Source organism: Tetrao urogallus, assembly GCF_951394365.1.
Source record: "Tetrao urogallus genome assembly, chromosome: 4".
Taxonomy (NCBI): domain Eukaryota; kingdom Metazoa; phylum Chordata; class Aves; order Galliformes; family Phasianidae; genus Tetrao; species Tetrao urogallus.
The window spans coordinates 40,409,927-40,698,284 of NC_136817.1; the positions used below are offsets into that span (position 1 = coordinate 40,409,927).

Below are 288,358 nucleotides of genomic sequence, written 5' to 3' on the forward strand. Positions count from 1 at the left end.
ATGACAGTTGAAATTGCCTTCATGTATTTAGCTGCACATCCCTTGGGATTTGAAATCTTCCCATATACATTGCGGAGGATTTTTCCTACCAAGAGAAGGGACGATCCAGGGGCACCACCAGCTCTTTGAGGGGCTGACAACGCATGCTGCTCTCTCAGATCTGCTTTATTTCAGCTGGCAAGAAACAAGCCTGCTGTGTGGGCACCTTTGCATAGCCATACCAGCCTGAGGCTGGGGTTGTCCCTAGGCGACACTAAAAGCAGCGTCAAATCAGGAAGAGTTTTGTTATTTTATCCTTTTCTATTTCTTCCTTTCTCCCCTTTAATGCATCTTGTAGATTTGCAAGGGCTGGAGGGGAGGGTTAATTGGCAACAGAGTGAATTAATGGTTCCTGATATGAAAACAACTCTGTCAGAAGGGCAGCTGGGGAGACAGGTGGGGAGAAAGCTTTCCTTTGGTAAAAGACAGTCATGGAAGAGAAAAATATTCTATGATTATCGGCTGTTGCTGTTGTACTGGGAATTTCTGAGGAGGGGCCTGAACCCACTCCTGGAGCAAAAAGGCTTTTGTTGAAGGAAATGTCAGGCTTCTCCATTTACGCTGCCATTTGAAGAAGACATAGGCTCCATGCCTGTGAACTTCTCACTTTAAAGAGGAGTTCAAATGGGCATTTTGCTCACCAGCTGCCCTCAATGAAATTGACTTTTTGGATGGAGTATAGTGATTTCAGGCACTGTGAATTTGTTTCCACTGAAGCTGTGGTTGCTCTTGAACTTTTTGCCATTGACTCGCACACATGTTCAGTATATAGAGAAAACACTTTGGTGTGAAACAACATCATACACAATGAGTCATCTGTGCTCTGGTCCCCAGCCATCCCACGAGGAGCTTGTGCTGTCAGTCATGCTGTCATTTGCAAACACAGCTACAAACACTCAAAACCAGACAGTTATCTTGTATAACACCTTATGGAGAATCTGCCTTAAGCAAACAGGAGCCATGTTAACGTATTTTTGGAAGAGCTAGTGTAGAACGATAGATTTTTTAGTAAGGAGCCAGCCTTTTGGACAAGTTCTGTCTAAAATGATGCATTTCAGTGAGATGACTTCAAAAATAATTACAAATTAACCTTTGACTTACAGCTGAACCTGGCTTGGTTTCTATGGCAATGTGCAGCTATCATCAAGCATTAGCTTCTTGTGTGCAGAAAAATGCATTTACTCATCCTAGGGAATTGCACTAAATAAATTAACAGTACTAAATCCAGACATCCTGATGCCACTGTGTTATTGACTGATAAACCTGAAATCCCTTCATTGTGCACATCCATTCGCCTGTGAACTCACACCAGTCCAAAAGTCTCCCACTATTTGAGACTAAGGTGTCTGCAATGCTTGGCTGTTACCATTTAGCCAATTAGTTGATGAGTAACAGACACAGGCTGGTAAAGTGATGTCAGACAAGACAAAGGAAGACCTTTATAAATTCAATATATAAAAATTAGCATAAGGTCTAAATTCTCACTTTAAGTGTTTGGAGATTGAAATAACACATTGCTTGCATGCCCTTAGCATCCCAACAGTCATTACTCAGTGTTAGCAAACACTCTGCTTGGCACATCACTGCCAAATTTGGTGTCTCTTCTCCCATGACCAAGCAGCTTGCCACTGGCATTAGTCTGCATGGAAAACAATCACAAGAATTATTACCACCACTGACGTCAGCGACACACATTCCCTTGTATTAAAAAAGTTGTCAATACCTGTTGGCAGAGTGAAGATAATACGGTGGATGGTTCACTGCTGCTAAATCTGGTCAAAAAGTTTTCACTTGGGAATCATCCCACCAGATTTAGTGGCTGAGGTCTAGCACAGAACAGTGAGGCTGGACCCCTGGCAGGTTTTGCCTGCCCAAAACAGCTGTGACTTTGCAGTCCTACTTCTGTAGATGCTGTGATTAAGTGACGGTGGAAATAACCAAACTGGTGCAAACTCTCCCCAAAAGCATAATGAACCACAATGGTAGAAACGTACAATGTTGTCATCTCCTGAGAAACATGCACCCAGCCTTTGTTCCTCCACAATGCCACCAGCACAGCCCCATCTCCCCCCACAGACATCCCTTAGGACCATTCAGAAGTAAGAAGCACCACTCAGCTTCAAATCACAATCCCAAAATTTGCTTGTGTGCTACTGCATTACACCCACCTGGGTTGCGGGCTGTCAGTTTTAACATGCCATAGACTTTTTATTTTCTTTTCACCAGCACACAGCCTGGCTCGGGGGACATAAGCTGAAGCGCCTGAAAGCGCAGATGGCCTATCTTCTGCTTGGAAATGCTGTTCTGCCATCGTGAAAGCCAGAAACAAAGCCTCGCCTCTCTTCAGAGAGCAGGCTCTGCTGCACAAAACTTACAGTTTTTTCGACTTGGTAACCAGTTCCTCCCCTGGAGACCTTTGTGTCAGGGAAGAACAGGGAAGAACATTTCAAACTTCACAGTTAGGTCCATATTGACACATACAGCCCATCTGTAGAGCGATGTGCTGTTGCTGAGGGGAGAGAGCCACTGCCTCTAGTGCAAATAAATTCATCTAAGTGCGCAGAGATTGGCCCAGAGTGAAGCAGAAATCCAAACTCCTCACCAGTAAGGCTTTTTTCTCAGTCCTCTCTGCAAAAAAAGCAGCCTGAACTTCTGCCCACACGGGTCCAAATAAACAGCGTGGATCCAATTACCTGACAGCAGAATCTGGATCAACGCTTTTTTTTTTTGGTCCAGCCAATATGCTCTGCCACTGCTCATTTATCTAGACAAAAATCACAAATATTAAACAGTCAAAGATGGTAAATTCACTTTCCCAGTATTGGCACAGAATAGGTATTAGGGAAATTCATTCTGTGATTGATAGCACTTGCTTTAGGATCTGAGACGAGAGCAGTTAAGCTCATTTCCCTCCATAAAATATACGTGCTTTTCCATTGGATGGGAACATGGCAGTTGTGCACTCCTCATCCTCCACCCCAGCCCCTTCCCACTCTGATCCAGGAGCAGGGAATTCACATTCCAGTCAGTAAGCTCTGTCACAGCACACCACTTCCCAGCCATCTGCTATCTAATAAAACAGCCCGTCTAGACAAACCCCCAGCCAGGCAGCAAATCTGATATAGCACTTGAAGCCATCAGAAGTATTAATAACCTGCCATTGCTACACTGTCAAGATTCTTCCCAGGGAAAAGGGACAGCCTTTGCAGACCCGGGCACCGGGTGTTCACAGCAACAAGATCCTTCTTGCTTCCTCATCCCAGAAGCAGGATGGAAATGCATTAGAGACAGTGGGGAGTGAGTCTGTGTTTGTTGAACTCAGGCTCACTAAGAAACGGATTAAAAGTACTGTCCATATCCAATACCACAAAAAATGAGCTTTGCACTGTGTGAGATGAGAGCTTTTCCTTCCCCTTTCTCTCGTATTTTTTTCTCCTTAAGTGAGTTGATTTGAAAAGAAAGCTGTCATCTCCTCTTGATGAAAGAGCTCTTCAATACCCTGCAGCACCGATGAACCGGGACTGCAGTTTGCAGGCATTTCACTAGGCAGTTCAGAACCAAGCTCACAGGGCTGCAGTCTTTTCAGGGAGGGGCACAGAGCCTACAAATAAGTTCAGTTCCAGCTATTTCAGGAAGAGGTTTCGTAGATCCTTTGTGTTAGGAAACCTGGGAAACCAAATTACGGAAGTATGTAGGCTGTTAGAAGGCATTCCTCAATCCCATTTTATTCTCTTCAGAAAGAGCTAACAAGGTGATAAAAGAGCACACAAAGAACAAGCATAGTGCTACAACACTAGGATTTGCACTGTCTGTGCAGAAGCTCATTTTTCTAGCGCTTCTGTCCACCAGAGATACGTCCACGGTGATGCTGCAATGCTTGCAACCAGTCTGAAAAGGGGGACAGAAATTTTGCCTAATCTATGAATTGAGATCTGTTTAATGCTTTTCAGATGTGACCAGTGAGGTCAGAGCACTGACTTTGCCATTCTGTGAAAACCGCAATTTGAGTTTTCAGGACTGAGCCTAGTTCAACTCAAAGATCTTCACAGTGAAATAGAGCTTGATCTTGAGAAAAAATGGTGAAGACTTGATAGTGACAATCCTGGAACAGAGGAGTAGATTTGGAAACTGGAGGAACACTCACCCATAGGAGATGAGATGTAGAAAGGCAATGACCCCGAGGGCAGAGGCTCCAGAGGAGACAGCAGGCACAGCCCATCAGCACCTCCTCCGCAGTAGGCATGTGCGTTATGACGATGGATTTGGTCATGAAATGTTTCACTATTTGCTGTCATAATACAATATCACGTTCATTCAGCCAAGTCCGGGTGGAGGAAAGGGGGTAGGAAAAGAGGGGAAAAAATGTCTGTAAGTAAATTCTGCAATTTTTGACAACTGGAAGTAGAGTGAAACAACTGACTGATTGGAAATGGATTCTGTCGAAGACTAATTACAGGACAGCCACGTCACCTTTAGTAGCACAGGCAAGGCCAGTTAAAAACCTATTTAAATTCTAAGAATTATAGCTATATTGATTAGGAATTACAGTCAATGTTATGGTTTCCTTGTAGTAAAATAGAACTAAGCTGTTAATCTAAGCTGCAGTGTTATAAACACATCCAATTTTGATTAAACTATTACCAAGGTAAACACATCATTATAATGAAATTAAAGTGGTAGCAAGAATTGTATGAAGATCCAGCTAGATCTCAGTAACATTAAGATAATAGGTAGAAGTGCAGAAAGTATTGATTGAGTGTGACTAATAGGCTGCTTCACAAAGGGAAAAAGATTTTCACAATGAACAACTCAAAATGAAAAACATTAATAGCAAAATCTCTAAGTGCTGCTTCAGTGTAAGCATGAAATATCAGATGTTAGAAAAGCCCATTTCTAAATTAATATTCCTTTCATAATTATGAAGCATGAGAATCCGAGGTAGTATATCTGCTACTGACACACAAAACACTGAGAAGATATAGATAGAACATTACTGTTTTGGGGAGGGGTTATACATTTATATCCTAGCATTAAGGAAGAATGTATTCCTGTTTAGAGAGAGACCAAATTATGCTTTTTCTTTCCTTCTCACTTAACAACATGAATCACAGGTCTATGTCTTTGCATTTGTTACCATTTGTAGGCTGGAGCTAATGTAGCTGTACATTGAAAAGGGCTGCTCTGACAGGGAAGTCATGAAGACAGAGGCAATTCAGACTTGCAGTAATGAGTACCACATTAATTTTATATTTTTTCTGAATGCATCGCAGATGCAAACACTTGTTTATTTTCCATCTGTGAAACTTGTGCCCTGTCCAAACTCACATTTTTGCAGTGAGGATAACTCTGTTGCAATGTTTCCATCCTCTGCGCACAGCCATGGAGAAGTCAGGGGTCCCTCATACCCCCCTAAATGCTGTGAATGCTGCCCAAGGCCTACTGGTGCCTGATGTGGCACAGACACACATCACTCCCACACAGTCAAACAACTGTGATCAGAGGAAACTGCCAAAGACTTCCACAAGAAACCTGCTTGGAGATGAAAGAGAAAATTATGATGATAATCAGCTTTACAAAGAGAAAAGGAAAGCCGTTTCTCTCTGGGAAAATTTCCAGCATTTGAGAAAGGGGGAGAAGGTGGAGAGAGAGCACAATAAGGTCTCACATGTTCAATTGATTGTTCACATCTAACAAAAATAGCCCCAGCCTGCTCCCATTGTCCTGCAGCTGCTGGCTTCATTATCCTCATTGTGCGTTGCTTCGTGGCCGAGCAGTATGGTTGCCCAGTTTCCTCTCCTTCATTTCCTAATGAGATCTGTGATGAACAGAAGGAAGAGTCAGCAACACTTCAGAACAAAGCCTTGCGAGCTTTAATGTGAACCTACAGAAGCCCCACGCTGCTTGCTTACAGGATTGTGAAGTTTTTTTAGGCTAGCACCTGGGCAGGTAGCTGGGCACTTCTTGAATCAGTTTCACATCACGTGCTTTATTTATTTATTTATTTTAAATATTTTGATAATTCCCGAGGCACATTTAGATTCATGTGAATTTCATGCTTGCTCATTAGGTGACAAGAGAAGCTTCCTGCATTCAATGTCAAAAGATCTTTATCTTGGGAAAAGAATCTGTGCACGAAGATGTGAACGTGGTGTTTAAAAGGGCCCCCTCACTTCTATGTACTAAACAGCGAGTGTTAACTTGCCAAGAGATCTCTACATGCAAGCAGCCTTGGATGGAGAACAAGGCATGTAGGAGTGTTCCCCTCATTCATTCACTGCTGCTTGAACCATACCAGCTACAGCTGAAATATCAAACTGAGCTGGTGTGGCAGGATTGCTTGCATGGTGAAGCTGCTCAGCCCCTGTGGACAGGAGACTGGAACGTACATGATCACTCCCAAGAGTGAGATTTTCTGCATGCAGAAGTTGAACATACTGCACTGTAATTGAACGCTGTGAGATGGCTTGAAAAAAATCCTGTTGGTGAGACAATCAATCTTTAGTTAGAGGTGCTGGATTATCCCCAGACAGCTAAACACCAAACCAAACCAAACCAAACTGACATTTCATCAAAACCTCACCTTTCAGGAGCAAGCATTGGCACCCAGATGTAGGTGAGCCTTACACGGTTGGAGGAAAAAAAAGTTTGGGAATAATCAACAAAAAGGGAAGAGCACCTGTGAAAGCATCCTTGGTAAGAAAATATTTTTCCAGCCCCACTCCTCCCTCAGCAATCAGTCTACTTCCTGGACGAGTGACCTGTGAACCCTGGAAACTCAGCCAAACAGATAAGATACACTTCAGTTCACCTTATTTACTGCCAGATCTTCAGTCTCAAAAACACTTAGTGCTCAACAACTCTTAATCCAAATGTCAGCCTTCTCCTCTCTTCTCTGCTCAAATATTTCACATAGCTCTGAGCAAGGAAAGTCTTCTCAGGCATCTTCAGAACTGCTAACAGCCCTTCCTATAGTCCCTTCCTATAATCCCTTCCTGTGCTCACCAGACCCTTGAAACATTCATTTGTTTTTTTAAACTGGTATTTAAGGAAAGGGTGAACAAATGCTTTTTGTATTTTAAAAACAAAGAAGGAAAGAAGATAACTTGTATCACTGGCAGGTCCCTGAGTTATCCTTGACTTCACAGCATCTCACAAAAAGCTCATTCAAGAATCTGGAGCCTGTAAAGTAACAGGGGCCTTAAAATTGCTGTTAATTCTATTCAAAGTCTTTGTCTACTGTAGCTTGACCTAAATTCTCCAATATCCACCAAAAACTCCTCATCTGACAGAAAGGAACATAAAATAAGTTTACTTCAAATGTTGCTACTCTGCTACTCTGGCATATATTTTAGCAGCTTTCCTAGTTTCTTATTTTCTCTGAATATTAAGATACTTCGATTTGTAATTCCAAAGTAAAACTGAACTAAAAAAATATACTAATTAAATAACAACACAGAAAAACAATAAAGTAATTGTTCTATCTCCTTCATCAGCTATATGGCTGTTTAAAACACACAACACGTCATTAAGTTGAATTAAGAACAATAAAGATCAATTAATATTGATTAAATGCCAGAAAAAAGATGACATTAAATAAATGGTAGGTCAATTTCTACTGCATAAAAACTGAATTGTGCTGAATGTTTCGGCAAAGCGTTCTCCTTTAAGTTAAACACCTAGCTGGCTTCCATTTAATCACTTTTTCTTGGACACTGTACTGTACATTTGTTGTCCCTAAAAATCTCTACGACCTTGCAGATATTTTTCATTACTATGGTAACTGCTTTGAGAAAAGCTGGTGATAAAATCAGAGACAACCATCACTAGACAGACTAAATCAATCACTGTTTTATTAGCTGTATTGGTTCCTTTATACTCTCACACAGAGCTAAAAAAGGAAAAGCAAGAACCAGCTTATTCCTAGGCCTAGGGCAGTTTGCACCACCATTACATATAGCCTGCGTAATGAGAAGAAATTGGTACAGCCAATCAAAATTTGCCACATCAACTGCCTAAAAATACTGTATCCTCCAATATCCCACAATTGATTTAGTTTTCCTGCTAGATCTTCCTCCTCAGGCATATCAGAATAAGCTTCATGCATGGCTGATCTTGAGGTACCCAGGTTAGGTCTGCCCAAGACAAGCAAATCACTGGAAGCAGTTTTTCTATTGGAAAGATTCACATCTGAGTATGTGCACAGGTACCTTTTTTTGGTACTCATGTTAATGCCCCATTGGTCTTAGGAAATGAAACTGGGAAGCACTAGAGTGAGCTTTGGAGTGAGCTTTGAGGTAGACATCTCTTGTTTACACTCTTATGGCTTGGAAACTCTCTTAGGAGACCAAGAACGTAGTTTTAAGTCTTCTTAGACAGAGGGGAGGTTTGAACAACATATTTCTAGTATCTCAAAAATTCTTCAAGCAAGAGTCATGACAAGCACCTTTCACATTTTCAAAGAAATGCTGCCTCTTTGCTCTTGGAGACAGAGGAAAACCCTGTCCTCAGTAGAGATGGGCTATCACTGGTCTTCCTTACAGCTTCAAGGGAGGAACATGCACACAACAGTGATTCTAGACTTTTCAATTTAACTTACTTTGCTCCATGACAGGCAGTGTCACTGTAATGGTGTGCATCAGAATCCAAACCGAGGCAGGCCAACATCTATTTGTGCAATCCTTTCTTTTATTCTCCACTTCGGATCATTCCCTTGCTTGCATGCATGATTTCTGAAAAATAAGTTTGTAGTTCTTCAAGTGGACAACTTCTGATATCTTGCAGGGTATCAACAACCACACAACAGAGTCTAATAAACACTGTAACAGTAATTCCCTTTTCTGGTGAATTCCCTTTTCTAAGAGGCTGAGCATCTATCTTGCCCCAGGACTCTCTTGAACCTAGACACCAAGCACTGCCATCTTTTGATGAAATGAAGATACTTGTGTCATTTATTGACTTCAACAATCAAAAAAGAACCCTTAGTCTAAAAAAATGTGCTGTAGCTTTTTAATTCTGCCTCCCTCAGGAGTGCCAAAACATTCTCAAGTGTGTTTTAGGAGGATTAAGTACTGTTATCTGACCCGATAAGAGCTTGATAATGTTCTCAAATACTGTAAGGGAATCACAATGCTCTCCTTGCTAGCAGCAGCTCATCTTTCCATACCATACAACCTATAAAACTCCTGCACTGCCTTTTTGTGACTAAACTGAGGATTTGGCTGGAAAGGGACTATCTCTCATCCTCTGCAGGCTGCTAAGTAAAACCAAAAGGGATGCAGAGATCTTTGCAAAGGTTCACACAGCTGTAGTCATACTTTGCATCATCAGAGGTTTTATGAACTAGTTTTCTGTTCCAGTCTAGTACCGCTTACCACTGCCACCTCCTGGTACTGAAATATACTGAGATCCAGCTGTGCAAGATCAGTAGGGTACAGAAACACAAAATATCCCAGAGCCAAGTTCTGCTCAATTTCTGTTGTTTTCTACAGCCTTTTATAAGTAGATATTTATTTTACGGATAATCAAAAAGTCTGTATAAGGAAAAGGCAGAGGAGCTGTCAAAGGCAAGAGGTCACTATGGACATTCCTTTCCCAGATGCCCATGACACAGCCAAAACAAGTCTATGCTCACCAAATCAGCTGGAGACAAACAAGAGAAACCTTAAGAGTTTAAAATTCTAGTCAGAAAGTCTGCATTCACTGCAGGACAGGAAATTCCTGCAGTGTGTATGAACACTGGAAACAAGAATGGAGATTATAATTGAACACTTCAGAAGCCTCTCAGGCGGTTACCCCAGAGCCACCATGGGCAGACCCCTGTTTTTCCCCTGGGTCAAATTTCTGTAGGCTTTTCACAGAATTTGCTCCTAAAAAGAGATTGAGGGGGAAAACTGACATGTATCCACAAAATATTTTCCAGCAATACTTTCCCACTTTGTCTGTCCCATAACTTCAGATTTGAAGGAACAGCAGTCCTCTCCCTCCACATTAAATCTTTGCTAATGCTGCAGTACACAGCCCAAAAGACAGACAAGCATTCAGCCTCTGGCTCCAGGAGAGGGCAGTGAAACATGGTTAAACTTGGAAATGGTAAACATGCTCTGAAGTGCGTAGTGATTCCTTCTAAGTCAAGCCAGGTGTTGAACTTGGTGGCACTTGTGCAGGAAGTTGCAGCAGGAGGAGCTGAGAGTGTGGTCACAGGTGATACAAGCACTGTACATTGATTTGTGTCTCACTTTCTAGGGGAAAAACATTATACAACCTCTCCACTCCCTCTCTCTGCCCACAGAGAGGAAAAAATGTCATTAGGAGGCGGTGTTCACTCGCACTTAGGTTAATAGATCTCACTCGTTCTGCCAGTGCAGAGGGAGGCAGAACCAACTGAAGAACTTGTAATTCTGCATGATAATTAAGACAATGTGCCATACCAGCTCTCAATCATACTTTTGGATGCTACAGTGTCCATTACACTTCGTGGAGAGACTGCAGCTGCAATTAAACATTTTTGATAACTCATAAATATAACATTAGTTGCCTGGGTTAGGCTTCTGATAACATCATTCATTTCAGATCATTCAATTAGTGCAGACAAAGGGGTTTCTTTCCAGGAGACATAATGTCATTGTCTCTGGAAAGGAACGCACTTCCCAATGACTGTTTATCACTCTGTAATTATAGGGCTGTAGCAGCCATTCTGTATATTACAAGGAGTCCTTTCTGTGCCCAAGGATCCAGCAGTTCTTTGTTTTAATTTATTTTCCTCTTAAATACCTCCCGCTATTTAAGTGATAATTCCCTGCAAATCAATTGTTAGCAGCAGTTAATGACTGGTTGGTTAATTAATAGCTGAAAGCAAAGCGGAGGGTGTTTGCTGCTCTAACAAACCATCCAATGTTAACTGTGATATTATTGCTAATGTACCCTATAATCAATGACTTCTCATGGCAGTGGTGTAGCCTATACATCACTTCAAGAATGGACTTGGCTGAATTCCATTAGGTGGCACGAGGAAAGTCACCAAGGTAGTGATCACCACCAATGACCCATGTGGTCAGTCTGAACAGGGCAGTTCCCATTCTCCTCTGGAGTAATTTTGGTCCCACACACACCTCAGTCTCATCTCTTTCTTGTCCCGGGATTAGCCAGGAGCTAGTTACTGAACCTGTTGGCATCAACACAAGAAAAAGCTCTGAATCTCCGGTCTTGTTCAACATCTTCATCAGTGACCTTGATGAGGGGATAATGGCCACCCTCAGCAAGTTTGCTGATGATACAAAGTTGGGAGGATTGGCTGACATGCCTGAAGGCTGTGTTGCCATTCAGCAAGACCTGGACAGGCTGGAGAGCTGGGCAGAAAAAAAACGGATGAGGTTTAACAAAAGCAAGTGTAGAGTCTTGCATCTGGGGAGGAATAATTGCATGCACCAGTACAGGTTGGGGGATGACCTGCTGGAGGGGAGCTCTGCGGAAAGGGACCTGGGTGTCCTGGTGGATGACAGGTTGGCCATGAGCCAGCAGTGTGCCCTTGTGGCCAAAAAGGCCAATGGCTTACTGGGGTGCATTAAAAAGAGCGTGGCCAGCAGGTCGAGGGAGGTGATCCTCCCCCTCTACTCTGCCCTGGTGAGGCCTCATCTGGAGTACTGCGTCCAGTTCTGGGCTCCCCAGTACAAAAAAGACAAGGATCTCTTGGAAAGAGTCCAGCGGAGGGCCACGAAGATGGTGAAGGGCCTGGAGCATCTCTCCTATGAGGAAAGGCTGAGTGAACTGGGTCTGTTCAGCCTTGAGAAAAGAAGACTGAGAGGGGACCTGATCCAGGTCTATAAATATCTAAGGTGTGGGGGGCAGAATAGCGAGGCCAGACTGTTTTCAGTGGTGAGTGGAGACAGGACAAGGGGAAACGGCTGGAAACTGCAGCATAGGAAGTTCCGCACAAACATGCGCAAGAACTTCTTTACAGTGAGGTGACGGAGCACTGGAACAGGCTGCCCAGGGAGGTGGTGGAGTCTCCTTCTCTGGAGATGTTCAAGACCTGCCTGGATGCCTGCCTGTGCGACCTGCTGTAGGGAACCTGCTTTGGCAGGGGGGTTGGACTCGATGATCTCCGGAGGTCCTTTCCAACCCCTACAATTCTGTGATTCTGTGATCTTCACCTGTATCAGAATCTGTTTAATGGAGTGCTAAGACTGTGCTCTGCTGGACATCTGCAATAAGATGGTTATAATGCCAGAATCTGCTCTGCTTCTTTCTCCGTGGACAGATTCTTGGATAATCCCTTTTCACAACGTTCTCTTTTAATATTTATATAAGCGTATTTTGGCTTTTGTCTTTCCTGAAATAAGGTTTGGAGTGATGCTGCCATGGATAATGAAGGAGAGCCGAAAGCAGGCAGCAACTGATGTTCACAGAGTACAAGTAATGGACCAGTTGGCTTATTATGAACTAAAATACTGCAGTATCTTCAGTGCAGAGAATGGTAAGAGAGAAAAAATGTTGACATTTTTGTGGTGAGCAACATGAGAATATAAAATCAAACAATTTCTGGCACATAGTCAAAGCAGTGTTAAAATGGAAACTCTAGATATAAGAACATTTTTGCATTTTTTCCTGAGCAGAAATGTAAGTCTGCACAAAACCTCATGGAATGAGCTCCCTGCTCTGAAGCAGAGCCAGGGCCTCCCAACAGGCACTGTCTGACTTTTCTGAAAGAGAAAAAAAAAAAAAACAATCGGCAAGAAGCATTTTTGCAAGACTGTGCCAACTCTTCTCACTCTGACGTTAAGTACTAAAATAAGACGATTTCTGCTTGTTATCCTCTCTGAGATCAAAGAGAACGATGTGCCACTTCCTTGTTCATAGCCATCACTTATTTTCATTTTATATATATGTATATACATATACACACACGTATACATACATATATATATATATGCACTTACACACAGACATGCACTGGAAGTCTGCTGTTAAGTTTCTCTTTCAGCCTTCTCCTTCCTGAAATAAACATACCCAGTTCACAATTCAGCATCTCCTCATGGTTCTTGCTTCCCAGTACTCTATGCTCTGCTCTCTGCTTTTCTTGTATTTTCTGTTTCCTCTTCATCTGCAGCAAAACGTGACACCAACAGCTGGATGCAGTACCACAAGTGAAGCAAAGACAAGAAAATAATTGTTTCTCAAGAACAGTAATCCTCTTCATATAACCCAGGACATTTAATTCATGGTTCCCTGCAATCATCAAGTCTTTTACAAACATGCTGCTGCCCATTTATTTCCCCACCATCACATGTTGTCTCTGCTTCTCACCTTCCCGGGCACAGCATTTTAGACTGTTCCTGATGAAATTTCTTTCAAATATTCAGGAATCATTTCCCTGAGCTGTAGGGATAATTTCATATTCAGACTGTGGCCTCCTTAGTCTTGCAGCATCTCGTAATTGTGGACTTGTTTACTTGTTCTTCAGCTTTAAAAAATACATATTTAATAAAATGGAGTATAAGACAAGCTGCTGAATTACGTACTTGAAATATCCTTCCTGACAGTGATCCAGCACTAGCTGTTGCTACAGAGCTATTTTTCAACTGGCTATGCACCTACCCTATTGTAATTATATCTATACCATACTCCTTAGCCTGTCATATATGTCATAAAGTGTTACTAAAATCAAGCATTGTTGCATTTGCTGCTTCCTCTTTATTCACCAGACAAGCTACTGTGACAAAGAAGGAAATGAGATTGATTTGACATCAATCGTTCTTGACAAGCCTATGTTTTCTTTCTTTGTTTTTCTTTTTTTTTTTTCTCCCATCACTATATCAGCTGGCTACTTACAAATTGATTGTTCAATGATTTCTTCCTGAATCTTTTAAGGACGTAAGTTAGACTGACAGGCCTGTAATTCCCTGGGTCCTCCTTCTCCCCTCTTTAAAACTTAATACACTGTATTTGCCCTTCTCTTGTCTTCAGGGACCTCCTCTCTCCTACATGAGTTCTTAAAGATAATCGCTAATGGCTCAGAGATTGCTTCAGACAGCGCCTTAAGTACTCCGGGGTGAACTCCATCAGGTCCTGTTGACTGCAATACATCCATCTTATCTGAATATTCTTTAATCTATTCCTCTCCTGCTCCAGTCTCTACTTCTGCCTCCTTAAACATATTCAGTTTAAACAACTGATAACAGATAAAATTCATAATTCAAAGCAATTAAATATTCTACAATATGTTTTTAAAATTTATCCAGATTTAATTTATATTTCCATTCTCCAGCTTACAATTCTAAGAATATATAAACTCATTGCCTGTATTCATTGATCTCTATTCACTAGCTGCTAAACCACTGCTTATGGATACATCCTCTGCTGAGAATGGAGCAGAAAGAGGAAATGCAACTAAAACATTTTTTCACTTAGACTTTGACTGTAGACTTACAGACCTGTGCTGTGATAATAGAGGTTCCCGTTTCTCCCAAATGCTGTTCCTAAAAGACAGCTAGCAACTTCACATCCACGTGTGGCAGAGCTGTGAGCCAAGCACTATTCTTCACGAACAGCTACGGCACTCTGAATTTGGCAAACTGTTAAGCCTGTTCTCTAAAAGTGCTCTAAATTTCAAAGTACTAAGTCTATGTGGTTTGGTGGGGCTTATTAAATTTGGGGGTTTTTATTGTTTGTTTGTTTTGCTTGTTTGTTTCTTCATGAATCTTCCATCCCTCATCTGATATACAAACATAAATGCCGCCTAAAAGGCACTTTTCTTTGAACTTTCCTGCAATCCTCCTTTCATACTCCAACCTTGTTCTTTTCAGTACTTTTTTTTTTTTAATGAACATTTACTCTGAAGCACATTCATCAGCCTGAAAATGGTTTTTGTTTATTTTTTTTTAATTCAAGAACCTGTCCAACCTACACTTATGTTTTCATCTCAGTATTTTATAATCTGTTTGTGGATAACTGCATTTTCATCCCTAATTTTAAACTCCTACTTACAACTTTGTCTTCTGCTTTATACCACCCTTCATAAATCTCTGAGGAAGATGATGATAAAGGATTCTTTATCTTATTACCATCTTCCTTAAAGTTCAGTAGCTCAGCAGGACATCTTTTACAATAAATTCTTCAAGTTCTGTTTTTTCCAGTTCTCGAAGCATTGGAGTAGCCAAGATCATAAATCTGTTCAAGATTCAGTTGATAACGACCTATCCAACTGACAGGTTGGCCTTAACTGAACACTGAGTCAGTGTAGAAGTATTCAGGACCTTATCCCTTGCCCAGACTCTCAGTAAAAATTTAAATCAAGGTTTTTGTGGTAAGTATAAGAAACAAAATCAAGCACATGCCTCTGAAATTAGGAAATTCTTATTGATTATAATATCTTCAGAGAATAATTTTTTCTGGGTAGGCAGAGATGCCCATGGAGCTCTGCTCCTTGGAGAAGGCTCCCTAGACAGACCCCTTATCTTCTCTGAGTGGATTTGGTCATCAGCCAGAGAGGGAAAACCTGACATAGTGTTGAGTAAACAGAGCTGGTTTAGTGATTTTTAATGCTATGCTTCCAGGTCATAGAAATGGTAAGTTTTCCAGTAGAATGAATTCTCTACAATTGCATCAAGTGTTCAGGTCTTCTCGGTAAACTGCTCAGTAACTATTTTAAAATAGAAGGACTCACTGTTATCTTTATTGAGAGGAAGAAAGTATAGCCTTTGATTCAAACAGCTGGCTCTGGCATCCAATTATATGTTTTCATTGCATAATAATAATAATAATAAGAAAAAGAGTAGAAGAAAATTAACTACATTGATTCATGCATCGATTTCTGGCTGGGGTTTCATTTTGGGTTACTGCTGGGACTGCAGCATCAGCAGGAGTGGTTACTGAGTCACGGTTGTGCTCCACAGCCAGTAACCTAATCGCTGTGTGAGGAGCAGGGCTTTTCTGCTCTCAGTTGCGTGAGGAGGAAACCTGGCTCCTCCTAATCACAGGCTGCCACAATGGGAACACATAACTCACTCCTGCAGCACACAAGCTACTCCAGCCTTTATTATGTGGTTCCCCAAAATAAAGAGGCCCTGTTGGTCTTGGCTATGGGATGTCTTGGAAGTGGACACGTGTCTCTGTTGAGAATGCAGTCTTGGACTTGTCCAAGCTCTCTGATGCTTCAATCATTTTCTAGGAGGCACAAGCCAAAATATATCACTATGAAATTAATACTGTCCAAAGTATAATTCTGGCAGACTGCCTTAACTCTGCCTTCTAAGCTTCTTTGAAATCTGGACGTTTTTAACTGGATCTTCAAAAACCTGTCATAAATAAATAGGCTCCTGATTACAAAACCTTCATATCATGTGATGGTGTACTAGGGCTATAATCATGCTCAGTTTCCTCTTGCACCAGAAATCCTGCAATGGACTCACAGTACCATCTCAAGTAGCAGTTAGACAAAAACATGAGAGAAAAATAAAGTCTAACCAAGGAGAGAACAGACCCCAGCCAGGCGAGGATAAAAAACTCAAGCAGACCAGAAATGCAGCACTAGCTTGTTTCCTCATCACTGCTTTCAGCAAGAAGACAGTAATAAATAATCTCTCCCTCTTTTAAAGTTACCTCCCTAGAAGGGAGTTGGTCAGTGTAAAACATATGTACGTTCTCCACACTGCAGAATTCCTGTTGTTTGTCTCTAGCTAATTAATGCACTTAGTATGTATCCCACGGATTGACATTTATTTGTTTGAATATTTAAAAAAATTATGTGCATTACTCAGGCTTCCCTCTGCTGATAGTAAGAAACTACCTCAGATATCGTGCTTTTTAGTATGTTCAGATATAGCAAGTAAGGGTTCAGTTAAAATTTGAAAAGATTAAAATATAAATGTATTTTTTGTGTTGGACATGTTAGCTTTAGAGGTACTGGGAAAAGAAGTACGGTGCTGTATCTATGATAGTAAAATAGCATTCCCTAAAAAAAAAAAAAAAAAACAAACAACAACAGCAAAAAAAAACACCACAAATGCAAAACAACAAACACGCAGTAAAAGACAAGTAACTTGTCCCTGATGCTACATTCTGCAAATTGCTATTTTTCCATATCTTGAAGTAATCATCCATGCTTATCATCACACCTGAGTAAAAATCTGAATTCTTTAAAAAATAATTTAAAAATAGCAGTATGCTTTACTAAAATGACTACAGCATACAATTTTTAACACAAAAATCTGCATTTGTTCAACATATTAAGACTGACAAAAACAAAAAGTTTCAGTTGTGGTTGTTAAGGCAAACCAAAATTTGTTACTCTGGCTTCTTTTAAAGTGAAACATGTCTGCGGGACTTAACAGCAGCTGTGAGTTGTGGTTTCCATGCTCTCCATGTCTCCCCAACAGGCAGATGTGGGACCCCACTGCATCTCCTGGAGTAGAGCTTCCCATGCGAAGGTGTAAGGGGGCTAAACCAACAGCACACAGCCTCCACCCCACAGCCTCCTGCAGTAATTTTCGACTTGATGATGGCCCACAGATAGCCTGCAGCAGCTCACTTGGAAATCCTGTCCCCCAAGACAGAGCTGCTCACATAGTAAATCTCTGTGCCACCCCTGTTCTGCAACCCTTCCTCATCCTACCTGCTTGGCCAACAGTCAGGCATAGGGAGAAGGGGCTGCACTTCAGTCATTACAGTGGTGAGTGTAGGCACAGTGTTAGTCTCCAAATTGAAAGGAAAATAACCACGAGTAGCACAGCATATCTTAATCTTCACCTCTGGCAGTGACAGCTTTACTCGATTTTATTCTGCTACTGAGTAATCAGGATGGGTTAAGAAGCAGGAGGAAGGGCTGCTCTCAGCATCAGCAAGGCAGCGGGCACTTGAATGCTTTGGGGAGCCACTGTCCAGCTGCTTCTTCATTACTCCTGAGATTACCACTGCTGCCATGAGGCAAATTCTGCCTGCCAGGAAGCCAGCTTCTCCCACCACAGTGATCACTAGCCATTGGAAACAGCTGTGGTCTGGCTCCCCTTAGCAAGGTGCTCACACTTGCGTGCCTGTGTTTATGTGCTTCAAAAAGCTTAATAAGGAGGCTTAAAAGTGTTATTAACTCTCAACAGTGCCTCACACAGGCCATGACAACACTTAGATGCGCAGACCTCGCTGTGTTATTAGGGTATGAATTAGGATAGCTCTCATGAAGTCCCTGACTTTAACCATGCTTTCTGCTGCCATAAACCTGTCACATATGGGCTATGATCTGTAGTAATTTCATGCAACTGTACACACAAGGCAAACAGTTAATGCCTCCTCCATAAATCCCAATGGCTGAGCTGTAAGTAGGCTACGGACGCAGGCTCTGCTAATTAAGTTGAGCACAAACCTACTCTTTACAACACTAATAACTACACCCATTCCTCAGGAACAGGTTGAAGGCACATGATGGAAAAGGTTCATGGCAGGCTAAAATGCGATCTAGAGTGAGGCGCGTTTCAGCACAAAATGGCTGCTCCCCATCATGCAGGTTGCAAAGAAAAATTCAGGCCCCTGTTACCTCTGGTGAGAAAATAGATTTAGCCTGGTAATGACAAATCTATCTTGAAAGTGATGGAAAATGCTTCTGAAAAAGATCTGAAGAATGTTCAAACAGCCTTTGATTATGGATCATTACAAAATTGCCCTGATCTGAGGCTCTAATTTCTCCTCCAACAGTTATTTGCCTTCTCCTATCTGCAACACCCCCACCCCTCAGTGCCTCCCTCTTGAAGCAACATCTCGAAAAATTCAAGTGTCTGCTCCTAGAGGAAAATAGCTTCTAATTAAACATATTGTGTGGGAGTGAATAAAGCTGGGCCCACTCCTTGCTGCACTGATGTCAACATAGAAATGTTTTTCTTCTTTCCTACAAGTGCCAGCAGAGGCAGGGCACTAGAGCTCTGCTCCTAGCTGCAGATTTGGAGAAACAGATGTTCTTTGGTACCAACAACTAACATGGATTTTCTGCAGGTCTGGTCGAAGAGCCTGAAGTTTTCTAAATTTCAAAATTAGGGTCAAGAACTAGGGGGCTGTCTGTTCATCTAAGCATCACGTATTCATGGGCCTGCTCTGGATCTGAATGTGGGAGAAAAGAGAATCTTGAAAACCTTTATTTGAGCCACATGGGAGCACAAATTTGATTCAAAACCCACAAAATCAAGTATTCAGGGAATGCTACACAGCATTTTCATGGCAAACTAGGTTATTTTGCAGACTGACAATCTACTTGAATCATTCTCAGATTTATTCCTTTTGTTGATCTGAGAACTGAGCTCAGAAGATAATCCTATATTTCCTTTTTTTCTCTTTCTATTATAATGCTTCCACAGATACACACACAAAAAAATAAAGTGTTGCAGATGCAGACACAAACCTTGCAACATCACAGCATAATACAGAAAGGTTAAGACTCGATACCTTTCATCTAGTATCAGTCCCCTGAGGCCAGAGTAGTTCTCAATAGCGTTGAAGCTCCTGATGATCTGATTTTCATCTCCTTGGCTCCCTCCCTCACCTTGTTGAACGCCACTGGCACACTCCTCTCTGCAGGACTCAGTGATCAATGGCGTTTTGATCAGACTGGTTGTAGGTCGTGTTTGGCAGAAACTCTTCAGAAGATACACATTTGGAAAACAAGGGGAGAAAAATAAGGAGCAGAAAGTTTTGCCAGACATTACCAGGAGACACACTATTTCTCTGTTTGGAATAACTCAGCTTTACTGGGTCTCTGTAGCCCCAAGCAAGGTTAGAGGAGAGAATCTGCCTCTGTTCTAGATGCGTCCTATGCACTGCATGCAAGAAAAGCTGTTTGCTGACTGACTGCAGCACCTCATATTCCATTTAAATTCTCAGTTATGAGCATTCTAGTTATTTTAGCAGTAATAGTGGTAAAGCTAGGGCCTGTGTGAAATATGAAGAAACTCATTACTTTTCAGTAACACAAAATCACATTTTCCTTGTAGAGCTACAGAATTTTAGGAAAAAAAAAATCAATAGCTGATCTCTGCAGATCTGTCTATAGGCTCACCCAAGTTCATATTCCTGCATCTAACCACGTTTTTTCCTTCAGAGCTTAGCTTGTCTGGAGCTGGAAAGAAGTGATCTGTTTTTCATTTTGATGAGGCTAGTGCTTCCCAAAGTTCGCCTCTGCATAATGTCAGCAGGGAGAAGTGCATCTAGATGATTCAGAAGACACATTTGTATCAAAATCCTTCTCTCCTGATTTTCAAAGGAGTGTTTTGATGTGCTATGGTATTTTACAAGATTGAAATAAATGCATTTCATAGCCATCACCTCTCCCATCTCCCACCTTCTCAATAATTATATTTCCTTTTTTTTTTTTTCTCTCCAGAAATACCCGAGGCTACTTTTTGTTTTTATTAACACTAGATTCAGTGTAATTTGAAGACTTCTCTCTAGGACTTGTTTCTCTACAAGCCGTCTCAAATTGGTATGGCAGCATTTTCCCTGCACAAGAGTGGCTTTGGGGCTTTGCAGGTGCCATTTCTTAGCAGAAGAGAGTGATGCCAAGACAGTATTTTCTTCTAGTCATTGAATTATGTATTTTTCCCCAAAATGTAAATATGAGATGGTTGGGCTGATTAAAGCTCAGCTATGTTTTCAGGAAAAAAAAAGATGTTTTCCCTCATCTGTAATGGACACCGTGGCGATATTTTTGAAATTATCACAGGATATAGTGAAGCACTTTTAAAAATACTGCAAATGAGAGCTTAATCACCTTCAGGAATGCCACTGAAACTCTGGTTCCAGCTGTTTTATCTTCCTACTCAGCTCCTTGGAGGAGTGGTTGAAGCCAAAAGTGGAATAATGTAGATGTAAGGCTTCAAGGCATTCCCTTCCCCAGCTTCTCTCCTCCTTAACTATTTTATTTTTGCAAGAGAGGCAACAGACTACACTGTGTGACCATGCTCTGGCTACCCTGCTTCATATCCTGATGTTGTGCAAACCAATAATCAGTCATTTCATTCTCTGCCACAGACAGGCTTTGACAAAACCTTACCTGAAAAGCAGTAGCCCTGCACCGTGTACTCTCATTTAAGCTAAACAGGGAACTGCTCTCCCTTCTATTCCTGGTGGGACACAAAGGGAGCTCAGAAAAGAGTGAGCATCAGGGTAATGTACCTTTAACTTTTAAGTTCCCAGAGGGTTTTGACTGTTCTCCAACCCTTGTTCTTTTACTTTTATTTATTTGTTTATTTATTTAAATAAAGTTGAATTGTACTTATATAAATGTGTAGGACCTATCTTATTTCATCTCAGATTTCTGTGACCTTGTGACTGCAGCACATCTGGGCTATGCATGTTGAGGGGAGGTGAAGGTTTAGATACATTCATTTGGCTGGCTCAGGAGCCTACCCTACTGCCTATATGGTCCATCCATACTTAGATGTTATTTGGCACATTGATCTAGAGGAGAAATTTGTCCTGAGAACCGATGACGTAATTTAGTCTCTTCAGTCGAAAAGAAATTCTTTTTTCCTTTCTCGAAAATAGTTTCATTTCCAGAAAATTGGCAGTCCTAGGCTGGGATATTTCAGAGCATGAGCAGTATATTCCCTGTGAAAGACCAGCCAGGCCCCTTGGGAGGTTTGAAGATTGCAGGCTTGCTGTCAGTACTAGCCCAAAAACCACTGCACAGAGCCTTGCTGAAACACGTGAGGTTTCTTATGTCAGACAGTGAACTTAAAGTGGAAAAAGGGAAGAAACATTGAAAGAAATCTCGTGGGTTTTAAGAGCTCTAAACCTGAAAGCTTTTGTGACACTCAGATAAGCCTGATTTCTGGGAAGTGCAGGAGATGTAGAGAAAAAGGGGACATAAACGATGGGAGTCAGTTCCTGTCCCTATTTCTGTATCCCCAGAAAACATAAAGAGATCCTTCACTGGGACTCAGCACTGTGTATCATTGTTTCTTATTCTAACAACATTTTTATCATTGTAGAATTTAAGCAAGATGGTTTATGATACATGAAATGTATCATAACAAAATGTTGATCTGATAAAGTAGCCCAAATATTACAGAGGTGATATGAACTAAAATAGCACAAAACAGGGGCAACCCACTCAGCTGACTTTTCCTTACCCAGAGCACTGTACCACAGAGCTGCCTACCATGAAATGGCTGTAGCACTCATGGCCCATTTAAATCTTTTGAGATTGAAGCTGTTCAAGCATTTTCCACTGAACTGCTGGAAAGGAGTCCAACCTTGGCATTAATCCTTACTAGGCTGTAGCTTTCTCCTCTCTGTGAGGGAAAAATAGCCCAAACAATGAACACAGAAGTTTAGCTTGTGAATAAAATATCACAGCTTGCTACAGGTTTTACAGTTTGACTCAAAGAGCCTATTAATTTGCTTTTCAGATTTTGCAGGTTTAAAAAAGAAACGTCTAGCAAATCCCACAGCCCCTCTACAGTGTCCTCCTGGAGACAAGCCTTTCTGCTCCTCTCCATCTTCATTTAGGTTTTGCTCCTGAAGGAGCGTGGTGAGGTGCAGCACAGCCTCCTAGAACAGACTCTGTGCTCTGCAGTCCCTCCATTGCCTTCGCTTGAGAAGACCAGCTCAGCCTTATCCTGGCTCAGGTTGCCCTGCTGACACCAGGCTAAGCTAACACAGAAAGTTCAGAGAGTTTTGTAACAAACTTAATTTCACTTCAGAGAGAGAAGGTGGGGGGGAAGACAACAACCTGTGATTCTCTAAAAAAATAAATGGTGATTAAATATAACTTGCTCCAAAAAGATTTGTTGCCATCTCTTGACAAAGATGATCTGGTGCTTGCAGTTTCCTCTGAATTTAATTTCTATTGTAGTTGAACTTGGGGGAAGTGACAGGGGAAGGATATTAATACATCTTGGGGGTGAGAGGGAGTTGTTTTTCAAGTGTGACAGAAGCAATGAGTGTTTTGAACACCTCATACTTCACTGAAATCCAATTTTCTATCACTGGCTTTGCACTGAAGCAAGAACATTCTTGGAAGTTGGAGCCTGGCATGCTAAGTGGCATCTATAACCATACAGGAGACGAATGCTTTCTCTTCCTTTGTTGCTTGAAAATGCATCTTCAGCCTGTGGCAAGGCCCTGATGAGCCCTGAGTGCAGAGCTTTGTCCTCTGAGGGTTTTACTCAGAATCCAAATTGCAGCTCACAGCTCTTCGTGAAGGCTAAAGAAAATGATGGTGTGTTCCCATGCTCAGGAATAATGTAACAGCTGATGGAGGCAAGCTCGGGCTTTAAGCAGAGAGGTCATCAACACTGGTAATGGACAGGAATGTGAGTTGTTTTGAATGGGAAAAGCAGCCTGCAATCCTCTGACCAACTCTGTCCTGGCAAAGAGTACTGACAGTAATAACAGCACTCTTAAAAGGATAAAGACAAATCCTAGAGCTATGGTTGGTGGGATGTCAGAATTGCTCACAACTTAATCACAGCAAGGCTTGACCATCAGGGCTGTTCCCATAAGACATGCAGTGGACATAGGGTGCGGCAGACCTGTGGAGCTGTCTTCCTGCCTGGCTGCTCTGTGGGTGCCTTGCAACGACAGCCCTGCCCCTCACACCCAGCATGTTGGTGCCTTTGGGCAGAAATCTCTGCCTCTTGTACTGAAATACTTCATTCACCGCAGTTGAATGGGGTATAGTATTCAGAAGTAACTTGGTTTTTACCTCCTGCCCAATTCACCGGTATAAACAAGTTAGGTATACACTTTAAGCATGTCATAAACCACTCTTGACATAAATTTATGCAGGCTTAATAGCACTGCATTTAGAATAAACTCCCAAGTGAGATGAACACGGTTAGAAAATAAGGCTTTCACTCTCCTGGAAACAAAATATATTCTTTTGTCACTACTAAATAATGAGAACATTAGTACAAAACATCAGGAAGCATTTAATAGGACATAAGTGGAGGATTTAGTTAAAAGCGTAGGTAACAGCAAATATTTTCTGGCTATGGGAAAAAAGCTTGGAAGAAGACATCCCATGACAATGACCACAGCCCTGCTTGTCCCTTCTGCCTCCCCCCACCAGGAGGAGAAACCTCCTGCATATGAGCATAAAAGCTGGTTACTTAAAACAGGGATGGTGACCTGAATGCAGGAGCTGGTAGAGCTCGAAGCTTTCTTTTATTAATCAGTTTTCATGCATTTAGCTGAGGATTAGCAGAGGCTGCCAGCTTTATCAGCACTAATTTTGAGTACCTTGAAGCATTGAGAGTGGAGCCACCTGCTACTCCTATAATTTCTGTGTGTTGCTCCCACCCTGGATTAAGAGACCATCAAGACAAAATGGGCACCTCAGGTGTGCATTGCTCATTGTGGCACCGGGGTCATAGCAGAGCAGAGACAATCACACAGTGCATCAGCACATGCAGGTTACTTTGCAGATGCAGGATGGCGCTGCAAAGCAGCATGCCCTACACCAGTCCTTTCCCCAGCAAAGCAAAACTGATGCCTACACTGGAGGTCACAGCCTCCTGCCAGCACAGAAGCCCCCAAAGATTGTTACTGGGAACATCACTTCTTTGAACAATGAAGACAAACAGTACTTTCTTAAAAAGTAACCAAAACAGAAGAGGAGGACCTCAAACCCAAAATCAGTGCTGGAATTGCAGCTTCTCCCATGAAGGCTCAGCTATCTTCTGGCTGGCCAGCCACATCTTCCTAAAGCAAATCCAGCACACTTAAATGGCCATTCACTCATTTTCTGTCCAACATGGATATATATATTTTTAACTATAACAAAGGCTTCCATGCTCTACCAATATGCATAGACCCTGAAAATGGCCTTGGAGGCCGAAGGCTGACAGTCAGCTTGAAATAGCCAACAATAGCAGCAACAAGAATCAACATTTCCTGTTTTGAGCAATTAACAGTTCTCCACTCAAGAAGGACACCTGGGCATAGACCAACAAAGAGATCTGAACATCTCCACTGACAATCCTAATCCTAGAATGCCTGAAAGGGCAACTATCACCCATATTTGCAACACCTCCTCCTGCCTGAGACAAGACAGCAGGTTGGAACAGAGCAGAAAGTCATAGAAAACTTCTAGCAGCATTTGAGCAGATCAGTTATCTGTAAAGTATAAAGAGACCACCAAGTCTCTTAATAAAGCCCTGTCTCCTCTTCTTCAGCTTGTTGCATGTGCCAGAAACAGCCAGGTGTCATTAAGAAGAAAGATACAAAGCAATGATCCAAAAGCGATAATTTGGGTTTTGAGGGGTGATTGAACACCTTTCAGAGAATATGTGGCAGACCTAGAAGTGCAACTGCAATCTTGTGTTCCTCTGTAGTACACTCAGTGCTTCCTCTGGGATGCAACTATGAGATCAGAACAATTAAATTCAGATATAGGTGCATGATCTGCATAGTATAGTTGACATCCTTCCATAAATAAAAGACTAAAATTTCCAGAAAATCTAGACAAAGAGAACATAACTGAAAAGAAGCTATGGTTTGCCAAACCTGGTTGATTTAAGCTCATGTCCTACTTGATCCATTATTATTTTTGCCAACACTGAAACAAAGTATGAAGAGCTACCTTGGGCTCAATGCGCTTCTTGTTTGGACCTCATAGTCCCACAGACATCAGAGTATACAAGAGCATGGCTTGTGTGCACATGGCTTGGGATCTCCTCAGAGACCTAACATGAAGGCAGCTGTGCCAAATGGAGAAGCTTGGGCTCCAAGCACAACTCCATGCTCGCCATTAAGCCCTGCTATGACCCATAGCACTCCAACACCAGAGGAACAGCCAGCTACAAGCTGTGCCAGTACTCTGCAGCAAATAAAGCCTTCTCAAGGATAAGCTTCCCATTAATTATTTCTTCAAAGCCCTATGTGAGGAGACTGCCATGAAATCCAACAGGAGAATAAGACAATTGCTCTCATACCACCTTGCATGACTCACTAGAGAGACAGGAGCACAGTGGTGCGGAGGAGATAATTGCTCTTTTGTGGGTATGTGCCTGGTTTCAGTTTGTTTAAATGTCTAGCTCTTGGCCGTTGTATTCAATCTTATTTTTATTAGGGTCTTAAAATTGTACAGCATGGAGAAGTTTGTACCTCAATGGGAGTTTTCATAATGCAATAAAACACAGCCATAAATAGAGGAAGCACAGGTTGCTCTCTGGCATTTACGTATAGCACTCTTCTCTTTGCCTCATTAACTTGGTAAGCATTTGGGTTTGCTAGAAATCAGTGTAATTTATACTAACGCAGTAAGGTGAGCAATTTGAAACACAAACATACCAGAGCTGCTGTGCTGCATGTCATCATGGATAGAAACATTGAGGTGCCACAGGCAGGGGCATGGCTGCAAAACCAGGGCAGAGCAGTCACACAAGGTGGCAGCAGGTTTGAGCATCACCACTCATGGTGCAGGATGTACTCTGTCCTCTCTGCAGAAGACTCACTGCTCCTGGTGCTGAACAGCAGTGCTGAATATCATCACTTCAGCTCAGCTTCTTTTCTCAGTATTTTTTTTTCCAAGCGGAGCAAATCTGAGGAAGGAAAAAGGCCAGGCTGTTTCACTTTGTGGGCTATATTCCTATGGGATGCTGCTCCTTAAAGAATGCAGCTGCATGGCTGAGGCAGGCGATCCCACCCACCAGGATTTGTGTTTGTTCTCTATGGGTGGCCAGATTATTTTCTCTAAAAACACCAAAAAACCCTAACCTCACAGATAAATTACCAGCAGGCATGTGGCCCTTCCACATGCTGTCACTCCTAGCTTTGCATAAACACCAGAATTTCATTCCTCTCTCTTGCTGCCATATGCATTTTTAACCAGCCATATACAATTCCCACCATAGGAAATGCTTGGAAAAATAAAAGAAGGTGTAAAGAGACGCTTTTGCTGCAGGGCAATCACATCACAAGGTATGATCCCCAAGCCTCATCCCATTGGTTCTCCAAAGACCACTTGGCAGTTGGAGATGCAGGCAGGTAGCCAGATGCTGCTGAAAATCCATTACATAGAAATAGCAATGCACATTTCAAGTTTCTATACGTTTGTTTTCATATTTCTTTTGACCAAATAAGTCACTAAGATGATTATATACTCATGAAGTCTATGCAGCCCACACTCTGCCCTAGGAAGGACAGAAATGAGCGCTAGGCAAGGACCAGGAGATAAGAAATAGGGCACTGTTGAACAATCCTACCTGCTCAGCTCCTTCATCTGCCGGTCACTGCTCAGGTTACGGCGTTTGCTTGCTTCCAATGGGCGGTCAACATGATATTGCTTTTGAGCAGGAAAATTGGATTTCAGAAAGAAATATGGATTCATGAATTAGGATTTATGAATGGATTTAACAAAATTTTAATAGCTTCAGCTCAGCATATTTATCTTTACTAGCTACAGCAGTGAAATGCAGTGAAGCTGCAGCTGGCATTCTCTGTACAGTAGTCAGATCTGCTCAGTAGGGTGAAAGAACCTCCAAAATACTGATGGACACTGTGAGTCAGTTGGCTCTCCGACAATATGACCTGGCAACCAGGTGTAAGGAACCTGCTTTGGCAGGGGGGTTGGACTCGATGATCTCTGGAGATCCCTTCCAACCCTTACAATTCTGTGATTCTGTAATACTTACCTTCCCCATTTCTAAAAGCAGGAAAGGATAACAATGCCATAATCACCCTGGACAGGCATCAAAAGGCTTAATGAATTGAGCATGTTAAGGTCCTTGGATGCTCTGAGTGGTTTTGCTGCATTACTCCATTCTGGTGCTGATCCTTTACAGAATCAAGGAAACAAAGGGCAGAATCTCATTTCCACAGGCCTTGGTGCTCAGACTTTGTGGGCTGCAAAACATGGGCATCCCCAGCCTGCTTGTTCTGGTCTGTCCCATGGCAGTTAATGTTTGCTAGGTGTTTAAATGCCCAGACACATTTCACCCTCAGGTTATTTGGAACCAAAATCCACAGAAGTAGAGAGTGATGTCCTAGAATCATATTAGAGTTCTTCCTATGATCGTGTGATCCTTTCCCTTGACATTTTTGCACAGCTTCAAGCCAATGATTAACTTTCCATTAGCAAAATACCAGCCATAAAATACTGCAGGAACTTGCTAGGCATGCTCTTGAAATAGTAGATGGGGCTGAGCTGGGTCCTGCACAGCTGTGGCGCTGATGCCTAATGGAAGAGCAGGGGTTACAAAGCGTGTTACTACTGCAGTCAGCTCAAGGGAGCACAGGGACTGCTTTTTCCCCAGTAGTGGAAAATAAACCAGATTAGGCAGCATCCCTTGTGATTCAAGCAAGAAGGATGAACCTCAGATGGAAAAGGAAGAAATCTTGCAAAACAGCACAATAAAGAAACCAACCAAAAATAAAGCAAGTAAAAGAGCACAACCAGGAAGATAAGGGTGTCCTGAGACTGTGTTTGCTGTGGCTCAGCTTCACAGAAGAGGACAGTGTCAGGCAACACAGCATGGGGAGCATCCTCTGTCCGTGCTGTGAGCACAGTGGCCTTGGCAGCCCCGGGATAGAGCAGTGTGGAAGAGTATTGACTGTGCACTGTGGCTTTTACCAGCTGCTAAGAATATGGAGCTGGTGGTCCACAGGGCAAAACTCAGTGTTCTTCTACACAGGATCAGTCATGCAGATGCCCAGCTTCTGCATCAGGTACAACAGGTAGCGTTCAAATAAATTTGCCCACATGAGCAAATGCTAGTAGGTGAAGATTAGGATGGCAGAATCAGGTTCCTAACGATCTTGAGTGAGGCTGTAAGCAGTCTAAAGAGAAGCCTAATTCAGATGCCTCGGTATGCAGCCTTTTTTATTACACCCACAAACCACCCACAACCTCCAAATTGCTATTCTTTAGAAACACCCTGCAGCATTTTCTGTTTCCAAAATACAGGAGTGCTATAGGCTTAGCTGCTGGATTTGTGCATGCACATGCAAAAATAACTAATGGGGAGCTTGATCAGACAGCAGGATTTTTTTCTCAAATGATTTTAGTATTAAAGTAAATGTATTCTGTTATCCTGCTAGCATGGAATAATGAAACCAGAGCTTTTTCCTTCCCAGCTTTTTTCCTTCCTCTCCACTGAGCCTTACAAAGTAGCAACAATTCTTGGCTCGTGGGCTGCAGCAGCCCACAGAAGCTTTGAGAACAGTGTCAGAAACCTACAAACCCGCGCCGTTAATTGGGGACTGGGTTGCTGGTGACGCTTTGCAGCACTGGGCTGTCATTTCAAAGCAGCAAGGTGCTTTGCAGATGCCAATGCCTGACATTTAGCAGCGGAGGGTGGATGGGCCTGTGCCACAGAATATGTCTTTTCCAGAGTCTTTTCCAGCAGAGCATGCTCAGAGAAATGGAATCCTTCCTCCTGTGGATCCCTGACAGCAGCTGCTGTTCCCCTGCACCTCTGAGAGAACATGACTGTCTTGAGAAGCAGTGACTGTGCCACCACTGGAGGTTCCTTTCAGACTTGCATGGTGCTATTCCAACCTGCTGCTCAGCCTTGCTGTGCTTGCTGCCTGGTTGCTGTAATTCTCAGAGGAAGGCTAGAGGAAAATGGGATGAGGCTGATATTTAGGTTGCCCCATGATTTTCTGTTTTGCTTCTTGGACAACATGTTTTGTTGTTGGTTTTTTTTTTTTTTAATTATTGTTATTATTTAATTTTTTAAATTGTGGTTTTAATTTAAGGTGACATAAGTAGATTGCAGGGGGAAAAAGAAGCCTGAGTTCTCTTCCATCACACTATTGGGTTTGCATGAAATCATCTCACAGAGGCCATTGTAATCATAAATACATCCATAAGGAAACAAGGGAAAAAACCTGCTCCTGGCTTTTAAACACACTTTAAATCAGCGCTCCTCTTTCTTCTCTATTCTTTTTAGACCTTCATGCTGCCCACTGTAACCACAATTCCTCTGGCGCATAAGGGCCTGTAATGTCTTTTACTCCAGAAGCTGAAGAGCACTAAAATCTCCAGAGATACACGAGGTAGGGGAGTATGGCTGGTCCGTTTTCCATGGTGTATGTATAAGGGAGGTATAATCTAAAATTTCCAAGGTGATGCATCAGAAGCGATGTACAGCTTAAGCAGAGAAAAACCCCCAGCAGCTGTCACATTGCACCGAAGTCACAAGCTGTTCCTTTATGGCACTGTCCTTCCATCTTGCACTCAGATCTGCCTTCTGCAGCAGAGAAATGCTCCTCATTACATCCTACATTGCCCCCACTCCTTTTCTGCAGTGCCCTCTGGATGTAAAACAATCACTGCATGGCTTATCTTCAGTCTTTGCTCTATGTGTGTTAGATTATTTTGTGAACAAAAGCACAGTGTAAAGACTGGGAACTGCTTTATGCCATTATGTTAGCAAAGACTTTAGTTATAACTCCACATTTATTAGCATCTTCACCAAAGTAATCTGAGGAAATGCTGTACTCTAACACAGAAATACCACAGGGTCATCAAAACAAGAGCACAGTATGATCCTTAGGTCCCGCAGACCCCTGCATCCTGGCCCTCAGCATTACAGCACACTCAGAGCCTCCCAGTCCTCCTCGCATTGTTTTCCCAGTACAGCTCACTCCCACAATTGTAATTAGGCTCCTTGCTTTGCTCATTATTACATAAGCTACCTCGGAGGCCAGAAACAAGAAGCTCTGCAAAGTACGAGTTGTTTGAGGCATGCAAAAAGGTGCTATGCTCTCCTAGCAACAGGAGTTGTAAAATAATGTAATCATAGCCAAAATAATGTGATAAAAGATGACGTGGTGCTTGTATCAGGTTGTTATGGCAACTGAAATAAGCTTAAATGCACACATCCAGAATTCTAAACAAATAATTGTATGCAAAGAAGCATTTGTAATGAATACCACTCATCTCACCTTCATCTCCATTCATTCTTGCATATTTTTGGCTGCTGCCAGGTCTTGTTTTAATGGCCTTTGCCCTCTTCCTGCCTGACCTAGTTCTTATTTTGCTTTCAACTTTCTTTTTCTTGACCCTGGTGATGTACAATTCTAATTTCATTCCTGGGATTCTGAGAGTGACAAGAGATTTACATTTCAATGCACTATCTGTCACCTGATTTCATTTTCTTCTCAAAACAATTTCTTCTCTTGGGGAAATGTTGCCCTAAGGTGACAGGATTTCACTGCCTCCCCCTTGCCCGATCACACCTCCATTTCTTCCACTTTGACACTTATCACCCTAGCAGATGCAGGAGCCTTGTCCACAGCCATCACTGCCCTGGCAGGTGACCTGTTTCTCAAGAACATCACCTGCCTTGTTCTCACCACAAGTTGCACTTAAAAAACAAACAAACAAAAAAAACTAATGAACAAAACCAACAAACCTTTTCCATGTCTTTTGATTCCTTCCCTTTGAGTCTGAATAAAACTCTGATTTCCATAGAGTGCAATTCTGAAATCAACCCATCTCCTGGAATAGTCCCAGTGGGGTTATGTGGGGAACTAATTGTTTTCTGGATCAGGATTTTATTCCCTGTTTTGTTCCAGGGCTGTTATTTTTTAAGTGATTCAAAAAGATACAACATTTAAACTGCTATCTCTGTGAAAAGGTTGGGGTGAGTTTCCAGAGGATATCCTGCTCCCAGAGCAACATTTCCCACCTGGCAAAGTACCTGGGGCAAACAGAGCAATTCTCAGGGCAGCTCTAAGCTCTTCTCCCTGTCATTGCGGGATAACCCCAAGCCAAACATAGCCAAGCTCAGAAAATGTAGTGGGGAAACCATCATAACAATGGACTGAGTCTAACAGCACCAAAGACATTTGTCCTGTAAGCCTTTCATACTGCTCTGTTTGAGCCCTTTTGGTATAGTAATGACTATTTCCCAGTGGGCATATGCAAAATGATAGGGAAAAAAAGCCTTATGAAAATATTCACCCAGCTTTTACTACTAGTTTCTTTTTGCATGATGATGAAAATATGACTGGTGATGTATTGTCTTTGAAGACCAGCAAATTCCTGCTCACTGCACCTGGTCAGCCAACCCTCACTGGATACTCACAGAAATATCCCCCCAGCGCTGCCTTCCCAGTCAGAAAACATGGCTAGGAGGAATCCAGATAGGGTGGGGGCTGTGACCCAACTCTGTCAGTCAAGGATGGGCTAAGTGACAATATGAGGTATTGGGAAGCATCTCCCCAGATCCCATCTTGCTTTGATGAGACCACCATGGGGAAGATGGGTGAGGCATCCTGGCTGTGGAAGAGCTCTCTCAGTGGTGGCAATTCAAAGAGCAAAGCAGAATAGGCTGTAGAATGTGCCACTCAGCAGGCAAGATAGATGGTTGCAGTGTCAGGGAAGGAGATTTGAGATCACGGAACCGCATGGAAAAAACAAACATCTGTATGGGGTGGGTGATAGCAGAGGTGAAAGGAGATCTGGGTTTTCCAGCGTGAAGGATCTGGAGCCTGCTCCAGGGAGAAGGAAAACCAAATTCCACATTAGGAAAAAGAACTCTCACAATATTTAAATGTTTAAGTTTTGCCCTTTCAGAAAAAAAAATGTCGAGCTCATATTTATCAGGAATTTAACTAAAAGGGGAAATCTGAATTTAATTTCTTATAGGTCTGTTCTGTAGCCAAGAAAACATCAGAGCCAGCCTATAATTTGATTTGCTCATCAATCCAGTGGGGGGAAAAAAAAAAGAAAGAAAGATCATTTATCTTTACATACTTAGGGCGCTCAGACTTTGTTTGAAAGCCCAAAGACTCCAAATACTTGACAATAATCCTAGTGGTGATATGTAAATGGTTGGAGAAATTTCATACAGAAACACTCCTGTGCTAGTTGGTTATCCCTTTAAGGTTCTCTGCATGGCTTCACTGCATGGCAGCAGCAGGTCATTTATAAAGCTCATATAAATGATGCATTTGGAAAGTGCTTCTTGTGCTAGCTGATGGAAGTTAACTGTATGCAAAATGGCATACAGCAACTCATCCCATATCTGCCTGGTGAGGTAAATATCACCATCCGAGTAAGAAGATCACTTATTAGGATATTTCCAAACTAGTCTTAAGAGCACTGTAAGCATTTAAAAAAAAAAATTAGCAAGGTACCATTTGTCCAGTTGTTACAACAATTAATATAAGATGCAAATTGAGTCATTGGCATGAAGAAAATTGGAAGCTATTAAAGATTGTTTCTAATCCAAATCCCTGCGTTGAGTCCCTCTGCAGAAGCATGGAAATTATGTTCTGTGTTCTCAGCCCCAGTTTTTCCCTTAAAGTGCTAATGCTAATTATACCTGCTTCGCAGAGGTTTTGTAACAAACAGCCTGTGTGTGAAAACTACTTTGATGCAAGCAAGTGCCAAGTTCTAGTAATAAACATATGGTGAATGACATTTTGTCTGGATTTATGCAGTGTAAGAGCTTATTTAAATCAGATTTGGAAACCAATAGTGAGTCAGAGGAATACTGGGTTGTTTCTCAATCAATAAATAAATACTTCCTTGAATCCCTTGCTCTAAATACCACAAGCCATAGCTCTGCTATTAAGCATTAAGCAGATGGCGTACCCAATTCTTTTGCCCTTAGCTTCAATTCTTTGCTTTGTAACAGTTTTTCCAAAAGCTTTTTTTTTTTTTTTTTTTTTTTTTTTTTTTTTTCTCCAAAAGCCCTCCATCCTGCTTTTTCTCCCATTTAATTACGACTGCTCAAAGAGAAGAAGCTATCGTGAACTGTGGCACCTTATTCATAATATAATCATAATATTTGTAACCTACAAACAGGTTACATGCATTTGAAGCACAATTACTGATTAATTCTCTAAATACTTGTTCTGGAATATAATGAGTGCTTCACTAAAGGCATCTAGGACTCAGATCTGGTGAGAACAGAGCAGGAATGGGACAAAAGAGCTCTCCTCTCTGACACAAGCAGTCAGGCAAGGGTGAAAACATGCATTTGCAACCCTTCCAATAGACAGGCCACTCTGGTCAGAAACATCCTTCTATCTGCTGAGTTAGATCAGTGCACTTAAAGACTCTTTGGACAATATGCAATCCTGAATTATTAATAACTGTTCCTCCAAGCAGCAGGAGCAGGAAGAGAGGGGATAATCCCAACGCAGACCTAACTGTGTTGAATGTGTGCAAAGTCACAAGCACGTGGAGATTTTCAGCAGCACAAAGAACTCAGCCTCAAAATGTATTCCTATACTTACAAAACTCTGAGGACACAGACCAGCTCTTTGCTCTGGAACCCCTTTTTAATTTCCAGGTTGCTTGAGCCAGTCTGGCTTCACGACTGAGGTCGTAGCCCCACTGCACGCAGCTCCCTGCTACCCTAGCTCCCATGAATGCCGTCCTGGCTGCTGCATGAGCACACTGCAAACACTCAGCAAAAATTGCTTTTGTTCTTTTGTTAATATTTAATGCAAAGTTTTAGCCTCCGAGGAGAAAGACCTCTCAATTCTGAGGCAAATCTAAAGCGATTATCGTATTAAAGTTCTCAATTATTTCTTCCCAAATAAGCATTTCCATATGGACAGTTGTATGACAAGTGGGATAGAGCTGTTTCTGCCTCCTTCAGCTGCAGCTGTTGACAATTTTCATAACGCAGGATGAATTCCTGCACTACAGCCCCAAATCAACTTTCCAATATAGGCATGACTTCTCCCCCATTCCATCTTAAATTATCAACTCTGCAGTCTCACTGGAGGACTGGGGAGCTGTGGTTATAAAAACGTTTAATATTTCTAATAGTTTTAATTACCATGTATTTTTAAATACCTGTGATTTCTTATATCCCTGTAGGATAACTGTTCTAATTTGAGTGGTGACAATGTACATGGGTATGGAATTACATTTAAATCTTCCATGGTTACTAACAGCTATAGCTAAGCTGTTTGGCAAGGCAAAGCACCTGTGCCACCCCAACACCATGAAAATGGGGCATCTTAAGATGTCTGTGCTGACATTTGTCCACACCTGGGTAGATGGCGGTGCTGTACGAGCAGGCTAAAACACTCAGCAGGCTGCCAGGAGGTGAAGCCTCCATAGAGGATCATGGGGTCCAGCATTACTGACCGCTGGGCTGTCCCTCATTCCCACACAGAGCTGTTTCATACCTGAAATGATTTCAAAGTGCAGCCAACCAAAGTCACTTTCCTGCACGTATCTTCCTCTCCATGCAGCTGATCCCCAGGACAGGGCCTCTCCAACCTTTCACTGCGATGTTGCCGAGGTGGATGCTGTTTGGGCAGTGCTTGCAGTGGTTACACACCAGCTCAACAGCAACCAAGGTATCACTGGTGCTTTCACAGTCCCTCTGGTCCATAGCACATGGTATAATACGTCACCTCTTGAAATACAACAGAGAAGACAGACATCAAAATCTTCCACATTTTTTGAGTGTTGGCAATTACTTCTCCCTTTTTCTACCATACTTCTGGGGATTAAAGTCCCAACACTTAATAGAATTGTGCTGAAACCCAGGCACTGTCTCTTCCCTCAGAGGGTGTCCATGATCCCAAGCTTTCACCACTCACAGCTCACACAGAAAAGCTCTGCCTTGGGACCTCTCCTTCCATGGCTAGTTTTTCCCATCACAAGATGCAAAAGGGATTGATCCCAGAGCCTGACCCTCACCAGTTCTTCGGGACAGGCACTGGATACTAAGCTCACTCATACTCTGGGACTTCTTTATCTGGTCGTAGGACTGGTCTTGATTACAAGGTTAGAGACAAGAGCCTGCCTAAGTCACACCATAAGCCTTTTTGATGTTTTTTTGTTGCCTCTCTCTCCAGCCTTATTTTCTGTGGTTTGAGAGATGCAGACATGAGAGATGAGCTCTCATCACTACTCAGAACAGAGCATGTCCTGGAGGACACTTCTCCTATTAGATAAAGAAGGGTAATCAACTAACCGGTGGCCTGTCTTTGATGCCAATGAAAAGTGGCTTCATAATGGCATATTGTATGGAAAACCATTTAACCACAGTGTTTAGATGACAGCCATGCTATTTGTCTGAAGGTCACAAGAAACCACTTTCAAGGCCTGCCTACTCATCGTCTATAACTCCCAATCCTCCCAAGACCAGGCTGGCAATGACGTTATGTATTCCCAAATAACTTTGATCAGCATTTTCCCATTTCGCACATGGAGTTGTCCTGCTGTGCTTGTCAGACAGGCGTCAATTGCCTACCAGCTTTCTACAAAGGCCTTTCACTGGGAATCATGAGACCCAGCCAAAAGGAGATGGCTCAGGCAAGTTTGTTGCTTCTCAACATGTCAAAATTTGAACTCTCAGTAATTTCAAACAGGATCTGAGAATTCCAGATTTTCATGGTTGATGTAGAGGGATGTCTCCCAAGAAAAGCCAGGCAAACAAAATGGCTTCACCCCTTATCTACTGTATTCTAGAATGACAAGAGGAACACTAAATACAACATTTGCACTGCCCATTCCTACTTTTTTTTTGTCCAGTTCTAATATTGAAAAATGCACAAAAGCCTACAGGGACTGTGGTACCCAAAGCCATTACCCCCATAATAAGATCTGACTGCCACAGTTACTTCTGGCTGAACTGGAGCTGATGGTGATAGTCCTCAACTAAAGGCTCCAAGCATGCAGGAGCCATCACTTTCCCAGGTTATCTTTCCCTATGTCTGCTTATTAGTTGTTCTGCACGACAATTGCACCCTAATTCTGAAGATCTATGCTGGATTTTGAAAGTGCTGCAAAGCAGATGGAGAAGATGCTAATGACAGTGACTATCTGTCCCCAGACTTCTTCCCAGGATGCAACAAGCTCTTGGGTAAGCAGCTGAATCAATTTCCTACGCAAAGAAGACTAAGGAAATATAAAGATACAGCAACAAGAGCAGCAAAATAACAGTGTTAATTACAATATTATATAAACACATCTCCAAATTGCAGGTATAATATTTTTTATGTGATTGCTTCATAGTTGATCTGTGACTGCATTAGAGAAAGCATTTTATAAATGATAGGACTTGTACTGCTTTACAAATACTGACTTTTCTAATTTCTCATCAGAAAATTAAAATGCTGATCCAGATGACACGGCTGCTTAGAGTAAGCATTGTATTCACAGATTTCCAAGAAAACTGTCAGGATGACTTGAAAAAAAAGTTTGGTTTATCATTTATAAGAAATGCTAGCTTTCCAATGCCAGTTAATTCACTTAAGATGCTATACCAGTGTGCCAGGTTCAGCTGAGCAAGGGATTTCTAGTTTTGCATGATTATAATTTTGGCAGCTAATACTGATTGCAGCAAGGTTTTAGGGTATTATTCTTTTGCAAATGTTTCTTTTTTTTCATGCAAGCTAGCTAAATCCTTGAGTTTCTTCCTGTACCCCAGAAGATAAATCTGCCATTTTCAAGGCCAATTTGTTTTCTTTTAAATCATATCAATTCTCTCTTGAACTTAAAACCCAGGAATACTTAGCTGCTTGAAAATCCCTGAATTGTGGTGCTCTGGGTGATGTTTCCTATATCTCCAGACCAGATACCAAGGTGAGAGTACCTGTGAAACAGCAGAGCTCATCCTGGGAAAACCAGGAAAATTTGCTTGCACTGAGATTGAGGAAAGGGGTAGATTGAGGTTTAGGGTTAGATAAGGAGAAATATGCCATGTATACAAGACAGTTTGCATACTGCTCTGCCTTGCTTGCCTGTATTTTGGTGTCTACTCAGCACAGTTTTTGCACAACTCCCCGCTAATGGAATGGACTACTGCCACAGGAGCTATTGGGCAGAAGGAAAAAATAATCCATTAGTCACAGAAGCCTTGGGCTGCCTGCAGATGGAGGGAAGGCAGCAACCTGTCAACACCATGCCAGGAACACTCGTCCTCCCCTCATCCGCCAGCCGCTTGTGCCGATACTGTGAGCAGTCTCTGGGGCTCTGTCTCAGCAGAATGTAGATTAAATTAATTTAAATTAAATTAATTAATCTTTAGGTATGTCTCTGGTTACTGTGCTAGGCCACTGCAGGCCAAATGAAGGAGCCAGAAAAGCCAAGTGCAGCGTGACGAGGGCCAACAAGCTGACAAATCCCATGTATTTTTGCAGAAATTAACTCCAGCTGGAAAAGATATCCTAATGAAGCTCTGCTTCCTTGCTCATCGCTCATCTCTTTACTGACCAAAAGCCTACCTGCTCAGCAGCTGGAGGAAGTCAAACCAAATGACCCTAACCAACCAAGTAACTTGCTCAGTGCACTGAGCAGCTCCCAGTTGCCCTTTCAGCCACATCCCTGAGGCCTTGGTATCAATCTCACTTCTCACCTCTATCTCCCCACATTCCCCAGGCCGTGTGTCCACACGTCAGTGTGCCTTTGTTTCTTGTTTGTTCCTGGCTTGGCTTTGAGCCCCCTCAGGAAGATGGGCTCTTGAAGCGATCCAGAAAGCTGAGCCAGCCAAATTTGCAAAACAGAGCATTGAGCAAGGGAAACACCTGTGTTCCAGCTTTGTGCATACTTCATGTGAAGTTTCACGGGACCTTTAAGGTCTTCCACATCTGCTGGGCTGAGGCAGCTGGCTGAGGGGCTCAGAGCCAGAAAGAAAAACAAATAAAAAGAGTTACAGAAGATGACTGTGAAGGAGCACAGACTAACTGAAATGGTGGATCAGGTAAAAGTGTTGAAGTTCACCAAACCCAAAGCTAGCTGGTCTTTGGGGGTCATCATCAGCCACTGAAACCTGCCTGGAATGTGGCAGCCATCTGCAAACAGCTGGGCACAAACTCACTATGACAATGGGGCTGTTTATTCACAAAGCTGTGATCTGTAACCTCCATTCCATGGCTCCATGTCCAGAGAGCCCTGAGTGGTAACCCTGGTGGTTTGCAGGGTGCTGCTTTTATATCACTTAGAAAAGCAGAGAGAAAACCAGAACACAGTGGGCAGGAAAATGCAAAAGGGATTAATTGCCAACCTAAATAATTCTGAGGGTGTAGGACTGAGAGCAATTTCATTTCTCACATTTCACATAGAAAACACCTCCGAGCTCCATAAGACACCTCCTCACCTCTGAAATGGAAATGAGGTAACACACAGATGGGCACCGCATGTCCTCAAGCCTCCTTACCTCACACTGCATTACAGCCAGCCATCATCTTTATGCTCCTGTGGAACCACCAGCCTCAGCTCAGCTCTGGCCACGCATGCTCTGCGCCTGGCCATGTGCTTTGGGTTTACCCAGAGCCAGAGCCAGCACTGGGGAATGGGGAGTTCTGCCCAGGGAGGATGCCCCCAGTGCCTTTTTATCATCTGAACAACTTGTGTTGCTGTTTTCTCTCTGTGTGCACATGTTTTTCATCTGATAAATTTACGTTGCCGCTCCCTCCTCTCACTTTTCTCTCTGCTTCTCCAGTGAGCAGCTGCACCAGCCCAGGACTGTCCTCCAGGCTCCATTCCTCCTCTCTCTGGCTTGGCTTCTGGTTTTATTATTTATTAGCTGCAATGGTTTGTGGAAGTTTTGTGGCATCGTATTTCTCACTCCTTTTTATTTTTTTCCCCTCATGCCTCATACCTCAAATATGAGCTATTTGTCCTTTTTCAGGAAATCTGACATTAGGAAGGTTTGGCTGAGCTGGGAAGTCAGGAAGCTCTGAGACACAAATTAGGCAGGAGCCGTGACCTTGGCCATGCTCTCGCCTTTGCCTCTTGCAGCGATACCAAACATTCTCTATGCCCTCTCCCTTTGCTCTTTGGCTCCATCTCACCCATCCTCACTCCAGGCACCACATCGCACTACTTGAAAAGACCCACATGCAGCTCTCATTGAAGATCCTGGTCCAGCTTTCCATCAGTCAGTACCCAGTCCTGATGCCTTGCCCCACCCAAGGACATAACAGCACTGATATGAGCATTGGTAAGGGCACCCAAAGTACCTTTCACTACTGAAAGGGCATTTATGAACCATGGAGAGTAACTCTTTTCTTTCTTTAATACCTGCAGAGCAGGCCCTGCTGCTTAATGCACCAGGATCTGGTGGATTGGATCTGGTGCCTGGATCTGAGCTCATTAAAGATGAAAAGTATTCTATAAACATCACTGGCACTTACACAAAGCTGTAATTTCTGCCCTCAAATGCAGTGCTTGAAGGGCTGCTGGGCACACACAGCCATGCTCACACTCCACGAGGTGTTTTCTCACCACACGCATGCCAGCAGGACACCAGCTGCTACAGACAGATGGGAATGCGAGGGGCAGGTGCTGCTGCTTCAAACACATCATTGCATTTCACATTGTAGCTCTCACCAAAAGGTGTTTGCAAAGGTGGGATAGACACATCACCAACCTGTAACGCTCCCATACCTGGCTCTCCTTCGATAGAGACACTCCTTCTGGGGCTTCTGCATGCAATTACACAGCTGATCATCATACCAGCTGCAACCTTGCCCCATCTTTGTTCAGCCCCCAACAGAGCAGCTTGCAAGCCAGGTTGTCTTATGTGGAGGAGGAACCCATCGATGACTTAAAATAGTGTAGATATCCGTGTGGATATGTAGGATAAACACCACACAGCTCTCCACCAGCATGCTGGGGCCTTGCAGCAGCTCCCACACCTGTGCCCTGTCCTCCTGCAGAGCACCTGCTGTCTGCAGGAGGCAAAAACCGATAGCTGATAATTATCACAGCTGTCTGGGGAATTGGCAAGGCCATAGGACAGGTAGCATCCAACAGCAGCACGAGGTTTTCACCTGTAATTCTCACACCACTGTACCCCGCAGTCCCCAACAGTCTCAAAGGATGGATATCTGCGGAGTGGCAAGCAGCATACAGGGTGTGTGGCAAACACACCCTGTAGCAGCCACCCCAAATGGTCCAGCATCTAGCCAGTTGCAGAACCAAGGGTTTCACTCAAGCAGCATACAACTACTCACATGAGCATACCTTAATTTAATTTTCAGTACTCAGCAGAATATACTTTTCATTGCACTTCAGCTATGGCTGAAGAGATAAATGATGTATTTAGTATTCTGATAATTTTGCTAAAGCTTCCTTCCCAGCTGATTTCTTTCAAATGATCCATATTTCAGGGTATTTTTTTTTTTTAACCTTAATTAATCTTTGTGATAAAAGAAAAAAATGAAATGGAGTTTTGGAAAAATATTTTCTGCTGTTAAAATCTTATTTTTTCTGCATTCCTCTCTCCTTCAACACCCCCAACCTTGGCCTTTCACTGCCTGTGCAGATACATGAGACCTCTCCAGTACATATGATGCTGCAGAAGACTGGAAATATTTCTGAGCCAGGAAATAATGACAGTTGTTCCAGTAGATACAAAGGTTTTCCTTTACAGGCTTCACCAAAAAGACACTATCTAGTTAATAATATTATCTAAGCCTCACTACTAGCTCTAAATGGCCCAGATATCATTTTGTCCTGCTGCTCCATGCTGCATCGCTCTCTTCTTCCAATAAGACTTTGGCAAAGCAGTGTTTTCACAGTAATAAACGCACTCTCATCATCCTGATGTAAATCCCAGCCACGGCAAAGGCAGCTCTGCTGGGCTCCTGCAAGTCCAGGATTTTTGGAAATATCCACACAGGCAACTCCTGGCCTGAGCTCCTCTGCATCACACAGCCACGTACACAGTGTAATTTACAGCACATTGCTCCTGCTGTGCCGAGTGGAGTACGGGCAGGAAACGCCTGCGTGGCCACTGCAGTGGAACAGCCAGAAAATGCTGGGGAAAAATAATAATAATAAAAAAATATATATGTTTGTATCTATCTTCTTGCAGCTTCTTGTGCTGATGCTGGTTTCACACTCCTGATTCAGCTGTGAGGAGTCTTAACTGGGAGTAATTCCTGCACTGTAAGTACAAAGGTTAAGTGGGGTTAACTGTGTTTAAAAACAGCAATAAAAGCACAACTCATAGAAAGAGAGAAAAGATAAAAGAATTTCCATGGAAATTGTGCCTAAGTTTCTGTCCTAGCCCAGGAGCAAAGATGCCAAAAACCAACAAATCCTGGTGGTGCAGAGCACTTACTTCTGTAACTACTGTGTGGGTGTCTCCATTGTAATGCATATCTATACCTCAACAGAATAATTTCTATTCGATCAAGTAGCACGTATTCCCACTTGTTATGGAAGATTAGCACAGAGGTGCTCTGTCACAAGGACGAGCTGTTGGCCTGCAGAAACCACACAATGACCCACACGGTTCAGCAGAGCACATTCTTTGGCAGCACCAGCCCAGCCACTGCATTGGGCCGGGAAACTGCATGAATCACAACCAAAATTGCACAAATCTTTTCCCCTTTGGGAAAAGCTCTTGTCCAGAGCTTCTGGCAAACCCATGCCTTTGCCATTCCCTGGGCATGCGAAACAATCCTCAACTTTTAAGCAAAGATGTCCGCCTTGTGGGCAGCTGGAGAATCTTCTCCAGTCTGCGAGTAAAAGGATGTGCTTGGCATGCAGTGTTACTTCAGACCACATCCTCAGCTCCAGCCCCTCATCATTCATCTCCTCCAAATTGAGGTCCCTGTAGAAGCCATTTGCTTGGATAGCTCAGCAGTGCCTTACCCCCAGCTCAGCACTCCCTGTATTTGGGTTCTCCAGGCCGGAATCCCCCAGCGCAGGCTGAGTCACCAGGGAGGTTATTTCTGGATTCGCTTTCTGGATTTAGGGAAATGCTGTGCGCCAGCACCCAGCTGCACTTGGAGAGGTGCACTGTTTAGCAAGCCTCGCACATCTATTTCCATGTGAAAGCACATGCATGAATCACTCCTTATAAGAAAATGTTGTGGAACAGAAAGGGACAGGAGAAACTGCTTGCTGAGGGAAAACTGACCAATATTTTTCCTGTGCTGTAATTAAATGGCCACATGAAAACAGAGGAAACCACGAGAAACCCCATCTCTCTCCCTGCACATACCAGCGTTTTCCTACCATCACCTATTCCAAAAGAGCACAAATTGCTAACAGAAGAAAAAGCTAGAGCCCATCAGCTGCAGGTGTTGCTCCTGAGCTTTGGGTCGGTCTTCATAGAACTCAAGACTTTTTTTTCCCTTTTCCCCCACCTTCCAGATCACACAATGGACTGTTGCACACTAACACATTGCTACTGCAAGGCATCACCTCAGTGTCCTTATTATCACTAAGCACCATCTTAATACCCTTATACCAATTCCTGTCATCCCTAACTTATTTCTATTGCCCACATGGAACAACAGCAAATGGACATTCCCTACATATTTTGGTCAGTGGTTCCCTTCAAAACTTTCTTTAAAGCTCTGCATATGATTACACTCAATGATCAAGATCAATGACTCTAAAGTTGCTCCTTATTTATAAGTAGTTGTGTACTTAAACATTCCGCAAGCATATTTTCAAAATACGACCCAAAGATCTGTTAAAGAGCAATGCTATTTGACCAGTCAGCACATGCGGTATTTCTGTTGCAGCTCTGGGAGAGAAACTATCTCAGTCTTCCTGGAATCAGTGCATTAAGCTCTGCATTTGCTTCTGTCTCGATTCTGGTAGTTCTTGTTTCCATACCCTAAATCTTATTCTTGGCTCTCCTTCCACAGTCCCTTAGCCAATACATTAACTTTAAATCTCTCCCTTACCCTTATTGCATCATTTCCCTTCTTTATATCTTGCTCTTCCTACTTACGTGTCTGGAAAAGTTTGTGCTGCTTTTTGAGTGTGATGAGCAAAGAAGCTTAGCTGGACTTGTGCTGATTTCTACTGTACTCCTACACTTTTCTAGCAATTCCTAGCTTGCTTGGCTGTCAGGTCATTTTTCCAAACACAAAACAGTGCCACCTCTTTCTGATTCAGTGACTACAAATAGAAGACGTTTGTCTATTGCTCGATCTGAGATTAACAGCATCCAATATTGCTCACCAATACTTAACATCAATTCTTGCACTAGGAATAATCTGGAAGATTATTCCAGAGAAACAACTTTTGATGGTGCTCTCTAACATCATGACAAGCCATACCCAAATCCAACACATCACACTTGTTAAGCCAAACTTCCCCCATTCTCTCCTCTAGCAATTGAGACAAAAGCTCAGATGGTTCTTCACTTACAGCCAGCCGCAAATGCAATGACCTGGCTACATAAGTGGTATGTTCTTCACCCCTTGGCAGTGAAGTTGACCCTCTCTTTCCCCTGCTCGTTCCTTCTGCCCTTGCAGCAGTGAGATGATTCTTGCTCTCACCAGTGCCCAGTGTCTGGTTCTGCCAAGGCTGTAAGTCTCATTCAGGCCAGCCCATATTGCCAGGCTGCCCCTTAAACTTTATCTCCCATGCTATTCCCTGTTCTCCTTTGTTGCATGCCAGCTTGCACATACTGAACCCTAGCATCTTCTTTAAGCGCCATGTCCAATCTACGGTGAATTTTATCAGCCAAAATATATGTCACTGCCTACCCAAAGCCAAGGCACACCATGCAGCTTCTGCATCCTGTCATCTCAGACCTGCTGTGCGAGTGCTCAGTCTCCTCCAGCACTGCTACCACCTCCTCTTCTCTTATCTGCCTTCAGAAAGAAGCAAATATCCCTGAATTCTTCTGCCACTTCCCTTCTCATTCGCTCCTTTCTCTGGCTCCCTGGTTCATGACTTGCAGGATTTCCTGAGCCTTCTGCTTAAATGTCAACTCTGCAGCTGTATTTACGCTCAGGTGGAGCATCAGCCTGATATTCCCTCCAGAATGCACCTTCTTTCCATTTTAGAAAAATGCAGTCGAAGTGCAAAGCTTATTAGATGCATACAGAAAGCAATAAACCACCAGCTGGCAGATAAACATTACCTTCTCCTCAGGCAACTTCCTCAGAAGGTTACTGCTTCTTCCCTGGGGAGACACAAGATCTCTCATTTATCTCATATCCTGGTAATACTCACAAATCTGCACTACAGTAATGACTGTACACAAACCACATGCTTCAGGGCTTCATCCATTTGCCTGCTAAATCCAGGAAGGGACTATTTACCTCAGTAAAGGATCAACCAGCCTGTTTTGATGACTTCTTCCGAAGTATCAGCAGCAGGTGGGATGCAATGTATGACAGAATCATACTGAGGTGGTGAAGAGGATATCCTCTTGTGCTGACCTATTATGCACATATCTGGATGATTTGTGATCAAAATTAGATTTGGCAGTAACTGCTGTTCCTGGTCTTTCACAGCTCTCTCAGACCAGCAATACCTTCATTTTCTCTTACCTTCTTCAATCTGTATCTCAGTACACATTTCCACTCAGCTACTGCAGGATACCTCCACTTCTCTCATTTTCTGATTTATGGCTTCCATCTTTCTGACTTACAAGGCTGGAAATGCTTTCTCCTGTCTTAAATTACTGGAACCAGCATATGTTGTTAAATTGTAATAGCATATCCCACAAACCTGGGCAGGTATTTCAACTTAATCACAAATGTGGTTAAAGGACGGAAGCCTCTGAGTTGGAAGGACAGATGCAGGCGGGGTTGTTCAGCCTGGAGGCAAGGAAGATCAGCATGGACATACCAATGTGTATAAACGTGATGCAGGGAGTAAAGAGGAGAGGTCTCGGTTCTACTCAGTGGAGAGACCAGGACAAGAGACAATGGGCACAAGTGAATATGGAATACGAAAGGCAAGAATACATATATATGGTTTTAAATAAATGCCTAGATGTTGAGGGGAAAAAACGCATTTCCTTGGTTACACAATGGATGCCTGCATGAACTGCTCCAAGGATGCAACAGTCAAAGGACAAAATGATCACTTCTCGCTCAAGTTCTGCTGCTGTAAAAATGAAACAGCTCCAAAGCTCCAGCAAACAGCCACATAAGGCTCCATCCAAAAGCAGGGGTGAACCTCAGTGAGCCCCTCAGCAACTAGAGATGGGCTGTGACAAAGAAGTGGATGCTGCTGTCTGCCACCAAACCTGCAGACTTCTCAGCAGCAGCAAAATCAGTCCTTTAACATTCTTTGCCAAGTTGTATGACCAAATCCATGTTTTTTACAAAGGATGATGGAACAAAACCAGCTCCTCTTTCTCCTGAAGCTTGCGCTGGAGCAAAGCACTGCCTGGAGTACATAGTTACCCTTCAGCTTGATAAAACATGATGGCCCATAAAAAACCAAAACTGCCCCCCAGTTATTTTAAATAAATAAATAAATAAAGCCTCATACATTCTATAGCACATCCTATCCTAACACATACATTCTATAATGCTTAGCAAGTCTGATACTGCTAACAGTCAGTTAGTCAGCTCAACAAGCCTAAGAAAAAACAACTTTCAGCTCCACTAGATCTTCCTTCTTCCCATGGGTGTGACAGCAGACCACTGGATTTTCACACACTTGCAAACATACACATGTGAATGCATGTGAATTGGCATTTATTTTTTCTAAATCTATCAAAAACCAGAAAGCTTGCCTTTTTGCACACTGAAAATTGTCATTTTTAGCAGAATCAGACACCCTCTCAAACAAAACCTAAGAAAGTGAACTGCAGACTATTTCCAAAACAGCTGCTTTGGTGCTTGTGTTTATTTAAACATTTCAAATAGCTGTATTTGTGAAAGAAGTGTGAAGATGCATGGATCTGACTAATCTGAGCAACAATACCTTGAAAAAGAAGAGAAACAGATTTCTAAGAACTAAAATTATAAACTTAGTTTGAACCTAGAAGGTGTTCCTAAATTTTTGTTCCTTTTGCTGTGAACTAAAGCCGTGGAAAATAGATCAGGTCTGTACTAATAGGCAGCATCTTTCAGCTGCCTGACCTCAATTTAGCTGGCTACGTTCTCAGATGTAAGCCAAATTGTGCCTAACCTGCTTGAGAGGCTGCAGACAATTCTCTGTTGACAATTAAAAAAAAAAGTTAAAAAAAGTGATGAAAGAATTTGCATCTGTGCATGACAGCTGGTGGTGCTGGTAGACACCTAAGCAGGTTAACACCAGTACAGTTCGGGGGAAACCCTGGACAGTAATCAGGATTGTCTTCTTCAGAGTGTTAGCTGTACACTAACAAACAGCTAACAACCTGATAGCTGCTGAAAAGGAAGATCATGGTAGTGCAGAAAATACAAGTAACCAACATACCATCTGCCACGGTAGAAGCATAGCAGTTAAAAAATCCAGTAAGGCCTGATGTAGTTACCAATGACAAAAAAGAAACCAGGAAGGGCAGACGTATTTCAGTGCATGGCATTTCACTGAGTTAGGCTGTGACATCCAAAACTACTTTCTGCAGCAGACAGAAGGACGAGGAGAAGAGATGGGATTGTCCTAGAAAGATAACCTTTGAAAAATATTTTTGTCCTTTTAGAACTTAATTATAGGCTGAATTCTGGGTTATATTTGATTACAGCCCAGGATATACCTCAGAGATGCCCAGAATGTGACCTGTGCTACGGCAGCAGGGCTCAGTCCTGCAAAGAGCTAGGCCATCTTACCTCACTACACTGAGGAAGCTATTTTCACACACGCAGGGCATTTTTTGTTCTTCCAAGACAAAAAAGTTCAAAAAACCTCCTCATAGACTATGTGGAGTTTCCTAATGCAGTTCTCAGCCTGGGCTAACTAACTTGCTTGCCCTTAAGCTCTTTGGCATCTCATCTGCAGCAAACCCACAGCTGATTTTTCAAGCTCTGATGGATTAGATTAAGTTTACTGATTTAGAGATCTATGCAACACCACCACCACTGCTGAGGGAAGGCTCCTTTCCTCCTGGTAAACTGCGTTAAGAAACTGCCAGAGCCCAGTTAAACCAATACTGACAATATGATACACTGATGGACAGCTCTGCTCTGCATCACACAAACTGGCTGCTGAGTGCCAGTTCAGATGATTCTATAGAAACTCTCAACCTGAAGGTAACCACTCACAGCTGTTCAGCTAGCTAACCTAGGGCTAATGTGGCAAATAAAACAATCACTGGGATTTACCATTACTTTATACAGAAATAATCTGATTAGTTAGATGCCACATGCCTCCTCTCTGTTTTATTTCTATACAATTTGAAATAAAAATTCTCTACAGTGAGGGCAGTGAGACATTGGAACAGGCTGCACAGTGAGGTTGTGGATGCCCAATCCCTGGAAGCATTCAAGGCCAGGCTGTGTGGAGCTGTGAGCAACCTGGTCTATAGGGAGGTGCCCCTGCCTGTAGCAGGGTGGCTGGAACTGGATCACCTTAATGGTCCCTTCCAACCCAAACCATTCTAAGATTCTGTGAAAAACTTAAATCTAAAATTGATCCAGCTTTCTAGCCCTGGATCTTCTGAACCAACTATATTTTTCCCACCATTCCTACTTTGCCAAAATTAACAAGGTGCTGAGCTACACAGTAGAAAGAATGTGTAAGAAAACAGGTACCACACCAACATTTACTAATGCTACCTGAAAGGAAGACTGTTCCAATACCCACTGCCACACTCTTGGGCATTTTCCATCACTTCTTCACAGGATGACGGAACTGTGGAAGGATGCTGAGCACGGTTAGGGAGAAAATGAGAAAAAAAATGCAGAGCTCTTACATTTCATCTCTGACTGAAAGAGAGAACATTTGAAATCCGATACAGAGACGCATTGATTTTTTTTTTCTTTTCCTAGAGGAACACTGAAAATGAAAATGATACTAATCCACCTTTTCAGATACAGGAGAAGAGCTGGCTAAGAACATTTGTGATGCCTGTCCATGCAATTTCCTTGTTTCCAAAGAGGACAGGATGCTAACCGCATACTGTAGTTACATCTTCATAATTCACAAGTCACAATGGAAAAAGGGGAACCTCCATGTGCCCCAGAGTTTTCTCTTTGCTGTGGAAGCTTAAGATGAGCCTTTCTGCTGTCAATTCTATAATTCCCCTTGTAAGTTTACATTTCTAGTTATAAATCTTCTAATTAAACAAGTCTGCAACAACCGTGGGGGGAATAAAAAAGCAAATTTTACGTATGGGGCCCTCTAGATGAGAGAGGAAAGTGCACCGAGAGCATGTTGTTGTGCGCTCTGCTGGTGGGATGCACTGTACTCATTTTTTACAGAAAAAACAACTTCCTAGGTGGAATCTGGGAGGGAAAACTAAACAAACAGGCAGCATGTAGAGCACTGCAGAATAGCTAGGTAACAAATGCGCTTTTATTTAAGTAAAGAACTGACCTTAACTTGTGAAACATGTCCGTCTTCCTTTATACAGATGGTCTTCTCTGGTCCAAAGAGAAAGAGAGTAACAAATGCGCGCGCGTGTGTGCACTTCTGTGATGTAGTCAGCAAGAAAGAGAAGAGCACTTAAGTTCATGCACATTTTTATTGAGTAGTAATATAAAATGCTTCTCTCATTGTTACAAGTGCATGCTTTTGATTGCCAACATTTCGAAGTCAAATTACAAAGGCAAGGCTGTAGGCTGTAGTGAATTACTTGGGCACTTATACAATTGTTAAAAAATATCAATGGACCGTTTTGTTTAGTTTTTCTTCTTAGAATGAACCAGTCGAAACCCGTAACTGATATACAAAGGGAAAAAAGTGAAAAAATTACACATTTTGTGGCACATGACAGAACATAACAAAATGACTAAACCATTATGACATTAACAGTTATCATGCATTTAGAATTTCACATGTAACTACAAACTTATTTAAATTTCACAAGGTTTGCTAAACATGCTACCCATCTATATGTGCACTGACAAGCTCATGTTAAAAACTTTAAGAATACTCTTCCCCTTAGATTTTTCAAAGCTTTTTTTCGATTACAAAATTTCAAAGGCATTAAGCATTTTTTTTAGAGAATATAAAGTACGCCAGTATACATACATTTCCAGTATAAGTCAGACCACTAAGCGCATTACAGTCCCATACAGGCCTATACAGCCATTTTTTTTCTTAAAAAACATGCATAGGCAGATTTTTACAGAATATAGATGCTTTTCACTGCACTTAATATGGTGTCTTGTTCACTATACTTAAAAATGCACCACTCATAAATATTTAAATTCAGCAAGCCACAACCAAGACTTGATTTACCAAAAAAAAATAAAATAAAATCCAAAACAAAACCCAGAAACCCCCCCAAACCAAACCCTCCTAATTATAAACAGCAAAAAAAGATTTATGTTACCATAATTCCAGTTTTTTTTAAAACAAAGAAAAGGATAATTGCTGCCAAATTAGTAAGATAAGTGTTATATTTAAAGAAGGGCATTGAAGCACACTAAAGAAACCTGAGGTAAGCATAATCTGTACAAAATTAATCCGTCTCTCTCTCTCTCTCTCTCTCACTCTCTCTCTTTCTCTCTCTCTTTTTTTTTTTTTTTTTTTTTGGCATTTTAAACAAATTTCCAACATTCTTTTTTTTTTTTTCTTTTTTTTTCTATATTTTTAAAGACTGCCTAATTTATTTCATAGCCATTGTCTGACAAGAGTAGCAAAACATTATGAATAAATAGTCCTTATTTAGTTTGTACATTTTGTTAAAAATGCTTTGATGTCGTCCATGTTTAGTGCTGCAACTGTAAACGTACAATAGTTAGTAAGAAATTAAACAAAGTTTTCATGTCCAGTAACATAACAAAAGGCCTTTCAGTAACATATCTAGAAGTTCCCAGTGCAGTAGGAAAACATGTTCATTCCCCTAACTTTGCAATATATACCAGCATTAGCTTTCATTTTTCTACAAGCATTTTAAAGGCATGTCCAAAGGAGGTGTCTATCCCCCACCCCCCTCCCACCAGATTAAAGTTTACGCTCTCTTCGGAGATGATTTTGTAAACCGAATCCAACACCTGGCCCCCAGAGCGAGTAAGCTATTATCAGAGGCAAGAACATCCAACTGCCAATGCGCAGCAACCCCATCGTGCCCTGCAGCTCACCCCCCGCCCGGGCAGCGGTCACTGAATATTGCTGCTATTACTGCCGTTGCTGTCAGTGCCATTAGTCTCTGTGGAGATTGCCTTGTTGATGGAGTTAAGGTTGGCATCAGATGGCACATCTCTGCGCGGAGGCATTCGCTCATTAATTCGATCTAAGCCTTTGGCCTCTTCGAAGCTAGTGATCTTATGCTGGGGTGAAAATCCTTTGATAGCTAAATAAAGGATTATTAAAAAGTAAAATTAGCAACGCAGAACTCTTGGCAGTTTTTCCCCCAACGAATGCCCTTCTTTGCCAAGAAGGCAACAAGAAGATCTGACAACATAACAGAGTCCTTACCGTGTACACACAGAGCTGGGGGTGAACCACCGCCACCTCTGGGAAACAATCTCTGTTTCTGAACAAGATCAACTTCCACTACTTTGTTGGTCATTGGGGTTCAGCCTAAAACGCTCTGAGGCCAACATGAAACTACAGGCTGTAATGCGGAACCACTGTTAGGGCACAGTGGTGGCCCAGTGAGTTTGGCATTTGTTGTCAGGGCGTACAGCCTGGAAGACACTGTGCCCCACCATAATACCCTTTTATCAGGGAGAACTTCCACGGAACTTTCAACATGTCATGCACATTAAAACTAGGGGCTGACCTTGTAAGGGGTTGCCCAACATTCTTAATAACACAAGCAAGCTGCTTGCTGGTCACTTGGGGCAGTTGCCCTCTCCAGCTTCCCTGGACTTTTAGAAAGCAGCTCGAGTCGAACAGCAGCAATGCTGTGCAACACAGACTAGGGATATCATCATTTTGGCATATTGGTACAATTGAAATTTGAAAACACATTCACAGAGGACCAAAGTTCCAACTGGACCTGAGGACTTTTGAAACGCCTTTCAGCAGCAGCATTGATGAGGCCAACATTGACCTCAGAAGGCAGACGCAGGCTTATAAATGTATTCACAGACCATGATTTATTTATTTTGTCTGTGATTGAAGAATTTAAGATATTTAGCTTTAAAGCAAAAGAGAACAAAGCACTGTAGGCAAACAGCAGGTCACAGCCCCACAGACAATTTGTAAAAGCCTTCTGTGTGTCTTTCTCTTATCTACACCAAATCAGTGTGCTGTACTTCCAGAATGCTGCTTGCACTTTTGTTATGCCTCTAACTTAACATGCCATATAGCAGAAATGGTGTGTTAGTACCAGGAAAATGCAAACTCCCTGGGGAGAAAAATGGCAGGGGAGTTTCAAAGATCAAATTCAATGTTCCTTCCCACTCTTTATCTTCTCCCCTCTCTATCCCAAAGCATCCCTCCTCCAAAATGTAGTCCCGGTTCCAGACAAGCTTGAACTTCTGCTAAAAAAGAAAACACCAAACAAACAAAACCAAAACCCCAAACCCCAAACATCCCTGGTACCAATCTACCACTCCTTGCATTTAGTGGGAGCGAGAAAAGCGTTTTCATGCTGGTATTTTTGCCAACCATTCCTGTGAAAATGGATACATCCTGTTTGCCTCAGGATTTAGTTCCTTAACCAGTTTCACAAATGTTAGATTGGAACTTTGAATTGCATGGTTTTTAACATGTATCACCCTTCAACTCAGAAAAACAACAACATAATGGCGATTAGTTAAGTGAGCAGGGATGGAGCAGTGAAAACAGAACAGGCCCTAAAGTGAGCTTTTTTCCAGTATTTCATCTTCTACCACAAAAATGAGGATGTCTAACAAGCACCCAGGCCAATCCCTTAAAGCAACAGTTTAATGGATGGCTGTGTTGAAACTGAAACACTTGCTGTGTTCTGGAGCCGGCAAGTAGCACAGCTCAGTTGGAATTACAGCAATGGAGCACCTGGTGTCATCAGGCCCTGAATCAAACTGCAGAGGGACAATTAGAAAAGGACAAAACATTTTCTCCATCATTAGCTTTGTCTATGTAGACTTATCCATTACAACTGTGGTTAATGTGTCTAACTAGTGAGGAAAGCAAATCAAGAATTAACATGAGGAGTGCATCATCCTGGAATGGGATCAAGTTCAATCAATTGCACTTCAAGCAGACACATTGTCATCTGTAATAGTGAAGAAGGTGCTCTGCTGCAGTTGCTGGTCAGACAACGAGTATTAGCAGTTTACATTGAGAGTATACTAAACACAACACAGTCACAGAAAATCACAGAAAACAGCCAAACTGTCAACGAGAATGCACACTGCAGATTAGAGATTGCCAATAGGAATAGATAATTCCAACATAAATAGCAGCTTACTCACTGCTATTTAGAAAGCAGTTGTATTTTCTCTTACTTATTTGTTCTATAATTTTATTCACTGCTTTACAAAAATCAAAAACAAATTCAACTGGCCAAAAGGGCACATCTCACCAACAGACAGCAATCATCAGATTTTGTATATTTATCTAAAAAAGTACCCACCAAAAATTTGAGAGGGGCAAGAACAAAATACAACTGAAGAATTTTGTTTTAAAGGGGAATTATGAAAATTCTTCTTCGAAAACTTTATAATGCTGAATGAATACTGTAGATCTGCATCGCAATATGCAATTACTTTGGTATTAACTGTACAGTTAAAAATTGCTTATGGGTAAAATTAGAGGCCTGTCAATAAAGCATCACAGTTTTTGATGCTAAACACTCAGCTATCTTCCGAGGCAGCCAGACAGTTTTCATTTGTAGCTAAAACAGTGCTAGTGTTAATGGTTGATCTAATGCAAATATCCAGTGTGTAAACTGCCACTACCAGAGGAAAAAGACGTCTTGCAGACAGATGCCTCGTGTAGTTTTACTTAAAAGAGAAACAGAAATGTGCTGAACTGTAACAAAAGACCAATAATTTTTTTTTTTTTTTTACTAGTGAACTAAAAGAAAAAAACAACAAACTGAAGAAAAAACAACAAAAGGAAAAAATATTAAAAGGCTGTGTGTTTTCCTTGACTAGAGATTGCTGAGAATGATTAGAGGCAGAGACAAGACCCAGCCTTCAGCTTACAGCTTTGGAGCTATGTGTCACAGAGCATTTACGTGCTGCTGCCGAGTTATGTCCCTCAAGATCCAAGTCCCCTGATCTCCTACTGCGGCATTACTCAGTGCTTGGTTCAACACACAGGAATTCCAACAGGATCGTAACTTTCAGAAAGAAAAAAAGACGACGACAACAACAACAACAAAAAAAAACATTTTCCCCTTTAAAGCAATTACATTTTGGTTAATACCGAGCCACAATTGTTAGCCCAACACCCACACAATCTGTACAAGCTACAGCAAAATGAATACACCCAGCAGAGCCCTTATCTGTTGTAGCACCAACAGAAAGGGGACTGGCCAATTTACCTTCATCAGCCTCAATAGCCTCAACAGTAGCTGAAGAGAAGAAAGGGGTAGCAAAACGAATGAGAAAAATGAGCAGAGGATTTTAACTCTAAGAACAAATCAGTGAACAGCAAAGGAGCTAAAACACTAATGTTACTGTAAGTGCTGGATTTTGGCAAAACAGACAAACACAGAAATGCTACATAAAAACAGTAATTTGCAGATCAAATTAAACTGAAATGTTTGAAACAGAAAGATTCACAAAGTTTATAAAAGCGTATTAGAAAACTTTTCTTTGAATTAAAAAAAAAATTCCTACAAAATGAAAATGTCTTCCATGTTACACACCTGATCTGCATATTCGACCTGCAATGTTTATTGTATAATTTTCATGGCTTCAAAGAAGAGCCATTTGATTTGCTGGATCAACAGAGAATGAAAAACAGCATAAAGCCATCACACCAAATTCATACCACTTACGAAGTTGGTTTGAAAAGTGTTAGCTGCTGGTACAGGGCAAAAGAATCACATAAGCAACTTCTAAGAATTTTTTTTTTTTTTTGGCCTCTCTCCTGACTAAAAGAAACCTCCCCATAAGGTGGGAAAGAGTTTGCTCAGAGAGCTTTTTTCTCCGCTTGCAATCTCACTCAGTTTGCTCCATCTGGAAGTGTCCAGTGTCCTTTATGGCAACCCAATCTTTGACAACAAAATCATTTTAGTATTTTCAACTGATGGACATTGAAACCAGACTGAAAGCTGTTGGGCTTCCAGAGCTGCAAAGCCTGGTCAGAGAGAGAAAGGAGATTTCTGCACTGTTATGAGTAAATAAATACACTATATGTTATGACTGCTTTTAAACCTTCACAGTTATTAAAAAATATAGCTTGTATTTGAGTTCTAACCATCAGCTTTGGCTTGAATTTGTTCCTACAGTCAGAGTTCTACAGATGGAAGCAAATCAGCAAATGTGATCTAATATAGCAATCATACAGTTAAGCATTTAAGAAGAAATGTTGATTTTCAAGATCTTCACTGGTTTAAAGAACAGCTCAATAAGCAAAGTTTCTAGGGATTTCTCTCTTTTTTTGCCTTGTTTCTCCACATAGAGAAGCTTTTTTTTTTTTAACCTCCATAAATCCCTGTTTATTTATTTTTGTGGTTAGGATGTTAAATATGGATTGATATCAATTCTAAAATATGTATAGTATTACCTTGCTGCATGGGGAAATTAGAGGAGCTAATCCACATGCACCAAGGTAAGCCTGTGCCTCTCAAGCTATAGAATGAGAGAAAAGACAAAAATTAAGCAACTGAACTAATACAGATGCAAAAGAAAAGGAAACATAACAACTACGATGAGAAAAATTAAAATGAAAACTAGATCCAAACCAGCACTGACACATTAGGAAAAGAAATAGGTGACTAAAATGTATTACTTCCACAGAACATAGTGGTCATATTTTCTGTTAAAACATACAATAATAGGAATGTATGCTTAATAGAAACTATGTACATTTCAGACTGTTTGGTGAATGGAGTACTACACGTTAACTAATTCAGATGAACATGTATAGTAATGTTTTACTGTGCTGGAATACTGCAGTATGAGGAGATTTTCCTTTCAGTCATTTGTAAACCAGGCTTCTAGGCAATTTTCTCAAATTCATTTCAATTCCTAACATTTAGCCAGGGCAAAAACAGCAGTTTCCTTGGATCATGTTTTCTGATGTATATAATGCAACCATAGAGTGAAAAAGCCTAAGATAAAGAGCTCAACCCTGCTGAGAGAGGTATCCCATGGAATCATATTGCAGCATTTTCAAAGCAGAACGTTACTATGTCTGTAACACACAAGTCATCAAAAAGAAAAAGGGAAGGAAAAAGGGGAAAAAGGTGTACCACAGAATACCTGCATCTTCCAGGTAAGAGAAAAGAGACAGTAAACGGGAAAAATACAGAGAAAGAATGCTCCAGGAGGGAAACAGGAAAATCAGAGGCTGAGACTGTGTTAAAATTATAAATATTTCTATTTCTTACATCTGCTGCCAACAGGAGCTCAGTAAGTCTGAGACTGGTATATATATATATGTATATATATACACTCTACAGTAATGCACACAGAAAAAAATGGAGAGCTTATAGTAGTAAATAAATACTTTGCAGCTCTTTATTTCAAAAGGAATATTTCATCAAAGGCAGACCTATTACAGACTTAAGAATTACCTGTAACAAAAAGCATTTGGTAAAAAACTGAGCCAACAATACTGTGTTTGTGTACAAGGCAAACAGTGTTGTTAAGAGCCTCCCTTCCTTTCAGCTTAAATCAGAATGTGAAATTGCTCTCATGCTGTCAGCTAGAATTGCTAGAAGATAAAATCTACTTCTAGAACTATTTTCATTGGTGATTCTCTGTGAGGAAGAACAAATCAGATAAAATAAGGGCTTGAGTGTCATTATCTAAGCTGAATCTCCTGTACTCTGTGTATCAAAAGCTGCTCTTGAGAAAAATAAAAGATGACACTATAAACTGTGGAAACAGTGCACTTCAGACGTGATGCTGATCTAACACTGAACAGTTGATTCTCAGGAAATTTTTCCCCTCCTCTTTCTTCGAAAATCAGTGGTACATAACAAGTCTGGAGAAATGGCCTGACATGAACTGCTCCAAATGCTCCAGTACAACAAATCACCTGTTTCACTTTGTCCTTTATTTATTTATTTCTGAGAAGACTTTGGCTATTTTTCTTGGGCTCTTCACATGGCAATCATTTCTTTTACAAATAATGACACACAGAGGCAAACATGCTTACCGCTTTGCAGTGTTTGTTTTCCTCCAGAAAGCACACCACTGGGCAGCATTCCTGTGGGAGTCAGCCCTTTCAGTGTCAGCACACTTTCACTCTCCTCCCTACAGAAGGAAAAAAATTAGGACATCATTCTCTTTCTTTCTCCCCTCACAACACTGGGCCTTTGTCCTCTCTGTCAGCAGTTCACCTCCGCACCACGCCGTACATGCACTGTCACTATAGTTAACAGAATAACCTGCATCTAGGAACCAACATACACAAATACCTATATTGGATTGCGCTAGAACTGCAAACTTGAAAGGATGAAGACCAAAGCAACAGTTATTGTCAATTAAGTATTTAAATGTCTCACATTGTGTGGTCCAAAATAAACTTAAATAGTTTTCTTTTTGCCTACACCAGGAGTTATTTACTATTGATCATCAGCTACTTTAAAAACAGAACAGAACACAGAGCGAGAAACTCATTAAAATTAATAAGCACTTCCACCCATAAAGGGTGAGTGCTCACTATGAGCACTCTTCTTCTAATTTTGTATGCTGAAAGTGACGCTGGATTTGAGAAAATATTATAGGAAACTGAAATACGTTTTCCAGGCCCCCAAATACATATGCTTTTCAAGAGATGTCAAGACAAATCCAACAGCTTTATCCAGACATGACGTTGCATGCAGCCCTCTGCAGTGCTGATGATGTACCCTTTCAGCAGTAAAACTGACCCCAATTCTTCAAGAAATGAATATTTTAAGGTGTTTTACTTTGAAAAATAGAATAGCGTTAAGCTGGAGAAAGTAAACAGAAAGACAGATTTTGAGACGAATATGGTTTTGTTTATCAAAACTGCTTGTACTAGAATTGTTGACAGTGTTTTCTTTAGCCCAATGTGCCCTGAATTACTCATTTATTTCAAACAACTCGTTTACCTATGACATTTGCTCTTGATGTTCTATTTTTAGTTGAAAATGATTCTTTTCACACACATGCTTTTTTTAGTGTAAAAGTCCAAAACACATTGTGACTGTTTTCACATTTCTCAGGCGATTAGAACTAATGTTCTAATGCCCACTAATCCCAAATTTAAGATAGTGTTGTAATTCCACTACAGAATACTGCCAATCTAAGTTTTTGCTTGTTCTTGCTTTGCCGCTGCAAGAAATGGTATAATGCCAAATAATTTGGTTCATTTTTTCTTTTTCTATTGAGTTAAACTGCGATATCACTTTGCGCATCACATTCACAGGAAAAGTTGATTTACAGTATTCTTTCTTATTCTCTTCAAACCACTAAAGCTAAAACTGTAAGCTGTGAGGCTCATGGATATCATGGATTAAAACAAAGCACAAAGCAGAATTATGTTGTATCCATCTCCCATCCTTGAAATGATATATATATAAAAGACTTCTCTGCATATTTAAGTCCAGGTTTCTGTTAAATTCATCCTATATTTCAAAAGGTGCTCCTCAAAAAATATAGTGAATCCAAATGCTGCAGTTGAAGGCTATGGGAGAAAGCCAGTTCCCCAAACTTTGTTTACTCAATTTCACCAGATAAAAATAACTGTGCTATTTTGTGAAGGTGGTGGCAATGTCAGCTCCAGGCTTTCTGCCAGATTTAATACAGATGAGCAGGTGGAAACATCTGATTGCACCCCCATCTTGTTTAGGGAAAAGGCACTATGCCAATTTCTCTTTTTTATGGATACCACTGAAGCAGCTTGTGCATCACTACTGCCTCACACATAACAGTTTGGAAACCCCAAAAAGAAACCCCATAAAGTCCTCCATCTCAGTATGCAATTTAAGCTATGCTGTTGCAATCTGCAGCGTGTGGGTGAACTGCTGTGTCCTGAATATGTGCCCACTGCTTGCACATTGCAGGAGAGTCTCAAATCAAGGAAGTTTGTGAGTTCCACTTGAAATCAAGAGCGCGTTCTTCAAGCAACTATATTTATTTCTTTTATTCCCATCATATTACCACACCAACACGTTTTTAAAAATCCTTTGATTTTGTACCAATTGTAAAAGCTATAAACAGACTACAACAGAGCAACATACAAGTTTTGAGCTCCTCACTACAAAAAAGACATCGAGGTCCTGGAGCACGTCCAGAGAAGTGCAATGAAGCTGGTGAGGGGAATTATGAGGAGTGGTTGAGGGAGCTGGGATTGTTTCATTTGGAGATGAGGAGGCTCAGGGGAGACCTTATTGCTCCCTACAACTACCTGAAAGGAGACTGTGGTGAGGTGAAGGTTAGCCTCTTCTCCCGTTTAACTAGCAATAGGACTAGAGGGAATGGCCTCAACTTGCACCAGGGGACGTTCACGTTGAAGATTAGGAAAAATTTCTTCTCTGAAAGAATGGTCGGGTGCTGGAAGATGCTGCCCAGGGAGGTGGTGGGGTCACCGTCCCTGTAGATGTTCAAGAAACATTTAGATGTTTTACTGAGGTACATGGTTTTGTGGGGAAATATCAGTGGTAGTTGGACAACTTGACAACTTGGATGATTTTGGAGGTATTTTCCGACCTCGGTGATTCTATGATTATGTAAGTTCCTGAATAAATCTATCAATAGATAAAATCCACTTGCTGCAAGGGAAGAATAACTGCATTTTCTATATTTAGACTTCAGCAGAGTATAGCATTTTTTTCTATTCTACTCAGAGACATCAAATGGAAAGTTCTAACATTGGCTAGCAACTAGTTACTCATGTTCATGTGTTTGGGGGAGTGCAGCTGAAGGTAACAAGCTGCTGCAATTCGCACTGATTTCCTGGATTTTTAGTTAATTTACCCTATTGCTTTCATATTTAATCACTTGTAGCATGAACTATGAGTGACAAAGCAGGACGTTTGCCTTCCCTTTTAATGAGGCATTATGTGGAGTATACTCTCTTCATTTAACACTTGCCTCATAGTGTCTAACAGAGTTAACTAGCAAATGTTGAGAGAAAAGACTTAGAACAAAAAGTAACCACAATTTTCTTTGCTGATGTCTTGCTTTGTTATTAGCATTAAGTCCAGCAAAAACACCAATGAAAATTTTTCAATGTGTCATGACAAATAGCAGTATTTCATGAATAAAAACTTTTTTAAAAGGTTGCAGCAGCAATAGAGTTCTCTACGTAATCATCAGAAGTTGTCTCTAAAGAAACAACAAAAAACCCCACAGCAAAAAACCCCTTACTTACCTTAGCACTGAGAAAACTCTAGCCATTTTTCCTATTGCTCTTATCTTGTTCCTTATAACCTCCTTTCGAGCAGCAGCTGTTGCTCCTATGAAAAATACATTAAAAATACTTGTAGAGTATTGTAAATAATATATTACTATTCTGAACACAAGAAATGACATATTAACACAATAGTTTGCCAAACTAAGCCATTGTCTGCACTCAAAAATACTACTTTTTGTTACTTGCAGCTCAGGTTGGTCACTCTTCAAGTCTGGTTATTATTATCTTTACAACTGTGATCCTTTTTTCTGCTATATATGAAGCCAGTGTGTTTTTCATCAATGTATTCTCATTTTCCATTTCAAAAACATTTTCAGAAACAAGCTACTTAGAATGTAGTTAAAATGTGAAAAAAATATTCAACATGAAAAGTGTCCAAGTCGTAAGAAGTCAGTTTAAAATAAATAAATAAATAAAATAGCAATGGAGTTAAAATCTGTTTTACAAACTTGACATTTTAAGTGGAAAAACAATCACACTTCACTCAGTTGTCTTAAAAAAAAAAAAAAGTGATTGGAATACATTTAAGGACAAGGAGGACGTGGTACCCTATCAGAAAAGCATTTGAGGGGTAACAAAACCTAAAACCAGAATTCTGGAAACCAGCATGAAACTGTAGAGATTATGTTGGCTGGCAGCAGTTAATAGAGTTCCATAGAAAGTACTTTCTTCCCACCATTACTATGGCCTGTTCATATTACTTTGAAATTTATGAACTCATAAAATAAAAAAAAACATACACTGAAACAGTGACTGCCTTTTAGCTTGTTTTGCGTGTGCAATTGCTAGTTGGATATAATCAAAACCAAGGATATTACTATGAATCCAAAAAAAAAAAAAAAAAAAGAAAAAAGGGAAGAAAATCACCTGAATGGGGGAAAACAAATAACTATATTAATAAGTTAACTGAACCAGCAATTTCTTTTTAAAAAAGCTAATATAAGAAAAGACTGTGCTGTACTAAGTGAACAGGTTCACTTGATTATCAAAACTGAAACCACATACATCATGAAGTTTTCTCCTCTAAGCATTCGGAATGAAAGGCAACTTTGCCTTGTATGGCTTGTATGTTGCCTGACTATTCCTACCTCTGAACTTCAACAGTGCAAACAGAACAAGACTACAGCAAGGTGCTGCTTGCTTCTTTGCTGTTCCAGAATTCAAGGACAAATTGATAATTCTTATCTTCAATTCCAGATGAAAAGCAGCAGAAAAGCCCAGCCCTGGACCTGGTTGCACAGGCCTTCCTTCACCATATTTAAGCACAGTTACCTCAGCCAGAAGGGTTAAGAAGGAAACACTGACTCCAGCCATTTGGGGAGTGCTGGAGCAGTCCAACTGAGCTAAGCAGGTTTGCTGGGTACTTTCCACGGCCAACATTGAGATAATTCTTGTGATTCATCTCCACACAGCTCTGCTGACAGTAGTCCCACAGTTCCACTCTCAGGCTCTCCTGCTGCAAATCTCTCCCCTACAATTAATCTCCCAACTGCTTGAGTCATCTCATGGAAGTACAGGGATTGCTTAATGCTATTCACCAGGCTGGCCTCGCTATACTCCGGTATTTTAGAAGAAGTGAAAAGGATGTTACTTTTGCTTTTCCATCTCTTAGAGCAGCTCTCAAATGCACTATTTTCAGGCTTTTCTAATTGTCCTCCTAATATATCTTGGAATTGAATCTGCGTCTTGAAGTTCAAAATGAAAGAAGCTATGCTCAGAAGGATGTCTTTCAACTCAAGAGCTAGTTTGGGGCATAAATATGTGATTCTAGATTATAAAGAGCAGGAGAAACAGCTGTAACTTAGCTGTAACTGAATTATATTTAATGTATTAGTAAGAACTTAGTGAAAAATTTAAATTAAACAGCAATAAATCATGTTTGTCAGGAAACAGCACATTCCTCCCTCAGTTTCTACAACCTCACTAAATTGTACCTTAAGGTAGTATGACATGGCTTTCATTCTTTTTTTCTCCTAAAAGCACTTAAAACGCAATTTGTCTTTTCTTTCTGGTCTCACTGCTCCTTTATTACAAGCCCACACTGTTCTAGTAGATCTTGTAAGTACACTTGACCTTTTTCAGCCACTGTTCAATTTCCAGAAGAGTTGAGAACTGGGAATATAATTTATTACTGAAGTAAAACACAGTGCCCTACCCATAAATAAAAAATAAAAAATGCCTTAAATCATAAAATATAACAATCTCAGAATGAGTGTTTTATTTCTCACCAACACGCATACAATGTTACTGAAAGATATACCCAGAGATTTCTGCCTCTGCTGAATTCCCTAATTTGTAACAGATTTGTGACAATGACAAAAAAAATAAAATCTGTTCACTAATTATCGGTAATGATTTCATTTACTTTATTCATGTGTTTTTCTGTTTTTGTTTTTGTTTTTTAATCATTATGTGTTAAATAATGCACCTAGCATTCACAATCTGATATTGCACTGCAAATTTTCACTGAACGCTGCTCACTGAACTCCCCATATATATATGAGTGACAGAGCACTGGAACAGGTTGTCCAGGGATGTTGTAGAGTCTTGAGATATTCAAGGTTCTTCTTGGACACCTACCTGTGCAACCTGCTGTAGGGAACCTGCTTTAGCAGGGGGAATGGACTCAATGGTCTCTAGAGGCCCCTTCCAACTCTGTGTCTGTGTAATATTTAAATCTTTGACTCACATTTTAAGTGTAACTACTCAATTTTTGTGTTCTGAAATTCACAATTACTGCAAATCTCTATGAGTTACTTCAGCTGCACTTAAACATACATTTAACATGGAAGTAAATAGATCATAACTTGAGAAATGACTATGAGTAAAACAGTTAATTTTAACCTTAGCAAACACAGCCTGATATACACTTTTATATATACACACACATACACATTATTCTTTCAATATCTTAAACTATTTGCATAAAAATAACTAAAAAATAATTATGAAAACAACCAAGGTTAAAACCGGACAAATCATTTTGGAGGCAGAATAAAAGCTTCGAATCTCACATCAGTAATTTAACAAGTTCTATTGGATTTCAGATTGTAGCATCTATACAATTATTTTGCAAGCTGTATATATAGGATTTACATAAAATATAATCTAAACTTTCAGATTAAGAAGCAAAAAGAAAGAAAATATTGAGATGTGGGACTGAACAGATATGTAACAAAACTGGTTAAAAAAACCTACAAATGAAAATCAAAAATTGATTCTCTGAACAACATCCTAATATATTATGTATGAATATATTATGCATGAAAGCAAATTAATGAAACTTAACCCTTCCAATTTATTTAATACCTTTCTTTTGTGCATAAATGGGATCTTCTTATGAATTCCAAGGGGAGAGGGGGGGAAAGAAAGAGATCAGTGATGTTTGCAGAATGAAAATAAAAAACAACAAAGAATATTTGACAACATCAGTGGAAACGCAATGTTTAAGTAAAGTCTGAAAAACAGAAAAGAAACAAATTAGGCAGGGAACACCCAAAAGGAAAGAAACAGATTGAAAACTATGGGAGAGAAAAAGAAAACAAAAAAACCTTAAAAAAAGCATAAGGCCTTGTTAGAAGATTTGCAGAAACAAACATGCAGGCAGATTAGCAGGTAAGCTTAGCCTCAGTGCTACCATCTCTTGACTGCATTCTTTCTTCTACATGATTGCAACTGCTCTAAGGCTCAGTGACTTCTCAGAACCAGCAGACTAACCCTTTCCGCTTATTTGGAGTGTACTGACTGATGACACCTCCTTCCTTACACCAAACACACCAATTCATTATTTACATTTGATATCTAAAAGAATAGCTTGCTTCTGTAGATGTATATTGCTTCTACCAACACCAGCATTATCTATGGCACACATGCATTTGTCAGAATGACCCAGCATCTTGCAGTTAGCAAATCCAAGTGGCTTTATGGTACAGTGTACTGCGTTCTTACCCAACTATTTTTGAGAGAAACATGAGTGCAGTGCTCAGAGCCCTGGCACAGCTGCACCATGGGATGTATTTTGAGGACTCTGATTACCTAGTATGTGCTGTCAGGCTGGTTCAGAGGCAGAGCACACCAATGTGAAAAACGCTCCAGCTATGGAAATAAGCAGATCAGGCCAAAACAGTAAAAATCCCATTAAAATGCTCCTCTGCCACCAATTCATAGAGAGCACGTATGCCCTGCAGCACAACGTTGCTGCTTTGAAGGAATAATATGAATAAAATGGTGAAAAATAACCTCAATTTCTCTCCTAGTTAAAAATTAACTCATTCAAAAGCTGACTCCCATCTGCCCATCTAGAATCATGAAATCTGTTATTGAGGCACTAGTAAGCGCCTGTGACCTGAAGCTGTTGTTCCCCCTGGGGCACTGTCTGTGTTACTTGGTGCAGAGCTTGTCCAGGTGTAATTTACTGCTGAAGACCTGAAGCACATGGCACATGCTGATTGCTGCTCACTGTAGAAGCCAGTTTGACCAAGAGAACACATCTGACATGGTAACTCAGTTTAGTTTCAGACCACAGCACTTGACTGCAGAACCTGTGCTCCAGCCAAGGAATAACGGCTGCTACTAGCATTATGACAGCAGCTTTTTCAGTGAGAAGGCTGTGAGCTACAATGTTGAAGGCAATACAAAAATTAATGCAGGTAATTTAGAAGTGTCTTTATACCAAATCATGATAGCAACGCAAACAAAGCAAGCAGAGCATTTGTGTTAAGTTGTCTATTACATTACTGCACCCTTTTAATTAGCAGCTTAGTTTTTCAATGAAATGCATGAGGCCAGAAATGTTACTAATTAAAATAAAACAGGATTCTGACTACGTGCTGGCTGGATAGAGGTATTTGTAGCTCCTGTTGCTAAGCAATATGTTTGATGCACAAACCATACAGTGCATAGCTGCTGTTCACGTAAGGCATTTTTTTACTGGATTGGATTACGCTGCAACCACAACAGCAAACAGCAAAGAAAAGGTACCGCAAGAGGAAGCTATCAGAGATAAGAAAACCTGACGTATCATCTCCTCTCATTTTTAAAGCAAGCGAAACCAAAAGCCATCAAGGAAGATACAGTCTAAAGGCAACTATGATTGCTGTCTAGGTTCTTTCCCACTAAGCATTCACATAACCGCCTCCGACAAATTGATCATATCCCCATGATGTATCTCCTTCAGGGGAAAAAAAAAAGTTTGGGGAGAAAGGAATACATGCTGTGGAGCATCTTGCTCATGGTGCTCATGATTAGATGCAGCATGCATAATGTGGGGAAAAAAAGAAAAACAACAAGAAAAAAGCTCACAAACCATGCAGTGAAGTCAGGCAATACTGATGGGGCTTTATTTTGAGGGGGAAAGTGAGTGAGAGGGGAAGACAGAGGGCAAGAAAATTAAGAGAAGATAAATGAATGATCGGTGCAAACCATAGTGATGGATCATTCTCACTACATGTGGGAACCCAGGTCAGGGCATGTTCAAACTGCAAGGAGAGAAAGGAAATCAGCAGCGAGCCCTGAGAGCTACAGGTGATGCAAAAATATGCAATGTTCAAACAAAACGCATCTGCTGTGGCAGATATCAGACACTTCCTTCTACGGGAAATACTGCTAAGGGAAAATGTCAGTGAGTGAACAGGACTCTGCAGACTAAAGAACAGTGGAAACGCCGATCCACTGCAAGGCTGTCAGCATACAGCCCTGACAGAACCAGTTTTAAACTGATAATCCTTCCAGTTTGCTTCATTAAGAACACAAATGAAACATCGTGTACTTCCTCCCATAAAAGGCAATGCTCTAAGAAAAAAAAAAAAAGCAACACAAAGTCAACTATCTTTGAGAAAAATATCACTTTCCTTTGTTGTATGGGTAATGCATAAAGAAATCATTAAAGATATCAGCCTCTATTTAAATTTATATTAACTTTCAGATGCAGTTTTATGTCCAAACCCCTCAGTCTCTCCCATGCATGCAGCAGTGCCCCTGGGCCCAGTGCTCCCTCTGGGCCACAGAAACATGTGTCCCACAGCCCTTGCAACCCCACTGCCACAGACCTCATCCTACAGCTGTAAGGGGACTGTCTGGGGAAACAGGCATGAAGATACCTCAAGTCAGGTTGTAGCTGCACATCCTAAAGAGGAAGATACTGCTAATATCTTCCTTAACATAATGTTGTACACTGAGAAAGCATTCATACGGAAAAATCTGAAAGTACATTTAAGAGGATTAACATTACAGTACCAGGAATGGTTTAATTATTCTTCATCTAGAAATTTTAACGCCGTTGGGTATAATTATTCAATACACACACATTCAAGCCAAGAGGCTTTCAGCCCGCGTTCTTCCTTAGGCACCTGTAATACGGCAAGCTGCATGCCTGGAAGCATGCCATGGTACAGTTCCCTGGGAGACAGCTGCTGCACACTGCTCCCAGCACACAGCACAGGAAATCCGCAGCCAACACAGAGCCCTCCTGCTGCTGGAGACAGCTCGGTCCATGGCTGCAGCAGAGCTGACCACCATGAGAGCTGTTGTCCTGAAGGACATCAGGGAACCTGCACCTTTGGCTGTGCTTTGATAACACTCTGCTGAGCTGTCACCTGGACACGGGAGAGCTGATCCAGTGACACTCAGAAAAGGATGACAGCCACTAGCCTAGCTATGCTCTGCTTGGTGTCAATGGAAGCTTATACTACATCTTTAAAAGAAAATATTAGGTCAATGCTGAACTAATTTAAAAATCTTTCCCATAAAATCTTTGCTTTGGCAATGAATTCAGTGAAATTTCAGCCTGTGCTTAAGTGCTTTCTTGAGCCAAGGATTTAAGCGTATGGTTCTCCTGCTACTGTATTTAATTTGACACAGTTTTTTACTCATTGTATGCCTTCACACTGTTTCACACGCTGCTTTAATTACACAGTAGCTACTTATTAAATTACATAAGAAAAGTTTGGGCACAATATTCAAACAGGTGCTTTCTTCTGTGCACTGATTATTGGTTTCAGTAAATTCAGTCTTTGTCCCAAATCCTGCAAGATAATGTGCATGTCCACCCTGCAGCAGCTACAGAACAGGGAATCCCATTTGCTTCTTTCTTGGCTAAATGCAAAGCACTACAATCCATCCTCTTCTTTTCCATCATAAAGGAAACACTTATTAAAGCCCATGACATAACTTCCTCCTCTAAAGATTAAGAATAAAGACTCAAAGAAAATTTGAATGATTAATTCTATTTCATTAAGTATTTGCCTTTCTTGATAATTCTCCACTTTCTCCTTTTTTTCATTCTACCAACAGACTTCATGAGAAATCAGTTGCTTAGTAGCTCTGTTTTTCCAGATTTATTTTTATTTTTTAAATATTTCCTATCTCTAATTTTATTATTACTTATTACACCAAAACACTGAAAGCAGTCATAGTAAGAACATTAGGGTTGCACAGGAGTTTTTCAATTTTTCTTAATAAAGAAGGGAAATTCTGGAGAGTTGCAATAGACTCTTGCACAGCCAAATAGCTAAGGAAATAAATTTATTTCCAAGAAGCATCAAATTGCAAGATATAAGTATATTTTACTGTCAAAAAAATAGATACAAGAGAGCTTATCATATCAATTCCCTTCCAAGTTATAGAAGGAATGATAATTCCTTTCTTTTTAGCAAAACATTTTCTGCATTTGCATAAGTTGATTTTTATTGATTACATTTATTTACTTAAATCCATTTAAATAAGAAAGTGCATTGAAAGAAGTGACTAAAAATATTTCAGGTACAATTCTTCCAAAGTTGCAGTACCTATGTTTTGGATAGAGCACTGCAAGCTTATTTTTTTCTAGGAATAATTTCATCAATAAAATTAAGCTTTCTGTGGGACTCACTGGTATATTATGCATAAAATCAACATCTAATCCTTTCATGTCATGGCTCAGATATAACTCAGATTTCATGGAGAGGAAAGCTTTCTTAAAATCAAAATCAAAAGACTGAGACCAGAGAAAGATTTTACTTTTGGCTGGGGTTAGAAAGGCAAGATTTTCATTAATTCTTTCCAAAACATGCAGTAAGCAAATCCATTGGATTCTAGCACAACAGTTGCTTTCAGCAGCACAGAACTTCAGTGGGACCCAGAAAATTATCCCAGGGTTAGTAAATAAACCTTTGAAGTAGTTTCAAGGCAAACAATCTCTATTAGGGGCAGGACACTCTTACCATCAAAACCATCTTCTTCTGTCCCTAATTCATCATCCGAGCAGATGTTCAGCACGTTCACCAGCATCTCTGTCACTAAAGGAAAAGAAATGCAAAATGCTGATATCAAACTCCCCTGGTCTGTCAAAGAGCCAATTCTAGCCATGGTAATGTAAATGAAAATTCACTATGCAAATGGAACTCACTTCTTAAACATGGATCTTACTTTATGCATGTAATAATACAAGCATGGAGTGTCTGGTGTAGTTAATAAAAGGGCAGCTTGCATAGTTTTCCAGGAGAAAATTGTTCTAAACATAATAATCACTGCAATAAATAAATGAACCTAAATAAAATTAAAAAAAAAAAAAAAATTACGATCTTTGCAACTGTCAAACAGCTAGGTAACTTCTGGGTTTTTTTTTACCCCTCAATACATCTTTTTTTTTTTAATCAACTTGGACAACACAGTTGACTGCTCTTCTCTTGCTGCTACATTGCTGAAAGGATTTCAATTTGCAGAGAAAAAGAAGTAACATTCCAAATGAAAAATTATAGAAAGAGTAATGACAGTAATACTTTCATTACTACAGAGGCTTTAATAAACACTAGTTTTAGTTCAACAAAATATTAGCCCTGTTGAGATGCCTATAAAGGGGCAGCATCTCTTAAAACCCAGGAAGTAATAGTACAAAAACAAATGTCGTTGGTAAATTCGAATATGTTCAGGTTGTTTGCTTTACAACTCAGGCATGGAGGGGCCAGCCTCAGACCGCCTTAAACTCAGCCCTTTTGAGAAATGGCAAAAGTGAGGCACTGACCTGAGAGCACACAGAGAACAGCCAAAATCCCAACAAAAAAAATGACAGCCAAGTAAGTGGATTTAGAGATCAAAAAAGCTGAGGTTGTGAGGTAAATATGAAATCATTAGGAGACTGATAAAAACTCCACTACATCTACATATAGTAAGCATCATTAAAATGGTTACCAGGCACAGCTAGCCTTGCACCAGCTACACAGACTGAAAGTTTAAATTTTTGAATCAAATGGTTGTTAGAATTCTCTTCTGTGACAACTATGATGGTTTGAAACATAAGAAGGGTGGAGCAAAGCTATATTTTTCCTAAATTAGTGCAGGATTTAATATTTCTTCCTTTGACAATATTAGTGGAAAGACTTTCCACACTAAAAATTACAAATGTAACTAACTGCTTCCTACCTTTGTTGGCCTTTGAGGAATAAAAAAATCTATAAAAGAAGAGAATTAAAAAGCTGTATAGAACATCAACTCTTACACTCTGTGAGTTTTGTTTTGCAGAAAGGGGAAACACTAATTTTACCTCCTTTTCTTTTGGCTTCAAAATTTGCAAGCAATTGGTAACAGTGAGCGCATGAGAAGACACGAAGGACAAGAAATTAAAAAGACAAAAGAGTGGATGTGTTCTCAGTATCTCACTCAATCTTGACTGCGCATCCTGAAGTCCCAGGGTTTCATCTATGGGAATGTCAATAAGAGACCTCTGGGAAATGGTCTGACAGCATCCTACAGAACTGCCATGTATATGCAGAACAGACTCATCATCAGAACAGGCCCTGCCTGAATTTATGGTCAAACAAAATGAAAGCATTTTATCTGCCTCACGAAACTCTGAACCATGCATCAGCACGGATTATGTAATGTCTCCATTAGTGGAAACAGCTGTCTATTTTCTGTTTAATCCTCATTTTATTGTCTATCTGTTCAGTTCACAGAGATCTCAGCCATGTCAGTGGCAGCTTTTCTAGTACAAAGGAGTGGCTGCAAACAAAGCTGGTCATGACTGCAGGTAAGAGCCACAGCTGGCTGTATTTTCAGTTGCCTATTAAGAGGGAACTGTTTCTCCAAGCAGCTTTTATGAGTTTATTATAGTTTTCTGGCAGTAATTGCTGTTGCAGCAATGTACTATAATGGATGGATCAAAGCAAGCCTCATCTCAGGCCCTGAATAAAATGACTCGGGTTTAAGCAGTTTGCATTATATATTCATTTAATATGTTAGACTAAAGCTTTTTTTGTGTGTCCTTTGTGTGCTTGCCATACACAGCATGAAGTTGTCTTCAGGCAAGATCTGGAGCATCATGTTTCAATAACTCATGAGTTACATTTTAGGGTGAGTCTTCTCGCCAACAATGAGGCACCATACACTCTGGGTGGAGATGGGGCTTGGAGGCACGTTTTCCTTCATGTGCTTCCTTCTCTGCTATCAAGGAACAATAAACCAGAGTGGGTCTTAGCATCGCCAGTTCTGTATTTACTGGTGAAAAAGCAGCCCATCATCACCTTATCATGGCAGGTCAGCTGGATAAGGCTGTAACCATAATGTAGTAAAGACTGATGTGATGTCCTTCAAGCAGAGAACAATATCCAAGAGAATTCCCAAAAACTTATAAAGAAACAGCTTATAAAGTAAAAAATTTATTCAGTGAATTTGCCTCTGGCCTGCAACGTCATAAAATCCATTTCTACTGCAGGTACAATGGCATTATAGCCTGAAAAGAGTGGAAATTATAAGAAAGAAAAAACAAACAGGAGAAGTGTGGTTAACCTTTGGTAATTGCCTGTCCCTGTGGCCTGTTTCTTCAAATTTGTCTTTGAAAGCAATTCATCAGTCTTCAAATTATTCTTGTCATTTCAAATAGACTATGGCACATGCACAGTGACTAACAAACCATTCTACAGTTTCTAAGAACATATGAACAAAGAAAATTTACACACCTTTCTCACCCACAAATGGCAAGGACCAGGTAAACACATCCATGAAATTTGGAAGCCAGTAAGGATGAGGGGAGCAGTTGAACTGCCTGATATTCATAACGTTGTTCTCATATTTCAATACTGCAGCTAAAATAAGAGATAGAGACAAAAGATGTCAGCTACATCAATGACTCACTCTCAGACCAGTAACACTGGTAGTATTCATAGCCTTCAGGGCTGCAAGACCAGCTTTCAACCACTTGACACCACATCAGCAGCACCTGACTGCTAGTTATGATAGGATATAACCTCATAGAAGTCACAAGCCATTTCCAGTCTGGAAGTGGTGCCATCTACTAGTACTAAGAAGTGTTGCTAAGTGAAATAATAACTTTTTGAGTACACATAAACATAGGCTCTGGCATCGGCCCCCAGAGAAGAATAATGGAGACTATCCACCCAGTGTTCCTTCTACACAGTAATCTGAGCTTCTCACAATCACACTTAGGAGATAATAAATAAAAACTTTTATCACTCATATTTTGAATGCTACTTTTTCAGTGAACAATTTCAACATATTTCATTCATCATAAGATACAACAGATCATACTTTCTTCTCACATTACTCAATCCCTATGAACAAGAGTCCATAGGAATGCACAGTAATAGTATTTGTCTTGTTCCTTTTAAAATTCGTATCATTCTTGTCAAGAGTCTTTAATAGAAAAAGACTACATCTGCTAACATGCAGAAATATAGATGTTTATGCTATAGCTAGAAGACTTCTAAAGCACCTTGTCAGTGCTATCTTGTGTTAATGGCTTCATGTTCCTATCTGAAACAGGATCTGAATGACTTCAACTTATTTTTCCAATACTCAGAACAAAGTAAATGAAAGCACTGCAGAATGCATCAGTAAGAAACAGCTATTTATTTCCAGAAAAGATCATGCTGTACTCCGGCCCAGTGCAGATGAAAGTCAAATGAAAAGGGAAAGGATGAATATTGCTTGGGTATTGCCAAGAGCACCAAGAGTGCAGGCAGGAGAGAATATCAATTCTCTCAGGGGCAACATCAATTTGTCTATGGAGGCATAAAGTAATAATGTTGAAAATGCAAAAGATGACATAAAATGAAGTCTAACATAAACCTAGATAACTGCCTTTATCACAACTCATTTACTAAAGCATTAAGTTTGCCCAATGTTATGCTAATACTGTTGCACAGCAAATCTAGACTTTTATGCAATTTTAAAATTTTTGTAGCCTTAAGTAATTATTACAGTGCTGTAGATGACTCAAACCTCTGGTCATTTACTGAGACCATATGGAAGAACACTGAATGGGGATAGGTACAATAGCTGTTTGGATCACAGTCTGCCTATTGGCTTTAAAAGAAGATTCTAAGGAAGAAAAACAAGCGCTGAATTTCTGTTGTTCACTTTATGACCTATATGCCTCATCTTGGGAAACAGTAAAGCAATTTAATCCTTTCCTTCTCCACCCTATCCCCCACGCCCCAACTCTTTCACCAGCCTTCTTGCAAAGATCTTAAATAATCTTCTCATAACATCTTAATAACGTAGTTGAAGACTCAATTTGGTAACAGTATCTCTAACCTAATTAGTGTATACTTTAATTTACAGAATATGTTTCTTAAAGTTAGTAACTTCTAGAATTATGCAAATATATTTATTTTGCACATGGGTGTGTATTTATGATGTATGGAGCCATTTATGAAATAAAAGAGCAAATATTTCTTTGTTTATGGAGAGAAAGGCAATTCTGGGATGACCACGTAAAAAATAGGGACTCATAACTATCTCCAACAGAAAGAGATTAAAATTCTTAAAGAATACAGGTACAGAAGACTGCAGATGAGAGTTTTCATCAGCATGGGACTAAGGCAATACTGTTGAAGCTTACAACGAAAGCAAGAAGCATAGATGATAATACCATCATAAATGATGAAACAGCAAGAATCAAAAGTATGTCAGAAATGTAGCACGTCAAAGACACAGATTACAAGGCATATAATATTTGGTCTTCCCTTTTCCACCTGTATTTTTGATTAATATCTCTCCAGGAGGAACATAGTTCCAGTGACCAGTTATTACTTAACAGCCAGTGCTGGCAATGAAGTTGCATGACTTCAATATGTCAAAAAATATGGGTAATGCAGTGTATCACACATGGACTGAAAGAGGTGAACAATTAACTCCAATTATTCACCTGTTTCCACTGACTGAAGTGTTTCAATCAGATTTTTTTTTTAATCTTTTATTATTATTTTTAATGCATAATGTTGTTGCTGAAGGCCTTCCGTTTTGCTGCTGCTGACAGTCTGGAAGTGACCTGGGAATTTCTGAAGCCTGCTTGCTGGTGCACACTGAAAACAGACTGCTAACATTTATGTGAACTTCTGCCAGCTAGACACCCTTAATTTAAATGAAGCACATTTGACCCTTGCCCCTTCTATTGGCAGTCATTCTGCTTTTCAGTAAAAATGGCCTCATCCTGCTATTAGCAAAAATGAGAAAACTAGTGTGAATGCTCTTAATATTTCCTTCACTTTTTTGCTTAAATTACCGAGGATGCATCAAAGTTCATTCTTCTTCTATTACAGTGACACAATTGCATAATAAAAAAAAATAGCTTGTGGCTTTGCAGTAAAAATGAATCAAAACCACACAAACTTAGTGGATGTGAAGATTCATTCAGGGGGACTAAAACTTCAACTGATTCATTTTAGTGAGTTGAAGGAATGTAGTTTCCCTTCCTGCTTTCTCCAGTTTACCATCAAATTTCTTCTAAGTTATGTGAAAGATGGATCTTTTACAGAACTACTTATTTACTTAAACTAACCTCTATAAAAGACTGCATCCTACGCAAGACAGTTGGTAAAAATGAAGTTGTATGGTTTCAAGGTTGTCTTTCTTGTTTGACTTTTTTTTGTAGGAAGACAACTTACTTTGAGATTACTGTACAAAAAATGTTTTTACATCACCTTATAAATTTATATACCTAAACATCTTAGAAAAGCAATTTTCAAGAACAGTATTTTAAAAACAATTCTCTGTAAGTAACAGGTACAGTTTCCTCACAAATGACTTCAAGAGCCAATTGAAGGAAAAAAAAATGCTGTACAATAGAGTAGCATAATAACAAAGATGGAGATGTTCTCAAATGACTCTATTCTTAAAAGAGTAAAATAAGGCAAGGTAGTTACTAGTGCCACAAATACTTTTCTGAATGTGCAATTTACAATCTTTAATTTACAGGTGTAATGTACATAAAATATTTTACTACCTAATACGATGATCTTAAATAGATCAGCTCTTGCTTAGTAGTCAGAGGGAGAAAACTTCAGCTGGATTGAGAAGAAATTGCTGTTTTTCTGAGCTTTGCTGGCCCCTTGCTTTTTTCTGTCTGCTCACAGATCTCTTCTTCCTTTGTTGGCTCAGAAAAGGTTTGGGGGTTTCACCTCTGCTTCATTCCCAACTTTACATTACTTTGATGCATAAGTAGCTACAGAAAACCTCAATGGCCCTGATGGAGCAGGAATCTTTTGAGGATTATATTACTACAGGCCACATGGTTGATGGTTGAGGAAATGGAATGAAGTGGGATACATCCCTTTGGCTGTGAAACTGGTAACTGAGCAAAATCTGGCTCTCTCAAACATTTATTTCTAACTTCAGATGCTTGTTATGCAGCCCCTATACTTCTCATTCCAAAGCTATACTCAAGACACTTGCAGAACAAGTCACCAGTTACAGTTTTATAGTCCATAATCACCAAGAAGAGCAAGAATCTTGTTTTCTTATTCCTAAACAGTCACACACGTTTTAACTTCATTTTGGTATTCACAGTTGTAAATGAGTTTTAGAAGCCAATGTTTTGTAAAGTGAAGATGTGCAGATACCCTAAATGACATTATACCTCTTTCCAGTGCTTCTAAACTGAGATATCGGATGCTGAAATCACATTAGAATGAAATGAAAGACTAATGCAGCAGGCAATGTGAATTCGTACTGTTTATCTTAAGCATTTAACATCAGTACATATGGCTGGAAATGCAGGCGGTGATGAATATGCAGGTAAAAAACCTTCCTTCAGCTTGGAATGGAGATAGCTCTTCTATCTCATTAGGATAAAGCACAAGCACCTGATGCTACCTGAAACTGCCATCTCTTTGGTCTCCCTCTGTTACAGAGGAGCCTCCATTACCCCCATGTCCTGTGTCATACTTGTCAGAGCTGAGTGGGTATCACAGATCCCTCTGACATGAAAAACAGCACTTGAAAAGCCTGTATATTGGGAGCTGAATTAAGGCCTTCGGCAAAGTGAACACCATTAAACTGTGTGCCCTGTTGTTCATGTACTCAAACACATCAGACAACCTGCTTCGAGTACAGCTGAATATTTTTTCAGTGCAAATTAATTGAAAAACTGTTTGTCAGAGGGAGACAATTGAGCATGGTAGAAATAGCAGCCCAGAATAAACTGCATTTATTTTAGGTGAACAACCACAAAGTAATTTCAACAAATAAATTAACTAATATTTTTGTATTTTTTTCAGAATACTCATCCTGCACTTAGAAAAGTAGTGAAAGGTCTCTCAACTTCTCCACATTAAACAGAGAATTTGAATTTCTGACTTTATGCCAAATTAACTTCAGCATTAACTGTGCAACTAGGAGCAGTACTTTCTCCTCCAGTAGAGTTGCTAAGTAACCACAGCGTTTGCTGCCTGAGACAGGTCAGGGATAAGGGCCAGTGAAATGCTTATGGAGTTTAAACATTTTCAAAGGAAAAAATGACTCACAGCGCAAGATAATGAAGTAAATAATGCAATAATGAAGTAGGGGTAATTGCGGTTGGAAATTCTGAAGAATTTCATTTGACATGTACAATTGTATCTTCAAAAGAAATAGCACCAAACATCTCTGCACTGGCAAAGACATGGCCTAAATATCCCAAGAGCATCTCTTTAGAAGCTTTTGTTTCCTTGAGAAGGCCTCATCACAAAAGCAGTGCTAGAGCATTCAAGGGAACTGATGGGGCAAACAGAAGGTTGCACAGCGTCCCTTTTTACATGACGGGGTATTTTTTCTGAAAGATCATCTCTGCCTTCCAGGTACATTATTCTGCCTTTATCCAACGTGAAAATAACTTTCTATCAGACCAACGTGTATCAGGTATATTTCTTATATTTCAAGAAATATAAAATCTATCTACAGTATACCACATGCTGATGCTTTATACACACTTGACTGATGTCACTGATCTGATTTGTTAACAAGCACATCAATGTGCATCTGGTCTTGATTTTTCTAGTATTCCAAACTCCCCTATCCACTGCATATTTCCTTCATTTCTTTCCATCATCTGCTTTTCCTTTCAGCTGCAGCACATGCACATTGAAAAATGTTGGAAGAGAGGCATTATTTTCTTCAGCAACTTTGGATTCTCTAGTGGTTATCTTGTCACTATGAAACCTACTCTTTAAAAAATGTTCAGAATAGTCTGTCTTTAGACAGCTAGTTAAAATTGTTCACTCAGCCAAAAAGCATGCACATGCATGCATGACACCAAAGTGACAGCCAAAGACTAAAATATTAAGTATTGACAATAATTAACAAATAAATCGCATGCCTCTGTAGATCTTCTGTAAAATCTTTGTTCTTGTCATGGCACAAACAGCATTAAAGCAAGTCCTAATTAAGGCAGTATGAGCTACTAAAAATTGAAATGTGGGAATGAATGTTTAAACACTGTACAAGGCCAACAGGTCAAACAATGCAGTGCTTTTTGGCGACCTCTTACTGTTGCTACAGAGAATTTCTCCTGGTGATGGGCATTCTAGAATCAAGAGGTAAATCTCAGTTTCTTGATCAGAACAGCCTTCACCTTGAAGCCACAGGTAACAATCATAATCAGCTACCAAAAATCAGGAGGATTTTTAATCTTCTCCAAGAATATCTCTTAGAATACCAACAGTGTACCAGTATTCCTCACAAAAAGTTTTAATAATTAACTTACAGAATATTTTTCTTTATGCCTTTTAATAATATGAGTGTATAAAGGTTTGGGAAAGTTATGAAATACTGAACAGAAACTCAGAAGTTGCCAAAAACGTATGCATGAATTCTTTGCCTTTGCCAATGTTTTTCATTATAATAAATATGGAAGGCATTAATAACAATAAGGAGGAAGGAGACACTAAGCTCCTTACATCTAGGTAGTTTCTGAGTCTTGGAATATTCTGAAAGCATCTATTTGCCTCCATTAACTAGAATGGGACCCCTGACTGTAATTCCTTGAAAAACCCAACTTTGGCGCCTAATGGTGGGGGCTGTGACAGGACCAAGAGCCACTTGATGGCTGAGCAACTCATACAGACTTCAAGACGCCATGGCCAGTAATCAGAAAGACGCAGAGAACTCCTTCCTGTGCCAGAATCCAGGGGTTCCAGCCAAAAGAGATTCCCATGGCTGATCAGAACTGTGACAGCATATGTCAAGGGTCTGCACTATTAACAGCAGATATGTTGAACGTGGTTTGCTTGGGTATCGTGTCTACAGCTACTCCTGCTGAATTTCCATTTGCTTTAGGAATGTTCCCTATCTGCTCTTTGTGTATCTGATTCTAGTGATTGATCTCCAGCTGGGACTGAATAAACCCTTAAAGCTAGCAGCCAAGCCTAGTCCTGGTGAAGAGCTCTGAAGATATACAAGTATAGTTGCTTAAATGGATATAAGAACTATTAACCAAGGATACAAAATGAGAATTCCTAGCCCCTTGTACCTTTTACTTTCCTTTTTTTTTTTAAAATGTTTTTTTAAAAGCAACATTATCATAAAAAACAACAACAAAACCTGGAACACAGCATTTTGCCAGTAGGAGATGGAGACTAATTAATTTATGCAAGGTGACTCTGCTAGCTAAATTACAACCAGAAGCATATTAAGAACATATATTAGAAATGGAAGGCACCAGTAGGAGTGTAGCTGCCTTTCCAAAGGCTGACAGTAAGTGAAAATTCAATGGTTTGGTTTAAAAATCAATCAGGTTTCGCACCAATGCATAATGAGTCAGCTACAGCAACTACACTGCAACACCTCTGTGTGGAGGTGTCCTCCTTGCCTTCCTGAAATTAGCCAGCCAGAAGCTCTGCATTCTTTCTATCTACTGCACATCAAACATGTCAACAAGTGGCTTCTTTTTTTTTTTTTTTTTTGGACTGCTTCAGAATGACAGAGTTTTTCCTTTCTTGAACAGGGAAGCAAACGCCCAAATGCTATCGAGATGAACATGCATGAGTAATGCAGAATGAAAAAATATGCATGATGTGCTTTAAAAGCCAAGAGCCAGTGCAGTCAGTCACATGAAATAATGCATCAGGGCTTCTAATGAGAGAAAAGGAGGCAGTTAAACTAAACAGAAATGCATTAGAAATCCACTAAAGGTCAGCTTCTAAATTTAAAAAAAAAAAGAAAAAAAAGAAAAAAAAAAGATATATTGAGGAGTGGTGCTGATCTCCTACCACTGTGATTTCGCCTGAGCTCACTCAGACTGGATACACTCAGCAACACATCGACATGTCACTCGTGACCAAAGATGGTTATCAGCTCTCAGAAGCTGGCCCAGAACCTTTTATCAGCAAGGACTTTCTACCAGTCTTAAGGTTTCCGCAGTGGGAGACAAGTGAAATGACTGCTTCAAAATAGAGATAACAGAAAGGCAGTTCTTTTTCACCACCCAAACTTTGAGCTATAAAAATTCAAGATTTTGAATTTTATAAATCATTACTTCATAATTAATGTCTGCCTTCATGACAAAATCAGATGTTGCTCACCCACTACCTCCATGTGCATGGAAATGCCTTCATGTATTATGAAGCAAGAGGCAAACGCTTCATGTCACAGTGCTTCTACAGACCTGTCACCAGACTGTGCCCTGCCCAAAGCAGCCAACTCACAGCACACTTTTCCACCAAGACCATTGCTATTGCCAAGAAAATTAACACATTCCTTGTTTCATCCTGCCCTTTTGGGTTGCTAGCAAGTCCCTGTATTATTTACTTTTACAAAAATAGCTACCAACAGCTCTACTTAGATAGTTATTTTGCAGAATGTTCTTAATTTTTCCACAAGTTAATACACATTTTGAGAACTACATGAACAACAACACTGCTTACCCAACAGTGAATTATTTCCTGCCTGTACATACGTTGAATGGCATAACAGCTTTCAGATTAGAAGTTTTATAATATAAAATGATGCCTGAGGAAGCTTTTTTTTTTTTTTTTTTTTTTTTTTTTTGCAAGTTTGCAAAAAGAAAAACAAAAAACAAAAGCTTTTGCAGGCAACCATCCAAATTAAAAATGTCTCTGTTCAAGGACTGATCTCTTTGCAATGAAATTGCTTTTCCCACTGGGAAAAAAAAATCTTTTTCTTACTAACACATAGAAATAACATTAGTTTTACTGGGAATGGGAGGAAGTAGACATTACCAATCATTTAAAGATATTGGAGGACAGGTTTATTAGAATGCTTTACTTTCAGAAACAGGTTTGTTTTTTTTTTTTTCCAGTTCATTAGAGATTTCAGGGAATGCAGTAATCTCAGAGAAGCTGCACTCATATTCATCAGAGCCTTTATAGAGTGACCAATGACTGCTTATTTGTGCAACAGTCTTTTTCCTTGGCTAATGGAATTTTATTTCCTACCTAATTGCTTTCAAACGATTAATAAACAAAACATAAAAGAACTCAGACAATATGTATTCCAAGCCTTACCCATTGAAGATCTGTCAATGTTTGCTAGCTGGCTAGAAGGTTTGTGTATACAAACTCCATTAATTTTCTTGGGGAGCAGAAAAGTGACCAAAATAATTATATTGAACACTGGTCTCCAACCATACCAACAACAGCGTTTCATAAAAATCTTCTCTTTGTTAATAGAGCTGTTTTTAGTGTTGTTTCCTGTATAACATTTACTTAATAACTTGCAGTCAAAATACAGAAATATCCTAAGGCATGTTAGAATCTACAGTTATATTCAGAGGCACACATCTGCCCATAATAAACTCAATTAAAATTGCATTAAGTAATAAATTGAATGGTCATGAACTAATAAATAGAAAAAGGAGAAAAAGAAAAAATAATGTAATACATTTGAACAAAGAATTACAGTGTACTATATATCAATAGAAATCAAATCTTACCTTTGTTATTGTATACATCTAGATAGTTTGGTGCTGAAAAAATTGTGATTAGTGAAGGGAAGCCTGTTGTTTGGCTTTTCCTGTACATGCGATACCTAGGGGAAAGAGAAGATATTAATAATTGTCCCTTGTTGAAACCTCACTTATCACTGACCAAATACGGTGCAAAAAACACAAATACATTACTGCACTGGCATTTACAAATGCCAGAAGATGTACATATGTGCTTTTTTAAGAACAGAAAATATAGAATTCCTGCAGATTTATTCATTATAGATGCAATTTAGCACAGCAGAAGTTCTTTTTTTGTTATGAATTTGCTAGTGGCCTGTCTCTGCACACGTGGCACCCTGGGACACTTCCAGCACTTGGTCTTTCACAGGACTGAGTGAAGGCCAGCACCAGCACTCCTCCCTTCAGAAGAGAAGGAAATGTTCTCCCCAAGCCTCCGGCTTTTTACTCTCCTGCATGTGCAAGTGATGGCAAGGCTGGGGAGATGGAAAGTAGAGAAAGGAAGAGGAACCAGAGGGTCTGATATTTTCAGTGCTACATCTAATCTAATTGTGTCTATTAGCCAACTTATTAGTGCTTGCATGTTTTCATTACTTAACCTTTCTGCATTATGAAAAATAAAAGGCTTACTGGACCAACAGAGAGCAACACATAATCAGCCAAGCATTAAACCTGCAAGAAACCGAAAGCCAACTGACCAAACAGTATTTTTGTCTTAATTTAACACAAGCAACACCAAATACTTCTCGTTAGCCTTAAGCTACGAGAAAATGAAGAATGTGGAGGCCATCCACGACAGCTACACTGAAACCATTGTAGAAACTTAGTGCAATCCTTTCAAAAAACTTTATATTTCACCCTTTATTGGAAAGCAATAGAATAAAAATGAAATTTCATTACCCTTGGGTATTTCATGCCAGTTACTTTTGGCAGAGAAATAGCTTGCTTTTAATTGCATTGAGGTTTTTAAGTATGTGATAATTCAAGCATTCAGAATGGCTTTTTATATGCACAGTACGTATCGATCTAAACCCTACAATATCATTACTTTTTATCTGTTACTACTGTTCAGGTTGGGTTAAGTTTCTACCTCCAAATTAACACAATAAACACATTACTAATTTGTGCAAAACACGCGACGGTATTTATTCAGGTACCAACTCTTCATCAAAACTTCTCAACTATGGTACATTCAACAAATTTTCATGGTAAAGTATATATATTCTTAACCAGTAGGTCAAGAAATGTGAAGAATTTGAGAGGGAACAATTCTGGCTTTCATGAGCCAAACTGCTTCCTAGACATCACAGCAGCCTGCGTCAGCCACATTTGTAAAATTTATTTTGCTAAGCTGAACTGATTTCCCCTCCCAAACTTGGCATCCAAATAATTTCTGATCATTTTATGTCACTTAAAATCACTAAACGTAATTGGGATATATGAGGATTCATTAAGTCCTGTAGGTTAGTAGTAATCATGTGAGAGATTGTGCATTCTAAAGCTAGTGCATGCTTTTGTACCATTAATAAAAAGTAATTTTACACTGCAAGAGCTCTTAAGTTTTGCAGTTTGCTCTCACTCAGTTATTCTTTCCTGCCCTGCTTAATTCCACCTGGTGCCCTCTCCACACACACTTACCCAGCATCCTGGGCTTCATGAGCTCGAAGTATAGATAACAAGTTATTGTGCTGTAGGAATTCACACACAGCAGGGTAACTGTTGGAAGAAAATAATAGCACCTGTTACGGTATTACCAGAAGCACCACACTAAAATGATCCAATATGCACCATTCATGAAATGAGCCCTGCTTTGCTGGCACATTTCAGCAGAGACAGCACCATAAGCAGCACTTTCTTCTCCCATCCCATAATTGCACTGAGTGAAAACACTGGAAATCTGCAATTTATTACATAACAACCATGATGCAGCCTATCAGAAAGTTGTTTCTTCTACTGTACTTTTAGATTCAATGAGCTCAGAACAAGAAAAAAACAATACAATGGTTGCTTGCAGCAGAAAACCCTGTCCCCTAACTGCAGTAAGCATAGGCTGCTTACGGACACCAAGTAATATGGTAGGAGAGAGTAGGAGAAACAAAGAAAGGTAACACAGTCTCCAAATTACATTTGTGATCTTATGAATGTCACACCCGATAAACAAGAACTTTCCCCTTAGCAACTGAAAATATGAATTGCGTGACTTCTGAACACTCCCGAAGCATGCTCACTGAATGCACTTTTACAAGACATATTCTACTGTATGATGACAAAATAATTAGATGAAAGTGGTGCAAATCCCTCTGTCATGATGTTTTTCCTGCACATGAATAGTGCTGCTTTCAAATGGCAAAGCCCTTCTCCACCACCTCTGTATCGTGAAGACCATTTGTACTGTTACAGACACTGAACAAGAATGAAGAGCAGAATCTGAATGCAGTTTTGTCAGTACAAGTGTGAAATGACCATTTTTTAGAGAAAAGTTATTTAAAATTATAGCTAAATACATGTTAATACAACTTGAAATTACTCCATGGTGTTAGTTTCTAAGACAAGCTGTTTATTGTTGTAACAGATGTTTTCTTGCTTTCAAACCATTGACGACTCTCCAGGTCTGTATTAAAAGACAGCCAGCATAAAGGCCATCTACCACTTCAAGACAGCAAGCAGAACACCACCTATCCTTAGAAAGCTAATGCAGAACTGATCTGGTTTTCTCTGTCAAAAGCCAACAAAAGAAAGAGCAAAACACAATAAAGAATGTGCATTTAAGAGTGTAAAGGTGAAGCAGCAGTGGAACGAAAACAACTCTTCACAGATCTGACAAAACCTTATCAGGCCCCTTAAAAGCATGCAAGGGCTGGGAAAGACTGTTTAACCAGATGGCAGATGTGGAGGCTCTTCTCTTTTTCCTCTCATCAAGTCAACCCTATGTAATTTGTTTTGCTTTATGCAGATTTATTTCCCACCCTTGAAACCAAGAGATCATTAAGCTGACTGCTTTCTCTTTCGTGATCCTTCATCCTGGCAGGAAAGTGAGCACCACGTGAGTTAGCAGACGGCCCTGCTCCAAATCCCTCTGCCTGGTGATCCTCTGTCTGAAAGGCTCTTTTGAATTTCACCTTCTTCGCTGGCAGAGTTCCAGCATGGTATTTGCCTCATTCTCACAGCAGCTTAAGGAAGCTGCATTTAAAACATTAAACCTGAGGATAAAGCAAGTGTTACCACCTCCTGCCACTAACTTCTGTTTAACTAATGCTCTAAAAAATAGAAAACCCCATAATAACCAGACGAAAGGGCTGGTATGCCGTGCTCTCCTAACGTCACCAATGCCCTTTCAGCGCCAGCAGATGAGACGTCTGTATTATAAGGCCAGACATTCTTCCAGCTTGCCTTTATGAGAACTCCTGAAGGAGAAGCACAGCCTTCTGTCTCATGGGAGGCCTTCTGAATGTGGCCAGTCCCACAGCAGAGCCTCAGCTGTGACTGGGAGATGCATCCAGCAGATGTTTTCCTGGATTTGAGGCCCAAGATAAGGCTCACAGATACTACAGCTCTCTCTTCCTACTGCTGCGCAAGCTGGAGAGCAACAGTCAAAACTGTTGCTTAAAGAAATAAAAGAAAAATCAAAACAAGCGACAAATGGTGTAAACTTCACAAAACAGCTCTGAAATTTTACCTCATAGCTAAATAAAAAGCAGAACAGATTCTATATTAACATCCATTCACAAAGCTATTTTGCAGTATTGATTCAATGACTCCTGTAGTTCAAATAATAGAACAGGCAGAAAGGTTTTTAAAAAGGAAATAGAAAGAACTGGGGAAGACACAAAGGCATCTCTGCGATCACTTGTGTGCTGGTTCTATGACACAACGGGCTCACAGCATGCCTGTAAACAATGCAAATCAACCTCTAGCGTCCCTGCAGCTCTGTGTGTACTTTACAATCAGGTATCAGTGGTGGATGACAAGCTGGACATGAGCCTGCAATGCGCCCTCGCAGACCATAAAACCAACCAATCCCAGGCTGCATCAAAAGAAGCATGACCAGCAGATCGAGGGAAGTGATCCTGCCCCCCTACTCTGCACTGGTGAGACCTCACCTGGAGTACTGCATCCAGATGTGGAGTCCTCAGTACAGGAGAGACATGGAGCTGCTGGACTGTGTCCAGAGGAGGACCACAAAAAATGATCCAAGGGATGGAACACCTTCTCTACAAGGGCAGAGAGAGCTGGGGCTGTTCAGCCTGGAGAAGAGAAGGCTGTGATAGTGACCTTTCAGTATCTAAAGGGGAGCTGCAAAAAAGAAGGGAACAGACCCTATAGCAGAGTCTGTGGTAACAGAACAAGGGAAAATGGTCTCAAACTAAAAGAGGAGAGATTTAGACTGGATAGAAAGAAAATGTTTTTTTACAGTAAGGATTGCCCAGAGATGTGGTAGATGTCCTGTCCTTAAGACTTTCAAGGTGAGGCTGGATGGGGATCTGAGCAACCTGATGTAGCAGTAGCTATGTTACTCTTCACTATAGGAGAGTTGGACTAGATGACCTTTAAGAGTCCATTCCATCTCAAACAATTCTAGGGTTCTATTATGATGTTACAGGGCTGCATGTACCATCAAACACCCTGGCAAAACACCACTGTTTCACAGTACCTTAGGGACAAAGTACAGTCACATGGTAACACAGTTACAAAAAATACTTAAGAACAACTTTTTGCTCAATGTACTGACCAAGTTTTAAAAAAGTCTCAACCAAGCAGAAGACTTGCTGTCCCAGCCACTCTTTGGCCACTTTTAAGGCCCACTTGCAACCACTTACTTGCCCCATCAGTTTATTCCAGCACACGAGTGAGATGATAATTCAGAAATGATGCAAAATCTAATGCCTCATCTTTCTTCAGCTTATCCAAGGGTTACTTACTACTCGTTTCCAAACCTCGTGGATGCTTTGAAGCTGAAATGTTCTTTGCAGCTAAAGTCTACAAACCCGCTCAAAGGGCAAAGTGCTTATGAACATGACCCAGCTTATGTTCTCATATATGGTATTTGGAATCACCTAAATGTAGGCTTATGGTGCATTTTATTTAGAAATGTTTACATTACCTAATGAAAACAGGAGTCTGTAACAAAAAATCTGATAGTTGATTATGTTCATTATTAGTGTGGCTGCTCAAAATGTCTAGCTTAATACATCTTTTTCCAAAGTATTCTTTTCATGCAGTGTTAAGTACTGCTTTTACCACTTAAATGAAGTAGTTAAAAAAAAAAAAAAAAAAAAAGCTTCTGAATAGACATGATAGGTTCTTCTTTCCTTTTCAAAGTAGAAAAGTTTTTCCTTTTTTTAATACCTTAATTATCTTATTCATCATACATTCAAGGAAAATAGACTTGTATTAGTAGGATTTGGCTATTTTTCAGGTTCTACACTGCCCATTACCAAGAAAAGGCAAAGAGGCCAAGTAGTGCTCCATGCAGATATAAGAAAATTTGACTGTCATATTTACTTCTATGTAAATAGCATGGCAACTGTACTGAAAAAACAATCTCAATACCAAAACACTGCCCCACAAGTAGCCACAAGGCAACTCTCAAAGGTTTTTTTCTTTTGCTATTTGCTGAAGTGGCTGCTGGGGAGAAGCAAAGTTTTCAGCTGTACGTAGATGTTACGTATGCTGTACTGGTATTGACAATACAGGGCTGCAATTATCAGCACTTTGTTTTGATCCCTCCCAAAGGTGATTTCATCTTAAACATTCAACACAAATTTATAAATACAGAAAAGTATCCCTCAGTAATGTAGGGAAGTAAATCCATAGATATAATACCAGAAATCCTGAAGCTATTGACCTTGGAGAACAAAATGTTGCAGCAAGCCCTGCAAATGGCCAAAGAACCAAAGATTATATCACAGCTTACTAGAAACAAGTTTTTTACAGAAATTTCCACTTGGTTTTTTTTTTCTTAATTTGTATAATAAAAATCACTAGATTTTAAAATATTTCTAATCAAAGCAGTCATCTTGTAAGCAAATTCGCAACTTGTTTTTGTGAGTGCTACCCTTCCAGAAACATTCTCCTCCTCGCCCTGCTTTGCAGGGCCCAGACTTCAATTCAGCTGAGCCAGAAATAAAACAGTTGGCCAAGAGGGAAAACAAACAAACAGAACCCCCTCCTTCCCCCCACGCAACAGGCTTTTCCAGAACAACCTACCGCTCTGCCTGCACCTCATGTGTCATGCTGAATCACAGAAGAGCAGTGACTCACAGAGAAAACAAAATATCCCACTGCTAAACTAGAGATGTTATTCTCCATGGAGTATGTGACTGTGATATATCCCCCTTCACCATTCCTTCTTCATTAAAATGTCTCATGAATATTTTACTAGTTCTGAGGTATCTTTTGCATGATCAATGATTTCTTCTGCACAGTTCTGAAACAGAAACAATACTTAGCTAACATGAACCGAAAGAGTAGATATTTGTACATTGATCTTCCAACAACAGCAGGAAAACAATGGACTGCATGCAAGCACACTCATCAGCATCCATGCCCCGTGATTTCCACTTGCATGGTTTGCATTTTGCCAAGGAACATCCAGCCCTTCTCATAGGAATCACATGCATGTGTGTAGAAGATGCATAGAGAGGCACATTCATAATAACAGATCTCAGTGAAAGTTTTGACTTAAAATACACCGCCAAAATAGACCATGTTGAAAATTAATGATAGCATGTTATCATTTGAGTAAAGTTTATTTTTCATCTAGTAATATTCCAACATATTTAAAGAACAGGCACAGACATGTTGGGATCATGGTTGTTCTTTGTTTTGCATTTATAGGATACCTTGAAGGCACAAACTCTTCTGGAAGTTCTTCAAAGCTACCAAAAATACTTGCAACTATAAATAACAGCTTCCATCTCAGCCTCTTTTAGACCTTCCCAAATAACAGTGCATCATCTCATGCTCCAGGAGTCCAGCCACCTCCACCTCCTGCCTGGCCTGATGGGTCATTTCCTAGCAGACATAATTTGAAGGTTTCAGACAAATGCAGCTAATCTTCAGATTCAAGGAAATGCAAAGATAGAACTAAACAACCTACGTGACATGGACAGGGCAGAAAATGATTCACACATTTGAGAACTAGGCTTTAAATATGTTTTGAAATGTTTTTGTCACAAGAACAACCAAAAAAAAAAAAAAAAAAGAAAAAGGTATTTACACATACTGATGTTCTAAATGGTAGGAGGAAATGACAAAATCAGCCAAGACATTTGGCTTGCTTCCCCCTGTGCTCGCCTCCACATGACTTTTCAGAAGCTGGAGAAGCAGACATACCAGGACAACAACAATCCAAAAAACCTTTCTGATCTTTGGTCTAACTCATTTCTAGCTGTCTTATGCACATCTGGATAGACATAACTTGGACAGGTGAGCACTGTCATAGTATCAACTTTGGCCTGATAATTTTATACACCCACAGATTGCTATTTTCATGCAGTATTCAATCATGAAATCTTTTTTTAATATATGAGAAAGAAGGACTTTTTCTAAAGGAGTGATAATGACAAAATGCCCCATCCTAATTTTTATAATCTTGCTTCTTTCTTTTTATACTCACAAAAACCCACAGATATATACTACTGTTTAGCCAAATAAATAAATGTCCAGTTTTAACAAAACAATGACAGAGTTTAACACCGCTTACATTTTCTTTTCTTGCAATATTACAAGATAACAACTCAGAAAGACAATTCTTTGCCAAACATAAGAAACTTTGGAAACAATAGAGAAAATGCTGAATAGGTAGAAACTCAAAGTTAATGACCACATGGCCTGGATGTAGACTTAAGATTCCTCTCCAAAATGGGACAAAAAATTTACTGAACTACATATCTTTCATGATGCCATTAGTGAAGAGCTGTAAACACATTCTTAAAAAGAGGGCACTCAAATTTCTTCTAAGAAGATTACATGCGTGTATGAAAAGTTTTCAGTAAAACCCGTCAACCTTGTACTTCAGTCACCAAAGGCTTTTGCTGCTTCACTGTCCTAGGCAGCTCCCAGCAAATCTTTCAGCCAGTCTTCTCTTGTCATTAATCATGCTGCCTGCACTGAGAAACAACCAGGGAGCCACAGCAGATCAGAACAATAAATACAAGGGCAGCTCCAAATGTAACGCCTCCTATCTTAGGAGGCAGAGTGACCTATGTACATATCTTCTCCACAGAGTCATTCTTTTTAAAATTGGTCTTGTTCCCAGATCTGATGGTACACATGAGCAATTCCACCAATACAACCGAGTAGGTATAATGAAGTCAACAAAAAACTTCTGGCCTTGGAGAAGGAAGAATGAAAAGGTAGCGAAAATGTTTAAAATGATGCTACTGTACCAGCACACACATGTAATTATGCATCATATTGCATAGTGAAACACACTACAATCTTCAATAGCTTTTTAGCACATATTTATTGAGTCCTTGTTACTCATGAGCCTAACTTATGTGTGAAGTAAACCACTGAAACGCGCTGACAGGGCTGAAATTATTATCCTACCCTGAGCATTCCTAAGGCCAAGTCACCTTATTTTTGCCAAGGCTAGCAAATGAAGTTCTTTTAGGAGTCTCCAATGGTAGCCACTCTGCTACTGCTTCGCTACATCTCTGCCTTCCCTTTTTGTTGCTTTTAAAAAAAGGTAACAACAGCCTTACAAATCTCAGCACTCCCTAAGAACTACTAACAAGCTCACTAGCAAAACACAGGAAACCTGTGCACAATCCCTGCAAAAAATTCCACAGTATTTGCTCTAGTTCTGTGGCCATCCACTGATGTGGGCCAGGCTCACCTTACTCTTGTGCTCTTGCTAACATCCATTAAATAACCAAGTCTAATGCACAAATGATTCCAGAAAGTGAGCAATAAGCTTGTATGTGTGCTTTTTCCTGATAGGCAGCCCCATCACAGCAAGGCACAGTTAATTACCCTGGCAGTGTATTTGGACTCCTGAAGTTCTTCATCAGAGCTCTGACACAATGGAAATTAAGCAAGCTGGGCATGGATCCAATTGCAGTTTTCACAGTTAGGACTTTGTATACACATAGCAACTTTGTCTAAATGTGATGAAAGAACGTCTTAATTCTTCATTCATCTCATAAATCTTATGGGAATAATGATGCTTCCACTCCAAGTGGGGCTTAGAAAGGACACTTTTTGCCTCCTACCTCAAACATTGTCTAAACCACTTTCTGGCTGTCTCTCCTTAAATTAGTATGTTTCTGAGAGAGAAGAAAGTCCAGCTGACTTCAAGCTTTCTGTTCAGTGAAAGAAGCCATTCTCGGATTAGCAGCATGTCTTGCCAAGGTAGATGCATTTCTCACAAAAAAGCCTGAGAGTTACTATACCACAAGTCCATGAAATAAGTATTATGGGTCATTGACAAGATCAGTACAACTAGCTAAGCAGAAATAAACACATACAACATAAATCCAAAGCAAAACTACATAATCTGATAAACAAAGTAGACTTCTTTATTGGTAGATCAGCTGAAAATCTGAAAAATCTGGTAGGGAAAAAAAACACACCACAGGAAAAACTATTTCCCTTGTTTGTACCATTCTCTGAATAAAATATTATTTTCTATGGGTTAGGATGAAATAATTTCAGGAAAGGGAAATGAAATCTCATCACTGTTGCTCTTGGTTTACTTTAAGGTACAGAGAAATTACACAAATTTCCAAAAAGTTACTTAAATATCACAGCTATTTTTCACTCTGGCATTGTGCTACTGCTGTTTCCCAGGACCCACAGATTCTGACAACCTCCAGTGTGAAATGCACAGGAGGACGCAAAAGATAATAAATGTTCATGTGTAGCACCCTTGAAAATTGAGCTGACTTTCCTTTACATCTCTAAATGACAGGTTACATCTGTGATTTCCAGAACAGATTTTATAGTGCTATCCATACTCATTTTAAGAATTGTGACACAAAAGGAAATTTCTTGAAGAAAAAGCTTGATCAGTTTGAAATTCAATAGGCTGTGAGTGATCACCTAATAGATGTAGTGAAAAGCTTGTCAGACTACTATAAACAACATTCTTTATACTTTCTCACATACATTTAGCTCATACAAATGGCTCAACGTTTCTCAAATGAGTTTTGGATGAGTGGAGAAGATTTAATGTACTCCTGAGCTGGAAAGCCCAGTTAATGTTGCATGTACACAGCTGGAAGGCTGCTTTACTGTTAAACACATCTTTCTCATAGCATTTTGTTATAGGAAATAACCAGAGAAACACTTTAAGTGTCAGTTGGAATTTGCCATGATAATGAACAGGCCTTATAAAAAAGAAACTATTTATCACAGATATTTCCTGCAATTAAGAGATCTTAATCATCTGGAAATCATTTTCCTGGCATGTGTCTCTGAAATCTTTCTGACATTGCTACAAAATGCCCACAACTATCTTTTAACTTAAAATTCTGGAAATGACTAATTGTTTATTTTTTGATAAATTAAACTAAAGTTCATTCTATCAACAGACAGTCTTAAGGAAGGACAGCCGAATTAAGTCACTTCTTTACATCCTAGCTGGCTGCTTCAGAAACTGTCCTTTTTTTAGGAGGAAGCTAGAAAAGGCAGGCAAAGCTGGATGATGCACCTGTTATAATGGATTTTATTTTATTTTATTTTATTTTATTTTATTTTATTTTATTTTATTTTATTTTATTTTATTTTATTTTATTTTATTTTTTCCAGGAATTACAATTTAGTAAACAATGAATGAAATTCGGAGCAATTACATATTTCTTTTAAGAGTAACACTTGCTTTCATATAATCTCAGGCAAAGGTGACTCCAAGCCGGCCATCTGCTAGAGTCATTATACAGCTCCATCCCCCCACCCCCACATTATCTCACAAGTAGGTATCTTGCAAATATTTCATCTTTTCCTGAATATGCACTTTTCTGTTTATGAAAGACATTTTCAGAAGAAAAACTAATGTATATTATTGGGGAATTTCATGGTAATTTTGAGAAATAGAGCTCTGGGAAACCCTAAAATCTAAAGGTTGTTCCATAAAAGTACAAATAAGCATCTAAGCACAAGGCATATCCACAAGGCTTTCTACCTTTTTTAAGAGAGGTTCATGAAAGAAAACTGCTATTACTCATTGTTTGTAGGAATGGTGCTTGGAACTCCTAGGAATTCATCAGCGTTCAGTGTTGTTCAAAGGAAGAGGAATGATTTTAGCCCTCGGAGTCATAAGCCCATTTCTTCACAGATCAATTGTTTGCAACAGTTTGACACCTTCTTTCATAATGAGACCAAACACACATATTGAGCACATTCCAGACTGTATTGATCTGGAGGCTGTGGCATTACTTATCCACAAAAGGTGTGTGCTGACAGCACAGGCTGCAGCACAAATGCTTTGTTCTCAGTCCATCCCATGCTGGAACAATTAAAGCTCAAAGAAAGGACTAGGAAAACAAATTTTTCAAAGTCAAACCATCATTTACCTTTCTGTTAACGTTGCCAACTAGAAGGTTGATTTTAGTACCTCTGTCTCCCAGTTACTGCTAGAAGCCACTGATTAATTCTCGACATTTTATTAAAGAGTTCAGGGTCAGTTACATTCTGGGTGGGGTTTTCTAAATTTTCTAAGACAATTAAAAAAGCTGGATTCTTCATTCCTGCTGAGCTCTTCTGGAAAACTTAAGACTTGTATGTCACTTTGCTTCTCATTTTGTCTCTCATCCTCCTGGCTCTGCTAGTTCCACTGCCCTATTTTCCTTATAAGTTTGCCTGAATTGAGGTAACAACAAAGAAGAGAAAAGTTCCTCAAAATCCCCATGGTTTACAATGTAATCACCACCACCTTTCATAAGGTAACACAGATCCTTCCTATTCTGGAAAGAGAAGGAAAGCAAGAAGAAGAGCAGCACCTGGTAGATTCTTCACCACCAGCTCAAGCACACCTATGGGGTATCCTCTGCCTCATGGCCACAGGACTCTAGAAAACCAAGAAACGTACCACTGGAAATGGAGAAAGGCCACAGACACCTTACAGTGAGACAGAACGGAGAAGAGAAAAAAGAGCTGCTGTTTGTTTGCGTCTTCCTGGGTGCTGCTGAAGGGCACCTCCCCAGCACCTAAGGAAGGGCGCTTCTTCAGTGTATGGGAGAATCTTCTGATGCTTTATGGTGGTAGGAAGGCACAAAAGCCATGCTTAAAGGACAGAATTAGAGAACTATGAAGCAGAAAGAGAACACACTTTAAAAAGTCTGAAATCAACCCATAGATTTCTTTTCAGTTTGCTTCTATTTTTATTATTTAGGTACGCACTACTGTTACTTTTCAGAAATATTCTCACTGTTGTATTTTACTAACACATAAATAGATGAAAATAACTTCAGTGATTAATTAAGAGTTTAAGAGATGCCTTTGCATTCAAGTCCATACATGTTTCTGCAAGAACATTATAGGCACTTGCCTACCTTTCAACTGTTAGCAAGTTCTATTTAACCAATTCTGTTCAAAGCCCAAATGAGAAGAACTAATCCCAGATGTAAGCAAAAGTTCGATAAACCTGGGGTATAAAAGTGCCTGTGTGGAAAAATCTATTTTTACTGACCCTGCAGAACAACAGCATCAAAATAAACTTCTAGTTTTCAAACTAGAAATGTAGTTACCTACATTTAAAAAAAAAACAAAAAGCAAAAAACTGCTCACACTCATTTCCTAACTTACAAGAACAAAAATAAGCTAAATACAGAGGCTTTGGTAAATAAAAATAAGTCATTTAGGTTTTCTCAAGTGTGGGGATAAATAAGATAAATAAAGATAAAGATAAATAAACCGAAGATGAAGTTATCTGAAAGTAAGGCAAGCCTGCAGAAAGAAGTGCCCACCGCCTTCTCAATCCAGTTATCAAAGAAGTGTCACAAACATCAAACAAACATATCACCAAACTAGAACGAGATCACACACAGAAATCCATACAATCAAAGAAGTAATGTTCACCTGTAGAAGTACGAGCATCCCCTGACTGTGTTGTGAGTGAAGTGTTCCTGAGTCTTCTCATTTCCAAAGTCCTCTAATGGATCCGACCAGAGGATGTCACACATAGGTCCATATGCAGGTGGTTCCTTGAATCGATCTAACTAAGGAAAATAGGAGAGAAAGAAATACTAACTTCTTTCAACTACGTATCACAGAAATACTGATAAAAAGTTATTATTTTTCATTCCATAGGTTGCCAAAATAACATCCCAAACAAAGTACTTTACAGCTCTGGATGCTCTCTGCTTTAAAGCACTAGGATTTTGAGAAACAGTAAAATGGTCCTTGCTAACACTGATGAAGAGAAGTAATGGATACAATCAAAAAATGAAACATCATATGTGAATTTTGTGCGTTTTTAATTTTTTTTCTGATGTTTTTTACATGTTGTTTTAGTGGCAAATAAAGATGGTACTTCTGTACTTTGTGATTTTTCAGATATCATGGCACTTGATTGATGTGCGTGAGGCACTACAAGAAAAAGATACAACACTTATTTCAAAACAAATTCCCTTTTTTTTTTCAATATATTTTTAGGAAAAATACAATATTCACAACATAGCACTGGAACAGGCTGCTCAGGGAGGTTGTGGATTTTCCTTCTCTGGAGATATTCAAGATACACTTGGATGCCTTCCTGTGCAGCCTGCTGTAGGGGGCCTGAACTTGATGATCTCTGGAGGTGCTTTCCAGCCCTTACAATTCTGTGGTTCTGTGATTCTCTACATTATAGAACCTTGCCATATTTCTATTCTTTCCATAAACTCAGTCCTAATTAAATAGCTAAAAATTTGTTTCTATCTGATCTCTGGTATTAAAAACTACAGCCATATAGAATCACGTTGTAAGTAAGATTATAACAAATAGGGAAATATTAAAAAGCAGTATTCCTCTGTAAGCACCCTTTAACATAAAAACCACCCTTGTTGAGTGTAAGAATCAAGCAGCAGTCCAGAACATTCTCTACTCTCTCCATAAAGATCAAATAATGTTAATAACTAACATTAAAAAAAAAAAAAAAAAAAGTAATTTTCAGGAAGAAAAAAGTGGTCTTACATATTTGCAATGAGTGAAAAAGTCTTATTGAGATATCCATACATTTAAATTTACCTTTGCACCCTCCTAATGAAATATTCATAGCATATCTAAACTTCTAACTTATTTCAGCTCGCTAGGCAATTAATGCTTTTGTAACTATAATTCATTTTAACTAAATAAAAATTCATAAATATGCAAAATCAATTTCTGCTGACTGCCAAAGATGAATAAACCTCTACTGGGGGGGGGGGGGGGGGGGGAAGGAATGAAGACAATGACTCTAAGCTAGAACCTCAGCCCTCAACAATTTTGCTCTGCCACTGCATTGTTGCAAAACCAGCCAAATATTTAGGTTTTCTTTAGCTTAAAGAGATAGTGAACCTTTACCTCAGAAACAAAGCTTCACAATCAGTAATTTTCAAAAGTGCAGTTAGTATCTCCATTTAATTGTATTTAAACCAAAACATGTCATTACTGGTTCAAGTATTATATTTTAAACCATATAAGTATCTTACCAGGTTATAAATTAACCTCAGAATACAATTCATCTATTAAACTCAGAAGTATGTACCCATATTTGCACATTTCAAACTGCATGCAAGAAATAGAAATCCTTACTGCTAGAAACACTAGAGATGAATGGATCAAATATTTCTTTTTCGAAATACCAACTGAGATCTCTTTTTCCAAAACATCTGAATAAAAAAATCATTGAAAATGTGCAACAACATGAGTACTTGAAGAAACCGACAGTGCCTACGTGGGGCTCAGTAAGTTGGAGCTTATGCTGTACTCTTGTATTATGAGAAGTTTCTTAATAGTTTTGACTATACTCACTGCTATCATATTACAATATCACAACTTCTGTTATAGGCCTTAAGTATCATGAATTTTTTTCTAGAACTGCCTTTTTTTTATTTTCTCCAAGAAAGTGCAGAATGCTATTATGCTGCAAGGAACCATCAGGTAGTACTCTTACAATGTGCTGACAGATCTTTCTTACACAAAACTAATGCTGTGTGTTCATTTGCTCCTACATACTTACTCACCTAACAATTCGTTTTTTCAGAACACAAAGATGATTAAGTTCTGTGCATTACTGGATGTTGGTGATTTCTTCACCTCAATAAAACAACATAGCACTAATTACAGCAATTCCTTTTGTGCTCTATTTAAAAAGACCTTTAAAAGGCAATAAGGTCAGTGTGAATGTCAAAATGACATACAAGCATCTAACATGAAAGAAAGCAAGAAAGGATTCACATTCTGTCTGTCAGTGATTAACTGTTCACTCATTAGACCTGAGCACTACTCATACTTACTTTTCTGATGTCATCTAGGGTGTTGATCTCTGGAGACAAGCCGCCATGTACACACAGGAACTGTTGATTCATCAGAGCTGCCAAGGGAAGGCAGTCAAAGGCATCCATGCAGGCATCATATACTCGTTCTGAATATTTGATTTTACCTTTTAAAGATTAAAATGATAACAGAAAGTGCCATCAACACTTGAAAGGAAAACAGAAATTAGAATGCTGCTTAATTCTTTCATCTTGCTGCCACTACTCTCCTGTACTGAGGACTGCACCAAAACTTCCTTTGCGTAAAAAAAATCTTCGGGGTTATTGTTATTAATTGGAGGAAAAGTTCTTTATTCTCTAGTTAAGGTGAAAAATTCTGCAAAGTTTATGATATTTCTCCAAAATACTGTAAATAAACAATTTTATATTCTATTATTGTCTGCCATGAAATCTATATAACAAGCTTTAATAAAGTTTGCTGAATGATAATCAGCTACTACATTTTCACTCAAAGCTCTCAAAGTAATCAGAAGCTCAGTCCCTTATAAATAATTATCTACAGAAATACCATTATGAAATGAATGGGGTGGTACAATGAAGCTGAAATGTTAATTTACCAATACAGATATTGAAGTCAGCAAACCATGAAGCCTTCAAGCCAATTAACATTTCCTTTATACTCACTGCTAAGCAGGCAACACAGACTTATGGCAATAGCTTCAGTTTACAACCATGGGAAAAAAATGTTTAATTACACAAGTAAAGGTCTACATCTAATGAGCTTCTGTGTGTCACTGCACCTCTTCTTGCAACAAAGAAAAAGAATTCCCTCAAAAAGAGTGTCAGCATACTTACAAGGTAAATGTGAACATGCCATGTTTCTAAGCAGCATTAGCTCTGAGTCTAATCCCGCTCTCCACCACTGAAACACCCTCCCCATACCCTCCAGGATGATTGCCCTCTCAGGGAGCATGGATGACAGATTAACATTACGTAAACATTAAGTGACTTAAAAATTATTGGTATAAAGCAAGCATCAAATACAAAATAACAAACTGAAGCTGCTGAATAGGGAGTTAAGACAAGAAAAGTTAGAAGGTACACTTACATTCTTGCTTAAATGTGAAATACTCTGTTAAATGTCTACATTCATGATTCCCACGAAGTAAAAACAGTGTTTTGGGGTAAAGGATTTTCAAGGCCCACAAGTACAGCACACACTAAAAAGCAGAAACAAGACAGAGAAACAGAATTCATAATCCATTATGAAATTCAATCACTGTGTTTCCCAAACCAAGAGAAAAAAAAAAAAAAAAAAAAATCAAGCAAGCAAAAGTAGTAGTTACGTGAAACATTTACTTTCAACAGTTAAATGTCACTGTTCACAGATACATTTCAAACATTTCTCTGTGCTTCAATCTGGACTGGTAGAAGCTACTGTCAGTATTCTGTAATGCAGTTGCTCACATTGGGTAAATCCCTGTTCAGCCTTCACTTGTGACAGCTTTCAAGAAGCAGTGTCATGCATCCCTAAAACACCACGAGTGTGCTCCACCTGGAAGGTCGGACAGAAATCTGCAGTGGAAACAATTTCACAGGAAGATCTGCATTTCCTGATTGAAGAAAGAGTTGCCATAGAACAATTTAACCCACACTTCAGGAAATACCTTAGCTTCCAGTACTACAATTTCTGTTACCTCTTGTAACGAGCACTTGGTTATTATTCACTTAATCCTGTTCTGTGCAAGTGATTGAGAAAAAAAATCCACCAAGCCCTTGTGTTAAATGAAGTTACTCCAAAGCTTCAGAAAAGCCTTCTGTTTACCAGAAGATTTCTATTTGAGAGAATAATTCTTCAAAGCATGGTTTTAAAACAAATAGGACTTGCAGGAGCTAGTCTCTGCTCAGACCTCCAGAGACCACCTGAATAAAATAGCTGTGTTGAGCCAAAACTGGCATGGCAACATAGCTCTTGACAGATGAGCATACTTGCAACTTTTGTGGAATATTTATCACGTGCACATGATGGCCCTGGCTTCCAGGAGAGCTGATAGAAGTATGGCCATCCTATGTCACTCCAGGAGAGTTCACTGTTCAGTCTTCCCAACGCTAACGAGGCAAGCAGCTTGCTGTTGGGAAGAATTCTCCAGGGGCTGCAATGGCCTCAGGAAACATGAGCTACGAAAATGGTCTGAACAGTTTTTCCTCCAACCCTTCCTTTCTTAAACATTCACTTAATGCAGATTTGTTGCACAAGATATAAAAGGTATATTTTGCATTTGCAGCTGTCCACTAATACCCCCCTTCATTCTGCCAGGGGAATTTATTTACCTTAATAACAAAAAGCTTGGAAACTCAATGTACTTATAGTAGTGGTTTCTGTTTAGCACAAACCATCATTTTTGTCAGTTCAACGCCTTTAAATGTGTATAGTATGAATTCTCTTCTACAATTCAGAATGTCTTGATAAAAAGAAACAGAAAATTTATGGTAATCATATCTAAACATTTCGATTTCTGCTCTCATTTGCTAAACAGTCATCATCTCAAAAAAAAAAAGCGACATTTTTATATTTGTGCTAAGACTCACACTCTCTACAGATAATTATATAGCAGCAGGAGTTTTACAATACTGCACTTTATGTTGAATTTATTACGCGTAAACATCTAGATGCTGTCTGGACTTCCTAATTTGTTTGTTTATTCTGAGGCTTTATAGGCAAGTTAAGAAGTAGTGAAGTTACAGGCAGGACTTGAAAATTCAGTCTTCCCATTTGGGAAAACAAGGAAGAGTTTCCTGAGCTCACATCACTTTCTCCATCCACTGGACCCTACTGCCACCCCAAGCAGTGAGAAGAGATGGCCCAATGCCAGGAACACTACAGTGATCATCATCCAGATGGAAATGAGAGCATTAGGACACAGGAGTTAATGGCCTCAAGGTGCACCGGGAGAGCTTTAGGTGGGAGTTAGGAAGAATTTTGTCACGTAAAGGGTGGTTGAGCAATGGTATGTGCTGCTCAGGGCAGTGGTAGAGTCCCCATCCCTGGAGAAATGCATGAGCAATGTCCTTTAGTGCCACGCCAAGTGGTGGGGTTCAGTATGTGCTGATGGTTGGGCTTTATGATCATAAAGGTCTTTTCCAACCTAGATAGTTCTATGAAGTATGGCCCAAAACGATGAGGAAGAGCGTCCCTAGGGAAGGTTTTCTGAAGCTTGTACAGAAAGAAAAGACTTATCTTTGAGGATTTCACTTTGCTGGGGAAGGAAGCCTGGACTCCTCCATGTCACCAGCAGAATTCTCTAAATCTGATAATAATTGTTAGGTTTCATCATTATTCCAAGGACCCCTGGAACACTCAAATTCTTTTAACTTATTACTTAATGCAAAAAATTGATGTAAATGCTGTGAGACAAGATGACTAAAATGATGCCTCCATTCATACATGAAAAGTTCTAACTTCTAAGAAGTTATACTGAAGCTACCCTAGAGCTTCTAGTTCTGCCAAAATCACTTTATAATTTGGGAAAGTACAATGACTACTGGAAAGATGAAGTGCTTTATTAAGAAATAGAGTGGCTTACATTTTCTTTTAAAGGTTTACAGTTTCATAAAGTCCTGGCAAAATTGAAGTGAGCACAAGATACTTAAATATCATCCAGGTCTAGAAAGCTAGGCAAATAAGGAAAACTAAGTTTTATCTTTTAATTTTTTTGTGTGTGCTTGTTACTTGCTTATGCACAGATCACTTATATTTGCTTAATCATACTCTTATTCTTCCATGGTTTCCTTGGAAGCATTCAAGAGAACCAGACAGAAAAGGGGAAATCAAGGCAGTCCAGAGTGTTCTGCGTTTCCAAGCCACTATTCAAGTAGCATAATCCCAACATTCACAATTTGTGTAGTTTTCAGTGCTGTCATATTTAAGCCTTATTTTATTTAGATAAATCCTTTATTTTTTTCTCTTTTCTGAGAAAAAAATTTTTTTCTGTTAAGGAGTCCAGTAACACACTATTATAATAAACAAGAACTAATTAGCAGATTTTTCTTTCAAACTGAACAAATATGAGGTGGCATCTTCATCATTAGGAAAAAAAGGTCTGTGCAATTAAATGCTGTGTAAGTCAAAGATGCACATTTTCAAATTGGACAAGGGATTTAAATCCTTTGTCATATGCTGAATTGGGGCTTTCTTACACTTTGATACCTCCCCACCTTCTGAAAAGGGAAAACAAAAGCCCCAAACCTTTTGCATGAATCTCATATTAAGCACTCAAAGTAATGATGAAAAACAGTCACCATTGCTGCTAATGATAGCACAGCCCTCTGCCTCCTGCATGCTCCTTTGACAAGTGTGCACAGCCAATTCTGTGAAAGCTGAAGATCACTGTTAGCTCTGTGGCTCTATAAAAGTAACAGAAAATAACTCTCTACCAATGACTGATGCCACTGTGCACTCCCCCAGCAGATGAAGTTCAGTGTGAATAAACATAACATAATTCATACTGGAAAAGATAACTTGAGCCATGCATTACAAAGGTCTCTACTGCTCTGTGAACTATGGAGTAACACTTAGCACAACTCCTTCATAGCATCTGTAGCCAAAACAATCCAGTGATGCAAATCCTTTTCTGAGTTCCCATTTATTGAGGACAAGGAAGAAAGCATTACACACCACTGAAAATAAGAAAAGATTGCACTGACTTCACTGCAACCAGTTTTGCATTTATTTCCCACCCTTTCTCTTCTTTTCTCCAGCTTTTGGGGCATAAACGATGATCTCTTCTCTCAAGGCTTAGCTGGGAAACAGACAGTAAGGCAGTACACCCAGGTCTTCAGTGTCAACTTACAGACAGTCTTTATGCCAGTGTAAGATGCTTTTCTAATTGATGTAAGATCAATAGCCAAATTCTTCAGACTCTCTGCAAACACCTCACTTTTTTCTTGCTAGACATACAACAAAAGCAGTTTCTCCATTTTGGAATTTCAGTCTGTATTTGGGATATGAAGAAGTATGCACATTTTCAGTTCTGTTCATTTTGTTTAATTCAACTAATCTCAACAGTCTGCTCTGTCAAAACTGATCAGATTGCATTGATTGATATTCAATTCAAATTTAAGCCTGTGTGTTTTTATGTGGGATGGGGCAGGAAGAGAATTCCAACAGTTAATATTAATGCATAATATTAATGCATTATATTTGGTATTTACTATGGTGGTTGTTTCTCAAACATCAATGAAAAGCAGTCTACATGCATACTCTACACTGCATCAGTCACATCTGACTTTTGAAATAGCCTTCAGACTCAGGTAAAGATCAGATATTCTTCCTTCCTACTCATTCCAGCAGACCCACATATGAGCTAACTATGCTTTGGATTTAGAAATAAAAATAATTTTAAAATTATTTTAAAATATTTATTTTATCCATGACCATAATCTAGTCTGAAAAGGAAAGCTGAAAGGTTTCTACTCTGCAGCCAAAACTCTGGAACAGTGGAACAGTGCACAAGCAGTCTGAAAAGGTTATCAGCTACAGAACTGAGGAAACAAGTGCACCACATCAGATACTGCAGCTTGCAGAAGTCTGTTATTCTAAGTGAAGAAATGCTCAGCTCTGCCAGAAGACCATGTGGAAAAGACAGCACAGCTAAGGGATAAAGATTAGGTCTGTGCCAAGAGAGCTCCTCTCATTCTAGCTACAGTTTTTAGGTGTTTTTTGTTTGTTTGTTTGTTTGTTTTTGTGGTGGCCATTGTAATTTCTTTACTGGTCTCTCTCCCTCTCTCCCTATAGCAACTTACTTAGAAGTAATCTTACAGGCTAAAATGCTCTCTTCAAGCAATGATGCTAACTCTGCCTGGTAAAAACAGAGCACGCGCATGAAGGATTGAACCCTTGGATCAAAAGCTCAGTGCAGCAAGAACTGTCATTTCTGCTGAGTGCCTTACGCAAACACTTTTCTCTTTTTCCCTCTGCATTATCAAATGCTTTCCACCTACCTAATGCAATTTCTTCTTCTGTTCTTCATGATAATAGCTTGCATTATATAGCACCTTTCATCCAGAAGAATCCCAAACGCTTTCCAGCCCACAGACAGGGATTATCTCGCCCACTGCCAGAACTCAGCTAGGTCTAGGCTCAATGGTGTCACTTTTACACTAGATATCGCACAGCAACCGAAGGGGATTTTAAAAAGCTTGTATTACTTGTGATTACTACCTTGGACCACCTACTTAATTATTTTGGAAAGACCCCAGAACTTCAGTTGTTTCATCTATGCTGGCAGAAAAGGGAGCCAACAGACAGAATAAAGAGTGTGGGGTATAAGTGTGGTGGAAATATGCACTGAGCCACGGTAGGACCATTTTTCCACTAGGACCTCTAAGCCAGCATGAAGTCCTGGCAAGGGCAGGAGCCTGCTAAATGTGCTCCGGACCCCTTCTTCTCTACAAAGCATCCCCAAGCCTGCCAAAGCACATTCCTCCTGTTTTCCTTTCCTTGTCAGTACTTATTCTGTTAAGTTCATGCCTGAATGCATAGCTGTAAATCCAAATACAGTTATGAAACAGTATGCCTTTTCTTTCACAGGCATTCTTTAATCAAGGTGACAGGTGGAGAGAATCAGTTATGCACCAAAAAAATAGTAATCTGAGAACCCTACATACAAAAAGGAATAATGTAAGTGACAGTTCAGATATTTCCTTTGCGCTGATAGGAGCCAGCACAGCTCCCAGTGAAAAAGCAGTGTTCCAGAATGGAAAATCTAAATGCAGAATATAGTATATGTATGTGCAGATTGCTAAATGAATTATTTTAAGGGGCCTATTCCCCACCCATAAGCTATTTTGCTTTTATATGACTTGCTCATCTTTACTCAGTAATAGCTCTGCAATAAATTCTGGCAAACTGTTGGATGGGCACTTGAAAACTGAAGCAGATCATTTGCCCTAACTCTTGTATTAAAAACACGTAAAGAAATGGAAACAAAACTCAAATCTTCCAGATACAACTTGGCACAGTCCAAGTCTTCAGGAGATATGAATGAGGCTGGCACATCTGAAAAATGGCAGCTCAGGATTCAGCTGCACAGTAGAACGAGCCTGTGAAGCCCCCTTCCACATTCCCAGCATTCCCCCAGCAGCCACACAGTGAAGGGTTGACCCACAGCTGACCACGGCTCTGAGATGGGATCAAGAAAACACACATACCTCAAAAGAAAGCAGGAAGCTTTGACTTCAGCGTAAGACTAATCCTGGCTATATTCATGATTTACAATAACATGTGGAAAAAAACCTTGCAGATCTTGAGTTTTTAGAGCTTTTGCACTTGGAACAGTGTTTTTCTATGTGTAGAATGTTTCACCTCCCAAAGATTCTGTTAGCATTTTAAAGTAAGTTTTAAAATCAGCCAATAAAGCAGAAGCAGTTTTATAGAACCTTATTTTTAAGGCAATTCATACTGTAAAAATAGAACTGGCTAGACAATGCACTGATCCATTTTACAAACACGTAAGTAATTCAGATGCCTGGAACTATGCTTTTTATATTGATAAGACAGAAGTGTACTAAAATGTGCTTTGCAAAATGAAACATCAATGCAAGCTGCCACCTTATCAACAGGTACATAACCATGTATAACAGGACCAACATTGCTTTTAATATGATTGGTATTTTCCCTCATCTTGGGGGGGAAGTTCAAGTCCAAATTTTACAGAGAAAATACTTGAGCTGTAACTCAAAAGCTATTACAAGGCTTTCTGACTGGTTCACTCAGTGACCAGATCATCTATGATCAGATGAACTTATCTAGATCAGATTTTATTTGACAATTGAGCACCTCAGCTGTCAGTTTGCAAAACCAAACAGCAAAACAGAACAAATTCAGTTTCTCTCGAGAGCACTGCAGCAACGCACTTATGCCCAGTATTTGACTTTCTTCTTGTAAAAGGTTTGGATGGGACATTGGGCAGGATCTTTCCTTCACAAGGCCACTAATGATACTATAATTTGACCTCCACATTCCACATCCTGTGTCTGCACAAGGCCTCAGCACCTTCAGCAGGTCACACGTGCATCACTGCTCTGTGGATTCAAGTGCTAAATCAAGAGCCAGAGATCATGTGCCACGCAACCTGTACCTAAACAGAAGTCAATCTTCCCAGCACGGTGTGTTATCTGCTTACTTTTGTTCTCTCTCTCCTGATCTAGTCCTTTAATTTCACAACTCAGAAAAAAACATCAGGGAGTCCAACTATGCTGTGAGTTACTCGTTTAATTCCTCTATCTCTTTCCTAATAGTTCCTGTGTATTCACTTTAATTAACTTGTGCAAGCTGCAGAGCAGATTGCCTTCTGTGCTGTCCTAGAAGGGTCACTAGAAGTACCAAGGCCTGTCCTTCATCAGCTTTCCAGTACAGATAGAGTGGGATTTGGCTGGATGTCCCCTCAGTGACACGTTACATGGACCTCTTTTGCTCATGGTGGTGTCTGCAAAGAGCCTCAGCATTCCTGAACTCGTTAAATTAGTATGTCAAATACATACAACAGTCTGCAAGCAGATTCACAGTCAAAAACAGAAATAAGAAACTTACTTCAATGCTGAAGTACCCTCTGTCCACATAGTCCCCCAAGAAGAGATACCGTGTGTTGGCAGGAGAACCTCCCACTTCGAACAGTTTCATCAAGTCAAAGAATTGGCCATGGATGTCTCCACAAACTGAAAGAAAAAAAAAAGTAATATTCAGTGTAACCATGTTATAATCATCTTACACACCCACATTCTGAGGTCAGTCTCTTGTAAGAAATTATGACAATATTGTGCATGGTTCTCTAGCTAAGTGATCACTGAAAACTGGCAGTTCAGCAAAAGGTGTTTTTTAAGGACCTGAATCCACTGAAGCGTGCAAAAGGTGACCAACTAATGAAAGTAGAGCTATCAAGTGAATCTGACCTACATTTATTTTCACATTTCTGTCCATTTCTTCTGATACCCAACAGAACACAAAACAGCTGTGATGGCAAAAAGATGAGCAAAAGATGGTCTGAAGAGAAAACGAGATTATTGATCAAGCGAGGTTACTTTCTCTTTCACCACCATACCTATGCCTGTCTCAAGTTCAGATGAACATGACTAGCCTTTCTACAAAAGGAGAAGCACGCCAATACTGTGTATGCTCATGCTGCAACTGACTAATTTTGGACTTCTTTAGAATGGGAAGAAACCAGAGAAGAAAATGGCCTGTTTTTCTAAAGTATCTCTTCAACAAGACAACACCGATTTTTCATACTTTTACCCTTACCACTTTATTTAACCTTGTGTGATTAAGAATTGTTTCACTTTATTGTGATAAAGTCAATCTAACAAGCTCTAAAAAGAACACCTCCCAAAAACAACACCAGACAGCACAGATGACGTGCAGCCCAGGCTAAATGGAGATGGCTCTTGGTACATCTTAGATTTAACAGATTGGCTCTGCTATCTTGTGAAACTTCAGCTTTCCCCAACTGGTGGATGATTTTAAACCTCTTCAGGAAGGAAGCAGAGGCTTTTGCAGTCTCCCATAGAAGTTTAACTAACAATGCTGCGTCGAAACCTAGTTAGTTTTGCTTTGTTTTGTTTCCTCTAACCAAGGGAGATGGGGAAAAAAAAACAACCAAACACCCAACTTAGGGTCAAGTCCAGGCCTTTTCAGGCAACAAGCTTTGACAAAGAAAACACTAACAACCTTCAGGCCTGAAAACGGAAGAGATAAAGGTTGGAAGGACAACCTCTGCAGCTCAGTCTCCCACGAGAGCAGTCTGATAACATCTGTCAAACACAGCCATCAGTAGGGCAATATCCATATCAATTTTAGGCTGGTCCTGTTTAAATGTTTTCTCCAATGCTACTCTATTTCCAAAGTGAACAACATTGTGGTAACAAACCTGTTTATTTATCACTGACTTTTTGGATTTTCACAAGCTTCTAATGCAAAGCAGCTTCTCCAGTGCACAGGCCTCAGGCAAAGGCAAAGAAGCCTGCATGAATTCAGTGCCTCCCATTTTTTAGGAGGGCTGCTCATATAAAATAGGAGTAATACCTCCTATTTTATTGCGTTGTTACGTCAGAGGCAGATGGTGGTTGTACGACAATAGAGGCTGAACCTTCCCAGCAATATCCTGTACGTTTTGTTACTGTACAACAGATGGCAGCAGAGGGACAGTCGCACAAAATGCCAACTGATGTAGGAGAGCATATGAAGCAAAGGTGTGTCACTGAATTCCTCCATGTAGAAAAAACTGCACTCACTGACATTCATCGACACTTGCTGAAGCCTAAAGAGTGGATGTGAGCACACTGAGGCAGTGGGTGGTGCATTTCAGCAGTGGTGGCAGAGACATGAAAGACAAGCCACATTCCAGATGGCCATGCACAGCTGTCACATCACAAAATGATGAGCACCTCAATCAGCTCCTCCACGTGAATCAGCTAGTGATGGTGACTATGATGAAAAGTAATGTTCTGTAGCTGAGAATGTGCTCCATCAAACAGTGTTATTGTGCTCTTTGTATCTGATGTAGTTTCCATGGGAATAAATAGGAGGCATTACTTTCAAAGCGCCCTACACAGAACTGGCTCTCCCTTCAGCAACTCAAAAGTTGTGATTTGCAGAATGGAAGGATGATAACAAAGAGGCTGAATAAACCAGGTGACAAAGATGGACCTTATCTTGCATCAGCAACACAACTTATTTGCTGCTAACAGTAAAGTCATTAGACTTCAGATATTCTCCTTCAAGTAACAGAGCTTTTGTTGTCAAGTGGTATTCTCATTTGAACTTTTAAAATCTGGAAGTCAGTACCAAAGGTTTTGTTCCATCACAGATTAATATACCTCAAACTTATCTCATGCACTGGAAAAGTCACATCTCCCCATAAATAAAAAAGGACTATACAGAATAACAGTTGCAACCCCATATTCAACAAACTGGCTGTGCAAGATCCCTATACTTTGTCTTTCACTGCAGCTCAGTGTCACATTACACTATTTACTTATAGTACTTCCCTCTGAACGTCTAGGTTAACAATAGGATCAATGTAACATGGACACACCATGCAAAACCTATCTAAACAAAATTAACAAAACACATAAAAAGCACTGATCTTGCAGTCACTGCTTCCATAAATGTTTATGAGAAATTGGTGGCAATTTACGAGTGCTGGTTAGCTGAGCAGCTTTCTATAACAACAGAGTATTTTCCCCACTAACTAGTATACAGTACTGTTATCATTGCTGCATTATATTGTATAATCTCTTTTTCCAAGTTGATTTTTCCTCATCAGTTTTAGATGACAGCCTTCACGTTGTAGTCATCAGCTGATAGAATTTCTGGCTAAGAAAAACAAGTGCAAACATTTACACAAAATAAACACAATTTAAACCTTCTAGTAGCATAAAAACACTCTTATTTCTCTAAAAATAAAATTACATTTGTGCACACCAAAGGAAAAGTGTTTTTATCATGTTTTTTGTTTGTACAAATTCATCTACCGAAACCAGGCACGTTGCTCAACTGCACTCCTCTGCACGGACACTGTGGGAAGATGGAAGACACGTGATGTGTTGATGGCCAGGCAATCTGCTTGCCCAGCCTCCAGCAGCAAGCTTTCCCTTACATAACTGTGCAGTTCTCCTAATTATCACCCGCCCCCATTTGCTGCAACTGTAAAAAGCCTGAAGTTGAACAAAATTGAAAGACTTGAAAGGGATTTAACTTTTGCTCTTTCACAAAAGCACCAAAAAAACAACTAATTATTTATTTCTCTGTGATTGGACATGTAAACAAATAGACATCATGACAGAGAAACCAATGGGTTGAAAGACTTTTTTCAAGTAGTTGCATGTCCACGAGTTTGTTGGAAGTCAGAAAAGCAGAGCACAAGCCAGTAAAGAAGGACATATAATAACACCAGAGTGTTGCAATCCCATTACTTGTAAAATCCCAAACTGGACTGGAGAGTCAATAGCTCATGAAAACTCTAGGCATTTTACACAGAGCAGCCTATTTTTCCATACTTGAGAGTAGATTCAGAAATATATAGAAGAACAAATGAGAAAGCTAAAAAGCCTTCAAGCCAAATCTTGCCAAGCAATTATAGCAGTTCCAAAATAGGAGTGTAACATCAGCAGGTAAAAGTGGTGGGCACAAGAGAAGATGCTCAAAATTGAGAGTTAATAGTGGGATTTAATTTACACAATCAAATCCCAGAATTCCTACTGAAAGATCACAATGTTACATGTAGGTAATCCAGTCAGCATTTTGCTTTGGAATAGCATGAAATAGCTTAAGGATCCCACACTTTCCAGGTTTGAGCATGCAGACCTGAAGCATCCTTTCAGCATTAAGTCTGCATACCCACCTTCCGATGGATGGTCTTATTCAGAAATAAATTAAGGAGAAATGTGCTAAGAACCATACACAGTAACTCCAGCCTTCGTTTGAAATTAACTGATTTTAGAGCTATAGTTTTTCCTTCTTTCTTTTCCACCAGTAAACCCTTACTAATATAATACCTGGAAGATTTCCCAGGCAGCTGAATCAATGCTTCATCTTTAATTTGGTGAGGACGGAATTGTATTTCCATTCATGAAGGCAGAAGCATCCATCAGTCACTGCTCTGCTATGTCCTTTCATGTCTCAGAGCTTCTGATCACTCTCACTGTTGCAGTACAGTCTCACAAACAGCTCACAGCATACCACACCTGCTTTACATTGCAATAAGTTCACCACCTTCCCCCTTCATGTTACAGATGAAAATTTTGAAAGCAAAGTATTTGTTGTAGGTTCGTGCTTACTCTTAAACAAGCATTGCCACTGCATCTATGGATGCTTTTCATTTTGCTGAAAACTTCCCTTTGCATACTCATGAATGCTCTCTCTTTAGACACTGGAACACTTGTGACTGAACCACATATTCAGCAAAATATTTAACTTTTTTCCCTTAAATGATAACAAAATAAAACCTCTCCAACAGCACAGCAAAAGCAGGAAATTCAATTCTTAATTAACATCTCAGTTAAAAGCAGCTGTGTTTGTACAAAACAAATTGTTCAAGAAGAGCACTGCACAGTATGTCATCTACTAGGATTACACATAGAATCTACAAGGTTGGAAAAGACCTCTAAGATCATGCAGTCAAACCATCAACCCATCACCACCATGCTCACTGAACCATGTCCCTAATGGCCACACCTAGATGTTTCCTGAACACCTCATCAGCTTATAATTAGATCTGATAGCTTTTTGTCCCCGCTGTTTCCCCCCAAAATGGGCTGGTTAATTTATCTAGTGCTTTACAACTTTCTTTGTAACCTTCAATTGCCACCTTCAAAACAGCATTTTTTCTAACAATGCAACATGTCCTCTGATTTACCAATTTATCAATTCAGGCATGAAGCTCATTAACCATCAATTTGTACAACTTGATATGCTGATAGTGTCTATCTACTTAACCTTTCATGACAGTAAGCCCACAAGTGGCCTACACACTACATAAAGAAAGCTTTTAAATTGTTTTACACTGAATTCACTGATGCATTGAGGTTTAGGAAATGCTGTTTATTTATGGACTCATTAGATATTCATCTTTGTTGAGGAAGTTTTTGCAGAAAAAACAGTACTCCCTAAAGATTCAAACTGGCAGGTCTTCCCGTGCTATTACTGGCACTTTCTCCTACTTGTTAAAATAGGTCTGTTCACACACAACACCATCTTGCACTACAGGACTAGAAATTTCCCAATGAAACTGTGCAGAAAATACCATTTTATTATGAAAGTGGAAATTGGATACAGAGGAGAAAAGGGACTTTTTTCCTTACGAAATTGTCAACCTAATGAATTTATGTTTCAGATGGCTTCAGAGAGGATGCCCCTCTGAATTATGTCACTGAACAAACAATGGTGAACAAAATCCAGTAAGTTCAAGCTGTACAAGCAGTGAAAGAAGCCCAAAGCTTAGCACCAGTATTGCCATCATATTTAGAGAATATCATATCATATTTAGAGAAGCCAAACTGGAAGAACAGTGATCTAGATTGTGTTGATTATCAGCACAAATAAGTCAGATATTTTAATTCAAGTAACAAAAAGCTCTTCGCTATGTATAAACTCCATCCACAGAATATTTAGTGTGGTTTCTGACTACAGCTGGATATTAAGAACATAATGTTTATTTATAATGCATTGAACACATTTCAAAAATTTTCTTTTGCAGAATTTTGGAAATGCTGTACTTTTTTTCTCATTTATCATGTAAATATTTAATTGCTGTTACATTATGATTTGATATTAAGACACTATTAATGTTTCTGATGAATTTACATTCCACGTACTACACGATTATGCCCCTCTCTTCAAGTATCACTGGGGATTAGCAGCAGATATGCAATACATCATCACCAGCATCAGAAGCAACATATGCAAACTCGTATGTTTATGCTAATTAACAATAATGAAACAAAGGCATTGCTTAAAAACTTGTTCTTTCCACTCACTAAGCTTGGAATGTCCGCACAGAGCTCAGAGATTGTGCTTTAGGAAAGAAGCATGAAATACTTGAAATCTAGAGAAAGGAAAACGCCCTATTGAATTACACTGCAGAATGCAGACTGCAAACTGCAAAGGGGTTTTCTTTGCACACTGTTTAAAAATGTTTAGCTGCTTATAATTCCACTACTTAGCACATGCTTCCAAAAGCTAATCTTTGGTCTTGAAGGAACTTCATTTCCAAGTGTACATGTTTCTGAGGAACACAGCAGAACAAAATAAAATACCAGATTTATTCCATGCAATTCTTTTTATTGCAAAAAAATTGACTGATTTTTCTTTACTTTTTACAGAACAAGGAGGGAGGAGAAGTATAAAATAAAGGAAGGAATGCCTGCTCACTAAAGCACTGCTCAATATAAACACAGTGGTTAAGCTATATATTTTGCTTTACAGTCATGGAATTTTGTTTCCCTTTATGAAAGATGCTTAAAGAACTCGCAGACTTATTCAAATTAAAGTCAGAAGCATTTAAACAGCTCACTAAGTAATGTATAATCCTAAGAAAACATCTGCTAGACTTGACACAGTGAGCTTTCATAGAAATGTTTGTTACACTAAGCGTGTTGAAAAACACCGCTCTGTATTTCCAAAAGAGGAATGATCTCATTCATATTCATACCTAGTTATCTAACAACATTATAATAGACTTTCATCTATCTTTTTCTTTCAATGACTGCATGCAAACTGATGAGTTTATTATAGCAGGGTAGAATTGGCATTAATAAAACTGCAATTAAATATTTTTAAAAACAGGTCTGCCTCACCAAAGATAAAGCTGGGAGCTATTAGACCCTACAGGTGCAGCAAAGGAAATAGCAAATGCATCACCAGTGTCACATTCGACAGTGCTGTTTGGTTGCAGTCTTTACTTCTTTCTAACTGAGCAAAAGGAAGTTGTGCCTTGGAAAAAGGCTGATTTCTGTGTACCACAGGAGGAAGCTATTCTGCATTCTGTTCTGTGAACAACTGAAACGTTGGTGTCTACAAAGATTAGCCCACGCTCATTCCTGGTAACAGGAGTTAGTTTTCTCCCACCCTCTCCTGAAGGCTTGAACAAATTAATGACACTTGATTTGAGAAAATAGAGTGAAAAAAGAATGATGAAGGGAAACAGTGCATCAGAAAAGACCTTCAGGACAGCTGCCATTAATATTCCCTGGGAACAGAGGAAGCAAAACCCTGACATGCCAGCAACAAAAATCATGCCTTCAAAAACATCTTCAGCAAGAAGTTTTTTTTCAAAACAAACAAACAAACAAACAAAAACCCAAATAAACAAACAAAACCAACTCCACAAAGCTACTTTTCCACTTGCATTATAAAATTATTTGTAGTGACTCCAAATAAAGGCCAGGTACACAAAGCTGGAAAGCAGAGACTATAAACAGCAGGTCTCAGGAAACTGCCTCCACTGACTGCAGTAAAACAGTTGCTACAACATCTGCATTTTTCAGGAGAATAAGCATGTGTCACAGCAGTAGGAAAGGCAACAGAGACTTTCAATTCCAGGTCAAAGAACACAGCAGAATAGTACTAGAAAACGGGTGGCAATCTATTCATTTGTATTTCCTTCTCTGTACTTTTATTAAGAAAAAAAAAACAATGAGGAAAGGTCTTCTCATCACTTATACACCAGAAGATTCTGAATAAGGTGATGGAGAGAAACAAAAAAGGCAGTACCCACTTCCACGTGCATCACAGACCAACTGAACCTTCTTCTGCCACCCTCCAAGATCAACAGTATCTCTGAGTATATTCACAGCCAATGGAAAAGCACCAATGCTGCCATCATCTTTGTCTGATGCTCCTTCAGTATCTATGAACAATTCTTATTCCACAAATAACCTCATCAAAGGGATCACTTATGAGGAAGATGTTTCACTGGAAGGGCAAGAATAGACAAAAAGGGAACAACACAACATTGCTTCATCCAAGTACCAACTCACCAGAAGTCCTGTTGATAGAGAAGGAAGTCCTGCACAAGAAGCAGGCACAGACTGGCCAGTGCTGCCAAAAGAAGGCAGAGGCTCAGATGTGCACAGTTCTATTTGAAATACGACCACTCTCAAAAGGTTGAGGAAAAAAAATAAAAATCATTGCTGTGTTTTATTCTGGAAATGTATTATTTTAGTAACTATATTTTTGACAATATTACAGTTTAGGTTGTAATGTTGTCAATCAAGTAACATACAGGTTTGTCATGAGAATACTTCAACCTTGCTAATCTCATTGAAGAAACCTCCAATACTTTGTTATAAAACATTTTTCCAGATTCACCAATTTATAATTAGAAGTAATTTGTAGCTTTCCTTCACAATATAATGTGATTTTGTTGTTGATGATGATTTAACTAAACTTTTAGGATTTAATTTCATCCCAGTGAATACTTCTCTCAGAGGCATGAGTCCTAACCCCAATAAAGCTGAAACAAAAGGCACCAGCACTTCATGGATATAGCAGTGATTACATAAAAGTGCAAAGAAATCCTCCATCTCCACAAGGCCATGCAATGGTTAGTATGACTGCTTTTTTTTACTGTAGAATTCTAAAGCATTATTTCCCTAATAGATGGCAAACTAATAATCTTCAGGAATCAATTATTTAACATAAATGTTCAACATGCTAGATTTGTTTCTATTGTGTTTTTATGTTAAAAAAAAAAAAAACATTTATATAAGATAAAAAAGTTTTGTTCTCCTTCACTCAATGCAGCCTGGGCAAGCCCATAGACTGGACACTCATTTTTTTTAGGTAGCAGCACATCACAGTTCAATGTGTAGATTCCTTGTACCTAAAACTAATTGCAAAAATTTGATGTTCAATGCTGAGTTGTAATATGTATTTCCCATTTTACCTAAGAATGCCATGCGTTGTCACTGTTTCTTTTTTTTCTGTGCCATCAGACATGTACTTATGCTCTATCCCACCTCTGATGATGTTTTATTAGGAATAAAAAGCAATGTTCTGTGACAAAAGGCATCCTCCTCCCCTCAGCACAACAGTTTGTCTTATCTACGGGAGGTTAGCATTTGCTTGACATGAATGAATGCATTTATTACCTTTGCAACTATAGTACACTGCCTGTGTTTTGCAGGAACGGCTATTAAAGGAAAATAAAAATAGCATTTCTCAAATTTCTGGGCTCTTAATAAGCAACTGACATTACTGATATGGATCCTTGTATGCACTCTGACAGGCAGGAGCAGCAGAATTAATTCAAAGGAGTTCTAGGAAATTCATCATTTTGATTTAATGGTCTATATTCAGAAGCCATGAGAGAAAAGAGCAGACAGTGAGCACACACAGAGCTTTAATCTCAGTTTTTGCATCCACAGTTTCAATGGGCTTGAGATATTATTTCATTCTAACCTCTATGTAGAGTTCAGGTCTTCATATGCTAAGTAGCATCCAAGAGGCATCCAGGACAGTGACTACAGAGGGTTAAGGAAAGCAAATAATTCACAAGTTTCCAATTTCTAACTCAAGCCACAGAAGATGGCTTTTCAAAATTACAGAAGCCAAACTCAACAACCAAAATCTTATGCAGCACTCAAGTAAAATTAACTATTTGCTAACAGTATAATATAATGACATTATCCAGGAGGTACTGGTGTTGTAAGAGGAAATCTAATTCTTAGTGAAAAATGATTAACCTTTGAAAAAAAGAGAAAGCTCTCCACAGTAATTTCTATCCTGCTAAAAGCTCATTTTACAATTAGTGCAAAGAAGAGTTGACCACATTAATTTCCTCTTGCTGAAAATGTATCCCTAAAACATGATCAAGAGTAGGTGGAAAATGCATATGCTGATACTAAATCAACATGACTATGTTAAAAGGTTGCTCTGTTTCCAAAAGCTAACACCATTTAAAAAAAGAGATGTCACACTAAGGCAGACTGGTATACGTATGGACAAAATTATGCAAATAGATTTGAAACTGGTGAAGAAAAAATTATGTAATAGCTGCTTAAAACCTTAGTAATATGTCTTTTCTGAAATCTTCTTTGAAAACAAATTACATGGAAGAAAAACATTTTCTTAAATATATCAGTGAAGAAAATTAGCCCATAAAACACTGCTATCACTTAATGACAATTATGAAAATGAACCCCTCCAAAAAAGCAACAGTGAGGAACAACTTAAATAGCCAACTTAACTCTTTTCCTTCCCAGAACTTTGCTGCTAGGAATATCACAAGTGGATGCAGGATGCAATCTAAAGAGCACTCTGGGAAGAATCTTGGGTGGCAACCAGGCAGATTCAGGCTAGCTCTCATGCCACGACCCTTAAGCAAACTAATCCGTCTTCACTACTGAACAGTTTGAGGAGGATTTTATGTATGTAGATCATTCTGAAACCAATGCCTCTTATTTAGTCCCATGGAAACTACAACAGACACAAAGAGCACAAAAACATTGCTTCTCAGCTACAAAACGCTATTTTCCAGCTCAGTCACCACTAGTACCTGTGCATTTTCATCAGCAATGAACAAGAGCTTGCATGCCACACCAGTGAAAATCTGCACCAGTGGAGGTGACTGTCACTATTACTACTGCTGAAATGCACCACTCACTGCCTCACATCCACTCTTTGGGCTCCATCAATGTTCAGCAAGTGTTGATGAATGTCAATGAGTGCCATTTTTCCCCCACATGGATGAATTCATTGACACACCTTTGCTTCACAAACACATGTCAGGCACCATGTTGTCAGACTTTTCCTTTGCTGCCATCTGTCACACAGCAACAAAGCCTAACAGAATATTGGTGGGATGGATCAACCTTTACTGCCATACTACCAGCATCCACCTCTGACATTGTGGGCCAACATAATAAAGTAGGAGGCATTAGTTTCAGAGCAGCTCTTGTATATAGACATGTAATACACATGTATAGAAACATATAAAATTGTATACAGTTTTATCCACAGAGACTATTATATATAGTATCTGTATAATATTGCATAATATCAATATCTGTACATATATGTAATGTATTCATAAACACACACATACATAAATAAAGCCAAAGGTAGAGATGAAGAAGGAAGTATTTTTTTGGCACACAGCAGCCAGTGACTCTCATGCAGTAAGCTGTTCTGGGAGGGAGCAAAGCACTGCTATTCATAAACAGAGATAAAATGACATCATCACCATATAAATGCCTTGCAAATGAGACTAACAGGTGGAGGGGAAAAACAATTTTATACTATACTGAACTGGTCTTTATCATACTCTGCTGGCTGTGCAGTCTCACAAGTAATCTCAATTACAAAATCTTTTCAGGCTTCTAATGTATAGTTATCCAGCAAATTTTGTAGAAGTTACAGAGCAAGCATTCCAAGTGGAAGTAAACAAATGTTTTAACACATTACACATCAGACAAACAGGATTGCATTGACATTTATTAGGTTAAATTTAATAGGTGAATTAAGCATCTCTATCATCGTAGTCTTTGCACTTGGAGGACAAAGGCCTTCACTACTTCAATCAGCCTAAGTCGAGCAGATCATATTAATTCAAACAGGACAGTTGTAACATACACAGCCTGCAAACATCCTAAGATATAGCTTCATATAAGAAAAAAAATCACCTCACAGACTCCGTACTTTAATAAAAAGTTGTAAGTGCAGACAGTGAATAAGCTCCCAAGTCACCTTTTGTAATATTTTATACTGTGAAGACATGATTTTCAGCAAGTCAAAGTTTATTAATTCTGATAGGAGCTAAGCAACAACTTCTTCTATAGCACATCTCAAACTATCTGGTTTCAATGAAGAATGAGTGACATTATCCTGGGCTTTTACAGTCTAAATATGAAACAGTGGTTACACAGAAACAGTCATCATTCTCTAACACAAAACTATTCAATGTTGCTGAACTAAAAAAAAAAAAAAAAAAAAAGCAAAAAAGCATAAAACCTCTCGAATATTGATTTTTGCAAAATACAGTGCTGCAATGGTAGGCATGCGTTGCTGATGGCAGAGTGGCCAGACCTGTGCAGCTGTACCAAAAGGCTGCTACAGCAGTATGAAATAATCCCTTTAATCAATGTCGCATGAAAGCCAGGTGCCCAGTTTTGCACACTGCTGCTCTGCCCATGGATCTAATGCCCAAACCAGGAAGAGTTTGATACACTTACTGCCATGCAACACTTAGAATGGACTTCATGGATATGAAGATGCACACCTTCACCCTGCACCTGCTGACATAGCTTTCCAACACTTGCATAGACCAAACTGGTTTCTGCTCCACTTGATCGATACACAAGCCTTGTCATCTGTTACAGGGATTTCTAAATGGCACTGAAGTAGATACACGATTTACTTCTTGAATTTACATTTTACCAAGACATTTGACCTTGAGAAAGCTATCTGATAGAATCATAGAATGTTAGTTTAAAGAACCATGGGATACCATTGGAGTTGCTTGGTTATTTCCACAAGTTTGGGTATTACCTGAGCTTCCATTCAACCCCCTCCCAGTTCATGAAGAAGATCTGATCTCTTAAATCTGTTGATTTTAGTAATGAAATTACAGAAAAATTAATATAAGCAAAAAATAAACTTTTTTTTTTTTTTTTTAAGTCAGTTTTGAAACAATGTCACAATGCCCTTTGTGCTTGTTCTTCTTGGGAGGTTGGTGTGTAGCCTACGAGACACAAGCAGCGTAACTCCAGATCTGTGCTATATTATGTGTTCAAGCAGGGTAGTGCCAGTATATGACTATTACTCCCTGCACCCTAAGACACATCTGCATTTTAGCAAGAGGTGCTTACAGCTCTCATACCTTGCTGGGCTAATATCTGCTGTATCTCCACAACACACCAGGGTAGACAGAGCTAAATACACTCTGTGATCATTATTTGAGACTATAATTTGTACATTCCTTTGAATATTCTATGTAACTATATACAGTCTGTAAGAGCTCATAGCAAAATAATGTGCTAAGGGGACAATAAAAGATGGCCATTTCCCTGCTTCTACAAAAACACAAGATAGGCACTGGCATTTGTTAACCCAAAGCTTAACGCTTGTTAACTCAGTGCAGTGACTTCTTTTGTAAGGATCTTCTTTAACTCTGCTGCTCCATAGATCGACTCATTTTTCCAGAAAGAAAATTGTCTACTTTCAGTTAAATGTTCTTTCCAACCACAGTGACTACAATACTAACTGCAAATCATGCTGGTTTGCTTTACTTTTGTCCTGTAAAAGCAAGTAAAATTTCATGACATTACATCACCGACATTTATTTTTCCTCATTCATCCATCCATCTCTTCACCATGCATTTCATCCACCTTTAATTCAACTTAAAGTTATAGAATGCAAGGACCACAGAAATGGTTACGATGAAAAAATATTTGGCAAAAGGAGAATTTGGAAATACTCACAGATGAGAAGTGTTTTTTTTACTCAAAGCTTTCTACAGTGTTATCTGTCTGTGGGGTTTGTAACTCCCCATCACCACTAACTACAACACCACAGTAGAGCTTTCTGTCACCTACTTTCAGGCAGGGAAGCTTCACCCCTTGGGGTTGGTGACAAGCTGGCCTCAGCAGTGCACACTTCTGCTCTGTGCAATCTCTGATCAATGCCAAGCAAAACCACAAGAAGGTGCCCAAAGTGCCATGGGCCCCTTACAAAGGCAATAAGAAAACACGTTTCTGGGAGTCTCCTGATTGTAATCATTCACTCTGGTAGTGAAACCATGGACTAGAACAGGGAATTATCATAAGAAGCTGCATATGTATTGAAAAAAAACAAAACAAAAACAGTACTAACAACAACAAAAACCACCACCACCACCACCAAAACTAATGCCAAATGTAAACGGTCAGCTAATTCACACACTTGGGACAAATAGACTTAAGCCAGCATTTGGATCATTTCTCAAGCACAGGCAAGGCAATCAGTGGACAAACAAGGCTTTGCTGTCTTTCCAAGGAGTGCTTTTTTTTCTGCATCTGCCTCAGTTTAGGAGCCTTTATTGGTCAACTGATACTTCCAGATGCTTAAGTTTCAGAATTGTTACTAAAAAACAGATACTAAGAGACGTTGTCAAGAGTTGAAATCGACAGCCATTGTCTGCAAAAGCCGTGATGTGGTTTTACCCGCATCCATGCCATGTAAGGCAGAATGCTCAGGCCCCAGCACCTGCTAATGAATCAAAGCTCCAACACGAGCTCAACAGACTTCCACTACAAAACATGGGTCTACCCAGGTTTCCTTACTTTGTTTACTCATTCATTCATTAGTTCATTTATTTGCCCATTTCATTTATTTTTTTTACAATGTGTAAAAAAAATTACCTTAACTAAAAATTTAAACCAAAATTGACCTTAACTAACTGGCTCATCTACAAAAGAAAAATAGCTGACCTCTTAAACTTTTACACTGACAACACATTTTCAGGATACAAACTGTATACAATCACCTTTCACGCATATTTCTAGTTACCTGAGTACTACATGTAGGAAGCAAGCAAAAAGTCTTATTCTTATTCCCAAGAATATGCTGTCTTGATTTTATGAAATGTTCTGCCCTCATTATACATTCTTTTACGAAGCACAGATTGCTGTTATTGCCTCATGCCTATACTGGTTGCTACAACTGATGGGCCGAACTTGGCTCTCACAAGTCCAGCAATTCAAGGGAAACTATTCTCTTGTGGATTTGTTACTGTCAAGTGAAAACTGTGAGCTACAAAAAAATGCGCTCTTTGCACTTGTGTGACTTTTCAGACTACTCTCCTTGGATTGCAATAGCAAGTTTATTTCAAGTGACTGCAAGGCAGAAACATTACATGCACAAAATAATATGATTCTAACATATTCCTGTATTTGCTGAAGCTTGTCTGTGCTTAACTTAAACTTCAGAAATTATTTGGCAGTCTCTTTTCTAGCTTCTTTTATCTGACCAAGTAATGAAAAAAATACCTCCTGGATCATAAGCCTGTATTTATTACAGTCAAAAGCTTTCACGGACTTCAAAGGTTTTATAACCTTTTTTTTATATATAGTTTTCTTACATATGCACTTTAAATTCAAATATTTATGTTACTAAAGTCTGTAAAGAAAATTTGTTGAAGACGTTCGACTGACAATGGTCTACCTACTGTAAATAGCCTGCTAGAAAGCTCAAAAGCATGTGGCTAAGAGAAAAAAGCCACATAAATAAAATATTTTTAAAAAGCAGGACATATCGTCATGTCTAAAAATATCAGCCAGTGCAGATAGGATCTTTAGAAAACATCCAGATAAGGGAATTAGGTCTCAGAAGATCATCACCCATAAAAGACTATAATCACGGATCTGCGTTTTCAGTGTCCACAAGAACACAGGAGCGTTTATGAATCACAGGAAGCTGAGTTGATGAAAGTGTTATGAAAAAATGTAAATCAAGAAGAATGAAGTTTCAATCCTTTTTTTCTTTGGTGCATTCTCAGACAATACATGTTTCTAAACTACAGTCTAAAAATACTTATTCTCTTAACTCAGAAAGAGCTAGGAAATGCTCGAGTTTTTCAAGCACAGAAATAAAAAGCTATTCAACAAAGAGCCAGATGAATGTGAACCCCCAGTATGAAGGATGAAGTGCATGTTCTTTAGAATGGCATTTTATCAAGACTATGGGTGATGAGATGAATCTTTAAAATCATTGCTAAGAAGAGACAATGTCACCTTTCATAAATGTTAGTATTCAATTTAGGGAATATTTAAGTGTAAAGTCTAAAATACTATTTTAAGAGCAAAATACATGAAAAAAGTCTTTTGTTCATGTCAAACACCTCTTTAGCTTTAAAGAAGCTCTTATTTTAAAGACATTGAAATTGGACCAAACCAAAAAATAGCTGAAATTTGGGAGCTGTTTTGAGAGCTTCTCTTAGAGGATGGAGGATGAAAAACCCACGTGGGCAATGATGACACCACCATGTCTGCCAAGAATGAAAAAAACCGAACATATAACCACAGCATGATAACAGGATCTAGATAGGGACCAGAAGATCCTCCTTCAACATACAGAGTATCTGAGCTGTCCCAGGAAAGCTGAGCAAAGAGCAGCTTCCAGCCCTGGCCTGCGGGCAGTTTCCTTTGGCCCCTATCTTTCTGCCCTCATGAATCAACAACAGTAATAAGGCAGTAACAAGGCAGATGGATTTTACCACAAGTAATTATTTTTTTTTTACCTCTTCCTGAGGTTAATATTGATATGCCTCATTCCAGCATCTTTATCAGCATAGATTCAAATAATCAAATGCTTTTTTAAAAACAAAAAATGAAATAGAAAAGTAAAAATAAAAAACACAGTTCAGAAAACTATTGCATTTGAAAACCTCACACAGAAGAAGCTGCTATAAGAAACCCTATTTTAAGAACATGAAGTCTTCTGAAGTGTATATAAGACTATTTCCAACTTCCTGCCCTAAGGACTTGTTTAAAATCCTGCCCACTTCCAGAACCATTTAAATGAACCAGCCTGGTTAGAAAAAAAAGAGAGCTAAGAACAAGGGTGGTGCATGAGGCATTTCTTCCTTATTAAATTATTGAGCAAGTCAATGTTGAACAGTACAAGCACGGCTTTGTTCACACACTCTGAGAACTAGCTATCTCATAATTAGATAGCCCGGAAGCACTAAAAGAAACTACAGCACCAATTATACATGATTTTTGTATTGCACCACCATAGCTTGGCAGACTAAGTAAGGTACTGGAAAATAACACAGAATGGTCATTTCCTGCATCTAAGAAAACAGAACTACTACTAAATAAAAGATAGGATTTTTCTCTCAAGCCCATATGTATCTTGAACGAAAGACATGAAAATAATGCAAGGAAAAAGGTTTCCTTCCTCTACTTCGATAATTATTACAAGAGGGAAAGTGCTGCCCAAATACAATTGATGGGAAAATACCCTGACTTCATCCCACAGTTAAGCTGTCTGTTGTTGACCAGACTGTTCAGTAATGAAGACAGTGAGTGGTTTCATGCGGCAGATGCAGACCTTGCCAAAAATTACAGGAAGAGCAGGAAAAACAAATATAGACAATCACGCTGAAATATCAATACACTCCTAGAATGAAGCACAGTCATCCAAATGATCTAAACATGGTACTTTACTATTGTTTTAATTCCTATTTTTATTTTGTTTGCTCCCTTGTGATTTGTTTTGCTGTAATTTTCAATCACTCAGGCCATGACAAAAGAGCAACTGCAGAGGTGGAAGGCAAAGATGGCCTTCAAGACTTCTGTTTGCACTGAAACTAGAACTGCATTAAAGTCTGGAGCAATCAGAGCCAGTTCTCATGGTCTCAGGCCACGGGCAGTCCATACTTAAGTGACAGAACAAGAACAAATAAATAAAGGATGTAAATAAAATAGTTTTCTGAAGAGAAGCCTGAGACAGCAGGACAGCAGCTGTTACCTAATAATCCACTACTACATTCTATCGTTATTTTTTAAATGCTTTAAGCCAGGAAAAATCTTTTATTCTGAAAGGAACAGAGTAAACAAAACTAGCATATATATTCAAACGTACATTCAGTATCAAGTTTCATACTTAGTTCGGTGCATTTTCATGAAAAATCTGCAATCAACAGCAGCGTAATGCTACCTGTAGGCATGAGTCATACACAGATCTTGTATCCCATATAAAACAGTTCTCCCTCATGGCTTTCCTCATATTATTTGACAGACGCTTATTGCAGCAGAAACAATACCAAAGAAACATTTTATTGTTTCCCCTGAAAATCTTCAAGAAAACAAAGTGGAAAATAGCAGTTTCAAAATACAAAAATGCGTATGATTTTGCAGATCATCATTAAAGTTTCATCATTTCTTCAAGCTTTTAAATTCTGCTGGGGTCCTTTTACTTTCCTAAGTTTACCCATCACACACAGCTGCAGAGCTCTGGCTGATTTGGGTGTAGTGTAACAGCCTCTTGTGTAACAGCCAGCATGAAGGTCTCATCATCATGAATACACTACTCCCACTTCCACATCATTGTACGCTGCAGCCCGTTTCTGCACAGTTGGCATCATGAGCGATAAATAGACCACAGCACAGCACCAAATGGCATGGCACTGCCCGTCCTGCCTCGTGCTGCCAGGCTGAGCTGGACTAGGATGGGTGCAGCAGGCTCGAGTCAGAGGCTCGCAGCAGGTGCTGTTCTTTCCCAAGAATCATCCGCATCTTATTTCTATTTCTCCAGAAAATGAGAATTTTTCTTTAGAAGCCCCTCTTTGGAAAGATTTTGCACAGTCTATTTCTCAGTGTGCAGTACTCAGAGCAGAACAGCTGTCACACATGGTGGATAGCCTACAATAAAGTAAGGTAATATCTGCTGGCACTGCTTCAAATTCATTTTTAAGGACTGTAAAGGACAATGTCAATAGAGTGCAGAGGCAGGCACCACGCTATGCTGAGAAGCCACAGTTACATTAGTCACTGAATTAAGCAGTTTTACAGCCTACAGTACAATACACTCAACCCTCACCTCAGAAATTCATGCTATTTCTTTCTCTCTCCTTTTCAATTCTGCTTTATTTGATTTTCCATTCAAACCTAATTCTGTTTCTCTGCACCTTCAGGGGAAACAGTTTCTGCTTTATTAAGTGTACAGAGGGTGTGCCTGATGTCGGTACTATGAAGGAGGGGGAGGGAACATATTGGATAGTGAGATACATTATTTGAAAAGGATTTACAGCATTCTGGGTTGAAAAGAACCAATGTCAACCAGAAATCATAAAATCAAACAAAACCTGTTTTTAATCTGCCTAGGCATGCACAAGAATTAAGGAAGACATCCAGAGTACAACCTATTTTTACAACTAATTTTCAACAAGTGTCATTAGATCTTATCTCTCACCTCACCTATTCATCTCCAAGCCTTACCGCTGGCAGGGTGACAGCACTGGAAAGCAAAACAAAGAGCAATCCAAGCTTATAGCCATTTAAGCCAATTTTTGTTTAAAGTGCAGAAGGCTGCAGCTCAAAATAAAATCTACTGTGTGACACAATACACTAACCTTAGAACAGCAGTTCTGTTTTGCTTGGTCTAGTACCTATTACAGTATTCCAAAGTAAAGCCGCCATTACCGGCCACATGAAGTTAAGCATGTGGCTTCATTCAATTAAGCATGCCCAAATATTCACTCCCCTGTCTTATGAAGCACTATCCCAGTAGCATCAGCATTCTAGAAATCTGGACATTGTCCCCCAGTGGTGCAGATAGCACTTGGCAGCCTAAGAGATTTCTGTGCAAGAGCAATGTATCAAACAAACATATAAAATGGAGAAGAATTCCATTAGCATCTCTATTAAAAGGGTCTTGAAACCAAATCCTGGAGTTAACAAGCATCATGCATCAACCACAAAACATATCTAAAAAGCTTTTCATTTTCTAGGAGGCCTTTGACTTTTTTTTTTTCTTTGCTATTTTCCTTAATAGTAAATGAAATAACAATAACAAATGGTTCTGATAATTAAATGCCTCCACATGTTTCTGGAGGCGTTCATTTCTTTGCACTTAAATACAAGTAAAATAACTAACTATATGGTATCCTGCAATACAATTTTTTCTTTAAAACTGTTCCTTATGTACTCTTACTCAGGAAAGGAAGCAATTAAGCTGCCAACTGTAACAGATATTGACATCCATCATCAGACATTCAAACGAAACAAATTATTACTTCTAAACTCTCCTGTTTAAAGTAAAAAAAGATCTGTAAGTTGCAGGTATTTTTGCTATTCCTCACCTGATAGTATTCCCTAATTGTAAACTACCAGAACCATAAAGAAATTTCAGCAGTTCCTCATTTACTTCTAAGACTTAACCTATGTCTCCATGCAACAAATCAGTTCTGGATGGATTTGTAAAGACAACTGGGTAGGCTCTGTTTCTCTTCCAAAAGATAAGCTAGAACGTTCACCAAAAGGTCACAGATGGTATACTGCCTCATGACTCCAAACATATGAATAGACAGGCCAGCACCAGCCATAAGAAAAAGCTAGATACAAAAGGAAACATTTTCACACTACTGTTAGGAATCAGAAAAGTCTATGACCTTACGATGGTGACAATCACAGGAGGAGGAAACAACTCAAAAACACCCTCTTCAGCTTTCAGAGAGTCTGGAAACATGAAAAAACATTGGCAATATTCTAAAAGTAAAGAAAAGGTTTGAGAAATATCTGTCCCTCTCCTTCTTTCCCTTATCAATAATTCAAAGTAAGCAATCTCATAACAGAATGCGTTCTCCATGTTTCATCTCACTGAACTCACTCACTGAATTAGCTACTCAAACTGTAATTCACTCCTTACATAACGCTACGTGAGCTGCAGAAAACTAACAACCTTGCCAGCTATGACGATGTTGCATCTTTCTGGTTCATGCCAGACATTTTGTGCTAAACTAAATAAGAACACAGCAGAGTTTTGCAGAAATGAATATACATCTCCCTTAAATAAGCTCCCTGCAATTCCATCCTCCAACACGTAATAGCAGGATTCATATTCTCAGCATGAAGTTGTGTTAATGGCACTGCATTTCCCACAAGGAAAGGGTAGCTGTAAGAACAAGTGCATTAGCAGATCCAAAACATGCAATTACTGGCTTGAATAAGATACCAAAGTGTTAAAAGATCTTAATAATAATAGAGTTTCACACTGATGTTTGAATGATCTTCAGGAAAGATATCCTATTTCTTTTCTTTTCTTTTCTTTTCTTTTCTTTTCTTTTCTTTTCTTTTCTTTTCTTTTCTTTTCTTTTCTTTTCTTTTCTTTTCTTTTCTTTTCTTTTCTTTTCTTTTCTTTTCTTTTCTTTTCTTTTCTTTTCTTTTCTTTTCTTTTCTTTTCTTTTCTTTTCTTTTCTTTTTACAACATATCAAATTGACAGCATCTTATTCTGGCACTAGTGTTGTTATTAGTTACAGAAACATTTTTTTTTTCCATTCACTCAATTTTCTCCAGCCAAGAAATCACAGGCATGTAACTGCATCAGCAGTGAGAACAGATGGGCATTTCCAACAGAGTCTCCTGTCCCCTTAGCCCATCCTCCTTTTCCAAATCCATTTGACATTATTAAGTGATGGGATAGAGGCTTGGCTGCCTGCACACCTACCCACAAGCTCGATTTGCAGAGTGTCACGGCAGTTATTGCAAGGCCTGCTTGGACATGTCATGGGTGGCAAAGATGGGCGACTTGGGATTGTTGGGCAGCTTTCCTTGAAACACCTGCTGCTGATGCACTAGTATTCCTTCACTAGGTACATGCTGCCAAAGGATGGAAGAGTAAATACAAATAACAAAAGCAAAACCGAAGACACGCTAAGAGGACAAAAAATAAGCAAGCAAGTATCCATCGCCCCTGGCTAGTTGCATGAAACATAGTTTAAACAAACTTGCATTAAGTACAGCTCCTTCACATAAGCTGTGATCCCATCACAGTATGACATTACATGTAAGCCACTGGGCTAGGAGTTCATCTCCTGGCCCTGTTAGACACTTCTGTGTGATCACTGACAGACCATAGAGGGCCACATTCACACCTAATGAAATATAGCAGTTCTCCCAGAAGATAAATTGAAATGTATCTCTACTTGTTTGATGCAACTTGAGCCTTAGCATCTCTGCCTCTGTTCCCTGCTTCACAGCAAGAAGATACCACTTCCCTAGAGCATGCAATAAGATGCCATAAAAGTGCTTTAGATAAATACACGCCATTACAGCTTTGTACATTCTCTTTCACCTCTAGTACTACAATGCTGTAATGAAATGAATAGCAAAGGCCAAGAAGGGATAATTTGCTCACAGATCAGAGGACTGTATTTTTACAAAGGCCATCAGTACACACTCTGGAGATTTAAGTTAAAGAATTTCCTTATCTTCAATAAGGAAGTTGTGGTGTTTCCCCGTCTCTGTATTTCAATCCTCCTTTGCATGATGCTTAAGATTCCCCATCCCTTTCTGAAGTTGCTATTTCAGCTTAAAGAACTTCTATTATATTAATCCATAGAAGGAGTAACACAGACCATGAAATTTTCATTTTGGCTTATCCTTTGCAATTGACCCCTTCTTTTAATATTAGTTTTCTTTGCATTGGAAATATGAGCTTTCATTTTGAAAGTATGGAATTTCATGATTTAATTTTTTTCTTACCTTTAAAAAAAATAATCAATCCTTGTCTGTATGAACTCAAACAACAGTACTAAATTGTAGATGCTTTACAAGAGTTAAAAGAACATTTTCAGGCTGCAAATTCAAGTATTCAGTATCAGAATTCAGCTGCCTTTGTGTATCTGTTATCACCATCATCAATTAGAGACATCAACTTCACCTCCTTTTCTCCCTAGGAATCTTGCCACAAGCAGTGCAAAGGATGGACCACGCTCATATTAAGGAGCAATGTTCTCCTTCTTCAACATATGGATCCACGCTGAATCTGTGCACTCTCACGCCAGGATTCAAGCAGAGAACCTGTTATTTTCCTCCAGGATTCTCCCCAACGCGTGTAGCACAGGGAACTTCAACTGAGTTCCTGTTAAAAACCTCTCTGTTCTGCATACCAGTTTGACATGTGCAAGGCTAACTCTCAAAAAAAGAAAACCACACACATACAAAAAAAAGCCACAACAGCAACATTCAACATTTGCTGAACTTATGTAACTTCATATGCAGAAACGAGTAAACAGCAATTCAGCAAGATCATACCTCAGGGTTTCATCTCAGGAGCCCAGAAACTGAGCCAAAACCTGAAGAAGAGCCAGATGTGAGCTGCACCAATACTGGCTGCACCAATAGGCAGGCTGCTTTGTCCTGCCAGTGTAAGAGGCCTGGACAGACAGGAAGATTTCAGAGGCACCTGAACACCTTCACAGCTACCTTGCAATGACTTGTTCATGTGCTTACGTCCCCTCCTTTGGGCTGAAGGTAAACCATAGTTCTCACAGGTGCAAAAACAGCTGTGGACATGTACGCTGTCTACTAATATTTTAACAGCATTAGTGAGGCCTCCCTCCTTCACACTACACATCAATTTGCAATGAGGTAATGAAGTCTCCAGATCTCTCTACAATTAAAGTTAGCCCAGATGCCCTAAGTTAGCATGTCTGGTACTTCTATAATGCCATACTGCAGAGATTAAACACAAGGAGAGCTCTCTGGTGATCTCTGCAGCCTCTATGCTGCAAAACTTAATACAATTCTTTTTGGAATTTCCCCACTATTTCTCCAAAATCTAAAATTACAACATATAAGATTCCAAACCTCTAAGTATGCTAGCAATATTTTGAAAAGGAAATACTGCTTTGTATTGTAGTTTTTGACTCTTCCATGTTTCTAATTCCACGCACTGCCAAGTGAATCTCTGTAAATCAGCCTGAAGCAGCAATTTCCACCACCAGCTACAAGTGTTTACAACAGTCTTGTGCTTCTTCTTACTTTTCTGAAGCAGATTATATTATAAATTATATACTGTGATAAGAATTAATTTTGGCACCGAGAACAAATCAGTTGCTGATCTATGCTTTATGTCAGAATTCGTCTGCTTTTTTTTTTTTTCCTAACAGCAGTAGAAGTCTAAGCCACAAGCAGATGTATAACGTCTTTTTTAACAAAAAACTTAGAATTCATGACATGTTAAACATAGGTGAGTACTCAATTATGACTTTTAGAGACACTGTAATATAGGATTGAAAGGGTCAAAGCCAACAGACCTCACATCCTTTTAACTGCTCATAAATCCTTAAAAAGAAAAAAAAACTAACCAAATTAAAATTTCAACTAATTCAATACTTGTTCTAAATAATTCTAATAGAAACCTTTGTAGGTCATTTCTAATGTGCAAATGAGGAACACTTCTTCCAATTCCCAGCGGAGTTCTTCCCTTTATGAATAGGTGACCATCCATTCTTTTACAATGCTGTATTTTAAATAAAAAAGGTCATCTTTCCTGCAGCTCTCCTATTCTATCTACCGCTCATCCTTGTGGCCCTTTCTCTGTCTGTGCTTAATTTCATCCTGACTATAAACAAATCAGATCTGCATGCATTATTCCAGACAAGGTTTCACTGTGACTCTGAAAAACATACTGATGAAAATCAGCTTAACGCTTGGAATGCATTTTCAGCTAGGAGGGATTTGTCTTTCACACTTAGAGACGTTCTGCCATTAACCACTGAAGCTGGGAGTTTCTCCTCCTCAGTCAAGCTGATAAGCAACCTACTCATAGCAGAAACTCTCAGCTTCGTACCATGAAGCTAAGGAATTTCATCCCTTTTCCAAAACTGTAACCTTTAATACATTCCAGTTCCTCCCTCATTCCCAATCCTTCTCTGCTTGACAGTTCCTCCACAGTTCCTCCTCCCTTGCAAGTTGTATTAGCAAATGCCCTCTTCCTTATGACAAGATAATTAATGAAAATATTATATGTAAGTGGTCTCCTGATCAACCTCCAAGCCTTCTGGGAAGGGGCACTTCTGCTTCAACAATGATCACGCCACCTCATCCTGCTGCTTCAAGGCTGACAGAGTTCTAGTGAGATTCACAAGCCCAATGACCTAGATGATGAGTAGATGACCTAAATATACATCCAAGCTCTCCCACAGCCTGTCAGTCCTTGAACAAACTGACTGCAGTATTACATTTAGAATGCAACTTTTAGTTGCAGCATCTCATGATATTTACCTGAAATTATTATTTTTTTGATCCAGTGCTAAATTTCAGCCCCAAAACAAGCTTTCTGCTGCTATTTCCCTTCCTCAGAGCCATCTCCCATCACCAGCATCTGTACACACAGATTGACAGCTGCAGGTCCACTGGGAGAGAACTGAGCATCATTTTGCAAAATATAATCCACCAGCTACTCAGTTTTTATTACTGTTTTTGAAAGCCTTGCCACTATTTTCGACCTAGATGCAACTCCCTATTCCATGTTCAGAGATCAGCTACATTGTACTTAGCAGGAAGGCTATGGTCAGCTTTGCAATGGGGCAACCTAGCTAACGGTCTCCTATTTACACATCTTTCCCCTGACCCCTCCATTTTTTACCAACATGACCCTCAATATCTGTCCTTGGCTGAAAGGACTGCATCCAAACAACACCAATCAGATGTGCACTCACAATCAAGTAAGTAGTACAAAACTGCTAGGTTATCCTCTCCTCAGTTTATGCCTTAACAAGGACTCATCATCAGGACATAACTCCTAAGAGGTAGCATTGCATCAATTCAGCAACTCCAGGTAAGACACTTGTAATTCATGCAGCTACTTACAAGCCACAAACATGACTAACCTCCAGTATCTCACATCACCATGAAAAAACATTAATGAGCAGCAAGCTCTAATCATACCACAGGAAACTAATTTCCGATGCATATATTACTTTTGCAGGACATTACAAGACAGGCCTTTTTTCTCCCTTGATCCATTAGGTGTCAAGGCCCTCCCAGTCCTACAGTACAGCACAAGTGACTGCTGATGGCAATGTGGTGGTGAATAACAGCTTCATTTAGTTCCTTCTATCCACACTGCTCGGTCACACAGGTCAGGACTGCAGGACCATGAATGTGTTTACTGATCAAATGCAGTGGTGCCTTAAGTTACAGCCTTAAATCTGCAAGTATGAATACAACCAAAAAAACAACCACGCATAATGACACAAATTAGAACCATGAATAAACAATTTCTAGAATGGTAGCAGATTCCATCTCTTGAGGTAAGAGGTCTTAGAAGTTTCAGCATCTGCTATGGCTAGGAAGAAGTCCTGTGGACAAAGACAGGAAAAACTGAGACAAATGTGATGCATTTGCACTATTTGCTCGCAAAACAGCATGTTACAGTCATCCTAACATGACTCAATAAAAAGCTTTCCTAGCTATGGTACTAGAGAATGTGCATTTCATCTACACTGGGGGGTGGAGGGGGAAAGAATGAATATATTCAGGAATATTCAACCAAACCTCAGGAGAACTAGCAGCGTTAATTTTGCTGAACCACAGCAGCTACACTAAGCACAACAAAGAAAATCCTCTTTCTTCTATGCCTGTCTGGCAAATTATAACCACAATCTCCAAAAATACCAACAGCTTGTTTTTATCTCAGTTATACCAATAGAAACCACATGCAAAAGTCATTGATTGTATCTTGAAAGCTGGCAAGGCCTAAAAGATGCACTGACAGCACACTCTTAGCAGCAGGGCATGGTCGTGTACAAAACCTCTATGTGCCTGCACCCACCCACTTGGCTACTAACGGGCACATTCAGCAGGCAGAAGTCCACGTGCACAGCTGAAGCCAAGTTCCTCCAACCCCCTCAGTCTGGACAGGTCCCTTGTTTACTTACAATGTCTGTGGCCAGTTCACTTAGTCACTGCTGTAACTGGAAGACCAGCAGTCCCTGGTCATCCCACCTGTCTGTAACCAAGTGTTTCAGATCATCCCAAGGTCCCCGCATACTCAGTCCTGCCAGTCAGCACAGAGGAGCCCCTCTAACCAGGCACCCACAGCCCTCAAGAGCTAGCTGTGCCTCTGATCCTTATTTAGATTTGGTGCAACTTCAGACAAAAGACAGCCGCAGACATCACTGCATTACACTGGCCAGCTGGCACAACACTGCCACCAGGCAGGGAGGAGGTAAACATCTGGACAGCAGCTGAGGGCTGCCCGTTATTAGCATGGTGAGGGGGAACCCCACTTGTCAGGAACGGTTCGTTACCGAATTGAGAAGAGCATCAGCTACACAACGTGAGTCAGAAACCTCCGTAGGCGAGTCAGGAAAAGAATTAAGGGTTGGTTGTTTTTTAATTGACATCGACACCCAGGCAAGGAATTACAGAGACTTTCTGTTCACCTCCTCCCTGCACTACATCTTGCACAGCGAGAACAACCCCAACGCACATAATCAATCGTGGTGGGGAGCAGCATGGGCCATCCACCCACACAACCTAGCTCATACTCCAAAAGAATATTAACCCTTCCTGTATCTAGCTCACATTGCAGTAAGGAGCTTACATGAGGAACCTGTTTCATACCATTAGTACAAAGCCACACTCTTGTCAAAAAAAAACATTCTGTAATATTAAAAGAACACTCAGCTTATATCAACAATTCCATTTAGAGACAGAAAATCTGAATTTCAGTAATTCATTGTCCCTTTTTCTTCACATATACTTATTTATATACTTATTTTTACATTGCATTTTACATAGAAAATACATAGAAATAAAACTAAACTAGCTCTATTCTTTTGCTTCTGCCATGCTAGTTGGTAGCTGCTGGACTTCCTTATGGAAATTAACTCTATTTGAATGTAAGTAAAAACCTTCTTCACTAACAGCCTTTAAAAAGAAAAACAAAACTAGAAAATGTTTGTTTGAAGGTGTACATTAGACCAGGAGGCTCAAATATGCCCTTGTCAGTTCAGTAGCTTCCTACTACAGCATATGAGCCAGAACCAATTTCTCCCTCAATTCCATTGTTAGGATTTCTATAATCCCCATATACTCTGACCTGGTCTCCCTCCTCATGTCTCCATCTTCACTTCTTGGGTTGCATCAGCAGTAGCAGCCTAATGCGCAGAAACTGCTTGACATTTTAAAACCAAAATGGTCATAAGGTCCCCAATACAATCTACACGTTGTCTTCCTGATACCACCCATACTGAATGAGTTTAAAACCTGAGAAAATGGAAGCATTTGTAAAACAAAAAACTTGCAAAAGCCACGGAAAAAGTGCTTAAAATATTTAATGGAAAACATGAAGTTAATCTGTCACACATATACTAAATATTTGTCTTTTCTCTGGCTCCATACTAATGCATGTTTATCCTTCTCTTTCACACAACTACATAAGCACAGTTTCTTCTTCTGCGCCATGCTCAGCACCGTACACCTTCACAGCTGAACTAGAAAAACCGTGCTTAACTATTAATTATAGCTCTAGAAATGTATTGAGCAGGGCACAGACTCAGACAAAGCAAACAGTCCTTCTGGATGTCCTTCACTGCCTGAACACCTGGGCATAAGAGCTGGGCCCCAGCCAGAGCAGGACTCAGCTGGTGCACAAGTGCTGCCCTCTTAAACAGAGGAAGACATGCCCTGGGCCTTCCTGATGCTGGATCTATCAAAAGACTCAATTCATTGAGTTTGTACTTCACCAATTACAGTTATTTAATGGAAATGAGACCAACAGAACACATGGAAGCTTCACCTTCAACACAGAATTCCCATTGTTTCTGTAGAAATGTTGACAAACAGAGCATCAGGTACGTGTGCTTTAGGCTGACACTTTCCTTAATCCATTCCATGTCTCCCTCCCTCCCTCATACTCTGAGAAAAGATGTCAGGTCAGATGAAGTGACAAATGCTCTTTTTCTCCTTCAGAACAAGCACAGGCAGACCCTACAATGTTTGTTCCTCAGTGTCCACACAATATGAAGCTCAAAGCAGAGGCCAAAGTCATTTTAAAATTGAGAAATGTTCAAGAGCAACACAGAATAAAGAAGACTGTAAAACCTTTGTAAAGAAAGGATTACACAGTGCTTTAAAACATCATCTGGATTAAAAGAGGGTATGTTCACTCTCAAGTGGTAATGAAAACCCAGAAGAAATAAACAATGCCATTTCCTTCCAACCAATGTACCTGTATAAAAAAGGCTTTGGATAACATTGTACAGAAGGAATTTTGCCCCAAATGCTGCTTGGCTCAAGTTCTTAAATATAAACAAAAACAAGCAAACAAAAACAGAGGATAAGAGCGAGTGGGACAGAGATGCAAAGCAGAAACTGCTTTTTTCTAGATGAATGTGGAAAGCTTGGCATAATGGTATGCAATCTGATTAGTATGTCTCACTACTTCTTTTATTAAATAATAATTTACAGTAATGAACCCAAAGATGGCAGAGATTAAAATAATTCAATATTACAGTAAATTCTAGAAGTGCTAAATACATCACCAAATTTGATTCCTAAGAGACACATGTAGCTACCTGCCCTATCTTGGATGTCTCAGCATGGAAGCAAGGGAGTAGTCTTTTATTCATAAGAAAACAAAAAACAAACAAAAACCCCTTGAATTTATTATTTTTATTTGGACAGTCTTGCATTCACATATATGCATGTGAAGGAAGCACAAAGGCAAAGTATGTCCCAAGTAGGAGGCAACATCTGCTTATAAATTATTTATATTCTTTCAGCCATTAGCTGACTGAAAAGAACTACTGCATAGATCAAAGCACTGCTACACACCAGAATTTTCCATTGCTGCAAACAAAATTTAATTGAAAGCAAAAGCACCTCCTCTCATCTTAAATTTTAAGATAGAATAGATTCAGAAGTGAATTACTTCAAGAATCGATGTAATGCACTGCTTTAGCAGGTTTCACCAGCTAGTGATATTACAAGATACATTCCTTCTCCTTTCCGTGCCCAGCTGAACTTCCATCTGCTGATAAACTTTCCTCAAACCCAGTTACTTGCCACAAAGACATTAAATTAACACTTGTCTGCTGTGACAGCCTGCACTCTGACATGCAAACACACTCCTCCTCCTCAGGCAGGACATTAGGAGCTTCCCAAAGGCAAACATAGATGAAAGGCATCTCCTAAAGGAATGCCAAATTTCAAGGCCAAAGAAAAAGAAAAGTTGCTTCCATGGTGAGCAGGGAAGCACCGCTGTGTTTTCATACCAGGTACAGTTATATTATCTGGTGGAAATTTTGCAATATAAATCTTAACAAAAAGGAGAAGAAAGGAGTTCCTAAAATGAACAAACATACAAGTGCAGAAATGAGTGGATGCTGCCTTCAGAGAAGGGGAGAAAGGAGAAAAATCAGGTCTTACTGCGTGGCCAAGAACAGAAGGATTCCTATGCCAGGTGGTCACCAAAGCATGTATTTATGGGTTTATCACAGGTAAAAGAGTCACTGCTCTTACAACCAATATTTTTCCTCATGCTGCAGTTTGGCAACTCCATAAGAAAACACAGAGAATTAAACTGAAATATAACTATATACGCGAAATCCATTCTGTCCTGATGCCATTCACATATTTGTTAGTGTTCCCCATGAAATCTTCTGGTAACTGTTATTCTGCCCCACTTTGGTTTGTGACTGTTTTTCATCTGTGAATTCCAGGTTGTTCCTATTCTGCTTTCAAGGCAAGATTGGGCAGCAGATTGTCCTGCGTGGTCTGGCACCATCAGATCGTGCGCTACATTTCTGCATTTCACTCTCCTGGTGAGAACCATCTGCTCCACAGGTTTAAGATGCTGACCACCTGGGCAGAAGCAACTTCATTAAGGGAGGGAAAAAAGAAAAAAAGAAAAAAAAAACAAAAAACTTTTGCATCATGTATTTATAACATATATTCTCTGTATTTTTAAAAACACTTTACATATGTAGTGCTGTGTATGTATTAGTAACTTTCCAGTTATAGCAGTATCTATCTATCTATCTTGATCTATCATCGAGTTCTTGGTTTTATTATTTTGGTTCAATTCAGTGTACTTTTCAGCAGTGCAATAACCTTCAGCAGAACTTGATGGATTCTTTTAAATCAGTAGTGCTGACTTTTCATCAAAGCAAATACCCAGAAAGCATACATGAAAGCTCTAAATCAATCTGAGATTTGGAAGGAATAGCCAAGAGTGAAGCCTGAACGGGTAAATGGAATAGGTAAATCAAAAATGAGGAATAAGAAAAGAGAACTTATTTTTTGGTTGTTCAAAACGATACACAGCATATACAAATGACACTGTGAGCAGGGAAGTGCCTCATTAATCCAGTCAGCATGTATGAACAGGGACTTTTTCAAAACCTTTCAGCATCTGCCTGATTCTGTCCCTTGGAAATCCTTTCCATTTCAGTGGGATGAAACAAAGATCTAGGCAGAGTACTTTCTAAAAGCCTTTGGCTACAGACAGCCTGCTGCATACATCATTATACACAAATCCCCAGGGAAGAGAGGCACAAGAAAATTAACTCGGTCTTCAAATCCTAGCATTTGCTTGAGAGTTGTTCCCTGGGAGCTCATACTCCATTCAATTTTACCTTTTTAACTCTTGGAATGCTTTGTTTTCCAGAACGTTACCTTTATTATTTGCATTGCCTGTTGAAACTGCACTCCTCTGAACAACAACTAAGCCAAGGCATGCTTCCTTGGTGTCCTATTCCCATCACACCTTCATGAGGGGCTCCATACCTTTCATCCACTGACAAAATCTTTCCGATGAGCATCCCATTGATACACCTTTCCAAAGAATAGAGCACGCTCCAAGAGAATACAAAAGGCCATACAATGCAGCTTCAGCTGTGGAAGGGTATTTTTGTTGTTTTGAAATAAGCATGCCTAATTTTTTGGCACAAACCTTAGAGCAATGTATCTGGCCACACTCTATACAGCACACACATTCTGCTTTCCACAGAAGTGTGTGCATTTCTTTCAAACTCATTTCTATCACAGCTTCTCATCTAGATTGTTCTTTAGCACTTTCTCATGTCTGCTGTGAACAAAGAAGTCTGAATGAACAGACTTAATTAAAAAGACAGATGCATACATAGCATAACGAACACAATTAAAAACAGTGCTGAAATACCATTTAGGGTTCCTCTGTTCTCAGATGACTATATACTGAACTTTGTAAGACAGTGTTTGAAATCTGACTATGCTTGATTCAAATGTTAAGAAAGGGTAAGTAACAGCAACCTGCAGAAGAAATATCCCTAAGTACACTTACACCAAGAGATAAGCACATGGATTGTCATCTTCCCAGTTCAACTGCATAAATGCACTAGTAAATGTTTTGCACTCTAGAAGTGGCTTTCTTCCAAAAATTCCCAGTCAGCTTACTGACCAATGCTTTCTCAATGCTTACTATATAGTAGGCACCTCCTGTAGCCCCCCTTTCTTCCTTACACAGATGCTGTGATGGCACTGTGGTGGCAGAGCAGCGGGCTTACAACTCAATCCAGCTACTGCAGAGTTAACTCAGCCTCTCAGAAATAACTATTTTCCTCTTCTGGAGAAAAAGTGACTAAAATACCACTGCAGGACAGTCAGGAGAACTACAGACACCTCTGAATTACTTTGGGCACCAGTAATTTGAGTGGTCACTTCCGTAGTCACTAGTGCTGCAAAGCAGAAGAACTCTGAATCAACAACCAAGTAGCTGCCTGTGAGCAGCTTCTCCCAAAAACAGCAAAGGGCTGCCAAGAGAAATTAGTCTGTCAAAGCAGTCTACAATGAGCTAACAAACAAAATAAGGAATGGAAAAGGAATACTGTACTCAAGAAAAAAAAAAAAAGCTATCAATGTAGGAACCAAAATACTATTCATGCATAGTTTTGTGGTATTTATCGCTACATATTGTCTCAGCTGTCCCAAGGAAGAAGATAAACAGAATTGAGCACAGTCGTCTCTGACTGCTAGAAACACCAAAACTGAACGGTTGTACAATGCCTTGGGACAGCAATAGCCTACCAATAGCCTACACACTTCAACCTTAGTTGGAGAGACAGTATTACAAAACTAGGAGACACTTGAAAGGCGCTTGAAAGAAGCATTATTTGGCTGAGTAAGCAAATAAAAGCTCAGCTGAAAGCTCTGCAAATGTGAGCAGTGACATAGATAGAGAAAAGTTGTGCCCTACTCTTAAGCTATTTCTGAGACCAAAACCAACAATACTAAAACTCCCTTCAGCAAACACACTGTTTGGTTATGAAATATTAACCACAAGAAGAAGCATCACTCAGGATTAGCACCAGTCGTCCATTAGAAAGAGTATTGAGCTTTACGCATCCTTGGAGAGCTGCAGCAAACAGAGATCGCTACAATTCTTATTTCAAAAGCAGTTTTCAGGAAATTAGAAGTTGATTCTTTCCAAGTTGGGAGCAGAAAACCCAACTGCTGAGGAAAAAAAGGTCTTTCGGTATCTGACTCCTGAAGTAAAAAGGCCATTCGATATTCTGTTAAATGAGAAATTATACTGGCTACTCTGGGACTGTTACACTCACTACTGCACCGCAACCTGGATGCAGCATCTAAAATGACAATGTTCCAGATCTAGCTAAGTAGTACTGCTACTATCACCAAATGCAGACGAGATGTATTTCATGCTATGGGATATGAGAAGCAAAAAAGACCTAAAATTTAATTTAAGGAACTAATGTATTTTATATGTTTAAATACCACAAAAGTCTGAGATGAGAAATATAATAAATTCAAAGTCCTTTGCAAATGGAAGTTTTATTAATGACTGATTTTTATTTTTTTAAGCACAACCTCCACCAAATGTATAAACAGACCCCAAATCCCTTGAGGAAGACAAAAGCAAAGACATTCTTTTTTACAGTAGGAGTTTGCCCCTTTTCCAACCTCCCAGAATTTCTGAAAATCTTTTAACAAACTTACTCGATATTATCTGAAACATTTTCACATTTCCTCATATCAGAGGGGACATGTTAAACAGCTCATTTCCAAATTGTACCAGACAGAAACTTTGTGTTTTCTGCGTACACATACCCAATGTGTGCAAAAGGCAATGCTGACATGACAAAAGAAAACAAAAAAAACAAAAAAAAACCCCTGCCTTTCAACTCAAGGGGGAAAGCCATAGGCATGTCAGAAACTTTTCTCAGCTAGCAGAGATGCTGAGAAGGAATATATGCCTTGAAGAAATCACAAGATACCTTTGTCACCTAAATCCAGTGACAAAGCATCTGGACCATTTGGGCTGCATCCTGCCTGTGAGGTATTCCCTGGACTTCAAAGGGAAAGCTAAAAGGAAATTTGACCACCTGGGTTTGTCAGGGATAACTGACTTGTTCCTGACTATAGACTTCTGGACTTTTTCCATTGGTGAAAAATCTCTCTTATACAAAATGACCATGAACTTTTGGACCTCACATATGAGCCACCACAGTCAATGAATAAAACCATCATACCAGTCCTAAAAATCTGCAGTTTGGATTTAGCAATCTAAAGAATTTCAAAGGAAGCTGTACACTATCTGTATACCAGCCTTTAGTCACAGCACTTCAGGGACTGCCAAAATAAAGAGACAGCACTTGGCTGCCTGTCCCAAGCAGGACAGGAACATGAGATCAATCACCTCAGATACAGCAGAAGGAAAACATGGGAGGAGAAGACATCAAAATAACACCACTTCAGGTCACCAGAGCCTACGTGAAGAACACAGCTAAAAGTTTCCTAGTGGAACTAAATACAGAGTTAACAACATGCTGACATTCCTAATCTTATACAAGATTAGCTGGCTTCTTAGAAAATACCATAAAGAAAATAAAACCAAGAGCAAGTAGATCATTTATCATCAGAGACAAAAAAAACTTTATAAACAGACTTAATGATTGAAAAGAAGTAACAAATGGATGCTAAGGCATCAGAAATTACTTTCTCATTGCTATTCCTTGGAGTCCAACAAAATGAAACTTGCAAGGACAGAATTCAAGGCCCTGGGAAGATTGCAGCAAAACAGAGCACCAGCATCCCTGAAAGAGGCATTTAGTATCTAATCACCAAGTACTTCTTGTGCAAGTTACAAACAATTGCAAACCAACAATTCTGAGCACTGGCACAAGTGATGCTGCTTTTGAAGAAGAATATCAGATTATTCACTACAAAGAACTCATATACCTTTACAATCTCTACCAAATGTATATACTGTCTGATGCTTCACCAGGATAAAGTGTTGTGTGTGTGCTTATACACATAATTACATTAAACTCAATCCAAAATAAGCCTTGTCTTATGAGCTCATACACGTATACGTTATATATATATACACATTATATTTTCTTTAAGCCTAGAAGTAAACAGTTGACCTCCATTATACTGGTTCCATAGAGATTTATTTCAGTGAAACCAAACACAACCTTTTCATCTTCTGAGCAAATTTCACGAGCATAATTTAGGTATATTTATCACATAGGAATCATCGTGAAGAAGCATCATGCTGTACTGAATTTCTTGATGACAAAACCATCACAGCTTATTTGAAATAGGATGACTGAAATATTGAGTCCAGGATTATTCTACAATACTCAGAAAATATCAGCAGATTTTCCCTCTAACATTTCAGCAACATGGGACCATAGCAAATTACTTTTCAAGAAGTATTGAATTTCATTTATAATTTAAATATCATACCATAAGAAAATGAGAAAAGCAGTAGACACTTTGGCTATGCATATTAGGCATGCCTAGATTATACATTTGACTTTATTGCACATTCGAGGTATTGATATTTACTCTTTCCAGAGCTAACAGGAATACACCTCATTTCACAGAAATGGCAGAGTAGCTTTAGCTTCCCTAATCAGCAAATGTAATTGCAGCCTGAGGTTTTATGGCTGTTCCAACTTGTCAGGCCCCTGTCCATCATAGTTCCCTTGCTCTGGCTGCTGATCTCAGCCACAGTTGGGCAAAACAAACCATTTCAGCATGGCAGAAGAGCAAAAAGTCAGTTACTATGCTTAATAACATAATTTTGACAATATTTGGTTTCAGTGGGCACAGCATCTCAAAACAGCTGTGTATGAGTATAGGAGTGTTGCAGAGTCCATGGGGACAGGAGAGCATGCAGGTAGATCAGCCTCCTGCCACAAAGCAAGCCCAGAAACCAAGCTGGCAGCAACCCTGGCTCCATGGCTCACTGCTATGCTGGAGTAAACGTCACTTGCGTTTACCACCTCAGCCTTACTTCAGTAGAGGAAAGAAAATAGAAGACTTGAGATGCCCAGCTCTGCTAACCTAAGGAAACAGTTTCTGGAGAGTTTGCTTCACTCCCTTCCACCAATAATACATACAAGGTTACTCCAATAACAGTGATTGCATCAGACCTAAAAGGATATTTCTAGTTATGTGGCTGATAAATTAGCTGTGAGGATTGTACCAGAACATGCTCTGAATTTCTTATGTAACGAGCAGAACTTGATAAGCACAGCCAATTTTACAAAACTGTCTCAGCATTTTAACTTTAAATTTAAAAGAAGTAACAGCACGTACACACATGCACACACGCACACAGAAAGAGCATTCTCTTTATATATACACACACACACATATATATATCTAAAAAAGAGGAATCAATCAAGTTTTTTTGTTTTTTTTTTTCCAGTATCATCAAGGACACTGGAAAATTGCAGAGAAAATACACAGATTGCCAGGAATTATATTATTTTAGTACATGAAAAGATGGGGAAGAAGTGGGAGGAGAGCGAGCTGTCTTCCATACCGTGTAGCTAATTTTCCAGCTGAATTGTCATGCTTGGACTTTACCGTGCAATTGCAGAAATACGAGTGGCTATCAAATCTTGCAAACGCAGCTCAAATCTTCAGTCCTAATCTAAATTATTATCTTTATACTAAACTTCACACAATAAGCCATGTTGTAAACACACAGAAACAAGATGGGGTTTCTACTAACCTAAATGTAATGAGGATGGCTTTATCAGCCAGGTTCCACACCACTCTGCTTTTTCTTTATGTAGAGAGATAAGTGAGATTGATGTACTAATTGTACATGTTTAAGTCATCAGATACAATCCCAGTACCTAAGGAAAGGACAGGAGATAGCATTTTCTTCCTGCAATTTTAGTGCTAGTTTTTTTCTCAAGATTAAACTAAGGAAACTGCCATAATTTGCCATCACTTCAACCAAAACAGTTAAAAGTCACGGGAACTGTATGATGACAATCAAGAATTATGAACCTTCCGATTATGAATCTTCCTTCTCACACTGCCTTACCCATCTGTACATCCTCAGGAAGAGGAACAAAACCTCTTATACTGGCCAATATTATTAACTACATAGCTGTTTTTCCTTCCATACTTTATTAATTAAGAATATGAATATCTTAAACTTCACTGTAGCCTACAGACAATGCCTCTCCCCTTTCATGTGATTTTCATTTTTTCCTTTCATTTCTTATTGATACTTACGAAAACTAACATTATCTTTCTGATATGAAATGTGATGTTTCAGCCAAAAAAAAAAAAAAAAAAAAGATAATAAAATATTCCTCTATCTAGCTGCATCATAATGAAGGGTTTTCCTTCGTTCTCTTTGTTCAACAACTCCTATTGCTCAAGTAGTGAAGGAAACAATGCAATCTTGGAACATCTGATGAATCAAATAGTAAGGCTTGGGGCATAAAACGTCATATATTACTTATTCCTTCTGTGGTGTCACAAGATAAAAGTATTTTTTGTTTTTACCTTAAGATACACTAATCTATAAAACTTTACTCTTCAGTCAACACATCAAAGCACATCACATGGTTTAACAAAAGAAGTATCCAGAAATCTCACAGAAAGGCTTTTTAGCCCCCATTACTCTAATGCCAGTAGAAATTTCTTACTGGAGAGTAACTGAGTAATATGAAGAACCAGCTTTGGAATTCCTGTTAGTTATGATTTCTGAATTTTTCTCCCCTACTTTGTCCCTCTAATATTCACCTTTACACCAAGGCTTCTGTGTCTATTTCTAAATGACACAGATATCATGAGAGTAATCTCTTCTGTTTGAAAATGTAATTTATTTTAATTGGAACCAAAAACTTGTTTGAGGGGTGGCAGGAGGAAACTGTTCCTATTTCCTGCTATAGTTCTCTCAGCATCTAATTACACTCATAACAAGGAACAATGGGGAGGCTGTGTGTTATTGAGTTTAATGTGGTTAATCATACGATTCCCTACGTGCATGTAAATACAGTAGAGCCTCACAACTGACATGGCATCCACACAGTACATTAATCATTTATAACAACTGTGCTTTGAGATAACATATAGCATATTACATGCATTAGATACCTATTTGCTGGAGAAAGGATTCCAGTTCACCATAAATAAAAGAAAAAAATGGAGCAGAACAGACACGAAATGAAAAATTCTAACATTAGCACCCGCATTTTCCACAAACTTCTCATCAATACAGACTTGTTTCTTCCAACTGGAATAACATATTTCTTACAAAAATATTTTTCTCCAGACTTTTCCCACAGATGCAAACTTTAGGGAAATCCTTTTTTTTTGCAATCCAATATCCCACAATGCTAATAGGTCTTGAACCAAACACTTAACTTCCAAAGGTTCAGTGATACGTAGTCCATAATTTTGAAACTTGAAAAAGGTACAGGTCAGATTTTTGCAAGTCAGATTCCATGCCTAACTATTCTTGAGGACACAGAACTCATATTTTAACTATTATCTACCACTGTGGCCAAGGTTTCAGCCACAACCCATCACGTGAATCCTCTTTGTTACTACTCTTTTCTTTAAAGTCCTAAGTCCAAAGGCAGGTAGACAAGACAGCTGGTCAACGAAGGCATAGTCAAGACAGTTACAGGCACTCAAAATATCCTTTCTGAATATCATCCTCCCCTCTCTATACTTCTGTAACCTCAAAGGTGAATAATAATCAGTCAGGCGCTGAAGAGTAACAGCTGTTAATAATGGCTCAAATGTCAGCATTGCCTGCCCCAGGAAGGGCATGGGAAATAATTTGGTCTTCAGAAGAGAAAGCATACCCAGTGCTTAGAAAAAAATCAGTCTTACAAGGCCCAAGTTTTCAAGAATAAAGTCACAAGGACAAGGAGGAGAAAAAAAAAAAACAACAAAAAAACAACCAACCAACAAAGTTAATTACATATGGTCCTCCTTCTTGTCTGCAGAATCAAAGAAATTGTTTCATAGGCTTAGTGTGAAATGGTCTGGGCTCAGAATGAGTCACTGGGGTTCTTAGAGTCAAACAGACAATGTGGATAATTGATAAAATGGGGCAATCCTGATCCTTAAGAATCAAATTACTTTTGTGAGGAGTTAACCTCCTTCTCTCATTATACAGTGAGAAAAGAAGGACGTCTGTTCAGCAACATGGCATTCATACATAATAAGGAATGCGTGCAAGTTGGGAGAATGCAGAATAACTGAGAAACGAAGCAGCAGAATTTAAGCCTGATCTAACTTTGAAGCTTGCTCTGCTTTGAACAAAGGGTTACACTGGTAATTTCCAAAGGTACCTGCCAACCTAAATTATTCTGTAATCTTAAGCAATGGGCTTACGTACAATGAACATAACAAAAACATTACCTTCATTACTGAATGAAATCCCACACTGAAAATAAAGCTTTAGTTTGGAGAATTTCAGCGATGCCTGGGAAGAAATGAGAGCAAAAGAAGCCGCAAGCAAGACAGAAGATGGATGTCTTTTGATCATGTTTTGATTTTGTTTGAACTACCTTAAGTTGGTAATTAAACTTCAACAGCACAGTGAATAACTGATACTGCCATGACATTTTAATACCCATTCAATTAATATTAGGTCACAAAACCATTTCTCAGAGAAAAAGGCTTTATGTAACAACAAGGAAAGACTCCTATTTACATTCCTATATTCACATTCCTCATGCTCTCATAGATTTTGAAAAACATAGCCCTTGAGGTTTTAGAGCATGCTCAGGAAATGAAATTTGATCAACTAATGTCAAAAGATCAAATTTCAGCTTTTGAAATTCAAACAAATGTCCTTCTGCCATAAAAAATGCATCAGGCAAAGGTGGCAGATTTTCATCATGTCCAACATAAATCCAACTTGTTCCTGTCTTCTACTGTAAGATAACTGAAAATGTCTCCCAAATGAGTAATTTGAAAAAGAAAATGACGCTTTAAAATACAAGACTGACTTGCATTGATTTCTCATGTTCATAATCTCACACTTGTGGAGTTTCATGTTCTACAATCCCAGCAACAGCTGGAAACATTTGTGCTCTGGCTTTACCATAATGGTTGTTCTCAATCTCTTTCACCCTGAAGAACATACATGGTGATGCAACAGGAAACAGCCAGACATGCAAAAAAGCATTCCAACAAATGACATCTTCCCTCAGCTGCACTTTAAAACAGGTCATATCTTCAAAGGATTTGTGCATTTCATATAATCGTTGTATTCTAGAGACTCAAGCTTGTTTATCACAAAAAACAAAGGTACTTTTGCACATGTCAACTAGTGGCAGTGAAAAGGAAGTCATTTTGTACTGCTAAAATTATCAATTTGCTGAGGATGGATCTGTCCCCATAAAAAGAATTTGTGAGTCCTATAAACACTCTATATCATCTTTTGTTGGTGACTTCTCTCCACAGGTCTTTGGCGCTTCTTTAATTTTACCATAAGATCTAGGTTGATGACACTGCATTTCCACACAGGAAGTACTGATTTACAAAGGATTTAATGACATTTGAGTCTGTCCCTTTATGTTTAGAGGCATTTTTGTTCCTAGGTAATCTCTATATGCAGTTAGCAATTTTTTCCACTTCATTAGTAACTCCTTTTCCAGCAGCAATTAGCTTAATAAATATAAAAACACACACACACAAAAAACAATTCTATGAGTATAGTAGACTACAAGCCTATTTTTAATCTCTGCAATCCATCATTAAAATAAGAAGTATCACATGCAAACAACCTTCAAACTGCTAATGATTGCATTAGCTCTAATTGAAGAGCAGCCTAGTCTCACTTCAACAGTAGTTTATCATGCTAATCCCATTTCAGGTAAAATTTTAGTTAAATGGCTAACAACTTAACGCTCTAATGTTTAACAGCAATATGTATTTTCTTATTTGTTTAGAACCAAAAGAAAATGAGGTTCTTGTAGTTTCTTACCCTTTCAACCAGGCTTTTTTTTTTTTTTTTCCTCCATTTTTTGGGGGAAAAAAATTATACCTTAATTTTAAGTATGTAGGCTAATTTCACAAGCAGCTCTGAAATCTCTCTTTAATTCCACCTGCAGTGAGGCTAACATTTTCTCTCATAAACCTGATTAAAAAAAAAAAAAGGAAATGAAGTGGAAAAAAGAAGCAAGATTAGCTTTCATAATTCATTCTCCTGGACAAACCTGTCTATTGAATGTGACAAAAAGTAAGCCAAGCAGAAAGCAAGCAGAAGTGTTTCTGCGTTGCCACTTTGCCAAAGGATGAAATCACAGGACAGATTTCTGTGACCACCAGCAATGCCTTCCATCCATACTGACTCCCAGATCTCAGACTGCATGTATAGACTGAAACAATAATTTTGTAGCATTCTCCACTAAGAATTTCTTGTGGAGGTACATTTGGAGCACGAGAGGAAGAGTAAAAGTGGCTATCAAGTAATGTTATCTTTCAGAAGTAACCTTTGAAAGTAATGATGCTGATACATCTAGAGAGCCAGAAGGATTCTCTGCAGTGCTTTTCCTTGTGCTGAGCATCAGAAGAACATTTTCATTTTTAGTCACAGCCTTTTAAGTAGAGCTTACTTCACTGCCATTGTTGCCTTGGGTTGCCTCTTTTGAAGACAACTATGCAAGCTAGATCAAAAAACTCACAGAAAGTCATAACACTTAGAACAAGTATTCCACGAGGTTCAACAGAACTGCAGAGTTCACGGTATTATTTTTGCAACAAAGAAAGACAATGAGAAAATAGAATGTCTTTGCTTTAGGATCAGAATCAAGATCCTCCCCACTTATGAAGAATATTTTTTTGGTAGTTAGCATCCCAAATGGAATAAAGATATTAAGTTCAACTCGATTTGGATGCCTAATCTTCAGAAAAGTGAGAAGCACAATCCAAAATGTCTTCTGGAGACAGCACCAAAGATCAATTTGAAACTCATTCTCTTTTTAATGAATTGATGCTCTTAAAAGCACATAATGACTCAGTCAGGAGATAATTTTATGGCTCAACACACCACCAGTACAAGTCTCATATACTATTGCTACTATCCTGCAAGTAACACCAAGATTCTATGATATCAAGTGTAGATTGAAAGTATGCTTCTATTCAGCACAAGGTGTCTTCACAATTGGTGCATTTATTTAAAGAGCGTGGATTTTGCAGAGATTAAAGACAATTTAGAAGTACTAGATTCTTTTACACTAATTAAAATGCTTTCAACTATAGCAGATCTTCCATTTAAAAAGCAAAATCTTCACAGAGAATATTATATATGCTTGGAAATTATTCCGTAAATGTTTCAATCTAGTACACTACGGAAAACTAAATATGGAAAGCCATCTCAACTCTGGTAGTATTTTTTTGAATAATTAGAATGCTTATGAAAATACATCAAAAGGCATGAAGAATAAACTTCCCCAGTAAAATATATTTCTATAGTCATAATTTCCCACTTGAAATTCTCTATGAGTTATGCTTTAAGTGATGACAGGTAATGTTTATGATCTCTCTTAAGAAAGAACCTGCTGGTTATCTCCTTTGCGTTTGCCAGTGCTTCAAAATCAGGTTTTGGTGAAAGGTTAGATGTACAAACAGCAAGCACAGATGAAGGCAAGACGCCGTCAGTGGTAGCTCCAAATGTGCTATCACACTCTAAGCAATGGGGCACACATTTGTATACAAATTCATAGATTGCATAAACCTGGAGGTTTATCTCATCAGAATAGTCTCTAAATGGCAATGGTCAGCTAACACACACAATGCTATTTGCCTGTTCTGCTATTAGTCCACCCCCTCACACTCCTCCAAACCCTTTTCTTCTCTCTCATAACTGTTTCCAGCTTGGTTTCTGTACTCTGGATGCTCCAGATTTGTTGCAGGTATGGCATCAATATCACAGAATCAATACCTCTTCCCCTCACTTACATAAAAATCCTTATCCCTATTATTACTAACTCACACAAAGTGGGGAGCTCCAGCTCACGCATGACTGCTAGATTTTTGCTTTGCTGGGAGCAAAGGACTAAAAGACAAATGTATTTTGGAATTTCCTTCCTTCTACCTCCTTCTGTCTTTCTCGTATCAGCAGCGCCTTCATCCAGACTGGGGGAGGAAGGTATGTAGGTGGCTGTGATTTCAGCTGCGATCCCACTGGATTCCCACATCTCCTTCCAATATAAACTACAAGCTAAGATTGATTTAAATTTAACCCGAGGCCAGAATCAGAGAGATAATGAGGTAAAGCTAAGAGAACACAAAAAGAAGCAAGAACAAAGGATCTCTCTATTTCTAACAAGTATCACACTGTGCAAACAATGACGCTTGTTTCTGAAAAATAACTCAAATAGCAATGCTATCAAAATACCAAGATCCAATTTGAGTAGTTTCACCTATCAGATGATTGCAAAGCAAATATAAAACTTGATTTGCAAGTTTTAAAAAAATATATCTTTGGTAAGCAAAAATAAATACCACTGCTATGATATTCCATGTCCTCTTGAAATAGTCACAAAAGAAAAACTAACATGCTGTATTGTGCCACTTGTATTTATAGGATAAAGAATATCCCCCTGCCCCCCTCTCCCTGCATGCCCCCCTCCCCCCCCCCCAAAAAAAAAAAAAAACAACCCATACAGTCAGAACAAAGCACTAAAGAGTTAGGTGGTAGCAAACAATTGCTTTTGTATTTTTTGCTGCTGGTTATTTTGTAACTAATGCAACTTCCCTGCTGACTTGAAGCCCAATACAGATTCGATCCTCTATTTCATAGCATCAACTCTTATACCTGAAGGGTATCTATGCTTCTATGATTTCACTCCGAATTATCTGACTGATTTTTGCATCACAGCAAGTTAACTAATACATGAATTATTTATAAGAATAAGTGAGGTAGTTGTATCCACTTGGCAATAACGATAGATTTAGGCATCTGCTACTAGAAAACATCAGCTCTGCCAAAATGTCAGATGCTAATAAGTGAAGCAGCTCAATTAAGCTACAAGACACAATCGCTTTGTTCTACCAAGGATGTAGGCAGGCATATTTCAATCCATATCTGGAACTGACAGGCAGATGCATTTCAGTGAAGAAATAGATCAAAAAAACTGCAATACATACAGCCCTACATCTTCACCTTGCTTGAGAAGTCTCAGGTTTTTAAGGTGCTAGTCTGAGTTATTATGAGTTCTCAATAAAGCATGCAAAATAGCTGAAGCAGTGTCAGTTTTAATCAACAAACCAATTAAAGACTTTAATGAAGTTCACTTTATCTGTTCAACAGTATGTTCACATCAAATTATTTTTAACGGGTGTTTAATATGCAGATTCTTTGCATTTTAATAACACTTTCAACAGTGATATGTAAAAAGAAATGTGCTGTTACAATAGGAAACAGCACTCACATACATTGAGAAAACCCACTTTAAAAATGATGGGAAATATGTCACCTTAGAGTCTAATGCGTTGAGTCAAAAAACACAGTTGCCATGTTAAAGCCATGGACTATCACCTGCTTTTAAGAAGGATGCAAGAGTAAATGGTGCTGTTGATTCTTTCCTCTTCCACCTTGTGTGACTAACTGTACTGCTCTAATGCTGTATTTATGCAGACAAGATCTAGAGTTGATATTTGAGGCAGAAACAAGTAAAAGTTTGTTTCAAACAAACATTTACCTCCCTGTAGCCAAAGTCAATTTTTTTTGTGATGAAGGAGAATTACCTGCAGGTGATTCATTCCGGAAGGCAGAATAATTTTCTGCAGTGTGTCAGGTTCTTGTGTTTTACTGGTCCCCAGACAAAATGCATATTTGTATAACACAGAAACTGCTGCAGTTATACAAAGAACATTTGAAAATCACATGCATTTTAATGCTAGAATGAACAAAATGTTAGCATGTTTTCAGAATGACTAGCAATATATTTAAAGCAGCTGAAGTGGCTCATAACAGTATTTGGCTGAGATACAGAAAAAGAGCATCATATGATACCTCACAATCCTGTTCTGAGTGTAGATGCCATCACATATTTACAGAACAACCTTAAAGATATTATTTAAAGATAGTTTTAATTAATTTATTATGGGAAGGATTAGAAAATAAGAATTCTTGTGATTTGACACTTACCTCAGAAGCAGCAGGCAGCCAGACTTCAGACTAGCATTGAAGTACTTAGGCTTGGAGTCTGAAGACATTCAGCTACCTGAGATGCAGCCTTAGTATATGATCATGTAAATACTTTTTTCAAGTGAATCTTCTACTTAGTGTCCTAGAAATTGAATAGTTTCCTCAACAGTAATTTTGGTACATTAAGTTTAGAGTATTAATTAAATTACTGAACTGTGAAATACAGAATTTTTAACTAGAATTGATTCCACAGAAATGTTGATTTCAGACATACTTTGATGTTGTGTTAATATAGATAGACTTTACATTACTTGTAAACCCCTAATATGCAATCTTGTTTACTTTCCATACTGAAATTCTATCCCCCCCCAAAAAAACAACAAAAGTGGAAAAGAAAAAAAAGGTTTTAGTTTTACTCTTCAATTCCATCAAGTCATTTAGATGTGTGCTACAGTTTGATGTAATTTTAAACATTATTACCTTTTTACTTTATTGTGGGCATAAAAATACTTTTATTAACTTGCCTTAGCATTGATCACTTTAGCTAGAAGCTTTTGATGATTACAAAGTTCTAATTTGTGCAGAATTTGTACTTGCCAATGTTACTTGATGCTTCCAAACGAAAAAATAAAGGCAAAAAACAAATGTACACAGAACACGAGAAAAGGTTCATGCCCAGTAGGTTCCACCATTCCATGGAACAATGTCCCCAGGAAGTATCCAGAAGTGTCAAAGATCTGACAGACACATGCTGGCAGGAAAGGACTTTCCCTTTATACTTTTTATGGAACTACACTGCACCAAAGGTTTCTGAAGACCACCAGAACTGCTCTGATTGTTCCCACATGGGCTACCCTCAAGATTCCTGCAACTTCTCGCACACTCATTAACTTAGGGTTCAAATGGAAAAAACTCTGCATCCTCACTACAATGCACTAGGGCCAGTAGAGGGAACAATATGGTCAAAGAACAGGACTTTTGGAGACTAGGACAATTTTTGTTTCTTTTTATAAAAAAATTATACACCGCAACAATAAACTTTTATTCTGTCTTCGCATGATGCTCAATTCTCATCACATACCAAGCTGTATGCACCTGTCAATTCAGAAAGCACTTCACACAGGATAGCACATTGCAAGGGAATTCTCAACAAAGGACACGAAAGCTTAGAACAAGTGTATATGTTTGTTTTAACTATTTTCCATTTACTTCTGATAGAAAAAGTGACAGATGATATACCATACCCCATGCCTACACAGGGCCTGCATACTTTCACCACATCAGAAACTGCTGTCACTGCTACTCCTGCTGATGGCTTCCACAAACAGAACTGAGAATACCTGTACAGGGGCAGTTGCCTGTGTAATGTGCATGTGATACAGCTAAGTACCGTATGCAAAAACACACAGGTTTATAAAGAAGCACATGACTGAGATTTGCATGTTCTTAGTTCACTACAGGAAACTTTTGTTAGTAACAATGGGCAGACTAACCAGGAGGACTGCACATTAAGTACACAAAAGGAGAGATGCTATGTGTTACAGGAGAAAATAGCACATAATCATTACTTTCAAAATAGATAGCAATGGGAAAAATAGACTTACCTTAAAAACCCTAACATGCCTTCCAAGGTTATTCATTTGTGCAATCACACATGCACAGATGCAATATGTAATGCACAGATGCATTAATGATATTAGTTTTACAGATACTGAATGAAAACAATATCCTCAAGAAACATAACCAAAGAGGTAGAAGTAAAGATGCACAGTAATAGAGAAACATATCACTAAGTTCTAGGTCTGCTCTCCCAAATGACTTACTCAATTACAAAGTATAAATTCAATTTACAAAAACGTTAAGCTTGGAAGGTCTTCAAGTGCTATGCTCAAAACTGGGTCAATTTCAAAATTTGATCCAGCTTCAAAGGTAGAAACTGGCTGCTGTCATCAGTGATTTTCCTGTGGAAATTAAATTCTGCAGTGGGGCCTTCATATTCTATTCTATTCTTCATATTCATATTCTATTTTATTTCATTCCCTCCAGATTAATAACACTGTTTAACCTTTTGTAGCTTCAGATTTTTGCAGATGTAGGAAAACAACAACATATTATGTTCCAAAAGTGGGCTGGTTGCTCTGAAAAGGACCTGTGAAGAGGGGCCCATTCAGATCAACAAATCATACAGCTAGTAATTGAAATGAATAATATACGTTTGCAAAAATAAAGAGCTCCATATTTAGGATGTGACTGAATTAGGGTTTCAAGTGCAGCCTCTCCTGTATACAAATTATGCTATACATTTCTTAATCGTATAGCTACTTCCTGCTTTTTCCATGCAGCAACTTGAATGAACCGCAGTCAAGCAGGGAGAAACTTTCAAGTTGCACTCTCTTAACTTGCACCAAAGATGCTTTAATTACAAAACTTTTATAAATCTTTGTCTGAAAACACCATGGTCAGCTTGCTCACACCTTTCAACACCACTCAACATAACAGTATCTCCTCACTTCAAAAGACATTTATTGTCTTCACAGTGCGCTTAAGCCAAAGCATCAGTTTTACATTCCGGCAGACATGCAAAGCAATATTCCCATCAAAGGCTTTACCTGCATTTGTTTTTTCTCACTGAACACATTCAAAATCCAAAGAGATTAGTGTCTTATAGATAATATACAGAAGTATACTATACATATATACCCATGTACAAAGAATGTTACCTGTGCACCAAACTCAAAGGAACACATGCTTGGTATGCAGTTGAGAGCATTCAGTAGATTTTGGATCTGCAAGTGAGGCTCCATTAAAACAAGCACGTAATTAATTGTCCTGCAAAGGCTTGGTTAAGTCACTTGCCCAGAGCCACTCTATGTAATAATGAATCTATATAATAGGGCCATATAAAACCAATCAGGCAATCCTAAGTCTGGCAATCCCAGCTGTTCTTTGGAGTGTGACTTTAGTAAATATTGCCATCAGAGAGGTTCAAAGATGCATTTCCTTAGTCTTTTGGAAAAAAAGAAAAAAAAAAGAAAAAAAAAAACAACTATTAAAAATGAGCCAGTTTCTCCATGGTATCATTATATCACTAAGTACACAAAATGGGATTAGAAATTCTAAGGCTGCCATTCAAATATCTTTCATCTGAACACTGAACAGATGTAGTGTAGTGCTAGATCAAGCTCATTAAATCCATGAGCTTAAGATGAAAAACATATGCCTCAAAGAGAACATCAAGTACATGAATCCAGAAACAGCTGAGCCATGGAGGGTGGCAGCATCCTCGTCCCTCTGCTCCCTGCTCAGTTTTTTATGGATGAAGGCTGACAGGGCTATTCTCTCCATTCTTCTGAACTCACGTTCACCAGTCAAAACAAAGTTGCCCAAACACTTCCCAGGTACAAGAGGTCTCTTATAGCACGGACTCTTCATAGTTCGGGCTCTGATCAGACTCATACCTAGCAAAGAGCCCTGAGTAACAACAGTAGGACATTTTGCCTTTGTTGTAAATCAGCACTGTAACCTACATACACAGTTCACACATAGCAAACTAAACGAACTTCAGCTAAGGTTTCCAATGAAATAATCAAAAGCATTTGAAAAGTTATACAGCTTTACCAAATTCAAAATCAAAACTCAAAATGACAATCATACTGGATCTTCCAGCTAACCACAGATCCAGAATAAGTTTTATAAAAATAAAAAGTAATAATTATGCATTCTACATTAAATCTCCTTCCAGAACCAGGTGTCTTCTCCCTCAAATCAGAGTTTTCTACATATCCATTTTATTTCATGTGACTGCTTATAAACAGAATTCTGATTTATTTTTTTTCCTCTGAAGACAAATATTTCACCCCTCAAAATAAACAAAAAAGAAGTTAAAAAATGAGGGATGCACATGGCTAAAAGAAAAGAAATCTTTTCATATTTTTTTAAAACAAGCACCTAATTTTACCAATATACGATTATCATACTTGAACAGTTACTCTAACTTTTTTGATGATCGCCATCTCAATAGCCAGCTACAAGGTTTCTAAAAGATTAAAGCAACTCCTCCCACAGACATTCCTATGTTAATGATTAATGTCTGCCATTCTTCAACAAGACTGCTTTGACACATATAACATTTATTTTCCTCTCCACTATTCAGTGATTGTGTTTATTTTTCTGTAATGTTTGAAAAGAGCTGTCCTCCATTCCATAATTATTCCTGAATTGTCTGTATAACTTGAAAATCTACCAAATCACTGTTCAACTGATGGTCCCTTTTTCCAGTCACCTGCTGTCATGCTACTCACACAAAACTAATTGTCAGGTTCACAATGAATCTCACAACCTTTTCCAACCACCCTTCACAATTTTGTTATCTTTTTTTTATGATTACCTTCATAACTCCAGCTTTCATGTTAGTTCATACAGAACATCAGCACCTCTCAGCTACTCCACTGAAAAGCATGAGGAGTCCAATCTTCCCACACTAGTTTAAAAGACAATACCTATCAGCTACCCCAAAGAATATTGCAGTATCACAAGCACTGCAGGAGAATAATTTTAAAAGCAAGAACAAAGCAAGACGTAGGCTCAACTGAAAAAAAAAAAGAATCAAAGACTTAAATTATAGCAGTGATATACAATGGGGTAAACTTCTGGAGATTAATTGCTCAAATACAACTCCAAACAATTCAGACACCTTCAGAAGCATTTAAGAAATAAAATAAATTCAACAACAGAGAACATTAAATGCAGACTTAGGAAATCAGTCAGGACATGGCAGACACCTATCCTCATACAGTTTTTGCCTTAAAGTAGATTAAAAAGTCCACGGGAAGGAAAAATTTCTCCATGACTGTCACTCAGTTATGCAGTGAGAGGTAATAGCTTTACATTGCACCAGAGAAGGTTCAGATTGGATATTAGAAACAATTTATTCTCAGAAGAGCGATGAGGTAATGGAACAAGCTGCCCAGAGAAGTGGTAGTCATCATCCCTGGAGGATTTCAAGAAAAGGGTAGGTATGTCACTGAGGGACATGATTTAGTGGGCATGGTGGTGATGGGTTGATGGTTGGACTTGATAATCTTAGTGGCCTTTTCCAACCTTAACAATTCCATGATTCTAATGGTACTGTATCCCCACAAATTCTTCCATTTATCAAGTTGAACAACCTGTATTATCCCTTCAAAGAAAATATCTGCAGAACACTATTCACAATATACTCAGCGGATTCTTTAATTCATTCATCCTGTTTCTTTTATTTTGCCTTGAGCTGCAACATGATTGACATCTTCTCCATCAGGGTAGTAAGGCACCGTGACAAGCTAATTATTACATAAGAGATGATACTTGTTACCTCCCCAGGTCATCTTAAAATCCCTTATTTGGATGCAATTTTAAAAGTTATAGGCTTTAGCTTATGTACCAGCTTAGCCTAGACATTATGCTCTTTCATTTCAGAGCTATCCTAAAAACGAAGGCTTTGCTATTCCGACACAGTTTATTGTTCACATTATCAGTGCTGATAACAAAGACTGGTAACTCTTCCAGGCTAGGAAGAATAGAATAAACCATTGTTTTGATTTTTTTGTCAGGGCTCCCCTGGAACAAAAGTTACAAGAGGACTCGCCTTCTTAAACCAAGTTTAATGGTTTGGTTTCATAGCTTAAGCTCAGTAGAATAGTTATCTTTTTCCCCTTAGCTAACTGACTTTCTATGCCACAGATCACTTGCCAAAAATGCGTTCATTTCTGATAACAGCAACAAAACAGGGGAGGAGGTGTATTAGAGCAAGAAATGCATTCATAATACAGAAAGTAGTTGAGGCAGGAGACAGAGACGGAAATTCAAAATAGAAGGCATTTCCTGAAGATTAATGTGTGGGTGGTAGTATCTGATAGCCAAGGGCACAATGGGTTCTGCAATCAGCAGAACTCTGACTGCAGTCCCAGACAACAGAGACGAGGACTGTGCTTATTTTTTTTTCCCTTTTTTGCTGTACTCATTTCTCTCAATCTTTAACTGGAATTTCCCTTCACCCTAACACCATTGTTCTCTCAGAGTCAAACCATGTCTGAATAGTGCTACCAAAGTAAAGGACACCTATAAAATGACAGATGTAATTCCTGGTGAAAAAGGCCAGGTGAAAAATACATTTTTCAAATACTTCTAATCTTCTCATATAGAGAGAATGAATGAATTTCAAGCTTAGGAAGCCACACACACTATGTATTACTTAACATATCCCATTCCAACAACCATCCTCCAACAACACCTCCACTGTAAATCAGTACTAACCTGTGACTGGTGCATCTATGTCCAGCAAATTTTTTTCTTGACGAAGAATTGAAGCTCCCTCTGTTATTATTCTCAATGCCACGCTTTCTTCCAATCTCCCTTCTTTCATAAGGTGTGCCTTTAAGATATCCACACGTGGCTTGCCATCATTATCAAACACTTCCTTAGCTGTGAGCCGGTGACTTGGAGGAAATGGGACAGCTGTATGGAGAAGAAAAAAATCTGATCAGATTTTAAAGTAAATAAAGCCTCTATTATAGATCATCACACATTTCAAAGTCATCCCCACTGCCAAACCATATTAGCATGAATTTCCTATTGCCTCCTATAACTTGGAGCTTAAGTTGTCCTTAAATGAAGACATCACTGAAGCTAAGTTATCCAAGCACATAAGAACAGCTATTTCATATTTATTAAAAAATTGACAGGAGGATTTAGGCCAAGATTACAGGCAGACGTGTGAACAAACCAAAAAACATATGGGAATATCAGGGAAAAAAGGGAGTAGAGCAGAGAATGCTGTAGCAGCACTGCAAAGCATTTATATAAAATACAAAAAGCAGTGCAATATTTAATTTACATGTATGGGCATGCATAGATACACTCCAATTAAAATGCTGAACTCTAAGACAGATCTCTCTAATGATTTGGGTGATGGTGGAAGATGTTTTCTTCCTATCACATTCGATACATTCAACCACCACCAAGGCATTCCTGAGTGTGAAGCCAACCATACTTCTTCAGAATGGAGTTTAACACAAATTAATAAACTGGTTGCTGGACCAGCAACCCATGTACTGCTCTCACATCAGGCCTCAGGCTTGCAACAACCTTCAGATGCTCAGGCATCCTCTCTCCCAAAGAGGGTCGGAGCGAAGAAGGATGGAGTTGCTGCTGCAAGGATGAGGAGCATTATCCCAGCTTAACCTCCTTTCCCTTGCTGTTCCATCAGAGCCACATCAAGCATGGCCTGCCTGGACAGCTGCAGGGTAATTGTACCAAGCTGTGCCCAGCTGCAGGGGTGTATTATAGGGGAGCCTGGAGCAGGGAAAGGAGACTGCCGCATTCTCTGCACAACCTGGCCCCTGGTTCCCTGCTGAGTGCCTCACTGTGAGCTCTGGTACAGTATGAAAAGCAAAACTCAGCACAGCAGATCGATATGCCTGCTGGTTCCAATTTGTTTTACGTTTCATGATCTATTCACTTTGGAAGCAGCCCATAAATTGCACGTATCTTTGGAAGCTCAATCCAAAAACTCTTTACCTACACTACCAGAAGTAACAGAGCAGATAATAAACAATTGCATTTTGTGTAGCTGTTTGACACAGATAATTTAAACATTAATATCTTCAGAAAATGCTCTCATTTCCTTGATTCAACTTTTTTTTTTTTCCCCTGCCATAACTCCATCATTACATTCATCAAACACTCTGGTGCGGACTAATGGGTACATGCCTATGAATGCATTGAAAATGGAGCCGGAGAAGTGGAACAAAATGGAGGAGGAGGAGGTGGAAACCTGTCAAGCCTCTGACTCCACCTGGATTCTGGGGCACAGAGACAGCTACAGCCACAAGGAAGTTAAAATGCAACGCCTGGGATTCAGAATGTTCTTATGCAGATCTCTTAGTTTTCTCACTCAATCCACAAGAACACCCAAACCACTTTTAATCAGCTTATGTTTTGACCAATACTTCTGTGACAAGTGGTTAACTGGTGAAGACCAAAGCCTTGTTTTGCTCTTTGCAGTTGCTGTGGTTAAGCCAAGCCCGTGAGGCTCACAGAAATCAGTGGGTTAAATGCTTTGTGGATCTTTGCAGTAGATCCACAGCAGGCCTCAATTCCTCAAGAACAAACAACTGCATACACGAGCTATGAACAACTCCTTATACAACACCAGATTAAAAAAAACACTGCAAGGAAGAGGAAGGTGAGGGAGAGAACTCAGCAGTTCCACATGCCTGTATAAATACATAAAAAGATCCTTCCTAAGTTTGGAAAGGAGAGGGAAAAGCTGTTACATATCTCCAGTCCATGTGGCAAGAAGAAATACCAGCATGAGATTGCATTGCTTTGTGATGAAAGCAGCCTCTGTTCTTCCCCTCAAGTACTGTGGTATGAAAACCTCTGCAGCGCAGCACTTCTTACAGGTAACTGCCATACAGGAACATATGCCAGGAGAAGATTTTTGCATTTATAAAGATGGAGAGCAAAACAAACAGCAAGCAAGCACACAAACAAAAACAGCTCTGAGATGTTCCTTCTGATTAACAGAAAAATATGGCACATGCTGCAGCACTGGAAGAGCTCTGCAGGCAGATTTCAGAAACATGTACCAGAGGCTAATTAGAGAAAAAAAGATACTGTTCCAATAGCAGATGATTAATGATTAATTAGCACAAACATGAGCAACTGAATAGAGCACAAATTGCATCTTCCATTATGAGAATATTAATTTTGTATATACACATGCAGAGTGCTTGCACAGACCAACATAAGAAATGGCCGTGTTCACGGGGAAATTCATTGCTGGAATCACCAACAAATGCCACGATAAATCAGAAGCCTTTTTATAAATATAACAAACATTTAGTTTCCTCTGCTTTAGATAGCAACATTACTGTACAAATACATGGGCACCTATTCATTTCTCCATACCTGCTTGTTAGCACATGTAACACAACTACTTCTCTCCTAGTGTTATTGTTTTTATCAGAAATAAAACTGAGGGCATAATCAGACAGCATCCGTGTCCACAGCATCCACAGTGGGGAGAAGCAGACGAAAAAATAGCAAATAGGTAAAAACAGAAAACAATATTCCAACTTTATTCCCCCCTCCTTTTAAAAATGACCTGCATTTTTTAATTTTTGTGAAGCAAAATATTCTGGGGCCTGTATAATTCTCTGCTAAACATTAGGATTCTGTGGAGACAAGGAACAGCAATGCCACAGGCTCTGTGCGAGCAGGAGGGAGGTCTGGAGGCAGAGCCAGAGGGGAGGCACGAGGGAGGGCTGCAGCATCCAGCCCCTCACCACGCTGCTGCAACCAAGGGTGGGAGTCTGCATTCCCACCGGGGCAGAACCTTGGACACAGAAACAGGATGGACTGTAACATGTGCATGCACACCACGAGTGCGTGTTGAAGAAGTTCAGTGACAAATCCCACAAGAACACTACCCAAAGAAGCCATGCAGGCCACCCACAACTCTGTACCACTTACAGCCAGGTCACCATTCCTTTTTGTAGTCATTTAAGGCCTTTTAAAGGCACACCATTTATTTCCTGGTATTGGCATTTACAAAGAAAAATCTTCTTGTGAGATGCTGTCATCAGGGTGCAGTAATAAAACAGGCTACAGCAAAAAGCCATGCAACAAAGATTTTTAACCCTTTATTGCACCCTGCCAATAGCATCTTCCTGAATCTGGAAATACTAGAAGATAGCATTTAGATTCTTAGTGCTTTTAATTTATTTTTTTTCCTTGTGCATTCAGGCCTTTTGAGCACGTTCCAGCAAATGGAGAATAAGTGCAACCTGCTACGTTGGCGTTCTTCAGATTCCTGCAGAACCCACCTCACTGCTAACACAGCCACCAAAAGGTCAGACCTTGTTACCACTGCACTCAAATATTAAGCAACCTCTCCAGAACAAATAAATAAACCATAACAAGCTATGCTTAATTAGTCTGAACATGTGTGCGCACATAAATAAAATACAAGCATGTGGCAAAGAAAGCATTATTTTGTTTATATATTATTCATTTACAAACCAAGCTGTACACTGCATTAATACCCTCTGAGGAGGCTACCCATCCCATCAGTATTCAAGTTCCTTGCATTTAATCTCCCCTCTGCAACACTTGCCTTGTAACTTCACATAACTAATGCTGCATGTCTATACGTAACTATGCCTAGATCATGGCATATTTCTCTAAAGAAAATGAGTCAATGTTTTCCTCTTCATCAGTAAATGAAACACACCAGTAACTACCATCATCACTACGCTACAGTGCATTGCATTTGTTTGATGGCAATTTACAGTTTGTACCTCAAGAAACATTGGCGCTGCAACAGTGGTGAGAGCACAGGTTCTTAAACAAGTCAATACTTCCTCCACATGTAGAAAAAAAGATCTCTGTAGCAGAAAACAATATTCCAACTTAATTCCCCCCCTCCTACTTACTCACAGTCTTTGGACTCAGGATACATAACATTTTCCCCTGCCATCTCTAATATCCCAACAAAATTGCTTTCTCAAAAGACAGTACCATTTGGAATAGCTACCTAAACACCTTTCGCAGGCTGACTTTGCAAGTCTACCCTCATTTCACATCTCTGTTCAACGCAGGGCACATTCTTGGGTATTCTTACTGAACAATGACAACATCCATACCAGTCAGCTCATGGTCATGCAGACCATTAGATAAAGAAGCAGACAAAGACCAAAATGTTTAAATATTAACCTCAGGTTAAAAAGTTGCATTTCTGACTGACTTTATTCCTATATAGTTGCCTATGAACTTCTAGCTTATAAGGTTACTATGAACCAAAGGGAGAGAATCATGTTTTTTTTTTTTCCTCCAAGAACACAACTTACTTCAGGCAACAGATAGGAACTAGAAAATGAGTCACTGTCACTGATCACTGCTGAGAGGAACAGGGTGAAGCCTCCTGGCAGCACAGAGCTCACCAAAGCAGGGAGATGGGGAATAGCACTGCCAAAATCTGTTTTAACACTGACACATACAGCAAGAGAACACAACTGTCACATGACAAATAGCCTTTTCCACAGATTTCCTCAGGCAGCATTTAGATGATGTTTTTATCTCCACATACAAGTTATCTAGTTATCTGGCAACAGATTTGCCACTCACCAGTGGAACCTTTGATAGTTTCTTAACCTGCACATTTTCTTAGCAGGTATTTCAAAGGTTTTAAGAGTAATAAAGAGGAGAGTGAGTTATTTAGAAAACACAATTTCTTTACAGTATAAAAATGTGTAGCATTGCATTCATAGCATATGCGAGTTCTTGGGGGTAGGGGGTTGTCCACTTCAATTATGGAGAGTAAAATATATCACTAACTGGTTAAAAAAAAAAATCCAAGTTTGTATGACAGTATGACCATAATTTTCTCAGTGAAACAAAAAGCAGTATTCATATTCTGCTGCTCCCTAACTAGAACTCTCAGGTTTCATTTTTCATTTACTAGCTTCATTAAGGGTAGGCACACTTGATGCGAACCCTACCTGGAAGCTATTAGTGACTCTGATACATCATTAGAAATAGCAACCTCTCTCCAATATATCAAACTTTAGTGCGTTATTTCAATACATTATATACTTGAAGCCTATTTATTTATTTATTTTACTAGATCCGTTTATCAGATTTTCATTAAAACAATTTGACAGAATTAACTAAGTGCTGATATGATAAGAATAACAGAAACTCACAGCTGAAAAATACATCTACAGTATAAAATAAATGATGAGGTTTACCAATTATCTACTGAAATTTAGAATAAATCTTCCCAGGACTAAGCAGTACTTCCAGTGAAGTTGGAAGAGCTCAGCACAGATGTATTTGTTTGAAGATGTAATCAAATACATCTCCCACACTAGGCATGCTACTTCGCAGAAAGGTGACTGTTAGCAGGGGTCAGCTAGTCAATAAAATACCAAGAAACATTCCATCATGAAGAAGATGCTGGTACATGAAGTCACCTTAGAGAAACAGCATTTGTGTGTCAAGTTAGGAAACTGAAAAGCTCATTGCCCAACCAAGGTCACTTTTAGCAAACATACAAGTAAAATAAAAAGAGAAGAGCTCTGGCAGATGTGTGAAGCAGCTGTCTCAGTTGGCAGCATGGAAACCAAACCACCTGAGAAGAGGTAACAATACCTTCAGCCCAAAATTAATTATTATCAATAGGAAGCTGCTCAATTGCTGTTCAAGTGGCTATCCAATTTTAGTTGCCGACATCATTATCAAAAGGTACTAGAGGCTGGAAAGGCAGTTGCTTCACAAAACAGACTGATGAATCATGCTAGCAGCATTTCTTTGTATCTGCAGGCCAGAATAAGGAGAAAAGAAAAAAAAAAAAAAAATAAGAGAAGAAAGAAGTGGCTGAGACTTCTTCAAATATTTCACCTCTGAGGAGTTAACTCACAATTTTCAGCATCTTTGGACACTTCACTCCCAACAGAGAAATACACAACAGCAACAACAAAAGTGTCCCAGAGCAGCTCACCCAGCTGTGCACAGACACTGTGCTGGGAAGGTGCTTGTAAAAGGAAGGGCTATGTCAAGCCAGTGGGTCCTCAATCTACTGCCAAGGTATTTCCCTACACTAAGGTGCCCAAAGTGTCGAGCTAATTAAAAAGACAAGTCATGCCCTCATTCTACCTGCTTTCCTGAAAGCTTGTAAAATTACCAGTTTCACTTTGAATAATTTCACTTTTTAACCTACAGATAACTGAACTCCGTATGAAATATCAACCACTAGTTCACATCTACCACTTCAGCAACTCATTCTCCTGCAGTTAGAAGCTGTGTGCAAGCTTAGAGGCCAGAAAGCCATGTGGCATGTCTTGAGAGCAGGGTGAAAGTGAACTACTGGCCATGCTAACAGGCACGGCAAGCCCCTCTGGCAAGTACACATGACCTCTTCACCCCTCACTAGAAACGCCCTGCCTAAGCCAATGTCCAAGCATACCATAAGCAGCTCTGATGTGGTAAATTTCTGCAATACACATGGAAGATAATCTGCTACCTAGAACACATTTGCAGGATTTGAGCATTAAAGTTGCAAAAGAATGGTTAATTCTCCCCCAATACTGTGCTACTTTACAAGAGAAACCTGCATCCCAGCAGCTTCAGAGCAGAGACTGTACTTAGAACCAGAGCTGTTTTGTTATCTTGCATTGATGGTGCCTCAGTTTGGACAAGCATTTCAATAAGGACCATAAGTGTCCATTAACTTGGAACCCAAAGAATAGTGCTGCAATGTCATCATTTCTGGTGAAATGCTTGAATGGGCTATAAGCAATTATTAGCAACGCCTTCAAATCTGAATTCTTAACAGCTTTTCCATCAAAGTTGCCTATTCTTTGAACTATCAGGCAAAGAGAATTAAAGGCTGCAGCACTACTCTTCCCCACCATTTCAAGAATTGGTCTGGTCCCTGCAACAAGTGATCAGCCTCCTCCAGAATGTACAGTCCCTAACAATAAGCCAAGTACCTAGCAAATCTTGGCTTCAACTATTTAAAACAATATAGCCAACATAACCAACGCACTTAGAAACTCAGAGTAAATTATATTTGAAAAGAACAACTGTAAGTAGATATTCCAACTGATGTCACTACAAAGAAATACCATTAAAGACACAAAACAAAAACAAAAAGAACACCAGCCATCAATACTGGATTGAATATACTTAATATTCACCACAGGAAGCCTTAACGTCCTAAAGAAGAGTATGAGCATAGAAATTCTTTAAAAAGGTTAGAGCAGGAACACATTCTTACTCTGAGCTCAAGTCAAGAGTAGTGAAATGCACAAAGACCAGGATATACACAAGACTGTCTCAGTTGTCTGATGTTAGTCTGGTAAATTGTTTGACATGTATCCATCCCAACTGCTCTGAACGCTTCTGATACCAGTAGCAAACATAAATTTGGATTACTAGGATTGAAGGATTTTTTAGATTTTGTTTGTAATGGTTCCGGTCTCTCTCTAATCTTGCCTCCCTGGTTGTTATTAATGAGCAATTTAAAAAATCCTGAAAAAAGTCATGTGAAAACTTGAACAGACAAACATCTAGAGGTGTATAGATGTCACACAGAATACCCCAGAAGCTTAAGGGAAAGTGCAGGTTGGAAAGGGGAAAGGGAAAGAGATACACTTGAAAACAGCTGCCTTGAAGAAAAACCTCATAATTCCAAGAAATTTGGGTTTGTTTGAAATACGAAATTGTAGGCTATGCAGTTATGTAGTAACAGCATTCCCAAAGTGCATTTTGTCCACCTACTGGAAAAAAACAAAACAAAACAAAAACTAACAGTTTTACTGAGCACAAAGCAACACACAATCCTGTAAAATATTACAAAAATATTTCCTTTCCCTATGTTCAAAATCATACACGAATATTTTTTTGACATTTAGTCTTCCCTCCTGTCCTCAGTTTATGGATAAAAAACAACTACAAAATAAAAGAGAAAGGAAAAATTAAGTTTAACAGGAAACATTTCCAATTAGGACCAAAACATACAGTTAAAGCTGGAAAATGTGATTGTAGCTTCCCAGCCTCATCAGCAAAGTTTGTTTTTCTACTTTGTGTGTTACACCCAAGTTTTTCCGCAGGCCTCCAACTGCATACTGTTGAGCTTTGTTTTTAGTAGCTTTTGGAACAGAGAACAATAATTATCCACAGTTTAAATTCCTTTATAGGAACAATTCATTTGGAGAAAACAAAGTCAGAGGGGAAAAAAAAAACCCTGCAACAATGGAAAATACCAAAGATCTTCCAAGACTCAGATAAGGAATCAGGCACACTCCTCCTTCCCCCAAGATACTTGAGTGATGAATAACTTCTCTTCTGTGTTAAGACATAAGCACTGTTCCTGATTGGTAGTAATTAAGAAGCAATTGCACGTGGGTAATAACTGAAATTATCTAAATCTATTGAAAAAATGTATAGATTCTTGGACCTGAATAACCTACAGATGTCAATACAGGTTACCATTTTGATCTGAATTTCTGGTTCATCCTATTTCATTACCAAATTTCAGCCTTGTATTTGGCAACGTATATATATATATATATATATATATATATGTATAAATATGAAAATCGATAAAAACATAAATGAAAGGAGTGCTGCAGACAGTTCCTCACCAAGAAACTGAAATCATAATTAATACCCCATCACAGCCTTTGAGCACCATGAAGTACCTAACCAAGTTTGGTCAGGTTAAGGTGTGCTGTGACAGGCAGAGGGGAAGAAATGCAAACGTTTTCCTTTCCAAAGCTTCTCCATCAGGACAAGATTGAACTACAATGAAATTTCAGCATGCAAAAACTTACTAAATGTGTGGGATCTTGCAGTTGACCACAAATGTGTTAAAAATGGTCTTAAGAGGAAAGATGAGGAAGTGCAAGTAAAAGCAGCTCGTAGTCTGAGATATTCTATTTCATAACACTTAGGCTTAAATGTTTTGGACAGAAATTGCTTTGCTTAAATGCCATACTATAGAAAGTTACCTCCTGGAACACCAAACACTAGCTCAACTATTGCTGCTACAAGAAAGCTAGGAAGCTATTTCCCAAGCAGAGGAAATGTAATTTCCTGCTAGCATTACAAAGTAATCCCTAAAAAATGTACCTGTATGTTGCAACATTCCAAATGTTGTATGTTTTGGTATTTAGTAATCAACACCTTGCTCAAATAGCCTGCACTCTCTAAAGCAAAGTCATGGGGATAGGAGCACTAACAGATCTTGGTATTTTACCTCCTGGCTTCTTCCGGGCTCTAAGCTGATAGCACTGACCAATGCCACTTTCAAGCAACGTGTTTTAATTGTTCAAGTTCTGATTTGCCTACAAATCTACTTCCTCTTCCCAAAAGCCTCAGGGAAAAAAAAAAAAGGGGGGGGGGGGATGGGGGGAGGGAGGGAGAGGGAGGGGAGAAGGGGGAAGGGAACCCAACAACAAGAAACCAACACTACCATATTTCTACACTTGACCTAATCCAGTAACTTTCAGGATGTGGAAAACAAAACATTAATGTCTGAGCTATTCCATGTGAACTAAATAAAAAAATAATGCTGATCTGTAAATGGTAAAATGGTTTATTTTGTATTTCGCTACTCATGAGAAATGTATGAAGTAGCAGATCTACAACAGCACTTTCCAGATCAGACAAGGCCAAAGCTATATAAATAAAAGAATAAATGCTTATGACCATAAATATGTGCCTGGCACTTTGTGCACAAGGAGCCAATTTAACTTTAAAAAGTACTTGAAAACAGCAGTTGATGAATTATTATTTTTTATTATTATTTACTACCAAATGGCTTTGCTTTTTTTAGTTTTTTGCCTTTGACAGAAGTTTTAAGTCAGCATAAAGTGAATCTATCTGTACAGACTCACACTGGATCACACTTCATGAGGAACTTCTCATAGTCACAGAATTATATTAAAACTGAATTCCTGTTCAGTCATAGTTGACAGCCATTAGACACAAACACTTGACTATATATGAAAACTAATTTGCGTCAGGTTGCAAATATTATGATCTGCTTACAACCTTTTCTTGGTTGTGGCCAGGTCGTGTACTTGAAAAAAGCACCAACACAAAGCTATCAGTCTTTCTTTATCCCCCTTTGTAGCTTAATAGATAGACACTAATAGCCTTTGGAGCAAGGTTTGGCTTTGCCTAGATTAGAATTGAAGGACATAAAAATCACGTTACACGAAGTCATACTAAATAAATACTGCTTAAATGACTGGCTGCTCCTGAAACTAATCATCTCAGCACATGCTCAACACAATTTGTTTTCTCTTGCCTGGTATCTGCAATATTGGTTGCTAGTTCAAACTAATACCCCAACTAGAAATGCTTTTCAAGACCTATGTGAACCTTTACTAGGGGAACTCAGCACATAATTTTCATAAGAGTGCCAGCAGAGCATAAAGGGCACACTAGCCCTCTGCCAGCCCTCTGCATGTAGTGCCTTTGCCTTCCATTCCTGACAAAAAGGAACTGACGCTGCATGAAGTGATTCCCAATGACTCCCTGCTCCTCCTCCAACACACTCGGGAACTAGTTTTCTTGTGATGTTATTACAGTTCACATAGATCAGTGCTAAAGATTATAGAGTGCATTCATCACTGTATTATGCCACTGTAATTCCATTAAACAAATGTTCTTTCTAATCCAGCATTAGCAGATCCTACCATGAGCCCTGAAACAGGGTTCAGCCTGCTCTAGATGCCTAAATAAAACTTACCAAACTAAATCGAGTTACGCTGGCACTAATCTGAAGTAATGTGGCCATGAATCAGGCCTGGTATTTTTGTTCTGCTTTCATGGCTTGGCTCTACTACCAGATACACCATTGCGTGTCAACAAGGAAATTTTCTCTTGGAATCATCTCCAAAGTAGTGCCGCTCAGCATTCATATTTATTTCCATCAATTAACCTGGATTGCTGTAAAAAGCTGCTTTTAGTTTAAAAATAAAATAAAATAAAATAAAAAAAATAAAAAATCTTTGGGAAAATACACGTAGGATGTAAATAAAACAAAGTTTTTGTTGATAGGCCTGCTGTACTTCAGTGGGCTTTTTGTTTTGTTTTGTTTTGTTTTGAATGCTGTTGTTGAGCCGAGTTTTATCTGGGTATATGTGGCAGCAGCACAGCCAGTTTGAAAGCCATCAACATAAGCCTCTAGCCCTGTATTTAACGGGATATTTATTACAAATCCTCCTTTTATTCTGCCCTAAAGTTGCTTTTATATTTTTGTAAGCTGTATCTTCACTCAAATCTCAATTGCTGTGTAATAAACAGATAAAAATGAATCTGTCTAAACTTATAACTTTGCTAATAATCTCCAAAACATCCTGTTTTTAAGCACAATATTCAAGTTTTAAAAAGCAGTTTTATTAGACTATGAGAGAGCCAAAGAAGTGCTTCATTCCCAGCTGCTACATAGAAACAATTTAATCCTGACTTGCCCATGACTCCATCCACAGAGAGAGAGGAGGGGGCTCTCAACTGCTGACAGTGAGGGAGAGGGAAGCCCTGATGGCCACAGCCCTCACCTAAAGTCCTTCAGAGTAGAACCGGCCCCATTTCCTTCAAACTATGCTCAGGACTTTTCCATCAGGCAGAGCATCCTTCACAGTCAATTGCTGTAGCTCAGTGAATGAGCGATGTTCAACACCATCTCCTCCTCTTAGTTAACATCTCAGCTTTCAGCTGTTTCAGGGTGAGTTTTGGAGGTCCTCTCTCCCACCAAGCCCAAAACACCTTCTGAAGATGACTCAGAAGTGCTAGGTCAGATGATGAAAGAGGGACCCCAGCATGCTGGAAACCTAGGCAGATGTATGCCAGCAGGTAGAGGAGAAACAAGTTTTGCTCCAAGCACTCCACCATATTTAACATTCAGTGGCTGTTGGGGAAAAAAATGGCCTCATCTAAGGCCAGGAACATGGACAGTGCTCTTCTCCTGCACGAGCGACCATTCTTCACTCCTTAGCAGTTTGACTTTATTTCTGCTAGCTATCAAGAGAAGCCAAGGAAATTGTTTTTTTAACTCCAGGAAGAGATAAGCAGAGTATTAGTGCACCTCCCCAAGAATTTTTAATTCTCCTCAAACTGAGGAGTTTTAATTAACTTGGAATGCAAGCATGGATGTAGGACAAATGGAGGGAATTGAGAGGAGAAGAAGAGAGGGACAATTGTGCAAGTTATTGGTGCAGCAGGTCAAGTTTGCAAGTTTAATAAAAACTGTTATTAATCATGAATGTTAAGGCAGATATAAAATTAATATTACTTACAGAAAGAGAACAGTAAAAACAAAATCAGCAAATAGGTCTCAAGTCAGGTCAAGCCACGGGTGCTGTTGATGTGGAAATAACAACAAATCCATTCACCAGTGCAGTGCAAACAATCAAACTAATCTACGCATTTTCACTGGTTCTTTATATCTCAAAATCATCCGTTCACTCTGTTATCAAAATACGACTTTTATCTCTTATTATTTCTTTTTTTAAATTAATGACCACAGAAATATCCTGCTAGTGATATTAGTGGTCTAAATAACATTGCTAGTCTACTGCATGATTACCATGATGATGCAAAGCAATCTGACAAACCTAGAGAAGCAGGCCATATCCACAATTTAGTGCCAATAAGTGACCCTGCACACACAATCCATGAACGTGCGAGCTGCTTTTTTTTTCTTCTGAGAAATAGTGCTGTGCTGTTCTGTTTTGCTAGATACATTATTTCATTTCTGCATATCATCTTGAGTCAAGAAAAACAATTTTGACTTAAGTGGGACATGGAACTGTTAGTGCTTTTATTCAAATATCAAGAGGCTAGTTCCTGCTACTAGTAAATGAAAGAAGCATCTTTCCAAGATTGCAGTTATTTTTATCACTGAAAAATGGTTTTGCATTAAGTCTACAATAAAGGCCCACAGATGAAAGGCATACTTTACAATAAGGCAAAAGGCAAGAGGATTCACTGGTTATTGCTTTATGCACATTTCCAGCCCCTTACAAGAGAGGCAGCAGGAAGATCAGAGACACTCAGGGAGAAAACAAACTAACTAACTAACAAACAAACAAATAAATAAATCACAGCCTGAACCAGCAGTAGGAAAAAAAAAAAAAAAAAAAAAGGGAAGTAAAAGGTAGGAAAAAGGAGTTTGATACATGCAGCAAAATGTCTGAGACGATGCTGCGTACTGATTCAAGCCAGACTAGCCTAGGTGAAAACGTCACAAAATGAGCAAAATATTTGCCACATCTCTCAGTCGAGAGCCCCCTCTAGATCCTGCAGATGTCTGATATTTACTCACAACACAAGCACTTCAAACCATTTCTGTTAAGGCTGACCTGGTTTTCTCCTAGGAAAAGAATGAAGTTCTTAGCAAAGCAGTTTGTTTAGAGAAAGGGCAAAACTCTTTTAGCTTTCACCATACACAAGAATGACATTCAGAGATGAGACATCATTAACTGGAAGATAAGAGTCAAAACAAACACCTTGATGACTTGAAAGGTACACGAAGAATTACAGAGCCAGCACTTCTCTGGGTATGTTATGACCAAATTAACAGTTACTATAAGGAACACATTAACAAAAGGAAGCACCTTTAAAATTTACAGGTACTCCACACTAGGTTATTCACCCTATATGCTTTCAAAAATCAACAGGCTTTAATACATACAAAGAAGTACCGCCAAGTTTTGAGTTATTAAAACATTTGCAAAAATTACTGTGATTATGCCTCTTGGACTGATTTTTCTGCTGTGACCTTCTGTTACTCTGCAGCACTGCAATGAGTGCTGAAGTACCACTCACTTGGGCACAGACTGCATCTGGACATGAAATATGTATAATACTCTGCATGACAATTCTAAATAAAACATTTATATTTTGCATTTACTAGACAACCTACTGAGGAAAAATGCATACCATGGTGGTATCAAGAAATACTGCTCATGTTTTTTTCTACATACTCATATGCATAGTAAGTAATAAAGGAGGGAATTACAATTACAGAAATAAACAAATTATACACCTGTGTTTGCGCTTGCATTTTCACTCACACAAGTAAAATGTGTGCAGATTACATCCACATAGCCTTAACAGATAACATCTGTAGAGAAAAATACAATGGCTAAAACAATTTCTATTTGTTTTTCACATTAAAAAAAATAAAAATAAAAATTCCACATCACACTTAGGTTTGCTGACAGGTAACATCACAGTGCACAAATGCAACTAATTGGTCACTTCTGAGAGAGACCCCTATGAAATTAAACCAATTTTGTAAAAGTTTGGAGGAAATGTACGAAGTCTCACCATTACAAATGAGATACTCCAGCTGAAATCAAAGGGCAATGAACACACTGATTCATATACTCCCAAAAGGTTCGAGGACCATAACTAACAAACACACAGAATAGCTGTAAGGCTTCTAAACTGTGTTAACTTTCAATCAATACAAATTCAAGCACAAACTCCCAAATGCACATTACCACCACAAATTCCTATTCCATTTGAACAAGTTTTTAAGGGAAAACGTAAACAGAAATGCACCTTGGGGCTGGGAGTACCTCAGGCAATCTAGATCCTTCAGATCCTTATAAAACAAAGGGTATTGCGCCCCAAGTGCATACTGAAAAAAATTTCTCAGTACCAGTTACCTTCATTTTTGACCCAGATAACTACAACAGCCTTACCTCTATCCAAAGAGCATCTTGAGGAAGGCCATTATCTCCACAAGCAATATTACTTTGAGAGGAGAGAGCAGAAGAGCATCTAATATTCTCTGGGCCGCCACTGAATAGCTCCAGGTCTGCAGTGCTCTCTTTTTTCACCAGAAAACTCTAGAGAGGAAGCAAGTCTTTCCCAGGCCTTCATTTCACAGAACTGCCTGTACAAAAAAGCTAAACCCAGTCATACACTGCAGGTAAGCGTTCAGCTGAGGGAGAGATGCTCCCCTCCTCTTCACCCCAAGGAATAATTTTGGATCCAGTATAAAGCTCTTAGTCCTATTAAGAAGGTTTCTAAAATAAAATCCAAAAGATAATAAATACCTTTGTTCTATTTTTTTTTTTTAAAGTAAATTTCCCAAGACAAAACAAATGAGTAAGATGATGGCAGATCCCAGCCATTTCATTCTGCTAATTGTACCTCTGGAGTGCTACTGGAGAGCTGAAACAATATTTAAATTTACTTTCACACTTTTTTAATAGTCTTTTCTTATTTGTAACACAAGAGATATTAAATTCAGTAGACTGACTAGTTTTCCTGACTAAACTGCACCCCTTTGTGAGAGTCTACATTATTTCCTTGTAAACGCAACAGTTCTGACTATCTGGTATGAGAACAAAAAAAAAAGACAATTATCATTATTAATACACAATGCACATTACTAGAGATATAAAATAACCCAGAATAAACAAATAGCTGAAGGAGGAGGAAATTTATAAAGTCAAGATCAATAACCACCTTTGATTTAGGAACAACTTTGTTTTTTCCCTGGAGCACATGATGAGTGAAGGCACAAAAACATTTTTCTATACATGCTAAAATAATTTCCTTGTAGACTACACAATATAAGTCTCAACAAACGAACAGAAAAGCTGCAGTCCAGTCCGTTAATCTGTCGCCAGTCTTGACACAGAGGAGGAAAGCACATCTTTCACACTTTACTTCACACTCAAGAATGGCTTCTGGCAGCACACGTCTATGAAGGAATACAGAATTTCCCTTGTTTACTTTTTTCCTCTATATCACATACTAAAACATTCTTAAAATATGATTAATCACCTCCATTATATTTTGCTGTGAGAGAAAAGTGTATTTTTCAGGATGCTTATACTAAATTGCATAATATTTACCTTAAACTAATTCCTGTCATTGAACATGCACAAAATCTTAGTGGAAGATGTGAAGGTTTAAATGATTTGCATCTGATTTTGTCTTGAAAGTGTGTCACTGTACGCTTCTGAACACTGAAGACTAATTTGTGTCTTTTTACTGCAATGCAATAAGCTGCTGGAAGGTGGTGGTGGCAGGGAGACCCAGACACCGTGCCCAGTGCAGCTCAGCCTATGCCGGCAGGCCCAGCACTCACTGGCAGCCAGGCAATCTTTTGGCACCTGACTCAGTTTTTATACGGGTTTTCCATCTGGAAACATACATTCAAGAATTAATCCATCTTTAAAAACACAAGTATGGCAAGTAAGTTCAATATGTACTTCAGCTCCAGACAGTTAGGGTTCATTTTTACCAAGGCTGATCTTCCACCACAGCCTGTAGGACTATAAGGAGGTTTCCGCTGAAGGAAACAACACACAATCCAATACAGCCAGTTGAAATTAGCATGCTGAACTACGCATGCCTCCCACAGCACGTGCAGAAGCTACTTGCATTACACCTCCGCTCAGGAAGGTGACTGTGCTCGTAAGATACTCTGGTACAAGAAGTGGCAGAAGCTCATCCAACTGCTTCCTGCCACATGATGGTACAGTTGCCTTTTCCAGCATGCTTGGAAAAGGGTTCTCATGACCTATATTGATCACACTACGTCATCCCTTCACTCAATACATCAAGCAGAATGAAGCTACTGTTAAGAGTCATTTCAGCCTGGAGGCACACTGTCTTTCCCAAGCTTGTTTTGCTGAGCACAGAGACCTGACAAGGCCTGTGGAAAGCCCTAGGCAGAGCAGCTCAGCAGGACACTCTCAAGTTCCTAAGCAGAACTGCAAGACTTGAGCTTCTTGAACTACTTTCTGAATATTTTTTTAATGAATACTTGAATTGACAAGGGCTTATGTCATGCAGCCTTGTACTTTGCTTTGTCTTTAAGTGAAATCCCAGAATTATTCCCTGTATTACACGTTGCAGTTAATGCTCCCAGAAGCAATGCACTACCGTAGAAGTATTGCACAGACTGTAGAAAGGACATTTCAATCTCAAGTTGTTTCAGAATTCATTTGAACTACAAAACAGGTTTAATTATAGTTACTATTTAACTAAAAGTTTTTTCCTTCCCTTACCTCCCTCAAACTTTGTAAACTTCTTTAAGTGTTCTGCTCATAATCTATACCTGATCTATCGGTTTTTAATAAACATTTTGTTTACCTGAATATTTTTTAAAGAGCAGGCTTTAACAAAACCATCTCCATTTTGATAGGCAACATGGAGACCACTTTATTTCCTAACAAAAAGGATGGTGAAGGTCAAGGAAGAAACTTGCTCTGTTGAAGATGGGGCAGTGTTTCTAGTATTGACTTCTAGGGGGAAAATACATAATACTAAACTTCAGTAGAAAAAGGAAAAAAAGTACTTATTTTCTCCCTGGTAAAAAGAAGCACTGGGGGCAACTAAGTGAGACAGAAAGAGATGCCTTTTTCACTCTTGGCAGTATCAAGACAACTATAATGACTTAGCTGACAACAAAGAACGCATGTTACAGACTCAGCACCCTGATCTATCTTCCAACAACCTATTATCTGTGAAGCATGCAGCAAAAACAATCCCAATCCTGCATGTGTTCTCATCACACATCCTTTCCAAGTTACTTTTGTAAACAAAAAAAAAAAAGGAGCCTTGTTCTAAAAATCTAGAAATCATCAGATAACAAATTAATTATTGGCCAACTCACAGCCAGCAGTAGCTTGCTCAGATTGCTAATTCAGTGTTCACGCTGCAAGACAGCAAATAATGCAATAACTACATTTTAGGAATGCAATTAACTGGCTGCTCCATCAGCTCTGGACCAAGTCCATGAATAGCTTACTTTGCCACCACAGTTCACATTAAAAAGATCCACTGACCTTTAGGAGGGAGCAAGAAAAAAGAGCAATCTCAAGTCTGATTTAACTACAACTTTTTTAAGCACAAGTTGAGGCATTTTCAATCATCTTTTATCAAATACTCAGTGAAACAGAGGAGATTAAATTAAGTGCACTTCAACTGAATCATTTTCTGCAGAATGAAGCAGTCTCAAATTGCCTGGCAACTTGATAAAGTGTAGAAAAACCTGTCGTTCTGTCAATTAAAGTGAAAGGCAAGTATTTATTATATATTACATTTGTATGACACAAAGACTTCTTCTAAATTTAATATTATTGGAGCATTAACAACAAAGATACTAATCTACACTAAGCAGAGTTTACCACATAAAAACCAAAATCTTTTATGCTTAATTTCCTGTATGTTTGTTAACAGAGTTCCAGGAATTTCCCAGAGCAATAGAAAGTCAGATATAAGAAGTTTTATACAGATTCAGGTAAGTCAGCAAACTCCAGAGTCTGACAGCTGTCAACTGTTGATAATATTGTTTCTACAGAATGACTTTCAGATTTTCTCTTTTTAGAGATGAATCCAAACAATAATCTAAAGGATTGCTGGACTCACTGTAGGATCCAAAAAGCAATAATAACATGGGTCTAAAGATTTGCCAAAAACTATCCCCTGCTCCCATAGATGCTAATATGCTATTGATTCCATCCTTCCTCATGCTAGTTGAGTATAACATGTCAGAATTAAAACTTACGGGCTGTACAATCATATTAACTTTTAGTAATAATAACTTTTGACTCCTGCATTGTTGCTATTTTCCACCTGAGCCACTGTCAGGCCACATGCTTTGGCAAAACCCTCATCACTACCCAAAGCCTTGCTCTGACAACATCCTTCATAGACTTGATCTCACAGAACATCTGTCAACTCCAAAAAAAAACAAAAAACAAACAATAAAACAATCAAGACAGTCCACAGCAAGGGTAGGAGGGTAGTTAGCACAGTGTTAAGGTCTCCAAGTTAAATTCTCTCCTGTTTCATAGAGGTGTCACACAAGATGCATTAAAGAATCACAGTATGTGGATATCCTTTACTTTTTTTTTTTCTGCCCATTATCTGAAAATATTAAAATTCATGTCATAGTCCTAATAATTTAAAGACATTTAAATATTAAAAGAATTACTTAATAGCAAATTTAAGGGGAGAAATTCTACATTTAAAACTTTAATGGTAAAACTTAATGGCTTCTGGTTTAAGTCCTTTGGGAAAACAACTCCTTAATTCTCAGCCTTACAGAAGCCTTACTTCTAGATGAGGTGCATCCTACATTTACACTTCCTAGGGTGCTAGTTTATGTCAGAACCCACCGCACCTACAACAGTCCGGGGCAGGCACACAGGGAGACAAATTCTTAAATTGCACTCATTGCTTGAATCTGCGACCTTGGCTGACAGGAGAAATTAAACAGTACTGAATTTGTATTTTTATTAATTTCCAACTCCACAGACTGCCAAAACGATCTGATACATTCACACACATCAACTTCAGCAGCAGATGTCAAGCAAGTCAAGTTGTTTGTCAGTTCCACACCCTCCCCCCCCCACCTCCCCCCCCCCCCCCCCCCCAAATGCTTAAACCTTCTAAATGGAATCCCAGAGCATTTCAAGGCTGGAAGCTATGTATTAAGTTATTTTCAAAGCAAAAAAAAATTGCTTGGACTAATCTAGTGAGCAACAAATTCCTCACAACAAATGCAACTAAGTGGATGGATAAAGAGTTTTCTGCAGGTCACAGAGAAAGGAAAGAAAACAGAAGAAAACATTACATACCTATCTTTTCCATATGAGGGACTGTGTTTAATTTTATAATGCACCAGTGTAGACAAAACATATTATGCTTTCTACTATAAATGAATGGCCGTAGCAGAGATCCTACAAAAAGCAACTGAACTTGTTTCTACAGCACTTCTTCTCAATCTCACCTTGAAATTTTTGTAATTTGAAGCATACTACATTTGCACTTACAAATTTGTTCTCATTTGTAGGAATCCCTACTACAAGACGAACATATCAAAATCACAACACCAGTAACCTCACAAACCGCAACTTCCAAACAAGTTGGATTTTTTTTTGTGTTACAGATAGACGTGTTAGCACATGTGCAAAGAGTTTGCTTTGCAGAGGGCCAGGTCTATGAAGTGGTAGTACCATGTTACTTTTAACAGGTAACATTGTAACAGGGCTGTATTGTGTAAAACATTAACAGTTCACTCAGCTAGAGCAACTTGATTAAATTTTCCAGAAAATAATGAAGACAAAAAACCACCACAATAAAGAAGCATGGTGAAGATATATACTGCAAAAACCTCACTCAAGGAAAAAAAAAAAAAAAAAAGACAGTGAGAAAGCAAAACGTATACATATGTTAATGGAGACTTAAGGAACTTAGATTCCTTCCCTCTGAAATTTAAAATGAACCAGGACATGTAATCAATGGTGGTTTGGTTTTCTTTTTTTTTTTTCCAGCACTATGAAATGTTGCATGCCATTAATGCCATTTAACTCTACCCAATTACCTGAATAATGACATTTCAAACAGTATTTGAAATATGTCCTCTCAGACTTCAGAAATTTGGTTTAAAAAATTCCTAGTGGCAATTCGCAAAACATGGAATAAATACTTCTACTAAGGAAGGACCAGACAGGGGCATATGTGTGTCTCTGAAAAGACAAAGGAACAAAACAAAATCACATCCGGAAACGTCAAGTAACTTCTCCTGCAGCAGTAACAGGCAACACACTATTTCCCAGCAGTTATCTTGGTGTAAATACTCCATAAAAGGTCGATTTATGCATAATAAATATAAAAGCTCTTCTTGCAAACAGAAGGATATATTGCACTCGTTTGTAGACACTTGCTATTTTTCTTTCACCCACTTCCTTCTTATGCAGCCCTTGGCCCAAGGAAAGGCTTAATCTTTTCCAGAACCGTAAATACTCCCTGAACATCTGGTAGCTTGCATTACCTCAGCACTCCAAGCTTTGCCACAGAAGTGAGGCAACATTCACGCTCAGAAAATTCCTAACAATTTTTTTCCCCATACTATAAGGATTTCCAGTTAGCACACTTCTTTCCCTCTTTGGAACAACCATTTGTTATACCGTGTGTCAGTCTGTGGGGTTTTGCAACTGTCATAGTGTGTGTACATTTTTTTTCTTAGATTCGAAATTTTAATGTTAATATATACTATAATAGATATCAAACAAATCTCTTTATATCATTGAGCAACAGCATCACAATAGCAGAGCAACCAAGCTTTCTGTTAGATTTGGATCAAAGTCTACTTCTAAAAATAGAGGAATTTAAACAGATGCAGACTCTATGATCCCTTTCAAATTCTGGTTTACGTCGCCCAAATGTCACTATGCAGAACGTCATGAGATCTCCTCCCGGATTAACTGTTGCATGAAGTTTTGAATTTGGAAAGCAAAACTTGCAATTTTCACTGAGAATTAGGAAGAAGGTTGTGCATGTGTGTGTGTGCATGCATGAAAAGTGGGGAGGGAAGGAAAACTAGATGTAAGAGGGAAAATGCTGCAGTCACACACAAGAGCTACAGCAACCAAAGTAAACACTTCTTGCCTGAGTGACTTACTTCACACACAGTGCTGCAGAAAAACTTCTGAAGAGTCATCCTCCCTCCTTATGCAAGGTCTTATTTCTACAACTGTTTCTGTTCCAGAGCTTTTGAGAGCCACCCAAACAGAAACAATGTTGAGAGCTATTTTACCTTTATCTGGAACATGAAATTGACTATTTGCTATTAGAACAAATAAAACAAAACCTTTTCAAACAGAAAGCCATGCTTCAGAATGGCTCTTTTCTCTTCCCTTCCATCCCATAGGGGAAAAAAAACACATCTTCTTAAGCCACAAAATAAGTTTTAAAAAAATCAGGATCGGGTCTACAACCAACCTTTAGAGAAGATCCCATTTCATGACATTGAAAAACATTTACTTTTTTTTTCTTTGTCAAGCAGTACTGTAAAGTAATTGTACAATTCCTTATATCTGTCCCAAATACGTCAGTACTTTGCTACCTCATTGTTGGCCTGCTCTTCCAGATCATTTATATGGCCGACAATACAGTAAGAACTCATATCTTGTCTTTGCAAAATATACAGCAAGATTTCCAGCTTTCCAAAGCACAGTTGATACTGCTTGTCGTAAAGGGTATTTATACTTGGAAGTTACCATTTAGTTTCACATTTAGGTCTATGGAACACAGTGCTTTTCTGCAGGGAAAAAACAACAACAACAACAAAAAACCTTTGCCTTACTCATACTTTTCATTTTTGGCAGGTTCTCTCAGAAACCCTTCGTTTCATCATGGAGATCATTAACCTGAGATGATGCAGTCAGCATGCAAGAATGAGCTATATGCCATCATGTCTCACTGTAACAGATTTGACTCCAGTTTCACAGTGTTACAACACATTGCATTTCATCGTTATTTTATTGCTCTTGACTCTATTAAGGATGACAGTTTGATCTACTATTGGGGACTTGGCTCAAAGAGAATACAAAATAAGCAACTCCAACTTCAAGCTAAGCACTAAGTCATGCTCTTTGGAAAACTATGGTAAGATTTTTCTAATGTCATTTCAGCACAAGACAAAGCTTTTTCCATGCTTACAATATATATTGTGGCTTTTGCTAACAGAACTTCAAGTCCCATTTCATAGAATTTAAAGACTACTAGCTACTGACATTTCACTGCAAGATGCACTATCAAGTGGGCCTCTTCCCCCAGTGACCTGAGAAGCGTGTGGATTAATCTTGAAAACAGCTAACAAAACACAGATTGGCAAATCATATGGAAATTCATTTGCCTGAGCAAGGGAGTAGGTTAGAGGAGAGAGGAAAAGTAGTCAAACAGTTGGGCACTTATACTCAAAAAGAAATTTGACTGCAGCACATACCTAACAGATTGTACAAGAATTATTAGGTTATTAGGAGGAATCTCAAACTTTAAGTACCTGGTTGAAACCTGCATTAATGTACAAGGCCTGACAGACGGAAAATGAAGTCAAAAGCGCAGAAGCCAATAATAAAACTTTCATCAGCCACATCTTGCTCTCACGCAGTTAAAAATAATAATGCATTTTAATCTGTGCCCAACAGATTCAACAACTGATGGTTTTGTTTCACCTTCAAGATGTCATGTGAAATGACAATTCACACAGTTGTAAGAGATCTTCCTGAAGCACAAAAACAGAAGTTAAATACTAGGTGCTGCAGCAACTGAGCCAAAAGAAAAGGAGGTCTCGGACTGAGAGAAAGCAGGCTTTGGGTCCACTGGCTTCAGTAAGTACCTACGTACACCTGGATGTATCTAGAATTATAAAACACACAGAGGAAATCAAAAGAGTGATTACTTCCCTATGCAGTGAAGTATCCTAATTTTCTGCTGTATGTTACACTTTTCTCTTCAATAGTAGACATTACCAGACATTTCAGAATAAGACAATGGGAGGCCTGTACTGGAAAAAGCTGGGTCTAGCTGCGTCACAGTTCATCACCTCTAGTAGCTAGAAATTGGCTTGAAAAATGCATTTCTATTCATAACACTGGCTCTGTATTGTAGCCATAAAGTATCCATTCATTAGAATGGGTTTCCTGAAATATATAAAATGGAAGGATAATTGTGGTATGTGATATAAGACAGAGGCAACTGAACAGCAGCAACAAGCATGAGTTGCAATTTAACTTTTTGTTACTGTTTCTATTTTATTTTCTAAAAAATATCTTTCTTCTGTGATTTACTTAGTAATTTCCAAGTTTTTCTTGTCCAATTTTAAGAGAAATTACTGATTGTAGCATAATGTAAGAGACATAAGAGAAATTACTGATAGTAGTATAATGTAAGAGACATAATAAAAGAACTCAATTAGAAACTAAAGTACTTGACTTGAGTAAGGCTTATTTGTCTTTTCCAACTCTGAACTTTGAATTGTAGATGGTTTGAGGTTTGTTTTACTAATGCAGTTATCTTTTCCTCCTTTTATCCCCCACCCCACCCTTATCTCATAGAAGAAGTGGTGCCATATCCTTGTGCCCTTTTTCATTGGTCCAATTGCTCTTTCTGTTTAGACTGCTACTCATGAGCATTTTAAAGGCCTGCATAAAACATTTGGCTGCCCAACTATTTATCATACTGACTTTTCAACCTATTAAAACATGATTCATCACGGTGTCATTATTAGTCTCTTCATATGCTGCATTTTCAGTAGAAGTGTATTATCTTAGACTATTTTCAGTCTTTTCTTAAACTGTAAATGTTACCTTCAGTTTTGTAGATTTCATAAACTGGCACAAAGGAAGGAAAACAGGAGCAGAATGCTCACAACAGAGGCACTGTCTAGTTATGGAGATGAAGATAACATTCATATCTGTGACAGTTGTGTAAGATGTAGCATAAGGAAACATGAACTAGTCCTGTCACATGACAGGTGTATAACCACCTGTGGATGGCATTATTCCTACTGCTCTGCTTCTTAAATAGAGTGTACACTTCAGCTCAGATTGTTTTTTTACATGAAGTGGCCACATTTGCTTGCATTTAGGTTAAGCTATCACTTAAGCATCTTGTAAGAGCAGAAGGAAGTTCACTTATGTGCCCCGTCTTTAACGATGTCCTTAGGCATCTTTGTCTTCTTCCTGAAGAAGAACAGTACGAAAGTTTGTGAGCATTCAGCACGAAGGATATGAACAGCACTGGGTACCCAAACCTCAGCTTGTCTGAGGAGCAGTTCTCTGTTTGCTTTACAAGTACATGGCTTCTGACAGCTATCCCCTATCACTCATCAGCTTGCATAAGGATTGTGACAGCCATTACAACAAGGTTTTGTCACTATAGTTCAGTGACAAGTGGAAGATCAGCAAAGGGAACTGCAGTGGATGATACAAGGACATCAAACAGGAGGAAGGACAAAAGCAGAAGAGGTAGCAGCCTATGTTCCACGGCCTCCTGTCAGCCCCAAAGTGACAGCAGAAAAAGCAGCACGATTACAAGAACTGGTAAATGCAACCACATAATTTAAATTAAAGCAAAATAATGCACAGTGGTCCTGCACTGTTTTCTGTTTCTATCTTCAGACTGTTACAAAAGGAAAAGCACTGCAGCTGAGGAGTCAGTTTCTGAGAATTTCAAAGAGATTCCATAGCCTCCCTGAGCAACCTGTGCCTATGTTTGTCATCCATCGCAGTCAAACAGGTTCTTCAAATCACTTTCAAAAACATCTTTCTGCATTTCACTTTTGCCCCTTGCCTCTTGCTTGTCCTGACAGTGGGTAATGAGCTGAATTGTATTGAATTAATTGAAATTGAATACAATTAGAAATACAATTAATTGAATTGTACACAAAGGCTCTGCTTTCTTAATTCCCCACCAGGAGACCACAAGCACACAGAGATAAGATGCCCCCCTGTACCTTCTCTTCTCCAGGATGAACAGTTCCAGCTCTCAGCCTCTCCTCATAGCAGAGGTGCTCCATCTGTGACCATACAACTGACAATGTACCAAAATGCACATGTGAATAGCAGCTGAACAGGTAATCATATTTTGAGAATGCTTGGTCTGAATGCTCTCATGTTTTTTACTAATTTTACACCACACATTTTAAGATAAGACTGTGTCCTACTATTCCTACTAACAACACAGAATCAGCAACGTAACCTATAGGAGTAGGTGCTGGATTCTCTTCTGACTCATGCATCATTAAAAGAGTTCTTTATATTTAATTGCAGAACCTCTATGTAACAAGAGTAATTTATACTGGCTGGAACAAAACATAGTGAAAAATATTACCCAGTCCCCACCACATATTTACAACTACACAGATGCAGCAGCACAGCCTTACTATCATCAGATACTAATCAGGCATTTCTTTTAGGACACACTTTGACAGAACAATACATTTTACTAAGAGTAAACTAACACAGAGCTACCTACAACCTAGATAAAACTTAGGAAGGAACAGCGTAACTCTCAGTCGTGAGTATGTTACTACTCTCCCAGTAACTCAAAGCAACAGAAAAGATCAGCATATTCTGATTGGAGCTTGCTATGCTCTCATTCCAAGAGGCCAAAAAAAATCCAACCCCTAGCACAGTACCAGAGGCCAAACTAGATGATAGGGCACACAAGTCGATGAGCCGTTGTCAATTTGTACGTCTCTTTAGGACTGGCATACGATACACACTGATTTATGTGTAGATTTCCCCGATGTGAGAACCCATCTATGTTCTTCTAAGAAAATAAAACTATAAACAAAGCAACAAAACAACAAGAACATACACAAGTTAGAAGTATACTTGTAAAAGAGCGGAGTGTGAGGAGGTAGCTTGCTCTTAAAAGTTAAATTAGCTAATGATAATCAGGTCTAATACTAATATCTCCAGAATAAGGCCAGTCCATATTCTCTGTCTGTTTCAACACATCTTTGCAATCCATTACAGTACAAACAAACATACACAGACAATTTCACTGAGCTGTATTCACTGTGGCCTTTGTTACTTCACATCCTATGAACAAATAACTTTTTCACTCGAATACCTAGCTTTTACATATACTTGGCCCATCTGATGTCCTTGTTCTTCAGTAATTACAGTCACCAGCCTTCCTATTATATTTAATAGTGCTGTCCATAAGCCATGGACATCTGTAAATGGGAGAGACTTGAAAGAAGCCATAAGAAACTTCTTTCCTTTGAAAACTGACATTATTGGCACTGGAAAACAGAGCAAGAAGGAAGAACAAATTCCAAGCACATTGCTCGTTCACAAATTAGACCTGGAAATGCCATTCACTCTGTTGCTGTCAGAAATCAGTGCAAGATTGAGACATCAGGTGCCCACCTCCCATTGTGAGCACACAGCCATGGAAAGGGAGAACACTGTGTTAACACCACGTGATAGCAGCACTCACTTCAGCAGTAACTTCACATCTACTTTAAAAGTCCCCTGAAAGTACCAGCTGCAAGGGTTATACAGCTTTTTAACTCCTTTACAGCAAATAAAACAGTTGCCAAGATAAAGCCAATGCATGCAACTCAGCAGGATTACAGACATACAACAGCAAGCTCAAAAGTAACAAGAATAGCAATTAACTTGCTATCCATCTCTCTCCAGCAGCTCTAGAACTATGTTGGACAAAGTATGAAAATACTCATGTGGTTTTGAAGAAAAGGGATAAAGAGAAAGAGAGGTAGATAACATGTGATTATTCACAGGATTCTGCTGTGCAGACAGAACCTGGCTTCTACCTCCTGTACCCTTACACCAGGCTTTGCCAGGGGCTCACTTCTCCTAAATACTTCTACCACAATTGCACACACATGGCATTATGACAACCTCTATCAACTGCTGCTAAATGCTCTCACGAAAAACTAGCTTTAGATTACAAAACAGACTGCAAAAGCACAAACAACATTTCATCTACACAGTGCTAACTCCAGCCATACTTCTCTTCCTTGTCAGATTATTTGGAACTGGAATAAAAGGCAGGCAAAGACAAAATTAGGTCTTAGTCCAAACCTCAACTACAACTGAATCTGAAACTAAGAAGTATTCCTAGCTTTTAATCTCTTTATCCTATTTTTGGAACATAAACTTACAAAGCAGAAATTTAAAACCAGGATTTTTGGAATTTTTAGAAATGATAGTTGCATGCTGTTCTCTGCATGCTTTTGTCCCTGTAAATTCATTCAGCTTGTTACTGTCCCCTTTATTTTCTTGTAAAATTGGGTTTCCAGTTTTGGCTTACATCTATCAGTTGCAAGTGTAATCATTTTCCTCTGCTGGGAGACAAAATATAGGACATTATGTATCTAATCTATACATTAGCATAAGGAGCCTATCCACATTTTCACAGCGTGCAAGAGAAAGCAGCTGAAACACTCAGATACATTTATTTCCAAGTAAAACACAGAACAGAGGAAGTTATGTTTCTAAGACTTTTTTTCTTTTAATTTGAAAAGAAAATTAAAGGAATGCAGCCACACTTTTATCCCTAATATTTTGGGCCTCTCTTACTTTACTGAAGACCTCATTAATTTCAGCATACCAAAATTAGGATCAAGAAAACTCCTCTAGCTCTGCCTGACCCTGTTATGAAGTTACAGTCAGGTCATACTTGAGAATTCTAGGTATGATCCAATATACAGAATATCAAAGAGAGGCCAACCTTTTTATAGATGTTTTGTTAGATGAACCTAAGAGTTCTGTCCAGAACTGTCCACGTCTCTCACCACCTAAACTTTGCTTGGCTCTGTTCTAAGCCTGCTCTACAGCTGCAGGAAATTTTCACAGCTTTCCCATGCTCTCTGCTTGCCTACACTACATTTTGTCTGAGAATGCTAGCGAACTTGAACACTGATCACAGAATCACCTCAACAATGATCCTAGACAGAACTGCATTCTACATTTTTTTTCCACTGACATGACAAATGTTGAGGGGATGTCCTAAAGCAAAGCATGCTTCCAGAGTAAACTTTCACTGACCACCTGGCCAAAAATCATCCCTAACATACAGCTAGCTACAGATCTATGTCACCAACCCAGCATCTTTACCTAGGCTCCCTCTACAAGCTTTTTTGTTTTGTTTTGTTTTGTTTTGTTTTGACAATATGACTGAGCTTATTCTCAGGTACAAACCTGTAATAGGCTGAATGATCCATACCTACATATATTGTTCTCCACTGCCCAGCAAAGGAGGTGGAGGTAATTAGCTGAGATGGAGCAACAGCTCAAGATTAATCCAGCCCCAAGTCCATATAAATACTTCATAAAATAGCCTCTCCTTCTCAGCAAAGGCCTCCAGCTCCTGCCATCACAGAGTTCACAGAGTTTAAGTAATGTAGTCTGTTAAAAGATTTAAATCAGAGGAAAAAAAAAAAAACAACAAAAAACAAACAAACAAAAAAAACCCCACATCAGTGACCATCCTCGTGACATACAGTATGTGGGAGTACATGTAAACTCCTGAATCTATAAACCGTTGGTCTATCTGGTTTGAAAGCTTACATGACAAGAAAAAAAAAAAAAAAAAAAAAAGAGAGAGAGGTTTTTAATCATATACCTACATCTTTTTCTGTGAATTTCTTTCGAAGATAGCAGTCAGACTACGCACATGCACAATTCCTACAGCAGGGGAAAGAGTCAGCTTCCTCCAGCCTTCCACCAATAGAACCAACACCATCTGAGCTCTGAGATTTTATCTGATTCGAGTCAACCAACCACTTGAACCACACTCAACAAAACATATTTTACTTTGTTCTCTTCTGGGAATTCCTCCTTCCCCCTACTACAGACAAGTGATCTCATAACTGAGCCATATTCTTTTGTTGAAACAGATTTTTTAAGTGAATCGACAGACTGAACTGTGAAGAAGGCACAAATAATGTCTTCATTTTCAACCTATATACTCAAGACATAGCTTCCCATGTGTCTGTTTTTGCCAAATAGACAGCAAAAGTAACTATAAAACCCTTATAACATGACAAATAACAGTCAGAGGTAATGGGTACCCTCTAAATGCAAACTTAATTAGAATGGAATTGAAATGTTAAGAAGCCATAAAAAAAGCATTAACAAAATATTGCCAGAGTACAGATAATGAAGAAAAAAAAAACTCTTTTTTTCCTCCCCACTTCCCTCAAATCTTCCCCTGAAGTCTGTTGCTTACATGGGCATATTTTACTCATCCACTTGTTAAACTGTTTGAATGCAAAAAGATTCTACTCCTCCAATAAAAACTCACGGTAATTTCTAAATCAATTCTTGAATTGCCCCATCTTGAAAGTTTTTACACACACATTTACCAGGTGCAGGACTCCAAATGACTGCCAGCCAAGAGGATGGTAATATCATCTTTAGTTCTGTGGGCAAGACCACACAGTTAAGGTTTGAATCTCAATCTTAAAAGGACCTGATAATGTAACCTTGCAGCTGCATACCTATTTTAACTTGATATTTGCTGTAGCTCAAGTACTGTCTACAGACTAACGTCTTAAAAACATAAAGTAAAATTAGCCTTCCATAGAAAATAACTTTCAATCAGGAAAGGAAAGGAAAGGCAGGCCAAGAAAAAATTTTTCTCCACATTTCAATTTTACTTTTAAATTTGTGTTTATATTTTTTCTTTCAAAGGAAATAGGATGTTCAGTAATCAAGGAGAACTTACATAGATGCTGTCAAGACAACAGCTTAAGACTCCAGTTCTCCGCAGAAGTAGAGGGAAAAATCTTGCATCTCTCTACTGGGTAAAATTAAAGTCACAATTCTCTCCTCAGTCCACAGCTGGGAATTAGGGGATTTAATGAGTCCTTCTTTCCATTTTGTGTTAAACTAATAAAATCCAGTCATAGTTCAGAAGTATTACCACAAACAACAAAAAGGTTTTATTAGCGCCAGAAATAAGCAAATACTTTTACTGTAGATCACTATCCATTTCATTTGAACATTACACATTTATAAGACTATTCACTTGCAATTTTGGAATACCTATTTGTTCTCAAAATCTATCATGAATTTTTTTTTTTTTTTTTTTTTTTTTTTTTTTTGGTGCAAATCCTGTATCTAATCTCTTGCTCATTGTTAAACTTAATTGTAATTGCAAAAAGAAATAAGAACACACACCCCTGCTATCAGGGAATACTGTATCGAAAGCTTTTGATATGCTTTCTTTATACTTATATTCTTACAAATTATGCATGTGAGGAACAGATGATGAGCGACAATTTGGCAACACTTCACCATCTGCTATTTGCAGATCTAGTCAAATTCAGAAAGTTAATTAAAGATTAAAGACAGAGACCAATACTGTTGAAGCAGAGAGCCATCTTCTTTACTGTTATGACTGTAAATAAATAATTTTGGTAGCTTGTTCCCACTCACTCCAATACAATTATAAATTGGCAGCACTGTAAAGGCAGTGCGATTTGCATTCATAATACACCTGTGTATCTTCTATTCCAGTCAACAAGGTACTAAAAATCACATCAGCTTTATTACACCACAGTTGCAACATATGGTCTCTGGGAAAAAACGTAATACATCTACCACTGCAAGAAATGGAATTCTTACTAAAACTCCTTGCTGAATGAGCTACAGAAAATCCTAGCTACAGAAAGAACTTTCAGTCAGCTTGCACCATTTTCCCCATTCTGTGACACACATATTTATGCACACAACATCTAAGGGCAACAAAATGAGGTGATTCTGACAGTCTCCTTGCATAATTATCTTGATGGCAGCCTACCTCCCTGTCTTACATCCTACATCTCCTACACTCTTCAGCAAGACCCAGATCATTCTGAGTATGGCCCTCCCTTGACCAGCTTCCCAGCCCTTTTGCTTGGCAGCTTTACTACAGCAGCCTCCTCCATGAATGGACTCTGTCAGGGCTAGGAAGGAGGAACAATAGAGTGAAAGGGGTATGGGTCCATCCAAGACTCATGCAAAAAGAACAGCTTCCTGCTCTACACTGAAGACCAGCAACCTGAGTTGAATCTTTCACAAGTGGTCTGCAAGCCCTGCTCTGCTGCCTGAGCCTATAGCCACAGTATGCCAAGTTCAACTAAGCCAGCAGCCGATGAGAGCATCCCCAGTCGAGCTGAGCTCACCATGATGCAAGCTGCACCCACTCAGGGCTCCTCAGCAAGGCACAGAGCCATCACCACAAATAGTGCAACCCAAAAAGTGTGACCACACCACTGTGAGAATACTTTGAGCACAGGTAGCTCCAGGGAGAAGGCAGGAGAAGGCTATAAGCTGAACTGAAAGCCTCCCCCCCTTCTTCCACCATCAAACAGGAGCTACTTATGGGTAGAGAGGTAATTACTGAAGAGTAATTATACAAGGAACAGATTAATTCTGTAGTTTGCCAACAATTATTTATTTTTAATTAAATTCCATCAAAAGCTTGTCCCAAGAAAACATCAGTCTTCCTGCTTTCTCCTGCTCCTTTTCCCAGCAGTGAAAATGTTCAGAACTCTCTGTGAGAGCATTATGGCAGTAAACAAGCTCCAGTTCACTAGCGCTCGTTGAGGCTTACCTCCCACAGGACTGTTACATGAGAGATAAGGGCAAATGAAGCATTGATGGAGCCTATTTTGTTGAGACCAATGAAAAATTTATGTCAAAATATTTAATTTCTTTCTAAATGTCAAAGTTAGGTTTTCCTCAACTTTTGAAATGTCATATCCCTGCAAGAGATGAAGCACTTACAAAACCAAAATTAATTCCAGAAATACTCCAGTGTTTCTAAAATTACATTTTCTGCCAAAAGCACCAAATGAAAGCCCTGTTCCAATCACTACTGGTGCTGAGTGCAGAGTTTCAGGGGTGAAGAGGAAAAGGAAGGAAGGAAGCTGTTTTGACACATTTCAGCACAGAGATTTTCACTGGTCCCGTGGTGGGGAGGAACCATGCAACCAGAGAGACTCACCCACACTAAAAACCTGTACACGAGGAAATGACAAGAACCTCTCACATTTCTGTGAGCAATACTTTAGATGAGGGGTATTGCCTGTGGACAGTAGATGATTACTCCAGCAAGTTGAGGACTCACAGCTCTTCACTACTAAACTGAACTGCACTTGTTCATGCAGTGCAGTTTCTGGTTATATATATTACAGTCGCCTGCTGCACAAGAAAAGTTCCATGAGGCGTTCATTGTGGACACGCAATACTGCAAACAAAGAATACAACTGCCAAGGAAACTTTTCTACTGCATCAACTATGAATGACTTATTTACCCATGGAGAAAAATGCTCAGATTAATTAAAAGGAGATTTGCCACCATTTATGAAGTAGAATTACCGCCATTGTAAATTCAGTGTTGAAATCACAAGATCGCTGCACGATGACCTACATGAACAAAAAACTTGGGTCATTTTTCTAGTTATTACTCTAAAAAAAAAAATGTTTCTTCAGGAACACGGTAGGCAGATACTGATGCATCTTTCTTTTTCTCAGCAGGGAACTTCTCAGCCCCAAGCACGCCGCTGCTCCAAGTACACACCGCCCACAGAGTCAACAAGAGAACCATGTAAAATTTGAATACAAGCTTATTTCTACTGGAGAGGGTGGGAACAGTTTTTAACAGTTTTTCAAGTCCCACCTCTATACGTGCATCTACAACAACTTAGCCAACAACACAGTTGTCTACCCACGGTCTTCCCACTCCCAGTTTCAGGATCAGGAAACCTCACTTAAGTGCTACCTGTATAACTTCTCCTGTGTAGTAATTTCGCAAACGCTTTGCTATCAGATTTCCCTTCCTCACTTGTAAGAGATGGAAACAATCACATTCAAAAGATTCCTATAAACAGTGCTTACATCTACCATTACAAAGGAATTCTGAGTAATTTATATACATAATACATGAGGCTGAAAAAAAAATAATTAAAAAACCCTGACTGATATAAAAGTAACAGTATCTCATCCAGACCAGAGCAGTAGCAATAACAGAGCTCAAAAGCAAGCCTTTGCTAGGCGAGGCATTCAGTAGGTAAACATTACTTTGAAGTGTATGATGACTGTTTTCTCATGACCACAGTTAATTCTTAATAGAAAGTCTTGTTTGTTTTCAAACTACGCCCTCACTCCTCAAAAAGAAAAGGGAAGGAAACGAAAGCTTGACAAAAAGATTGAGGTGTGCATTTCCACAGACAACTGCAAGCACTCAGGGCCTTCAGTGCTCTATTCCAAACACCAAGATTTGCAAGATGGAGGTTTCTGACGTGCAGAAAACCCCAAGCTGCTTACTGCACTTACAGACTCGGTGTATCACATCCAGGAACACTTTCAGGCAGTTTCCACTGCAGTATTTATTTCAGACTGCCTCTGTACACGATTTTCTTAAGTGACTACCAATGGCATATTGCAGAAATACTGAGGTTAAAAAAGGAAACACTCATTGCATCACCCAGAGCAATCTTCTGACAGGGCAGGATTTTGTTCCTATTAGTAAATTTACAACATTTCACACAGTTCAACTTGACAAATATTAAGCAATAACATTTTGGACTCTTGTCAATTACATGTTTACTGGTGGAGATTTGAGGGTCTTTTGGTTTGGGGTTGTTGTTTTTCTTTTTTTTCTTTTTTTTTTTTCCCCCTGGAAGACTCCACTACATTTTTTCATTTCATTAGCCTGTTTCATACTTCTATTTTTTCAGGTTTGTAATTTCAAAACAGGCCCTGGTTCTATACCCTCACTATCACCTTGCTCCTTGCAAACAACATACATTGTTTTTCGGTTTCTAAAAACATTTAAAGATAGGAAACAAAGAACAGTAAATAGCAGAAATCATTTCCATGCCCAACCCTAGAATGCATGATGCGAGCTGTAGATGCAGTAACTTGGAGGGCTTTGGTAAAAGACTGCTGCATGTGCCATATACTGCTCTGGCCACCAGTATTCAAGACATAAATTCCTACCCTCAACAGGTGCAGAGCAGGGCTGTGAAGATGAGCACAGCAGCCCTGGGTCTGTTTCACAAGAGACAAAAAGAGCCTGCTTTGTTCTGCTATGCAAAATGAAAGGGGGAGGGGATGGAGACGAATGTCTGCAGTAAATACACCATAGTAAGGGGCAAAGATGGGCTAGGAATGGATCGCTGGACAGTGCTGATCAGAGAAAGTGGGTCTAAATCTGGTAATACACAACAAGCCTTCCAGCTGAAAAGGTCTTATTTCATCTTTGGACCCAAAGAGAGACAGATCTCAACAATAGTGGAGTGTGACCAACTAGTGGAACAAATTGCAAGGATACTGATGGAGGCACTGAACGGAGTCGGTGTTCCAGGAGCAATACTCCCCAGTACTGCACATCCTGTATTTCCTTCTTTTGCAATTTATAGAATAATCCTTCCAGGTTCTCAGTCAGTTGCTGTCACTGTTCGGCATGTTCCCCTGCTTTGCTGGCTGTGCCATGCAGATGCTATTCCCACCAAGCAACAGAGTTCCCCTCCACAGCTTCCCACAGGAACCCATTCGCATGCACAGCACTCCGCATCATCCATCAGAGACCAGAAACAATGCTGGATCTTCTCGAGCAGCAACAGTTCATCAACAACCAAGCACTTACATAGTCAGGAACACATGGAGGAGCCCTGACAGCACTGAGGCAGTCTCACCACAGGAGGAAAAGGGCATCAGCTCCCTGCTCAGAACAGAGCTCCTTCAGAGAATTGCATCTGTGGTCTGGACTGTTGCAGTGCTGCTTGCTCAAGTCAGATCTTACTCCATGGTCACTATCTCAAAATATTTTCATGTAATTTTATTAGTATTTATGATTTTAATTATGTGTATGCTTATACAATAGACATTGTGTGTATAAATAAAACTGGTTTGTGAGGAGGGGAACTATTACTTATTTTATCAAGCTGATTATTTCTGCAATTTAACATGAAGATGCAGGGATGGTCTATTACCTGAAGATCAGCATTTTTGTGCAGATGTTTATCCACAAAACTAGGCTGCTTTCACCTCTGAGTTTTCACTTCAGAAATTTTCCCTTCTTCCACCACTATACGTTTTCACTGCATTTACATATACGGAAAACATACCCTTGGTTGATCCCAAAATAAAGAAGTACTCCTTAGGCCTATATGAAACAGTGCACATAAACATGTCTCAAATGTCACTTAGGCATCAGATATTTGATAAAATTCTTAATTATTAGTCAACTCCTTCAGTTAACTTGTCCAACAAGTTGATTGTATAACACATACGTAGGTCAGCACATTGTTGATAGGTGGTTCAGCAAGTGAAATTAGCACATCATTTATTCAACCTAATTTCTGCAAAATAAACTAATAGTAACGGATCTAATTACTAGTCAGAAGCTTATGCATTTGCTTAGAAATGCACAATTAACTGAGTCTTGCTATCTACCCCAGCTCAATTACTGAAATAAATGTAGTAATTTAACAGAGATGAAAAAAAAAAAAAAAAGGAAGCTTAGCTATGAAAGGAAAGGAACATATGAACAGCATCTAACTTCCTCTTCGAATACAGGCATCTTAAGACTCATTTGCTTGACTTTTCTACTTCTATTTTTCTTAGCTATGGTGGTATCACTATCATAGATATAAAATTCCATTATATATATATATATATATAATATATATAATATGTATTTTAGATATATAATTCTAAAATAATCCTAAATATAACTAAAAATTAAAGATGGTGGCATACATATGAAACTACATCACAGTCCGGTTTGAGAATTCACTCTCTACTGAACTACTTTTGATAAAGTTTTCAATAATCAGTTTACTAATAATATGGCAAGACATAAAACAGAAATGACCCAAAATTGAGCATTTTGATATTTACACAGTTCACACATCCCTTAGTGCTTTTTTGTTCTCTCTTTGCAGTAGGAATCCTCCACAACCAACCATATTGTAAAGTTTTTCCAAGTTTTGTGCTGAGGGTTGAAAGGTTCATGTTCTACCTGCTTAAACAAAGGAAAACAAATTGTACTTCTGCAGAATAAACTGAACAGATTTCCCATATATCCCAATATTTTGAACAATCAAATGAACTGAAACAAAAGGCAGAACAAAACAACAACCTACATGCAGTAGGAAACCATAAGCACATGTAATTTTGGCACCTATACACTGATAAAGGCTCTCCTGTAGTAAAAGCCTCTTCAATATATACAACAACTAACCACCAAAACAGTAAAATAACCAACCTCCTCCCCAGTTCAACCCCTCCACTCCCCCCCTCCCCCAAAAATATATATATATATTGTTTTCATAAGGAAGGTGGAAGAAAAACCTTCCCTGTGCAGTACTCCCCAGCCAAGTCAGCACTGTGCTCCATCTTCCAAGAATGACAAAGGTCAAGCTGTACAGCAGTCTCAAGCTAACAGATGGCACCAGTCTACTTTTTTCAAATGCAACAGGAACAAGCAAATCCAAGCGAGGAAAGCAAATACTTAAATAGTGCTAACAATTATCTGAGTAAAGAACTAACACAGACCAAAACACCTACACACACTCATGTCCTGGTACATGCACAGCATGTTACTGCAAATCTGACATTAAGAAAGCAGGGGAAAAAAACTAGTTGACTTGAGTTATGGAACAAATGCCAAAATAAAGCTAAGCATTAGAATTCCGAAGGTGAGATCAAGCAAGTGCTTCATTCTTGGAAAATTATTCTGAAAAAATAAATTACCAAGAGATCACTTGCATTATTTTTTTATTTTTTCCTCCCAGCAGCAAGAGTGTGAGCTGGGGAATTATTTTATTTTTTTCTGTAAAGTCTCAAAAAAACAAACAAACAAACAAACAAAACAAACAAAAAAAACCCCAAACTAAATAACAACTGCCTCTGCTTGCAGAAAAACACTATATTTGAGGGTACAGTCATTACTACTGGAATTCAGACCTTGCACAGGCTGACAGCATAAGGGCAGAAGTTACCATCACAGCCATGAATGGAGATGGCTGAGTGCATTAGGCCCAAGCATTCTGACAAGGAACAGGGGACAGCCAACCCAGCCAACCTATTCTCTACAGCATGTTTTTCAGACTTTGCTAATGCAAAATACCACAATATATCCATACATAAAATTCAACACACACCACTATTAGAAACAAACAGCTACATCAGAAAGAACCAGGGATGGTATAAATGAGATCATACCTCCCTAAAATGCTCAGGACTTGGTTTTTTGGAAGATGATTGAAAGGCAAAGTTGCAACTTCATTAAAGAAAAAACACAAAGTGAACCATAAAACACAATTCTTGGAGACACTGATAAACTCCACAGAGATTAAGAACAGTGCTATAATCAAAGTTAGATCAAATCAGAACATTCAGTTGCAACACTGGTAATTACATAAAGCTATACTGCCCAAGCTAAAAAAGTGAATAGAATCGTAGTATACTTAGAGTTGGAAGGAACCTGTAAAGGTCAGCTAGTCCAACTCCCTTGCTATAAACATTCACAGCTACATCACATTGCCCAGAGCTTTGTTCAGCCTCGCCTTGAAAGTCTACAGGATGGGGCACCCACCACATCTCCAGGCAACCCGCTCCAGCACCTCACCACCCACACTGGAAAAGACATTTCCCTTGTATCCAATCTAAATCTACCCTCTTTAAGCTTGCTACAATAGCTGTTGCTACAACAGGACAGACTCTACTGAAGAGTCTGTCCCCTTCTTTCCTGTAGCTCCCCCGTTTAGACACTGAAAGGCCGCTATCAGGTCAACTCGGAGCCTTCTCTTCTCCAGGCTTAACAGTTCCAGGTGTGTCAGCCTGTCCTCATGGGAGAGGAGTTCCATCCCTTGCATCTATGGAATTCTATGGAATAGTTTGAAAATTTTAACATCTACTGTAGTAATAACTCCACGAAGCTTCATTCCTCAGTAAAGTGGCTTACGTAGACAAGAATGTGATTAGCACATAGATGAATGCTTTATGTCAAAGAAAAATAACTCTGTAGCCATGTTCCAACTTCAAGAGCTACTCCCATTTATCCTTTGGATTTCCAAGTAATAAAGAACCCTAACATTCCTCCTTTCCTTCCAATCTAACAGCTGCAGGCAAAAGCAGAATATTCTAAAGGAAAATTGTCAAGTTTTTCATATTGAAGTACATGAAAGTACACAGAAGCTCTCCACGTACAATGCAGCCAGCCTCCTCAACAATTTCAGCAGATCAAGCACTCCAGCACTCAATGGATTTGACACAATGTTTTGAACCTATTCAGTTCAGGAGCTCTCCCTCTGGTACCACCGCTCCACATGAACAGAAGAGGAGTTCAAGGACATTCATGCCACAACTCCACTATTCCCAAGGCAGGAAAACACAAATAACATCTCTATGCTAGCAAAAGCAAGAAGAAACACAAAACAAAACCAGCTACATGAAATATGAGACAACTCCCCACGCCTTTCCGTGCTTCTCAAGTCTTTGTGCCCATTTTAACAAGGCACAAGTAGCACCACACTCCACTGAGATAGACGATGGTGACTGCACTTCTTTTTAGCATCTTTCCTTTAACATTCCTGATCAATCGGAAGGCTGTTCTATCAGTCTCTCAGAAGCATTCATGACTTTTTCTTGATGTTCCAAGTCATGGTAACCAGCAAGTGAAGTGCATACCTAAATAAATTCTGCTAGCTTTACAGCACAAATTTAAGTAGATGAAAGGACTTCAAGGAAACCAAGTGAATTGTAGAAGAAGCTCTCTCAAAAAGAGTCTAAAATATTACCATTGGACTCAACAAATTCCAAATAGGCAGCACAAAAGCCAAGCTCAGCTACAGCCGTAGATTTTCCAAACAAAACAGTATGAAACACATCCTTTCACCAACATTCAGAAATTAAAAAAACAGGAGACTAAAAAGGCCTAAAAGCAATTTTTACTCCCATGCTACAAGGCTTACAAAGAAAAAAACAACTGAGGATTTAGCCCTGTCGTATAAAGAAGCAGTGTTTACCAATCAAGTGCCAATGACATTTGTGAGGTGCACCACAGAAAAAAAAAACATCTATACAAAGGCACCTCCAGTTTTGAAAATTGTGAAGAACAACATATATGTACTGTAGGGGGAAAACAAAACAAAAAATAAACATAACACTTTTTCCAGAGTGTGTTTTATTCATTTTAACATTATCAATGTGCACGCTCAAAAAAGAAAACCACAAAGAAAACAACAACAAAAACAACCACACAATTTCTAAAACAGAAGGCAATCCTTTCTGGCGGCTGTACGCCTTTGTCTCTGGAGAAAAATCAGCATCTGACTTAACCTTCCTCTCTTCAAAGAATATCTAAGAATACACATGTATTCAAATCTTCCTTATGCATTTTAACCTTTCACAGCTTGAACTAATAATAAATTTCATGTGGTAAATAGGCAAAATAATACAACTTGCCAACGATATTATCAGTACTTAGACGCTTTATTCAATTTCATTTTCAAAATCATTGGTCATACTATTAAAAAGATGAATAAGAAAAGGAAACAGTTCATCTTTCCAGTCTTAAGTATCTTTTACTGACTATCTGTATTGCTTGAAATTAAAATGCTGAACCATAATAAAAAGCATTCTTTTTCAGTTTTCGGACAATGATCATCCCCTTAAGCACCTTTTTCTCTTCAATACACATTAATATTTTATTACATGTAATCTCTACTTATAGTATTATATACAAATGGTTCCAACTTTGTGAAAACTCTTAGGCCTGTCTGTACTGCCCTTCTAAAAACACCATGACTGCTGTTAGCCTTAAAATGCAACTCCCCCTGCATAGAGTCTGGATACCTTTCCACCTCTGAGTCACTTCCAGAGGTTAAAGATTATAATTCTGTCTAATTCCAACTCTGGACTCAGTAATTGCAAGCTGAAATCCAACTTTTTATTACACTGGAGAACAGCAAAATCTATCTGGGAAGTCAAAGCAGAAGATGAGAAAGCCTGATGGCAGCTGGAGATGAAATTGGTCTTTCCTCTTTGTCATAACACATCAAAAATCACTCTGTTTTGTTTTGCTTTTTTAACCAGGAAGGTAAGTGTGCTCTGCAGTTAGAATCAGTAAGGAATGCTTAGTGGAGATGTGATTCAGCAGCCCATGGTGCTCAGTTACTGCCATATTTGTCCACCAAACCCAGGCTCAGAATAACTGCACTTGTCATACACAGACTACAAGTCAAAAGAACTCAAAGGAATTCCTGCTACGTGTGAAATGACAGGACTGCACTGTCAGTTTAATATTACCAGCACGAATGAGGCATATTAAATTAAATGCATTTTGTACACTCCAAAAATCATCCCTCCCGAGACCTAGTTACCAAGCTTAATCCCATATGTGCATACTTAAATAAGATACCACCCTCAAGGCGGAAGTAGATGCATCCTGGCAACAGGTAGCTCTGCTTTCTTCATTTCAAATACACGACTCCTAGAAGGCAGCTTTAGCACCAACAGAAAGGATAAAGCTGCTCAGAGCTTCGTGTCCACGGGGCTTGGCTTCCTGAGCCCGTTTTTCTTCCCACATGCACAAGGAGCCTTGTCCTCATGTGCTGTAATGGCAGACATCACTGGGTGGCACTGTTAGACAATGTTTGCCTCCTTATCAAGGTAAGCAATATCCTTCTCCCCCCCCAGACCACAAATGTTTAACAGCTGTGAAGGTTCTCAAGGATGCTGCTGCACACAACAGCAGCACTGCTCCCAGACATCCACTTTCTCACTACAGTGCATGCTGAAATACTGCTTCCTCCTCAGACATGAAACCTTGTGCCGAAGAAAGTGGTTGTTTTTTTTTTCCCATGAATACTGTACCAGTATAGAAATACACTTATGAATCTTCAAATTTAAAACCGCCATACCAGAATTACAACATCATTCTATAATATTGTTTTCTGTCAATAAAGCAACTGTCCTGACTATCCAAAAAGCTGCTGTCAGAAGATCTGCGTGCATCATTACTGCTACAGAGGCATCTGGACAGTTACCAAACCCATTCTAAAATAATAATATAACTCCTAAACAGAAACAGGTCAGTTGCAGTTATTTAGAATAATTTTCTGTACAGATGGCAGCAACACGCTCAAATTCCAAGTGAGACGCTTATTCAAAGCTAGGAAAACCAGTCCTGATTGTCCAAAATGTGTGGGCTATTAATTGCCAGAAATTTCATGTAGATTCTTCATTTTCCATCAAGAATTGCAAGGATAATGTAATATTACAGGATAAGCATAGAAAATTAGGAACCAGTGCTTTGACAGTGATTACAGGACTTCAAACACAGCTATCACTTGACTAAAAGCAGGTTTAATTCACATACACAAAAATGCAAGTATATTAATAATTCAGTTCTACAAAGATGTGTGAGGCCAGAAGATAGCTACTGTATTTCAATACTGCAGACAGTATAAGACACTTCAGAATAATATTCCAAAGCTTATGCACTGCTATTAACTATTTGCACCCACACTATAAAATTTTATAATCACGATCTCCTGAAAAAATACCCATTTCTTTTCAAAGTAATAGGATGGAAAGAATGAGGTCGGAAAAAGATGTTAAATGCTAACTGTTCTACAGATGACAGGTATTCAGTGCAGTGCTACCTAGAAGAAATCTGCAGTAGTCACAAACACTGAGCTAGAAGCCAAACAGACCTCATGAAAATACTATACTGCGGAGAGGGAAATGGGAGTTGCAAATGGTGTGGATGCAAGGATTCCTCTTCACCTCCTGCAAAAAGATACATTAGGTATAACACATAGCATTTGATTTTCACAGAAGGAAATAGCAGCTTTTGAGTGACTGTAAAAGATACTCTATTAGGACACCATCCTCAGCCTCTTGAACTTCATGGGCTTTATTACTTGCTTTCCCAATTTTTGCTCTCAGTATTGAGACAAGTCAGAGCTGCTTGGAAGAAAAACCAAAATGCAACAAGTGATTGTCTTTAACTGATCTTCACTCAGTAGAACACTGCCTCTCACACCCACCACTATGTCACCAGTTACCAGTATGGAGAGAGGCCATGGATTGTGGACCCACTGGGAATAATCGTGAACAAATTAACTTTCAATTGGCTCAGTGACATAGAAGGGACAATTCCAAAAAGGAAATCCAACAGCTCATTCTTCCAAATGACTTGGACAAGCTTTCCAAAGTAGCTCTAGTACATGAACTTTAGGAAGGCTGGCAAAATAAGATTTGTTAGGTAGCTTACAGCTTTCTAGTGTTCAAAATCAGATTCTATCATGCTGAAGCTTTGATTCCACTGTTAGACACTTATGCATCTCAGCATTCAGAAGAGTGAACATGCTTACTGGAGTCATGGCAACTCAAGGAAACACAGGACTGCCAGCCTCACGTTAACCCATGGTGAAAATTGCTCTCAATTCCTTCCCATGCCACCAGAGCCTGGCAGCTCAGTAGAAAAGCCAACCAAAATAAAAGAAGCAGGACTACCAAACAAGAACAAGATCCAAACTGCTGCCTGCTACACACTTCTCATCCACAGAATACAATCCTGAAGTCCTGCCTCAATGCAGAAGTTTGCTTTTCCACTGCTGTATCAATTTTGGTATGAGAGTTCATAATTTGCTTTTATTGAACAATAATAAATAAAATCTTTGTAATGATTATATTTTATCCTGCTTTGATGATTCCCCACATCACAAAACATCACAAAAATAAAAGATAAAGGAAAAAGGGGGATTGGAGGGCAAAGCATGAGTGGGGTTACAGAAGCAAACAAAAAACCCACACCACTACTTTAATAATTGCAAAATTTAAATCTTCCTACACGCCACCTCCAAACTTGAGGTCTACCTTTTGAACAGTCAGAAATAAATGCCTTATCAGGACAGATAATGGGAGGAGTCCAGCTCAGCAGCTTGCTCTTGGGCATCGACAAGAACTGCTTTACCTTCACTACACAGCATCTTCTTTAACATCAAGTCATTAGTGAGAAGCAGCCTTTATACAGAGTGGAAAATAATTTTGTCCCTGCTCTTGTAGGGAAGATTTCAGATTTATTAGCATATACACATTGGTCTCTACTTCATAAATACATAGAGACACAGAGTGAGAGACCAAATAGACACTTGTTTTACCTAAAAGCAATAGTAACTGGTTTCCACATGCTGACAATGTCCAGTTTGGGAGTGCACATGCTAGCACCAATAAAAGCTGTGCTTTGGACAGTTTCAGTGGTCTGCTCCCTCACTGCTTCTCTACCTTTTCTCACAGGAGTGGGATAAAAGCCTACACACAAAAACTTCTAAGAAGCTACAGCATACAGAGCCATTATTTCCTTTATTTTAAGGCTCATAAAACCATCAGTTCTTCACAGAGAAAATTACTCAGCTGCACAATATGACTAATGGCCCCAGCTGAAGAAAGCATTCCAGCTTGCACTCAGCCCCAAGCACACACTCAAGGCCCAGTGATATGAAGAGGAACTAATTGTTTTCCTTCCTCGGGATTACTGTCAGAGTGTAAGGCATGCAGTACATTCCCAATTCCACTTGACTGACTTAAATGGCCAACATACAAACAACAACAATGAAACTCCTACTGATGTGTGTACTCCGTCCTTCTCCCTCTCCCACTGCCCTTCTTAAAACCGTAAATAAGGAGCCTGGAGTGATAGGTCTCAGCTAACGTTTGACAGGAATTAGCGTGTTCTTTGAAGCTATTAGCAAGCAAAAATGACAATTCATTAGGACAAGCAGTACGAGAGTCTGAACATATATTTCAGCTTACACAACTAAACAACCTTAGCTTATTTCAAATACTTTAGAAAGAAGTTAAAGGTACATTTCTGTTGACGTATGCAATATATAGATTTTGAAGGATATATTAGTCCCTCTTTTAAGTGGTATCATTCTTCTTTCCAAATTGGAGATAGTCTGTCTGATCAACAAGGAACTGTTTGTGAGGTCGTACCCAGAGAGTGGCACACAACAGCTTCTTGTCTGGATAGAGATCAGTGACGATTGGTGTCCCTCAGGGAAAGTGCTAGGACTGATGCTCTTTAATATTTTCATCAATGATAGTGACAGTAGACTGAGTGCACCTCAGCAAGTTTGCAGATGACACCAAGCTGTGTACTGCAGTCGGCACATCAGAGGACTGGATGACATTCACAGAGACATAGACAGGCTCAAGCAATGAGCCCAGGAGAACCTTATGGGGTCCCAATTGTCATCGTTTTTATGATTTTATGTTATCAGTTTTCCACAAATTAAAACCATGTTGTGGACTGGGAGTTAAAGAATTAATGTTCCAGTTCCATGCCAATTTTCCAGGTACCTAGTTCTCAGAAGAGAAGAACTACATACACCAGAAACATTTTCATTTTTATTTTTCATTCAGAGAGAAAGATAAAGCTGCTCACAAGTCATGAGACGTCCCTCTTCTTTTACTGGTAGTGTCTGCAGTATGTGCTCCCCACCCATCTCACCTTGGTTTTGGACACTCTCTCATTTTATTTGATTTATTAGCTTCAATTCCAATTATATTGTATTATATTGTGTTATCTTGCTATCGTATTTAGTAAATTAGCTTTTCTCCTCAGACTGTTGCCACCTTTTTGTTTTTAGGCCCATCTCCCTACCTTTTTTCCTTTTCCCCCTTTCCCAGAGCATGTGGTCTGTGGGTCCTCTCACCCCATTAGTCACAGAACCAGGCTATAAACTGTTGATACCAATAAATCCAAGTGTAAGGTCTGCATCTGAGTCATGGCAACCCCCACTACCAATATAAGCTGGAGGTTGCAAAGATGAAGCACAGCCCTGCCAATAAGTGCTTGAGGGTACTGATGAATGGCAAGCTGGACATGAGACAGCAATGTGCCCTCTCAGCCCAGAAAGCCAATGATATCCTGGGCTGCGTCAAAAGAAGCATAGCCAACAGGTCAAGAGAGGTGATCCTGCCCCTCTACTCTGTGCTGGTGAGGCCTCACTTGGGAGTCTGTGTCCAGGTGTGGAGACTCCTGTGCAGCAGAGATATGGAGCTGTTGGAGTGTGTCCAGAGAAGGACCACAAAAATGATCCAAGAGGCAGAACACCTTCCCTACAAGGACAGGCTGACAGAGCTGGGGCTGTCCAGCCTGGGCAAAGGATGGCTCCAGGGAGGCCTGATAGTGGTCTTTCAGTATTAACAGGAGGCTATAAGAAAGAAGGGGACAGACTCTTTAGTGGGGTTTGTGGCAATAGGACAAAGGGAAATGGCTACAAACTAAATGAGGGGAGATTTTGATTGGATATGAATAAGAATAATTTCTTTTTTTAATAATCAGGGTGAGGTCACCCCGCAGCCTTTTTTTCTGACCTCATTGCAGCATTTCAATACCTAAAGGGAGCCTACAAAGAGGAGGGGAATCAACTCTTTGAAAGGATTGATAACTGCAGGACAAGGGGAAATGGCTTTAAGTTGAGGGAGGGGAAATTTAGGTTGGATGCCAGGGGGAAATTCTTTACAGAGAGAGTGGTGAGGTACTGGAACAAGCTGCCCAGAGAGGTTATGGATGCCCCACCCCTGGAGGTGTTCAAGGCCAGATTGGATGGGGCCCTGGGCAGCCTGGTCTAGTATTAAATGGGGAGGTTGGTGGCCCTGCATGTGGCAGGGGGGTTGGAGATTCATAATCTTTGAGGTCCCTTCCAACCCTGGCCATTCTGTGATTCTGTGAGGCACTGGAATAGGTTGCCCAGAGAGGCGGTGGAAGCCCTGTCCCTAGAGACATTCAAGGTCAGGCTGGATGAGGCTCTGAGCAACCTGATCTAGCTATAGATGTTCCTGTTAACTACAGGGGAGTTGAACTAGATGACCTTTAAGGGTTCCTTTCGTCTCAAACAATTATATTATATATCTACAGAGTACCATACTGCCCTCCAACCACATCTCAGCTGCCAGACACCCTCCTTTCCATGAGCTCAAAGCGAGCAGGTACCCCAAACACCTTGCCCCTCTTCTCCTAGGCACATTTACACTCAGTGCACCCCACACATCTGAGCACTGCCAACTCACATTGAAAGGCAGGTGATCTCCAATGGGGTGGTGGCAGCTCCCAGTGCAGCCGTAGGCAGCCAGGCATGGCAGCCTCACAGGTACTGAGGAAGGCTCACAGGCACTGAAGCAGTCCAGTGCTTGCTAAGGAGGCTGTTTAAGTAGGTCAGCTGTCACCTCCGACAGGGTTCAGACTTCTCACATAAGAGCACATTATCAGTGGCATCTCAGGATCAGTTTTCGACAGCTGAGGCTGCAGTCTTTTGGCCTTTACAGAGCACCAGTATATTTTCTGGCTAAGAAATTGGCTGTTTTTCCCCTCCCTCAGTTTTGTACAGGGAGGACAGCAGCAAGAGCTCTCCTCAGGCTGCTACAGAGAACGGCACTTTCACTTTGCGTTTTCAGCTGCCCACTTTGGAGACGTTACACATGAACTAAAATGCAAGATTCAATCATTTTCAACTAAGAATGAACTAATACATTCAGTATTTTCAAGTTTGCAAACACATCTTGAAGACAGTCCTAGCTAAATGTATCACTTCATCCCTCAAGATGGAATCAAATCAAGGAGGGAAGCAGAACCATACTTGCAGTTTAAAGTAACCTTCACTTAAAATTCCTCCATTTGATATATGCCATATACACTTCCAATACTGCTGGAAAAAATAAATGCCATAATATCAACCATAGAGATGAACAGGTTTTTTTCCCCCTTCTAAAACACTCCAAACTGCATTCTTGAATAAACATTCTGAAAAGGACATATCCACATATCACTGCAGCTATATTATTTGGTTTACTTTCCCTTCATTTTAGTTTTGTCCTTAACACAACTCACTCCAACTAAAATCTCTAGAGCAAGCACTACTTGACACTTGAGTTTGCTGGACCAGTATAGGATACAAAGGGGAAGGCGGGCTGGGGTTCACATGTTCTAGCATTAAAGTCACTGAAGAATTAGGGATACAGCTGCTCAAGTTTCAACAGTTTCTCAGCTGCTGCTCCACAGTCCTGTCTCACTGTGAACCAAAAATCATTCTGGGGGGCCAAAGTACTCCTTCTGCTGAGTGGCCACCATCCCTCTATTTAGTCCTCTATTTAGTTATGTGGGCACAAGGCTTCAGCAAGGGTGAACCTCAAATACAGAAAGATGGATCCCAGACTATTTGGAACCTTTTCCTCAAAAACAAAACGTACCCACATGTATTCCAAATCCTTATCTGCAAGATAGGATAAGAAGGTTCATCCTCCCTCCTCTGGTATTTAGAATTTTCCAGAGAATTAGATCCTTTTTTTTTTTCCTGTGCAAAAAAAGCATATGCATAAAATGAATATAAGAAAATGTTTATTTCCTTTTTTCCCCAGAGAAAGCCATTTTTCCCCTCATATATAAAAAATATGCTACTGAAGTGCCTCACATACATCCACTTCTCTGATCATACTGTCTGCTTATTGCATATGAGGTGCCAGGAGGAGTCTGGAACAGGAGTAACTGAGTAAAGGCACACCTATTCCCCTCAGCTCTACCTGCCACTGAATGCACATCCAATGTCAGAATGAAGCATCTTGAATTCCATCCAATTCATGTGCCACCACTTGGAACATAAAGAAATCCAAGTCTGCTCTCTCCTCCACTTGCTTCAACAAAGCTCTTAAGCTCTGCTTGAAAATAAATGCAAAAAAAGTCTTCAGGAAAAAGGATAGGGGGAGAACTTTAAATAAATAAATAAATAAATAATCAAGAGCAAGCCTGAAACAGGAGTTTTGAGACGTTTTTTCTTCAGGCAGTAAGAACTGGCTAACATGTTCCACCTTTGCATGCATTCTCTATAAAAGGCATTTTGTAAGCTCTTATCTCATCTGCAGCAAAGGGTTTTCCCCTCCTCACCATGCCAGCAGGAGATGGATTTGCTGACTGGATGATGTCACCTCTGGGAATCCCCCCCAAACCCTGCCAGCTGAGTCTTCCTAGTGACTGAGATAATGGCTATAAATAGGTATCTGGGGAAAACAAGGAGAGCTAAGGAATTCTGAAGAAACCAACAGATGAGGAAGACTAAAAAATACATTTCCGATTAGTCCTTTTAAGCAGAGTGAAAAATGCATGTAAGGAGAGAGCGATTTGCAGTGGTTTGCTTACAAGAAATCTGCAGCGAACCAAGATATTGTTTTGTCATCTTTGCAGACCAAAATTTTTCAAATTCTTCTGAAACAGAACTACCAGGAGAATACTTTTGTCATATGGTAGCTCTATAAAGCCCATTATCCAAATTTGCCACTGTTCACGAGGAATGAAAAGAACATAAAGATTACATTCGTATAAATATGCTTACATCATACAAATCTGCTACTGAAAATAATCTCTGACAAATACAGACACCACATGCTGGGCAACGTTACTCCGTGCTTTGCAACACTGCAACGAAAGATCTCTAAGCATGAGAGCCTTGTTTTGGGGGGCACTGTACTGACTTCCTAGCATTACATACACTTCCAACTCTAGCTCTGTATTCCACAAAAAAGAATATTTTGAACGCTCTTCGGAATTATGAGCTGTGAAAGGTTTTTGTAATTCAGAATAGAGGACGCAGGCTGCAGAGAATTATTCAGCCTACACAGCATCAGATATTAAACCCCAGCCCACCCCATGCAATTCCTTTAGTGACTATGCACGGTTAGTAACTATGTGATGTTCACAGCAGGACTGACAGTAAATGCCACTCTCTAAGGAGGGCAGAGGCCTGCTGAAGGTTTGTATGGCTCTATGACATGGAAGGATGCACTAGTGGAAGAGATAAAGTATGTCCAAAGCAAGTATTGCATTTAAATATGCACGTTTAATTACATAGCATATTTAAGTAGACTATTTGCATCCCGCAAAAGTTGAAGGTATTCTTGAGATGTAAAATCACACTGGATGAGAGCAAATGCCTTTCACTTAACATGGAAAGTATTAAGTGTGAGGAACTTCTCTAAGTGCTGGTGCGCAGATTAGCATTGAGCTCCACCTACATGCTGCTGAGAGCACACTGCTCTCCTTTTGGTGCAACAAACTTATCTCAGATTCATGTGAAATATTTATGAAGCCAGAATTACAACACCAATCATTGTTACTTTAAGTTTTAAGGGAAGTTGCACTGCATCTCCAACACTACTTGATATTACTCATGCTAAATTCAAGAAATACATGCTGCATCTCACACAGTGATATGGAGAAATTAAAGAACAAACTCCCATAAACCAGTTCTCTTAGCACAGAGAAGGAAGAACACCAGGCCAAATGAACTAATGAGTTGGTGTAAGAGCACACTGTGACGGCAGTAAAAATAACCTCTTCAGTACTGAATAGAGGAAACAGCTGTCTAAATATTTGAGTTTTTCTGAAAAATATTTAGATACTATCATGAACAGCAAAGCTAATACTTTCACACACTGAAAAGAACTAACCAGAACCAAAGGGAACCCTAACAGTGACGTTAACAAATTAACAAAGCTATTTCCACTGGATGAACGCTGCCTGATGAACTTCTGTAGATAAGCTGTCAAGGAAGGAAATGAAATTAAACTAGGCTAGTCCAAGTGGCTAAATGAAACAGTCAGTTCATTTGAAACCAGCCCTACTGCTGATAAACTGCACTGGAACAGCTCATTACAAGATTACTGTCACTTCATCATTTAGTCCTTCTCTTGATAACTGCCAAAAAACAGATCTAGGGTCTATTTGGGAAAATCTTAATGTTATTAATTTGATTCCCAGCAATAAAAATGGACTTTCAACGTGATTCAGTTGAAAGAGGCAGCCGAATGAAGCACTGAATCGTATCCACAGCAGAGATGCAGAAACTCTACTAATATACAGAAAACATAGGCATCAGGTCCAGTTTTCATTTAATTTCACAAATTATACAGATGAGTCAAGATCAGCAACAAGTAACAGAACACATCACAGGAAGGCCACTGTGCACAGTGTCCAATTGAGTCCGACCAAGGTTACACAAATTTTGGATGAGATGTCTCTGCTCACCTCTTCCTGCTACAGTACACAGAGAGAATCAACCCAGATACGGTGATGCAAATACATCAGCAGCTGAGTGCTACTAGATGAAGTTGTCAAAAAATAAAAATCAACAAGATTTTCCATATGAAATGCTCTCTTCTCTTCAAGAAGCACCTTCATCTTCAATGAAGAATTAATGACAGCAGCCTAGAAGTGATACCCTGTTGAATTATCATAATAACCTCCTGTTAATCATCTGAAATGTGTGTCCCTTCTGTATGGGACATTTTAACTTGATTTCCTCCAGACTGATATAAATGATCAATGGCCTCAGCAGTGAAAGTCAGTGCAATGGTTTGATTTTGTACACCTGGACAGAACAAAAGGATATGGCAAGGCACAACTTTATTACTTGGAACATTTTGTAGGTTAGGCCCTGTTGTGCTTTAACCCGGCCGGTGGCTCAGCACCACACAGTCGTTTGATCACTCCCTTTCCTTCCCAGTGGGATGGGGGAGAGAAATGAAAGAAAATATTAACCAAAGTAGAACTGATGGGCTGACATAAAACTAAGGCAGAGAAAAGGAAAAGGATAATTATTACATATGTAGATATAAATGTACATATAAAAATGCATATAAAGAGTGATGCAGAAGCAATTGCCCACCAAACCTCCAACCAATGCCCAGCTAGCCCCCCGCCAGAGAGAAAAGTGAACTCCCACCCCCTTCAAAATTCCTTTCACATGATATCTCATAGGATGCAATACCCTTTTGGCCAGTTTAAGACAGACATACTAGTTCTGTTCCCTCCCAGCTCCTTGGGCCCTTAGCAGCAAATATAAACATTGGTGTGATATCAACATTATCAACATTGTTTTTCTCCTAGAACAGAAACACAGCAACATACCAGACACTCTGAAGAAAACAATTCCATACCAGCTGAAACTAAAACAGACCCTTATAAACTGCACAATTTGCATGAATACAAGAGTGTCAAAATTTCAGCTTCTGCAAATTACATAATCAGTTAAAAAGTCCATTTACCTGAATGAATCTAAATATCATAATTTACTTTTATGCACTTTTCTCCAAAAATACAAAATCATGCAACATTCAGATTAATCTTCCCCCACTTAGCTCACCAATACAAGCATTCTTCTCATTTTACAGCAGAACCGAAGTTAACAGTGACTTCTGTCACAGTGACCGAAATCACAAGCCTAACTTCCAGTAAAACTCAGAATTTTTTCTGTCAAGATAGAGCTTCATAGCTTTGATGGAACAGCTCATCTCACGTTCCTTGAAACTTTTGTGCGCAAGAGATGAGACAATCACTTCAAAAATAGTAAATATATTTAAAAAGCAAAAGTCACTATGTTATACATACAGGATATTTTTTCCTATGATGTTCAAACATAAATAGTGCTTCAATCTATGGCTCTGTTGCTTATGGCCAGTGAGGGAAGAAAAAAAAAAAAAGCAAGCCACCTCTTACTCATCAGTGCAAGCAGCTCCAAGTACATGTCACAGCAAAAAAAGTATTAAAAAAAAAAAGTAAGCAAGTTTATTTGAGCCCAGTATTCCGTGCAGTTGAACAGATCCAGACACAAAAAGAAAAACATTTTGTTTCTAGCTATCGCCTAATTCCCCCAACGCAGTAGTTAACATAGGCTAAAGCAATCCTGCTGAATACAGACCAAGGGAGAGACTGCTTTTCTCTGCAGTACAGCTGCAGGGCTGGGGAACAGGCCTGACACTCAGGTAGGTCAACCCCGTGGAGACACCCAAGCCAATTCTGAACATGCCAGGTCAGGTACAGAAAAATAATTCAGCCACTGAAGCATAGATTCACGTAGGCAAATTTACCTAGCTGAGAAGCTAAGTCAGTGTTGACTCAGATGGTTACACTACAGCTTGCTATTTTACTTGCTTTGAGTCTGGTAAACCAAATGCTTCTTATGAATCCAAGACCTGTTTCAAAGCCACAAGCTAATCCTCATAGAGTCATTTTCCTAACTTTGAAATGCACCTTTAGATAAAACTGAAAATCATCCAAGAAATAATCACTCAGTACTATTTAGAGAACATGAAAACTATCCAATTAAAGCATTTGCATACACAAAGAATTCAGAAGTACATGCTGTACTCTTCAGAAATATAAAAAGAAGCGATGAAACTACCACTCACTACAGAATTTCAATTCATTGCCTAGTTGTACACAGCTTTACCAAAGCTGCAGAGATGACACAAATCCCAATAACCTTAAATCCCAAGACGCAAGAGTCTGGATCATTAGAAAGTAATAAAGGAAAAGGAAGAAAAGCGTATTTCTTCAACACTATATTGACCTCAGTGAGAATGGAGCTATTTAAGCGTGCACCACATTAGCTTATCAAATGCAGTTCAGAAGGACTGGAGAGAAAAGAGTAAATAATAATCTTTGTACACAAGAGTATAATAAATGTAAATATCATCTTAAAAGTGAGACACTAACTCTTAATAGGATAAAACTGGGTATGGAATATAAAAATTGAGAAGCCCTGAATATACCCATCCCTGCCCCCAGGACAGACTCCAGCATCTTCAGGACACCTCTGTGACACGTAGCAGAATCCTCTGCAAAAGCATCTGAAGCAGCTACATCCACAGACCCAGATATCCCTGGCTAACTAAGAACAGCTCTAAGGCCAAGACAGGTCCTTACTGGGGTTAAATCACTGCTCAGCTGTTCTGAGCCTGGCTTAGATCCCTTTTCTAATGTCCCACCACAGCTGGAAGGAGGGGGTTTACCTATTTAGGTCAGCTTTAATTTGTGCATCTTTGCAATGATGTCAGTGCATCCACCTCCTTTAAGCCCTTGCAAAAACACCTTTCAGTCCTTAAGCTAGAAAATTTTCATTCTCTATAATCTAAACCTCCTTAATCGCAGATTAAAATAATTTGTTTTAGTCTCAGCCTTGACAGAAACGAAGAGCAGTTGATCTCAACCTTCTTTAGACCATCTTTTCATGTTGCTTAAGATTTAGGCATTCCTCAAGCTTTCTGTTTTCGGGATTCAAGGAACACAGAGCCTTCAGATTTTCCCTAAGGCTGAGCTTTTCAAACCTTACAATCCTATCCTCGTAGGTACCACTGAGACCCTGCCCCATCTACCACCCAGATCTTCAACAAATCCAGAACAGAAAATAAAGATACAGTGCTAAGCACAATAGTCTCCCCAGCTATTTATCTAACATATTTCCTCACCTACACAGCCCTAATGAAATCTCACTGTTATGTACACCATTCCTGACAAACACAGCTTGTGATCCACCACAATTCCTGAGTCTCTGCCCAGAACACTGTCCAGCCCATTTATATTTGTGCATTTGATTTCTCATAAGTGTAACACTTTACGGTTGTCTTTATTAAATTTCATCTCATCGATTTCAGACCATTTTTCCAATTCATCTTCTTAAATTCTAAATCTGTCCTCTTAACTGTTTACAGTCCCTTCCATCTTTGCCTTCCAAAAATACTCAAATTATCCCATATGACAGTAATGAATAGATGATGAATAATGAGAGTATCGACTAGTAAACAACTTGAGCCAACCTCCTTCGGGAATTAACTTAATAGTCTGACAGCAAACTAGCGAGCCTAGCTCAACGTTTCACATTAATTTCTCAGTGGACTGTGCGCTGCCTGTCATCATGCAGGCAAGAGAAAGAAAACATTTCTTCAGTGTGCGTGCTACCAAGCTCGTCTCAGCTCACCACTGCGAATGCTTTTCCCCCTCGCTGAGTTTGTTGATGGACTCCTACATGCCAACCTTTTCTTCAGTGGTCAGAGTCTGAATAGGTATATCTTTAAATGCATATCCCTATTTACTGTTCTAAAAACATTACTGTGGCCAAAGGCAGTAATTAAGCAGGAACCAGAAAGATATTTGGAGAAGTCGCTCCTGTTTGGGAATGGAACTGCATGAGCTGCAGACTCCCTGCCAAGTTTTCAGATGTAAGGCAACTCTGCTGAAGCCATGTGCTGCCCTAGATGGGAACTGTGGGAGGAGGGGTGAGAAAGAAAAAGGCTTCCCACGTACACAACTACAGAGCTAACAAAATCATGCTAAAGGACCCTTCTACCTTAAATAAAGCCAGAATGCACCTGCATAGATCAGAAGACTCTTTATTTGTCTGCAGAGGTATTTCATATTCTCTAAGTTATTCAAAAAACAACTTAACACTTAAGTCCAAAAATAGCAACTTATCTTCAGCCTGAACACCATGCAAGCTTTGTAAACAGAGACAAAAATAATTTTATTTAAAGACCTACACCTTCAATTGGAATTACTGAACCTTAGAGAAAATAAACAAAAACAACAGAAGACGATAGAAACAACCTACAGGTTAATCTACCAAAATTCTGTAGTGTCAGCAGGCTACCGTAACATTATACAGATCACTTCAGCAAGACAAGTGGCAGCCTTTTCAGAAGCTTTGTGTATCTTCCAGTTGCTTTACTCTGTACATGAATATACAGCTCTTCTTTGAAACACCCATTGCTGGTACTATTTCCTACCTCAACAATCCTTTGGATTTAGAGCAACAGTAAGTTAGTGACTCCTTCTCTTCGCTCTATACACTACTCCGAACCCCTCTCACTCTCCAGCCCCTGCTCAGGGCATATACGGGCCCCTCTTCTTCGCAGAACAGAGCCCAGTGCTGTGGCACCACTCACCATGCATCCTGCCAGCACCACTCACAAGCTTCTTTGCACTGGAAACAACAGAACTGAGCATAAGCAAGGGAAAAGATGCCAGGCATCACATCTCAGCCAGAGACAGACTCATGGTGTAACTGGGATGCATACAAGAAAGGATCTGGATAGCTTTGATCTTTCAAGAATCCCAGTACAACTTGCCTCCTTTCTGCTACCTCACTGCTAAACTTCTCTGCAGTTCTGAAATCAATTTGAAAAGTGGTCAGCTTAAAAGTCACATCAGGGTATACAGCTGTGTACATTGTAGCTATTCTATACTTTCAAGGTTTTGCACATTTCCCCCCTTTCATGCAAGAGTGACAAATAGAGAAAAAATAGTAATATACCAGTAACATTCCCAAAAGAGCAAAACATCTATAAATCCTACTCCTTAGGATAACAATGGAAATGTTGGGGGTTTATTCATACAAAGAGAAATGTACGTTTCTCATGCTCTATACATGCTCTATACATGCATGTATAGAAAACATATGTGTTTTCTATACATTAAACACCAAAATGTACAAGGACAACCTACTAACTTCAGCTCATCCACTCCTCATTTCCTGTAAGTGAACTACAGCAGTATTTGATATAGTCACAATACACTTTATCATTGGGGAAAGTAAGCTTGTTAATAAACGCACTCTGGATTTCTTCAAAAACACAGAACTACTGAACGGTCATCTAAGTTGGCAAACTTCTTTCAAAAGGATGTTTTGGGTCATGTGAATCTCACCACTGCCAAATTAAGTTAAACACAAAATAACGATAAAACAGGAAACACATGAGTACTGTCTTCCTTTTCAATGGTTTCTATTTCTTATCGCTACACTTCTGTTTAACAAGGTTTGAAAGTCTACTGGCAAAAAATGAAAAATAAAACACCCTAAGAACAGCACACTTCTTGTTGAAATATTTTTTCTGCTGTTGGCTTTTAAAAGGTTCATTTTAATTCTTAACAAGTAGTCATCTTACCTATCACAAAAATTGCGAAAGCACTCTTGTCAACCACTAGTTTGAACGGCATGAATTATTCAGATTTTATGAAACACTGTAAAGATGAGACTTGGTATTTATGCAGGACTATACAACAAAAAGAGACATCCCAAAAGAAATGCAAACCCCCTCTTTTGGAAAAAGCCAAGGTTTACAATCATTGTATGCTTCCTGCAAATGTTCTCTCAGAATTCACCATGAGATCCAGGTCTTGGCACAGCATTACAAAAGACATGGGGTAAAAACATATCAAGCAGAAAGATTTCAGGACTCTTTCACTCCACTGCAAGGCAGGCCAAAATGAACAGAAGTTGCCCTTGACATGCTATTCTGGTATACCGTAATAAGTTGCATATTTAACGAATCCTCTATTAGACTGGGATAAATACATTTGGTTTGGTTGTCATCACACACCCCTGTGGGACACAAAAAGATGGGTATAGTTATGAAAAAGACTAGTATTTCAACCAATTCTTCTGAGAGTTATCAACAAACTCTTTACTTGTTGTTACAGCATCAGAGAAGCACAACCACCACCCTGACGCTGCCACAGAAAACCTAGCAGATACATTTTTAAACAAAACACGAAGTCTGCAAGTACAGTACAAATACGAAGTATAAATGATGCAAGTACAAAACTTCTGCCATTATTATTTCTGTACTTTGAAAGGAAGTAAAGTCAGTGACTGAAGAACAGAATATGAGAAGTTCTCCCAGAGAGCAAGTCCAGTAGAAAGCAGTACTTTTGGTCAGCTGTTTGTGAATTAATTTCATTTTCTTTCCTTCACTTATGAATTCAGACATTTGAATTATATATAGGCTCTGTAGTAAAACTTAATTCTAATAAGGCACCAATCATTAGGACTAAGGAAACTCTCCAGCCCATTATTTGGAACTCTGAACAGAGAACGTGATGCTAAAAAGCTCAACCTGGATGGACAAGCCTGAAAAGCAAAACTAGAACTTAATTTATATACCTTCACATGCTATCTGTTCACATGCAGAAAAGAACTGCATTACCCAAGAACGCTTTGCTCCGAAATGTACAGGGTGATGCAGTGGTTAGGTTTGTACCCATTCATTTTCCTAACCCCAACCTGGGACAGATTTTTCAGTGCTGATGCTTTTTCCAGCTGCAGCTTGAGGAAGGTAACTTCATGAATGAATCATTCAAACATTCAAACAATTATCACTAAATTGTCAGACTTCCTCATTTGTTTACTTTTTAATGACCAAACTAATTCTTTTAATCTTTGCCCTCCCCCCACACACAGGAAAACAGTAGATAAGAAAAGATAAGTAAAAGCAGGAAGGAAATTTCTGATCTTGAACTCCTAAGTCAAGATCTTCAGGATTATGGAAGATTCCTATGAACAAAGAAACCAAATCCTCTAGCCCTTAAAAAGCTGGAAAAGACTTCACTGGGGAGGGCAGAGAGCACCATACAAGGACTGCAGGCAACAGTCCAGCCAGAGCAGTGCTAGGATTTTCAACTGGGTGAAATTCATCCCATCACCAATGGCAGGAGGGTTGCCATTGGCTTCTATATATCACTGAGGGAAGCACATCTGGTTAATTCCATCTTGCAGCTCTTTGAGCAATGCTGGAATCACTGCAGCTGTTTGTCTCAAGACTTCAGATTTAAATAAAAACACCTAAAACATGCTCCCACCCACAAATACGGATTTGGATCTATTTTCAGATTCCTCATTCTCACTGCTGCGTTTATAACCAGTAAGAATTGTTTCTTAAAAAAAAAAAAGTCTGTGTGCTCTGCAGATGGCTACAGAAAAATCCTGCTACAACAATACTGGTAGGAAGATGCGCATGGTAACTTCCCTACCAAAGACAAATGCTGCAGTGCAAACTAGCACACCTCTGTATCACTTCAGGACTGTCTAGCACAGGGGGAAAACAGTTCTAGAAATAAAAAAGTACAGAATACTGGATTCGAAAGGCAAATGTAGACCATAGCAAGCTTCATTATTTCTTTGCCGCTTCTTTTGCACACTTCATCTTGGGGAGTACTGAAGTTCATACACTGTGCTTAGCAACTTAAAAAGCTGATAAGTTTAGCCCAATATAATCTTTTTAAGACATTCCTGTGGACTTTCAAATACACAAAAAGCACTAAAAAGGGACAAGAAATAGCACATCTGCAATTTATAGATTGCTATACTTCACGACCTCTAGTTGTGATCTCAGATATTCTAAGCAGTCTTAAAATTCCTCACTTTCAGATAAATATTTAACCATTCTAGTTATTGTGGCTTTGACCTTGCAACATAGATTAAACAACTGCATGTTTTGGCCATCAGCTAGCAAGCTTTTTCTTGCTGGAAATGAAGTGGAGGCTCAAAAGACTTAGCTCCTCTCTTCCTTGCTCCTTTCACAGAAGCATTTCAAAGTGACAGAAAGGCTACAGCAAAGAGAGGCCATAACAGGCCATTGCAAACCTCCAGTGAATTCTCCTGGTCTGCATTCTGTAACCGAGCACATAGCAACAGCACCAGAAATGCCAAAGCTGCTCCATCTGAATGGCAGATGACTAAAGGAGGAAGCCGACCACCAGCAGCATCTCCTCTCACATGAGCAGCACTTAAGACATCCTCAGCCTGCAGATGACTGATACCAAATCATTCAGAAACCATGGGCAGTCACCTGCTATCCTCCACAAGGAAAGATGGCTGCAGAATTTCTTTAAAATACACTTTTCACTAATTACACAATCAGAAGGATTTCACAATCAAGAAAAGCAAGAAAATAGCTAGAGGTGCTCTCAGTGTTTAACAGCAAAAAGAGGATGACAAATTTAAAGCCAAAATAAAAAGAACTGTAACTCTTACATATTAATCAGCGAAACTTCAGGAGCTGAACAAGACCTGGCAGCACTATCAAAAACACAACATTAAGTTGCTGAACAAGCACTTTGTACTCGGTTTCAGGCAAGATCCTGAGAAAACAGGTCATCTTCTATCGCCTTCGCAAGAATATGTCAAGGGTTGTATCTTCCTCATAGCAAAGGCACCTCATCTCTTCATTATCCTTTCAGCTGACCACTGAGCAGCAAATGAGATGTCAGCAGGAAAAATCCTTTCCAACCAGCCTGGCTTCTCAAGAATGACAATGTAACAAACTCCAACCTTTTGCAGACTGTTTTGAAGGGATGCTGAAACTCTTACAATTCCTGGTATCTTCTGTGAGACATCAGATCATACACTTCTGGAAAAATAACTAACCTTTAAAGAACAAACACAAATCTAAGGAAAAGAAGGCACAGTATTTCCATTCCATCTAAAAACTGATAATATAGTTAATCAGCCTGACTCGAGACCACCCACACATGATCTTGTGATTTATTTGCAAACTTGCCATCACAGATGACTATACCCTCGCCGGCCTCTTAAACTAATCTTAAATCAAATACTTTATTTTAATAGAACTGGGATCATTTACCACCAGCCATTTAGAGAAATTGTTTAGGTTAACAGAGATAAGGCAAACAATGTTTCCTAGTCCTTAAGTGAATTTCCTCAGTCCTCTATAAACTGTTATGCTTATCTGATACTCTAAGACAGGAAGGCTGCCGATATGGGAAGCAGCACAGCTTGCTCCAGTGGTACGTGTTACTAGAAACTCTTTAGCTATACTGGAAACCAGTGTCAGTAAGGAAGGGGAAAAAAAAAACCAGAAAAAAAAACAACAACAAACCTATAACCTGAGAAGATTTGACTGCAAGCTTGCCATCTTTCCATGAAAAGGTTTAAAGGCTTTATTGCAACAAAGCCCACATAGGCTGTGCTAAGCCAATTTACCTAACAACACCACTCGGCCCATGCTTCTTGCACACTACCCTTCAGAGCACTCATCAAATACTGTGCTAGTTGAGTGAAAGGCAAAACAATCTCCATACAGATTAAGCAAATACTTTATTAGACAAGTCTGAAGAAAGGTTTGTTTCCACCCATTGCCCATCCAGTAAGCTAAGGCTTGAAATATTTGCTTCTCCATAAAATATTCAAAATTCTCTATAGGAGTGATTTAGACAAATATCCATAAATATCCCCTTCAGCTGACTGTAAGCTTAAATGAAAAGCTGACTGACACACAAAATCACCATAACTTTATAGCAGTGCAGAGAGAAAGAAAATCCCATCTGAGGTGTTTTCTACTTTAGCACACTATAACGTCCTCTGAAGGACAACAGCCCACCTCAGGTAGAACACTTATAATTATTCACCCCTGTTTTATAATAACCAAAAGGAAAGCAGTCTCCTGTAGAGCATTTGATCTGAGTTTTTGTACATGTTAGGACTAGGTGTTTTTCCAAAAGCCTTCTGGCAGCAAATCTCAAAGAATGCCAACCTGTCAACACACTTTGTTTTCATTGTGTTTCAAATCATGTCACAAATCAACACCGTTCAGTTAAAAAGGAGGAAAAAAAAAAAAAAAAAAGCAAGAGACAAAGTGGAAGACAAAAAAGAACAGGGTTCCTTCTCCGGACGCTCATCCTGTAAGCCAACACCTCTCACCTACAGAACAATCCATTCTGCAAAAAGACCCAACAAACCCTCTGACTTCCTTCTTTTCAGAAGGTACACACTGTTACAAATAGCAATTTTGACTTCTGCGTGAAATGCAAAACTATTTTTTTAAGCTGTTGTCACCACCCTCCAGGAAGAACAAAAAATTATTTATTACTTGTCCTCTCTAATGCTGTAAATTGACTGCACTTTCAATTCGTAATACTGCTCTGCCACTTAGAGAAGCAGAGAATATATTCTCTGTGCACAGCTCTTCTATGAAGTTCATGTATGTTTTCTAAGGGGACAAAAACAAGCACAAGAGATTCAGATTTTACAAAATAATCACTTTGCCTTAGGAAAAATGTATTAAGAAAAAAAAATAAGACTCTTAACTTTCTCAAATTTTAACAGTCTTATCAGAGGGTACTTCTTTTAACTAGTCACTGCTATACAGAACCAAAGTACCTACCAAGGACTGCAAACCATACTGGAATCTAACCAGTTTCCTAGGTTGTGATACTCCCAGTTTGGCGGAGTGCCTAAGAACATACTCAAGGTCTCAGGATATAACAGTAATAATGCACACACAGTTTTCAAGATACAGAAAAATCTTTGGGGAGTTGTGATTGCACACCTGAACCACTATCTGAGGGAGACATTCCCACCCCTTCCTGTCTGCCTCCCCATGCCAGAGACACTCTGGATTCTGATCAAATTATATCAAAGAACAGGATCAAAAACAAAAGCTGTTGTGGTTGTTGTTTTAAAAAGTCAACAGACTCCTAATATATACTGCAAATGACTAAGTAACGTTTTGTGAGCAGTTCAACTACTTTACATTTTAGTATTTCAAGTATCATTATTAAAGAGTGACGAGTATCTCAGTTAAAAATGAGGAAAAAGAGAAACTAGTATTCTGGAAAAGATTTGCTATGGAAACTACAAAAGCATCTGAGCGTATTTAAAAGGCCAAGCTTCGTAATGACTCAGATCCACATTTAAAGGTAAACCCTTGCTTCTGCTCTGGAATCCCAGTTGGGAACAGAAGGACCATGTACCTAGAGGATAAAATAAGTGCTTCAACTTGGGCCAGAAGCAAAGAAAAGCAAGTATGTGTCAGACCAAACTGTTCTGTTGCAGGGATAGCACTGGATAGCACTATTTTCAGCACAGTGTTGATGGAGCAGATCAGAGCCCTGGGCTGCAACCTGGGAGACAAACATTGCTGGTTTGCTGCAAGCCCATGGGAAAGCCACTGAGCACCTGTGGACTCCAGAGAGGGAAGAGTTTCTTCTTTGTGTGCTAAAATAAACAGCTTGCATATTGCTAGAGTATCAGGACAGCTAAATATAATTTACATTGTTATTTACTTTGATGTCTAATGTCATACATCAAACTCCAGAAAAATTAAGTGTGTTTTCAAAGAAAGTTTGCTGTGGAGCTTGACACGCGTTAATTCCCACTGAAGATACATGATCCAATTCTTCTTTTTAGTAACTTGCACAGACAACAGAAGGAGAATGCCAACTTGCATTAGAATAGCCAGAAACAGAAAAACATAACCACCTTGCGTCTTGAATGGCCTGACTGAAAATGAAAACTGAAAGAAAATAAACTAGTAGAGAACTAAAAGAGAAAATATTGCATTGCCACTTTCCACTATCTTCCCCTTTTCTGTAGATTATCTCCCCTCAAGCACTTCTGCACATCTCGCAGCCCCCCCAATAAAACCCACAAACATCTGAAAACCTGAATAGTACTCCACAGATAGAAAGATATGAAGAAAGATATTTGAAACAGTTCTTTAGATATATATTATATAGTATTGCTTAAGAACATCGAAATAACCAATGGCTGTACTGTTAGGTGAACCCTCATCACATATCCCATGAGTCAATAACTTCACAAGAAGACGAAGCAAATGAGAAACCAATTACTACATGGTCCGAGTTATGTTTGCAATGCGTATGTTTTTAGTATGTAGGTTTATTGTAAGAAAAATTAATACACATATTGGATTTTATTCTGCACAAGAAATTAGGAGTGATTTATGAAAAATCTTGCTGGATCTTTTACAAGGCCTAGAAAGGAACAAAACAAAAAGAGAAGCTACAGATGCATGACATTGTTGAGCTTTCCTCCTGGGAAAACTAGTGTGCTTGCTTCCACAATTCCTTTTTTTTTAAAAAAAAAAGAAAAAGAAAAAGAAAAAAAAAAAAACACCCTTCAGGTATTTTATATACCCCACCATGCAAAAAAAGGACTGGGGGAAGGGACCAGACTCCTAAAACAAAACCAAAAACTCAAACAAAAAAGGAAAAAAAAAAAAAATCTGCTAAGGAAGACTGACCCCATACCAGATGGTGTGGGCTAGGTGACTAAGGAAGGCAGAGGTGAACACAGAATTCCTGAGTTCTGAAGGAAGATAGAAGTTAGATCACCACATATGCAGGCATGACATGTTTCTATAAATACTTATTTTCTCTTTGCTTCTTGTTCTTGCATCATCCTTCTTCCCATAAAGCCTGACCTGAATTCAACAATGATCAGCAGTTGCAAACAGAGGTCTAAACTCTTCATCTTTCCACGGAGAGTGGCAAGCAAAAAGAGTGCTTCATTTTGGTAGGAATTACAAAGCATCTAGCTTTTTAAAAGAAAATTGCTAGACTACACAGGAGAGGGAAAGTCAAGGATAAATGTGTCTCATACAGATGTGCAGAGCACAACATCTAGGGCCACCCTTAATTCTTGTGGAAAAACAGGAACTGTCTCCCACAGTTTCAGCCTAGCAAAAAACATGCCCTCTTGTGCCAGAGGGCTAAACCCACTTACACAGCCTTGTTTTGGAGCTGCAGGCTCCAACAACATCTAAAACATTCCTAGCAAGGAGCAATCCAAGACCGAAGTTTCTTCTGCCTATCACTGGGTGGGCATATTCTTTCACACTGCCTCCCCCAGGGCAGAAAACAGATGCCTGACAATCCAGTTATAGGAGAACATCGTCTATTACTGCCATCAAATCCTCTCCAGTTTCATGCCCTGGACTCAATCCAACATATGCCCAGTTTAAAATATGAGATTCAATTAAATGAGTTTGTAGCCAGGTTTCAGACAGTTTTCTGTGAACTTTGCCCAGCAGGAAAGAAAGATTACAGATTTAATAGTTTGGGGCTACGTTATTACTTCCCACTGGATTGACTGTCAGGGTCTGAAACATGAAGCTTAAGTAGCTTCCGTAAACAAAGCTCTTTTTCAGTCAAGTATGGCACCAACAGTTCACATCAAAAACACAACAGAAAGGAGACAGAGTGCCAAGTCTTGCACTGGAATTCCTCTGCCACTTGTATCTACTCGAACTAATACAGGCAGGCGTTTATTCATAGGTTGGTCCTAGACATTTGAAATAGCCTTCTAGTCACAGTCCCCTCCAGTGGGGGATTTGTCCTGCTGCTCAATTCCGTTTACTGGATTATTACTATTACTATTAGGTTTGACTCTCTCATCAGAGACTTCCTTGTACATAATCTGACACCTTCAGCAGACACTTGAGGGGGGGAGTCCGGTCTATGAGAAAGCTTCAGACTAGGCACAGTTGCTCCCATATATTTAAAAAAAATAATAATCCTGTTAAGTATTTACATGGTGAACCATCAGCTGGAAGGTCAAGAAGTTTTCATTTTATTCATTTTGTCAATCACCTCAGGTTAAATGCAAGAAAAAAAACTACAGTAGGCGACAAACCAGGAAGTAAACTTGAAAGGCAGAAAATACTGAAGTATGCGTATGTAAGAAGTTATCTGGTAATCACAGCACTGTATATATTTAAAGTGCCCTGATTACAGAAGTTGACAACATGCATTCCAATCATCACAATTTTCTTGGTAGGGAAGAAGGATACAACACTAGACAGGCTAAATTACCGTATGTTTCAATCATCTAGATTACCAAAACAAGCAAACATCCTATTTCTCATGAAGTCCAAATTTACATACAAAGAAAAAAAGGTAATTCATGTGTACAGCTGTACACATTTTTACTTTTTTTTTTTTTTTTTTTTTTTTTTTTTTTTTTTTTTTTTTTTTAAGAAATTGAAAAACATTCGTTTGAGCTACCTCAGGAACAAGTTCATTTATTTTAGTAGGATTTAGCAGCATGAAACCCAAGTATTTTCTGAGATGAAAAAGGCCAAACATTTCTCGAGAGTTTAGGTTAAAGTCTAGTGTGCATGTAGATGTAGCACAATGCATGAAAGCAATTGCCTCTGGAAGACCTAGCTGGCCAGACAGCTTCATACATTATTTCTCCATTTAAATTGAAAGTCAAAGGCTGACAAGAGAACCAAGTCACCTTTTAACACCTTTCACTGGTTTGGGTCTGGTTAGAACACTGTCTCCTCTTGTTACAATGTTAGTGAGTTAGAACTGCATACACACGAACAGATGGAGGATGCTCTTCTACCAGAAACAAACCAGTAATATGCTGGTGTTTACAGCTCAGTAGCAAACTATTTCCAGTTCAGCAGTACAGGTCTGACACAGCTGCTAGCATCAGTAACAGCTTTTTACTGTACTACAATATTGCCATGTACAGTGGCATTACCTATAGGCACCCCTTTTCTTACAGCATCTTTCAAGAGAAACCACCCACTCAACAGAGACTTTTATAATGCAATAGATACATGCACATGAATAAATAACCCTACTTTCCAGTCCATTTATTGTACTCAGCACTCCTCACTAGGTCACATCAAACAAAGTATTCTTTTGAACTACTTGCATGTAAAGTTCTGAATAATGTAGTTCTAAATTAGTCTGTTCCAGGGTGAGCGAGAAGAAAAGTAAAACTTTCTTCCTTTTTAACTTAAAAAAAAAAAAAAAAAAAAAAAAAAAAAAAAAAAAAAAAAAAGCAAGTCTCCTTGGTTTGCAGGAAAAATTTACGTTCTTATTAGTATGGAAACAAAGCAACACAAGGCTGAAGGACCTTGTGGCAAGCAGTGAAGAAGAAATGGGAAAGTAGCTCAAACTCCACTTACGCTTTTCCCCAGCTCTGAGCAATATCCTTTCCGACCACTGCTGCATACTGCATCAGCAATAAATTCAGCCTGCTCCTTCCTGGCCTCCCACAGCACAGGATTTCAGAACTAATCCAGTCTGCTCTTTCCTAGATCCTCAACCTACTGAAACTTCCAGAAGACTCATCCTTCACTGAGAAAGTCTGACAAATCTTGGCAGATGCTCCCCAACACACACTATTATGCATGTCCAGAAGGTGCAAAAATGCATGTCTTTCAACAAGGGCTCCTGCAATAAAATGGTTACCATGTAGTATTCTCATATTTATAGACTACTCTTTAGAAAATCACTATTAAGCATTAAAAAAAAAAAAAAAAAAAAAAAAAAAAAAAAAAAAGCAGCTTTTGTAGACGAGTGATGCTTGGAAGGCAAAGGGAACACCCTGAAAGGAATGTTATTACCAAAATAATCCATGATACTAGGTTAACAAATTCAGACTGAGGTGATTCATTCTGCAACTAAAATACAGTTGTGAAAGGATTTTGTGACCTGTTTAGCCAGAGAGAGCTATCTGATCTTACTGAACCTTCATGTTCATTTCACTGCTTGTACATTGGAAGTGCTATTATTGCCACTGAATATTTTCTTCAAACCAAGCCAAAACTTGGCATCTTAAAAGCCATTTTTTCTTCCTATTAAACAGTTAGGGAGGCAGTTCAAATTCTGACCCTGTATCAAGGCACAGGAAAAACTCACTGCCCTCACACAAACCTCTAGATTTTGAGAATCATGATGGAACCAAGGTTTACCTTTGGTTTTCCCTTTGCACAGTTTTCTTATATTAAGACTTCAGGAAAAAATAAAATAAAATAGAAGCCCTATAAAACCCTGGTGAATTTTTAATGTGGCTGACAAATTTACTTATTCGAGGGAGCTTGTTCCATGGCTTCAGATAAAGCACAGCAAGAGTTGAAGTTAGCTTTTAATCTTGCTCAAAATCTCACAGCATCAGGGTACAGCGGATTCTCATCAAACACCAGTATCACATGCCTTTCCTCATAAATAAATGCTGTAACATCTATATGATAATTTTTCTGCCACAATCACCCTCAAGAAGTTTTTTTGTGTTATCCATAAAAACAATCTCCTCTGGTGAAATATTTGTGACTGACAGGCGCGCACTTGCTAAAAAGCCTTTTCTTGGCAGGGCCTGAACAAAGAAGAGCATAACTGTCAAAGCAATTTAGGAGAAATGCCCTGCAGCATAGCTAGAAGAATCACTCCTGGAATTTCCACTGAAGCTAAAGGTAATGCATATATGCTATTAGCAGCACCTGCAGGTTGCTGAGCTTTCTGGTTCACTCTTCATTTACATCTATTCAAAGCACTTCTTTGGTTCTTTTGCCGTGTCTGGTTGCCAGTAAGATCCTTCCAGGTTGCAGTGTTTACGTTCAAGCTGACATTTTCTCCACCTTTTTCTTCATAAGTATCCTCAAGGCAGCTCTTAACATCCCACTTCCCTCTCCTCAAACCAGAAATTCTCCCTGAAAACTGATCTTTTGACATAAGTTTTTTTTGTAACAAATACTCAGGCCAAAGATTTATCAGTTGAACTAGCAAGTCCTTTTCCAGTTGTTCTGTCAATTGCAAAGACAGTAAATGCACTTACTTCATAGCAATGCACATTGCCCCAGGTCTTATTACACGATGGCTGCTCCAGAAGTAATGCCTCTTCTGTGTGTTTTGTTTTTAAATGCTGGCCAACAACATCAGAGGCAGATGGCGGTGGTATGGCTGAAGAGGTTGAATCTTTCAACAACATTCCATTACCTTTTGTTGTTGTGACACATGGCAGCAGAGAGCAATCTGACAAACTGGGTCTGACACGGAAGTGCATATGAAGCAAAGGGGTGTCACTGAATTCCTCCACATGGAAGAAATGACACCCACTGACATTCAGCAACGCTTGTTGAACATTTATGGAGACCAAACAACGAATGAGAGCACACTGAGCTCATGAGTGGTGTGTTTCAGTAGTGGTGATAGTGACAGTGGGTCACTTCCTCTGGGGAAGATTTCTTGAGTCTGGCATGTGGGTTTTTGCTCATTGCTGGCAAAAACACATAGCTAACAATGGTGATTATGTTGAAAAACAATGTTTTGTAGCTGAGAATTCGCTCTATCAAATAGTGTTATTGCGCTCTTTTGTGTCTGTTGTTTTTTTCCACAAAAATAATTAGGAGGCATTACTTTTAGAGCAACCTACATACATTATGATCTACATGAGCACTGAGGCAATTCACACTTCAAATTACAGTATCTAGAAGCACATTGTTTTCTTCGAGTACATCTAGTCAACAAAGCAATACATGGAAGCTACATTTACACTATAAAAAAAAGTTCATTATCCAGATTAATTATGCATGAAGGTGATTCCATCTAGAGAAATTGCTTAGAACTTCTAGTGGGTTAGTATCGATAATTTTTCTGAAGGAGTCAGCACAATTTAGATACATTCAAACTCTTCCAGTTACTTCTTTTTGTTCCACATCACCAATATTCAGGAGATTCCCTTATCAAATGTTTGATTTTACTTTTTCTTTTTTTGGAAAACAACTTCCAAGCTGAAAGATGAAGTCTTTATTACTATAAATTTCAAAGCTTTAAAAACTGTCATTAACCTCAGTTTTGATCTTCATACTACTGTGAAATGATCACATAAAGCAGGAACTAGCAAAAGATAGGTCTATTTTCTAGTTACTAGAAGGAAGTTTTCTGATGATGTCAGAATCCTTTGTAATGACTATGAAATATTCACATAGAACTTCCACATTTTTTTATAGCTGTCCATATTTTCTGTCCCTGCTTTCAAGTTATAACAAACTCTGGGGCTATACATGCTCAGAAAAATCTGAAACTCATCAAGAGCTAACTATGCCAATGTTTTGCCAACAACACTACCATCTACATATGGATGTGTCAATATATGAAGCCTTGGGAAATTATATATTTTTAAATAGCAACAACATATACACTGTAAGTATTTTTATGGTGGATCCTCATAATCACACAAGGCATTCTTCCTGTAAAATATCTCCTAAGCAGATACGGCCATTCTTTTTTGCAGGAAGAAAGGTCTCTACTCTCAGGATTTGTCAAAAGGCCTGCAAATTTATATACAGCATTTTAATCAGCCATTTTAAAGAATTTAGTGAAAGACGATCACAGAATCATTTAGGTTGGAAGGTACCTCTAGACATCATCGTATTTAACTCACTGTTCAAGCAGAGCCACCTGAAAGGGATGATCCAGGACCACATCCAGACAGCTTTTAATATCACCAAGGATGGAGACTCTACAACCTCTCCAGTCAATTTGTTTCTATGCCTGATATCCCTCATAATATTATAAAAACTTTTTTTTTGTTCCAATTCAGATTCTCTAATTTTCAGGGCGCCCATTACCTCTTGTCCTGTCACCAGACACTACTGAGAAAACCCACAATGCTTCTTCTTCATTTTTTCCCTATCAGGTATTTGTACATATTGACAAGCTCCCCCTAAGCTTTCCCTTCTCCAGGCTCAATAACCCCAGTTATCTCAGTCTCTCTTCATATGAGAGATGCTCCAGCCCTTCATCATTTTTGTGGCCTTTCTTTGGATTCGCTCCGATATGTCCATATTTCTTTCATACTGAACAGTCCAGACCAGGACACAGCACTGCAGACATGGCTTTACCAGTGCCTAGAAGAGGACAAGGCCCTCTTGCCTTGACCTCCTGGCAGCATTCCTCCTAATGCAGCCCAGGAGGCTCTTAGCAAATTCTTCAAGAGTACCTATAGGAACTCCATATACTTCAATTCCCTCAAAGCCAAGAAAAGAAAGACTAATACACATTCAGAAACCATAGCAACCAAAAAGAGATCTGCAGAGAAACCTTCTGCCTGGAAGTACTTCTAAGATTAACAAAAAATATCCTACCATGAAGTACTGTCCAGGAAAATAGGATAAAAAATGAAGTCAACACTGTATGAAAAGTTGCCTATAGTTCTGTCTTCCACTAATGAGTGTTGTCCCTCACCTTGTGATATCTTCTGAGTGGTAACCAAAGGCTATTTACAAGTGAGACAGGTACCATCTGAGATTCAGAGCTCTAGAGAAGCAGAAGTAACTTGCTAGAAAGTTACTTCTTTATATAAGGAGATGCAATTCCCTAATGCACAAGTTCTATAATATGTACAAATTCACTAGTATTTGCACTTCAATTTCACACAAAGAATTGTCCACTTTGACATTTCAAAACCAAACTATGAGTCAAATAGCCCAGTTCTGACATAGTGCGTCCAGTCCTGGGTTCCCTGGTGCAAGGCAGATCGAGCAGCTGGAGACAGTCCAGCGGAAGAAAGGAGCACTGAGATGACTAAGCAACTGGAGCACTTCTCAACAGAGAAAAGGCTAAGAGACCCAGGACTGTAGCCCAGAGAAAAGGCTCAGAGGGAGGGGGGGAAAGAGTGCAAATCTTACTCACATGCGCAAATATCTGAAGGGAAGACACATAGACAGCCACAGAGCCAGGCTCTTTCTCAGAAATGCACAGTAACACAGTATTCTACTGGGGAAACTGGCTGCCTGTGGCCTGGAGAGGTATACCCCTCTTTGGGTAAGGAACTGGCTAGTACGCCATGCCCAGCGGGTAGTGGTTAATGAAGCTAAGTCTAGCTGGCAACCCCTTACAAATGGTGTCCCCCAGGGGTCGGTACTGGGGCTCATCTTAATATCTTTCTTGATGACCTAGATGAAGGGATTGATTGTACCCTCAGTAATTTGCAGGTGACACCAAGCTGGGAGATACTGTTGATGTGCCTAAGGGTAGCGAGGCCCTTCAGAGGGATCTAGATAAGCTGGATCACTGGGCTGAGGTGTATGGGATGAGGTTCCACAAGGCCAAGTGCCAGGTCCTGCACTTTGGCCATAAGAACCCCATGCAGAGCTATAAGCTTGGGGATGAGTGGCTGGATGGCTGAGAAAAGGAAAGGGACCTGGGGGTGTTGGTTGATGCTCGGCTGAACATGAACCGACAGTGTGCCCAGGTGACCAAGAGGGCCAACGGCATCCTGGCCTGCATTAGAAATAGTGTGGCCAGCAGGAGCAGGGAAGTGATCATCCCCCAGCACTGGTGAGACCACATCTCAAGCGCTGTGTCCAGTTTTGGGCCCCAGTTTAGTCTGGAGAAAAGGAGGCTCAGGGGAGACCTCACTGCAATCTACAACTTCCTGAAGAGAGGTTTGGCCTCTTCTCCCAGGCAACAAACAGGACCTGAGGAAATGGCCACAAGTTGTACCAGGGGAGGTTTAGATTAGACATAAGGAAAAACTTTTTCTCTCAGAGAGTGGTCAGGCACTGGAATGGCTGCCCAGGGAGGTAGTGGAGTCGCCATCCCTGGCAGTGTTCAAGAGGTGTCTGGATGAGGAGCTGTGAGATATGGTTTAGTGCTTGTGGTAACAATGGAGGATGATATGACTTGATGATCCAGTAGGTCCTTTCCAACCTTGTGATTCTGTGATTCTATGAAAATGAATCCTAGGAGGGTCTGTCTCAACATCAGAAAATGCTTTTTTTTTTTTTTTTTTTTTTTTTAAACCAGCACAAGTTGCCCAAAGAGGTTGTGGCATCTCCTTGGGGATATTCAAAAACCACCTAGACATGGTAGTGGACAAGCAGGGCTATGTGCTTGAACAGAGGTCCGACTAGAAATCTCCAAAGGGCCCTTACAGCCTCTGCCATTCTGCAACTGAAGCTGTCCGAGCTCATACCTTTTAGTCTTGAGAGAGAAAGTGACTTCAATACATAACTCATAAAAACTAAGGATATGTTATTACACGACTGGAGTAAGTAAACAGAAGGACAAATGACCATAAAACTCCACATATTCACACCTGCTAAGGTAGAGAGAAGACTGCCCAGAAGCTAAAGCTGACATCTCAGCAGAAATTAATAAAAGCTCATCCCTATTTGTTGCAAAATGGGAGTTGTTTTTGTTGATGTTTCTGTTTTGCAGTGTTGTTTGGTTGGTTGGTTTTTCTTCCCCTTTTTGTGGGTTTTTGTGGATTTTTTTGTGGGTGTTTTTTTTTTTTGTTGTTGTTGTTTGATTTTTTTGGAGTTTCTGTTCTTTCTTTTCTACCAGAAGTAACTTCTTCTAGTACACTCAGAAGGTTCACTTTCCACTCTACTACTAACAGTGTATGGACAGCAAGCACTTCTTAAGAAAAGTTTCCCAAGATAAAAACTATAGAGATTATACACTGATAATCTAAATCCACCCACAAAGTATATGAGTAACTAGAACTTTCACCAGGCGGCCTCACCAGCTCTCTGCTTGTTGATAAAGTCAGGCTCCCTCGTGGCTAATGCCCAACTTCCTGCCCCACTGCACACAAACACCTCTAAAACGCTAAGATATTCACCTGTTTCAAAATAACTCATTAGGCAAAGCACTCCTAAAACAGCTCTGTGCTTTCCGTTATCAACAAGCTAAGATTCCTTGAGTAACTCTTTGCTGCCCCGAGGATACTGCCCTCACCCACTGTGCTCTGCATTTCCTCTTCCACATCCCCCAGCTGTATGTCCAACACCACCTTGCTATGCCCTTGGGTCTCCTTACTCCAGCCACCAGCACTCTGCTTCCACCTTCCCCCACCCCAGTGCACTTATTTCTGTGCAACAGAACTGCAGGTGATGGGCTGATAACAGAACTAAATGATCTTAGTGGTTTCTTCCAACCTTAATGATTCTATGACTCAAAGATGACACACATCTCCTATGTACATCTACTACCTGTGTGATTTTAATATTAAAGACTTACTCTGTTAGACCAGTAACTGAGTTAAACAAAGCAGACTGCCTTTTATTTAAGGCAATCCAGGTACATTTGTTAAAGAAAAAGTATTTTTAAGTGAGCAGCACATAGGCAAAAAGCCTTTATATATGAGAATGGTGTCTGCATGATTTTTTCAGTGATAAAAAGCACCGAAGTACATCCATGTATGGGAAACATTTTAAATTTCTGAAGACTAAGCAATAAAACAGCAAACTATTACTGGGAAAGAACAGCTCCATACATACAAGACAAGTACATACATAAGTCCCTATTCACTTGCTAAAAGACAGCATTGCAAAGTAGGAGTACACTTTGCTCACTGTGAAAATAAGAGATAATGCTGTCCTGTCCTAAGCCACTTAAGATCAGATATAGCAAAGCAGTTTAAAACAGATAGAAATCACCTCCTTAAAAGGAAAGCCAAAACTGTAAGTCACAGGATGACTACTTGATTCACAGTTTACTCAAGTTAATGAAAAGATTCCAACTCCTGCAGATTTCAGCAGATTACAAAACAGGTCCCACAAGGGAAAACATTCCAAGTCACAAACATGATATTTTGATACCTAATTGCCACCATTGCCTATTATGAAATTCTTAGCATAAATTAGGGAACAAATACAAAAATCTTGGTTTCTCACTTTAAAAAGGCATGAAAGGGACACTAAAGTTTTTGAAGAGAACTAGCTTCCCAGCTGTTATCATAAAATACTACAGCTGTTCATGTCATTGTAGCTAATGACCAGTTGCACTTTTTCAAAGAATGTAACACAGTATGACCATTGTAATCAACATCAAACTGAAACTTGGCAAACACTGTGGAAAAAGGACTAAAAAAATTATTTAAATTGCTACATTTGATGTTTTAATTTTGTTTGTGGATTGTTTTGTTTCTTTTGGGGGGAACAGGAAGGGATTTTTCTTTGAATGGCCTTTCATTCAAATTGTCCATTATTTTAAACTCCTTGAAATAAATGACGGTAAGTGAAACGTATTAAATTATCAGATTCGTTCTATGCAGTAATAAAAGCAGAATCAGCCAAGCAGTTCCAAATTTTTTGTTAAAAAGAACTTTGCTGAGTAGAACAATATCTCAAGTCCAAAGTAGACGATGAAACAACTTTTCTCTGAGGCCACCAAGAGGGCAGGTTTCACCATCTAGAAGCTTTTATTTGTTTTCTTAACTGTGTCACTGTGTATGAACAAAATCACGTTTTCCATAAAGATGTAAGCACACATGCAAAGGAAGGCGAAAGTAGGAAAGCAAAAAAAAACACAGATGCAGAAAGAATTTGAGATCTCTCTCTCAACTGGAGCATTATTCTTTGTCAGATGGAGAAAAAGCCAGGGCAAAGCATGCAAGCCTATAGTTCTCTGCAGAACTCCAAAAATCACTATTTCATGCAATTCTATGTCATTTGTAGAGAAAATACACCACCATATTTCTCTCTAGCCACATGCCTTCCCCTTCAATATCACCCACAGAGGACTGTAAACCAGAAAGCGCAAGCTCTTGTGCTGCTTTGTCCTTAGTTATAATAAAAAATGAGCATTTATTTTACCAGGTTTCCCCACTTTAGGAAATAATTCCAGAAGAATTCCAAATGCTTCAGAAAGAAAACCACACAATCACACATGCTGTATACCCAACATACAGCCACAGTAAAGAAAGATAAAAAGCTCATGAACAAGAAAAGCAAAAAGAAGATGACAGGCTGAGCCTCTTTTTCTCCCCCTGAGCCGTTTATCTAGACCATTAATGATTTCTTTTCAAATGATGGGTACTCCAAAACATGAACAATTGGGGAACTGGGCTTTTATCTGGCCACACAATTACTTGGCTGTCACTATCAGCAAGGAAAAAAAAAATTGCATAACCCACCTTCACAAAGACACTCACAAATGCTTAAATTAGAAGTTAAACCCTAGTCACGCTAAATTAGGTTAAAAAAAACTGTAGTTGGGATTCTATTAATTAAGCCTATTGAACAATGCCCAGAGTGAGTGTTAAACACTGTCTGCAACATCACATCTGCATAACCCATTATTAACACATGTTATTTTCACCATTCTAATCGCAAGGTCAAAGCGCACTTCCTTTCTTGTGGCGGTGCTGTTCAGGCCTGATATTTTTGTGTAATTGGCAAATATCAGAGAAAACATTACAGCACAATTTGCTCTGCAGGAGGTTAGTTATTCTGATTTTGTTGTTGAGAATTTAACCAGCACAATCAGGTAACCTTGCTTTAGGTTTTTAGCTTGATTGTCTAGTCAGATTTGTAATCTTCTTTCCCTCCAGTCCATCAGTTCTACACTGGGCAAGAACGAGCACAACCCAAGGAAGGTATACTGGCTGACGTCAATATGCTGCAACAACATTCCCAAGACGCACGCATTTAAAAGATGGCATGGAGGAAAAGGAATGTGGTGGAAAATAATAGCAGTTTTACACCAATACCTCTTTCCATCAGTGTGCATTTTATCCCATTTAAAAACTGCTCAATTTGGAAAACCAGAAAACGGAAACTTGAATTATTTTATTCATTCACATCTGCATATCTGAGAGATGGGAATATAGCTATTACTACTGCTAAGATTCAGAGCAATCATATTTTCAGCAGCATTTTTTATTCTTTCTCTGGCACAGATATTTTGCATAATCTATACTAAGTTCTAAACCTCCCATGCTTAGTTTTTAAGGTGGAGGCTTTAAAGTTCACTCACCCATGGTGAACTTCAGTTTTTTTCAGGCAAGTGTTACTACCTTCATTAAATATTACCTTCCTGTGCTAATTAACATCGGAGCCTGGTTGCACAGACAATAAAGCATGAGCGTTTATACTCACTCTTTTCCTACATTAACCAAAACTACCACCATCTATGCTAGCTCTCAGAGCTCTTTGCAAGCTACGAGTTAAAACTAACAGTCATGCTGCGAGTTTTCAGTGTTACTGCTAGGCAACCCGCAAGCAGCAGCTGAACTGCAAAATATAGACATCCTTCTGTGACAAGTTGGGGAGAGCTTGAGCAGCACACTGACAGTGGAGCTACTGGCTGAAAAGAAAGCCACAGAGTCAGCAGTTGGCTGCAGAATTACAACACAAGTCAGAGGAAGAGTCATAACATACTTCCCCTGTTCTCACATGCTTCCCCGGGCACCTACAGATGCCTATAGATGCATAGTCAAAGGAAACAGGTTGTGTTTGGTGAACCTCTTACGCTAAGTACATGCAACACGATGACTGCTAGCAGGCAGCACTTAGGCTGCTCAACATGCTTAGTCAGAAAGGTTGGAAGAAACGCAGGAAAGGAACATCAACAAGAAGAGAAAGAGCTTACTGACTCTTAAAAGGAAGAAAGTGTTAAAAGAGACTGAAATCTAAAAGGAAGATGCAGTAGAACTTCAGTACAGCACAGTTGTATTTCTAAGTAGAAAGAAGTTTAAGTGTTAGATAGTCAGCAGTGTTTTCAAAAGCTTCATGAAATGCACTATAAAAAGGAAAAAACACCAACAAACACGTGCAACACGGACACCACACTCACAGACACCCAGGAATTAACCTCCGATGCCTTTCCACTCCACTCTTTCTCCTCTCCAGTTCCAAGTACAAATGGTATCAGTCAGAAATTGTGTTGGTGCAATTAAATCTTAAATAAGGTGGTCACATTCTCCTCATACACCGGTGGTGCCAATGTTAACATGCCTAACCTTGATTATAAAAATAGATAGTCAGTTTGTAATGCATGTAAATGACTGTCAAAGAGGTGCAGCTCTGGAGGTGTCATTTCAACAGTATCAGCTTTCTGGTGGGGAGAACAAGTGAGGTAGGAATGAGTACTTCGGATTTTTATAAGCAGCAAATTTTACCATCATAGCATTTACTGTCTCTGCTTCTCTACATCTGGTCTTCTATCTCTTCCTCCATCCAACAGTTAAACAAGAACATAGCTGGGGCACTCCAGCACTAACACACTCCAGCACTAACACACTGCAATCTCCAAGCTGAGTGGCAGAGCCCCTCAGTGAACCACAGGCTTACACAAATGAGGCTGCACACACACTGAAGTGATTTTTAGACTTGAGATGATACATTTCACCATTATTGACTCAGAAGCCATAGAAAGATCTTTCCTGGGGGAAAGTCAAGGTAAATGACCAGTTATCAGAACAGGAAATGATTTAAGCACTCAGCTGAAAAAGTGATACACAACACCAATTCGCATTTACTCCTGAAACCACATATAAAAGGATGTAAGAAGGCACCTCTTCATGAAGGTGATTTGAAGTGGCTGTTACTTCAGAAACTTGTGGCTTCTTTTATGGCACATTCTTAAGAAAATAAAAAGAGTAAAACAGTATCTTTGTATCTTACAGTACTGTTAAGGAAGTACTTCTCTCCACATTCTTTCAAGTTGTAAAGAAGGAACTATCCCCCACAACATGGTGCGTATCAACATTGCTAGGAAGCCTTAAATGAACCAATATCCATACCAAACAGACTACCTAAATTTTTTACTCCTGTACTTCAAGTAGAAGCTACTCAGCAAAACAGAAGAAACTGAAGAAGGACTATGAGTTTGGAAAAGAAAAGCTATAAGAAGTAAGCAAAAAGCTTATTTTATTAACTTATCCAAGTGTCTTTTGGCAGAAATTTCCTCAAGAACTATCTGGTGGGAAGAATTCTGAGAGTTCTAGCAATCATGGGACTATCTAAAATGTAAAACAGATTTGACTATACAACTTAATACTTTCTTTTTTTTTTTTTTTTTTTTTAATCTCCTTGCCACAATCTACAAAGAAAAGCAAGAATAACCATGTAGCACCTATCATCTCTAAGTGAGATGCATGTAATGGATATAGATACTGTTGAAACTGGGAATAGATGGCAAAGAGGAAACAACTGCTCTGTACAACATTCCCCTATGGAAATTTACCTCCATTGGTTCATATTTTCCACTGAAGTTAAAGGCTGATAACACCCAGCATGAACTCCTCTTTCAAGCTTCTCACTAGCACCAGTGGTATCAAAAACACTAGTTCTCTCGCTAGACCCAGACAAGAAGAGCATGAAACAGCAGAAAGCTTTAGCCAATGTGCAATTCAAAAGCAGAAAAGGATTTTAAACACACAAATAAGGTAGTTTTTTTTTCATCTCACCTCATATCAGTCTACTTCATGAGAAGAATCTCCCACCAATGCAATATCAACTGTCTAAGAAAAGCATCCTTCAATGCACGCATGGTTTTTCTCTAAGGCTGTGCAGTAAAAGGCTTGTTTAACTAAAGGTCTTATTTACAAAACTATCTTAATGAGTAAGAGGTAAACTGAGTTCACAAATCAAAATAAATCACCAGCTTAATTACACAAGCATAACTGTCAAGCACTGTACTTAGCTTTTGTTTAAATTTCTCCTTACTGCATTCCCAATCCTTTAAAACAAGTGCAGTCATTAGTCACTCAGGCACAAGTTTACAAAGTGCAAGAAACACAAGACTGCAATACCTAGGCAACATCCAACTGACGGAAGCCATTGGTTTTAGAAGTATTAACTGAGTTCTGACCATGAGATACAAGAACATAGCAGTTAGACATAAGAAAACAACAAGCCAGCCTCAATTTCCCTTCTAAGTTATCCTAACTTGAGCCCTAAGCAAGCAAATTCACCTGTGTTCTGTTCTCAACTGCCCCTCCTATGGCTTGCTTCATGAAGATACCAGGGGGTCTTCAACTACAAAGCTAGCAAAGCCATTCTTTCAGTGAAGGAAAATAGTAAGGAGCAGAAAGTCTTCTGCTGTAGCCATGCTATGCGGGCTGCTCCAAAAGTAATGCCTCCCATTTTATTATGTTGGCCCATGATGTCAGGAGGTAGATGTTGGTAACGCAGAAGTAGGTGTTGAACCTTCCCACCAATATTTCATTACAGTTTGTTGCTGTGTGACAGATGGTAGCAGAGGGGCAGCCTGACAAAACGGCACCTGACACAGAAGCACTTATGAAGCAAAGGTGTGTCACTGAACTCCTTCGTGTGGAGAAAAAGGCATTCATCGACATTTGCTGAACGTCGATGGAGACCAAACAGTGGATATGAGCACAGTGAAGCAGCGGATGGTGCATTTCAGCAGTGGTGACAATAACACAAAAGACAAGCCACATTCCGGATGGCCATGCACAGCTGTGACAACACAAAATTAAGAATGCCTCCATCAGCTTGTGTGCATGAATTTGCTAATGGCGGTGACTATGTTGAAAAATAGCACTTTGTAGCTGAGAACGTGCTCTATCAAACACTGGTATTGTGCTTTTTGCATCTGTTGTCATTTCCATGGAAATTAACAGAAGGCATTAGTTTGAGAGCAACCTAAGTACCTTTCTGACAGAAATGCAGGCAGATTCTCCATCTGATAGCATCCCTTGAATCCAGATGCAGGCTCCCTCAGAGCATGAGTGCATTCTCAAGTATTACAAGGATAAATTTAATTAATTAAAACAAAAATAGAAACAGCTACAAAGCAAATCCTTCCTCTCCCTCGTGAAGATCTGAGGGATATTGAACTTCCAGCACTCTCACTGGAGAGGCACAAAACCATTTCATCTACTGTCATTAGACAGTTGTAATATCCAAGTAGGATCGTCCCTTGCCATAGATTTCCTCATACTTAAATTTAAACCAAAATGCATACCATATTTACCAATGCTACTGACAGTGAGGTCATCATGCAGAATTAACACCTAAGGACAAGCCAGCGCTTGCACAAAACATCCAAGCTGGAAAACATTACATTTTACAGAAAGAGAGAGGCAGGCTTCCGTAGTACACCTGTTCTGGCTCACTGAAGGTCAGTTTGAAGCATGAGCCCTAGCAGGGTACGTACGAGTCTCCCTGGACTAATGGAAACTTTAAACTTCATGGCTAACTCCCATTATTGACAGCAATAAACACCAGTTTTACCTTTCATCTGAATCTGAAGTTAACACTGATGGCTAACATTGATTGGGACTGACATTCATATTATATTACAAACAACTGACAGCCTGAACATTAGACAGTTGGAAATTCAGAGACAGAAGAGACTGGTGCCTACTTTTTTGAGTGTCATTAATTGCTGATGTAACTGCGAACACCTGCACACAATGCACAACATGAGATTGCCAACACCAAGGATCAAGAGTCATGGCAGCAGCTCATCTGAAGAGCTGAGATTCCACTAAAACTCCACTTTCTTTCGAACAAGAAAATCAACCAATTCTCAAAAAGTACACAGTCATCTGACATGCATGCAAGAATCCAAACAACTACTGTGCCTAGCTAACAGCGAGATTTCCAAAAATATTGCTTTCATTTCTTTGTATGACCATTACAGCTCACTTTCGAAGTTTTTATTTAGGATTACTCCGCTTTAGAGCAGTATTTCTAGAAGGCGGTAATGCAACACTGAATATTTTGAGGAGGTCAAGTAATCTGATACACGGCTTCTCCCTCCAGGTTGGTGGGTTCAAATCCTGCTAATGTCAGTAGTGACCACAAGCTGTTGACATCAGACAGCTGTTCACTGACCCATGAGGAATGAGCTAGTACTCCCAGTCCAGCTTTTCCTGGACAGGTATTCCCACCTTCACAAGAGCAACCAAGCCCATGCTTTGGCTGGTGAGTCTCGGGACTTAAAAGCACTATGGGTAAGGAGGAGCTTTTTCAGTTCTGAAAGAATGCAAGAACTTATGAACAGCTCAGTCTGGGCGAAGGCTGCATCATACATCTAACAAGAAAGAATGGAATGTCTATCTGTAAACACGTTGAGTCAGCATTTGCTGCAACATTATGGCATCCTGAGCCTTGATCCCGACAACCTTTGAATGTACAGGTTACCTTACTTGCCTCTCAAAGCATTGCTCCTCTACAAGATCAAAAAAAATTCCGATGATTAAAGATGATGTGCCTAATTTGCATCAAAACATATGTACTATGCTAGGGAGAATACAAAAGTACATCAAAGAAGTACTACTGCAAATGCACGCTGTGGATTCCTTTCCTTTAACTCCAAATAATCTAATTTTGTCAGCTCTACCAAGAATTAATTTGCTCCTGGAAATTTAACATTACACAGACTTGAATTTCTTCCTTACATCACCCGTTGCCCAACCATTCCATATCTGAAAATTTCACTCCAACTGTTGAACGTAATTTTATACCAGTTGCATCACAGAGGTAGCAGAAGACCAACACTTTTTTAGCATTTGGGGCTCCAGAGCCATTCTTTCCTTCTCCCAATAGCATTTTTCATTTATATCAGTTTGAGCGCAGTTCAGAAGATTCAATAAGCAATGCAAAATGAGCATGAGATGAAGTTCTCACCTACAGAAATACCCCACTTCTCTGTCTGCGTGTCTCCTTTGAGTGCAAGAGAAGAGCCCACAACAGCCCACCTCAGAGGCAGCATGCAGCCATAAGCAAACCGCACGGAGCTGCTGGAACTGTCACCTCCCCAAACCCACCCCATCACTGCTAGCAGTGCCTAGCCATGACTTCCATGAGCCAGATCTCAACTGGCATCTTTGGTCACATGCCAGCAAACTGAAAGGTTCTACACGCACACACACACACACACACAAAAAAAAACAAAAAACAAAAAACAAAAAACAAAAAACAAAAAACAAAAAACAAAAAACAAAAAACAAAAAACAAAAAACAAAAAACACCAGCACACAAACACTGGCAGAGAATAGCTTAATCTAGAGCCTACATCCATATGCTACAAACATTTCTTTTCCAAACACAGCTTCAATATTTAAACTTTAAAGGAAAAAGCCCAAGTTGTTTTCACTTTTCACAATTCCTTTCACAATTCTCTTAATACCATCAGAGTACCTGGCTTGCCCTGAGGAGCATCAGGGCTCTCCACTAATAGACACGGGTGCTTACAAGGTGTTGTTGCCTTTTTTTTTTTTTTTTTTTTCTTTTAATTCATTTAAGCCTTGCAAACTTTCTTCAATTGCTCATCTCAGGAATACACAAATCACACCCCACAAGAAAACAAAGCAACTTTTTCCCTATCTCTATTATCACCACCAATTGTTTTCTTTCTGGATTTCCTTACAGTCTGTAAGAAGGCAGAGTGAAGGACCTATACAAAGAATAATCCTACAAAGGACCAGTTTACTGTGCGCTACTCCCCTCAGGTGCTATTTTAAGGCCTTAGAAGGATTTAACTATGTAACAGAACAAGTAAACATGTAACAAATGTTGGGACCTAGGACAACACTTGGAGTTGAGATGAAGAGACACCTAAGCAGCACAGACACTTTGCCCAGTACTTCCCCAGTTTAACAAATTTGATTTCTAACTGTGATATAAAATTGTATCTAATTATACATACTAAGTTTGCTAAGAAAATGGTTCCTTGAGATATGACAAACTTATTGGCACACGTAAAAAATGGAAACCTACCACTGAAGCTACCAAGGGTTGTGTCAATACAGAAATAATAGTTCCAACCCTGCAGTTATTCTTATTTATATGAGCATCTGCTTGAGTCCAAGGGAGTTCTGTCACACATGAGATCAAGACGTTTGGTCACATGTCAGGATTTTAAAAGGAGAAAAACGAAAAACAGCCATCCCATGACGGCAATGAAGGCTTCCCAACATGACAGCCATCGCTGGACCTCGCAAAGATAAGCATCAGCTCAACATCACTGTTTCAGGCTTCTAAAGCCTACTGGTAGTGTGACAGCACAGACCACATACTTCATCTGCAAACATTCCAGATAGAAGAAGATAAATTCCTAAGCCACTTCCAAGAAATATCTTATTGAGCTTGGAATTGCATTTTTTACAACATCCGAAGAGCTGCAATTTCATCCGGGGGAAAAAGGACGTAAAAAAAAAAAAAAAAAAAAAAAAAAAAAAAAAAAAAAAAAAAAAAAAGAAGGAGAAGGGGGGGGGAGGAGGAACGATGGGGAGGCTTGAGAAGACGAGTATGTATAAACACAAACGCAAAATAACAACAGTCATTTGCTTTCCTAAATAGTCCGCACGTTAATCGTGCAGTTCTGGCACCCACTCACGCCAGTACGGCAGCGCGTACGGCTCCGCTCCACTCCCCGGGCTCTGCAAGGATGCGCGCAGCCCCCGGTTCCGGGCTCCCAACACCGGCTCCGTGTGCCGGGTGGATGCGCCGCATCCCAGCGCGCCAGGCGAGGCGGGCATCACGGCAGGAAAACGCTACCGAGCGTACCGCACCCCGAGCAACGCACATGGACCGCGCAAACCGGGCGCTACCCCGGTAAATACGACCTTGGTCCACTGCAGTGTTGTTAACCCAAACGGGCTGTGTTTATACGCTGCGGCTCACGGCGCACGCACATCTCGGGCTGAGCGCAATCATGGAGCCGCGGCGTGGGGGTGCGGAGCCCCCTGCACATCTGCGCACGCACGCACACACACACACAGCCGGCCGCGGTGCGCCCGCCGCCCGACTTCACACCCCAGCAGGCCGAGCCCCGCGTCCGAGGCGGTGCCGGCGGCAGAGGAGGAAGCCTCCTCGGCCGCTTCGCCTGGCGCCCCGGAGCACGGCACGGCCCTGCTGCCCTCATCCCCCGGCTGCCGGGATCCCCAGTGCCGCGGGGGCGGGCGGCCGTGCAGGGGAAGGGAGCCTCAGTCGCAGCGGGGCCGTGGGTAGGGAGAAGGGGACGCGGAGACCCGGAGAGAGCCGGGGAGCGGGGGAGGACGTCCGGGGGAGCGGCTGGCGGGGGAGGGGGCCGGGGCTCCCAGTCTCTCCGAGGCGAGCCCCGCGCAGCGCCTTCAAGGCGGAGAGGGAAGGCGGGGAGCGGGGCGGGGGAAGGAGGGGGGGAAATGCTGCAATGGAGCGCCGGGCAGGAGGCGAGGAGAGCCGCAAAGCCCTCGGCCGAGCCGCTCTCCGGCCGGTACCCGCCCCGCCGCCTCCCAGGGCGGGCCGCCCGCGGCGCAGCGCAGCGCAACACCCACCTTTCACCACCCTGTCGGTCGTCGACAACTTGGGCTCGCTGGCCTTGTGCTCCGACATGTCCGGCGGCGCGGCGCTCCCTCGCGCACAGCGGGCACGGGCTGAGGCGGCCGCCGCTGCGGGCAGCGCTCCGGCTGCTGCGCCGGAGCCGAAGTTGCCGCGTCCCGCCGCTCCGCTGGGCTCGGCTCTGCGCGCGGTGCCTTCCTCCTTCGCCTTCCTCCACCCCCGTCCTCCTCCTCCTCCGCCTCCTCTTCCTCCTCCAGTTAATTATTTCTCGCTTCCAATCACGCCTCCCGGTCGCTGGAGATCGCTCGCTTTCCCCCCCTCCACAGAAAACGGCGGCGACAAACAACTGTCAGGCGGCGGCGGCGAAAAAGCCCCAATTCGCACCGAGAGCCGTAACCACCGGCTGCACGCACAGCGGCCCCGCGCTCGCTCGCTTCCTTCCTCCGCACCGCAGCGCCGGCTCCTCCCGCCGCCGCCGGCCGCCGCTCTGGGCCGGGATCCGTCTTTCCCCCCACCCACCCCCCCCACGAGGGTCTCTCCCCGCACACGCAGCGGCCCCGGCCCCGCGGCGCCGCACACGCTCCGCGGCACAGCCCCCCCCCCCGCCCCGCACCGCCCTCCCCGGCTCCCGCACCGCAGCGCCGCCATTGGCCGTCGCGCCGTGCCACTCACTGTCAGGTAGCGCCTCCCGCCCGCCCACCGCCGCCGCGCCGGGGCCGCCCAGGTACGCCGCCACCCGCGCCGAGGGGCCCGGCCTGCAGCGCCCCGCCGCGGGGGATCGGCCGGGCGCTGAGGGACCCGGGGTTGCCACTCAGGGAGGCTGCGCTCCGGCTGCCGCGCCCGGAGCTCGGTCTTGCCGGCGGCCCGCCATCTCATCGCGGCCCCATCGGCGCCCCGCTCCGTCCCGCTGCTGGGCGGCAGCGCGCGGCCGGGTCCCCCAGCGCATTAGGCAGCGTACATGTTGTTTGGGGCTTGTTTGTACACGTAGTGGTTCAGAAGGAGCTATCCCTGACTGATTTTATGACTAATTTCCAGAATAAGGCTGAACTGTTCCGGTTTAGTTTAATTAAAGAGGAAAAGAGGGCACACCTGTTCTGGAAGGGGGATGTTTAGAGAGCATTGTTGAGTAACTTGTGTGTGGATGAGCCAAGAACCCGGCTCCCCATTCCCCTCAGGGTGATGCGCAGTCTGCTTGTCTAGCAGATACTGCTGCTCCAGAAAGCCACAAAGAAAATAATGGAGCAGTTATGACACATCCTCTCTGCTTTGATTTGCCTGGCACTTTTTTTGGACATTTTATGGGCTCTCCTTGTAGTATTTTCACACTGAACATGAGAAGACACTGTAGCCAGGCCTTCAGAACAGCAGCATGCGTTCAGCTCATAGAATGGCTTGGTTGGAAAGGACCTCAAAGCTTACCAAGTTCCAACCCCCTTGCCAAAAGCAAGGCTGCCAGCCACTAGGTCAAGTACCAGATCTTACCCAGGGCCCCATCCAACCTAGCCTTAAACACAGGGCATCTGCAACCTCCTTGGGCGGTCTGTTCCAGCGCCTTACCACCCTGTCAGTAACAAACTTCTCCTGATACCATTCACACAGCAAGTTCCTTGCAGTGTGGTCATCCTTCAGTCCCTTGAACACAAACTAGCTGGGAACAAAGCTCCTCTCAGATTCCTCTTGAAATGGTACCAAAGAATCAGAGAATAGCCAGTGCTCAAACAAGATATTTGGTGCATGCTCAAATAAGTCCCAGAGTTGATGACAGCAATGCATGAGGCTCCCCCAATACTATGTGCAGTCCCAAAGATCCAAAAGCACAGAATAACCTGGACAGGAATACCTTCCACCAGCCTCCCTGTGTTTGGGAAGTGCTTCTTAGCAGCGCACAGTGCCCAGGCACAGAAGGAGAAGCAGCACATCAGGAATGCAGCATGGCCAGTATATTTGGGTGTTACACTGTGTGGGACACAGCTTCGTGAGATGCAGAAGACCAGTTGGGATCTGTCCTTCTGTGACTGCAGGCTGTTTGCATGAGTCACTTTGATTCTTCTTGATAGGCTGCAAGAGCAGAGACACTGGGTCTTGCAGCTCACACTAGCTTCCCCCATTAGTCACAGGACAAAGATTCAGCTCTGATTTTTTTCCATTGAAGAAGTATGACTGTTGCTGCTGACCTAAACAAACAGTCAGTGTCACAACTCCAGAATGTTTATAGGAATTCTGAAAGCTACCCAGCTTCTTAGCAGTTTTTCTTATAACTTTTATGATATGCCATCTAGGCCTGTCAGTGTTCTCCAATTTTGTCTCATGAAAGGTCTTAGAATTTTGATTATGCATCTCCTGCATGTAGCCTTCCTTTCCAAGGCAGAATCCCCATTTCAGATAATTTCTTTTTAACAAGTTTTCAGATAAGCTTATGTAAGATAAAGGTGAATACCACTGCCAAATTCCATGTCATGTCACATCTACAAGCTACAGTATGGCCAGATTTCAGTTCACAGGTAAAAGACCTCATGTTGCTTCATTGTGACGTGGTGCATTTTCAACCTCCTGACTTGCTTCAGTGGCATTTTCAAATCCCTCATCTGTGCCACGAGGGAAGGAAAGAGACAAAAAAAAAAAAAAAAAAAAAAAAAAAAAAAAAAAAAAAATCACACAATACCTCCTGTTTTCTTGTAACATAAGAGTTGAAAAAAAAAGTATATCTGTATTTCAATCCATGTTACTAGTAAAGGTTGTATAAATCCCTCAGTGCTTACATGTTCCTTTCCACCCTGCCCCTTCCCATTTGCACAGTTTCTTCCTTCAGCTGTTTCTCACAGGATCTCCTTTACCGCAGAGAGATTTCTTTTTCACAGAATCTGAGTTCTATTATGTTCCTTTCTTTTCCTTATTTCATTTAACAGTAGAAAGAGAACATGGAGATCACCTCTTTGAAAGGAAAGAACACAGTCTATAGATTTATGGGCAAATTCTGACACACTTGACTTCTTGAATCATGAAGTCTTAGTAGCATTGTTAGTAGGCTCATCCCCTAGTAGGGCAGAAGCCCAGCATAGCAAATGAGGAGATCTCATTTTCTGAAGAGCAGTCACTTCTAATCGCAGGTGCTGGAGACAAGGCCTTTGAGAACTGGGGTTGTGGGGGAAAAGGGAATCGTTTCAAGTCTGAAGTCAGTCCTCCCTTTCTCTTTGCCTCATATGGGCACTCATTTTCCGATTTAGCTAAGACATGACAATTCTTCTGAGTGCATAGCAGCTCCAGAAAGCAGCAGTGCCCATCTGAAGTGGAAGGAGGAATAAATGGCCTTGCAGGTACAGGCTAACAGACATAAACCTTGTCATAGGTCCCATGCAAAATTTAGGTGGCCTGCACTTTTGTTTATGCATCAAGATGAAGATAAATCTCCAGACATGTAACTATACATTTGCATACTGACTCAACTAGTTAAGATTCTGCTTAAAAGTATTGATTGTAAGACATAGCATTTGAATTTTTAATCATCATTATTACAAGAAAAACCACTCCTACCAGTAGGAAGCTTGTCCGTCATGCCTTAGTTTTAGTCCCTGGAACTTCTGGCTTTGAATACAATAAATGTAAGTTTGGCAGTGTCTTGGAGTGAAAGTGCTTTTGAGTGTTACAATTACTTCACAGAAAATAGGTGCAGCAAAGTTAGTCTGGATATCTGTGCTGTCTTAACTGATTGTTTTCCTGAATTTTCTTTTAAGAGAGATCGGTAGTTGTTTCAGTTTACTTCCCTTCAGTGTGAAAGTGATGGGATTCTTTACAGCTGTGTATCCAAGCCATAGGCATAGTGCCAACAACACAGTTGTCTACAAGATTAAAGCTGTTACATAACTAGGTGCCATTGACAGTGCATTTTCAGGAGATACAATCCTAGGCTGAAGTTCACAGTGCCAACTATGAGCACTTAAAACTTCCAGAAGATCTACATTTATTTACATCTGACAAAATTTAATTTGACAGCAAGTGCTGTATGCTAGCCCTGGAAAGCCAGTATAATTTATTACTGCCATTTGGTTTCATCATATCCAAGAGAAGAAATTCACGCCAGTGCAGAAAGCCTCTTTAACAACTTGGATCACTCATGAGAGGGTCAAGGGGCATCATCCAATGGCTTTCTTGACAAATAGTTTCTCACAGTTGTGCTACCCCAGTACACAAGAAGGAGCTAAATAAAGGGCCTGTAGCAGGTAATGACTGTCTCATCTGCCTTTGCTTGTAAAGAGATAGAAAGCACAGGCAACAAGACACAGACATTCCATGTATCACCTCATGCATTCTTTCATCTTCCCATACGTGGTCCTCACACACCAACTTCAGCATTTAACCTATGGCATGGCCAACCCCTGGAACTCTGCATGTTTCCCCCTTGTGCACATCTGTTAGACATTTGGTTCAGCTCCCTGTATTGGTTCTGGGTTAGGTCATGAAGCTATTAACAGAACTTATGCGCACTGTTAACGATACTGTGCCCAGTTCAGAAAACAAAGCAAAACAATTTTACAGAGTCATGGAATGGATGATAGCAAAATTAATTATGTTGGAATAAACTACAAGTCATGGCATCAGCAATACTGGAGAGAGAAGGCAGGTTAGCTCCAAATTCCAAAGTGATGAATCTACATGGAAAACAGTAACAAATGGTGCTATGAGCAATTACAGGGAGCCTAACTGACATTTAGGAAGAGTCTACAGATAGAAATAATGATTAAACAAACTAAAATATAATAACCTTGAATTCTGGAAACATAGCCCCTGCAAAGACTAACCTGCTTCCCATAGGCTTCAGGATAAATGAAGCACAACTATTCATCTGCAGACTGAAATGACAATATCTGCATTCAGAGTAAACCTCTGGTGCAGAGTTAATCTGCAGGTCACACCTGTCGTCCTAAGCCATGTAGGGATTTGAAACAAATCATGCAAAGGTCTTCCATCTACCCTCTTTCCAATACTACAGATATACGAGGCTTTTTACACAGCAGCTTCAGATTTCTTAAGAGATCTATCTTTCACCAAGCTAACTACATGTTTAGGAAAAAAAAAGAAAAAAAAAAAATGATGACAGTACCTTCTAATAGCATACAAACGCTACATAGCAATAGCAGGTAACAAAGAAAGAAAATTAGCTCACCACTTCAAACAGCCAGCCAAGTTCAAGTGCTGTTTCTATCCAGAAAGACACTGCTTCCCCATCTACTAACCCATAAATGATGGCAAGGAGGGATGAATTCATACTCCTCCCTTCCAGCCACTCAGGTGCATTGCTTGCACCTGAACTCTCTGGGTTAGCCATGCCTTCTCACCTGGTGTTGAGCCATTGGTTCAGGCTGTGACCTGGCAATTTTGTTGCAGTACTGTGTTAAGCACTAAGGTGAAAACCTGGACTAAGTTTGGGATCAAGTGCTGGAGCCAACATGAGTCAAGACACCAGAGACACAAAGATAAGTACATACTGAAATGAGCAGCATAGTCAGAAAACCGCAGAGCCAGAAGTTTGGAAGTCGGCAAGTCTCTATCAGGAGGTAAGTCAGATCTGGAACAAGGTGAGGTCTAAGAGCTGAACACAAAGAAGGCAGGAACAGGGATCAAGACTAAACAAACAAGAATGAAAAGCAGGAGAGAGAGAAGTAAAACCACAGCCAAATGGCACTGCAGGCTGCCAAGAGCAACTGGTGGAGTTGTCTGACACATCTGCTGTTAGAGGAAATCAGCCAAGCCTGAGTTCCTGCACAGCTGGGCCACAGTCCCAGTCGCACTATTGCATCCAGCTGCAGGCTAGTAGCCCAAGCAGAGCCCAATAGTGTGGACAAATGGGCACCAGTTTATAAGTAGACCCACAGGAGTAGCTTGCCCTATAAATATATTGGTGCAAAACAGCAGATTTAATTCAGCTTATGTATCCAGTAGAGCACCACGCTGATTTGCCTAAATGTGTTTAAAATTATAGCTTTAATTAAATGCTGCAAGTCGGTGCACTGAAAAGGCCTTAGTGCAGAAGCAGTAGCTGGATTTGATGGCAGGCAGCAGCGCCAAGGCTCCCGAAAGTGGAAAGGCATCCCCTCATCTCCCCCTGCTGGCCCGCAGCTCCCTGAGCCGGCGGCTGGGAGCACCCAGCTCCGGCTCACCGCTCGGAGAGGCTGCAGGAGGGGGCTCTAGGGAGCAGCCTCCAGCATCCAACCGCTCCCAGATGCTAGCAACGGCATAAAACCCCAGCCCTGCTATCGCGAATTAGTCATTTGCTCCCGGGGAGTTCATCCTACAGGCTCTGGTTCTTAATTAGACGCTGTTCATAATGGAGAATACAGAGTACGGAATTTCACACTGGGCCTTAAGATGTTATCTCAGTGAATATTAAAATCTCCTAGAAAATATAAATTAAGAAAGGAATGGAATAAAACCTCACTCTTTTAAAAAAATGTTCTTGCAGCAGCAAATATCATGGCATACTGATGCCTGTTTAGAAACAAAAGCAATATCTGAAGGAAGTGGGAATAGCAAAATAACAAAATATGTGTTCATTTTGTGTTACAGGCACCTCCTATCTGGTTAGGGTGGTATTAAAGCTGACATGCAGTTGGAGCAGCTGAAGAGATCCTGCAGCAAAATAGGGTTACTAGGTGTGGTTAATACCCAGGATGCTTTTCGCCTTCCTTTTTCAGGAGCAATGCTGTTGTCAGAAACAAAAGGACAAAGAGGAATATTTGTAGTTGTTTTTGCAGGAGTGGAGCATTACTTGTTTTCGTTAAGATGCTGTGATATATTATTTATTTCTACTGCCTCTATGGCCAGAAAGTAGTACGGATTATATCCCTGCCAGTGTAAAGGAAATGTGCGTGGAACATGTCCTGGAGTAAATGATTTATTCAAGTGTCAAACGTGCCACCCAAAGGCTTAGTGGTAACAAACAGACCATAACTGGTGCTGGGGTGAGATAACTAATCCAAATAATTTAATATCCAAGAAACCAACTCTGAAAATTTTAATTTAGTTGTCAAAAACTCTTAGAATACAAACTGTCTTCTGATGTATTATTTAAAGTAACATGGTGATTCTGAAAAGGAACAATGGACCAGAACGTGTTTTCTGTATGGACATCCTGTGCTATGCCTTCTCCTTGGCACTTGGCAGTGAAGAAAAAAAAGGACAGAACAATCTGATCTTAAAAAGTGAGTCTATAAATTCCCAAATATTCATGAAGCAAAACACAAACCTGCAGATTACCATACAGTTTAAGGAGCTCTAATGAATACAATTGTTGTCTTAAATTAAGTGTAAATAACGTATTCAGGTTGGTTTAGTGGTAGCATTACAAAACATAAAAATCTTCAATTAATTTTCAGTCAGAAATGCCATAATTTATATACTGAGAATCTAGATTCCAACTTACCCCTTTAAGGCTTTAAATTGCAGTAAGATGCAAAGCTGCTTTATAATGGTTATAAGTTACACTTGCACTCACTTAAAATCCATTTTATATTCCCAGGATGATGAAAAGCAGCCCTAACGTAAGGCAGAACCAGGTTTCTAGTTGACTACCAACAGCCCTAACCGACACTGCAAATTCAGGGCTGCAGACTTAACCAAATGCTGCCAAGGGGACTCCCTCCTGCACCAGTGCCCTGCCATCCCACAGGGCTTTCCTGCAGGGCAGCATGCAGGGTCAGATGTTAATATCCTTAAACAGCAGCAGAAAAATCAACAAGCAACACTCCTCATCCCCCATATGCACCCACATCATTTAAAAACATCAACCTCAGCATGTCACAGAACATTCTTTCAATCATATTTTAATCAAAGTGCTTTTCAGCTTCTCAGGCTTTATGTAAGAATCACATGAGCTGCTTTAATCTTTCCTCCTCCTCCCTCCTTAAAAAAAAGTTTCAGTGCTCTGTGCTTACTCAAAGAATGGCACTCAGCACAGCAACAGACACATAAATCTTTTGAATTGCTAAAAAAGTGTAACCCAGAGGCTGGTATAGCTCTAGATGATGACAATCAAGTGCACAGGACTGGAGAACGCAGTTGAAAAGCACTCAGATAATATTTTTTCCTACTAAAATATCCTTATTGGTACAGGGCACATCCATTCTATAAATAGATGTGGCTTGCAGGATAGGGCAATTTCATCATCTTGACTTTAATGGTTTGTGAAAATAATTTAAACCATAAGCAAGGAACAGATATTAACATTATTCAAAGCTATGAAGATGTTACTTATTGAGTGCAAGTAAATATTTGTCAGTTTTTCTTGCCATCTGAACATTGCCAATAAACCTAGCACTTCAGTTAGTTGCTTTGTATGACACTGCCTTCTGCCTAAGAAGGAAATATTTCTCTAACTCTCCTGGAGTTCACAGCTATCCCGAGAGAAATGACTTCTTGCTGGTTGTCTTCCAAGGGATGCTGTCAGCCCCTCAGTAGTTCACTTCGGGTGAAAACAACCCTTGTGCCGAGCCCAGGCCAAGATCATATACCAAATAAGTCCCATTAATATCTTCAGATAACACTTAAGTGATATTTAAGTACCACAGCACTACCCCTCTGCTCGGTACTGAACTCATCTACTACCTGCAAAGATGGGTTTGTTCCAAGTTAAAATTAGCAAGGGCTTACCCCGACCTCAGTGAGGGACTGGGGAAATCAGCTCCAAACCCTAGAGAACATCCCCAGAGACACGCTCTGCTGAGTTCTTGGGAGTTTTCCACTTCAGCACATCAGCGAGCAGAGAGCTGGTCACAGCTATCTAGGTGAGATGCACAGGAGCGCAAGCACTGTGTGCTTGTGCTGTGTTCTGCCCAGCTGGGCACCCAGCAGGGTGCCAAGGGAGCAGGCATGCCATCGTTCCTGTGCCATATCCATTTTAGGCTGCAGTAACCAGGCCTATGTTAAAGAGCAAGGGGCAGGAGATAATACTGTAGAAGGTGATTCCTGCAATGCAGCTATACGGTTAAATGTGTCCTACCAGTACAGCAAGATCCTACCATGTGGCAGATGGCCTCAGGAGTGGGTCATGACCGATGTGACTTCACTAAAATGCTTTCATTTTGCTCCATCTTGTCCAGACCTTGTGCTGGCATCTTTCGTTCTCGCTCCAATTTCTTCTAAGTGTCGGGTCAGCTGCAAAAAAGGTCTTGTTCATACCGAAAAGAAGCAAGACAAAAGGATGCTTCCAACACCATATAATTAGTGTGCAAAGCATGACCACAGATAAAATATAGATGCATGTAAAATATGGGAACCAGACCTTCTGCCTTGCTGATGCAATTATTCATATGCATGGCAACACAAATATGCCGTGGAAGGGAATCTGTGTCAGTGATAATGTTTGCTCAGATATTCACTTGCATATTCATGGCCTCATATGGAGAATATGCAGTGGGGAATGATTGGTCCACCTACTTCCATTTTCGTTTCCTCAAAATCTTCTTCCTTTGTCTTCCTTTCTTCTTTCTTCTTTTATTCTGTTTTGTGTGTATGTGTTTTGTGGGTTTTTTAATCATCCCCTCACCCTATTTCAGAGGTACTTGGAACAACATTTCAGACAAGTGTTACAGCAGCATGTTTCGTCTTAATAATGCACACTGCATCTTGCATATAAAATCCCTTTCTCCTGGAAGAATCTTTGTAATATCCAGTTAGACCTCATGACTTTTCTGTCTTTCTCTTTTCCTCTTCTTCTCTCTCTTTTTTCCTTCTCTCTTCCCCCCACCCTACCCCCCATCCTCCCTCCCTTCCTCCTTCTCTTTCCCCTGATCTGAGCTCTGTTACAGTCCCTGGCAGGCAGTGACTGAGAGGGATGGAGAAAGCCCTGCTGTGACATTTTCCAGAGGATCTTTCCCAGGAAGGAGCCACTTCACAGCATTCCCAGAATATACTCTCATAGTGTCCAGAAACACTTTCCAAAGTATTTTGGAGACTTTTAACCCACTCTATTACTGCAAGTGGTCTCCAGTTTCTTCCCGCCTCACATGTACTTTGAATGATTTCAAACCTATGTAGCTCACAAACAGAGGAGGAGATTCATAAATCTTTTGTTTCCTATTTAAAAAAAGAAAAGAAAAAAAAAAAAGAAATTGCTAATACTGCACTAAATACGCAGTCACTGCCAACAGTAACACACAAAACAGCCTGCTTCCATCTGCATTGAGATTTCTCAGACAAGCTGTACAGCATCACTCCATGCTAGGCCTTGGCAATAGTCATAAGATTGGTGGGAAGACACTGCAGAGATGGTGGATAAAGTTAACCAGGCAGGCCTGACATTTGCACAGAACTAAGAAGAAGTTGCTCATTCCCTGGGGGCAGACATCATCACCATTCTTATCTCAAGTTCTGCATATTTTATAAGTCATCAGAGAGAGCACCTTCATCTATAGGATGTTAATATTTTTATGTTATACGTGTAACATTCATGCATAATGTCTTAGGTGAAGATCATATGGGAAAACTTATATGAATTAATGCTAAAAAATTACATTCACTTTCTCCCAAGAGTATACTGAATGTCCAAATGGGGGAGGAAGAAGAGAGAAGGCTAAAGATAATGTATTGGTATAGAGCAGTATACAGAGGCTTTCTAGCCTTTCACTTACGTTATGTTAGACAAGGAGTATATATTAATTGTAATCAAGGGCACCTCCTACTGCTCATGTCACTTCTTGGTAGGGCTTCTCCTTTTAGAGATGTGAAAGCCACCACTTGGCATCTTTCATAATGCTTGTGTGGAAGAGCAGAAATGCTGTTACCCTCCTGCCCACCCTGATCACCAGCCACACAGTACCATCTCTTTTCCTCGTGCAGATAAGCTGTATCAAGTAATCAACAGCCAGAGAGATTCACATTTCACATCCAAAATGCAATGCCTGGAAGCTGAATCAGCATAATTCAAACTGGAGACAAGACACACTTCCTGAACAGTGCGGGTAATTAACCACTGGGATTGCTTGCCTTGGAATATGCCATGACATTTGGAGCTTTCAAATCAGGGCTAAGTGTCTATAAAAAGATGCTGTCTACTTCAATTGCAAGATACCGAACTTGGTGCAGGAACCACTGGCCTAGTTATGCACGTTAGACTAGACAGCCCTCAAGCCTTTGGTGGCTAGGAAACATACATGGAAACACAGCCAAATGTAAAACACAGTTTGCACAAGTGCTGGAAATATACTCTATTTATGAATTCACTTTTGCTGAGTATTATAAGTAATCAAACTTAAAATGAGCTTTTTTGGATACCTGCACTTCTGCTGGAACAAACAGTGTATACAACAGAAAGTGCACAACTGGATGATAGCACAGCTTGAGATACAACAAAAGCAAAATTCACATAAAATGCAGACCTCGGTCTCCACTGCCTGAGCCTACCCTTTGAGCTCTGGTCACCCACACCAGGCAGCATGAAAGCAAGAGCTCCACAGCTCACACCTTGTTGGTTTGCATAAATGTTTGGCTTGAACCCAAAGAGCTAAAACCCATGGCAGCTTCTCATTCCTAGGAATCGGACATTTGAATGCTGGATGTCCTGTGCACTTCTGCCACCTCCAATTAATTTAAAAAGTTCCTTACGGCACTTTATGCCAGCAAATTCATAAAACCGGCTTGTAGACTAGTTTGTTGGGTTTTTTTTTTCCTAAACACTCCACACTGAATACCTGTAGGCAAGCAAAACATGACATACATGAAAACACCAGAGTGGTCTTTTTTTTTTGCAGCTCAGTGACAAAGTCTCATATCCAACCGTTTCATGGCACTGACAGTGAGGCACCTTCTTAGTGATACCTGTCCACGTTACTGCACAAAGTCCATCACTATTCTTCTTAACTTAGCCAGTTATCCATGCAATGGCCAGATCAACTTCATCACTTGGACTACCTATATGGATCTGTGTGCTAAAATTCACCTAATTTAGAGTTTTATTAGAAAAGAAAACAACACTCAGCCCATTTAGCCTTTGCATGAAAACCACTAAAGGCAGTGATTTTTACCTTCCTGCTCAATTAGTTTGTTTTTTTTCAGGGAAGCTCCATAGCTCCACAGGCTTTCACTAGAGCTAAATATGTCACCTAAGATTCTTTTACTGCCCAGAAGTACAGTAGAAGTTCAGTACAAAGCTCTCTGAGCCTGTGCTGAAACAAGCTGACATGGTGGTCTTGGAAAACCAGACCATTACGTGAGATGTCAAGCTAAGGTTTCTGCAACTTCATTTCCACTCCATAGAACTGAACTGGGCCGACTGGATACATTACAGACTTCCTGTAGCCACAGATGAGCTGTTAGTCATTCTGAATCACAAACTGTCCTTCAGCATTCCTGCATTTTTGATTCTGAGAACTGCAAAGGACAGCCTAGAGCTTCGTGTTGTTTCAAAATGCAATACGTGCCAGATGCCTATTTGTCCACCATGAGGTTATGTAAGAGTGGATAGACAAGTCTTGCTGCTTTTCCTTTCCCATGCCACAGCAGACATGATTTAAATCCTAGTCTGCAACGTTGACTGCGTGTTAATAGCTTTTCACCTGAAAGGTTTGAGGGTTTGAGATGTCAGGCAGCACAGCAGCACAGCTATGCAGATGGCTGTCAGCATCAGTTTTCCCAGTTTGTGGTTAGATATCAAACCGCTGCACCAGCAATGGATGCCAAGGAGTCTCCTGAAAGCTAACTCCCTCAGGCCTGAGAACTGCACAGTAGGGTTATGTTAGAATTTATTCATTAAAAATTCAGCAGATTTTCAGGATATTTTGATGTATGCGTAACCAAAACTTACAGAAGAACAAACATGCTCTCTTTGATTTTACTGATTTATACATTTTCTTCTCTTTTCCATTCTCCCCTACCTATATGACTTTTAAATCCGGCTGATCCAAGCAGGATCTGCTGTGGCAGTGCCAGCAAAGGAAAGCCCTTCATCCCCAGTGGCTCAGGCCCGCATGGTGATGCTGTGGTCCCACTTGGATGTCCTCTCCTGGCAGCTACTAATTAATTACACCATAAGCAGTACAATTTGTTCACCATCCATGCAGTGAAAGAGAGATGAACAATTGCAATGGCTTTCAAGATAAGATTTTTCTACCGATGCTCTTCCTCTGCTGTACCAAAATTCTTGTGGTGAAGTCAGTGAATCACAGCAACATGTAAGTGTTGACAGCTATTTATGTTAGGTCCTTTTGAATTTGTAAACAGAATATGACAGAACTAAAGTAAATGCCAAGAGGTTACTTTACACTCTACTGAACTACATGAAGCGATATAAAGATATTTCAGAAAAGTTTTACAGAGCTGGGAGAAAACACTGCACCCTGGGAAAAAAATTCAGTCTGAGTTGGAGAAAAATGCCCTAACATGGTTCTTACAGGGAGAGCTCATCCCTGTAACACGGTGAGAGCTCAAAGTCGCTTCTTAGCTGCAGCAAGTAGATCATTAACAAAGCAAGCATGTGCATCCAGGCATACCTACAGTAAGATGTGGAGCCAAGGCTTGGGCTTTCTTATGTATTAGATACGTGTGTCACTGTGGTAAGTGTCCTGTAGGGGCCTAGCACATAATGCACAGAGAGAAAAAAGAAAAAAAGAAAAAAAGAGGGTGTGAAGGTTCTGGCCTAACCACAGGCAGGATGTAGCCCACGGAGCATTTCAGCAGCCTGCCACATCCTCCTCCTCTGTTTCTTTTTTAGGCTTTATGGGAGTCCCCAGGAACTGCTTGCAAGCAACACAACCCTTCATTCCGCTCTTCTTCTCAGCCTTCTACTCTCATCCCACTAGAAATCACCTAAGAGAAAAAACCTAAATTATGACCAGAGTAGAGGAATGGAAAGAGCTTGCTTGGTAAATCAATAGACAAAACTGATTTGGAGTTAAAATTCACAAGGAAACTCTGCTTTGTGTCCAAGCTGTACTTTTTCAAACAGCTGACTGTGAGGTATTCAGTCTTTCAGGGTGATTTTCTGCCTGACCACATTGCTATTTCTGAACACGGTTCATACAATCTAGCTGAGCTCCATTTGATGATGCAGTGACATCTAGCAAGGCTCAGACTGACCCAAGGCATGCTCAAATGATCGTGTGATACCGCAGACAGATGATGGGCATAAAGAGATCTGCAGAACAGCCAGTGTGGCAGTGTGGGTGCTTTCCCTGCTCCAGTTCTCTGTTTAATTGCATGTCGTGCCCTTCCATCCCCAAGAGCTTTAATTTACTTTATTCTGAAAGTGAAATAAGACGGAACTGGTAGAGAGGGACTCTGATCACTTCAATCCGAACAGGTGAATAAAACCCAGATTTTGTTGCAGACGGTCATTTTACAATTTATTTATCACAAAATATCTTGGCTTAGGAGGGACCTCAAAGATCATCTAGTTCCAGCCCCACTGCTGAGGGCAGAGTTGCCCATCAGTAAATCAGGCTCAAGATCAGGTTGCCCACAGTCCCATCCAAACCTTGATTTGAGCACCTCCAGGGATGAGGAAGCACACACAACTTCTCTGGGCAGCCTGTGGCAGGACCTCAACTTCTTAGTGAAGATTTTCCCCTCTTTTGGTTTAAAAATGTTCTCCTTCATCTTATCAGCATCCATCCATGTAAAAAGTCTATTTCCATCCTGTTTATAAGTTCTTTTTAAGTATTGGAAGGCCACAATGTAGTCTCCTATAGATCTTCTCCAGGCTGAACAAGACCAGCTCCTTCAGCCTATCTTTGGAAGAGGTGTTCCAGCCCTCAGCAGCTTCGTGGCCTCCTCTGGGACCTTTCCAAAAGCTCCACATCATTCTTGTGCTGGAGGCCCCTGAACTGGATGCAGTAAAGGTCTCTTCTTCCAAGATGGGATGAGAGAGCAACTTGTGATGCTGCTGAAGAATCAATAAAAGCAGAAAAAGGCTTTCCAAGCTTGTAGAGACAACCAAAGGACCAGAAGCAGTCCTCAAATTTCTTCTGGTCCTTCCAGCACTCAGCCACTGTTTTCTGGGCTCTGTGCAGTGTCCGGGTCTGTGGTATCAGCAGCCCACGCCTGGGCACTGTGGGCTGACCAAGGCTGATTAGTGGGGAATGGAATGATAACCTCGAGCTGCTGGTGGTCTTCTCCAATGCAGTTCAGGGAAGTGATGCTCAGTGAGAGCTGAGGCAGAATAGCCATGCAGTGCCTCAGCCTCTCCCCTGCCTGCACTTTCCATCCCCGTGCTGTTCCTGGTTGAGGTTGGGCCTGCTCAGATGCAGGGCTTGTTGGGGTGCTGCATGTGGTCTCCAGCGCCCATCTGCCGCTCCTGTGCCACCCACCTCAGCCATTCCCTGTCCTCCTCTTCCCAAGAAGGGGAAGGCTGTCTTGGTGGAGAAACAGCAGCACAGCTTCTCTGTTTCTCTTGTCTCCTTAATCTCTCTTCTCACCTCTCCTCTGCACCCTCCAAGACTTTTGGTTACATCCTAACCATACCTGTTCCCCTCACAGGGAAGACTTTTAACATGTCTTTGGTGGGGAGTTGAATACAACAGCCATATATGCTTTCCATGTTCAAAGAGCTTGCTATCATACTTAGGGGTATGAACTTTAATATTAACTTCAGCCTCCTCCATGTCAGTTGTCATTAGTTCTCCTGTCTTATTTGTTGGTGGGTTGGAGGGTGAATGTTTTCTTTCCTTTTTCTGGCCAATGTACTCGTGGAAGCCTTTGTCAGTTTTTATGTCTTTTACCAAAGCCACCTTCAAGCGTGCTTTGGAGAACATTGGTGGCCAAGAGGCTTTTCCGCAGGGGTGCTTTTGAGCTGGTTACTCCTCATGTGCCCTGGTGCCTCGCCGCAGCCTTGTAAGCGTACGCTGTCTTCCGTCACCTAGATCATTCTTGAGGCTCTTATATGGGACTGGACCAATTATTGTATACATTCAGTCTCATCAGGTGGTCTTGAACTTGCTCTTCTGTTACTGTGTAAGGGGATGGGAACTGTGCTTATAACAATGACAGAAGTTGCAGCTGTTTTCAGCAATCTCCTGTAGGCTGCAAGTAGCATTCCTAGTTGGCAGGACTGAAGCAGTCTTTCCTCTCTTCCTACCACATCTTCCTCATGTCATGTTGTGTTTCTTGGAGCGAAAACAGCTGTACTAGTGACATCGCACACAGGTGATGGGCTCACCACTGTCTGGGCTCTGTTATTCAAATACTGAGGTTGGCCACGGCTAGAGAGAAGTTTCAAATTTTCAGAAAATCTTGATTATTTCATTTATACGTATACATAAACACTAATTTTGGAAATATATGTATGTATTATGCATTTATGCAGCATCCTTTTTTATTCGTGCTGATTTGGATTAAGAACAGCACAGCCATTCCAGCAGCATGAAGGAGTTCTCAAAAGTGAGATATCTGTTGTTCTCTCAGCTCAGTAGGGGTCACAGCACTTTGTGTGGATATCTGCTGACACTTCTGACCTCCCTACAGGAAAGCAAGTTTCCTGCTAGCTACAGAAAAAAAAGCTTGCAAATGTGAGCACTCTGAGTTAAAAAGTCATGGAAACTTTTGAAAGTATTATTGCTTAAAGCATTATTGCTCACAACCCAATTTCATGATTTTGAGCACTTGGGATTGGCAACGAGGAGACGCTTGGAACAAATGGGCTGTAAATGATAAGTAAGGCCAACAAAATGTATGCTGTGTAAGGAGAATCATATATGATTCTCTCATCCACAGTGGCTGACCTCTAAATAGGGTCTGAAATGCTACTTAGTGAACATTGCTTCAGTAACCTCAGTCTTACTGCCAAAGTCAATACTTCTGTTTGTGGTAACATGGCATGTTACGATACGTGAGAAGGACTGGTCGTAAAGAACCTGATGAAAGCTGGAACGATTGAGGGAACAGATAATATTTTCAGGAGAAAAAAAAATTAGAAGACATGGAAAATTCTACTTGTTTGGGCAGCTGAGCACAGCAGATGGCAAGATCTTCGGGGAAATAAACACAAAGTTTGGAAAAGCAAGAGTGTGTGTTCTAGCAGTTGCCAGTGATCTCATGCAGCAGAAAAATCAGTCAAAAATTAAATAGACACTCAGTAGCACCAGTGTTTTGTCAACATTTTGTAAAGAAAAAGGACTTGGCAGCCAGAAATGATAGGACAGAAAAGGCTGACTGGATTCGAGGGCCAGTGTTTGCAAAAAGAATTGTCAGGATCAGATGGTATTATAACTTTAGCAATCGGGAGTTTTTAGAGATTCACCAATTGTGTATCAAACAGCATTCAGCTTTAAAACGAAATTAAATACACATCTGCCACAGTCCACTTTGAAGCTAGTGACTAGTCAACTAAAGAAACACACTGCGAGCAGGAGCCAAACACAGTATGTGACACAGCAAATAATACAGTCCTAAGGAAAATGCTTTTATCAATTAGTATGGTTCATAAATACGTTCACTGAATAGTAACCATATGAATAAGTTTATAAATCCAAGTACAGAGTGTACATAAATCCATGTTGTTCCACAGAAGGCCTGTGACAATCTCTCGCAGGTATGAACAGACCAAAGCACAAGCACTCTGCAACATCTCACCTGGCACGTGATCCTATCTCTTTCCGTTCCTACTCAGATTTCATATTACACATCTACAGGACAAACAAGTCAGGCAAGATTGGGTCTCTTGTGTCAAACAGAATCAACAAGTGAATTTGGCTTCAAGAAGAGAAATTATAGGTGGCCAGAATTATCCATTCTTCTGCTTGTGTTGAAGGTCTGAATCTCTACTCAAGTTCTCTTTGCACATGGGATTCCTCATTTTGAATTGCTATATGGAAGTTAAAAATATCCTGGTGTTGTTCTGCAATGCTACCCAGCTGCCAAAGCCTGAAAATGCCAATGGCTGAGGATGCAAGGAAAAGTGATTATGGAGATAAATTATACATGCTTTCTGTACACAGACTCTAAAAGTGAAATCATTGTGGAACTCAAATGAATTGATCATTATGTACAAACATACAGTTTGTATAACATCTACCTCATGATCAAGTGTAAAGCACATAGCATTTTTTTAAAAGAGACAAAGCTGGGTACACAAACAAATTATGCAAAAACTTGTGTATCCATCTCTACCTATGTGGGACACCTATATGCACAGGGGTTCACTCTGGCAGTAGCACTGGGAAGTTATCTGTTCATTAAATTTTGCTGACAGTCTCTGGTTTAGGTTTACAGGCCATATGAATGAAGTACTCCATGGTAAGTTTAAGTTAGCTTCTTTTTTATAAGAAAAGCTATATGTCCAGTACTAATAAACAGGTACATTCCTTGTCCATTTCTGCCAGAGAGTTTCCCTGGGCTTCAGAAAGGGTAAAAGATTTCATACAGCATTTGAAAAGGGCTGAATCAAGTAAGAGGATGTATTATATTTGTATGGATGCGAATATCTTAGGCTTAAGTTCTATATACAATAGGACCATGAGCAAACAACAGTGATTAATAAGATCTTGCAGGAATCATGGCCAAATTAAAGTATTTTAGTAATTTACCTCAGTTTTTAATCTGATTTTAGGTATTTCAGAGGAGTAATATTAAGACCAGCAGGAAACAATCCCTTTTCTGTTTGTTGATTTTGATATCATTTGGATGGCACATCACAAGGCAAGCTGTTTTCCATCTAGCCTATCATGCAGTGGACCGACCATGAGATGTCTCTAGAGAAATCTTCCTTCTAATATTCAGTTGTTTGAAATTCACTGCCTCTCTGAAACTTAAGAATTTATTATATACCTCCTGCACATTTAATATGACAGCTATGGAAGTAATTATTTTCTAGATACATTATTAGATATTCTCTGTACCCAGGTAAAGAAGCTGATCCCAAATATAGGCATTCGTCTACACATTTAGAAGGAGAGAACACTTTCCACCAGCTCAGCATTCACAATTTTTCAGTTATTAACAAACCCTGCTCGCTCTTTGTCCAGGTGAATTAGCTTCTGCCTTTCATAAAAATAAAATTTCCTTTTTTCAATTGTACATCTCTGCACTTGTTTTCTCTCTAGTATAAATTTCAAGTCTGAACATTCTGTCTCCCTTCTGATTTGAACAACAACAAGGCGAAGGCAGTACAAATGTCCTGTTTGCATTCAATCAACACTTTCTTTGCTGCTTTTTATTTCTTTCAATAAAGGAGCATTTCCAACCTCCCTCAAATGTTCTTCTGAAAAAGTAACCTCAATTTCTTTACCCAGTTCTCTCCCAGAAGACTCAAGTCTGCTTCAGAAATTACTGGTAATAACCTAGGCAACTGCTAGCTTATCTCGTTAGCATCTATCACCAGACAAATAAAAAACAACCACTGCAAAACTTTATTCATCAGCCTGTGTATCTGCAAACTTCATACACCTGTGGAGTTGATCAGATCTTAGTATTGGTGTCATAAGGATCTGAAACACTTTCAGCAAATTCCAAGAGAGAAAAGAAATCCCTCTCACTGATTTCATGGGAGAGACTTGGAGACTCTTACCATTTCTTCCGTGCATTAAAAGCTCAGACGGATGAAGCTTTGGAACAGGGATCTCATCATTATGTGTACTTTAGCAGAAATAAATGGCATGTCTTCTACTTAAAGAGCTAAGTAGACAACTATAAGCACATGCATACATATGATTCTGGCATATAAAATATGTGATAAACAACATATCAGGTGAACAGAAAGTATGTCTGAAGATCTGGGGGTTGGACTCGATGATCTCTAGAGGTCCCTTCCAACCCCTACAATTCTGTGATTCTGTGATTCTGAAGTATTCCTGTCCTCTAGATCAGTGGCAATTATCTTTGCATTCAGCAAGGATTTTGTAGGCTTTACTCCAGATATCTCAATTGTTTTAACATCTTATTTACATGTCAAAGGAAATGACTTTTAAAACACTCGGACATGTTTCTGGACAAGTATCACGGTTCTGTAAGGACAGACAGTGGATATGCAGTGTGAAGAGACTATCTCATTTCAGTGACCAGCTCTGCATTGCTCCCCAGCCAAGTTCCTAGGAAGGCAAATCTGTTCTTCCCTGGTATGCAGTCCAGTGGCACTCAAAACAGGTGTGTATCAGTAGGTTCATGGCCTTTTCCCCTCTCCCCTTTAGACTTTTGATTAAGCATCCAAGCATTATTCACTTTTATCTGATACTGATAAGCCACATGTCATAATAAGATATTTTAGGAAAGAAGTTCTATGTTGTTTTCTGTCCAAGATCCAAGTCAAGGTATTCACAGATCTAATGAGAGGGAGAGGTTAGGAGCAGCAAGCCTGCACAATGCCTTGCCTCCTAAGGCAAGATGCAGCACGTGCTGATGGCAGTGTCAGCCAACCATGGCAAGAAGCTAACGTAGCGTTTCCTTGTGAAATGTCAAAATGACTTTTAATTGTCAGTCCAAAATGTCAAACATAAGTTCTGAAAATAAATATATTTTCAGTTCAGGTAGCAGTGCTTTCATATTCCTGTCACAAGCAGTATGGGATTTGTTTGCACTTCGATTTCACGCGAGATTTTGCGGGTTCTGGTTTGATTGTGGATGCTGCTCCTGGCAACCGTGACAGCACAGTTACAAAAGATTCTACTTTTAATTTGTAAACCTACCTTACATGTTACATTTTTCTTTGGAGCATATTTGAAACACGATTTTGTATCTATGTTTCCCAATTCAAAGCTAGTAAGTTAATGTAGAAAAAGAAAATATGCTGAGAAGTCATCATAATTACCCCCCTTCCCTCTCCTCCCCCCTTCCTCTCCCCCCCCCCAAAAAAAAAAGAATTTGCTATTTCAGTGTATACAACATTAAAATATTAATCAACCTTTAACTTTAAGAGACCTTGTAACCTGGAAGAGTGTGTCACAGAGTAAAGAGGCAAATATCAGGACTTTGTCCTTGAAAGCTCCTTACTTTGCAGAACAGTTTATCATCTGAATACAAAGAAATAATACAAAAACAAAAGTACTCAACTGATAAGCATTGCCTTTAACAGCAGGGGATTTTCCCTCACACTTTCATGTAGAAAGCAATCAATCCCAGCTTGCTTTGCTTTGTGGTGCAAGCCTGGGTCCTTTGGATGGGGCCAGCCTTCTCTGCCACATCCCTTTGCTCTTCAATATGCCCAATTTCAGCTGCTTGGTTCTGACAGAAACTGGATTGAATCCAAATACATGTGTGCAAGCATTTCCTGAACAGCCAATTCTATTTATTGACCAGCAAAGGACAATCTTCAGTGGCAAAACTAAAGCTAAGCTACTAGAAGGATACCATAGGTATTCTTTTGCAGTATCTATTTATAAATACATTTGTATCACTGCAAAGCAGTTACGAAATTAATAATATATTATCATGTGCTGGTGATTGTTTAATGAAAGGAGGATGATAAGAAGAATTATCGCCCACTGATTGTTTCTAGTTTAAGCTTGGGAGAAGGGTGTCTGATCCTTCACTTTTACATCCTGTTCCTTCACTTAAACGTATAGGCCTAGGTCTTTAGGTCTGTATCATGTTAAGTATATATATATAGCTTGTGAGGTGGCCATCACACTGGGACAGCTTTGAAGTCTACACCTCTTCCTGTTTATAAATAGAGTTCTGAATGTTAAATGTGACATTGAAGCAGATGGTACCTTCCAAAGGAAGCCATTAAATAGCTTTAATTTTACTGTACCAATTATTGTACAGGCAAATAGAAAATGCATATATATTTACGTGGATGAAGATGTAAATCAGGTCTCTTTCTCACACCTAAGTGCCTAATGTAGCAAAATCTGTGTACCATAACATAATGTGGCCCTGCACCCACCCTTTGAGCCTCACAGTGAGATGCCCAGGTGCACCCGTGCTGCTGTTGTGGCACAGACAGACCTGGAAGAAAGCTGTGCCCCTGGCCATGAAAGGGCTGGGGAAATATTTTTAATGGGGTACACCAAAGCTCATTCTTAAGTGCAGGAGCCTCTTGGTAGCTGTGAATGGGACACGCAGATAGAAGCACGGTATAGGATGGGCTCCCAGCATCACAGACTGTAAAAGGGACAGAAAAGTCTTTTGAGCCAAGCACCAGCAGGCAGAAATCAACCCACTGAGGGCTGTGGATGGTACCTGATCTCCTTTGAGCAGCTGTAAGCAAAGCTGACTGCTGTGAAGTGTATTCTTAATTAAACAAGGCAGAGAGCGAGAGACAGGTATTTCTAGATTGGCCAGTCTGGATCCTAGGAAGCCACAGATCTGCTTCACTCATGAAGAGACTGGGTAAAATAATGTACCCTAATAAAAGTTTAACACCACATACTGGAACAATCTTGGGCCACTAAATTCCCTTTCTTTTCCTAGGAGAGTCTGTGCTATGATTATTTTATTCTCACCCTGAGTTTGATATATTCCATATTCTCTCTTAGGAAATAACATTTTATTTATGCTTCCCTTTCCCATATATTCAAAAAAATCTGAGTTTATGCACTCAGTTATGTTGAGAATAGTTTTTGGCACCTTTCAAGTTGCAGGAACAACTTGTTCAGTGCTCTCTGCACTGTCCTCAGACATGGGCCACACAGGGATGTTGTGGTACCGTCGTCTGTCATAGGTCTGGCTGACAGCCCCAAGCTCGCCCCCAAATTAAACTCTGCTCTACATTTGCTAATGCATTTTGATCAAAGGAATGAATTTTGTTTGGAGCAAGACATGCATTAATCACGTATTTTGTGGTATCCAAGATCCTTGTGGATGTTAATTAAATGCTTGTGAATGTTAGCCTCCCCATAGTTATGGTGGCATAATTACATTCCCGTCTTTCACAGCACAGCTCATTTGTGGAGCCCTCATTTAAAAAGTAGCAGTCATCTAATCAGAAAATGTAAAGAATCCCATGAGATTTGAGTGACTAGCTATGATAACAAATAAAAATGCATAGCAAAGGGAGAGATTCACAAACCCAGTTTTGTAGTTGGAATGTCTGGATAAGCATTACCGCTACCAAAGAAAATCAGGACACTGAGAATAGGTCATGAATAACTGTTAAATCAGAATAGAGCTAGTTAATTATTTGAAAAGAACTGATTGACCTGTGCAAAGAGTAATTGTTACAGAAATCCTGTAAACTGAAAGGTATTGTGGAGCTACAGTGGATGAAGGATGTGTAAAGATAGAAGCACTTCTACTGGAGGGTGAATGGTCACACAGAGACATGCCAATCAAGAAAATCCTGCATGTAAGAGGTCCTGGTCTAAACATCACGGAAAACCTTCAGCAGAGAACATGGCTCTAGGAAGCTCCACTGCAAGCATTAAGGAATATCATTTGCTTTGAGATGTATAATTTTCAGGGCAAGACTGAGTATGAGGGCGTGTACAAAAAGCACCAAAAAGGAGTTATTTCCAGTTGTGTTGGGACTGTAAACATAAATGACTTGATGCCCTTCAATTTGCCTTAACAGTCGTCATCTAGATCAGTAGAAATTGGTGCTCTCCGCAATAGGAATGTGATCAGGTCAGACTAGGAATGTGATCGAGTCAGTCAACAAATTGCTTGCCATGTGCTTTCAGCTTGGGTTTTAATTGCATTATCAGAATTTCCATTCCCTGGATCACTGCATGTGCTTTGCTTTCCTCTACTGATGTCTGCTCTGCCAACAGAGCATTGCTTTAGACAGCCTATTTCTGGTGTTAAACTGGGAAAAGTCTTCAGTTGTTCTTTTAATTATTAAAGACTTTCTAACTTCAAAAGTTTGCCACACTATCTAAAAATATTACTGATCACTGATCTACAGTGCTGCAGGTGTGCAGGCTGCATTTGAGCAACATGATGGAGTAGAACATTCCTTATAGCGTGCCGAACCAGAGATCATGTTGACTGCAGTCCAAGGCAACACCAGATCAATCCCTCTATCGCTTTTGGTAAAACTGGATTAGAACTACTCTTCTAATTACCACAGAAATTCACATAGGCAAGTAATAATGCAGAACTAAATTCCAGCTGCCAGAAGGAATTCCCTCATAAGGAATCTGAACATTGAGAATAACTATTTATCATGATAGAAATCTAGGGGGAAAAAAGTCTAAAATATAATTGTCAATCTGGAAAAAATGATCGAACAAATGACTTGGTGTTCCACATCATAGCAACACAGGGAACATTAAAGGCTTCACTCACATTGCCACAGTGTCCTGAGTTCCTCATTACATACAGAGAGAAATTCAAGTCTCCTCTGAAATTCTGGAGAAAAAAACAAACATTGCCAATGCCATACAGTGTGACCTTGAGCACTCAGAGAAGTTACAACTGTGTTTGCAATCAGAATCTCTAAAATATAGAAAGGATTGCACTGTGCTTAATCCCTTGCCTCTGGCCTCAATTCATCTATAGTGTAGAATTACTGACCATGGCATTGATTTTCTTCTATACTTTCTACTAGTGTGTCTTCAGATTCTCAGGCATGATACCAAATGGGATTCCACTCTGCTCTGTTCTATCATTACGCTGTTGAAAGCAGTGAAATGTAAGCACAAGCTTGAAGACATTCCATGGTGAAATAAATGCAGTAAATTACTTTGAATACAGTGTGTTTAAGTTGGGCAGAAAAGCATTATAGTCACTTACATCCATTTAACATCTAATGGCCACACAAAACTAATGTAACTATGCAGATTTAGCATGCATGGGGATTGTGTTAAACCTTGAAGTGTGGGGGTATTTTCACCTATTAAAGCTCTCCAGAACCGCTTCTGGAGCTCTGAGGGAGGTCAACCGCATGTTTCATATTTAAGCATGCATACTTACCAAAAATCAGATTTCCAGGAAGTAAATACTTAACACATCTTCTGTCCGGCCTGCCTTTTAGTTCATACCATATATTTTCATCGTCAATCAGCATTTAATTTGCTGTGACTCAATCAAGGAGCATGGCACAGAAGCCCTACAGGTGAAAACAAGCTTCTCATTTTTTCTGCCATTGCTATTCCCACAAAATAACTGTTGCCAAAAACTACCAAGTGATTCAGTTCATTCTGAATGGGTTCTTTAAGCTGCAAATGAAGCCGTCCTTAGATGTGGGGAAGAAAATTTCACCCACTGCAGTAACGTAGTTGTAGCGCCAGAAAACGTATCCATCACCAGGGTTCACTCAAACTCAAAGTCCCTCCTGGAAAGCACATGACAAGGAAATGACTTCAGTTTATAGCATAAACTCAAAAAGCCACAGAAGTCTTAAGCTTAAGGCCACTTTAGGTGGTCTTTTGTAATCTGCCTGCTATTAAACATAGCTTTTACTCTATGGAAAGATTTGGTCTAGAACTGCACGTGTCCACTAGTAGCCCAAGGCAAGAACGACTTTGCAGAACACACTCTCTTCTCAAAAGTGTCAGTGCTTAGGTAAGATGAAAACCTGTGAAGTGGACTAAACATGAATCCCATCAGCTGTCAAAAGTCAAGAAAATGCTGAGAAAATAAATAATTTTACAGTTATGAACCATTTATGTTAAGGAAAATCACTAAGTTCAGAAAAAAAGAGACAAAAACAGCTACATTCGGTTATAGTGTAAATCCCTCCAGCTCCACTATCTACTCCTTGTCACAGGCCAATAGCACTCATCTAGTGAAGAAATGCAAGAATTATGAAATTAGCAATTCCTAGAAATACTCTGCCATCTTCCTAGTCAGCTGTTCAAGAACTTCCTGAGCTGAAGACTGCATCTGAAATAATTCCAGCTAGCCCCTGACTGACCTGTCCCTCATAGGAATGTCTAATTCTTTCTTTGCACTCTCAGTCCTTTGCTTTCACAATACCCTGTTAATGACAGACATCAATGTGCTGGGCACCAGTTGCACAACTATCCCTTCTTGTTTGTTTTGAAATTTCTTGATAGTGTGCACACAGAGCAAGCCTCAGTGTAAGAAGTGGTGAGTAATCTCTGCCTACCTGCTTTCTTGTTTCACAGCTCTAGAGACCTGTGTCATACCTCTGTTAGTCACCTTCTTTTCATAAGAAAGACAACCACGCTACAACTATTAATGAGGTTGGGACTTTCCTTATTTATTTCTTTTAGGAGATCAATGTATTTCAAACTGAAGGAAAATTTCTAACAGAATAAAAATAATATAGTTATTATTAAAAACAAAGACAAAAAAAACCCCACCTTATTATCCCATCCTACCCCGTTCCATGCAAGGCGATGCATCTATGCTACTTTCCCAGATCAATCATAACTTGCATAACACTTATTAAATAACCCTTTTTCTTTAGATATGAGAACAATAGCAGTATGTGTCTCTTTTCATCAGGACTTAGAAAAACTGAAGAAGATTGTGCACAGTTCACGACTCAAGTAGTTATGCACAGTCTCATTTTACAGCACAGTAAGAATTACAGAAATGTCTGCAGCCAAGAAATTCCTCATCCAAAGCATCTATGTGCACCAGTCTGTCTGATGGGCTGCAGGCATCAAAGAGCAAGCAGTCACATTGCATTTGGGAGAGAGGAGACTGCTAATTTTAACACTTAAATTATATAACAAAAGGAACAAATTCTCTGTACTATTTCCATATAGGTTTCTATATTTACTTCAAGAGAGACAGTAAAATACTGCTTCAAAGAGCTTTGCAACCCAGAGTTCCCTGACTTCTAGTAGAACCAGTAAGATCTATGCAGCAAAATTGCAATCACACCATGGGAAGTTGTCCAGCAACAATTTTTTTAACTTTTGTCTTTAGCCCGTTATAATCTCTCAGAAGAGAACTTGATAGCTTTGTCATCTTTTCTTAATAGCTTTCTGCTAACTCATGCGTTGACTCTTACTGTCTTGGCATTCCCCTCCTTCCTAATTTGATGCTACTTTGTACTAAAAAGGTCAGCCTTTTACACAGATGGACTAAAATCTCCCCTCCTGCTGTTGGAATCAGGGTATTCCCTGGCCAGCAGGTGTGATGGATGGCCTGCTGACGTGCTACAAGATTCAGGCTCATGCCATCCTGCCAGTCTTTTGCACTCTGAACACGTGAATAGCTATTTTCCTTGTTTTCTGGAAGATGGATGGGTATTAGAAACAATCACATCACAGCAGTGTCATATCAGGTCTCCTGCCTTTTCCTTTCCTGCCTTATAAACAGCATTAAACACTTGGGGACAAATTTGTGAGCCATTTCAATCTCAAAGGATATGAATTTTACAATCAGCTGAGAAAAAAAAGGTAAGAAAATACACAATTAGGTGCTTTCTCAACAAATGTTTTCATAGTAAAATAACATCTGACTTATTTGAACCTTCTTTCGAATGTAATTACAGTATATTGCACTGATTATATTTATGTACCTCACCAGTATTCCAGAGCATACTGGAATTCCTCTGCTAACGTTTCAAACCCTTCAAGAACTCGATCTGAACATCTTGGTGAAAAAATAATTCATAAATCAACCTGATGAGAGCTGCACTTAGGTCCTGCTAATTAAGCCTGCATTTTTTGGTTAGGTATAGTCAAAACATGACTACTAAAAATATTTTATTTGGGTTTCAAATACTATATGTGCAGATGCTTGGTTATGGATAGGAAGAGCTCAAGACAGTGCTTGAGGGATCAGAACCCTGCTGCATTTTTTTGCAGTGACTTTGGCATCTGAATATCTGAGTCCATGCCACAGAAAAGAAGCACAAGCTAGAAGTCTGAATGTGACGAGAGACGCTGGAAATTTTATCCCTAGATTTAAGCTAATTGATCGCTTTATTCTGGCAGGGCTTCCTGCTCAGTCAATACAGCACATCGTCAGGCTGGGGCTCAGAAGGACCTGGGCATGGTATTGATCCATACGCAGCTGCTCTTCTGAGCTGTCGCAACCACAGGTGTAACAAAGAGAATGCCTGTTCAGTCAGTTCTCTGTTGAATCTGATCCTGTGTCAGAGTAAATCATGCTAAACTTTTAAATAGCCAGTGGAGTTAATTATGAGGGAAATAATCGTGTCAGGGAAATCAAAATGAAATCCTTTTGATTCTGTTATTGTTAGTTACAGTTATTGTAAGAACTGGAGTGAAAAATGCGGTGCCTGTGCTGCCAGGGGCAAGTGGCTTTCCTAAGGGTTTTGACACTTAGTAGCTCAACAAATGCCTCAAGTTCTTCAGGACACATGAGGCTCTATGGAAATATAATAGCAACCATGTAATTGGCAAGCATGGTACAGGCTTCTGCTGAGCACACTAGAAACGTGCTGTGCCCTGAGAGCACTACAACATGCTGCTGTATGATCTGAGCACACAGGAATTAGTGTACACATTTCATGTGCCTTTACAGGTAATTTACAATTGTGTTCTCATGTATACATATAGAATCATAGAATGGCCTGGATTGAAAAGGACCCCAATGATCATCTCGTTTCAACCCCCCTGCTATGCGTGCAGGGTCGCCAACCACCAGACCAGGCTGCCCAGAGCCACATCCAGCCTGGACTTGAATGCCTCCAGGGATGGGGCATCCATAACCTCCTTGGGCAACCTGTTCCAGTGCCTCACCACCCTCTGTGTGAAAAACTTCTTCCTAATATCTAACCTAAACCTCCCCTGTCTCAGTTTAAAACCATTCCCCCTTGTCCTATCACTATCCACCTCGTAAACAGCCATTGCCCCTCCTATTAATTAATATTAATTGAAGTTAAACTGTTTCACTATGTCTGAACTCTTCCATGCACAGAAGAAATACATCAGAGCCATTTATACTTAAAATGTATTTTTGCTGTGACTGTTACAAAAAGACACAATAATGTGCAGTATGGCCAGTAAAGCAAAAAAATTGTGCGGCTCTTCTTGGGAGATTACAACATAAACAGGCAATACACAATAGTAACATAACTGAAGCAATTTATAGATACACGCTATATCATACAGGTATGTAGTGATGAGACAGTGATAAAACAATTTCACAGTTCCATGTATTGGATAAAGTTGTTTATATTTTTTCTATTTTCAAAGGAAAGATTCCCTCTCTCTTTTTGAGAGTATATTTGTTGGATTAGTATGTATCCATCCAGGTCTTTTAAATTCACAAGAATTAAATAATTGCATTAGATCAGACAGCAATTTCTTCTGGCTAGAGTGTCTTCTGTTTTTACACCTGTTTTTTCCTAGAGAACAGAAATTCTGAAATTCACAAATCTGTGGGAAAGAAAGAATGTTCATTCCACATCCCAGGACTACTGTGTCCCTAGTTGTATGATTCCATATTTTATTTTATTCTAACATTTATCCACAGAGCTGCTCCTCTGATAACCTGCAATTTCACTGAGTCCAGTACTGCTAAATAGGAACATTCAAAACATGAGAAAAGGTGCCTAACATCACAAGGTTAGCTTAAAAATATGAGTTCTTCAAGCACTTCGGGTTTGTTTGTTTGTTTTTTCATATTCCCTCTTGAACTTACAGCCTTTGGGATTTATATTCTTAAGATTTCTCTGGCAATGTTTTATTTTTCTAAATGAAAACATGAACTTCCAGCTAATTATAGAGGGACAGGAATCCAGAGGACTTGTGACAGAAACATAGGTATGGGGTTTTTTTAAAAGACACAATTATAACGATTGGATCATTTCTAAGAGCTGCAAAGCAGGAGGGAAAGAAAAAAAAAAAAACACTTCAAAATATGCAATAGGGCATAAAAACTGATGGTGAGAAATATATGAGATGTCTCTTTGAATATTCTGAGTTGCTGATTCATGTCAGTAATGACAGAGTCATTGATGGAATTTCCAGATTTTTGGCACTGCAGGCAGTGAGAAGTGTTTTCATAAGATTCTGTCATGTTTTCTTCCTGATATTCTTCTTGTTATTCAAGGGAGCGAGTCCAGCCTCTTTTCTATGTAAGCTGGATAAATTATCCACTTGTATTTTTTTGTGAATCTCTGTGAGAGGCAGCTGCACTCAGCTACTGGGAGATATTTTCATTTCATGCAGGCAAAATGGCACATTAGTTCAGGCAGTGTTGAGTGATCCTCGCTAAGAAAAGTTCCACATGACAAATAAGAATGAAAGCATGAACTTTTTAAAAAGACATGACACCATTCTTCATGTTGTAGAAATAGTTCTCTTGTGTGTTTTTTTTTTTTAGTGTTTGTTTAGTCCTAGATTATTTTTGTGTTAGGAAACTACAGAGGGCTATGTGAAATCTACTGCATTCATGGTGTCTGGTCTAAAAACATTTATCTAAAAATATTACAAGATTATGGGTTACAGTAGGCAAGTTTCAGAGCTACCTAAAGTTAAGTAAACATTTTGCATTTATTTTCTAAAATAACTAAAAAAAACAAACCATACCAATTTGAAACTATTGCCAATTAAAATCAACCTTTGTCTACATCTGAGACTGCCTGGACTGTAATTGAGAGAGTGTATACTTTGAATGATGCTGTAACTTGATTACATTCAATTCTATGTTATATTTAGACCTAGACATTGGGCTTCTGCTGGCTCCTCGAGTGGGTACAACACAAGTACCAGGGACAGCATCAGTGGCAGAGCCACAGCCAAAGAGGGCAGCCCTACCCTCGAGAGCCTGTCTTGGGCTGACTTTGAGTTCCCTCAGCAAGCAATGCTGGTGGGACTTATTCACAAAAGCAGCCAGTCAACTCATTTGCAAAAACCAACAGCTGACTCTAAAAAAATGATGACATTTTCCTGCTATTTGAAGCTGCATAAACACAACACGTAGACAGTGAAGGTATTTCAGGACTTTGCTTCCCAGACTTATCTTCCTTCTTGTCACTGGCTGCATATTTGTTTAATAGGGCCTCAGTGCAAATCCAGAAGAATTTCCGTACTGGCAAGAGAGGCCAACGAGCGCTCCATGAACAGAGCAGGGCATGAACACCGGCCCTCCAGGACAGCCCAAACCCAATGCACACCGATCACCCCAAGCTGCCTGCAGCAGCAGATGTAGCTACTTTGGTCCATCCCCGCGTTCCTCTTTGCACAGCCATGTCTATAGAGCTCACTGCATGGAACTCCTCCTAAATGCATGCTCAGGCAATTTTTAAAATGTAAAATTTGAAAAGCCTCTGTTTGCAGTAAGAGCTCCCAAGCGATAGGCAGTAGTTCAGCGATGCTCATTCAGACACAATCAGCACATGCATGCAAGCAAACAGAATGCCAACACCTGTTTTTTGCTATGAATGGGGAAAGGGGCAATAAGATTTATTCTTAACTTTCTGAAAGGACCTAATATCATCAGAATGGCAAATCAGACACACTTGAAGGGTACTTGCTTCACCTGCTTCTTCTGTCTTTCATGTCATTCTTCCTTTCATGTGCTGCAGCCAGCCACCTCCACTGACATTCTGTGGAATATTTCACTTCAAAGACCATCTTTGCAATATTCAAGAGAAAACTGATTATTAAAATCTATTTCCTGGTAAGAATGTCATCATAAGGAAACCAGAAACTTATGGGGTGACCAAGAACTGAAAGGATTAAAGGAAATTTTGAAGTCCATAAAACCATAAGAAAAACAATCTACTCAGGAGCTTTGAGGTTATTTACAGTGATGCTTTCCCAGACTTGCCAATTTCTCTGATAAAGGCTGAAGGATGATTTCTGTATCTTCTTTTCTAAATAGCATTATTCTAACAATTCTCTTGCCAGTTCACCCTACTCCTCTCTGTTAGAAACAGAAACTTCTGAACTGCTTATACAGCCACAACCTCTCTGAGTAATGATCTATATCTCTTTCTGTTTTTAATTTATTCTCACTTTATTCCTATTTGAATTAATTTCAGCTCCTGAATACTATTTCCTAGGAGACTGACCCTACCTTCTGACATTCATCCCAGCCTTATTCCCTAAACTTAGCATTACCCGTGTTCTTTTTGGAGACATAATGTTCTCTTACATCTCCATAGGGTTTTCTGACTCCTTTTCTCAGACCATCATTTCACTCCAGTTTAAGTGCAGAGGAGTACTGCACTTCCTATTTGCCCTTTAAGTGCATCAGATTATTTTCATGGTTTCTTCTCAAATAACACAAGTTAGCATTTTCCAATTATTACTAAAACAAGCATGCTTTTACAGAAAGCGATAGAAGTTAAAAATGGACACCGGAATGCATTTAAAACTACAAGCATGCACACACAGATGCACATATATTTCTATCCCTCATCACACACACGGTACATACACCACAAATTGAGTATTTTGTGGTATTGTCCTCAACAGTTTTGTTTGTGAAGATATTACAACGTAGGTGGTATAAATAAGTTACTAAGGCAAAAGGTCTGGAGGGATAAGGGTGAATCAACTAACAAACAAAAATAAACCAGCCAACAGAACCAAAAAATCTACTTCATTCCATTTTTGTTTAGCTTCCCACTGTTTCTTTTCAAGGCATGGGCTCTGCTTCAGCTTCATGTGCATTTCCAAAACTACGAACCCAAAAACATCAGCATAATATGAAATGGCCTACTACATGAGCTGCTCCAGGATACAAGCATCCCAACTCCAAGGCTGATTATTGCAGAGTAGCAGCATGCAACAGGGGTTCAATATCCTCATTTCTAAATGAGTGAGGCTTATCTGCTAACAGCTGTTGACTTCACATTAGCATTACTGCGAGCCTGTGCATATGAGACACATGCCTAGGAATCTGTTTGACTTACAGTCTCCATGTGTCCAGCTGGGGCTGCAGGGCAGCCCCAGCCAACCCCACAACACACCCAATGGCACTGGGCTGGAGGTTGGTGATTGGCCCACCTAACATGGCTAGGCTGGCTTCTTCACTATCTGCTTTCAAGCTCAATCTACTGCACTATAGAACCATTACAGAACAGGCCTGGGTAGGAAGAGACCTTAAAGATCATCTATTTCCAACCCCCAGTTCCAACCTCATTAGGGGAATGCACCATTTGCCCTGACAATGCATCAAAGCTTCACCAGGTCCTTGCCATCTCATACGTACTTCTTGTCAAACTTCTTTAGGGGAGAAAATAAAGATGAACTGTTAGTCCTTAAAACAACTCTTATTTTAAAACATGCCAGAACCAGGTCCTTCAGCATTTGTCATTTCCATTTGCAAAAGCCTGTGTGACCCTGCCTCACTTCACATTCAGAGAACACAGCACTAAGTAATGCCCGTTCTAGCACTGAGAGCTTTCAGTGCCCATGCAAGAGTGATGTCTTCCGGAAAGAAACACAAAGCTTCACACAAAGAATTTGTCTGGGGCTTTTAATGTTGTATCCATTTTTGCCAAAGCATTTCATAAAGGCTATAAGAATACACATAGCATTAGTATATACAGGACAATCTAGCTTACTAATTAAGCAAAATATTACACTGAAAAAGTGTCCCTGCAAGCATCTGTATTTCAATATATATGTCACAGGTAAGACATGATGATTTCAGTGTCTTTTCTGAACAAAGGTCAAAACATCAATGCAGGAGGATAGTAAATGTCCATAGTACAAAAGCACTTTTCCTTTAGACTTTCAGTTTGCACTTTTTCCTCAGGAAGAAACTTAACTTTCTGCACTGTTAGGTAGAATGACCATACTAGCACTCATAAACCTTATATTATGCCCTAGAAATAGTTAATGACTGATAAAACTATTTTTTGCAGCTTTTAGGTTCATGATTTCTTTATCAAGCCATTTGCTGATAGAAAACTCTAAAATTGAGTCTAATTTAGTAAGGCTGCATCTGAATACATACTGGAATCCAAATGTACTCCTTGTTTGCGTTAGTGCCATCAATCCATTTTCTAAGAACGTTTGATACTTGAAGATTCAAGAATAGTTCCTCATGGTCAGAAATGTTAGTGCAAAAAGCTAACACGATTGGGAAGAGGGCCTCCTCTCTCAGCCCCTTTGCCCTCTGTAAGCCTAAGGGAGGGTGCGGCAGAGTACCTGCAAACGATTTAATGGGCCGGTGTGTAGAACATCAACAGCTTTGCCTTATAGTAGTCTTTGAATGCCTTGGCCGTTGTTGTCCTCATTCTGACACTGAGGCACTGAATATTTGAGTCTTCCTTGCTGAAAGCTTTTTGAATTTTTCATGTGTGATGCTATAGCTGTCTTTTTAACAAAAAGAAACCTTTTGATAAAAGGCATTAAAGCCCAAAAGAAAGCAGCAGCAAGCACAGGCTTCATTTAAGCACAGGAAGCATCTGGTGCCAGTTTGTGCTGAGAGCTGCCAAGAGAAGGTTGATTGCTGTACCTGGCAGTGAAGGTCCCGTGCCTGACCTTGCCAGGCAGAAAGCCATGGGGCAAGGGCATTTCCATCAGGATGGGGCTGAAACCCCACTGTAAAATGACAGTCCAACCACACAAAGCCATCCAGGTTTGAGTGCTTTAATTTCAGAGGCAAATTAGAGCCCCGCTGGAGCCCATCTGAACTTCCAAAAAGTTGGAAGGCATTTCAGTACGGTGCTCGTTTTCTTTCCAATAGAGATCTAGCTATTCATCTTCTCTATTACCTTACCAACTGTGAAGACTTCCACTCAAAAAAGAAATGATGGAGGATCACGTTACCCCTTATGGCTGCCTGGTACAACTGAATCTGCTGGACACTGCAGGCATTAGAAAGGTCATACTTACTGGAAAGCAAGCTGTAATTAACTATTTTATGTTAGTAAGTATTTAGTTTGGAGAGGGGTTATTTAAACGCTTCAGGCCTTTTTCTTCCATGCACAATGTACAATTTTCAAGCCATTTTCAATGCATTATCTGTTTTTCTGTATTCCGTGTTCCCTCATATTTTACTCAACAAAAGTTCAACACTTGCCTCAGCTGAATTGAAAACATTGTGAAAATCCAACCAAACTGCCTTTGGATTTAAAGATTGATTAGTTTTTTAGCTTGGCAAATCAGATCCAATTCTTTCCCTGGCCTAGCCAGAAATCATTCCCAGTGAAGAAAAGAGAGCAAAACGTGGTCATTCTGGTAAGTCTGCCACAATGCTCAGTAGGGTAGGATCTTGCCAACAAACAAGATAGCAAAGATGCTGCAAAGGAAACTTTCCAGAGGCTACTTGAGTTAATTTTACACCACTTCAACCTTTTGCTGGGGACACAGAATATAACAGAATCCTAGCGTGAGAGAATAAGTCACATTCCTTAAAAAGGCCAAATAACTCACTACAAAATTATCCCTGGGTTTTTACTTGCTCTGTTGTTGACCAAATTCTCCACAGATGCTTCTGTCTGTCTGTATATATATCTTGGTATAAATGACCTTTGCAAAAGGCTCAGATCATGTACATGTGTACATGAATCATCTGAGAGACATGTCATTCTGTACCACTAGGGCCATGTGGGGCTGCACTGTACACTTACATCACTTGTATTGAATATCATGCTTAATGGAATGTTGTGCAAGGCTCAGGCACATGCAACAAAACATTCATTTGTGTCACCATGTCAGGTTACACAAGCTCTTCTTTTCAGGCAGAACTAATCCCATATAATATATATTTATACTAAGTTGCACAGATCCCACCAACTACGCAGAAAAAGTTGTATATACAGTAATGAGCAGGAATTTCATAATATCACAGCATGTACTGCCATCTGTTAAGATTTACCCGTGGTTTCTACTGACAGCCAACCTTTATTTTCAGAAATACAACTTTCTAGGCAGAAATTGCTGTTTCTAAGGTCAGGGCTGAGTAAATTTGAACTTGCTGAAATTAAAATTCCTCTGCTAAAGAAATAAAAGCTCAATCAGATGCTGGGAAAAAAAAAAAAGCCAACAGCAATGAAAAAGGCTTTAAGAGTAACAAAAGTAGGTTACTTTATTTAAAGAATAAATCATTCTGTTTATACGAGGAGATGCATGTCAGGTTTTCATTTCTCCAGCAATCTTGTCTCTGCTTGCAAATCAGTAACAACTGCAATTACTAAAACCCCCGTGTCCAAAATCTGCCAATCTTCTCATCTCCAAACAGAATTTCTCATTGGTGGTCCAATTCTGAACCAGACTACAACGCAAAAAAAAAAAAGACCAGCACATTCACTTAATGTTGAGGACAATTTAGATTCTTGAAAAGTTAAAAAAAAGTGATGCACACCACAGAAAATAATATATTAGCAGGAAATATATATACAAGAAAATAATTTAAAAAGGGATATCATTTTTCTTCATGATATATAAATAATATTATTCCCCTTCACTCCTTACATTACATATAAGGCACACTGTCTAGAGTCCTGGAATCAAGACAGAGAAAACAAACCTAAAACCCCAAGACAAACCTATCCAGTTTAGCTCATTAAAACAACCACTGGCTTCTAAGTAAGGATCTATTCCATTTATTTCAGAAGTTTGCTTTCTTCTGGAATTCAGCTCCATGTCCCCTCTTTGAAGCCATCTTTCTTCTACTGAAAGGAATGTTTTCCTTCAGTAAATGATCTATGAGAAGAAGTGAACTAAGTATTTCCCCAAACAAAAATTTTTTTTTTTCCTTGAATCAGGGATCCATATATATGTTTCAGAGAGTCACATCACCTTCATTAAAAGTCAAAACTACAATAGGATGAAGAGCAATATTAATTTAGCTGTTAGAGATTAACTTCTAATGCTACCAAAATACTTTTTGAAGGAAGATTAATTGAATCATTTCTTATGATCCTCAGAGTAGTTGTATCTGGAAGAACTGGTCTGGCTATAGAGATGGATCTAACAAGGAAGACAAATTCCTCTAATCTAGTTACTAAGGGGTAAAATAGAAGAAAACATCGGAAAATGTTTTGATGTTCTCTCTACTGTAGTATCCTTTTCTTGTCAAGGACCAAGGGGCATGGTAAATAACACTAGCCACATGCTTCCTGTTAAAATTTTGGTTAAAATTTATGATAATAACGTGTCAACGGTTTACGGGCTGGTTCGGCCCGGTTCCGTGACCAGCAGGGTGGAGGGATCTGCAGATCTGCGCCTCTGGAAAGGGAAACAGGGGACCCCAAAATAATTGAAAACAGCAGCATCGATCTGAGGAGAAACAAACTAATTTACTAACTATATTATCGGAATGCAAGATAGCACACTATAATACAATACAATTAAAATTGAAGCTAATAAATCAAATATAATGAGAGAAAGAGAATGTCTGATGGGTGGATAGGCCTCACCACAATGCTGAGGTGAGATGCGCAGTCCAGTTGAGCAGCAGGGAGACAGGAGCAGTGCCCACGACCAAGAGCAGACAAAGAAGAGCATCAGGTGACCTTGCCAGGAGTTAAATCTCCTCTCCCTGACCGCAAAGTCCCCTAGGGAATGTAGTTTTCCTTCTCTTCTGGGCAGGTACCCAGGACTTGAGCATTAACAGTTAAACTCCCAGTCCCCCACATGATGTAATGTGGGTGTGGAATACCGAAAACCAAAAATCACAAAACCATGACATAACGTGATGTGAATTTTTAGAAAAAAATAGATGTGAAACTCCTGGAAGTTTCCTATCATTTGCTTTTGTGAAAGGATTTAGGCTGCTTTCTCTAAGCCTCCTATTTTCCATGCCCAGCGTTGGTCACACAAACCAGAAAAAAAATCATTTAAGCTGCTTGCATAGCATAGATAGACACTTTAGAAGTAATCAGGAACAATTTGCAAACAATTTGCCTCTCTAAATGGTTCTTTCACTTTTAAGAAGTTATCTACCAAGTACAGATCAATTAGTGTTTCCAATTATGTCTGCTTTTCAAAGGTCTTAAAAACCACAAAACTGTATTTTCTAAAAAGGAATCATAGGTTAGGGTATCTGCAATCTAAGATAAAATATTAAAATAAGAGCTAAAAATATCCAATTTTGTTTTCCACAGGAAACAGTACTTCCAAGAACAATGACAGCCTCTGAAATAGAAATTCCTTCACAATTTTTTGCCTCATAAATGAGGTAAAATGGTACCAGAGCTGTCGCTGTAATCATTTCAGGGACTAAAAAGTGGAACACCTTGTTTACTGCACCACACTGAGCACATTCAGCATTTCTTGGAGAAATGATGATTTGTGGTGCTTAAACTCTCGTATCAGACACTCTTGCAAAGGAAGGAAAGGTTCAAAGAACAGCTGTTCGAAGAACAGCTGAAGGAATCTGATAAATACCTTTTGTGTGTATAGTGTGGTTCACAGAGTTGTGTCTGATTGCATGGATTCAGCATTTGGTACTAAGAGCCTTTGCCGAATATCTCTGCTAGAACTGTTCTTCGACCACAAGGAAACAAATCAAATTAGGGAAGGCTTCTGATACTGACTTGGAAAATGTGTTTGTAAACTGGATTGGCTAAAGAAATTTCTGCATGGGAAATCCCAGCTGAGGAGAGAAATGGCTCTTCTGTACAAATGTTGTCTTATATACACACTGATGAAAACAGTACCACAGACTCTAATGTGGGAAAGTGAATTATTCAGGCTTTGGATCCTCCAGCAGAGGCCAGGTTGAGAAGGATGATAACTCACAAAGTAATGAGAGGATTCCCAGGGTGAGTATATGCACACTGAGAAGCTGGTTAAAATAATTATATATTTCAAATGTATTTTCAGAAGTTCGCTTCCTCCTTTTCCTTGTTAGAATATTTAATGTTGAATCTATTAAGTTTTGTCTATCTGCACCTACAACGTTTATGCAGGCTTCTTGGTTAAAAAGGATAGAAAATAAGCCCCGAAGTGGATGCCCCAGAATTATCTTGCCTTTTTTTTTTCCTAGTGGCCATCAAACCAGAGTAAGAATCAGGAATACTGAAGAGTTATCCCAACTGCTTTACTGATGGAAATATTGCTCATCTCTAAAAGACTTTGTTAGCTTTTTTGTGTGTGGTTTTTTTTACTCTAGACACCATGCAACAAAGGGAGATTAAATAGGAGCCATCAAGCTGTGTACCAGTTCTAGATTATGCTAGCTTGACGCAACAATTCTAAAAAGAATACTCTGCACTGCATGCATATATACTCAAACATACATACTGCACTGTTTCATTTTATGACTGTCTTTGCATAAGGTCTATCTGAAGTAGAATATGAAAATGAAGATCACAAGGACCTTCTTTCATGGAATATGCAGGCAGAAGTATGCAAAACAAGGAAGCAGTAGCTTCCTGTAGCTGGAGTAGGAGAGAAGGCAGCAGCACTGTGGTTTTTATATAAAAGTCCAGAGAGTCACTGACTTAAGAAACGACTGTACCATCTCAACTAACAGAACCATTTTCAGGGGAAGCTCTACCAGATTTGCAATTCAAAGAATATCTCCAACTTTGAGGTACTTACATGAGGAAGATGTCACTACTCTGCTCATATGTAATCTGGGGTGGATGTGGGCTGGTTTGTACTAGGGCCTTCTTTTACCAAGAGTCACTTATTCCAACAGAAGTTGGAAGTGATGCAGAGACAAGAAAGGAAGCCAGAGAAAGAACTAGAAAGCAAGAGATACGAGCAGCAGCTGAAGGGAGAAGGCTGAAGAGACACCTCATCATTCCTTACAACTGTCTGAAAGGAGGTCTCAGTGAGAGTGTCAGTCTCTTTACTAAGCTGACAAGTTACATAACAAGAGGAAACAGCCTCAAGTCGCACCAGGAAAGGTTTAGATTACGTGAGGAAGGATTTCTTCAAGCATTGAAACAAGATGCCTGGAGAAGTGGTAGAGCTCCCACCCCTGCAGCTAAGAGCCACTTGGATGTGATAGTAAAAGACAAGGCTTAGTGACTGGACTCTGTAGATCAAGTTAATAGTTGGATTTGGTGATCCTGAAGATCTTTTCCAACCTAAGTGATTCTATGAATGCAGACAGCACAGAACAATAGCTCTTACTTCCTACTAGTATGATTGGGGTTTCACCACTAGTATCCTGGGGTTTCACCACTGCACTGGAAACCTTCCACATTCCATAGCAAGTACACCCATTCCACCACTACTGAACACTCCAACACTGTTGATAGTACTATTACCCCCTTCATGTGCAACATGATGCAGTCAGTAATTCAGCCATTCTCTCTTGTTTAACTGAACTCATTTACCTTTCCTCATTTATGTATTTATTGCTAATTTCTATCTGAATTTCACAGCAGAATGCAGAATCAAACTAGCCATAACTGATGCATGAACCTTGTATGCCTTTCAAAATGGCCGACAAAACTCAGTCCATAACAATTCCAAACTGCAGAAGCTACTATTAAGCTATGTGCTAAATGTCTATAGCACGTACAGATGTTAGCAACATCTGAAATTACATGCAAGATTGCAAGATAATTTCTGTTGAACAAACACTGAGTAGGTTTGTGATATATTGCCCCTCTAAGCCTACTTGTAAGGAAAGTAAGGGCATCTGAGTAAATTGCACTTATATCTAACCTTTTCTCTACTGCAAGAGAAGTTAAGCTTGGATGTTAATATCTCTCAAATGTCAACGTGGTCTCTTAAAACAGAAGTAAATTTGAGGTTACATAGATTACGTTTAGCTTGCAAATCTGTTATTCATTCTTACAACTAGTCGTAGGGTGACATAGTTTTGTTTCCTGATGATGCTTGATCTCTTATTAACATATGCAGCAACTTTATGAGTTGTTGCTTGAAGCTAAAACGTTGCCTTGGTAACAAAAATTGAAGTACAGATGCCCTGTAGATCAGAAAAAACTAAAATTCTTAATAGTGCAGCATCCTGCAGATTTAAGTTTTGCTCTTGCACGTTAACACATACAGTTCAAAGCAAAGAATAATAACCACTGACCTCTCCATCCAGGCATTCATTTTTAACATCTATGTGTCAAAAAGATTCAAACTGCTCGCAGAAACCTTGACATGAAAAACAGAATACGAAGTAAACATGAAAGATGAGATCAAATACAACAACAACAAAAAAATAGGAGCAACACCCATAATGGTGCTATTCCTCTATTTCAAAGAAGAATAAAACAAACAGCTTCTATACCCATGGCAAAGAATACTTTCTGTTAGTGACCTCTGCTTTGAACACTACTCAGTTCTGTACCACATGCCTGTATGGTGATGCACAGCCATATCCTTGATTTTTGTTGTTGTCTTGATTAATGCACAGTATTCAAAGGCCATATTTACCGTTACTCTAAAGCACAAAGCAAAGCAACCAGAGGCAATCATGAGGCATAACCAACGCCCACAGTATGTATCAGCCTGTTCTCCATATAGCCACTTTATTGCTAACTGAAAATAAAACAAGAAAGTAAGCTACTGTGGTCAAGGCTTATTCTACCCTATGATATCTGGGGAGCTCATGTGGGTAGGTAGAGAAATACTGGCACTGCTTAACATCAGGTATAGAATTCTTTCAGCATCTGATATTTACGCTGCCAAGATCTCTCCCGAGACTGTCTTTGCCATCAGTGGATAGAGGTAATCCTCCACAAGATGAACCTGAGATCTAATTAAAAAGAAAAAATGCAGAAAGAATTCTTCATAAGTTGGTTTCACAAAGAGAGGATATACTTAGTAACCTCCAGGAATATCTTGACTTTGATCCTAGATGTAGAAATCTTTTCGAAGTTTTATTCTGAGAGCTAATGAGGTCACTATTCAGCTGGAGAGACTGCAGTGTCTCTGGGATGTTTTTTGCCTTCACTTTTATTAGCACACAAGGTATAACGCAAAGCAGCCCTTGGCATCAGTATGAAATCCAAATCAGCACATGCCACAGAACATACACTTCTTGTATTTTTGCATGCTACCTCTGCATATTTCCTTGCACCATGTCACGAAGAACCATGCTGTTGTGCATGAGAGCATTTCCTACTGTGTGGCCTTTATACATGACATTGGATGCATTACTGAACTGCACACAATAAAATCGATGCCTTTACACATACGCTATCGAAGCCATCCTGTTTGCACCAGTTATACTTCAACTCTTATTTTCTTTTTATCTCAGTGAATTATATAGTTGTCCTCATGTGAATGTAGAACAGTATATTCATTTCTGCTGTTCATCTTTGCATCTTAAGCCAAATACGCAGGGACTCAAATACACAAATTTACACCATGACACCATGATGCAAAACCCTAAAAAGCATTCACTCAGTATGTAAGAAAGATTTTCATTTAATCTACATTTGGAGGGGAGGAAAGGAGAGACAGAGTGTGCCTCTTCCATAAACTAAATTAAATTGCTACTCATTGACTCAAGTTACCTCGGGCACAACTCATCCTAACGCTACATTATTAAATTTGGGGAATGCAGCTACAGTGAAGTTGGGGGCAAAATAAACAGTGTTCAGATGTTATGCTGCAGATACACATTTCAGGTGCTCTCTTTGATGAATGACACATAATGGAAACAGTGCATAGCTTGCTCTAAGTAAGCATCTAAAAACAATTTCTGCTGCCTAATTACAGTAGCTCAAAGACATTCAAACTAGAAAGGTCATCAACATTTTAAGCATACATTGCACCACAACTTCTGCTTATTTCCTGACATTCCTGCAAAGCCTAATGCTCTTGGAAAAGTGATGGCTCAGGGAGTTATTAATGAGAGAGAGACCCTTCACTTCTTGATCACTGGTCTGAATTCTGTTTAATCTGGAAGAAGCAAAGAACTGTCAGTGGCTGGTGGTGTTTACAAGTTAACAAGAACTAGTCTTCATTTAGACTGCAGCAGGAGCATCCCAGTTTAAAAACATTTTCTTACCTTATTTGCCCCTATATTCTCAACAGTTTCTGAAATGCCTTGGTCAGCAGTACATCGAAAACTACAGAACTCCACTAAGAGACAACAAAAACAAAACAGTTGTGATTCACATTCATCCTGGCTTGCTGAGTTGACCTTGTAGCTCACTGGGTAGATAAATGATTTACAATAGATCTACTTTCACCAGGTCAGATTAGAAACACTTTTCTTTTCAGAGATACCACTGCAAGCAGAGAATAAACATTCTCCTTTATGAATTTGAATAAGAACAAGTTACGGAATTTGCTTCAAGGACTGTTTTGGTTGTTTCTGGAAAACATGATGGCATTTCCTCCTTGTTACCTCACTTTCTTGTAACAAAGATTTTTCTCAGCTCTCTTCTAAAATGAGTTTTTGATAAAACAGATTACACAATCTCTATTCTTACAACTCAGGTCCTATGGTCTCATCCTAACAGAAAGCTAGGATGTGGCTATGTGGGATATACCAATTATATACACCTCTAGTCCCCCAAAAATATATGGCAAGTGATTTTATTAGTCTTTTTCTGTTAACTAGAAAGCATAGAAGAAAGTCTAAGTTGAGACTACGATGAACGCCCTATTGACTTAAATAAGGATAGCACATTAATTTAGTAACAGTGTAGCTTAGCTTCTCACTTCTTCTGAAAGTTCTTTTGGTTTGTCTCCGATCTACAACGAGGCCACAGTTTGCACCACCCACAGCTCTGCAGTCCCCAGATCAAAATATTTTGCTTCTGTTTTCTGACATTATCTTACTGTATTTAAGTCTAGCAGCTGCCTGCTCAGAGAGACAGAATGGGAATAAGTGTGATAGAATGTAAAACATTGCTAAATCTATATGAGAACTTCAGTGATATTTACTGCTTCTCACTTTTTCTTAATTACAGGATCAGTTGAGATGATCATTCCTCACCTAATTTTCCTGGCCCTCCATTTGTCTTATGCAACTGGTTACAAAAATCAACTCAGTAGCTCTCCATGGTTCAATATCAAAACTAATTCCAAAGGGATCTTTTCAGAGATTAGTATTAATGAGCACAGTTCTAATTTATTTGGTTTGGGATGGAGATTGTATTGAACAAACTCAAGATGCTATAAGCTGGGAATGGATACATGCTTTAAAGAGAAGATTAAAGTGTGCCCCAGTGAATAAACAGGAGAATCAGACAATCGGTAGGACAAGACAAGGGTGGTAACTCACATCCCAACAGAGGGTGGAGACAGCTGCTTGGTGATACCACTTCCTTGGGTACAGTTCATGAGAAAAAAAATAGAAAGTCGGGTGTGTTTATAAGCTTGCTAGTGTTTAAAAATGGTATTTAATTAGCTAGCTGCTATTGTTATGTCTGTATAAGTGTAACGTATGTCTAGACAGGACATAACTCCTACAATAGATCATGATCATATATATATAGTTTAATAGCATGCTGCTTGGCACAAATTTGGTCCATACTAATTAATCTTCTACCAAAAAATAGAACAGTATAGAGCAGCAGCAACACAGGATCCATTTCCTATAAGTAAGAAGAACACACTATATCAGGAGACTTTAGTCACACACTTACGAGCTCTCACATGCCTCTGTCAAAGTAAAGACCCTGGCACTAAAATGTTTAGTGGTGTAAAGAAATACAAGGTCATATGTTTACATTGTGGCCTGCAACAGGAAAACAGCATATGAAATAAATCTTCTGTCTTTTTAGAATAAAGTTGATGTTGTGTCTTGGAAGGAGGGGATTATACAGAAATAACATCCAGTAAGTTAACTTGTGTTATTTCAGACTAATTAGAAAATAGGCTCGCTGAACACGTCAGAGAACTGACGTTCTCTGAACAGTGAGAACTGTAGAAACCAGCTCTACGGAGACTAAATAGTGCATGAAGCAGTGCGGATGTTCACCCAGCCAAGAAACGTTATTCCAAACATAGATGTCTTTTCATATTTAATGATTTCTTATAAGTAATTATTTGTAGCTTCAACAGTAGTGGAAGAGCCATCACTATTGGATCAAACAGTACATTTCTAAAGTCTCAACCAAAAAGACCAAAAAGTCTCAACCAAAAAGACCAAACAACTGGGATATGCATGTCATCCTCAATCATCACTAGGCAGATGTGAAGTAGCACAGTGAAAAAGGTATACATGCTCTGATTTAACTACAAGATGGCCAGAATTTGGCACTGTGTTCTCCTTAAGTGAGGAACAAAACTTCCACCTTCCTGCCTCATGTCCATAAAGCCAAGCTGCTAGCTGCTGTCTTTCCTGTCCAAGTTGGTTACCCTCAGGACTTCCTCCAGCCTGAGCTGTTTAGCCTGATCTCTGAAGAAGAAAATATGCCATTTGTTTTGGAATTACAATTTTTTTTGAGAGATTCTGAATGTAAGACAGGTATTATATCAGGGACAGAACTACTGTTATAAGCAATATGTCTAGAGCACTCAATGGGCAGGTTTTTAACTTTTTTTTTTTATGCTAGTATATTAAAAAGGTTGTATTTTTCCTGTCAAAATTAGCTGTGCTTTCAAAAGCGCAAACACTCCTTGATTGGACAGTAGGCATACTTGTAAGAAACTCCAAATTGTTTCCTTCGCCCACTCCTCTTTTTAGATCATCTTTCTCATGGAACAGCTTCCCTCCTCCTCACTCACCTCCTCCTCCAAAAAAATTCTGACATCTGTTCCTCTACCTCTCTAGCAGCCACTCTCCCCCCATCATTTGCCTTTTATTTTATGGTGCCCACTTGTGCTCTTCAACTCCATGATCCTTAGGATATGACCTGTCAGGTGCTTTGCACTTTTAACCCCTTGTAAAGCATCTTAAATGTTATGGTCATTTACAGCACAATAGAAATGATAATGCAGTTAGACTGGAAAGGCAATTCCCTAGTTAACACCTCCCACATGTGGTGATTAAGTACTAGGCTCACAAGCATACAGCAAACCCGGCAAAAATACATTTCTAGAAAGAGACTGCAAATTCCTAACTCCAGATGGTCTGCAGTTGGTGAATAATTACATGGATTGTTTAGTGCTTCACTAATCAATCATGACAGCAACAAGGAGAAAAAGCATGTCTGTGTAAAGGAAAATGTCCTTTGGAGAAACACTAAGTTATCATTTCATGCATCTGATCTGCTCAAACACCATCTTTCCCCCCCTCTTCTTTTTCTGGTCTGATGTTGTAGTTAGTTGCTTAAAAATAAATCCAGGAAGAAGAAAAGAGTTGTTTGTTTTTTCCAGAAAATACACAAGGAGAAGCTGAACAGCAACAGCATGTCTGCAAAGCTGCACTATATTTCAGAGAATACAAAAATTGTAAGATGGCAGAGAATTAATCTCCAGCATTGGGTCCTGGAGACAATGAAGCCTCTCCAATATCTTCTGTCATATAAGTACAAAACCTTAAAAAAAAAAAAAAAGCTTAAAATGTGCAAAACAAAGGCTAGAAAAAGAATCACAATCTCCAAATCTTTTCCTTGAGCACGAAAGCACAGCTTTTATTAAAGAAAAATAACTAATCTAAACAACACCATCAGCAATTCATATGGGGCCAGCTTTTCCTAAGTATATAAAAGAAGGTCCAATACTACCTTGATTCCAGCACTGACTAGGTCAACTTGATCTCTCTGTGCTTCAAAAGAAAGGAAATGACATAAGACAGATGTTCAAGACAGAAAAGGTTGCTGGAGATACTGCAGTGACCAGAAGTAAGACAGGTGTTTTGGAGGATTTATTTTTGAACAACAATAACAATTAACCTATAGAATCGGTCATTCTCCATGCAGACATCTTTGTGGTTACTTGCACATATGTAAAATACTTTATAAGTCAATATTCGCAAATGGTCCATCAGATAGCCTATGTTTTCTTCTACGCTAATGCCTTGCAGAGAAGTATTCCATGGCAGCAGACTCAAAATGTAATGGATGTGATAAACTGCACGGACATTGTTCAAAGTTTGGACATTAGAAAAGCAATGTGCTATATTTCAATTTGCCTAGATTTTCCATCAAATAAGCTAAACTCATTTTTCTGTTACTGTAGGTATGACTCAGAAAAAATACAAGTGGGCAATATGGAAGACTATGAAGTCAGTGAGGTAAAAAAAAAAAAAACAACAAAATAATTGGATTTCAGAAATCTAAAAAATAAAAAACAAAAAAAACACCCAGATCTTTCCACAGTAAAGCTAACTGTTTGTCTCCCAGTGCTACTTAATCACGCAGCATAGAACAAAACTGATCTTTGAGAGGCCAGTTGCTGAAGGATGGATACTGCACGCTGTTGACATTAGTAACTCCTCCTAGTATCAACCTAGGTAATTTGCAATTAGATCTATATAAATGATGCAATGACCTTGCTGGTGGCAGTGCTTCTGCTGATGCTGTAGAAGATACATGTGGAACAGAGGCTAAGCTTAAGTATTGATCCATGTACTTTGGGAGGAAAATTAGGTGAAGAATAAGCTTTCATTTTCCTTTCTTTTCTTTATTATCTTAGACTTAAAATGTGTTTTAAAAAAAACCAACAAATTTAGAACAATCACTAAACTGATTGTTCCAAAAGACCAAACTTGCAATGAGTTGTTTTCCTATGTCCATTGGCTTAAAAACACTACACAGTCTGTATTACCAAATGCCTTCCTTGTAGGAGAGTCATCTGTAAAAAGCTGCTTCTAAAGGTATCATTTACAGAAGGCAACTGAGAAGCTCACAAAAAAATCAGGGGAACTTAAGCCTAGGCAAACCTGACAGAACAGCAAAACAACAACAAAAAAATGGATCTTGCTGGAAACTGACTGAATTTTTAGCCCTCTTTAGAGACTGCAGTGTACAGCACCTGTACACCCTATCTTTCCGTACCATCTAGTTGCTCTCAGCTGGTGCAAAGTACAGCTATTTCTTCCTTCTTAAACCTCTCAGACTCTTTTCTTTGTCTTAAGCACCAACATAACCTAAGTCACTCATACTGATTTTGTACGAGAGACCGCTCTTAATTTTTAATATTTCCAACAAGCATTTCTATTCTTTTATACCCTCAGTATGCCAGAAGTCTAGTTCTCATATCACAGCATTCTCTGTGATCAGGCTTTGTTTCCCACAGTTCGCTTCAAGAAGCCTGGATATAAAACAATTAATCATTTCACCTGCTGAGTCTCCATATACTTCTAAACATTTCTATGTTTCCTTATGCTTCTCTCCACTGGAAAATGCAGCTGAATTCTGCCTCCGCTTCCTTTAGAACAACTCTGAGGCTGGATGCAATGGTTTCCATATAGCTGAATTTCAATCTTGCTGCTGCAGTTGATCACTAGTTAATGTTCATTTGCATCCTATCTCTAGTTACTGAATCAGTGTACAGGCATTTCATTCCCACCCACATTAAGGTCATTTTCACTCATTCCAGCATTTGCTGTCTGTTATCTATGACTACAGCTCTCCTTGTTCTCTCCCCAGCCCATCTCTGCCCAAGTGTGTGGGTAGGAACCTTCCATTCTTTATTAGTCTGCAAATTCTAGAGCCTCTATTTCAGCAGATTCTCTATACATACTGAAAAATTCTGGGCAGGCCATGTTACTGAATCACATGTAGTTTAATGAAGGAAACAACTATTTGTGGTTGCTTGCTGCTGTTCACAGGTGTTTGGAGCCCAATACTGACTTACCAGGATATGTTCATCAGTAGCTTGCACTTGGCAGTTTTATTCCATAGTCTATTTGGGCTCACTGTCTATCATCCTACACCATACATTTCTGCACAGACATCCCAGATTTGTCTGCTTGTGGTCAAGCAGCAATGGACTACCAAATATCTTTCTTTTGAAGTTCTAAAACCCAACAATTATATTCTGACTCAGAGTGATCTTCACTTGCTGCATGTTCATCCTTCAGGATCGCTTGGATTTTAGCCAAGAAGTCCTGCATATCTGCATGAATATCTCGGACATTCAATTTTGATCTTAAATTAAGAAGGAATGATCATGAAAGAAACAAAGTTCAACCAAATGTCTCTTTCATTCAGTAAGCCAAGACGAGTAGTCAGTTCCCATTACTTCTTTTGGAGAGCTTATGCATCTGACAGCCAAAATTTCGCAGTTGCAAGGTCCCCAGTTGTATGGGTGATAACTTTGCTTCATTTTTAAGGAATATCTCTTCAAACTACTGATAGAACTCACCAACTGCATCTTTGTCATCTGCTAACGTAGGAGTGTTAATCTGTTTGATCGACATATTGACTGGATTTGCTTGAAAAAGAACTGTAATGATTTTATCACTGATTGGATTACATCCAAGTGTATACTTTGATCTCCCCTTGGATATGAGGAACACAATGCAAGCTTCTTTTAATTTTTCAGATCTTAAGCACTCAGAGTAGCTGTTCATCATCCCAAAATGACACCTATTATTCCACTACAACACTGTGTCTATATTTATCTACTTCAAGATTTTTCCAACTTTTGTCACAATAAAGAGCTTTTTTTATCCATTTCAAGTTCCTATATTAATGCTTGGTTTGCAA

General features: G+C 39.7%; 1 protein-coding gene across 4 annotated transcripts; it reads right to left on the bottom strand.

Moving 5' to 3' along the window:
• Positions 1-50,856: 50,856 nt before the first annotated feature.
• PPP3CA (protein phosphatase 3 catalytic subunit alpha) lies at positions 50,857-239,286 on the bottom strand (the record flags this gene model as incomplete). 4 transcript variants are annotated; one of them, XM_079535016.1, is made up of 15 exons in its annotated part: positions 50,857-51,050; positions 54,180-54,209; positions 56,969-57,066; positions 60,152-60,236; positions 63,503-63,529; positions 68,392-68,466; positions 71,125-71,250; positions 80,334-80,428; positions 81,984-82,061; positions 93,369-93,508; positions 95,768-95,913; positions 96,855-96,966; positions 104,337-104,461; positions 155,468-155,668; positions 239,229-239,286. In XM_079535016.1, the coding sequence occupies 15 exons, from the start codon at positions 239,284-239,286 to the stop codon at positions 50,857-50,859; spliced, it is 1,590 nt and encodes a 529-aa protein (XP_079391142.1). The 4 variants fall into 4 exon arrangements, with proteins under 4 accessions (XP_079391142.1, XP_079391143.1, XP_079391144.1 ...); XM_079535017.1 differs by lacking the exon at positions 63,503-63,529; XM_079535018.1 differs by lacking the exons at positions 54,180-54,209; positions 63,503-63,529.
• Positions 239,287-288,358: the final 49,072 nt, after the last annotated feature.